Consider the following 282500-nt stretch of genomic DNA (forward strand, 5'->3'; position numbering starts at 1 on the left):
TCCAGGCACCGCTCGGCACCCCAGCCCCGGGGGGTGAAGCCTGCTCGGGGTCTCTACTGCTCTGGTCCAAGGAGCACTGCGCTCCCAGCGTCAGCTGATGGTTTCACGTGACCCAAACGCCTTCGCCCTGGCCAGCTGGCTCAGAGACACAGAGGGGCGTCTGAGAGCCTTTTAAGGGGGTTTACACCTGAGTGGACCGTCGAGTCAACATTCACCTCTCGACCTTTAGCATTCGGTTGGAGTGGAGTGGGTTGGAAAGGCCGATTTCATTTATATAAGAGAATAAATAAAGGTAAAAGACTGTAGTGTTTCTTTAATCCTTAACATTTTTGTTTGTCCTGAACTTTTAAAAATGTGTTAATACCATCCTCAAAACGCCCAAACCCTGGTAATCTTCACAGCATAACAACATCAAGTCTCCTCTCCTCATACATACCTTCAGCAATAAAACATATGAGTGCATGCCTTCCAATCACAGCTAGCCCCAGTGGGACTCCCCCCCCCCCCTCTGGAGCCATGCGTGGGGAGCACCATGAAGTCACTGCAGCCACAGTTATATAACCTTACAGCACAATTCAGAACCAAGCAGGCTGCATAATGCCCGGCATGTTCCTCCCAGAGGTTTAGACACGAGTGTTACCATGGTGAGGACCGCTGAGTGTTACCGTGGTGAGGACCGCTGAGCAGAGCCGGACAGTAACGGAGTACATTTACTTGAGTACAGTACTTAAGTACAATTTTGAGGGATCTGTACTTTACTCGAGTATCATTTTTGGGGAGTACTCATGACTTTACTCAAGTAAATTTGAGAGACAAATATTGTACTCTTTACTCCGCTACATTTCTATCCATAACCATGAAGTACCCGTTACTTCTTCTAAAAAATAGAAAAATAAAAGGAGAAAAGAAAATCTCGGAAACCCTAAATTTGTTGGTTTCCCTCTCAAATGTGATTGGATTGTGTGTTGGACTGATTAGGACAGCCTTCAGCAATAAGCAATCTGCAATCACCTTCGCTTTCCGCCAAAGTCAACTCCATCGTCAGATTTAGATGAGAGATGATTGTTTATTTAATTGATGAAAAAACAGAGAAACTCACACATACATACAATTGCTAGCTGAATTTTCTTTTCTGATATTACATATTTATGTAAGCTGAGCAATTGTTTTTATGTTCTTGAGTATACTGTTATACTGTATACTATTGTGCTATTGCCTTGGGGGCAAGTGAGAAATGTTAAATAAAGCAACATGGTAAAAAGATGAAAATGACTTGATTTCACTTTAAATTCCTTTTACATTCTCCAAGGTATTAACATTTTTCATAACTCCATGTAGGACGTTTCTTTACATAAATGTAAGCACTGTGGCAGTAGTAATGGAATATTTAGAAAATGTACTGTTGTACTCTTGATACTCAAGTACTTTTAAAAACAAGTACTTCAGTACTTTTACTTAAGTAGACAATCTGACTGTGGTACTGTTTACTTGTACTTGAGTCAAATTTAGCAAAGGATATCTGTACTTTTACTCAAGTAAGGAAGCTGTGTACTCTGTCTGCCTCTGCCGCTGAGTGTGACCATGGTGATGACCGCTGAGTGTTACCATGGGGAGGACCGCTGAGTGTTACCAGTGGTGAGGACCGCTGAGTGTTACCGTGGTGATGACCGCTGAGTGTTACCATGGTGAGGACCGCTGAGTGTTACCATGGTGATGACCGCTGAGTGTTACCATGGTGAGGACCGCTGAGTGTTACTATGGTGATGACCGCTGAGTGTTACCATGGTGAGGACCGCTGAGTGTTACCATGGTGAGGACCGCTGAGTGTTACCATGGTGAGACGAGCTGTGTTTTACCTGGCGAGCGATGGGACAGACCGTCACCGGACGGACGCCCACAACGGCCCTAGGTGAGGGGTTAGAGTTGTGCGTTCCCTTGACTGACAGGATGAGGGGTTAGAGTTGTGCGTTCCCTTTACTGACAGGGTGAGGGGTTAGAGTTGTGCGTTCCCTTGACTAACAGGATGAGGGGTTAGAGTTGTGCGTTCCCTTGACTGACAGGATGAGGGGTTAGAGTTGTGCGTTCCCTTGACTGACAGGATGAGGGGTTAGAGTTGTGCGTTCCCTTTACTGACAGGATATGAGGGGCTTTAGAGTTGTGCGTTCCCATTTACTGACAGGATGAGGGTTTAGAGTTGTGCGTTCCCGTGACTGACAGGATGAGAGGGTTAGAGTTGTTCGTTCCCTTGACTAACAGTATGAGAGGGTTTAGAGTTTGTGGCGTTCCCTTGACTGTACAGGATGAGGGGTTAGGAGTTGTGCGTTTCCCTTGACTGACAGGATGAGGTAGAGGGTCCCTGAATGGGGCCGCCCTGCTGTCGAGTGAGATGATCTATCTCGAGGCGTCGGGAACGTTTTGATCACACGCTCTACGTTGTGTGAGTCCTCCGTGGCTCTTTAGGGTCCTATCTGATTGACTCAGCCTGTCCATTCCTCGGGACAAGCCTTTTTTTTCCTCTCCAGCTAATCCTCAGCTCTTTTTCTTTCCATTTGAAACATTTAATAAGGCTGTCAATCAAAGTGTCAATGCAAATAGTCAGTAGCGCTTTTTGACCGTAGATCTCATGTGTGGAGCAGTGACACAGAGATAACAAACTGGTATTAACGATCACTGAGCTAAGTGTGGTGTAGTGAATGCATGTTTCATGTAGGGCCAACATTCCTGCGTGTGGAAGACAAAAGACCACGACAGCCGAGGTAGACTGGAACCATAAAGACTTCTTATGTCACTGAGTAACTTCCCGACATTTCGTGTTTTCAACACATTGCATTCAAACATGTTGTCGAACCAGAGGCTCAATGAGACATCGGCCTATCTCTCTGTCTCTGATGGAGATATATCACCGACACTCATCGCAAGAGCAATCCATCTTATAAAAGGTTTGCCTCAGGATCATAATTAATAATAATAATTCATTGCATTTATATATAACTTTCCAAGTTACCCCAAGCACTTTACATGGTGAGTGTGTTTTTGTGTGTGAATGCGTGTGTGTGTGTCTGTATGTGTGTCTGTGTGTGTGTGTGTGTGTGCGTGCGTGCGTGCATGTGTATGCATGCGTGTGTCTGTGTGTGTGTGCGTACGTACGTGTGTGCGTGCGTGTGTGTGTGTGTGCATGCGTTTGTCTGTGTGTGTGTGTGTGTGTGTGTGTGCGTGCATACGTGCGTGCGTGTGTGTGTGTGCATGCGTGTGTCTGTGTGTGTGTGTGTGCGTGTGGTTAGGTGTGTAGCACCCTCCTGGGTGATGTCTGGCTTCCGGGTTGGAGCAGAGCGACCAATCAGAGACGGGGAGAATCAGGGAGGTTGGATGATGTCCCCCCCCCCCACACACACACACACACACAAACAAACACTCACACACACACACACACACACACACACACACTCACCATGTAAAGTGCTTGGGGTAACTTGAAAGGTTGCTATATAAATGCAATGAAATATTATTTATTATGATCCTGAGGCAAACGTACGATAAGGACCGTGCGAAAGATTTGATGAACCAATGATCAACCACATTCTAAAATATTTGTGTATCGAAACAAAACCATTAAGTTGTCTTCCTTTAATAAGGGGCTCTCCCAGACAGGTGACGTGTTAGAATGAAAAATACTTTAAGTTAAATTCTTCACTGTCTGCAGAGAAGCTCATCGTTGTGATCATAACAGCATGTCAAGTACAATGGAAGAGAGAGTCCGCTCTTTTTCTTTCCATTTGAAACATTTAATAAGGCTGTCAATCAAAGTGTCAATGCAAATAGTCAGTAGCGCTTTTGACCGTAGATCTCATGTCTGGAGCAGTGACACAGAGATAACAAACTGGTATTAACGATCACTGAGCTAAGTGTGGTGTAGTGAATGCATGTTTCATGTAGGGCCACATTCCTGCGTGTGGAAGACAAAGACCACGACAGCCGAGGTAGACTGGAACCATAAAGACTTCTTATGTCACTGAGTAACTTCCCGACATTTCGTGTTTTCAACACATCGCATTCAAACATGTTGTCGAACCAGAGGCTCAATGAGACATCGGCCTATCTCTCTGTCTCTGGATGAGATATATCACCGACACTCATCGCAAGAGCAATCCATCTTATAAAAGGTTTGCCTCAGGATCATAATTAATAATAATAATTCATTGCATTTATATATAACTTTCCAAGTTACCCCAAGCACTTTACATGGTGAGTGTGTTTTCGTGTGTGAATGCGTGTGTGTGTGTCTGTATGTGTGTCTGTGTGTGTGTGTGTGCGTGCGTGCGTGCGTGCATGTGTATGCATGCGTGTGTCTGTGTGTGTGTGTGCGTACGTACGTGTGTGCGTGCGTGTGTGTGTGTGTGCATGCGTTTGTCTGTGTGTGTGTGTGTGTGTGTGTGCGTGCATACGTGCGTGCGTGTGTGTGTGTGCATGCGTGTGTCTGTGTGTGTGTGTGTGTGTGCGTGTGGTTAGGTGTGTAGCACCCTCCTGGGTGATGTCTGGCTTCCGGGTTGGAGCAGAGCGACCAATCAGAGACGGGGAGAATCAGGGAGGTTGGATGATGTCCCCCCCCCCGCCCCCCCCCCCACACACACACACACACACAAAACAAACACTCACACACACACACACACACACACACACACACACACACACACCACAAACACACACACACACACACACACACACACTCACCATGTAAAGTGCTTGGGGTAACTTGAAAGGTTGCTATATAAATGCAATGAAATATTATTTATTATGATCCTGAGGCAAACGTATGATAAGGACTGTGCGAAAGATTTGATGAACCAATGATCAACCACATTCTAAAATATTTGTGTATCGAAACAAAACCATTAAGTTGTCTTCCTTTAATAAGGGGCTCTCCCAGACAGGTGACGTGTTAGAATGAAAAATACTTTAAGTTAAATTCTTCACTGTCTGCAGAGAAGCTCATCGTTGTGATCATAACAGCATGTCAAGTACAATGGAAGAGAGAGTCCGCCCTGCGCGCATCAGGTTCTTATCGGGTGACATCCTGAGACGCTTATCGCCTCCACATCTTCAGACTCAGAGCAGGTCTGACAGCAAGGGAGGGGACGCAGAGATACCAGAACCTGATCTGAGAGGAGATATGTGATAACTGTTGAGCAACAGCGCAGGCTTTAGTAACACAATCTGGATATCAGAATCTGGAGCCAGGCCAGAGCAAACAGATTAAACAGACACACTAAACTCCTGTTGTTAATCATTAACCTAACATATGCTAGGTAAGGTTAAGGATTAACCAAACATCTGTCAGTTTAATGTTAGGTTAATCATTAACCTATCATCTTAGATTAATGTTAGGTTAATCATTAACCTAATATTGTTAAGTTAATCATTAACCTAACATTAATCTAAGATGCCCCTAATATAGTTAGGTTAATGATCCAAATCACCTGTTTGTTAATGATTGACAATCATAGTTAAAGAAAGTCAATCAATGACAATCCTTGTGCATCCACGTCATTATTTAGCGAGATAAAATACAAACTAGAACATACAGTAAAATCCTGTAAATTATAATCCTAGCAGCGTCGCCTAGTTACCAGCCTAGTTACCAGCCTAGTTACCAGCCCTTCCTGCGAAGAGCCTTGTTGCTTCCTACCTTAACCTTGATCTCAACCAGATACCTTAACCTCAACCTTAACCTTAGTATTTTAACCTTAACCTTACCGTAACCCCATAGTGTGCAGTAGTAGCGTATAGTAGCATTGTGTAGTTGCGTATAGTAGTAGCAGCAGTGTGTAGTAGTAGTGTGTAGTTGTGTGGAGTAACAGTGTGTAGCACTAGTGTATAGTTGTAGTAGTAGTAGTGTGTAGCAGTAGTGTGTAGTAGTATTAGTGTGTAGTAGTAGTGTAGAGTACTAGTGTGTAGTAGTAGTAGTGTGTAGTAGTAGTAGTGTGTAGTAGTAGTTGTGTGTACTACTAGTGTGTTGTAGTAGTAGTAGTGTGAGGTACTAGTGTGTAGTAGTAGTTGTGTGTACTTCTAGTGTGTAGTAGTAGTACTAGTGTGTAGTAGTAGTGTGTAGTAATAGAAGTAGTGTGTAGTAGTAGTGTAGTAGTGTGTAGTAGTAGTAGTGTGTAGTAGTAGTAGTGTAGTAGTAGTAGTGTGTAGTAGTAGTAGTGTGTAGGTGTGTGCAGTAGTAGTAGTGTGTAGTACTAGTGTGTAGTAGTAGTGTGTAGTTGTGTGTAGTAGTAGTAGTAGTGTGTAGTAGTAGTAGTGTGTAGTAGTAGTAGTAGTGTGTAGTAGTAGTGTGTAGTAGTAGTAGTGTGCAGTACTAGTGTGTAGTAGTAGTTTGTAGTAGTAGTAGTGTGTAGTAGTAGTAGTAGTAGTGTGTAGTAGTAGTAGTAGTAGTGTGTAGTAGTGTGTAGTAGTAGTGTGTAGTAGTGTGTAGTAGTAGTGTGTAGTTGTGTGTAGTAGTACACACTGTGCTGCTGAGTGATCTCTAAACCTGCTTTCCTCTGTTACCTGTGCAGCAGGTATGTGGCCTGGGCGCAGCAAACACCACGCCCACGCCACGCCCACACCACGGCCACACGGGGACAGGATGTGAAGGCGTGTGAGATGATGGAGGCGGATGATGACGGAGGAGGATGATGATGGAGGAGCATGACGCCCTTCATCTGTCCTGCTGTGACTCGTAGTAACACGAGGCACCAGCAGAACCCATCAGGGCAAACCTTTGGGTATCTTTCATTATTCTGGTTGAACATCTTTGTTTGCATATACACACTGTATATTCATACGTTTTTGTAATTTGCTTTTTATAAGCAAATTACAATATATAAGAATGAGGAACGTTTGAATGAACACAAATCATCAAATCAACATGTTGTCGCAGGTAAATTGACAGTGTCAGGTATTAAAACCAGTCTTATACCTTTAAAAGATAACTATTTATTTTTGACTGAAGAGACAGCCTGTTAGAACCGGGCTCATTGACTGGAATCAGAGAAACTAATTAAGCAGGAATGCTCGTCAAACCTTCCATGAAGTGTTGGGAGAACAGAAGATACCTCAGCACCGGAATCCCCCGATAGCGTTGAGGAGAGGGTCCCTCTCTCACCTCCTGTCACCTACATGTCGACGGTTAACATGCTAGTGCGTTGGAGGTACTGAGCAATTTGGCAATTATCTTTGAATTAAAAGAAGAAGAAGACACATTTTGGTGCGAAATATTTGTGACCCAATAACAGGCATTACTTGAGCAGATGTAACAGCCTGCAAACATATGGCTATGTCAAATATGCTTCCATATGCTTTAATAACCATGTTATTAGGCAGATAATAAACCATATTCTTTAATAGGTCCATGGTCCCAGGTTGGTTTCAAATAAAACCGGACCTATGCGGTTTCGTGTTAGGATTCGTGTGGATGCCTGAAGCGACGTTAGAGTTGCGTTGAAAGTTAGTTTTTTTTTTAAATTATTTTCGTAGCTTTAAATACAGCCCGTTGGTCAATTTAATTTAAAGTGTACATTCAAAAGTATTTCTACTCAATCTAAGAGGGTAAACAACTACTATCTCCTACTCGACTTGAATGTTTTTATTGAGCGCGCAGGCTGGATGCACGCAGGCTTGATGCGCTCCACTTTTTTTTGTGGAGAACCAGCGCCTTGAATATACTACAGCGTTTGAACAGCACGTTGCGTTTCCGCAATGAGTCCGTATTCACAGAGATATTCCTGAAACGCATCAAAGGAAAACGGAGGAGGAATGATCGTTTTCGCCTTGTTACTTGGTTGCTAAAACCTCTCTCTCGCCGCACAGCATCCGAAATGCCCTATGCATTTAGTTATGCAACCTAATCCCACCATTAGATGGTCAAGGTTGACCGGGACCTCTCTGCAGCAGACCGATTCAATGGCAGTGTCCATGCTCCGGCAGCACCCACACGCACACCAGTCACACCCACACGACTGAAGGCGGAGCTGGAGCCTGAAATTGATCCCTCTCCACCGGGTGGCAGTCGGACACTACAGGCATGTCCCTCACAGGCTCAAACGCGTAACCAGCCATATTAAAATCACAATTTTCCGCCGTGGAGTGTCGAAGACGTTCTCGTGTCTGCAGCAACGACCTAGTCCTACCATGCCAGTGACGTCATCGGCGCTCTTATACTAAAAGTGGCATTTTCTTTTGTTGCTAAAAAAAAAGCAATATATCGATTTATTTATTTATTAATTTATTTTTTAATAATGGTCATAACTAAGACGTTATCGATGTTGATTATTTCGGTTCAGTTCATCTTTAAAGCAGAGGATACAACGGAGAGAGGAGCAGGGGGTGGAGCCTCAGGGGCAGGGGGCGGAGCCTCAGGAGCAGCCACTGGGAGGGGCTGGGTGTCTGCTTTCCACATGCACGCACACACATAAATACACGCACGCTCACAAACACGCACACAGACACACGTGCACACACACACGCACATACAAACACACACACACACACACACACACAAACATACACACACGCTCAAACACACACATGCACGACAGACATGCTTACACTACCCACACACGCGCACACACAGGCACACACGAACACACACGTAGACACACGCAAAGACATGCACGCATACACACACACACGCAAACACACACTCACACAAACAGCACACACACATACAGGCTACCCAAACACACAATACACATGCGCAAATGCACACGCGCACGCACGCACACACACAAATCATTTTTGTGAAATAAAAATACTACGTACTTTGTGCATATGTTCACCTGCAATGACCCAGTATGAGATTAACGAGCTCGCCTCTCGTTTTGTGTGAGCTTTGTTCTGCCAGTAGAGGGCGCTGTTACTGCGTCCATCTCCTCTGTGCGCAGGGAGTTCGGGTCAGGCTCTGCGTGCCGCCGGCTCCTGCCTGTGGGGCCGCGGTGGGAGCCGCACCCATTTTCACGAGCTTAACGAAAGTCGAACGAAAACCATGCCTGGTTTGCTTTGTGACCTAAACATGTGATAGTGAATCCACTTTCTGACACGCTCAACACATGTTGACCGATAACACTGGGATGCATTCACTCCATGAAGCTTTGAGTCGAATGTATAAACAACCACTTACAAGGGTGTGTCTGTTCGGACATTGTCTGGGGCCAAACTGCTTTAAATACTGTTTTTAGTTACCAAGGAACCGACCGCCTGCTGAGGATGTTTATTGGAGCTCTAGATACTATCTGAGAACTAACACACTTAGTGTTGGCCTGTTGGCTCAGTGGATATAAAACAGTCAGTAAACCACTAAACCCTAATCTCATTTAGTATCATACCGTACTAAAGCATTGTTCTCCACCTGCAATAAACTATTGTTTGGAATCCCATAGAAGTTGATTGCAAAAGAAAAAACGAAATTTACTAAGGGCACAACTGGTGCAATAGAATGTGTATGAAAATTAAGTTGAAGTTGTGTGTTTTTGTGTAGAAGTGTTGTGTAGAAATAGTGTTTATTAGTAGTTTGTAGTAGTATTGTGTATCAGTAGTGTGTAGTAGTAGTAGTAGTAGTAGTAGTAGTAGTAGTAGTAGTAGTGTGTAGTAGCATTGTGTATCAGTATTGTGTAGTAGTAGTAGTAGTGTCTAGTAGAAGTGTGTAGTAGTAGTAGTAGTAGTAGTAGTGTGTAGCAGTAGTGTGTAGTAGCAGTGTGTAGTAGCAGTGTGTAATAGCAGTGTGTAGTAGTATTAGTGTGTAGTAGTTGTGTGTATATGTGATTCCACAGAGTAAGAGTGTGAGAGAATCCGAACAGCATGTTTCATGAGGGTGAATGTTTAACTTTCTACAGCGAGGTTTGCTTTACACGTGCAAACATGAAGTGCATTCAGGACACACTGACGGTAACAACACGCACAGCTGCTACACACCGCACCATCGACCCAACTCTCTCTCTCTCTCTCTCTCACTCTCTCTCTCTCTCTCTCACTCTCTCTCTCTGTCTTTCTCTCGCTTCACTTCTCTCTCTCTCTCTCTCTCTCTCTCTCTCTCTCTCGCTCTCTCTCTCTCTCTCTCTCTCTCTCTCTCTCTCTCTCTCCTCTCTCTTTCTCTCTCTTCACTTCTCTCTCTCTCTCTCTCCCCGTCTCTCTCTCTCTCTCTCTCCCCCTCTCTCTCTCTCTCTCTCTCTCTCTCTCTCTCTCTCTCCTCCTCTCTCTCTCTCTCTCTCTCCCTCTCCCTCCCCCTCTCTCTCTTCATGTCTGTACACTACCTGTCTGTGTCCCCACTAAAGGAATCCAGAACAGCAGGAAACGGTAACAATGGCCCAGACTGCCGGTATTAGTGAGGCCCCACACCCTCAGCACAGTAACCATAGTAACGCTGAAACAATAAATGATGAACTATTTTGATTCTGTTTTGTGGCAACCTGTCAGGGCTTGGCCTCGTGTCCTCGTGAGAGGACAAAGGCTTTCTTCCGCTCATTCTCACCTCCTGTCACGTCCTTGTGTGGTTCGTCTCATTGTCTCATAATTGGGGCTTGTAGTTATCACTCAGATAAACAAAGGGGCACTTTCCCTTATCTTAATCGATATTCTCTGTCCTGCGCAAAAGAAAAGGTAAATCATGCCTTCATCTCCATAAGACCCCACCCCTCCTCCCTCCTGCTCCTCTCTCTCCTCCCTCCACATACCCCTCCTAGTCCGCTACCGCTCCATCCCCCCCCCTCCCCTCCCCCTCTCCCTCCCTCCCCTCCCTCCTCCCCCCCCCCTCCCTCCTCTCCCCTCCCCTCTCCTCCCCTCTCCCCTCCCTCCTCTCCCCTCCTCCCCCCCCTCCCTGGATTCTGTTGACCCCGGTTGACTGCGGTCCGTGTTCCTCTGCTCAGAGATCAGAAACTCAGAACCGGTTCTACTCTCTTCTAAATCCTCTCACATGAAGGCACCAAGTAGAGGGTGAGTGGGTGAGTGGGTGAGTGGGTGAGTGGGTGAGAGGGTGAGAGGGTGAGTGGGTGAGTGTTGCCGGGGGTCTGTGATTGGCTCTCTGGGTCTGGGTGCAGCTGCAGCCTAGCTCAGCTGATTGTGGGACCACACCCTGAGTAACTCTTAGGTCGTCTGGTACTCCTCCTCCTCTTCGGATAGAGCAGAGTGTTTGTTTGTTTGCAGAAGTTCATTGTACACACACTTTACTGAGCACGCACATACTTCACTTTTTGTTGGTTTTTATGTATTTTCCCTGTCAAGTCAACCTTATCTATATTGTACATTTCATACACAAGGCAGACTCAATGTCATACAACTAAATAAAACGCATGCATAAAATACATTTAACGACTGGATTTAAAATAATTAATTAAACACAAATGAAAAGAGGATTTTAAAGAATGCATGGAAAGACATTTGAACTCTGTCTGTCTGTCTGTCTGTCTGTCTGTCTGTCTGTCTGTCTGTCTGTCTGTCTGTCTGTCTGTCTGTCTGTCTGTCTGTCTGTCTGTCTGTCTGTCTGTCTGTCTGTCTCTCTCTCTCTCTCTCTCTCTCTCTCTCTCTCTCTCTCTCTCTCTCTCTCTCTCTCTCTCTCTCTCTCTCTCTCTCTCTCTCTCTATCTATTTATACAATGAAATAGTAGTACTGGTACAATGACCTATGAAAGAAGCATCTTGAGTACGTTTAATGCACCTTATCAGTGCATTCAACCTTCAATCAGTGGACATGAGTTACACGCTGTGTGCTTCAGAAGGAGCAGTGCCTTGCTCACTGACCAGGCGGAGGTTGCGGGCTCCACTCCCAGGGACAGTGGGAGTGGGTGTGCTCCTTTTCTTCGCAGAGAGTGAACACACTTGCTAGAGGTCGAATTCCAGCCTTCCCTCAGCTTATCTGTCCTCCTCATGCCTTAGCCTGAATCAGCAGCGGGACTTAGTTTAAGACGGGCGGGGCAGAAACCCAGCCGTGACTCACCGGCCCCAGACTCACTGAACGACGTAGGCCCTCTGCAAAGGGAGAGGGCAGACAGCGCCCGCAGGTGAGGTCAGGGGACGTGTGGCTGCAGGTACAAACCAGTAGGAGACTGGGTCTCACCCTGTATCCATGACAGGCAATCCTTCACTGAGCTGCAGAGCTCCAGGTACAACAGGACAATAGAAGTCTGTTATCTGAACTCCTTCAAGCAATTCAAACATTACATTTCAACGATCCGATGTTGTAAGAGAGGTGTGAGTGAGGATGTGAGTCAGCGGAGGGGAGGTTTCTCACCGGTCGGCAGGACAGTTGACAGATGAGCTCTGAGTTGAGTTATGGATGGGGATCTGCATGTAGAGTCTAGAAGCAATCGATGGCCACTGCCTACAATGTGAAGAGAAGTTCCTTCATTTGTCAGGAATGTGACCCCTCTGTTAGACTTATCACACAGCGGCCAGCGCTCGTTCCCGCTGTGGTATGCACCCCCCTCCCCCCCCTCTGTGTCCTAGCTGATGCACCCCCCCCCCCCCCCCCCTCTTCCGTCTTAGCTGGTAACCACGGCGACCCGGGCGAACCTCCGCAGCCGGTCTGACAGTCGTTTCCATCAATGTGACAAAATGAAATCATGTGAATTGAGTGTAATGTCTTCACACACCTATCACCTTCAAACGAGTCGGACACTGAAATATGAGTCATGAAACATTCATGTCCCACACCCGACCGGTGGATCCAATGCTCAGCCTTCATGACACCTCACTGCTGTTTCTTCATCTCCTCGTAATCTCTCTTCTTCACACCCCTGTTGCTTGGAATAATAAAAGCTGTAACGGTATTAATGTGTTTATTAGTATACAGGTTCTCTTATCAGTCCAGTGTTGACCGGGCTCTTCCCATGGTGATCCCACGGGGCTGCAGACCTGTGTCGCCCTGTCGGAGGTTCTCAGACGTTGCTGTGCGTCTTCCATCCATCGCTACTCTCGCCATCCCGTACCATTTTACACTTTTATCGAATGCACCTTACAAAGGTTCAAACACACATTAACACACTGACGGCGGAGTCAACCACACAGCTCGTCAGGAGCAGTCGGGGACACCTCAGACCTACTGAGAGCAGTCCACCCACCACCCGTCTATCTCTGGGTCTTTCCATCGTCGGTCCATTTGATCTGTGGATGAATGTCTCGCGGCTTCTGGGGGCTGTTAGTCATCCATGGGGCTGGTTTTATTCTTCAGAACTCCACAGAGCTCTTGAAGAAGGCTGCTAGTGTCTCGTTGACCTTCAAAAATGCAGGGAATCGAAGCGTACCATCCCCTGCTCCCCAGCTGTCCTATTGCTGAACGATGTCACTGGTTTGGATCGTTCTTTGATGCACCAACGCTGGTTTCTGGTAGGCCTAACTGCTGCCAAAAAGCTCATAGCACAGAGATGGAAAGCACCTCATGCTTTATCGTATCAACACTGGGTGAACACAGTTATAGATCTGGCTAAGCTAGAGAAATCTGTGGCCAGCATGCATGGCGCGCAAGCTAAAAACATCAACTTGTGGTCATCCTTTATCGTTAGTATGTTGGGGGAGTAGCCATGATTTACTTTCCTTCTTCTACTTCTTTTACATCTGTTATCCTAAATTTCTGACTCAGACTTAACAACTCTACTGAGCTGTTCAGATGACTGATTTTTTTTCTAGGTGGGGGGGCAAGACCTGTGTGTGTGTGTGGGGGGGGGGGGGGGGGGAGTGCGTGTTGATGAATGTCTTATTTGCGTTTATGCCTTATTGGTGTATGTTGTCTTATTTGTGTATAGGTCAAATGTAGTATGTTGTCTTATTTGTGCATATGCCTAATTGTTTTCTATGTCTATCTGTTTGTAAATCATAAAATAAAAAATTGATCACAAAAAAAAACAATGCAGAGAATCGTAGCGTCCATGTGGCGCTGTGTGGCACGAGCGGAGCAGCCAGGCGGTCCTCTGATGCTCCACGCAGTCCACTCATCGCTGATGAGGGGACCTCTGACATGGGGACATCTGAGACGCTTTAACGAGTTTTAGGAATCAGTGGCCACAGGGTTCCGATCTAGCACCCCCACGAGAGTAAGGCCGGAGAAGAGAGCTTGGATTCCCCTCGGTGAGAGAGTATGTGTTACTGTGGCTCTGCCCTCTGGATGATGGCGTCTGCTGAACAGACCATGTGTCCTACTGCTGGGAAGGAGTATGTGTTGAAAGGAGGTATGCTGCACATCATGGAGCACACTAACCCTCATCTGGAAGGGAGGAAGGGAAGAAGTTGATGGTGTAAAACCCAGGCCAATCCCAGGCACATGCTAGTCATTTAGCCACATGTTAGCCAAAATATTATCCACATGTAAGCTAAAATGTTAGCCATTTAACCACATGTTAGGCAACATGTTAGCCACAACCAAAATTCAACAAAAAAGGAGATAGCTAAATATTACACAACCGTAAACACGCTAGCCACATATTAGCCACCATGCTAGCCACATGCTAGCCACATGTTAGCCCCATGTTAGCAAACATGTTATCCACAGCTTTCTGTTCCCTACAGCGACTGCACTGTTGCTGGGGCCTGCCTTCCACTCCGGGGGGTCCTGGCTCTGGCACAGTGAGCTGCAGCGCCTGCAGTGTCATTATGTGATCCTCCAGTACTGGACACTTTGAAAAGTTCTTCAGAGAACAGGGACGTTATTCTTCAGAAGTCACTCTCTGAAGAATCCCCCCCCCCCCCCCCCCCACCCCACTCCTCTTTATCTCTGCGCTTGGCGCCCAGCCCTGGGAGCCTTTGTTTATCGGGCTTGAATGACTTATTTATGCGCCTAGCGTTGTATTTTTATGCCGCTTTTCCACTGCATGGTACCAGCTCGACACGACTCGACACGACTCGACTCAGCTCGCCTTTTTTGCGTTTCCACCGCGAAAACATGGTATCTGGTACCTGAAGTGGCTGCTTTTTCTAGTACCGCCTCGCTCTAGGTTCCAAGCGGCTGAGCCGATGCTAAAAGGTGACGTCGGCAGACGGCCGGCCACTGATTGGCCAGAGAGTGTGACGAAGTCACGAGAGCGACATGGCAACCATGCTGGTAACAGCCATAGCAGCGCCGCAGCCAACATATTCCACTTCTTCAACATGCCAGCTAATAATACGAACACGAATACCATCGCATCGATGTTCTCCATTGTTGTTATGTGGGTTCTGTCCATGTGTGGGTTACGTAGGTGTTGTTTGCGTCGCATACAAAAATACGTCACGGCCCTTTCGCGCAGCCGACCCCGCCCACGTCCCGGAGGTACTATTTGCGGTGGAAAAGGACCCGCGCTGCTACCGTGTCGAGTCGTGTCGAGTCGTGTCGTGTCGAGTCGAGCTACATGTGCGGTGGAAAAGCGGCATTAGTAGCCTTGTCCTCTCCTCAATCACGTCCACATTCTCCAGCGGGGCCCCCCTTGTTGCGATGGCATCAGGCAGCGGTCTAGAAGGAGAGCAGCTCCTGTCCCGGGCTTCTTCTCGCTGGAGGTCGGATCTCGACTCGCAGAGGCCGTGCTGCGGCGTGCATCAGCGCGCGGGTCTCACTCGCTGTAGTTATGGAAACGGTGAGGGGTTCTACACCAGGAGGCTATTTGTATCTTCTCCCTGAGGTGTGGCATGCTGGTGGTAAGTGAACACAGGCCACAGGCCAGAGGCTGGGAGAAATGTGTCACTGGCCGGGGAACTGGCCTCACCTATTGGTCGCTGCCGGGCTGCTGTCAGCAGGTCACAGGGCTCGGTGGAAACTGCCCGGAGTCAGACCGTGATATATAACTGTCTACTATCTATACACTGTATGCCTAAACCCTAACCCTAACTATTAATCAATAAAAGACAAGAGTGTTCCCATCTGTACGTGTGATTGGATTGGACCCAGACCAGCAGAAGGGCGGGGCAGCGCGCCTGGGTCGTAGACTGGAGGTTTCTGCAGATCAAAGCTCACTGCGGAACACATTCCACCTCCGCCGCCGCCGCGGCTGTAAAGCAGCATCTGTTGGTATTGGTGCGCCGCCGCCGCCGCCGCCGCCGCCGCCGCCGCCGCCGCCGCCGCCGCCGCCGCCGCCGCCGCCGCCGCCGCCGCCGCCGCCGCCGCCGCCGCGCCTTCCTTTAGGGCCGCTGACTGTTGGACCCCTAGGGGCCGATCTGATCCAGAGGCCGGTGGGACCCAGGGGCCGGTGGGACCCGGTATGAGCGGATCATGGGTCAGACGGCCCCTGGGTCAGACCGGCCCCTGGGTCAGAGGGCCCCTGGGTCAGACGGCCCCTGGGTTCCTCCGGTCTCTGGGTCAGACTGGCCCCTGGGTCAGACGGCCCCTGGGTCAGACTGGCCCCTGGGTCAGACTGGCCCCTGGGTCAGACGGCCCCTGGGTCAGACGGCCCCTGGGTCAGACTGGCCCCTGGGTCAGACGGCCCCTGGGTCAGACGGCCCCTGGGTCAGACTGGCCCCTGGGTCAGACTGGCCCCTGGGTTCCTCCGGGTCAGGTGAGGCTCTATGAGGCTTCCGTCACTGGGAGCCCTCACACAGGAAGCTGTTGTTTAGAGAAACATCCGGTCCCTAAAATCGGACAATGCGCTCTAACACACAGAGCGGGGGACGACCCCGATATATCGTTGATGGGGAGCATTTGAATACATTTGACATGATACTTTATGTGCTTATATTAAATGAACGTAGAGACAGCTGAACCGTTCACCTTCAGCTAGCTTTTGATCCCAGGGTCGTTTGCGGTCGGCACTGACAGTAGAGCCTGCGTCGGCGACCACGCGGCTGACCTCGCCGTGTACAGTTCGTTTCTACAAGGACTGGAGCGCTTTGCGCGGTTTTCATCTGCACTGGAATCTCCCGTCGAAACCCAAGGTGGGTCTCTGTGAGTACTGCAACAAACAGCGCAGTGTGTTCTCAATATTTTTGGACTGGATCCAAGGGCCCCGCCCTGATATTTCACATGTCCCAGTCACTATGGGATGGCTGCTGTTGGTTCAGCCTCCTGTCTTTGTTACAGCCGAAAGATACGGCCCACCGCTCAGACCGCTCTCAGCCCTGACACTAACAATGACATCAGCGCAGGCTTCACAGTGCAGCCTGATTTGCAGAAACTTGCGCATGCACACACAGACACAGACACAAGTCATGAACATGCACATACACATACACATACAAATGAACACTTGTACACACAAACACAAACACACACACACACACACACACACACACACACACACACACACACACACACACACACACACACACACACACACACACACACACACACACACACACACACACACATATGCACATGAATGCAAACACAGGCAAACACGATTCATGGACATGAACTCACACACACTAACATACACACACACACACATAGTCATGCACATGCATGACCACATGCACATGTACATGCATGCACACATGCACACACATGCACAGGTTAGCATGCAAACATGCACACATATGCACAGGACAGACACACACACAGACGCACACACACACTCATCCACAGTGCACATACACAGACATGCAGGCACAAACACACATGCATGTTCCCACAAGTGCACACACGACACACAAGCACAGGACAAAGGGTAGAGGGATGTTATGAGGGATATGCCAATAATACTATGCTGACATATTTCCTTAGATGGACTCCAACTAAGAGCAGAGAAACAATGGTGCCTTCTGTTCCTATTCAAACACACGTGAACACACAGGGAATTCGGTTTCCACTGTGGTTTCCCCTGTCTGATAATAAGTATAGTGATGATAAAAATCTATTTAATCACACATATAGCACAATTTAAAAGAACCAGATCTAGAAGAGATGAAGGATGTCCCCTGGACTTTTACTTTTCTTATCAGTGAGTTTGCAAACACTGGGACTGAGTGTTTATCCATGGCGGGACGCTGAACGATAATTAAGGCTTTGTGTTTGGATGTGAAGGAGACCCAATGACTGCTGTGAGTTAGACAACTCAAAACAAACAGAGGGCAGTCCAACACAAGAGAGAGAGAGAGAGAGAGAGAGAGAGAGAGAGAGAGAGAGAAAGTGAGAGAGACAGAGAGAGTGAGAGTGAGTGTTAGCGAGAGTGAGAGAGAGAGAGAGAGAGAGAGAGACAGAGAGAGAGAGAGACAGAGAGAGAGAGAGAGAGAGAGAGAGACAAAGAGAGAGAGAGAGAGAGAGAGAGAGAGAGAGAGAGAGAGAGAGAGAGAGAGAGAGAGAGAGAGAGAGAGAGACGCATTCCATAACGGTTTCCTCACATCAGGTCAGAGAAAACAAACCGTGCTCCTTAAAGGCGGACCCTCCCAGGGGGGGCGGCCTCCAGGCAAACTCCCCCTCTCCCTGTTGACCGTTCCCCCCTCCCGGCCGCCTCCCCCTGAGCCTCGGGCCCGCCCCCAGCCGGCCCTATATGAGAGGCCGGGCTCCCTCCGGTGTTCTCCACTCCTCGGTCAGAAGCTGTAACGTTGTCCTCTTCTCACCAGCTCTCCTCAGCCACAGAACGCCAGCATGTCTTCCTCCAGCTTCAGAATGAGCTACGGCCAGCCGGGCTCCATCCGCTCCTCCCGCAGCTCCACCCAGTACTCCACCGCTCCCAAGGCCTTCAGCCTGTGCGGCCCGGCCGGGAACCGCATCTCCACCTCCACCGTGCGCACCGTCTCCTCCGGGTACGGCGGCGGCCACGGCGGCGGCTATGGCGGCGGCATGAGCTTTGGCGGCGGCAGCGGGGGCTACGGCAGCGGGAGCTACGGCAACTTCGACCTGAGCCAGGCGGTGGACCAGAGCCACATCAACCTGAACGAGAAGGCCACCATGCAGAACCTCAACGACCGCCTGGCCTCCTACCTGGACAAGGTGCGCTGCCTGGAGGCGGCCAACTCCAAGCTGGAGGTGCAGATCAGAGAGTACTACGAGACCAAGGGCCCGGCGGCCGAGCGCGACTACAGCAACTACTGGGCCATCATCAACGACCTGAAGGACAAGGTAGGGGCCCGCTGATACCGGCTGTCAATCATTAGCGGTGCTGTCTGAGGGACTCCGGCACGCCTCTGGGGTGCGTAGTGACAGGCATCATAGTCAGTGGTGTCCCTGCCTTCAGTGCTTAAAGGACTAGTTAATTGTGCATTTTAATCGGAAATGTTGCAAAAGATGATTTCAGTGGTGTCCATGGAAACATAGAGCTCAAAGCCCAGCTAGAACGGGCCTACTGACTCAGCCTAGAAACCAATGCTGTTCTCTCCTCTGGAACGCTGTTCTCTCCTCTAGAACCAACAGTGTTCTCTGCTCTAGAGCTAATGCTGCTCTCTCCTCTTGAACCAACAGTGTTCTCTGCTCTAGAGCTAATGCTGTTCTCCCCACTAGAACCAACAGTGTTCTCTGCTCTAGAGCTAATGCTGTTCTCTCCTCTAGAACCAACAGTGTTCTCAGCTCTAGAACTAATGCGGTTCTGTCCTCTAGATCCACGGGGCGACGGTGGACAACGCCAACATCCTGCTCCAGATCGATAACTCCAAACTGGCCGCCGATGACTTCAGGACCAAGTAAGCATGAAGCCTCCAGACTCAACCTGGGAACATCTGGAGGCCAGGAGGGCACATCTGGGGGCATGGCCCAGAGGGAACCCGACCTCACCTCTCTCCGTCACTCGTCCGCAGGTTCGAGCACGAGCTGATGATGCGGCAGTCGGTGGAGGCAGACATCGGCAACCTGCGGCGCCTGCTGGACCAGACCACGCTCACCAAGGCTGACCTGGAGATGCAGATCGAAGGCCTGCAGGACGAGCTCGCCTACCTGAAGAAGAACCACGCCGAGGTAGGCCCAACCACCTCCCTGAGCCTCCGACTGGTTCTCCCTAACCCTGTTCCCATTGGTTCCCCCTAACCCTGTCCCCATTGGTTCCCCCTAACCCTGTCCCCATTGGTTTCCCCTGACCCTGTCCCCATTGGTTCTCCCTAACCCTGTTCCCATTGGTTCTCCCTAACCCTGTCCCCATTGGTTCCCCCTGACCCTGTCCCCATTGGTTCCCCCTGACCCTGTCCCCATTGGTTCCCCCTGACCCTGTTCCCATTGGTTCCCCCTGACCCTGTCCCCATTGGTTCTCCCTGACCCTGTCCCCATTGGTTCCAGGACCTGGCGGCCATGCGCTCCCAGATGAGCGGCACGGTGAACGTGGAGGTGGACGCCGCTCCGCAGCAGGACCTGAGCAGAGTGCTGGACGAGATCCGCTCGCAGTACGAAGGCATCACCGACAAGCACCGCCGGGACCAGGAGGCCTGGTTCAACGACAAGGTGACAGCGCCCCCTACACCACCCCATAGTACTACACCACCCCCATAGCACCACACCACCCCCATAATACCACACCACCCCTATAGAGACCAGGAGGCCTGGTTCAACGACAAGGTATCAGCTCCACTGAGCCAACCGAGGTTCAAACATTACGGTTGACGGTCACTTTAAGTCTAGTAAAGCTTTAATTTTCCCTCCTAAGTTGATATCTTCAGTATGTGCCGCTCCCACTCAGGGAGGATGTACCACGGCCCTAATCGCTGTCCTGTTCCCTCCCCCAGTCCGCTGTGCTGTCCAAGGAGGTGGCCATCAGCACAGAGGTCATCCAGACGTCCAAGACAGAGATCAACGACCTGCGACGCACACTGCAGGGCCTGGAGATCGAGCTGCAGTCCCAGCTCAGTATGGTGAGGGAGACGCTCTGCTGCTGCTGACGCCCGCATCGGGACGTTACCTTATTAGAGCATCCAGATCCTCACAGGCCTCTCTCTCTCTCTCTCTCTCTCTCTCTCTCTCTCTCTCTCTCTCTCTGTCTCCCGCTCTCTCTCTCTCTTTGTCTCCCTCTCTCTCTCTCTCTCTCTCTCTCTCTCTCTCTCTCTCTCTCTCTCTCTCTCTCTCTCTCTCTCTCTCTCTCTCTCTGTCTCCCTCCCTCTCTCTCTCTCTCTCTCTCTCTCTCTCTCTCTCTCTCTCTCTCTCTGTCTGTCCCTCTCTCTCTCTCTCTGTCTCTCTCTGTCTCTGTCTCTGTCTCTCTCTGTCTCTGTCTCTGTCTCTCTCTCTCTCTGTCTCTCTCTCTCTCTCTCTCTCTCTCTCTCTCTGTCTCCCTCTCTCTCTCTCTCTCTCTCTCTCTCTCTCTCTCTCTCTCTCTCTCTCTCTGTCTCCCTCTCTCTCTCTGTCTCCCTCTCTCTCTCTCTCTCTCTGTCTCCCTCCCTCTCTCTCTCTCCCTCTCCCTCTCCCTCTCCCTCTCCCTCTCTCTCTCTCTCTCTCTCTCTCTCTCTCTCTCTCTCTCTCTCTCTCTCTCTCTCTCTCTCTCTCGTAACAGAGAGGAGGGGGTTAACCAGATTCCTGCTGGTGGTGTTAGATTAAAGACAGAGGGTGGCTGAGGGTGAGGGGAGATGCGGGGGGAGTGAGAGGAGAGGGGGAGTGAGAGGAGAGTGATACGAGCCGGGGAGATCGGAATGTCTCTCCTCAGCTGAGTTCATACATCTGCTCTTCCTCAAGACGACAGTGAGAGAGGAGCATTAACACACACACACACACACACACACACACACGCACACGCACACACGCACACACACACACACACACACACACACACACACACACACACACACACACACACACACACACACACACACACACAGGAACGTGGTCCTCGATGCTGTGACTCTAACCCCCAGTTGGAGATAATTACAAAAAAGTCAAAGCGAATAGGAAAAAGTCAGTCCTCTAAGTCAACTATTGTACCATAGTACTGGGTACTAAAGCATAGTACCGTGCTATAGTACCCAGTACTATGCCATGGTTCTGTGTAGTAATTAAAGGTACTCCTGATCCTGCAGTCAGAACCCCTTTAAAGGCTGCGCCCCTTCCTATCTGGGCGTGGCTCTGCGTTAAGCTCCGCCTTCAGACCTTTACTTCGTGTCCCACCTGGCGGTACACCTTCCAGTCTTTATCCCGGATGTGATCCAGGGCAGGCCTCCGCTAACCCCCCCCCCCCCCCCCCCCCCCCCCCCCCCCCCTTACCCGCCCCCCCTGCAGAAAGGCGCGCTGGAGAACACCCTGGGGGAGACGGAGGCGCGGTACAGCTCCATGCTGGCGGGCTACCAGAACCAGATCAACATGATGGAGTCGGAGCTGGCCAACGTGCGCAGCAGCATCGAGCAGCAGGGACAGGAGTACCGCATGCTGCTGGACATCAAGACGCGGCTGGAGCAGGAGATCGCCACCTACAGGAGCCTGCTGGAGACGGAGGAGTCCAGGTACGACCTGCTCGTCCTCGTGGAGGCAATGTGGCTCGGGAGGTGGAGTGGGTTGGCTGGTCACCGGAAGGTCGCTGGTTCGATCCCCGGCTCCTCCTAGCGGAGTGTGGAGGTGTCCCTGAGCGAGACGCCTCACCCTGACTGTTCCTGACCAGCCGGCTGTCGCCCTGCGGGGCTGACCCCGCTGTCAGTGAATGAATGGGTGAATGTGAGGCAGTGTCGTGAAGCACTTTGAGTGGCCACTGGTTAGAAAAGCGCTGTATGAATGCAGTCCGTTTACCATGATCCTTTCACACAGTCTGGTTAAAACGTTAAACTAAAGATGTTTTTTGTTTCTCCCCGTTCCTCCCACCCCCCTCCACCAGGCCGGTCAGCTCAGGTGAGTGTTCTTCCTGAACCAATGAAACGTCTCCTCTCTGATAGAACGCAGCCTTAGGAATGAAAACACCAAATGACAACGTGTGTCCTTCTCCCTGCAGGCGGAAAGACCACCACAGTGACCACCACAGTGAGGTCAAGCCAGAAGTCCAACTGAGAGGACCGCTGGAGCAAAGAGCAGCAGACACACACACACACACACACACACACGCACACACAGGCACACATACACAGGCACCAACAGGCACGCGCAAACCAACTCACAGAACGTTGTTGGATTTCGGTTAAACGGTTAAAGGTGCCGTTTGGAAATGAGTTGAGAAAGTGAGAAAGTAAGAAATAAACGATGAACTATGAGAAAGAGCGAGTCAGAGAGCGTGTGAGTGTGTGTGTGGGTGTGTTTTGTCTCTTAAAATAAAACTGCTGATGGAATTATGTGTTTGTCTGACATTTCTTTATGTTTTCCTTATAAATACTTTGTAGAACGAGAACGACAATGCGAACATCTCGAAGAAAAACAACCTTCCTTGTGTTTTGAGTTCCAACTACTTTTTCCATGACTCATCTGTGTTTAGTCAGTTGCCATAGCAACGCTACGCTACAGGTCGATGGGGGGGGGGGGGGTTACGTAACGGCGATGTCGTCAGGCAGGGCTGAACAAAGTGATTCACATAAGTGTGGAACACGCACACACATATGAGCACATACACACACATGAGCACACACACACACACACACACACACACACACCTACACACGCACTAACACATACACACACACACACACACACACATATGAGCACACAAGTACACACACAATCACAAATGAGCACACACACACACACACACACATATGAGGGCACACACACAAACACATGGGCACACACATACACATATTCACACACCCACACATGCACACACCTACAATCACACACAGACTCATACAGAGAGAACACTAACTATATACACATGTCCTGTGTCAACAGGGCGTGGTCGGAGGTCTCTGAAGCCCACGCCCTCAAGGTTGACTTATCTCTTCCTGCTGAGTTATTGAACACAATGTGAGGATCGGAGGGTGAGGTGCCTCTGACTCAAGGAGTTCCTGTCCACTGAGCTAACACACACACACACACACACACACACACACACACACACACACACACACACACACACACACACACACACACACACACACACACACACACACACACACACACACACACACAGTTTTGGTTCTGTGTTATTGAAGGAAAGAGTAAAGACTTGGAGCAGAGCCTCAACAAAGACTTTCACTGCTATCTCACTTTATCAGGGCTGGGACTTCCCGCTTTAAAGCCAGTGGAAGAGCGGTCTTCTGGGAGAGGGTCATTAAGTGACCCTGTGCGTGTGAGGGAGCAGGCGGGGATGAGTCTGAGTACTCTTGAAGGATGTGGAGAGGTGTGGTGGTGGTGGGGGTTAAGATGTACAAAGGATTACAGAGCAAGGTCCAAACCTGCATGATACTGGGGCGGGGGTGACCGCCTCTTTGGGTGGTTGCAACATTGATACACTCACTGACTAGTTTCTGTCAGAGTTGGGAAATCCAGACTCCCCCCCCGACGCACACACACACACACACACACACACACACACACACACACACACACACACACACACACACACACACACACACACACACACACACACACACACATCCAGTCATGGACCTCCAATGTTTTTGCGTGCGGGACAACACAAACAGAGACAGAGATACAGGAAGGATTGACGGGAGGAAATGAACATCTCGGATGTGCGAAGAATCAGATATTGTCTGTTTCCTAATCTAATCAATCTTTTTAAAGCGCACTTTTTGTGCAAAACAGCAATAAAATCGCAAAAAAGGTCAATGACATGATGACAGGAACGATAAAGAGTTCAGAACACGACGAATCAGTGACAGAAGAGGAGCAGAGAGAATGAATGTTCTAAGACACACACACACACACACACATAGATACATGAACACAAACACCCCCACACCCCCACACACACACACACACAGGCACACAGGCACACAGGCACACACACACACACACACACACACACACACACACACACACACACACACACACACACACACACAAAAAACACAAATACACACACACATACAAACATACACAGACACACAAATGAACAAACAAAAGCACACACATGAGCATACATACACACATGCAAACACACACACACACACACACACACACACACATATAAACACACACACGACAATCAAAGACTTTACACCTACAAACCTGCATATTTGTTGGTCCTGCATGATTAAACCAGCCAACACAACACCCTCATACCCCTTTCCAGAGGAACACTAGGCTCCATTGTGGTTCTCTGGGCCCTGCTCTTGCTACACTGCTGGAAAGTGTTGGACGAGCTTCAGCTTCTGCTGGCCAGAGAGGGAGCATTCAAGCCTGCAGCTTATGAAAGCCCACATAAGTGTGAACTTATCAGGAGGTAGAGCGGGTTGGCTGGTCACCAAAAGGTCGCTAGTTCGATCCCCGGCTTCTGCTAGAGTGTCAAGGTGTCCCTGAGCGAGGCCTGACTGCTCCTGACCAGCTGGCTGTCGCCCTGCGGGGCTGACTCCGCCGTCGGTGTGTGACTGTGTGCATGAATGGGTGAATGTGAGCCAATGCTGTCTAGCGCTTTGAGGGGCTACTGTTCAGGAAAGCGCGGTCTAACTGCAGTCCGTTTACCGTTGCGCTGTTGGCAGGTGATCTGAGGTGGAGGCCGCTGGTAACAACAGGGCGGTGGGAACTGGACAACGCTGGCGTAGAAGCTGGAACCAGCACAGCTCTTAAAATGTTTCCTACGCAGTCAAAGTGTACTTTATGTGTTTGATTGAACTGCTTTTCATCAGCGCCCTATTTGTTCATGCTGTTAGCACCGGGGAGGGAGCATGAGTCACCGGTCCGCTAACACATCGTTATGTCGCTCACCTTTAAGAGTGTTTGTGGAGCTGGATCCTGTGCCCATGTGAGGCCTTCCCCCTGGACCCGTGACTGTGTTAGCACTCAGTGATAGCACTTAGTGTTAGCTCTTAGTGTTAGAACTTAGTGTTTGCTCTTAGTGTTACCTATTAATGTTGGCACTTAGTTTTAGCTCCTAATGTTAGCCCTTAGTGTTAGCTTCTAGTGTTAGTTCTAATTGTTAGCCCTTGGTATTAGCGCTTAATGTTAGCTCTTAGTGTTAGATCTTAGTGTTAACACTTAGTGTTAGCCCTGAGTTTTAGCTCCAAGTGTTAGCTCTTAGTGTTAGTTCTTATTGTTAGCGCCTAATGTTGACCAGCTTGCACCTGTTCAGTCTAAATTGGTCTCATTCTCCCACTCTGCCCCATGGTACACTGAACTCCGCCTTCTCAAATCCAAACAACGCCAACTGGAATGGCTTTCCCACAAAACAGGTCTTACCGTCCACCAGGAAATGTACAAACAACAACTCCAGCTATACAACGACACCCTGAACTCAGCCCGCTCCTCCTACTACTCAGGAATCATCCAGTCTGGCAGCAGCAATCCAAGGACCCTCTTCAACACCATTAACACACTCCTCAAGCCATTGGACACCATCTCTCACTCCTTCTCAGTTGAAAAATTGAATAACTTCCTATCCTTCTTCAATGATAAAATCAGCACAATCCACAGCCAGTTGACCATCGACCCCGCCCTACGTCCCAAACCGGATTCTCCCCTAGCCACCGGTCAATCCTTCTCCACATTTGCTACCATCACCTCCTCTGATCTTTCCTCCATAGTCTCATCCATGATATCAACAACCTGCAACCTCAACCCGCTCCCCACCACACTTCTAAAAGCCTGTCTCCCCCGTCTCTCCACCCTCATCACTAACTCTGTAAACTCCTCTCTATCCTCCGGCCATGTCCCCTCCTCCCTAAAGCTTGCATCAGTCACCCCCGTACTAAAGAAACCCGGCCTGGATCCTGATTCCCCTAACAACTACCGCCCCATCTCCAATCTACCTTTTCTGTCTAAAATCCTGGAATGTGTTGTTGCCAAACAACTCATCACCTACCTTGACACCAACGACCTCTTTGAACTCTTCCAATCCGGTTTCCGCTCCAAACACAGTACAGAAACTGCCCTCCTCAAAGTGACCAATGACCTTCTGCTATCCTCTGACACTGGCTCCCTCAATATCCTCATCCTCCTTGACCTCAGTGCTGCCTTTGACACGATCAATCACTCCATTCTCCTCTCCCGTCTCCAATCCACCCTTGGCATCACTGGCACCGCCCTCTCCTGGCTTGGATCCTATCTCTCCGACAGACATCAATTCATCGCCATCAACAACTGTCAATCAGCCACTACTCCTCTCATCCCCGGTGTCCCCCAGGGTTCTGTGCTTGGTCCACTCCTCTTCATTCTGTACATGCTTCCTCTTGGTCAGATCCTCCGTCACCATGGACTCCGGTTCCATTGTTACGCCGATGACACACAGCTTTACCTCCCCTCCAAAACCATCAGTCCTTCCACCCTCTCAACCCACTCCAACTGTTTGACTGACATCAAGACCTGGATGCAAAACAGCTTTCTCAAACTCAACTCCAACAAATCCGAAATCCTCATCATTGGTCCTGACACCCTCACTCACTCCACTCTGAACTTCACCCTTAACATTGACGGCTCCACCATCACCCCCTCCACCAAAATCTGTGACCTTGGAGTTATCCTGGACCCCACTCTCTCCTTCCTCCCCCATGTTAACCATATTACCAAAACTGCCTTTTTCCACCTCCGAAACATCGCCCGCCTCCGCCCCAACCTGTCAACTACCGCAGCTGTGACACTCATCCACGCTTTCATTTCATCCAGGCTTGACTACTGCAATGGTCTTCTCTACGGCACCACCAACAAAGTCCTCAAAAAACTTCAATATGTCCAGAACTCAGCTGCACGCCTCCTCACTGGTACCCGCTCCAGAGAACACATCACACCTGTCCTCCGTGAACTCCATTGGCTTCCAATTAAACACAGAATCAACTACAAAATCTTACTCATCACCTACAAGGCCCTCAACAGCTTAGCCCCCCCCTACCTTGCCGTCCTCCTCCATCACCACGCCCCCTCCCGATTCCTCAGGTCCAATTCTGCCAACCTGCTACAAGTTCCACGGACTGAGCGACGGACTTGGGGTGATCGGGCCTTCTCAGTTGCTGCCCCCACCCTTTGGAATTCACTCCCCTCCCACATCAAAGTTTCTCCAACCCTCTCTTCTTTCAAATCTGCCCTCAAAACATACCTTTTCACAATAGCCTTCCCCACCTAACTCCCACCTTATTCTTCATGTTTAACCTCTGTTTTTCTTTTATTCCTAGTCTGTCTTACATAGTTTTGTTAGGGCAATATGCAAAGCGTCTTAGAGTACCATATTAAGCGCTATATAAATTTCATTTATTATTATTATTATTATTATAATGTTAGCTCTTAGTGTTAGCTCTTAGTGTTAGTTCTTATTGTTAGCGCCTAATGTTAGCTCTTAGTGTTAGCTCTTAGTGTTAGCTTGTAACACTTCGACTAATCTTTTAGCCCAATTGTTACGATAGAAATGCGAGTTTCTTAATTTGAGAACCAAGCACATTGATTGTGTTCGTTTGAGACCATTTAATAATAATACACATAGCGAGGATATAGCTCAGGGAATTACATTAACCCATATATTTTCAAACTGTTCATATTTCCATATACATTCACCAAACAACCCTCAAATAAACCCACAGTCCAGATTCCCCAAAAGTATTTTCCGCCGATGTGATCTGATAACCACGTTAATAAGCGGCCTCCATTCGCGTGCCCCTTGCGCACACTCGTGCGTTCTCCCTCTAGTTCAAAACAAACAAAAAAAAATATCGGGAACGAAATCCCCGATGTCCCCGAACAAAACTCCGCAAGCAACTGTCTCTTACGTCCGGGGAAAAAATAGGCAAAGAAAAACAAGATGACCCAGGTCGTAACAAAAACCTCCAGCAAAAAATATAAATCGCTCTTACCGACGTATCCAAAGAGTCGGCAAGAGTTGTCGACTTTGTCCAGTGGTTCTTACAGCTTTTCCACTATTAAGCTTTCTCAGTTGGACTGGCGTTTGTTAGAGGTCCCTCTCAGACTCCCTCCATTCACTCATTACGCGCCCCCCCATTCATTCACTTCCTTGTATTTAAAACCTCTCGAACCTCATCCCGTCAGCTGACAGGCACGTCAGCTGATTTGCGGAACACCGATCCCCCGGTCAGAAAACAATAACAGTCATAAATATAAAATAAATACATATAAATATAAGGCCACAGGTACACATTAAGGTAGGAACATTACTTTAGGATCACCACATTATACCTGTGAATTCTTTACATATTGAAACCAGGTAATATTTTTACAGTGTATCCTAAAATATTAAATATGTGGCCTAGTGTCACAAGCTCCTAGTGTTAGCACTTAGTGCTAGCTCTAAGTGTTAGCACTTAGTGTTAGCTTTAAGGCCGGTTTATAATCCTCCGTAAAGTGGTGTACGTAGACACAGAGAGCCTGTCGGAGAACCTCTTCGTAGGTTCCATGCGCATCCAATATTATTTAGCTATCCGTCGTCACAACGGAGACGGCAAGGGCTGGGGTTGATCCACTAACAAAATTATTTCCGGCATCACTTCTCCGTTTGACTTTGTAGGCCTACCTTATTTACTTAGTACATTGTTTACTTTGCACATTAAGGACCAATAAAACACCAAATAGGATTTGTTAAGCTTAGGAAGTTTATTTACAAAACTATTTACCTGGTTTGTAGTCAACATATAAGATCGATCGGGCGGCGGGTTGCAACCCGAAGGAGAGCTTTGAATGCTCGGGGGGGCTAGTACGGAGACTGGATACGGATTACGGATGCAGAGTAAAATACTTTAGCATTTAGTGTTAGCACTTAGCGTTAGCACTTAGTGTTAGCTCTTAACGTTGGCTGGACAGAACCGGGATGACCTCACTGGTGTTAAAACATGATACACAATACAGAAGGAGTTAGGATTAGACACAACATTTCTGCCTCTGATTGATTCCTATTTTCCTTCTCACTCACGGCCATTTTAGGTTTGTTGTGAGAGCATAAAAGGGAGAAGAGGAAGAGGACATTCTTCACCCTGCTGAGAATCTCCTCTGGAGCCGAGTCAAGCAGAGTCCCGGAGGAATGCCTGCCCCCCAACCCAAGGCTAGGCTCCTAGCCCCACCCCCCCCCCGCTAAAGGCTAGGCTCCTAGCCCCCCCCCAACCCAAGGCTCCTAGCCCCCCCCCCTGCTAAAGGCTAGGCTCCTAGCCCCACCCCCCCCCCCCCCTGCTAAAGGCCCTAAGGCTCCTAGAACTCTCCTAAAGGCTTTAAGGCTCCTAGCCCCTCCCCTAAAGGCTCCTAGCCCCTCCCTTAAAGGCTTTAAGGCTCCTGGACCCTCCCCTACCGGCTCCAAGGTTCCTGGCCCCTCCCCTAAAGGCTCTGAGGCTCCTAGCCCCTCCCCTAAAGGCTCGGAGGCTCCTAGCCCCTCCTCTAAAGGCTCTGAGGGCCTCCTCTATAAAGGCTCTGAGGCTCCTAGCCCCTCCCCTAAAGGCTCCAGGGCTCCTAGCCCCTCCCCTAAAGGCTCCAGGGCTCCTGGCCCCTCCTCTAAAGGCTCTGAGGCCCTCCTCTATAAAGGCTCTGAGGCTCCTGGCCCCTCCCCTAAAGGCTCCAGGGCTCCTGGCCCCTCCCCTAAAGGCTCCAGGGCTCCTGGCCCCTCCCATAAAGGCTCCAGGGCTCCTGGCCCCTCCCTTAAAGGCTCTAAGGCTCCTATCCCCTGCCCTAAAGGCTCTAAGGTTCCTAGCCCCACCGATTAAAGGTTCTAAGCCTCCTAGCCCCTCCCCTGAAGGCTCCTGGCACCTCCCCTAAAGGCTCTAAGACTCCTGGCCCCTCCCCTTAAGGCACCAGGGCTCCTAGCCTCTCCCCTAAAGGCTCCTGGTCCCTACCCTAAAGGCACCAGGGCTCCTAGCCCCTCCCCTAAAGGCTCCAGGGCTTCTGCCCCCTCCACTAAAGGCTTCAGGGCTCCTAGACCCTCCCCTAAAGGCTCCTGGCCCCTCCCCTAAAGGCTCCTGGCCCCTCCCCTAAAGGCTCTAAGGCTCCTAGCCCCTCCCCTAAAGGCACCAGGGCTCCTAGACCCTCCCGTAAAGGCTTCAGGGCTCCTAGACCCTCCCCTAAAGGCTCCTGGCCCCTCCCCTAAAGGCTCCTGGCCCCTCCCCTAAAGAGTCCAGGGCTCCTAGCCTTCCGCTAACGGCCAGGGTAAGGCTGACTGTGGCCGTCTGACCCCTGCTGTGACCCTCAGATAACGACTGTTTGCACAACTGCCATTGCTGGGAACCAGACCCTGTTAGCTTATAGTCGGTGTGATGGGATACGCATCATTCACTCACACAAGGACGTGTTCTTACCCTGGAACTCAAACACAGAGTACATAAACTCCACGGCTGGTCGCAGGAAGGCGGGGGGAAGATGGGAATGGGAATCAAAAGTAATCTTCACCAGAGTTTTGGAGCATTTGCGGTCTTACGTGATTATGAAGAGTGTTGCTGATTGGCCTGCTTTAAGGAACACACACACAAACACACAGACACACAGGTGCTTCAGGCCTTTGGCATAATACTGTGTGAATTATGAGGGATGTTTCTTGTGGACTCAAGCTAGAACCAACACTCGGGAGAACCAGAGAAGATAGTGGAAGCTGTTGGGTTTAATCCACTTCATGCTTATCTTTACTGCCAAAGAACATTGCAATGCTTAACCAGTGGGCGCATCAATTGATTGAAATAGGCAAAGTACAAATTGATATATATTGTACACTACAACTACGTCACTGTAACCTGTATTAACTGCAAGCACTACGTAAATCTGGCGGTAGTATTATGGGGCTCTTGTTTTCAGTCTATACGGGTCAACATCGCCACCCCGTGGTCATATTATTAATGCACACAAATAAATGGGTCACTTCGAATAAGACAACTTGTTCAGGTTAAAAGGTGACAAAAAGTACAATTACATTAATCTTTGAAATAAGTAAAATCCTGCAAGTAATCCAATAGAATCAACAGCTGCATTCAATTATTTGTTAGTAATTGTATCTTAGTATAAACCACTACAATCCATATTTAAAATGTTAAGTTGATAAACAACAATCAACTACTACTCCTCAATTACCAATACAAACAGTACTTAATGGTGTACTGTACTATTAATTATACTGTACTATTAATTAGAGTAATAATATTTTTATTTATTAAAAAAAAAAAAAAACTCACAGGCTATATGAAATACTGAGAATAACAGGGTCTTTATTAATATATGAATACAAATAAGTAAAACTCTGAAATAACTACTACTAACGATAATGCAGAAAAACATGACTTGAAGAAGAAGAACATAACATGAACACAAACATAATTAAACAATATCCTATCAAGTCACTGATAAGTTTCTCCAAATTGACATATTAAAAATGCAAAGCTTCAAAGGAGAAGCCGCCTAGTATGGGCCATTTCAATAAAAATCTTCAGAACCTCTTCTTTGTCGATTGGTATGTCCTTCTCTATGGACAGCAGGAGGAGGTCAGACAGCCGCTCTTGACCACACTGATTTGATTTCGGAGCCTTGTTTTTACCAGCTTCAGCTTTGAGAAAGAACGTTCTACCGTTGCAGTGGAGACAGGTAGAGTGGCATATATTCTAATGAATTTGAACAGTGTGGGGAATATGATGTGAGCATCGTGTTCCTTGAATATTTCAAGCATAGACTTGACTGTCCTCTTGGGACACTTGTATGATGCATGGAAGGCTCTCAACTCTGTTTGAAGGTTGGTGTCTTCCCCCTGAAGTCCATAAAATTCACATAGTGAATGTGCTGTATCAAAACCTTGGCCGATATCCTTCCACTGCTCTGGGTCAATGAGTCTCTGCAGTGACATCACAATGTCCCGAGTCTTCCCTTCCCCGTAAAATCTTCTCTCAAGTTTCTGTCTCAGTCTGTCCAGAAAGGTATAGTATGTCCTTCCCCTGTAATATTCCTCCAAGGTCTGGACTTCATCATCTTCTCTTGCTGATTGGGAAGTGTATTTCAGCTTTGCAGGGACTTTTCTTCGTCTACCCTGAATCTTTGTCGGAATGTTTATGTCATTTTCCTCTGCAATTGTTGTGGCAGTGTTGTATATTTGTGAGAATTGGCTGTCTCTCCTCAGTTCCACTACTCGCTTCAGGACACCATCTAACACAGAGTAAGCAGCAGCCAAGTCCAGGTCATCCTGCTGGAGTACTTTTGAGGCAACTGATGTCTCCATGAACACTGGCGTTGCTATTTCAAGACAGAGCAAAAGTTCAAAATCTATGCTGCTCAACAACATTTTAGCCTCTCCTGCAGCCAGATCGGGGGGGTCACACTCTCTCAGATCTCTCAAGTACTGTAGGGCAGCAGGGAGGACCTTCCTAATTGTCTTTAAAGCATCTTCCCTGCAGCTCCACCGGGTGTCTGAAAGCCTCTGTAGTTCAAGGACACATTGGTCTGGATTCATGGCTTTTTGAGTATCCACAAATGCAGCATGGCGCTTTGTAGAGTTGGCAATGAATGTGTACAGCCTCTCAACGACTGTGAAAAAATCCACAAAGTGCTTGTTGGATTTTGCACTCTCAACTAAAACGAGATTTAAACAATGTGCATGGCAGTGCACATACAATGCTCTCTCATTTTGTTTTTGAATCCGGGACTGTAGCCCATTTTAGCGTCCACTCATATTGGCTGCTCCGTCATATCCCTGTCCACAGACATCTTGAATGTTTAAGTTGTTTTGCTCAAGTAGCTTCATCACTACATTCTCCAGTGCCTCTCCCGTTGTTGATGCCACATCACATAGTTAGACAAAGCGTTCCTTTATAGTCATGTTGTGGACATATTGCACAACAAAGGACACCTGCTCAATATGTGACACATCAGTGGTCTCGTCGAGCAAAATAGAAAATTGTGATGCTTCTGTCACTTCCTTCTGTATGATTCGTTTCACATAAACACTAAGTGCTTTTATGAGGTAATTTTGTGTCCTATTGGGCAGGAGAAAAGACCTGGCACCTTTGGTTTGTTTTTCCTTGACTACGTCAAGATGAAGCCCGAGTACGCTGTCATATTGGCCGAGCAAATCCACCAGGTTCAGAAAATTTCCTCTGTTTGAACTTGACAAGCCTTCTTCATTACCCCTAAAGGCCAAAGCTTGTTTTGCCAGAAATAATGTGATGTCCATTAAACGGAACATAATCGCTCTGTTTTTCTGCCTCTCTCTTTCTTTGGCTGCTTCCATCTGAGAATCAGCTACTGCAAAATCCCTCTGCAGTGTATCTGTTTTAAAGGCATTCCTCCTAATCATGCTTAGCATATGCAATTCACTGCTGCGGTGCTCCTTGATCTTCACTTTGGCCTGCCTCCACAAGTTTATCCCTACAGACCTCCACCCTGTCCTGCTCTGAAACCTTTCCTCATTCATAAAATTCCTGCAGCTAAAGCAATGCATGGCATCATTCAGTCCAGTCTCAGGTGGCCCTGGACACGACACTTCTTCTCTCCCATGTGGCCCGCCTGGGTCTCCGGGTGAATCTCACAAAGAGTTGCCTGGTGCCATCGCAGAGCATAGTCTTTCTCGGTGTGTCTCTCGACGCAGTCGCCATGAAGGCCTGTCCGTCGCCACAGCGGGTGGACGGCATCCTCCGCCTCCTTCTCCTGTTTCGGGAAGGCAGGCCGTTGCGCTATCCTAGGGAAGCTGACGGCTGCCGCTACAGTGGTTCCTCTAGGACGGCTGTCGCTGCGCCCCCTCCAGAGGTGGCTGCACAGCTGTCATCTGGATGTCAGGTGGCATCCAGATGTATTACTAGGTAATACTAGTAATGCATCTGTCTTTCAAGAAGGTTGTGTGATATCTGGCTGTAGGTGAGTTTGGTAACTTAAGATTCCTTTTGTTTTGAATTACGATTGCTAGATTTAACTTTTTATCTGTTATTGCAGTTTGAATGTAGCCTTTTCGGTTGTGATCAGCTAAGTGGTCGTTCTTGGTAGTATCTGCTACTTGGGTGGAAACAAAAGCCGTGATAGCTGGGCAGAGCTAAGTCTGCCTGAGCTGCCTTTGCCCACTTAAGGGCCAGCTGTTATTAGCGTCAGCTGTTGCGTCAGGACCCAGCAAACGAAGACCCGGGAAACAAAGACTAAGGGAGTCTCTCTGCGGGAGTCCCTCGAGGAAGCCCCGGGGAGGCCACCTGCCCTATTGTAGCTATGTGTCGTACTTCAATCATTGTCAGGATTTCACCAGACGGCGCTACCATGGCTCCTCTGCTCGGCGCAGTAACCCGTCCAATCTTTGCCATCCACCTACCCGTGCTTGCACTGACCTAGAGGTCATGGGAGGACTCTGGAACTGCCAATCGGCGGTCAAGAAGGCGGACTCGATTTCAGCCTACGCGTCCCTCATGACCCTTCACTTCCTGGCCCTGACAGAGACCTGGATCACTCCAGAGAACTCTGCTACTCCTGCTGCCCTCTCCACCGTCTACTCATTCTCGCACACCCCTAGACCATCCGGGCGAGGAGAGGGGACCGGACTCCTCATCTCGCCCATGTGGTCCTACCAGGTCCTTCCACTAGAACACTTGGCCAGATCTGCGTTTGAACTCCACGCTGTCACGGTCACCATTCCCATCAAGCTCTCCATTGTGGTGATCTACCGTCCTCCAGGTCTCTTCCGTGACTTCTACGACGAAATGGATGCCCTCCTCAGCTGCTTTCCTGAGGATGGCACCCCCCTCGTTATCCTAGGCGATTTCAACATCCTGCCAGAGAAGTTGCACTCACCTGAACTAACCAACTTTTTCGCCACCTTTGACTTAACACTAACCCCTTCTCCTCCCACACACAGGGCCGGGAACCAGCTTGACCTAATATTCCCCAGGTCCTGCGGCACCTCTGCTCTCTCCGTTACCCCGCTCCCTGTGTCTGACCATCACTTTGTTGATTTTTCTCTCCCCTTGAAATCCTCTCCCTCCCTCCTCTCTAGTTCCCACATTGTCACCACTCGCTGTAACCTCAAATCCCTCTCTCCCTCTACGTTTGCCTCTACTGTTCTGTTTTCACTTCCTTCTATCGAACGATTCTCTCAACTATCTCCAGATGAATCTTCAGACACTCTGCTATCCTCCCTCTCCTCCTCCTTGGATTCCCACTGTCCCTTCCACTCCAGACCAGCGCGATCCTCACCGCCCCCGCCTTGGCTGTCCCATCCTCTGCGGTCTTGTAGAACAAAGCTGCGAGCAGCGGAGAGGAAATGGAAGAGATCAGACTGTCCTAATGATCTATCTCACTATCTTTTCCTTCTTTCAGATTTCCCCTCTTGTGTGTCAACAACCAAATCTGCCTTCTACCGGGACAAAATCAACTCCTCTGCCTCAAACCCCAGGAAACTGTTCTCCCTGTTCTCGTCCCTCCTCAACCCTCCCTCACCCCCACCTCCTTCCTGCCTCACTGCTGATGACTTTGTTAACTACTTTACCCAGAAAGTGAAGGACATTAGTTCCTCTTTTATCCCTGCCTCCATTCTCCCTCCTCCCATCCCCTCCTCTGTCTTTACCCAATTTATCCCTCTCACCTCTGACGAGGTCAACAGAATAATAACATCTAACCATGCCACCACCTGCCCCCTTGACGCCATCCCCTCCTCTCTCCTCCAGGATGTCTCAAGCGACATTCTGCCATTTCTCACATCAACTATCAATTCCTCCTTCACTTCAGGCATTGTTCCAGCGTCTTTCAAGACTGCCAGAATAAAGCCTCTCCTCAAAAAACCAACTCTTAATACCACCGACATCCAGAACTACAGACCGGTATCTCTTCTTTCGTTCCTGTCTAAAACACTGGAACGTGCCGTTGCTAACCAACTGTCCTCCTATCTCTCATCTAACAACCTCCTTGACCCTCACCAGTCATGCTTCAAGAAAGCACACTCCACCGAGACGGCTCTCCTCGCGGTGACTGAGTCCCTCCGTGCTGCCAGAGCCTCGTCCCTCTCATCGGTCCTCATTCTGCTCGACCTGTCAGCAGCATTTGACACGGTGAACCACCAGATCCTTCTTGCCACTCTTGCCGAACTTGGAATCGCTGAATCTGCTCTTTCCTGGTTCACATCCTACCTGACGAACCGCACCTATCAAGTGACATGGAATGGCTCCTTGTCCAAACCTTGCACGCTCGAAACTGGTGTCCCTCAAGGCTCTGTACTGGGGCCTCGTCTGTTCTCCCTCTATACCAGGTCTCTGGGCTCGGAAATTGCATCACACGGCTTTTCCTATCACTGCTATGCTGACGACACTCAGCTATTTCTCTCTTTCCCCTCATCTGAGAAAACCCTGATTGCAACACGCATATCGGAATGTCTGGCGGGTGTCAGCACCTGGACAACTGCCCATCACCTGAGGCTTAACCTCAACAAAACCGAGCTTCTCCTAATCCCAGGGAAAGACTGCCCACACATGGACTTACTGGTCACCGTCGAGAACATTACTGTATCTCCCTCTCCAACTGCCAGAAACCTCGGTGTGGTATTGGACAACCAGTTATGCTGCACTGCAAACATCACTGCGGTCGCCCGATCCTGCAGATTTGCACTTTACAACATCCGCAGAATCCGGCCCTTCCTCACAAGGGAAGCAGCTCAGCTTCTACTCCAATCACTGGTCATCTCCCGCCTCGACTACTGCAACTCACTCCTGGCTGGACTTCCTGCCTCTGCGATTAAACCTTTGCAGCGCATCCAGAATGCGGCAGCGCGCCTCGTGTTCAACCTACCAAAGTTCTCCCATGTGACCCCCCTCTTCCGGGACCTCCACTGGCTCCCTGTAGTAGCTCGCATCAAATTTAAGACGATGGTACTGGCATACAAGGCAGTCGATGGAACTGCCCCTGCCTACCTCCAAGTATTGCTAAAGCCACACACCCCTGCTCGATCCCTCCGCTCGACTACCTCAGCTGGACGACTGGAACCACCATCGCTAAGAGCTAGCAAAGGTCGATCAGCAAAGTCACAACTTTTCTCGGTTTTGGGGCCTCAGTGGTGGAACGAGCTCCCTGCCGCTCTCAGGACCGCAGAGTCGTTCACTATCTTCCGAAAAGGACTCAAGACTCACCTGTTCAGAGTTCACCTCGACTCTGCATAGCCACCTTTCCTCTTCTGACCACCATTGTACACTGTATTGTAGTGTATTGTATTGTATTGTATTCTAGCACTTAACTGTGTAGCAACTGCAGCAGCTGCTATCATGTCTGTAATAGGGGGAATTGATTAACCTAGCGATTGTGGTACTTGCACTTGGTTCTATGAACATCCTTTCTGTACCGACAGCGATATATTGATGCACTTCTTATGACAAATGTACTTATTGTAAGTCGCTTTGGATAAAAGCGTCTGCTAAATGCCCTAAATGTAAATGTAAATGCATGCTGCCTACTTGCTTTGGCTCCGTGGAGGGACAAATCGTTTCTTCTCCAGGGCATGCCCATGGGTTCCATTGCATCCCGTCGGAAAACCGTCACAACAGATGCCTCCCTCTCGAGGTGGGGTGCTGTGTGGCAGAACCGGCCAGCTCAGGGGCTGTGGCCTGCTCAGGTCTGCTCGGAGCATATCAATGTTCTGGAGCTGCGGGCTGTGCACAGGGCACTGCAGTCATTTCTTCCCTTTCCTGGGTGGCCGGCATGTGCTCGTGCGGTCGGACAATGTCTCGGCCTCATCCGGGGACCTCCTGTTGTGGGCAGCACCACGCCTGGTCAGCCTGAGAGCAATGTATTTGCCTGGGGTACAGAATCTTGCTGCAGACTTACTCTCCCGTTGCAAGCCGCCGCCGGGGGAGTGGCGGCTTCATCCGGAGGTCATTCTCAACATCTGGGACGTCTTCGGCAGGGCAGAGGTGGATCTCTTTGCCACAAAGGAGTCGACCCATTGCCCCCTGTGGTTCTCCTGGACAGAGGAGAGCAGCCCTCTGGGTCAGGATGCTCTCGCCCACGATTGGGGGCGAGAGCATAGAGGTTCCCCTCTATGCCTTTACACCAATCCCTCTGATTTTACCGACGCTACAGAGGGTCCTCCAGCAGGGTCACAGACTGCTGTTGGTAGCCCCCTTCTGGCCAGGGAGAACATGGTTTCCACTGCTGCGCAGGCTCTGCAGCAGTTCACCACAGTGCCTTCCCGACAGGAAGGATCTCCTGTCTCAGTTACAGGGCAAGATCTGGCATCCCGACCCTCGTTGCCTACAGCTATGGGTCTGGCCGCTGCAGGGCCCAACCCGCTGCTGACGGAGTGCTCAGACGATGTCTGCAATACCATACTGAACGCCAGGGCGCCTTCTACCCGGGCGCAGTATGAGAAGAGGTGGCAGCTATTTACGGCATGGTGTTTAGACAGGGCTGACGACCCTGTGCATTGTTCAGTTCCAACAGTTTTGGAGTTCCCCCAGTCACTCCCGGATGGCGGCCGGGCCCCAGCTACTCTGAGGGTATACGTGGCAGCCATCTCCTCGAGACATGCTCGTAGATAATGACACAGTGGGGGGCCACAGATTGGTGTCCCTTTTTCTGAAGGGGCCGTTGCGGTTACGACCCCCACGAGCACAGCGTGCCCCAGCATGGGATCTGCTCCTGGTGCTCGATGCTTTATGCTTGCCTCCTTTTGAACCCCTGGCTCAGGCGGAGCTGAAGTGGGTCTCCACTAAAACTGCCTTTCTCCTCGCCATCGGCACGCCTGGAAGGCGTGCCGATGGAAGACCTCTGTGATGCAGCATCATGGACATCACCATGTACCTTCTCCAGGTTCTACCGGGTGAACGTTGCCACTCCCCATCCGTTGGCCGTGGTCCTGTTGCCCGACTCTGCTGTTCCCTCTCAATGAGGTAGGTGTTGGAGTTCCTCGTGACCTTGTTGGTATGAGCCATCCAGTGCTTGAAGCACCGCCTCTGGCGGTCAGTAAGGATGAAATAGAACGATAGTTACGTATGTAACTACGGTTCTATGAATCCTGGATGACCGCCAGAGCGCTCTGTCACTCAGAATCCTTGTGTACTCGCGAGAAGATTCTGCAGGAACAGATCCTCTGATGTCACCGGAAGATATAGGCTGTCCGGAGCTTATCAGGGGTAACAGGTGACTTTGTTGATATTAGGTACTCGAACTGCGCATGCGCGAGACTGATAAATCCAGTGCTTGAAGCAACGCCTCTGGCGGTCATCCAGGATTCATAGAACCGTAGTTACATACGTAACTATCGTTGTTAAGCCTGCCCTCATTAAACAACATTTAGTGGCTGCATTCAACATGTGATAGATATATTTAAGTATTAGGGAAATCTGCTAAACAAAGAAAAATCACAACACTGCCAGTATTTAATATTGTCTATATGAAAACAACACCTAAATGCCTTTTATACATACAAGTCTCCAGATTTGTGTTTTCTGGTTATCTTCAAATTTGACCTCCATTATAGACAACAGAAGAAAGGCAGAGGCACGCAAAACAGGTGGCGGTCCACCACCACCACCTCTCACAGAGGCTGAAGAGATGGCATCTCTGGGGGGAGCTCATCGGACCCAGCCACGCCCCAGGACACAGGGGCCTACATAAGAGGTAAGTTATTCAAATGAATGGCATGTACATTAATCCTTTTTCTAGTGTTCAGTAATGGCCACCCATTCATCTTAGAAACCACTTGCAACACTGATTTTTTTTCTTGTAGCAGTAGGCTACAGTTCTTTGTAATTGGCTGCTGTTGCTTTCAGATATCAATCTATTTTAAGGTGACTCAGTTTGAAATTTTTTGATGGGACATGCACACTATTGTAAAAAAAAAAAAAAAGTAATTAGGGGGGGCACTTTTTTGTGTAATCAACTGTCTAATCTTCATCTTCTACCAGTTACTGATGATGGTCTAATCTGTCTCGTGGAGCCTTCTGCCATAACACACCTCCATGCTGTTGTAAGTACTCTTAATATTCCACAGATTTGTCATAATGGGTAGAGTATAACGCAAACATTCTGTTTCATTACAGGATGATGATGAAGACACCTTATCAGCTGCCACAGAGAGGGTAAGGGTAATAACTTTACCCTAACCCTTTAGTAATAACTTTGGTTTCAGTTAATTGTTCCACAATACAACTTGCAACTTCTTTCTCTCTAACAGAGCAATGCCGGAAGTTACAATGAGGAAGAAGGTCCATCAACCTCCACAGCACAGCTTACCTAGTAAGATGTTGTTCAGCGTTGACCCACAACTTACAATGACACTAAGTAGACATGGCACTGTGAAATTCAACGTCATTTATGTTCCTATAGCTCCCTGTGAAAAAACTTTACAAAGTATATTTAGAATCTCAAATAAACAAATCACACCTAGAAATGGAGCACATAAGGCTGCAGATCACCAAAACAAAAAAGGAAATACAACTGCTGGACCATCAGTTAAAGGTGGGTGACGTGCCCACAGGTGGATGTTTTTTAATTGTTTCAACAACAAAGGATTAACAACTGTACAACATTTGCCCTTCTAGGAAATAAAGAAGACCCCATAAAATGAGGCATATTGTCGTTCTTTGATACTGGGGAGGTGATGGGTCAGTTAGAAATGATTGAAGCGTATCATCACTCTAACAGCTCTTCCATCTCGTGCATCAGCAGGGGGGTCAGGATTATTATCTGGATCATTGGGGGAAAGAGTAGGACATTGTTCTCCTTTAATAGTGGCAATGTTGTGGAGAACCACACATGCCACTATAATGTCACAAGCCCTTTCCGGGGTGACCCTGAGGCTACGAAGGCACTGGAACCGGGCCTTGAGTATGCCGATGGTCATCTCCACTCTGGCTTGTGTCCTGCAGTGAGCCAAATTGTAGTGTCGCTGTGGGCCAGGGTCACGGTCAGGGTAAGGGGTCAGCAGATAGCGCTGGCAGGGGTACCCTCTGTCTCCGAGTAGATAACCATCAAACATCAAACCAGAGTTTCCCTCATCTCGGGTTTAACTAACTCTGAGTTTTCACTAAACCTGCTTTCTGAAACGGGCCTCCGGTCCACTTGACATCGGGTAGGCGCATGAGTGTTTATTTGGCTACAGGCTTTTCTAATGTCTAATTTTGGCTGCTGTATGTGGTGCACTTTCCTATCCTTAACGTAAACATTAACCTATTCAGTAGGCCTGCCCCGACGTGAGTCCGACATGACGATTTGTCTTTCCTTTACTTCTCAAACTACGTGACAATTGCATGTTCATCAGCCCGATTTTTTCCTCGGGGGAGAAACCCCCAAACCCCCGTTTTAAAAGGACTCTAACTTCTGGGCTACAGCCCCAGACGTTTTCAATTGCTAGCGACGCTCCTGCCCTTAACCATTCATTAACCACAAATATTGATCTACATTTACCCTTGAAAAAGCACACAAGAAAGGATAGTGAACTTGCTCCCTGGCGCCATGTCAAACCTAACTTATAGGGCAGAGGTGATAAGCTACCTTCCACCATTATAGTATCTATATGTTTTATAGGCCTAATAATAATCATAGTTTACCATAAAATATAGGTTTTTTTTCTCCCATATCACCTTGACCTGACTTAACATTTGGTGGTGCGTTTATTTTACTGTAAAACTGAAATTAATATATTATCCACATCAAGTTATATGGATCAAACATACAGTCAAATTAATCTTGTGAATATGGGTCATGAATATGGGTCAATATTGGTCGTAAACGAGTCTCGTTCTGACCTTGAAACTAGTTTCTAAAAGGTGAGTTTGGCCTTAATTTTATAATATCGGTATAACAAATGTACTTTGCATATAATCTAGTTTGATTTATTTAACATTCGGCCGAATTGGAGTTGGTCAAAAACGGGTCACATTACGACACGGCATCCAAAAGTCAGTGGTCTTTGACCGTGGTCGTCTAAACGTTCGGTGGGTCTTAGCCGAAGTCAACCGGGAATAACGGTTCCATTTTACACAAGCTGCTATGAGTCGGAATGATCGTGAAATGTTATAATTATTCAGGTTTCCGTTACACTATCTCAGGGCGATACGGAAAAGTAGCAACAGCAAATTAGGCCCATCTGGCACTTAATGTACGCACTCATTGAATGTCATTTGTCCTGGCACTTAAGAATACTACTCAGCATTGAGTAGCGTCCTATCTTAGCTATCTCTGTTCTGAACAGGGAATGGGTTAACCTAGTGATGGTTAGCGCTTGGCACTTGGTTCTATGGACATCCTTACTGTACAGACAGCGATAAACTGTTCTAAAAATTTTACTGATTGTAAGTCGCTCTGGATAAAAGCGTCCGATAAACGCCCTGAATGTAAATGTAAATGTTATCAATTGGTTGAAAGGGAAGGTCCACCAAAACAGAAGCTTCTATTGATGCAAAAATAAGTGATGAATGATTCTCAGGGCCAGGTTTTAGTCAGCAAGGTAGAGCACTCTTTATTATTTTATTGGACCCAAATACTGCGGGCACGACACAACAGCTCTGGGTCTTTGATTCCTGGGTGTGTAGGAGAGGGGAGTCCCTGGATGTGTATTTTGGAGGAATTGGCCTCTGGTTCCTGGGTGTGTAGGGGGGAGATGTTGGCCTCTGGTTCCTGGGTGTGTAGTTCGGAGGAGTTGGCCTCTGGTTCCTGGGTGTGTAGGGGGGAGGTGTTTGCCTCTTGTTCCTGGATGTGTAGTTTGGAGGTGTTGGCCTCTGGTTCCTGGGTGTGTAGTTTGGAGGAGTTGGCCTCTGGTTCCTGGGTGTGTAGGGGGGAGGTGTTGGCCTCTGGTTCCTGGGTGTGTAGGGGGGAGGTGTTTGCCTCTGGTTCCTGGGTGTGTAGGGGGGAGCTGTTGGCCTCGCCTGGTGCTCTGCCTACGGTCGAGAGGGCTGTCCTTACTGGTGGGTTCAGCCTCTGTGACCACGCGGTAGGTGGTCTAGGTGCTGGAGCTGGAGCTGCTGCCAGTGCTAGGGGTGGGGGAGAAGAATATTATTATAGATTAAGCAAGCCATTAAATCCAGTCACCTTCCCTGAATATCAGAGCCTTTTGATTATGATTATGGTGGTTTATTTTGACTACAAATTGTAAATAAAGCAATACCATGAGATGGTATGGATTCTCCTCCCATGTGCTGTGATTTCCCTATTGGATTAATAAGGCACTATCTCCTCTTATATGTCCTTTCCCGTGGGTTTACTTCCCTGTTGACCTTTTTTATGTGAATGCATTGATGGATGCTGTGGTGGCACACGTTTCTAAAGCGTGCCTTAAGGGGTGATATTCTGCCACCAGGTATGAGTGTGATTATCCATTACAGGCCATTTGATGATCGGCCTTTTCTTGTACCTTAGTGACATCACAAAGGGGCGTGTCTACCTAGTTGTATGATGGACGGATCAGAAACGTTTGCTACGGTCCACTGGGTATGCGGGTAGACTGATCTATCCAGCATACATCTAGGTGGACACGCCCACTTGTGATGTCATGAGGACACAGGGAAAGGCAGATCATCAAAGGGCCTGTAACGGCTGACAACACTCACACCTGGTGATGTGACATCACCTCGGGTAAAGAACCGCAGCCCGTCCCCTGACCGACCTGGCCTACTCGTCCAGCAGTCTGCGGTACTCTGCGATCTCCATCTCCAGGCGCGTCTTGGTGTCCAGCAGCATCTGGTACTCCTGGCCCTGGCGGTCGATGTCGCCTTGCAGGTTGACCAGCTGCTCCTCCAGGCTGGTCACCTGGTTCTCTGTCTCCTGCAGGGTGCCCTCGAGTGACCCTTTCTGTGGTCCGCAGGGAGGGGAGAGGAGGGGGGAGAGAGTGTTAAGGAGGGGAGAGGAATGGACCAATGTCACCTCTCTTAGGTTCAATAGTGAAAAACACTAACTATGGTTACCCTATCCCTGATCACACCCTAATTAACTAGGGTACAAATATCCCCTGACCACACCCTTAGTAACTAAGGTAACCCTGTCCACACCCTAATTAACTAAGGTAACCCTGACCCCTGACCACACCCTAATTAACTCAGGTAACCCTGTCCCCTGACCACACCCTAATTAACTAAGGTAACCCTGTCCCCTGACCACACCCTAATTAACTCAGGTAACTCTATCCGCTGACCACACCCTAAGGTGCGGTCTTCCGCAGACAGCAGTGCACCCACCATGGTGAGCTGTGATTGGAGCTCTCTCTGCAGGGACTGCAGCAGGCGGTTGAGGTCTGTTTTGGACGTGTTGATGGTTTCTGTGCTCACTGCGACCTCCTGTTTGACCGTCGCCGCCTGCGATGGAATCAAACACAAGGAGCTGAAGATAAACACTTATGTAGATGGAAACACAACGCAGCATACAGCACGGAGAACATGTTCTGACCAGTGGCGTCCTCGGTTCCTACCTTCTCTTGGAACCAGGCTTCCAGTTCCTTCTTGTTCTTGGCTGATGCCTGTTCGTACTGCTCGCGGATTTCTGACAGGACGGCGTTCAGGTCCTCCGTCGGCCCCGGGTCCATCTCCACTGAGCTTCTGAAAGGCTGTGTTTAGGATCAGAACGTACGGCGGTTAGACATGATGAGACACGAGGAGACATGCATGACGGGAGCCTGGCATTACAAATCCACCTCCTCATGGTTCTTCTTCAGGAAGATCAGCTCCTCCTTCAGCCCTTCAATCTGCATCTCCAGGTCAGACCTAGCCAGCACGTCCAGCAGCCTCTTGAGTCCGGCGAAGTCCACCTCCACCGACTGCCGCATGCTCAGCTCGTTCTCCCTCCTGTGGAGCACAGCGTTAGCGAGGACTACCCTCAGAGACATCCGCTCTCTACAGTCAGCCTGCGCAGTCACGGTGTCTGTCGCTTTCTGGTCTTCTTACTTTGTCTTGAAGTCGTCCGCCGCCAGCTTGGCGTTGTCTTTTGCCAGGTAGATGCTTCCGTTGACACACAGGGCGCCATGGACCTAGAGCGGCGAAGAGCAGGGCAGAAGAACGCAGGAGTAGAGGAATGAGTCATTATGCGAGGTGTTCAGGAGGACGGATGGTAAGCAGCGTGAGGCCAGTGGCGAACTTAGCCCTTTGGGGGCTCCAGGCGAACAGTCATTTGGGGGCCCCTGCATCTACCGTTCTCAGTACCTTATATCGCATAATGAGATACTCCATACAAGGGATGAACAAAAGTCACTATCCTTCTTTCATGCAAATGTTAATTATCTATTTACAAATTGAGAATAACATACAAAACAATAAGATTAGTTATGTTGACACATTACACTGACTGTTAACCATAAGTCCTCATTTACCTGAGGGTTTCCAGTAGCTCACAGCAGCTATCTGCTGTGAGCTACTGGAAACCACTACTGGAAACCCACTGATAGCTGCGTCCAGCTATCAATATATTTCCTGTGCTCTTCAGACCTTTCATGGTTGATTAGATGCATTGTAAGGTTATTCTAGTCTTTAAATCCTTCCTCACTCAGTTGTTTTTGTTTTCCAGAAAGGCAACAACAAAAGCAAAAAACACGGTCTGCACTTTCACTGTAGACTAACCAAGACCTGTTCACCCTCTCATCATTTTTCATTACTATGTAATAGTATGCTTTTGTGAATCTGCGGCCCTTGGGCCAGAGTGCTGGGTCATCCACAAGAATATGTGTGCACCTGCCCAAGACACAGCAGCTTGGGCCAGAGTGCTGGGTCATCCACAGGAATATGTGTCTCGCAGTCATTGTTCGTTATTGTCATAAATTTCAATAACCAAAGTGGAAGAAGGAGAGTGACAAATATTCACTACCAGTTGTGCATCATCTCCGTCAGTTTGTTGACACACGTCATTAGCATCGCTGCTGGCTGAGCCAGAGCCACTTGGAATGAAAGGAGCAGTAACGTGACAGCAAACGACGTTGACGGCTGCTCTTGATCCCGCTGCCACTGCGGTGGCTGTAAAACAGCTGGATAGCTTTGGCAGCTTTGAAAGAAAGTCCTGCCTTTAGTCTTTCTTTTTATGTGACCCGCTTTCGTACGATCGCTTCATGTTTCACTCGATTTATGTCTCACTCGATTTCTCTCTCTCTCTCTCTTACCGCTTACTGTTTTGAATTTGACATAATTTCCGCATACGCATGATGAGCGTGATGCGCGTAACATGGAATAGTCCATGTAGTGCAGACTGAAGGGGGGTGCACACGGAAAGATCGTCAAAACATGAGTAATAATTAGACATCCCGATGCTACTATTGTGAAGAGATTTTTATAAAAATAATAAATATGGGGACAAAATATATGCATTGGGGCCCTCTTGACCAGATCAATATTGTAAATAAGAAACTGTTCTTAATGTTTTATCGGGAAAAATAAAGGTAAAAAAAAAAAAAAAATTTTTTTGGGGGCCCCAAAAACCTTCTATGGGGCCCGGGGCTCCAGGCAAATGCCTGGTTTGCCTAATAGTACGGCCCGCCCCTGCGTGAGGCGGAGGTCTTCCAGAAGCTCAGGGGACGTACCTTGTTGCGCAGGTCTGTGATAAAGATGAAGAAGGCAGAGTAGTCTCGGGATCTGGGAGAGGTTTTGTTCTCCAGGAACTGTCGGATCTTCAGCTCCAGCTCGGCGTTGCCGTTCTCCAGGGAGCGCACCTTTTCCAGGTAGGTGGCCAGGCGGTCATTCAGGTTCTGCATGGTGGCCTTCTCGCCGCCACCGAAGCCACCGCCAATGAAGGCGCTTTTGGTCATGAAGGATATAGTATTGTTCGAGCCAATATTGGTATTTCTGGAACTGTTGGTCGTGGAAATGTTTGTGGTGATAACGGCGCCCATCGTAGGTGCTGTAGGAGAGGAGAACCAGGAGATGAAGAGAGGAGGAGAGAGCGACTGTGGTGCACTCCCCTGCTCCTGCCCTGCTCTTTATAATCCCACAGCGGAGGAGGACTAGGAGGCGCAGAGACGGGCTGGAGGGAGGAGCTGCCACAACACTCCTCCACCTGCCACACACGCCCTACTGCACCCATACGTGTTTGTAGGGAGGGTGGAGGGTGGAGGGTGGAGGCTGGAGGGGGGAGGGTGGAGGGTGGAGGGGGGAGGCTGGAGGCTGGAGGGGGGAGGGTGGAGGGTGGGCACCCACCAGCTTGTTACACTGATTGTTAACAAGAAGCTGTTGTGTGGTTGGCAGGAGAAAAAAATGAGGAAATGGGGCGGAGCCTCAGGGGCAGGGGGCGGAGCCACAGGAGCAGCTACTGGGAGGGGCTGGCTGTCTGCTTTCCACATGCACGCACACTAGCGATGCGCGGTTGGCGGTTGCAACCGCGGACTCCGCGGTTAAACTGCGGATCGGGCGGGTGACGTGACAAAAAATTATATTTTAAATAAATTCGGGCGGTTGGCGGTTAACCAACGAAATTCAAAAATATATACACATTGTTAAATGTCGTTACCTACTTCCAAGCACATTTTGAAATAATCCAGGCAGTAAATTGGCCTCTCTGTCTCTATCACACACACACACACACACACACACACACACACACACACACACACACACACACACACACACACACACACACACACACACACACACACACACACACACACATACACGCACACACGCACGCTCACAAACACGCACACAGACACACATGCACACACACACACACACACGTGTACGTCAGACATGTTTACACTACCCACACACGCGCACACACACAGGACACACACGCACACACAGGCACACGCGCACATACACACACGCAAAGACATGCACGCACACACACACACACACACACACACACGCAAACACACACTCACACAAACAGCACACACAAATATTTTTTGTGAAATAAAAATACTACGTACTTTGTGTATAGGTTCACCTGCAATGACCCAGCATGAGAGTAACGGTCTCGCCTCTCGTTTTGTGTGACTTGTTTCCGCCAGTAGAGGGCGCTGTTACTGCGTCCATCTCCTCTGTGTGCAGGGAGTTCGGGTCAGGCTCTGCGTGCCGCCGGCTCCTGCCTGTGGGGCCGCGGTGGGAGCCGCACCCATTTTCACTAGCTTAACGAAAGTCGAACGAAAACCATGCCTGGTTTGCTTTGTGACCCATTGTCTGGGGCCAAACTGCTTTAAATACTGTTTTTAGTTACCAAGGAACTGACCGCCTGCTGAGGATGTTTATTGGAGCTCTAGATACTATCTGAGAACTAACACACTTAGTGTTGGCCTGTTGGCTCAGTGGATATAAAACGGTCGGTAAACCACTAAACCCTGATCTCATTTAGTATCATACCGTACTGCAGCATTGTTCTCCACCTACAATAAACTATTGTTTGGAATCCCATCGAAGTTGATTGCAAAAGAAAAAACGAAATTTACTAAGGGCACAACTGGTGCAATAGATTGTGTATGAAAATTAAGTTGAAGTTGTGTGTTTTTGTGTAATAGTGTTGTGTAGAAATAGTGTTTATTAGTAGTTTGTAGTAGTATTGATAACCCTTTCCAAAGGAACACTAGGCTCCATTGTGGTTCTCTGGGCCCTGCTATTGCTACACTGCTGGAAAGTGTTGGACGAGCTTCAGGTTCTGCTGGCCAGAGAGGGAGCATTCAAGCCTGCAGCTTATGAAAGCCCACATAAGTGTGAACTTATCAGGAGGGAGAGCGGGTGGGCTGGTCACCAAAAGGTCGCTAGTTCGATCCCCGGCTTCTCCTAGAGGTGCCCTGAGCGAGGCCTGACTCCTCCTGACCAGCTGGCTGTCGCCCTGCGGGTTTGACTCCGCCGTCGGTGTGTGACTGTGTGCATGAATCGGTGAATGTGAGGCAATGCTGTCAAGCGCTTTGAGGGGCTACTGTTCAGGAAAGCGCGGTCTAACTGCAGTCCGTTTACCATTGCGCTGTTGGCAGGTGATCTGAGGTGGAGGCCGCTGGTAACAACAGGGCGGTGGGAACTGGACAACGCTGGCGTAGAAGCTGGAACCAGCACAGCTCTTAAAATGTTTCCTACGCAGTCAAAGTGTACTTTATGTGTTTGATTGAACTGCTTTTCATCAGCGCCCTATTTGTTCATGCTGTTAGCACCGGGGAGGGAGCATGAGTCACCGATCCGCTAACACATCGTTGTGTCGCTCACCTTTAAGAGTGTTTGTCGAGCTGGATCCTGATAGTGCTGATAGCACTTAGTGTTAGCTCTTAGTGTTAGCATTTAGTGTTAGCTCTTAGTGTTAGCTCTCAGTGTTACCTATTAATGTTGGCACTTAGTTTTAGCTCCTAATGTTAGCCCTTGGTGTTAGCTTCTAGTGTTAGTTCTAGTTGTTAGCTCTTGGTATTAGCTCTTAGTGTTAGCCGTTAGTGTTAGCTCTTAGTGTTAGCCCTGAGTGTTAGCTCTTAGTGTTAGCTCCAAGTTAGGGATGGGCGTGAGGAATCGATTACTCGAGTACTCCTCGTTACAAATGAACTCGGTTGGTGGACAGGCAAACTCGAGTTTGCATATACACACACAAACAAAGTTTTCTGAAGCAAATGTATACATTTTCTGTCGGCGCCACAAACGCATGCCGTGGGCGCGTGTGGCGCCTTCCGTGCCGTGTGCAGGCACGCCAGAATTCAAAAAGTTAAGAGATGGCGGTTAAAGCAAAGCGCAGCGAAGAATTGAAATACTTTAAAGAAATAGGAGATCATAAGGTGAAATGTAAAATATGCCAAGCGAAATCGAGCTACCAGAAAGTACTATGCGGCACATGCTCCTGAAATACAACGGTGAGTTCGGGAAAGCAGACCCGCAGCAACCAAGTGTGTCGGCCATTTTCACCGCCGCAAGACGCAGCTTTAGTCCCGGCCGTGTAGAGAAGATCACAACGCTGAGTATTTCCATAGGCCATTTGCTGCCGTTTTATTTGCAGCTTTAAACTATTTGCAATGGTTAGGCTACTTGTTTCGTTTTTGTTTTTTTAAACTGTTAAAGGGCTTGGTTCGACGTGATTTAAATTGTGAGACGCATATTTATTTTTGCAAGGAAAATGTGTTTTGAACGTTTGCAAAAATAAATAATGAATACTCTGATAACTCTGACTGTTTTGCTGGAGAATAAGGATTACATGTTTGGTTGGTAATATTGCCGTTCATCATCAGGCCTATTCCTGCTGCAGATGCGTTGCATTTTAAAAATAGATTTGATTAAACGAGTACTCGATTGATCCTCGAGGAATTCCTTCGATCACTCGAGTTTGGAATTTACTACTCGTGCCCATCCCTACTCCAAGTGTTAGCTTAGTGTTAGTTCTTATTGTGAGCGCCTAATGTTAGCTCTTAGTGTTAGCACTTAGTGTTAGTTCTTAGTGTTAGCTCCTAGTGTTAGCACTTAGTGCTAGCTCTAAGTGTTTGCACTTAGTGCTGGCTCTAAGTGTTAGCACTTAGTGTTAGCTTTAAGGCCGGTTTCTAATCCTCCGTAAAGTGGTGTACGTAGACACAGAGAGCCTGTCGGAGAACCTCTTCGTAGGTTCCATGCGCATCCAATATTATTGCTGAGTTCTTCAAGGAAAGTGGTCAAATCCAAAGGATAGCTTTTAAGAGACTTTATTTAGTATAAAGTATTTTCAGTATGGTAAATTGAGACTACGGTGCAAAGGGAGGTTGAAGCGTATCTTAACACGTGTCGAGCGTCTCCTAGCTGATCAAAAACATTAACCCTTGTATGTCTAATAGCTGCCGAGAAGATTCTGGAGATCTCTCCCCCGTGTTCCTGGTGTTATCGTCTGGTCCGCAAGACCCGGAAGCAGTTAGAGAGGCTGGTGTGACGTATTACCCTCGGCTTCCTCCCTTGTCTGTGGTGCTGCCTTCTGTGGCTAAAGTATTTATTGCGGCCTTCAGTAAGGTCTTGCTCCCCTTATGGCTATGTATAGTATTTACGGCTTATATGTTTGGTCCTACTTCCTAGTGGTTTAGTGAGGGAAATACAGCTTGTGTTCTTAAAATACGTAACAATATTTAGCTATCCGTCGTCACAACGGAGACGGCAAGGGCTGGGTTGTTCCACTAACAAAATGATTTCCGGCATCACTTCTCCGTTTGACTTTATACCTTATTTACTTTGTACATTGTTTACTCTGCACATTAAGGACCAATAAAACACCAAATAGGATTTGTTAAGCTTTGGAAGTTTATTTATAAAACAATTTACCTGGTTTGTAGTCAACATATAAGATCGATCGGGCGGCGGGTTGCAACCCGACGGAGAGCTTTGAATGCTGGAGGGGGCTAGTACGGAGACTGGATACGGATTACGGATAGTAAAATACTTTGGCCTTTAGTGTTAGCACTTAGCGTTAGCACTTAGTGTTAGCTCTTAGCGTTGGCTCTTAGTGTTGGCTCTTAGCCTGGACAGAACCGGGATGACCTCACTTGTGTTAAAACATGATACACAATACAGAAGGAGTTAGGATTAGAAATACACAACATTTCTGCCTCTGATGGATTCCTATTTTCCTTCTCACTCACGGCCATTTTAGGTTTGTTTTGAGAGCATAAAAGGGAGAGGAAGAGGACATTCTTCACCCTGCTGAGAATCTCCTCTGGAGCCGAGTCAAGCAGAGTCCCGGAGGAATGCCTGCCCCAACCCAAGGCTAGGCTCCTACCCCCCCCCCCCCCTGCTAAAGGCTAGGCTCCTAGCCCCCCCCCCCCCCCCCCGCTAAAGGCTCTAAGGCTCCTAGCCCTGTCCTAAAGGCTTAAAGGCTCCTAGCCCCTCCCCTAAAGGCTCCTAGCCCCTCCCTTAAAGGCTTTAAGGCTCCTGGCCCCTCCCCTACGGGCTCTAAGGCTCCTGGCCCCTCCCCTAAAGGCTCTAAGGCTCCTAGCCCCTCCCCTAAAGGCACCAGGGCTCCTAGACCCTCCCCTAAAGGCTTCAGGGCTCTAGACCCTCCCCTAAAGGCTCCTGGCCCCTCCCCTAAAGGCTCCTGGCCCCTCCCCTAAAGAGTCCAGGGCTCCTAGCCTTCCGCTAATTGCCAGGGTAAGGCTGACTGTGGCCGTCTGACCCCTGCTGTGACCCTCAGATAACGACTGTTTGCACAACTGCCATTGCTGGGAACCAGACCCTGTTAGCTTATAGTCGGTGTGATGGGATACGCATCATTCACTCACACAAGGAAGTGTTCTTACCCTGGAACTCAAACACAGAGTACATAAACTCCACGGCTGGTCGCAGGAAGGCGGGGGGAAGATGGGAATGGGAATCAAAAGTAATCTTCACCCGAGTTTTGGAGCATTTGCTGTCGTACGTGATTATGAAGAGTGTTGCTGATTGGCCTGCTTTAAGGAACACACACACAAACACACAGACACACAGGCGCTTCAGGCCTTTGGCATAATACTGTGTGAATTATGAGGGATGTTTCTTGTGGACTCAAGCTAGAACCAACACTCGGGAGAACCAGAGAAGATAGTGGAAGCTGTTGGGTTTAATCCACTTCATGCTTATCTTTACTGCCAAAGAAAATTGAAATGCTTAACCAGTGGGCGCATCAATTGATTGAAATAGGCAAAGTACAAATTGATATATATTGTACACTACAACTACGTCACTGTAACCTGTATTAACTGCAAGCACTAAGTAAATCTGGCGATAGTATTATGGGGCTCTTATTTTCAGTCTACACGGGTCAACACCGCCACCCCATGGTCATATTATTATGACACACAAAGAAATGGGTCACTTCGAAAAAGACAACTTGTTCAGGTTAAAATGTGACAAAAAGTACAATTACATTAATCTTTGAAATAAGTAAAATCCTGCAAGTAATCCAATAGAATCAACAGCTGCATTCAATTATTTGTATGTAATTGTATATTAGTATAAACCACTACAATCCATATTTAAAATGTTAAGTTAATAAACAACAATCAGTAGCACAAATTAGTTTGAATTATCAATACAAACAGTACTCAATAGTGTACTGTACTATTAATTATACTGTAGGCCTACTATTAATTAGAGTAATAATATTTGGCGTTGCAGCATCTTATCTTATAGCTTATCTTTGTATACGGGGAATGGGTTAACCTAGTGATGGTTAGTGCTTGGCACTTTGTTCTATGAACATCCTTACTGTACCGTCAGATATATTGGTGTAAGTCGCTCTGGATAAGAGCGACTGCTAAACGCCCTGAATGTAAATGTAATGTGAATGTAAGACCCCCTAACCACACCAGCCAATCACAACACCCCATTTATGCAAAGACCAAACCCATCGGCCGGTAATACATCAGTATAAAACATTAACCTGTCCCAGTCGGCTGACACTAAGGAAGAGGATTAGGACCACATCTTATTTTTTTTAAGTCATAATTCTGAGTTTAAAGTCAAAACTCACCAATAACTCCCCAATCCTCTTCCGCAGGCGCCAGTTGGGTTCATGCGGACTAATTCGACCAATGCAGACAGAGTGAAGCGACGTGAGGTCAAAAGGAGCCAGCACCACGCCACTTATGAGATAACAAAAAGTTAATGTGTGGTTCTCTCATAACTTTTTGTCATTATTAAAGAGAGGCCTGATTCTCAGATATGCATGTTGGATGGCTAGGGTGTAGGTCTGGGAAGAACCTCAGGCCAAAATCTTGCAAGCGAGCCGCTGGGTGAGGTGCAACGAGATGGAGGATTTTCTGAGTCATTTCCTGTATGGCTGGAGCAACAGGTTGAAGCGTATATGCGTCCTTTGGCTTTGAGACCCCCTTTGATATATAAGAGACCCCAAGGTACAGCTTACTTAAATGTTGTCGACTCAGTCAGCTATTGCCGGGTACTGAACAGCTGAATGACCGGGCACCCATTGTAGTGAGTCGTGATGTGGGGATACATAGTAGTCCAGCAGAGGTTGAGCGGAGGGAGCGGGAGGGAGTGTATTCTTGGAGGAGGTCGCAGAGGTAACTGCCTGGGGGCTAGGTTGTGGAGAGCTTTGTAGGTGAGGAGTAGGGTTTTGTATTGGATGCGGTAGTGTACTGGGAGCCAGTGAAGTTGGATGAGGACAGGGGTGATGTGGTCAGATGATTTGGTGCGGGTGATGATCCGGGCGGCTGGGTTCTGAATGATCTGCAGTCTGTTGATGAGTTTGGTGGGGAGTCCGGTGAGGAGGGCGTTGCAGTAGTCTATGCGTGATGTGACAAATGAGTGAACTAGGATTTCAGTGCTGGATTGGGTCAGTGATGGGCGGAGTCTGGCGATGTTGCGGAGGTGGAAGAATGCAGTCTGATGTTGTGAATATGGGGTGCGAATGAGAGGGTGTTGTCCAGGATGACGCCGAGGCTCTTGACTTTGGAGGAGAAGGGTACTGGGAATCCATCGATGATTATGAGTGGAGCTGGGGTGTGTTGTGATTTAGTGAGGGTGGATTTGGATCCATATGGGGAGGGGGGGATGCTTGTGGACAGTAGGGGTGTACACTAGGCATAAATAGGAAGCAAACTCAGGAGAAGGAATGACCTCTCATAAATATTTATTAAATAAATTGTTTCAAATAACCCTGCCTCGTTAAATCAATGAGCTTGGTGTTTTGCTGTCAAAAATAGGTTGTAGAAGAAGTCTAATATGCAGAAAATAAAAACATCCAAGCTGCCTTTTAAGGATACCTTGGAATATCTGTCTATTTTTAAACCATCGGACCCCAGTTTACGACAAAAACAACACAATTGACCGCAGCTCCTTTGCCGCGTGGTTTTTAGAGCCATGTATGGATTAGAGGGGGTGGTCGATAGCAACCGACATAGCAACCATGACGGTCAAGTGACTAGATGCAGCCCCGTTGAAAGAAATAGAATACCACCCTACACACTCAGGAGATTAATGATATTTAAAAGATTATGACCATGAAGTCTTTATTTGTATGGGTTTACATTTCGTTCTGTGCAGCATGGAAAAGTCTGAGAAACACTCCCATTCAGAATGCATTGGTTTACATTTCGTTCTTTGGAACACGGTTATTTTTATTTATTTTCAGTTTTTGAGGAGGTGCTTCAAAGATGCTAATTGTTCTGCAATAATCCAAAATCCAATGGAAAAACCTGTTGGCTTTTTGTCAAGGGAACCCAGGGCGACGCTCACTTCCGGGTTGGTCAACATACGTCATCCCTCCACCACTATACTGTAATAACACATGTTGAAGTTGAATGATAATGCATGAATTTATTCTTTATTCTGCCATAGCATACAAGTCTTTTAGCAGACCAAATAAAAAAGATATTCCATTTTGGCCAATGTTTTGAAAGTAATAATATTTGAGGGAGATATTTTTTTGTTTTATTTTTGTTATTTAGTTTGTTTTAGCAGCGAAATGCATTGTGTGTGTGTGTGTGTGTGTGTGTGTGTGTGTGTGTGTGTGTGTGTGTGTGTGTGTGTGTGTGTGTGTGTGTGTGTGTGTGTGTATAACACGCTATTTTATGTTGAAATGCGACTTAATCCAGTGTTCACGAAAACATTGTCAAAGTATGCTTTTGGCGACAGGGTTGGCTGGGTCAGCTATACGTGTTTCTAACAAGATGATAGGCTATCATTAAAAGTTACATAAAGTAACGGTTTAATAACACAAACGCAGGAAACACGTGAGCTTCTAGTTTAGCGAAAGCAGCGTCCCTAGCAACCTGACGTCGTTGAAACATGCGAGCGAGCTGATAAAATCTTCCTAATAACTATAAAACTAAAGATCAGGCACAATCACTGACTGAAGATTATGCAAGTAAAAAGTATATTTCTCGCTAGAAATGTTATTAGAAACACGTTTAACGGTGAATCGGTCCAAAAACATTGCATTTCCCATTCAGATAATAAAGATCATGCACATTCACTGACTGAAGATTATTCAAGGAAAAAGTAAATTTCTCGCTAGAAATGTCATTAGAAACACGTTTAATGGTGATTCTGTCCTAAAATATTGCATTTCCCATTCAGATAATAAAGATTACTAAAGATCATACACATTTACTTACTGGAGATTATGCAAGGAAAAGGTATAACTCTCGCTAGAAATGTTGTTAGAAACACGTTAAATGGTGTATCCGTCCTAAAATATTGCATTTCTCATTCAGATAATAAAGATTAAAGGCCCACTATGCAACTTCGGGCATGTCTTCGCTGTTTTCTTGGTTTTGGCACGCACATTTCTCTACACAGCGCCCCCTAAAGCTTCGTAGTAGATATTTCACAACACTGTCGTAACAACTCGTTGACGTCCCTTCCCCATGCTCTTCTACGCGAGCCCTGTGCATTTGTTTTCAAAGAAGCCGGCGAATGCGCGGAGCCATGTCCGAAATAGATGTTCATAAAGTGTAGGCAAGGTTATACATTTTTAAAATGGTGTATTTGCATTGCAATAAACATAAATCCATCATTTTTTATAGTTGACGGGGAGAATTTATACCCTAGGTTATAATTATTTTAACTTAGGTTGAACAGAACAATCAGTGTAAGAGGTTTGGCCAACATAATAATCGAAATAAACAAGAACCTGGATTCGGGGATTCAGTCTGTATCTGGGGGACGAGACAGACGAACAGCAAAACACCCATGGAAACAAAGGTGTTTATATGGTTGCAACCAAGCAAGCTAGAAACAAACAGGGCTCACAACAAAACGGTCGAGAAAACAATTTTTACAGGGCTCAAAAAAATGGTTGAGCAAACACATGTGTACAGAGACTATCAGAATCAAGAATATTACGCAGACAAAGTTCACCCAAGGGTACTTTCAATTTCAAAAGCAACACGGCCGAGTCGGCGTCTGATTTGCAGTCTTCTTTTTCTTTCAGTTCGAGCTATTCCTGAAAAGCTTGCCCAACGTTTACTCGTGTCTGGCCTCTCTGTCGGTCTGTCTCCCTTTTCTCTTCTTCTGTTCCTCCGACATTGGGTTTCTCTGTCTCTTTTTAGTCGGCTGATCTATGATGAATATAACAATCCATTAGTTACTTGTGTTTATATCGAGCCGGTTCCGTGTTTGTGGGTCTGTGCCGTAAAGCAATTCGTTACTGTAGTGACCATAGTAGTGACCCTTGCACAGAAGCATACGGCCGACATCTTTATTTTTTCTGGGTGGAAATAGTAACATAGTTACGCCATTAAATGCGTTTATGGAAACATTTTTAGCGAGAAATGTGCATTTTACTTTCAGAATGTTCGCTCGGTGAATGTGAAGGATGTTTGGTTTGATAGTTATGATGAAGAGTGAACGCTCCGTTAACTTGCATGGACAGAGTGTCTGGCTGCTAAAGCAACCTCAACGTCTTGGCGGACTATTTCTCTGCTGATCAACACTACGAATGCTGGAAACACACCAGACACACCATGTGAAGTTATTTAACCCGATTATCGTTATTTATGAGTCCTTAGCCCAAGTGAAGGAGTTCAAGTACCTCGGGGTCTTGTTCGCGAGTGAGGGTACTATGGAGCGTGAGATTGGCCGGAGAATCAGAGCAGCGGGGGCGGTATTGCGTTCGCTTTACCGCACCGTTGTTACGAAAAGAGAGCTGAGCCGCAAGGCAAAGCTCTCGATCTACCGGTCGATCTTCGTTCCTATCCTCACCTATGGTCATGAGGGTTGGGTGATGACCGAAAGGACGAGATCGCGGGTAAAAGCGGCCGAGATGAGTTTTCTCAGAAGGGTGGCTGGCGTCTCGGGATAGGGTGAGAAGCTCAGTAATCCGTGAGGAACTCGGATTAGAGCCGCTGCTCCTTTACTTAGAAAGGAGTCAGCTGAGGTGGTTCGGGCATCTGGCAAGGATGCCTACTGGGCGCCTCCCTTTGGAGGTGTTTCAGGCACGTCCATTGGGGAGGAGACCTCGGGGAAGACCCAGGACTAGGTGGAGAGATTATATCTCAACTCTGGCCTGGGAACGCCTCGGGATCCCCCCGTCAGAGCTGGTCAATGTGGCCCGGGAAAGGGAAGTCTGGAGCCCCCTGCTTGAGCTGCTCCCCCCGCGACCCGACCCCGGATAAACGGATGACGATGAGATGAGATCGTTATTTATATCCGAGATTATTTAATCTAACCCGATCTAAACTCTATCATGCACCCAAACACGGCGGCGTTTGGGTTTCCTACCTCGGACAACAATTGCCTCGCAACTGGCTGTTTATATCTAGCCGGTGCCATGTTTGGGTGTGTGTCTGTGCCGTAAAGCATTTTCGAAACTACAATCTGACTACATTTCCGAGGATACTTCCGCTGCGTCACATCCGGATTGTGTCGGTCCGAACAGATCAAGTTGCATATGCGCTTTTTCACTGGAGAGGCGACATGGGTAAATGACACACCCACCAATCAACCCAGAAATGGATGCAGAACCATCAGCATAACTCTCAACCTGCATACTTAATGTAATTTTGGCTAAAAAAGTTGCATAGTGGGCCTTTAATGTAGGCTACATAACAATTTCACCAAATGCCAGGAGAACGTCTCGCCCCCTGTTGGTGCTATTCCTCCATTCACTTAGAATGGAGAAGAAAGCGTGTACTCCTCACGCTTTGGTCAGGCAAAGCGTGACCCTGAACACGCCTTGCGATGTGGACCAACGTATCTATTTCACGCCTTGGCGTGATACCGGGTTGGTGTGTGCGTGTGTGTGTCCACTGCCCAACCCCGCCCATCCTCTGGTTTTTAATAATTCTGACTGAGTTTTCAAGAAGATTATACAATACATATTACATCCCAACTGTTTCTGAGCTGGGTTTTGAAATACCCAAGAAAACCGTGACCCGTAGGCCTACCTCTGAGGTTTACACCCGCAAATCCGTTTTTAAAACAACACGTGAAGCATGCAACCCTGCATCACCGTCACCTTCGCCGTACTGGCATTGATGGGAAGTTTCCAAATAATTATAATTCATGTATTGTATATAACCAGGAATTTATGTATTTTATAACCTTGTTGGTTGTTAAATAAAACGTATTCACGGCCAAGATACGTGTTTCAGTCCTACGTTAAATGAAACGTTCCCCGAAAGGGAAATATGCCTTAATGACAATTATGTGCTATACGTTGACATTCAACATATCTGGGATACGTTTCAACCAAACATAATCCTAGAAGTAAATAAATGGCGGTTAATAGGCTGAGAACGAACGTGTTTGCGATACGTTCAATAAAACGTAATCACGGACAAAATCCGTTTTTTGCCAAACGTAATTGAGAATGCCAAATAGTTCTCTGGGAACGTAATTTTGATGAGACAGGGTTGCAACCGGGACAGGTTAACGTTTTATACTGACTTTTTACTGGCCGATGGGTTTGGTCTTGGCATAAATGGGGTTTTGTGATTGGCTGGTGTGGTTAGGGGGTCTTACATTCACATTACATTTACATTCAGGGCGTTTAGCAGACGCTCTTATCCAGAGCGACTTACAATAAGTACATTTGTCAGAAGAAAGAAACACCAAAGTGCCAAGTGCCAAGCACTATATTAACAATCACCAGGTTAACCCATTCCCCGTATACAACAGAGATAAGATATAAGATTAGATGCTGCACACCGCCAAATTCTAATACTCTAATTAATAGTACAGTGTAATTAATAGTACATTGTGGTGGTTAACATAATTCACCCACGGAACTATGGGTGGGGGGCGTGTTTAGCACGGACCCTTTTAGCGGACGGAACGACCGTCCAGTTCAGTCCGGTTTGACTTTAGGAATGAACGTTTTATTGTGTTGTGTTCATTAAAACTTTGTGCTGGATACTCCGCCTCCGACTCCCGTCTCTCGGCACTACACTGGTGACCCCGACGTAGGTCTCGCTGAAGCTTCAGAGACCAAGCTGAACATGGCGAATAATGCTTTTATTAAGTTGCCGGAGTTCGGAGAGTTTTCACCGACGGCGTGGTTCGCGCAGACGGAGGTGCAGTTCGCCATCCGTGACGTCACGGACGACACCACACGCTACTACCACGTCGTGTCGGCACTGGGGAGATCCACTGCGACCCGGGCGGCGAATTTCATTGCGAATCCCCCGGACCACGGCAAGTACAGGGACCTCAAAGCCTTCCTCTTGAAGACTTTTGGGCTGTCGCAGTCGGAGCGGGCCCGACGCTTGTTGGCTATTCGGGGCCTCGGGGACAGCAAACCCTCTGAGCATATGGAGATGATGCTCAACCTGCTGGGTGCGGAAGAACCTAACTTCCTCTTCATGGAGCTGTTCCTCCGACACATGCCACCGCAGGTCCGGACGGCGCTTGCGGGCACGAGGATTACTGAGCCACTCGCGTTGGCGGAGGAAGCCGACCGTTTTTTCCTGGCTGCTCAGAGTTTCGCACCCGAAGTGCTAGCCCCAACACGCAGTGCCTACCCACCGGACAGTGACAGGCTAACCAACAGAGCCCCAGTGGCCGCCGATGGCCGTGCCAGCAATGGTATGTGCTATTTTCACGCGCGTTTCGGCGCTAAGGCAAAGAGGTGCCGGTCCCCGTGCAACTTCAAGCCGACGGGAAACGCCAAGGCTTGCGCTCATTAGTGGCCGTGATTGCAGGCACGTCAACCCGGCTATTGTTCATCAGGGACACTCTCTCCGGCCGCGAGTTTCTTTGCGACACCGGCGCTCAGAGGAGCGTCCTGCCGGCTACGGTGGAGGACACCGCCCCTGGTGTCCACGGTACACAGTTGAGGTCCGCTAACGAAACACCCATCCGCACGTATGGTACAAAGACCGCAGACCTGTGGTTTGGAGCCCAGCGATTCAGGTGGGATTTTGTCATGGCCGACATCTCCTTTCCCCTCCTCGGCGCGGATTTCCTTTGTGCGCACAATCTGCTTGTAGACTTGAAACAACAACCGCCTGGTGGACACACAGACGCTCTCATCGTTTGAATGTGCCCGCGGTCGAGTGGCTTACGGCGATCTCTCCAGCTCCCTCTCAGAGGGGGACGAATATCAACGCCTGCTCAGGGAGTTCCCCCGGTATAACCAGACCTACCTTTTCCACGGTCAAGGCGAAGACAGCGGTGGTGACGCCATTCGGGTTATTCGAGTTCCTGCGTATGCCATTCGGGCTCAAGAACGTGGCACAGCGCTCAGGGAGATGCCCTTCGTTTTCGTTTATTTGGACGATATCCTGGTCGCCAGCTCCTCCAGGGTCACCTACGCGACCTCTTCATGAGGCTCGACCAGCACGGGCTAATCATCAACCAGGCGAAGTGCCTGTTCGGGTTTTCCTCCATCCACTTCCTGGGGCATCTCATCAACAAAGAGGGGGCCGCCCCTCTTCCGTCGAAGGTGGAGGCAATTTCTGCTTTCCCCGCCCACACACGGCTCGGGCGCTCCGGGAATTCCTGGGGATGGTGACGTTTTACCACCGGTTCATCCGCCAGGCGGCTCACGTCATGCGCCCGCTGTACGGGGCTCTCAAGGACAAGTCCCCTAGCCATGCTGTCGACTGGACGGCGGAGAGGGAGAAGGCGTTCGAGGCCACGAAGGCCGCCTTGGGCAAAGCCGCCATGTTGGCCCATCTGGCGCATGATGCCCCCATCGCCATCACCACCGACGCGTCTGACTATGCCGTTGGCGCGGTGCACGAGCAATGGGTCGATGGTGCCTGGCAGCCGCTCGCCTTTTTCAGTCGCCAGTTGACCCCCAGGGAGCGCAAATACAGCGTGTTCGACAGGGAACTCCTTGGACTCTGGCTGGCGATCCGCCATTTCGGGTTCCTCCTGGAAGGACGAGAGTTTGCGGCTTTCGTCGATCACAAGCCTCTGACATTCTGCATGTCCAAGGTGGCAGAGCCGTGGTCTGCCCGCCAGCAGCGTCAGCTTGCGTACATCTCTGAGTACACCACGGACATCCGAAACAATGCTGGCAAGTCTAATGTGGTCGCAGACTGCCTCTCGCGAACGGTCATCGGGGCCGTCCAACTGGGCCTGGATTACGTCCGCGGTCACGGGATTGCGCCCGGAGGAGGTCGCGGTTGGCGGATCGGACGTGAGGCTATGGTGCGACGTCTCCACGGGCCAGCCTCGAGCCCGTTTTTGAGGCGTTGTATGGCCTTTCCCACCCCGGCAGGAAGCCATCGGTGAAATTGGTTTCCCAGAGGTTTGTGTGGCAGGAGCTTAGAAAGGACGTTAGTGCATGGGTCAGCTCATGCGTTGACTGTCAGCGGTCCAAGGTGCACCGCCATATTAAGGCCCCCCTCGGAGAGTATACTATTCCCGAAAGGAGGTTCGACCACGTCAACGTCGACCTGGTGGGACCGCTTCCCTCCTCTCACGGGTTCACCTACCTCTTCACCATGGTCGACAGGACGACCCGCTGGCCTGAAGCTGTTCCCCTCTCCTCGACGCGTGGCGCGCGCGTTCATCGGCACATGGGTCGCGCGCTTTGGGACTCCTTCAGACCTCTCCTCGGACCGGGGCTCGCAGTTCACCTCGGAACTCTGGAACGCGGTGGCTGAGGGGTTGGGGGTCAAGCTGCACCGCACTACCGCCTATCATCCCCAGGCGAACGGCTTGTGCGAACATTTCCACCGTTCCATGAAGGCAGCCCTACGGGCCAGCTTGAAGGACGGCGACTGGGTAGATAGGCTGCCATGGGTGATGCTCGGCCTCAGATGCGCCCCTAAGGAGGACCTGCGGTCCTCTTCGGCGGAGCTGGTCTACGGGCAGGCCCTACGAGTGCCAGGCGATTTTATTCCTGACGCCTCGGTTCCCTGGTCGGCGGCCAGACAACGTTCATCCCTGCTGGAAACCGCTAAGGTTTTCGCGCCTGTTCCCACGTCGCACCACGTCACTCCCACTTTCCGCATGCCCCCCGATCTGCGCACGGTGGACTATGTTTTCATTCGCCACGACGCCCACCGTGGTCCCCTACGCCCTCCTTACGATGGCCCGTTCAGGGTTTTGAGCCACGGAGACAAGTGCCTGGTGGTGGACGTCGGGGGTAGGCATGAGACCGTTTCCTGGGATAGGGTTATGCCGGCTAACGTGGACATTTCCAGACCGGTGGAGGTGGCGCAACCCCCACGCCGGGATGTCCACCTGCTGCGCTGCGCCCCGCGCTGGCCGTTGAGACTCCAGCGACCTCGTTGACCCCCAGGACCTCCGGGGTGGTGGACGGCGCCGACGTGCCTGCTGCTTCCTCTTCCTCGGCCCCTGTCATCCTCTCGAGACGGGTTCGGGTCGTCGCCCCTTCCCGTCACGAGGACTTTGACTATGGGTGAATTCTGGGGGGGCTTGTGTGGTGGTTAACATAATTCACCCACGGAACTATGGGTGGGGGGCGTGTTTAGCACGGACCCTTTTAGTGGACGGAACGACCGTCCAGTTCAGTCCGGTTTGACTTTACGAATGAACGTTTTATTGTGTTGTGTTCATTAAAACTTTGTGCTGGATACTCCGCCTCCGACTCCCGTCTCTCGTCACTACAACATTACACTATTAAGTACTGTTTGTATTGGTAATTCATTGTTGTCATTTTAAATATGGATTGTAGTGGTTTATACTAAGATACAAATACTAACAAATAATTGAATGCAGCTGTCGATTCTATTGGATTACTTGCAGGATTTTACTTATTTCAAAGATTACTGTAATTGTACATTTTGTCACCTTTTAACCTGAACAAGTTGTCTTTTTCGAAGTGACCCATTTCTTAGTGTGTCATAATAATATGACCACAGGGTGGCGGTGTTGACCCGAAGGCTTGCTGCAGAGCGTGAGCGTCAATACCCGGGCAATATAATGGATATAATATGGACACATAAGACAATCAATATTCGGTATTTGTTATGGATTTATTGTACAAATTCCCTGAAAAGATGCACGTTCCAGGATGAATTGAAAAGCTCCCGTAAGGGCTGAGATGGCAGAGGACAGCTGATTTGGAACGGAACAACAGCTGTTCGCTTTCACTTGGAAAAACTAAAGAACTTCAACCTACTAAGGCCTACTAATTAACGTTCAAAAGCTATTAAATATTCAACAAAATATGCAGATACTGTCAAAATCGGTTCCAGGGAGTATATAGGGATTATTAATGTTGTCTTTGATGGTGTTCTTTTCTGGAACAAGTATTCTAATATTCGCTCTGAAAACCAACGAGTATTCGAAGCCTGAAAAATGGCATTAGGGCCAGCCCTAATGGTATTAAACATTAAAACAGAGAGAGACTGAGAGCTGTTGAGGAAGACCTTCGTGTGTGTCTTTCTACCATTCCTGCCAGGATATCCACTTTGTGTTCATCGAAACAGGCCCAGGTTTCACACTAGGGAGCGTGTCTATGTTCCCCGGGTCCTATGTTCCCCGGGTTCTATGTTCCCCTCTTTGTATGAGACTGGGGAACATAGGACCCTTTTTTTAAAAAAAGGGTCCTATGTTCCCCGCTTTTCCCAAAAAGGGTCCTATGTTCCCCGATATGTATGTGACCGGGGAACATAGGACCCTTTTAAAAAAAAGGGTTCTATGTTCCCCGGTCTGTTACTTTTTCTCACCATTACTGCCAAATTCCGGCCGAGATAACTACCATTGCATGTCTTTACCTTTTGTGGAAGAGGGAGAGACGTCGATGAACCTGAGGCAGTCTATTCATACGCCGGTAATCAAACCCCGAGAAGCCTAATCCCTACGAGAGCTTCCCGCGGCCATCCGGAGGCGCACAGAGCTTTTGGCCGTGATATTATTATACAATTATATTATATTATATACTATTATATAAAGAGCTCCGGGAGTCGAAAACGGCAACAATCACTTTCTCCTCCATGCTGCAGTTCACCCCGGACTGCACTGCACTGAGTTGGCCGGTTGAACGCCGATTGGCTGTCATCACGCGAATGTCGCGTCAAAGTTTAAATATTTTTGAAAATTGATAGATTGCGGGGAACATAGGACCCTTTTCCCACAAAAGGGTAATATGCTCCCCGGTATGTATGGCTACAGGGGAACATAGGACCCTTTTTGGGAAAAACGGGGAACATAGGACCCGGGGAACAAAGGACCCGGGGAACATAGGGATGCCCCCTTCACACTAAGTGAGTATAAATAAATTTAGAAACTAAATTATTAACTATATGTGTTGGAGCTATGCAGTTCTTAGATTTAATTGTAAAACATTTATTTAGTTTGTTTGCTTACGATAAAATAATATGACTTTTATGTTTATTTTCTCGTTTGTATTATAAAATAGTTAATTTGAGTTTGTTTATGCTTCTGTTTTGAAGTTATTACTAGCCTATATATAGAGGTGGCGGGCATAGGTAAGACAGGCACTAGGAAGGGTCATGGTTTTTTACCAGCTGTACGAGAGAGACAAAGGAGTGAGGCTGCTTCACACTGTTGCACATTTTTTTTGTTTGCTTGGAAGATCGGAAAATAAATCTGCAGAAATCTAAATTCACGACTGGACAGTTGACTCTTTCCCCTGCATTGCGTAAGATTCGTCCCCCCTGGTGCCTCAGTTGCTATTTTGATTACGTTGCTTTGTTTGATTTCTTAATTTTCAAGTTATTGTTTTATTGAGGACAAATCGCCACTACAATATGTATTATATGTACAGTGTTAGAGTGTCATTTTGTGTCATTTTGGTTTGTGGTGTGTGTTGCAACTTATAATGTAATAACGACTCATAATGTATTAACGGCTCATAACGGCTCATAATGTAATAATTTCAATGTAATAAAAGTTCATAATGTAATAATCGGCTCATAATGTAATAAAATCACGGACGCATAATGTAATAAGGGCTTTGCGCATAATGTAATACTGTAATAACTTATTACATTAAGAACCTTATTGATACCGTTCATAATGTTCATAATAGTTCATAATGTAATAATAGCACAGATAATGAGAAAAGTGTTGCATTATGATAATTTAACCTCTCAAACAAAGCTGCAAGTAAAAGCAAAAGTCATGGGCTTCAGTGCATTAGTAAACTAAATTGGTGAAACCAAGTATTATTTAATAGTAATTGCACTCTCACATTTTATTGATGTGAACTAACAGTTGAGCCACTAGTTGGGATTCTGAGAACACCGTGCTCACTTCTACTGTGACTTTTGCAGGTAAGCAGCCCTATTTGTGACCTTTAAAGTTCAATTAATATCTTTGTTAAACCAAGCCATACACCTTATCTGTTTAAATGATGTGTATTAAGATGTTTGTAGGATAATGTGTATGTTTAAGCTAGCAGCTATTTTTTGTGTTTCAGCTAGCAGCTATTTCCAGTTTTAGCTAGCAGCTATTTCTTGAGTTTTAGCTAGCACTCAGCTATTTCTTGTGTTTTAGCTAGCAGCTATTTCTTGTGTATTAAGATGTTTGTTAGAATAGTGTTGTCTGTTTTAGCTGGGGAGGCAATAGTTCAGTCCGTAGGGACTTGGCTAGGGGACTTAAAGGTCGCCGATTCAAGTCCCACTTGGACCATAAAAGTATGATGTGGACTGGCGGTTGAGAAGACGTTTTGTTATCAAATTATTTGTAGGGGTACACAACATCCTAAAATGTATGTTTAATGATTTGTTAAAAATAAATATTTACATTAATCTAGTGATGCTCCTCATCATCCTCATCGTCATCCGCTTATCCGGGGTCGGGTCGCGGGGGGAGCAGCTCAAGCAGGGGGCCCCAGACTTCCCTTTCCCGGGCCACATTGACCAGCTCTGACGGGGGGATCCCGAGGCGTTCCCAGGCCAGTGTTGAGATATAATCTCTCCACCTAGTCCTGGGTCTTCCCCGAGGTCTCCTCCCCACTGGACGTGCCTGAAACACCTCCCAAGGAAGGCGCCCAGTGGGCATCCTTACCAGATGCCCGAACCACCTCAGCTGACTCCTTTCTAAGTAAAGGAGCAGCGGCTCTAATCCGAGTTCCTCACGGATGGCTGAGCTTCTCACCCTATCCCTAAGGGAGACGCCAGCCACCCTTCTGAGAAAACTCATCTCGGCCGCTTGTACCCACGATCTCGTCCTTTCATCACCCAGCCCTCATGACCATAGGTGAGGATAGGAACGAAGATCGACCGGTAGATCGAGAGCTTTGCCTTGCGGCTCAGCTCTCTTTTCGTTACAACGGTGCGGTAAAGCGAACGCAATACCGCCCCCGCTGCTCCGATTCTCCGGCCAATCTCACGCTCCATAGTACCCTCACTCGCGAACAAGACCCCGAGGTACTTGAACTCCTTCACTTGGGCTAAGGACTCATTTCCTACCCGGAGTAAGCAATCCACCGGTTTCCTGCTAAGAGTCATGGCCTCAGATTTAGCGGTGCTGATCCTCATCCCAGCCGCTTCACACTCGGCCGCCAGCCGATCCAGTGAGTGCTGAAGGTCACAGGCCGATGATCCAATGAGGACCACATCATCTGCAAAAAGCAGTGACGAGATCCTCAGACCACCGAACTGCAACCCCTCCCCACCACGACTACGCCTCGATATCCTGGCCATGTATATCACAAACAGGATTGGTGACAAGGCGCAGCCCTGGCGGAGACCAGCACCCACTGAGAACGAAACTGACTGGCTGCTGAGAACACGAACACAGCTCTCGCTTTGGGAGTACAAAGATTGGATGGCCCTGAGGATAGACCCCCTTACCCCATACTCCCGCAGCACCTCCCACAGTTTCTCCCGGGGGACCCGGTCATACGCCTTCTCCAGATCCACAAAACACATGTAGACCGGATGGGCATACTCCCAGGCGCCCTCCAGGATCCTTGCGAGAGTGAAGAGCTGTTCCGTAGTTCCACGTCCGGGGCGAAAACCGCATTGTTCCTCTTCAATCTGAGGTTCGACGATCGGCCGAACCCTCCTTTCCAGCACCTTGGAGTAGACTTTACCAGGGAGGCTGAGAAGTGTGATACCCCGGTAATTGGCACACACTCTCTCCTGGGAGCTCTGCCTCCAACATAGAGGGCGTGTTATTCGGATCTAGTGATGCTGAATAATAATTTCAATAACAATGAAACTGGGCATGACAATCTTGGTCCTATTCACACTGGCCCTTTTGGTTACTGACATTCAAGGCCATGGAAGTCGAGAAATGGAAAATGAGACACATGATGTCATTGTTAAAGCACTGAGAGGAGAATTTTGCATTCCTGTTTAATAAAGGCCAGGGTCCAACGCGCTGCCCTTGTTTGTCTCTGGAGGAATAAGCACTTGTTTGGGCTATTGAAAGACGGCAAGACGTTGATATGCGATAGGAAATTAGTGGCAAAAAAGACAAGCTTTAAAGGCATTGTGAAGACAGGGCTTGAAGAGACCAAGGGTTGTGGTGCCAGAAAACTTAACGTATACCTAAAGGATAAGTATTCCGGCATCAGTACACAAAATGTGCAAACGGTATTGGACAGGTCCACACTGTAAAAAATAAAAAGTTGAGAAAACTCAAAATTGCAAGGCAACTTACTGCAATACATTTTTGAGTTTTGAGCCCAACAAAAGATCTTGAGTTTTAAAAAAGTTCCATCAACTAATAATATTTTGTTTGTATAATTACATTTTCTTCTTTAGACAAACTTGAAAGTTAGAGATATACCAATACAAAACTCAAAAAAGTAGGTCAGGGTTGTTAACTTAATATTTCAAATTAAGGTTAATAACATAATAACATTTTCAAAGAATGCAAAACAAGTTTTAAGTTCACTTTTTAAAAGTAATAATTGGAAACTTCAATTGTACATTTCTGAATGCCAGACAGCAATCGAACAAGCAACATGTAGCTAGTTTAGCAGCAGAGAATCGCTGCCTAAATTCAGCAAACCAAAGTGCAGAACAAGTTTGACATTATGGTCAAACTTGTTCTGCACGAGACGGGAGCCCAGGTTAAACGGTGACGCAACTCTCGTGCCTCATACACCGCACGATCCCGAGAGCTGCCTTTATTTAACACACACTCACAACTCACAGCGCACCGCACACCCAACCAACGGACATGCAAGTCTCGGTAACGGTGGCGGCAACACTCCGCACAATAAACAACACACAAACAATAAAGACCCCAAACCCTTTAACCCCACTTAACCTAACAGAAACAAATTGACAAAAGGCAATAAACCCCTTTTTCCCAACCGGCATCACGAATACCCAGACTCCCCGGGGGGTAGGCGTCCCCACAATATTTACCATCTTGTAAACAAGTCATTGTGCAGTGCATAACAATTGTGACAACAGCAACAACATTGCTGACATATCTGAAGTGGCCGTGTCAAATAGAAATACGCATAACCTGTGTGCATAAAACGCATAAAAGCACCTGTGCGGCTCACAACGCAGTTCCAACATGGAACTGTGTTGTGATACGTAGCGAAGACCCAAGACGTGCAGGAATGTTGGTGAAAACCCTGAAAATTCCGTTATGAAACCCCGTATTTTCCAAAGTGTCGAAATGCGCATGTGCTCCGTAGTTGGCCCAGCCTCAGACAGAGTCTGACTTAAACCCGTGTGTCTTGCTAACAAAGATACTACAGTGAGCCCAACTCTTGACCCAAAACTCAACATTGATGGTTGGACTAAATTGAATTGCACAGTTGACATGAATACTTAATGTTTTATATTCATTTTACTCAGAAATCATAATGAGCCCAACAATTTTAAGTTTTCGTTTTTACAGTGCAGGCGCTATCCACTTCGCAGAGCTACTTTTCAAAACAAGGCCATTCCCAAGCCGATCAGGGCTAAAACAGTTCAAGAGCGTCATCAAATCGACCTTCTCGACATGGGGAGATGGGCTGTCAAGCATAGAAACGTTAGATATAGGTACATTCTAACCATCCTTGATGTGTCTAGCAGATACATATGGCTATGCCCTCTGAAGAGCAAAGAGAGCAAAGAGATTGCTAAACATCTCATTGAAATCTACACTGAACATGGCCCACCCAACATTTTGCAGCATGATCAGGGCAAAGAATTCAAAGGTGCAGTCCAGAAGCTGATGGGATCATATCAGGTGAAAGTCATTCAGAGCTCTCCATACCACCCCAGAGCCAAGGTAAAGAAGCTGATGGGATCATATCAGGTCAAAGTCATTCAGAGCTCTCCATACCACCCCAGAGCCAAGGTAAAGTTGAGAGAACACACCAGGTGCTACGACGAAAAATCATGCATGACTTTGTGAATTTCAAACGAGGAGGTTTTAACAGGGCAGCACATATGCCAAATTATGCAAGAGTTATGAATCTGGACAAAAAAGAGGTTCTCAACTGGATGTCTCCATTTGAAGTGTATTATGGGCGGAAGAATAACATCAGGACCCTTCACTAATCCAGCAAAACAGGTGATGCTAGCCCCGGCTCAGTTTCTGATGCAGTTCCTGAAGACTTAGAACAGAACATGAGTAAGTTTGAGCAAAACCGCAGAAAGATACGAAGGAGGGCATTAAAGTCTACGGAGCGTTGCATGAAACGTATGAGTAAATCAAGGGGAAATCCACCACCATCAGTTTACAACTTACAGGACAAAGTGTTGGTGAGGGTCAGCACAGGTCCAAGATTTTCAAAACGATACGCTGTGATACCAGGTATAGTTGTCAAAAGAAAGGCAGATCTGTCAAAATGCAAAGTCAAGTTCCGAATGCTAGGCAACCCAGGACATCAACATATCAAATGGTTTGCAGTATGTGATGTGACAAGTATCACGAGGGAGCGGGAGAAGCAGCATTCTGAGCACAAGGCCAGAAAACATCAACGCATACAGTTGTTACAGCCCATCATCCATGGAATGAGGTTAGAATCCTTTGGATCACTAGGTTTCAGGACTCGTTTGGACCCTAATTCAGATGGCAGCTGCGAGTTTTCTGCCATGGTTGACCAACTTGCCTCACTTGGAATTTTTCGGTCTGCAATATCTTTAAGGCAAGAAATTGTATCAGACCTAATGCTTCGCCCACATGCCATGAATGGAATATATTTATCTAATTTTATTGAAGTGCAATGGCATGACTATGTGCAAAGCATGCAGGACAGTGGTACACATGGTGATCATTTGACTCTACAAAGAACATCAACCATATTCAATATACAGTTTATGATTGTGTCAACGCTTGGAGTTGATGCAACAGCAATAGTATCCCCAAATGGTCACTACGATGAAAGTCTGCCATTGCTGATTCTAGGCCATTTTGCTGAAGGTTGTGGGGACCATCATGTTAGTCTTGATGGACCATTCAGACCATTCATTCGAAGAATTCAGAGAGCAGAGAAGCAGAGGGTGCTTCTTTATAATACTGGCTCTGATGCTGTCCCTGATCTGACCACCATTCAAACCCTGACTCTGACCATCACTCTGACCCCAACAATTACCCTCCTGGAGATTCCAGTGATGTCCTACATGGTGACTCATGTGATGAACCTCCTGGAAATTCCAATGATGTCCTACATGGTGACTCATGTGATGTTCCTTATGGTGATCCCAATGATGTCCTACATGGTGACCTCCACACTGTCCGTTACACTGACCCAGATAATGTTCCTTCTGCATGTCCTACAGTGCCAAAACATATCTTCCCTGCTGACCCTGACTTCATTGCTAGCCCTAATTTGCCTTTGATTGTACTGTCAACCATTATCCAGTATTGCCTGTTGATGGATATGACAATGCTGGGCACCTTCAACAGAGTTTCCAACTTGTTCATAGAGCTAACCCTGCCATTCCTACCAAGAATTTGTATACGTGATTCTTTGGTGGAATGTTTGAATATTGTGATGGATGAAGACTGCAGCATTAGTATCTGTAGGTTATATAAAGCAGCTGGACGTAATAGTGGCCTTGCATCCAACATCAGGCCGCTCTTCAGCCAAAATGCCAGGTGGATTACAGCATGGATCGTGATTCGACATATATCCTTTGGATGGTTCCATATTAAAGACAATCATTGGAAGAAATAAAGTGATTTGAGTGATCACTGGCACAGTCACTGACCACTGACAAATGGAGCCCCCTTGGCTTTATTTTTGTTGGCAACTATAATTTATGATCATGTTTATAGGCATATTGTTTAGTTACATTTATTTGGACGTATATTTTTACTTTTGTGTCCTGACAGGCTGTGTTTACATTTAAAGAGCCTTTGAGCTGGTTCATGTTTTCTATGACAATCCTATGTCTGTTCTAGACTCACATACTGTATATAGCTGGTATATATTGTGAGACTAATTTGATGTTCAGATCTCCAACGACTTTGATGACTTATTTGTAGTATATCACGTAAAGTATTTCACGTAAGTAGTAGGAAAATGATGTTTAAAAGCCTTTATTAAATTGGCATTAAAGACCAACAAAAATCTGCTGCAATTTTTATTGGAAGGTCTTCGTAAGGTTTTATCGAAGGAAAGAGTGTTCACTTACTTTTTTGAAAAGCACAATTTTAAATGTGTTTTCATTGCAGGTGTTATTAGTAGAGCTGTCAGTTAAACGCGTTATTAACGGCGTTAACGCAAACCAAATTTAACGGCGTTAAATTTTTTATCGCGCGATTAACGCAATTATTTTATAGAAAAAAAAAAAAAAACTTTTTTTTTTTGGCTCAAAACAAAGAAGCAGTAGCCTGACTGCTATGTTCAAATGACATTTGTTCAAAGCAGTCGTTTAATGCACTATAGGCTCTTTTTTTGTATCGTCCTGTTTTGATTAGTGTATATGCCAATGTTGTTATCAATAAAAAATCATTTGCACAAGGCAAGCCGATGCACTTCACCATGTTGATAAGAGAACTAAAATGAGAAGAATTATGGGACAAAAAAATCAAGGGATATTTAGCATAGAAAAATAATTTGCGATTAATCGCGATTAATTAGAGTTAACTATGACATTAATGCGATTAATCACGATTAAATATTTTAATCGCTTGACAGCTCTAGTTATTAGTTATTGTAGCAAAGAACATTAAACTACATGAACTACAGTCCCCCTCCTTCTTCCCTAATCCAACCTCTTCTCCTGACAGCTTTTGAGTTGGTTACTGTAGCGCAACCTATGTACAAATCATAGTCAACCTCAAAAACAAACCTCTGCCCAAAAGTGCATTAGTTGTCAGTGTTTGCAGTTGTTGCCTTTATACCATGGATTATACCTATGGAGGATGATGCGTTAAAGAATAAGGCTTCTCTTCCTTTCTATGAGGCCTGCCACTTATTGGGAGTGAGGTTCAGTATATGGCATCTAAGTTGGCTAATGCTCCAGCATGTTTGCAGAAATGTGTGATCTTGCTGAGAGACAGACGCAAAGCATTTCCTTCCACTCCTGCAGGGATGGCAGAAGTAAGCATTATGATAATGCAACACTTTTCTCACTATATGTGCTATTATTACATTATGAACTGTTATAACATTATGAGCGGTATCAATAAGGTTCTTAATGTAATAAGTTATTACAGTATTAAATTATGCACAAAGCCCTTATTACGTCATGCGTCCGTGATTATTACATTATGAGCCGATTATTACATTATGAACTTTTTATTACATTGAAATTATTACATTATGAGCCGTTATGAGCCGTTAATACATTATGAGTCTTTTTTACATTATAAGTTGCAACATGTGCCCCAGGATTTTGTAAGTGTAAAAAGTGTGCCGCGGCTCAAAAAAGGTTGAAAATCACTGCTAGGAGCCTAGCCTTTAGCAGGGGGGGGGGGGGGTAGGAGCCTAGCCTTGGGTTGGGGGGGGGGGGGGGGGGCTAGGAGCCTAGCCTTTAGCAGGGGGGGGGGGGCTAGGAGCCTAGCCTTGGGTTGGGGGGCAGGCATTCCTACGGGACTCTGCTTGACTCGGCTCCAGAGGAGATTCTCAGCAGGGTGAAGAATGTCCTCTTCCTCTCCCTTTTATGCTCTCACAACAAACCTAAAATGGCCGTGAGTGAGAAGGAAAATAGGAATCAATCAGAGGCAGAAATATTGTGTATTTCTAATCCTAACTCCTTCTGTATTGTGTATCATGTTTTAACACCAGTGAGGTCATCCCGGTTCTGTCCAGGCTAAGAGCCAACCCTAAGAGCTAACACTAAGTGCTAACGCTAAGTGCTAACACTAAAGGCCAAAGTATTTTACTCTGCATCCGTAATCCGTATCCAGTCTCCGTAAATAGACCCCCCGAGCATTCAGAGCTCTCCGTCGGGTTGCATTGCATATCCGTCAGATACGCAATGCAATTCGCCGCCCGATCGATCTTATATGTTGACTATAACCATGTAATAGTTTTGTAAGTAAACTTCCAAAGCTCAACAAATCCTATTTGGTGTTTTATTGGTCCTTAATGTGCAAAGTAAACAATGTACTAAGTAAATAAGGTAGGCCTACAAAGTCAAACGGAGAAGTGCTTCCGGAAATAATTCTGTTAGTGTGTGTGTGTGTGTGTGTGTGTGTGTGTGTGTGTGTGTGTGTGTGTGTGTGTGTGTGTGTGTGTGTGTGTGTGTGTGTGTGTGTGTGTCAATTTACGCAGGAACAACCCGAGTTGCCCCAAGAGGACTTGGCAGCAAATGAAGATGAAGTACAAAAATATAGTTCAAACAGGTATCTAATGTTTAATTCCCATCACATGCCAATATTTAATAGGATTTAGATATATTAGAAGGCTACTCCTAGGCAAAATGCATTATATATATATATATATATATATATATATATATATATATATATATGTCTTCAAAATAGCGCTTACTGAATATTAGGGTAACATTTTCCTCCATGTTAGCAAATCGAAAAAAAGCAGAGCCCCGGCAGACTGGAGGGGGTCCACCTCTGCAGCCCTCACAGATGCTGAGGAGATGGCCCTCAGCCAACAGAGTATGGGTCCTGTGGCTGAGGGCATCCCTGGGGGGAGCTCCTCTGATGATTCCCCACCCCCAGGATAGAAGTGCCTTTATAAGAGGTTGGTTATTCAAAATAATTAAATATGTACACGCAACCCAGCGCGATGCAAATTAGATGGGGCAATATTCTGGCTCAAGTAATAATTTCACTGTCTAATCATCTTCTTCCAGTTACTGATGGCGTCATCAGCCTACTTGAACCAGATGCCCTCACCAAACTCCATGCAATTGTAACAATTCTTCACCTCCCACGGATTATTAATAATGTCTTGGTAATTGCTGAACACAACCGTTAATGTCATTAGAGGAAGATGATGGAGAAAAATTGTCTGCGGCATTCGAAAGGGAAGAGGAAAGGCCTATTGAGGTTAACACCTTTTAAAAATAACCTCTAAAAGTTGATGATAGCGTTGTACAATTAAAAAATGACATCTACTTTCTCTCAAACAGGATCAAATCGAATCCAATGAGAGGCCATCCTCTTCTAAATCACAGCTTACCTCTGTAAGATTCTCCCTGGAATTATAATGAAACTCTCTACTTGGCACTGTGAAATCCAATGTCATCTTTTGCATTCCTATAGCTTCCAGTCAGAGACTTATATAAAATCTATCTAGAAAAGCAAATACACAAAGCAGACTTGGAAATGGACCACCTTAGGCAAAAGATGCAAAAGGATGCTTTGGAGTGTGTGTGTGTGTGTGTGTGTGTGTGTGTGTGTGTGTGTGTGTGTGTGTGTGTGTGTGTGTGTGTGTGTGTGTGTGTGTGTGTGTGTGTGTGTGTGTGTGTGTGTGTGTGTGTGTTAAAGTTAAAGGTGGGTGAGGTGCAAACTGGGATACTGTTCCCTGCTCTAAAAACATACCCGATATGAATGACTTTTTTTGTGCTTTCAGGAAATAAAGAAATCCTCATAAAAAGTAGATTGTCTTTATTAGAACACGGGCTGTGGTGGGACAAGTTATTTTGTTGAACAGTTTACTCAAAGGGTTTTACTTCAGTGAACAATGTGGACGATTATGCTGAGCATGTGCATGTAGAGAAGAGCATCTGGTTAAAAGCAGCACCAGGGTATTTTCTGCCTTGCATTCTTAATATGCGTTTCTTGACTTGCAGCAGTTATAGGTCCGTGGTTAGTCAGCTACTCTGATCATGGGAAAGCCACAACGTTAAAGTGACTGTAGTACAGAGCGGGTGGGATGCACGGGGCGGATCATTCCGCAAATGCGTTAATTGCGTTAAAAAAAAAATTAAACTTAAAGCATGCCCCCGGTGCGTTTGAGAGTTAACATGGGGGCTGAGAAGGTGGTCTAAATAAATGATAGATTGCGCTGAAAAACGATAGCGCTCGTGAAGAAAATTATCAGGAAAGAAAGTAAATCCAGCCGGGGTCTTAATAATCGTTCCTCACGGAGATTCCCTCTGAGGATCGCAGCTTCTACGTCCGCAGGCTTTCGTAGAAAAGGACATGACATTTCTAACACTTCCTTCTGTCGGAGAGCTGCCTTCAGCCTTATAGACAACAAACTCAGAGTAGGTCTAACCACTGTTACGTATTTTAAGAATCTAAGCTTCCCTCACTTGTCCACTAGGAAGTAGGACCAAACATATAAGCTGCGTTACCCTCACATAGCCACAAGGGGAGCATGACGTTATTGAAGGCTGCTCCTTCTTCACCTTTAATTAAGTGAAGAAGCCGAAGCCATAACGTCACCCCGGCCACGCCCACTAGGCCACGCCCACTTGGCGGTCTCTACCTGAGGACACGAGGTGGGGATCGCCAGAGATTTTCAGCGACACCCGCGAGGGGACATGGGCCTTTGCCCATGTCCTGTAGTAGCCAGAGTTATTATCTCTCACTCGTGTTAAATACAATTCCCTCCGTATAGCTTCAGTTACCATACCGAAACATGCCGACGACTTTATAATAAATGAAGTGAGTTAAAGCAACCCGGGATTGGACAACTTTCTTCGAGAATATGCAATAGATGGTGACCCGCGACGTTTGGAAGAAAGTCCCTAGAATCCCGGCGGGCGCGACGCTAAAACAACTTCAACAGGCCACACACGTCTGAGGTAAGTATAAATCATTGTTTTAAAGATTACATCTGAAATAGGATTGGTTATAAGAACACTTAGGTGTAAGTTTGTTTTAGCCACCGTCCGATGGTGCTGCCAGTGGCGATTCTGGGGGGTGGCCTGGGGTGGCCAGGGCCACCCCTGTAAGCTCATTGGCCACCCCTGTGGCCACCCCAGATCTGATAGGTAGTTGGTCAAGTTCGTCAACACAAGAAATAAGAGAAATGCTGTCAATCAATGATGACAGCTGATCAACTGATTTAGGGTCAGTTTTACATTTTTAACTAACACAGTAATGGCCGCACTGAGGCTGTGAGAGCTGATTTCTGCTCGGCGGACATTTAGCTATGCAGGTCAGGTGACCCATGAGATGAGCGCGCTGCACATGCTGCTGGTCAGTGAAACAGGAGGACGACGACGGTCACAGTGACAACGTGAACAATATAAAAACGATAAAGACGCTGAAATCTGTCGTTGAGAGGTATGGTAATTTAATGTTTAGTTATATCGTAGTTCCCTCTGAATGTGTAGGAAAACTTTATCCAGCACTAAGTAGCAGCTAAAAGACGAACTACACTGCACTAGCTAGCTTAGCAGCCTGCAAACAAAGTTAAGCATGTAACGTTAGTGTTTTGGATACCGCCATGAAATATGAAAAGAAAGATGTTTTCTGGACTGAAGACTGATGGTGTTTTTTGCAGATGTGTGTGTTCAATAGAGCTAATGTTATATTTTTGGCCAACCAGTGTGTGAAACATAGTGACAGTCTAGATCTAAGTAGCTATAACACAAGAACAAGCTGTGACTTATTTGTTGCATTCAAATGCCACAAATGCTTGAGATGCAATATGTGTTAATTGTGTTATTAAAAGTGAGTTGTAAGAGTGGTAGTTATGTAAAAAGAAACCTTTGTAGATCCTATAAATAGACATAATTAGGCACATTGTTGACACCTCCTTTCTTTTTGACATTTTAATGGAGTCAAAGGTGTTATTTAAGGGGTTACAAGTTATATTTGGTCTGGTGGCATTGCATTGGACTTAAGTCTTGTCTTGTGGTCTTATGGCCTATGTGAAAGCATTTTGTAGCAGGAGAATGAGCAAAAGCAAGAACTAGCTACCTCTATTGCACTTTGTTACTATTATTAGAATCCTCTATTGTTCATGAGAGTTTGAAGGTTTACATAACATTACTTTATAGTATATACTTTGGAGTTAAGATTTGTTTGGTTTATGTTACAATTGTTTATGTATATTTATCAAGTTAATTTGTGATTCTAAGGCTTAACTGTTTGATTTAAATAAACGTCATAATTTATGCTGAATCAAAGCCAACGTTTATACCTTCATCAGGGCCCTGGACATGAATACTGTCTGGGTTGAAAACCCACTTTTTGCACATTTTCATACATCACAAGGCATCCTAGACTAACATTATTCAGTCATCAGGCCATCATCTGTGTCACCTGTATTGTTACCCATGTTTGCTTTATTAATTTAGGTGCCATCTTGTGGTTAAATAAAAACACACCAAAGCAAAGAACAAACCAAAAAAAAAATCTAATTCCAGTATCTCCAACAAATTATATCTAAGCTAAATAATAACATAAACTAAGCATGTAAAGAACAAATATTTCTGTTTTTTTCCTTACAAGCTTAATTTATCCTTTGCTTACAGATACACTTTTTAATAAGGTCTATCTTAAAGCATTTTGGTTTGTTCTGTTGCCTGGATTGCTGTGTTTTATGTAACCACAAGATGGCACCTCAATTAATAAAGAAAACACAGGTAACAATACAGGTGACACAGATGATGAGCTGATTAATGTTATTATATAGGATGAGTTAAGAGCAGTTGAATTTTGCTACTCTAATTTAACTTGTGAAGAGATGAGGACTTTAATCCACTATAAGGAAATGGCTCTTAGAAAATGTGTACCTTATTCTGAACATAATTACTGATTAAAAATAGACATGTTAAAATAACCAGATATACTTGAGGACTGTGATAGGTGGTAATGGAATTTAAAAAATGACTTTAAAAAAAAAAAGTCATTTTACCAGCATAGACACCTTTATTTGACAGTTATGAGACAGGAAATCATGGGAGAGAGAGGGGATGTGACATGCAGCAAAGGACCGGGATTCGAACTGCAGTTGGCTGCGTACGTGTATGTATTAAACTTCGCTATGCCATGGCCACCCCACACTAGCTTTGTGTCCCATCTTGGCCACCCCAGTAAAAATGTCCTGGATACGCCACTGGGTGCTGCTGCAGAGGCCTAGCATAACAACACGTGTAGATCAACGGTTGCAAGGAACTCTGAAAACCCAACCTCCCCCCTTCACTTGAATTGTTTTGAGTACTCGTCGTTAACGATCATTCTTGGTAGGCTACTGGTTGAGAGGTGAAGCCCTCCACTATCGGTCTCTGTATAGATCGGGCCAAAATAGTATATTAACAAGAATTATCTTTAACTTCTCCGCTGAGGCCGGCACGGTCTGCGTCCACCATAGCGGACGATCGGAGTGTATACTATCTTATCTGCCGATCCGCTAAATGCCACCCAAGATGAAGCATGCTTCATTTTAGATTCAGGTCTATTGGTATTTTGTTATTAACGATGAATTATTAAGGTAAAAGACCTCCTGACCCCCTAGACACGTGAAGTCCCCACACCCCCCCCCCCACCCTCTCTCTCTCTCTCTCCCTCTTCTACCCCCCCCTCTCCCCATCCCTTTGTTTACCTGGGCACTCCTGGCTGTTTGATAAGGCAATGGTAGCCTGCACAAAGGGACCCCCGGTGTGTTACGTCTGTCTGTCTCTGTCTGTCTCTGTCTCTGTGTCTGTCTGTACCTCAGGTAATACGTGGGAGAAGTATTACCTGTGTTTTTTTGTTTTATATGATGAATGTCTCGAAGTTAAGCCGAGACCATCATAAGGTAATTGGTGAATGTCTCGAAGTTAAGCCGAGACCATCATAAGGGTAAATAGTGAAAGCGCCGAAGTTAAGCCGGGCCACTATAAGGTTCATTTATTACCGGCCACAAACTTCCAAACTCTTTACGGTGGGGGGAGGAAAGGTCAGGTTTTTAACGTTAATCTAGCTTAGTTGCATATTAAAACGGAGGCTTGGCCAAGGAGTTCAAGTTGGATTGATTCCTCCCGGTTCATTTCAAATCTAATGTGCAATTTTGATTAGTATACAACGCAGCCGTAGAGTGTAACCACGTGGTGTTAAAGAGACTGCGCGTCTTCGTGACGTGGGTTTCCTTTGTCCAGACGTCCGCCATCTTGGGTCTTGCAGAGACCAAGAGCAGCGGGGAGCCTAACTACAGTGTTACATTCTCTCCCACCCTCCCTCTCTCTCCTCCCCCCCCCTCTCTCTCCCTCCTCTTCCCCCCCCCCCTCTCTCTCCCCCTCCACCCCCCCCCCTCTCCCTCCCCCCCCCCCCTCTCCCTCCCCCCCTCTCCACCCCCCCCCCTCTCCCTAGAAGATCCTATCGTGAAACCCCCCCACTCCCTTTGTCCCAGTCTTCACAGGTCCAGTAGTCAGACCCCCCCCCCCCCCCCCCCCATCCCCCTGTCCACAGGTCCAGTCGTCGGATCCTCCCCTCCCCACCCTTTGTCCCTGCAAACATTCTCTTCCCCTACCCTTCCTTATTCATATTGCTTAAAGAACATCGGGAACGGTGGGACGGGGGCTTCGATTTAACTAACAATAGAGAGGCAAGTGGCCTCGCTGTTGTTGGTTGGGTTGAGGTTCTTGGTTGTGTTGAGGGGGCAGGGGGAAGTTCTTTCTTCCCCTTGCCCCCTCCCACCCTCACACCTAGCCATGTGTTGGAGGCAGGATGTAAATTTAGTGTTTGTATATTTGAGGGTCTGTGTGTCTAGGTGCTGAAATACAGAGAGCCACTCCCTAGTTGATATCGGCAAAACACGCAAATGTTTGTGTGGGTTGTAATCAATGTTCTTTGATTCACCAACATTAATAGTTTAAACGATCTGTAAATGTTCACATTTGTACTAAATTTGTTCTTCCTCTTCAGGCCTTTGCAACCCAAGCAGTGATGGATGCCCGGCATTCATGGTTTTAACCGTTGCCCAAGGCGGGAGTTAGCTCAACTGCTGTAGTTCAATTACAATAACATTTGTTTCATCCGATAACTTCTGAATTTTTCTTTTAGGTTCAGTTTTTGTTTTGTTTATAGAATATCACCATATATTTGATACCCAGATGTGCATAATTGTTGTAGGTTTGGATGACTCTTTGTTCTGCCTAGTTTAGACGGTTTTGATTGACCTAGCTCAAGATTCACCGGGTGTCAGACGTAGGATTGTGGCACTTCCTGGGAGCCTCCTCCAAGCCACACGTTAATCGACTAATCGTTCCTGCAGTGTTCTGAGGTGGTAACGATGGGGCTCATGGGGAGGCCCCGGGAGAGTTGTCATTCGCGGGCTCACACGGGGAGAAATCGGGTAGGTCGGTAAGTCAGAAGGTTGAATTAATGTATCGATTTGATGTTGACCAACAAAAAACTAGATAATTATAATAATAAATACTGTTCATGTAATGGTATAGTTAGGTCTGGGACCTGCGTAGCTAAAAAAACTGTTTTGGAAATAGTAATGAACGTGTCCGGGACATGTGTAGCTATAAAATAAGTAAAGATAAAACTGAGTTTTACTTTACTTCACTTTGCTAAGACATATTCACGTTTGATGTGGTATGCAGAAAGTGGCACAATAGGATATTGTGCAGAGAATAAGGCGTATTCACGTTTGATGTGGATGCGATGTACGTAGGAGTGAATCAAAGTGTGGACAACATCAAATGCGAGCAATAGGTAGAATAAATGAAGATTAGGTCATCCGATATGCATAGTTAGTGTAGGACAATCGGGTAGTATGATGAAGGTAACTGTTATTATGAGATACGGTTAACACAGAAGTGATATTGAACATGCAAATTTTAACATTGTTAATTCCCTTTTACATCTTTTTGGTTATAGCAACTTGGTTGAACTACGGTGTTGTTAACTTTGGTTGTCATTTAATGCGCATGGCTGAAGCAATGCGCAAGGAGGGATGTAGTGTGAAATTAAATCAAAGTAGATACTGTAAAACAATTAAAATTAGAATTAATGGAAATATGTTTTTGAACAACTAACTGCTGTACATGAGTTTGTATTTCTGCAATAGAAACAAAAGTTCCAGAACCAGATGCAGACACACCCGGAGCCTACAAACTACCACCGCCGAGCAAGGACTAACAGTCACATGAGGAGATCAAATAACAGCAGGATTTGAATCGGTTCTGTTTTGGTTGTCCACCATTAGAAACAAATTTTAAAACAACCATATCAGACTATGTTTGTTCTGAATCGCTGCATACAGTTGATCTTTGAGACGGTTGTTTTACAGGCCACCTGTTACTGACACGACGACGACGGAGAACCTGTTTGGAGGCTCCCATGATGTAGGAGTAACCTCTCTGAGTTGAGCCCTTGACAAGGAGGGATGAGTCTTGGGTTCATGAATTACAGGCCCGACGGCGACAGAAGAAACAATGGCTACGATAATAACAATGCCCAAAACCACCCACATGCAACAGCAAACCAATGCACGAAGATCACCTGAACCACCCGAATCCATGCTAGCCCATCAATAATCTTGAATTTTTTAAAATTGTATTATGACTACCAATTTTTACTTTACTTTTGCACATGATGAAAATTGTATGACCTTGTAGCACATGACCAAAAGTATTAGCTCAGGATTTCTATTGATAGTTTTGTTTGTGTGCTGTTTGGCCATGTGATTGTATGATAACAAGATTCATGTTCATTGTTGTATTGTTAAATAATGACCTGTATTTCTAATGAGACCCACAATGTGGGTCTCGTGGGTCTAACCCGAGCAGGTTAGACCCACGGCGTATGTTGCCTGTTACGTATTTTAGGAACACAAGCTGTATTTCCCTCACTTAACCAATAGGGGGTAGGACCAAATATATAAGCCGTAAATACTACACATAGCCACAAGGGAAAGCAGGACATTACTGAAGGCTGCAATAGATACTTTAGCCACAGAGGGCAGCATCACAGACCAGGCGAGGAAAACCGAGGATTACGTCACACCGGTTCCTCTCCAAGTCTTCCGGTCCTCGCTGAGTCCATAAAGAAGCCCACCTGGCCATGAAAACATTAGAACTCTCCCGGCAGCGATTACCATACGTGGGTTTGTGGCTAGGATCAGCTAGGAGAACACTCTCGCACGTGCTAAGGCACATCTCCAATCTCTCTTTACTTCAGAGCATCAGTTTACCATACCGAAAATACTTTATACAAATAAAGTCTCTTTAAAGCTATTCCTTTGGATTCGACCCCTCTTTCCAAGAAGAACATTGCAATTTGGTGACGCCCTGACGTGATTGGAAAGTTCCGGACCGAGACTTGCGACCGCGAGGCCGTCGGGAACAGTGCAAGCTACTTACAGGCGCCACAAGAAAGGTAAACAGAACCTGTTTTCAATGACTAAACTCTGTATAGTTAGATTAGTAACATTAGGTGAATAGCTTGTACTGCCTTCGACTGGTTGCGGGGACGTGTAATCTCGGACTGGTTTAAATTCATACAGCCGGTTAGACGAACGGCCTAGGATACGCTAACAGATTGAAATTGAATAACGAGCTCACGAAGTAAAGGGCTGGGAGTGTGTTTTATATGGGTTTGTAGATAGACTATCCAATCCTGATTAGATCTAAATGTTTGTACCAACGTGGGAGACGTACTACCTGTGGTTAAGTGTTATTTATTTGGTGATAAGCTTCGAGTTCAGCCGGGCCACCATAAGGTATATTTATTACCGACCATAAACTTCTAAACTCTTACGGCGGAGCGAGGAAAGGTCAGGTTTTTACCGTTAATCTAGCTTAGTTGCATATTGAACCGGAGGCTTGGCCGTCGTTAGCCAAGGAGTTCAAATCTAATTGATTCCTCACAGCCCGGTTCATGTAACATCTAATGTGCAATTTTGGTTAGTATAGAACGCAGCCGTAGAGGTAGACTTACGCAGTACAACCCATCTGCTATCAAGTGCCTTGCTAACCCGCCGTGGGGACAAACTTGCAGGAATCTCATACTTCTTATAGAGATCCAAAACTAGTTTGTTTCTGCAGCATTTTGGATGTACCACGTGGTGTACGATTTAAAGGGACAACGCGTCTTGGAAACGTGCGTTTCCTTTGTTCGTACCTCCACAGTCTTTGTAGTCAGAGCCCTTTCTGAAACAAACGCCATTGCTCAAGAGCAACAGGGGGCCTCAACTTAAGTGTTTCTCTCTCTCTCTCTCTCTCTCTCTCTCTCTCTCTCTCTCTCTCTCTCTCTCTCTCTCTCTCTCTCTCTCTCTCTTGCAAGTCAGTAGGGTCTGAATGGTCTGACCTGGACAATAGCAGATCTCGCTCCTTCTCCCTAGAGATATGTTCTATCTCTCTCCAAGCACACACTTATTGAAGGCAACAAGTGTCATTTTTGACCTGGGTGTTTTGATAAGGCAATGGTAGCCTGCACAAAGGGACCCCCGGTGTGCTCTGTCTGTCTGTCTGTCTGTCTGTCTGTCTCTAGAAATATGTTCTCTCTCCATAAAATATTCCCTTAAAAATCCATCTGTTTCAAATGATAACAATGTTTTGGCAGTTACTTATTCAGCCAATGGTATATAATTGTCACATTTCACTAGTCAATAGCTGGAAGTATTGTATTGTATATTTCATTCCAATATTTGAGGTATTTAGTTTGATTTTGATTTAAATATCAATATCTAGTTCATAACTACAGTTTCCGCACGCTCATTAAGTGCCCTCATCCTCTACGAATCAATAAATCCATAGCATTAAGTTGAAAACCATCGGTAAAGCAATAGTTTCTGACGCATAATATTTTGGCTATAGTTTTGTAACTAATAGAATTCAACATCTATGGGAGAACAATATTTATGTATACATGTGATAAATCTGTAAATCCACTTTGTTTGTACAGACATATTGCTTTTGGGCAACCAGGAAGGTTGTTCCACAGTTTCAATATGGAATATTGAAAAGTAATTAACGTTGTACAATCTTGTAACTCCCAATTCCTCGCTCCTTCTCTCTGTCTGCCTGCCTGTCTAAAGATAGGCCCTCCCTCACCCCTTAAATTCCTTCCCCATCCTTTAGTCCCCATCTCCCACCCCCCCCTCATAAAGACCCCCCCTCATTAAGACCCCCCCCCCCCCCCCCCCCTCTTCCCCAGAGAATAGAATGAACCCCCACCCTTCCCACATCACCTCTCTCTATCTCTCTCTCTCTGTCGCTATTTTTAACAATGATAACTTCTATTTGTAGTTCCCCTTATCATCCAAGGATCTCATAGGGCTATCTGTGTACATATAAATGTACGCAAAGCACAGAAACAGAGTGTATTAAGAACACAAATTGCGGTTAAGTGGTACCTTATGCTATAAGGTACCACAGTTTTCAGCCGGACAGATAGAACTCAGAGAAGTTTCTGTAGTCGGCTGATACGTATGTAGTATGCACCGCAGCCATTTTTGTAGTTCTTGGTAGTGCCCCCTACTCGTTAACACGAGATTATTCCCAATTACATCTCAACATCTCCAAATGTACCACAAATATATATATATAACTATTATAAATCCCAACTAGACGACCCCCAGCTTTCCAAGTAGCCGATCTCTTGCATTTGTACTAAATTTTTTCTCTTTTCTCGTCAGGCCTTGGCAACCCGAGCAGTAATGGATGCCCGACATTCATCATTTTTAATCGTTAACATTACTACAAATATTCTCTTTTCTAATCAGGGAGTGGCAACACAACGATCAGTTGCCCACAATCATCATTTTACTTCTGTGCATAAAATATTAATTCTCTTTTCTCTTTAAGAGGTGGCAACACAAGCATTATAGTTCCCAAACACTCATCTTTCTACCACTCTGCATTGATCTTAATTCTTTCTCTCTCCAGGCAATGGCAGTATAAGAAGGAATGCCAAACACTGACAGTAATTTTTTTTTTTTTCAGGTTGCTGAGCCCTTCTGTCTATTCAACATGCGTTTTGTGTAGCAAGACAGGTAGAGAACCAGGCTGGTTCAAATAGACACGGGGTTCAACTGCTAGAATAATATGTTGAATTAATAAATGGTGCACATGGTTTTAAACGGTGCCCAAGGAGGGAGTTAGCTCAACTGCGGTAGACACAATTACAATACGTTTTTTGCGAATATTAAATCTACATGGGTTAAATTCTGCTATAATCAGCTACTACATACGAATAAACACTGTGTGAAATGTTCAAAGGTCAACTATTGCCTCCATTGAAGCGATTGCAATAGATATAATATTGTACCACAATATGCATGCATTATCTTGTATTCAACAATTAGGAAAGCCGGATTCAAGAACCGAAAGAAGTCCTACAAAAGGGCACCGACCCAGGGGTCTTGCATCAACCAGATCCCTATACGACAGTTACACGGTGATCTTAAAATATAAATAATTATCTAGACTCCACATCATGAACGGTTAGCCTTTAAAGTTGTCCATAGCGTGCATACCGCTCGTCCACAGAAGTCCGGGGTTATCCAGGCCTGGGGATTCTTATTAGAAGAGTTCTGGGATAACCTCCAATAGAGGAGTCCCCCCCAATAGAGGATCCTGAGGACAAGCGGTAGAAATGCATAGTTCAACAGACCTGACGAGGTCCAAAATAAGAAAGAATACAATATATATTTCATTACAAACTATGAAAATAATAAAAGTCTTCACGTAATCTATGGTTAATAATTGGCAATATTTACATTTAAATTACATAAGTAATAAAAGTAATCCGTAATTCATCATAATTTTGATTAACAATATACGTGTTACGTTTTTCTTTACACGCCAAGACAGTGGATACTCGATTATTACAATATATCACAACCAGTTTAATGGTCAACCAAAACGCACAGCCGTACGTAACCCCGACTGTCCCCAACTGACAACGTTACGGTAACAACAGAAGTATGATGCCTAATATTGAAATGGAGATTTTTAATAAGATATTTTGATAATGTTAAATTTAAGTTTTGTATGTTTGTATTTTCCCATGTGGTCTTGTCACCCTGTTATTCTGCAGGGTTGTTCAAAATCCTTTGAGGTTAGTGGAAATCAGTTCTCACTCTGTTCCTCTGTTGTCCAGTGTTGGTTTGGGCCCGTAATCCTTGATCCCCAGAGAAGCGCAGAGACGCAAGTGATAAGGAACGGCCAACCCCATATTTATGACATCTTAAGGAATGATGACTTGGATGCCCATATGGTTAACAAAGGCTTTTGGTTTGTTGTGAGTCAGCTGTCCTCAGCAACACTTCTGAATGTGTAAGAACTCCTGGCCACTCAGCGGACCTTTCTGCGGACCCTTTAGAAAATGAAGAGCTCCGCAGGAAGAAATCCCATCTGAAGTCTCAAATTGTTGAATAATATGCTTATTTTTAGGTCTGACGCATGTTATGATTATTCTTCGTTCGTGCTTTTCTTAAGAATGTGTATATAGAGATAAAAATAAAATGAAAATAAAAATATAGAATGAAAACAAAGGGTGGATTCATATACCATGTGTGAATGTCCTCTTGTGTGTGTCAGAGCCACCAAAATAATGGAGGTTACTCGACTGTTACATACACGAGGGGATATTGAAAACATATCACATATAAAACTAAGATAATTAGAAAATGGTTCATTATAATTAACTTTCAATAACTTTGCTTTATCCAATAACTTCTGAATTTTTATTTTAGGCTCAGGTTTTGTTTTGTTTTAGAATATCACCCTATATTTAATGCCCAGATGTGCATATAGTGTTGGACAATCGGGTAGTATAATAAAGGTAGCTGTTGGAACCAGATACGGTTACAAAGAAGTGATATTGAACATACAAATTTTAACTTTCTAATTTCCCTTTTTTTTCATCTTTTTAGGTTTATAAGATAGGAAAGGGATTAACAATACATCTGCTCGCCAGGGACAACATAGGCTCAATTTAGATTCAGCAGTAGAGGGTTAACCTTTCAAATGCCACTGCTACTGCTGTAACACTTAGTTACAACGTCAGCGTCTCATAGTCTGATATTTATTTTTACTCTGATAAGTTACGGCGCATCTGACTCATGAAACATTTACGGTTTACTGCATTTAACTACAGCGTGGTCTCAAGACGGCTGCATAGACCCACAACTATCGACCTTTGGTTTTGTATGTACTGGTCTTCATATATCTTCATAATGGATTGGTTTAGGTACAGATGATTAAGGAAAGGAACTTCAACTTGGTTGCACTACACCGTTGTTAGGATTGGTTAATTCTAATGCGCATGGCTGAAGCAATGCGCAAGGAGGGATGTAGTGTGAATATTAAATCAAGGTTGAAGGTTGAAATCAGCTCAGAATAAGGAATGAGACACTCAAAACAAAAATTTAAAATCCGCACAAGCACTAAATAGATCAATTATAATACAAACATGTTTGAAACGCATACAATTTTCAGGTCCTATGTTTCCAGAAGCAAGGTGCGTACCGTGTATCACTCTGACACAGCTAACTTTGCACGTAATGCTTACGGTTAGATTCATGCTTACACTTACATTTCTAGGGTCCCATAATGGACTTCCATTAGAACAATTAAAAATATAATTATAGGAAATGTTTTTGAACAACTAACTGCTGTACATGAGTTTTTATTTCTACAATAGAAACAAAAGTTCCAGAACCAGATGCAGACACACCCGGAGCCGATAAACTGCCTCCGCCAAGCAAGGAGTAACAGTCACATGAGGAGATCAAATAACGGCAGGAGTTGAATTGGTTCTGTTTTGCTTGTCCACCATATAAAAATTATGTATATATATATTGTTTAGATAAATTACATGTATCATAATCAGCAACACTTCGTTCAGTTTAACACATAAAGTTAAAAGGAATATATATATATATATAGATATGGAAATGTTATTGACAGAGCAAGGAGGGATAAATGCGATGATAGGCACACCGTGTTGTACTTTATCCCCAATAACACAACTCTGGATGGGTTGCTGGCATAATTACAATCCCTCAGGTTAGAATTGACAGAGAACTCCGGCATTAATGACCCTTTCACAGGTTGGATGGAGAATATGTTTGGGAGGTGGAAAAGCATGATCCAGTAAGTGCCCGTTGCGGGAATGAATGCAGAGACCGTGTTAATTGTCACCGGCTGCCGTTGTATTCCCTGTGCACGAGGGCTACTGCATCTGCTGATCCCCACAGCAGTGGGCGCTACAGAAGCGCCAAGTGCCATTCAGGCTTACATGGGGATCAGATATGATCCGATGAAAGTGAATGATACATCACCTGAGGGGCCCGACCATATCCAGCTGTAATATGTAGAATAGTCAACACTTCTACTATTCTAGTAGAAGCGCCTGTATATAAGATAATCAATATCCCGGATTTACTTGAATAACACATTTCTAACAACCATACCAGGCAGTTTGTTATTGTATAGTGTTGCGAATGCAACCCGTTATTTCTGAATCGCTGCATTGATAATGGTACTGTTGATCTTTGAGACGGTTGTTTACAGGCCACCTGTTGCTGACACGACGACGGAGAACCTGTTTGGAGATTCCCATGATGTAGGAGTAACCTCTCTGAGTTGAGCCCTTGACAAGGAGGGACGAGTCTTGGGTTCATGAATTACAGACCCGACGGCGACAGAAAAAACAATGACTACAATAATAACATCGCCCAAAACCACCCACATGAACCGGCGCACCAATACACGAAGATCACCTGAACCCCCCAAATCCATGCCCTAACCACCCACATGAACCGGCGCACCAATACACGAAGATTTCCTGAACCCCCCCAAATCCATGTTAGCTTATCAATCCTTTTGAAATTTTAAAATTGTATTATGACCACCAATTTTTACGTTACTTTTGCACCTGTTGAATATTTTATGACCTTGTTGCACATAACCAAAAGTATTAGCTCAGGATTTCTTGGATAGTTTTGTTTGTGTGCTGTTTGGCCATGTGATTGTATGTTAACAAGATTTATGTTCATTGTTGTATTGTTAAATAATGACCTGTATTTCCAATAAGACCCACAAGGTGAATGCCGTCTCAGTATTATGGGGACGCGTAGTGGTTTTTCCCTCTCTTCAAGAGGTCTTTCCACGACGGTTGATGGTGTTGATGATTGATCCTACTTTGACTATGTTTTCGGTGTGGTAAATGGTGTTTATGATTGAAAATATTATTGTATGGTCATCTAAGATGACCAAGGAGGGACTGTTACGTATTTTAGGAACACAAGCTGTATTTCCCTCACTTAACCAATAGGGGGTAGGACCAAATATATAAGCCGTAAATACTACACATAGCCACAAGGGAAAGCAGGACATTACTGAAGGCTGCAATAGATACTTTAGCCACAGAGGGCAGCATCACAGACCAGGCGAGGAAAACCGAGGATTACGTCACACCGGTTCCTCTCCAAGTCTTCCGGTCCTCGCTGAGTCCATAAAGAAGCCCACCTGGCCATGAAAACCTTAGAACTCTCCCGGCAGCGATTACCATACGTGGGTTTGTGGCTAGGATCAGCTAGGAGAACACTCTCGCACGTGCTAAGGCACATCTCCAATCTCTCTTTACTTCAGAGCATCAGTTTACCATACCGAAAATACTTTATACAAATAAAGTCTCTTTAAAGCTATTCCTTTGGATTCGACCCCTCTTTCCAAGAAGAAACATTGCATGCCGCAGCAACTAACTCTCGGTTGCGCTGAACCTGCTACCTGAAACGGAAAACCCAGAGTTTCCATTAACTCAGAGCGAACAAACTCGGGGTTGCCTCAAAACCAGCTACCTGAAACAGGGCTCCGAACTCCCTGCGCACAGAGGAGATGGATGCAGTAAAGGCGCCCTCTACTGGCGGAAACAGCTCACACAAAACGAGAGGCGAGACCGTTACTCTCATGCTGGGTCATTGCAGGTGAACATATACACAAAGTACGTAGTATTTTTATTTCACAAAAAATATTTGTGTGTGTGTGTGCGCATGTGCATGTGCGCATGTGTATATGTGTGCTTGGGTAGCCTGTATGTGTGTGTGCTGTTTGTGTGAGTGTGTGTTTGCGTGTGTGTATGCGTGCATGTCTTTGCGTGTGTATGTGCATGTGTGTCCTGTGTGTGCGCGTTTGTCGGTAGTGTAAGCATATCTGTCGTGCACGTGTGTGTTTGAGCGTGGGTGTATGTTTGTGTGTGTGTGTGTGTGTGTTTGTATGTGCGTGTGTGTGTGCATGTGTGTCTGTGAGCGTGTGTGTATTTGTGTGTGTGCGTGTGTGTGTGCATGGATGTGGAAAGCAGACAGCCAGCCCCTCCCAGTAGCTGCTCCTGAGGCTCCGCCCCCTGCCCCTGAGGCTCCGCCCCATTTCCCCATTTTTTTCTCCTGCCAACCACACAACAACAGCTTCTTGTTAACAATCAGTGTAACGAGCTGGTGGGTGCCCACCCTCCACCCTCCCCCCTCCACCCTCCCCCTCCCCCCTCCACCCTCCACCCTCCACCCTCCCTCCAAACACGTATGGGTGCAGCAGGGCGTGTGTGGCAGGTGGAGGAGTGTTGTGGCAGCTCCTCCCTCCAGCCCGTCTCTGCGCCTCCTAGTCCTCCTCCGCTGTGGGATTATAAAGAGCAGGGCAGGAGCAGGGGAGTGCACCACAGTCGCTCTCTCCTCCTCTCTTCATCTCCTGGTTCTCCTCTCCTACAGCACCTACGATGGGCAACGTAACTACCATCGACAATACCAGGCGAGACACTTCCACATATACCAATATAATAATTGATGATAATATCCGCATCAACCATACTATCTCCTTCAGTGCCAGTAGCCCCTTTATTGGCGGTGGCGGAGGCAGCGGAGGAGGAGTTGGCTTCGACGTCTGCGCCAATGAGAAGGCCACCATGCAGAATCTGAATGACCGCCTGGCCACCTACCTGGAAGATGTGTGGTCCCTGGAGAACGGCAACGCCGAGCTGGAGCTGAGGATTCGACAATTCCTGGAGAACAAAACCTCTCCCGGATCCCGAGACTACTCCGCCTTCTTCGTCTCCATCGCAGACCTGCACAACAAGGTACGTCCCCTGAGCTTCAGAAAGACCTCCGCCCCTCGCTGCTTACCGTCCGTCCTCCTGAACACCTCGCTTAATGACTCATTCCTCTACTCCTGCGTTCTTTTGCCCTGCTCTTCACCGCTCTAGATCCATGGCGCCATGTGTGTCGACGGAAGCATCTACCTGGCCAACGACAACGCCAAGCTGGCGGCAGACGACTTCAAGTCAAAGTAAGAAGACCAGAGAGCGACAGACACCGTGACTGCGCAGGCTGACTGTAGAGAGCGGATGTCTCTGAGGGTAGTCCTCGCTAACGCTGTGCTCCACAGGAGGGAGAACGAGCTGAGCATGCGGCAGTCGGTGGAGGCGGACTTCGCCGGACTCAAGAGGGTGCTGGACGTGCTGGCCAGGTCTGACCTGGAGATGCAGATTGAAGGGCTGAAGGAGGAGCTGATCTTCCTGAAGAAGAACCATGAGGAGGTGGGTTTGTAACGCCAGGCTCCCGTCATGCATGTCTCCTCGTGTCTCATTGTGTCCAACCGCCGTATGCTCTGATCCTAAACACAGCCTTTCAGAAGCTCAGTGGAGATGCTTATTTCTTGTCCAGCCTCTAACTTGTCTTCTTCCCGCCGGTGCTACCAGGAGATGCTCGGCCAGCGGCAGCAGATGACAGGCCAGGTGAACGTGGAGGTGGACGCGGGGCCGACGCAGGACCTGAACGCCGTCCTGTCAGAAATCCGCGAGCAGTACGAACAGGCATCGGCCAACAACAAGAAGGAATTGGACGCCTGGTTCCAAGAGAAGTTAGGAACCAAGGACTCCACTGGACAGAACATGTTCTCCGTGCTGGATGCTGCATCGTGTTTCCATCTACATAAGTGTTAATCTTCAGCTCCTTGTGTTTTGATTCCATCGCAGGCGGCGACGGTCAAACAGGAGGTCGCAGTGAGCACAGAAACCAACCTCAACCGCCTGCTGCAGTCCCTGCAGAGAGAGCTCCAATCACAGCTCACCATTGTGGGTGCACTGCTGTCTGCGGAAGACCGCACCTTAGGGTGTGGTCAGCGGATAGGGTTACCTGAGTTAATTAGGGTGTGGTCAGGGGACAGGGTTACCTGAGTTAATTAGGGTGTGGACAGGGTTACCTTAGTTACTAAGGGTGTGGTCAGGGGATATTTGTACCCTAGTTAATTAGGGTGTGATCAGGGATAGGGTAACCATAGTTAGCATTTTTCACTATTGCACCTAAGAGAGGTGACATTGGTCCATTCCTCTCCCCTCCTAAACACTCTCTCCCCCCTCCTCTCCCCTCCCTGCGGACCACAGAAAGGGTCACTCGAGGGCACCCTGCAGGAGACGGAGAACCAGGTGACCAGCCTGGAGGAGCAGCTGGTCAACCTGCAAGGCGACATCGACCGCCAGGGCCAGGAGTACCAGATGCTGCTGGACGCCAAGACGCGCCTGGAGATGGAGATCGCAGAGTACCGCAGACTGCTGGACGGGGGTGCCAGGTGGGTCAGGGGACGGGCTGCGTGCCTTTAGCCGAGGTGATGTCACATCACCAGGTGTGAGTGTTGTCAGCCGTTACAGGCCCTTTGATGATCTGCCTTTCCCTGTGTCCTCATGACATCACAAGTGGGCATGTCCACCTAGATGTATGCTGGATAGATCAGTCTACCCGCCTTCCCAGTGAACCGTAGCAAACTTTTCTGATCTGTCCATCATACAACTAGCTAGACACGCCCCTTTTTGACTTCACTAAGGTACAAGAAAAGGCCGATATTCAAATGGCCTGTAATGGATAATCACACTCATACCTGGTGGTAGCATATCACCCCTTTAAGGCACGCTTTAGAAACGTGTGCCACCACAGCATCCATGAATGCATTCACATAAAAAAGGTCAACAGGGAAGTAAACCCACGGGAAAGGACATATAAGAGGAGATAGTTCTTTATTAATCGAATAGGGAAATCACAGCACATGGGAGGAGAATCCATACCATCTCATGGTATTGCTTTATTTACAATTTGTACTAAAAATAAACCACCATAATGATAATCAAAAGGCTCTGATATTCAGGGAAGGTGACTGGATATAATGGCTTGCTTAATCTATAATAATATTCTTCTCCCCCACCCCTAGCACTGGCAGCAGCTCCAGCTCCAGCACCTAGACCACCTACCGCGTGGTCACAGAGGCTGAACCCACCAGTAAGGACAGCCCTCTCGACCGCAGGCAGAGCACCAGGAGAGGCCAACATCTCCCCCCTACACACCCAGGAACCAGAGGCCAACACCTCCTCACTACACACCCAGGAACCAGAGGCCAACACCTCCCCCCTACACACCCAGGAACCAGAGGCCAACACCTCCAAACTACACATCCAGGGACTCCCCTCTCCTACACACCCAGGAATCAAAGAACCACAGCTGTTGTGTCGTGCCCGCTGTATTTGGATCCAATAAAAATAATAAAGAGTGCTCTACCTTGCTGACTAAAACGTGGCCCTGAGAATCATTCATCACTTATTTTTGCATCAATAGAAGCTGCTGTTTTGGTGGACCTTCCCTTTCAACCAATTGATAACATTTACATTTACATTAATTATTTATCAGACGCTTTTATCCAGAGCGACTTACAATAAGTACAATTTTTAGAACAGTTTCTTAAGCATAGTGGTTGATGTGGGTAAAGCTGTGACCTGGAAAGATATGCTATGTAGATCAACATTTGTGGTCAATGAATGGTTAAGGGCAGGAGCGTCGCTAGCAATTGAAAACATCCGGGGCTGTAGCCCAGAAGAGTCCTTTTAAAACGGGGGTTTGGGGGTTTCTCCCCCGAGGATTTTTGAAATCGGGCTGATGAACATGCAATTGTCAAGTAGTTTGAGAAGTAAAGGAAAGACAAATCGCCATGTCTGACTCACGTCGGGGCAGGCCTACTGAATAGGTTAATGTTTACGTTAAGGATAGGAAAGTGCACCACATACAGCAGCCAAAATGAGACATTAGAAAAGCCTGTAGCCAAATAAACACTCATGCGCCTACCCGATGTCAAGTGGACCGGCTGCCCGTTTCAGAAAGCAGGTTTAGTGAAAACTCAGTTTGTTAAACCCGAGATGAGGGATACTCTGGTTTTTCGGTTTCATTAAGCCAGTTCAGCTTAACTCTGAGTCAGTTACCCTAGCAACATACTCTGTGAAACTAAACTGCTCGCTGGCAGGTTTTCGTCAACTAACCCTGAGTTCCTCCTGCTCTTAAGTTGAAGCCTGCAGACTGAAGGCAGTGGCAGACATGGCGTGTCCTTTTATTGAAGAGCCAGTTGATGTCGAGGCGTAGATACTCCGCAGAAATCTCCGTCGGGAGAGGGTTATTAGACCCCGATTGGATGTTTTATCATTCCCTGATGAGTACCTGTTTGAGCGTTTCCGTTTCTCTGCATCATCTATAATCTATCTAAACAATATTCTCAGCCCTCACATAGTTCACATGACACATCTTGGACACGCTCTCAGTTCCAAGGAAATTCTTTGTATTGCGCTGCGTTCTTTTGCCAACGGCAGTTTTTTGCATAACGTCGGTGATGCAGAGCATGTGTCCAAGGGTTGTTCGAAATGTGACACTTGCACTGAAACGGCTACTATACACGTTTGTAGTGTTCCCAAGTCACAGACCCAGCAGACTTCTCAAAGAAGAGTTCCACCGAATTGCAGGTAAAAGTCTAAGCAATAATTTATTCATGTCATAAAGCTTTGACATAAAGCTTCTACACTGAGTGCCAGATTTGCCCGTGGTGAGTTTATATATATAGTTTATATATCCAGTAAATAGTTGTATCCTATGATCAATATTGTGTTTCCTCCTATTGCAACTGAAACAATAAAGCGTATCTTACATTATCATAGGAGAGTTTGATGGTTATCTACTCGGAGACAGAGGGTACCCCTGCCAGCGCTATCTGCTGACCCCTTACCCTGACCCTGACCCTGGCCCACAGCGACACTACAACTTGGCTCACTGCAGGACACAAGCCAGAGTGGAGATGACCATCGGCATACTCAAGGCCTGGTTCCAGTGACTTCGTAGCCTCAGGGTCACCCCGGAAAGGGCTTGTGACATTATAGTGGCATGTGTGGTTCTCCACAACATAGCCACCATTAGAGGAGAACAATGTCCTACTCTTTCCCCCAATGGTCCTGATAATAATCCTGACCCCCCTGCTGATGCACGAGATGGAAGAGCTGTTAGAGTGATGATATGCTTCAATCATTTCTAACTGACCCATCACCTCCCCAGTGTCAAAGAACGACAATATGCCTCATTTTATGGGGTCTTCTTTATTTCCTAGAAGGGCAAATGTTGTACAGTTGTTAATCCTTTGTTGTTGAAACAATTAAAAAACATCCCCCTGTGGGCACGTCACCCACCTTTAACTGATGGTCCAGCAGTTGTATTTCCTTTTTTGTTTTGATGATCTGCAGCCTTATGTGCTCCACTTCTAGGTGTGATTTGTTTATTTGGGATTCTAAATATACTTTGTAAAGTTGTTTCACAGGGAGCTACAGGAACATAAATGACGTTGAATTTCACAGTGCCATATCTACTTAGTGTCATTGTAAGTTGTGGGTCAACGCTGAACAACATCTTACTGAGGTAAGCTGTGCTGTGGAGGTTGATGGACCTTCTTCCTGATTGTAACTTCCGGCATTGCTCTGTTAGAGAGAAAGAAGTTGCAAGTTGCATTGTGGAACAATTAACTGAAACCAAAGTTATTACTTCCCTCTCTGTGGCAGCTGATAAGGTGTCTTCATCATCATCCTGTAATGCAACAGAATGTTTGCGTTATATTCTACCCATTATGACAATTCTGTGGAATATTAAGAGTACTTACAACAGCATGGAGGTGTGTTATGGCAGAAGGCTCCACGAGACAGATTACACCATCATCAGTAACTGGGAGAAGATAAAGATTAGACTGTTGATTACCCAAGAATGTACCACACCTAATTAAAAAAAAAAATTTACAATAGTGTGCAGGTCCCATCAACATTTTTCAAACTGAGTCTCCTTAAAATAGATTGATATCTGAAAGCAACAGCAGCCAATTACAAAGAACTGTAGCCTACTGCTAGAAAAAAAAAAATCAGTGTGGCAAGTGGTTTCTAAGATGAATGGATGGCCATTACTGAACACTAGAAAAAGGATTAATGTACATGCCATTCATTTGAATTACTTACCTCTTATGTAGGCCCCTGTGTGTGCCCCCTGGGCCCGTTTCAGAAAGCAGGTTTAGTGAAAAGTGAAAACTCAGAGTTAGTTAAACCCGAGATGAGGGAAACTCTGGTTTTTTGAAGAGCCAGTGGATGTTGAGGCGCAGATACTCCGCAGAAATCTCCGTCGGGAGAGGGTTATTAGACCCCGATTGGATGTTTTTATTTTAGCAATAATTTATTCATGTCATAAAGCTTTGGCATAAAGCTTCTACACTGAATGCCAGACTTGCCCGTGGTGAGTTTATATATATAGTTTATATATCCAGTATATAGTTATATCCTATGATCAATATTTTGTTTCCTCCTCTTGCAACTGAAACAATAAAGTGTATCTTATATTATCATAGGAGAGTTTGATGGTTATCTACTCGGAGACAGAGGGTACCCCTGCCAGCGCTATCTGCTGACCCCTTACCCTGACCCTGACCCTGGCCCACAGCGACACTACAACTTGGCTCACTGCAGGACACGAGCCAGAGTGGAGATGACCATCGGCATACTCAAGGCCTGGTTCCAGTGCCTTCGTAGCCTCAGGGTCACCCTGGAAAGGGCTTGTGACATGATAGTGGCATGTGTGGTTCTCCACAACATTGCCACTATTAGAGGAGAACAATGTCCTACTCTTTCCCCCAATGATCCTGATAATAATCCTGACCCCCCTGCTGATGCACGAGATGGAAGAGCTGTTAGAGTGATGATATGCTTCAATCATTTCTAACTGACCCATCACCTCCCCAGTGTCAAAGAACGACAATATGCCTCATTTTACGGGGTCTTCTTTATTTCCTAGAAGGGCAAATGTTGTACAGTTGTTAATCCTTTGTTGTTGAAACAATTAAAAAACATCCCCCTGTGGGCACGTCACCCACCTTTAACTGATGGTCCAGCAGTTGTATTTCCTTTTTTGTTTTGGTGATCTGCAGCCTTATGTGCTCCACTTCTAGGTGTGATTTGTTTATTTGGGCTTCTAAATATATACTTTGTAAAGTTGTTTCACAGGGAGCTATAGGAACATAAAAGACGTTGAATTTCACAGTGCCATGTCTACTTAATGTCATTGTAAGTTGTGGGTCAACGCTGAACAACATCTTACTGAGGTAAGCTGTGCTGTGGAGGTTGATGGACCTTCTTCCTCATTGTAACTTCCGGCATTGCTCTGTTAAAGAGAAAGAAGTTGCAAGTTGTATTGTGGAACAATTAACTGAAACCAAAGTTATTACTTCCCTCTCTGTGGCAGCTGATATGGTGTCTTCATCATCATCCTGTAATGAAACAGAATGTTTGTGTTATATTCTACCCATTAGGACAAATCTGTTGAATATTAAGAGTACTTACAACAGCATGGAGGTGTGTTATGGCAGAAGGCTCCACGAGACAGATTACACCATCATCAGTAACTGGTAGAAGATAAAGATTAGACATTTGATTACCCACAAATGTGCCCCACCTAATTACATTTCTTTTTTTACAATAGCGTGCAGGTCCCATCAAAAATGTTCAAACTGAGTCACCTTCAAATAGATTGATATCTGAAAGCAACAGCAGCCAATTACAAAGAACTGTAGCCTACTGCTACAAGAAAAAAAATCAGTGTGGCAAGTGGTTTCTAAGATGAATGGATGGCCATTACTGAACACTAGAAAAAGGATTGATGTACATGCCATTCATTTGAATAACTTACCTCTTATGTAGGCCCCTGTGTCCTGGGGTGTGGCTGGGTCAGATGAGCTCCCCCCAGAGATGCCATCTCTTCAGCCTCTGTGAGAGGTGGTGGTGGACCGCCACTTGTTTTGCGTGGTTCTGCCTTTTTTCTGTTGGCTATAATGTTAAGGGTGTACAGAACGTTGGAACCCAAGCGCAGGCACAGACAGAGACGGGGTAAAGGGAAACGGGGTTTATTGTAAGGCAGGCGGGTAGTCAGACAGGCGAGGGGGTCAGATAACAGGCGGGCAGTCAGGCAGGCAGGGGGTCAGATAACAGGCGGGCAGTCAGGCGGGCAGGGGCTCGGCAGTAGGCGGGTGGTCAGGCAGGCGGGGATTAGGCAACAGGAGGTCAGGGTAACGGACGGAGAACTACAAACGGAGGGCAAAGGGTTACTGGAGGACAGAGGAAACGAGCTAGACAATTGGTAATGCTGGTAGGTACGTTACTAACTGAGTAGTGATAAACGACGAACTGGCGCCGGCAGACTGGAGATCCCCGGCTTAAGTAGAGGACGTTGATCGAAGATCGCGAACAGGTGTGCAGAGGAGGTGAGGCCCAGTGGCACCGGGCGGCCACTAGATGAGGGTGTTGGACCGTGTGACAGGCCGTGGCGTGACGTATAATGGAGGTCAAATTTGAAGATAACCAGAAAACACAACTTTGGAGACTTGTATGTATAAAGGGCATTTAGGTGTTGCTTTCATATAGACAATATTAAATACTGGCAGTGTTGTGATTTTTCTTTGTTTAGCAGATTTCCCTAATTACTTAAATATATCTATCACATGTTGAATGCAGCCACTAAATGCTGTTTAATGAGGGCAGGCTAAACAACATCACAATTGCTTGTACTTAAATTATACCTTACCTGTTTGAACTACATTTATATATCATTTTTAGTTGCTGCCAAGTCAGTTTGGGGCCTGTTGGGTTGCACCTGTGCGCACAAACACACATATGGAATATAATTGTGAATAAGTGGAACATTCACGAGAAAACTTTTTTTTTTCTCAAATAAATAATCACGCATTGACTCGGTCATCTATTTTTTCCCACGCGAGCTCCCGCTTTTTGGCTGCTGCAATAGTATGGCTTTTTAGTAAAAATATATGCTCGCTTTCTGCATATGCAGTCATTAAGATTTGCAACTCCGCTGGGAGAAGTAGGAGGATCGAGGCTTGTTAGTACTTGTTGCCATGGTGAATCATGTTATCTGTGTTCCATTGATGAGGGCTTTTTATATCCTCATGCACGAGCTTCACTCAGAGTTACCTTGACTCAGAGTTGATTGAACTAAGCGTTATCACCTGTTCTGAAACCGAAAATTCAGAGTTTTACAGCTCAGAGTTGGTCAACCTATAGTTAAGGTTTTAACTCTCATCTCTCATCTCATCTCATCGTCATCCGCTTATCCGGGGACGGGTCGCGGGGGGAGCAGCTCAAGCAGGGGGCCCCAGACTTCCCTTTCCCTGGCCACATTGACCAGCTCTGATGGGGGGATCCCGAGGCGTTCCCAGGCCAGTGTTGAGATATAATCTCTCCACCTTGTCCCGGGTCTTCCCCGAGGTCTCCTCCCCACTGGACGTGCCTGAAACACCTCCCAAGGGAGGCGCCCAGTGGGCATCCTTGCCAAATGCCCGAACCACCTCAGCTGACTCCTTTCTAAGTAAAGGAGCAGCGGCTCTAATCCGAGTTCCTCACGGATGGCTGAGCTTCTCACCCTATCTCTAAGGGAGACGCCAGCCGCCCTTCTGAGAAAACTCATCTCGGCCGCTTGTACCCGCGATCTCCTCCTTTCGGTCATCACCCAACCCTCATGACCATAGGTGAGGATAGGAACGAAGATCGACCGGTAGATCGAGAGCTTTGCCTTGCGGCTCAGCTCTCTTTTCGTAACAACGGTGCGGTAAAGCGAACGCAATACCGCCCCCGCTGCTCCGATTCTCCGGCCAATCTCACGCTCCATAGTACCCTCACTCGCGAACAAGACCCCGAGGTACTTGAACTCCTTCACTTGACACCATTACAACCTTCAAGTCACAACTCAAAACTCACCTGTTCAAACTCGCACACAACGTCTAACTGATCACTGTTTTGATTGTTTTTTTTTTTGTTTTGTTTTGTCTTGTTTTTGTTTTATTTATTTCTTATTGCTTATGTTTATTTATTTTTACACAATGTCTTGTTTTTAAAATAATGTATGATGACTATATGCTCTGTAAGGTGACCTTGGGTGTCTTGAAAGGCGCCTCTAAATTAAATGTATTATTATTATTATTATTATTATTACTTGGGCTAATGACTCAATTCCTACCCGGAGTAAGCAATCCACCGGTTTCCTGCTAAGAGTCATGGCCTCAGATTTAGCGGTGCTGATCCTCATCCCAGCCGCTTCACACTCGGCCGCCAGCCGATCCAGTGAGTGCTGAAGGTCACAGGCCGATGATCCAACAAGGACCACATCATCTGCAAAAAGCAGTGACGAGATCCTCAGACCACCGAACTGCAACCCCTCCCCACCACGATTACGCCTCGATATCCTGTCCATGTATATCACAAACAGGATTGGTGACAAGGCGCAGCCCTGGCGGAGACCAGCACCCACTGAGAACGAAACTGACTGGCTGCCGAGGACGCGAACACATCTCTCGCTTTGGGAGTACAGAGATTGGATGGCCCTGAGGATAGACCCCCTTACCCCATACTCCCGCAGCACCTCCCACAGTTTCTCCCGGGGTACCCGGTCATACGCCTTCTCCAGATCCACAAAACACATGTAGACCGGATGGGCATACTCCCAGGCCCCCTCCAGGATCCTTGCGAGAGTGAAGAGCTGGTCCGTAGTTCCACGTCCGGGGCGAAAACCGCATTGTTCCTCTTCAATCTGAGGTTCGACGATCGGCCGAACCCTCCTTTCCAGCACCTTGGAGTAGACTTTACCAGGGAGGCAGAGAAGTGTGATACCCCGGTAATTGGCACACACTCTCTGGTCCCCCTTTTTGAACACTGTACCCGACTCCCACGCGATGTTGAATAGGCGTGTCAACCATGACCGCCCCTCAACACCCAGAGCCTTTAGCATTTCTGGCTGGATCTCATAATTCCCTGGGGCTTTGCCACTGCGGAGATGTTTGACTACCTCAGTGACCTCCACCAGGGAAATTGACGATGAAACACCATCAACCTCGAGCTCTGCCTCCAACATAGAGGGCGTGTTATTCGGATTCAGGAGTTCCTCAAAGTGTTCCTTCCAACGTCCGACGACCTCCTCAGTTGAGGTCAACAGAGTCCCATCCTTACTGTACACAGCTTTGATGGTTCCCCGTTTCCCCCTCCTGAGGTGGATAGTCTTCCAGAAACACTTTGGTGCCGACCGAAAGTCCTTCTCCATGGCCTCTCCGAACTTCTCCCACACCCGCTGCTTCAACCTGGTCTCACAGGAATCCGTGTAATGACTACGGACGCTTAACTCGAAATCCGTAGCCAAATCACGGAAACACGCCGATTTCCGTGATGTGGCCACGGAATTCGCTCCAATGCAAGTTAATGACACTGATGTTCCGTGGCTCACACACGGATCGCCGTTTCAACGAGCGAGTCGACCACGGGGATTAATTCAAAACCCGTGGTGGTCTCACTGAAACACTTAAATTGTCCTTGATGTGTCCACGGAAGTTGCTCCAATGCAAGTAAATGACACTGATATTCCGTGGCACACACACACAGATTCCCGTTTCAATCTGTGTGTGTGCCAAAGTTGACCACGGCGGGGGCTTGACTCAAAATCCGTGCTGGTCTCACGGAATCACTTAAATTGTCTGTGATGTGGCTACGGAATTGGCTCCAATGCAAGTAAATGACACTGTTATTCCGTGGCTCACACACGGATCCCCGTTTCAACGAGCGAGTCGACCACGGGTGCTTAACTCACAGTCCGTGTTGGTCTCACGGAATCACTTAAATCGTCCGTGATGTGGCCACGGAATTTGCTCCAATGTATGTAAATGACACTGTTATTCCGTGGCTCACACACGGATCCCCGTTTCAACGAGCGAGTCGACCACGGGCGCTTAACTCACAGTCCGTGGTGGTCTCACGGAATCACTTAAATGGTCCGTGATGTGGCTACGGAATTGACTCCAATGCAAGTAAATGACAATGTTATTCCGTGGCTCACACACGGATCCCCGTTTCAACGAGCGAGTCGACCACGGGCGCTTAACTCACAGTCCGTGTTGGTCTCACGGAATCACTTAAATCGTCCGTGATGTGGCCACGGAATTTGCCCCAATGCAAGTAAATGGCCAACCCGGTATCACGCAATTGCGTGCTCCTGCGCACGAACGTTAATCTATTGAAGCGTGTTCCCGAGCACGATAGACTTTTTGCGTGTTACACAAAACGAAATGTAAACCAATGCATTCTGAATGGGAGTGTTCTAAGACAATTAACGTGCTCCACAAAACGGTACAGAGAGAGAGAAAGAGAGAGCGGGAGGGACAGAGAGAGAGAGAGAGAGAGAGAGAGAGAGAGAGAGAGAGGCTTCAGAAAGGGTGTGCGCAGATAGTACAGTGCACCCTAGTTATGTTTATGCCAAAACCTATATATATAATTAGGCTGTGGAAATTGCAATAAGTTAAGAACACAACTTCGCACGTTGAGCACACAGCCGTGTGACTCGTTTATTTTGTAAAAAAGAAAACCGGAAAACAAAGCGTGCTGAAGGTAAACAAATCCAGCATGGTCTGTGACGTCATGAGACGCACGTACTCCTTAGGGACCGCGATCCCTGAACCACCAAGAACGTAAATGACATGCAGTAAACAACAACACAATTGAAAGAACAACACATAACGAAATACTGTAGGTGAATTATGTTACGGTCACTACAAGGCTATAATTATATTATTTAGCGTGTAATGAGACAATCTATAGCCAAATTGTCGAAGATGCCCGAGAATCTTCGGGGATATCAGTATGGGAAATCGGCGAATCAGACCCATGAAGGGGGGGGGGGGGGGGGACACGTTAGTTGAGGGGGGGGGGGGGGGGGGGGGGGACACGTTTGTTGAGGGGGGGGAGACACGTTTCTAGGGGGGTCAACTGAGAACCCCAATTCCCAGAATCCCCCGCGGCTCCGGAACACGGCGTAGCTCATATTAATTTTTATTATCTGAATGGGAAATGCAATATTTTAGGACAGATACACCATTAAACGCGTTTCTAATGACATTTCTAGCGAGAAATGTACATTTTCCTTACATAATCTTCAGTCAGTGAATGTGTATGATCTTTATTAATCTTTATTATCTGAATGGGAAATGCAATATTTTAGGACAGATACACCATTAAACGCGTTTCTAATGACTTTTCTAGCGAGAAATGTACATTTTCCTTACATAATCTTCAGTCAGTGAATGTGTATGATCTTTATTAATCTTTATTATCTGAATGGGAAATGCAATATTTTAGGACCGATTCACCGTTAAACGTGTTTCTAATAACATTTCTAGCGAGAAATATACTTTTTACTTGCATAATCTTCAGTCAGTGATTGTGTCTGATCTTTAGTTTTATAGTTATTAGGATTTGATCGGCTCGCTCGCATGTTTCAACGACGTCAGGTTGCTTTCGCTAAACTAGCAGCTCACGTGCTTCCTGCGTTTGTGTTATTAAACTGTTACTTTATGTAACTTTTAATGATATCATCTTGTTAGAAACACGTATATCTGAGAGCCAACCCAGTCGCCAAAAGCATACGTTGACAGTGTACTTTTCGTGAACACTGGATTACGTCGCATTTCAACATAAAATAGCGTGTTATACAGACACACACATGCACGCACACGCACAGACACACACACACACACAAGCACACACAAGCACACACACGCACGCACAGACACACAGACACAGACACACACACACACACACACGCACACACGCACACGGTGCATTTCGCTGCTAAAACAACAACAAAAAAATATTCCCTCAAATATTATTACTTTCAAAACGTTGGCCAAAATGGCCAATAATATCATTTTGTATTTGGGATGCTTCTAGGACATTTTGGGTGGATTTTGAACGGTACGTGGGGGGCACGTTTTTTGCAGGACCTGGCAACCCTGCGCTGTTGCCCGAGATCTGGATCCACCCCGGCGTGGTGCCGTCTCCCTTTGACCTTTTGACCCCAGACTTCTGGGGGAATAGCTGAATCAATTCATTAGTCAATCAGAAGGATGTAAATATCTTCCCAGTGGCGTAAGAGGACGAACAAGGTGTCCTTCAACATGTACGCTTCCAGGAGATTGCAACGGTGCCACACATGAGCATATTCGAAAATGTTTAATGGTAGTAATTAGCTGTCGAAATTGGAGGCCTTAATCAATACTGAGCAGCTATTGATTTGCTTCCCGATAAAGATTTGTCACAAATGACATGTTATTTAGCATCTACACGTTGAGCTGAGTCCAATGACACCAAGAACGACACTCTAGCTAATGGTAACATGTGTTTTACATGGTACACCTAGGTCTAGGACATGATCTCGGTGTAGCAAGAGGCCGAGCTTGATCTCATTGGACTCAGCTTAACGTGTAGATGCTAATTAACATGTAATTTGTCAAAAATCTCCATCGGGAAGCAAATCTATAGCTGGTCATTATTGATAAAGGCCTCCAAAATCGACAGCTAATTACTACCCCGAAACATATTCAAATATGATCATTTGTGGCACTGTTGCAATCGTCTCGAAACGTAGATGTCAAAGGACACCTTGTTTGCTCTGTTGCGACACCGGGAAGATATTTTCATACTTCTAATGGATTGATTCATATTTTAAGGTTCTCGGAGTGAGACTTTAAGTGGCTGCAGCAGAAGTGTTCAGACGAAAGATGATATCAAGAGATTTATAGAATATTCCCATTCACATTATGATGCTTCGTCGTAACATCCGACCAAACATCCTTTACATTCACAGAGCGAAGATTATGAAAGTCCAGGCTCAGCAAGTGCTCCATCTCGTTGCACCTGCACCCAGCGGCTCGCTTGCAAGTTTTTGGCCTGAAGTTCTTCCCAGACCAACACCCTAGCCATCCAACATGCATATCTGAGAATCAGGCCTCTCTTTAATAATGACAAAAAGTTATGAGAGAAACACACATTAACTTTTTGTTATCTCATAAGCGGCGTGGTGCCGGCTCCTTTTGACCTTTTGACCCCCGACTTCAAAAACGTGGCCACAGGCCAGCTGTGTCTACACACCTTTAGCCACAAATGTACACCTCCATCCCACAAAAAATGGGGACTAGAAACTAACCTCTGTCTTATGTACATTTACTGTACTGTTGGAGGTCACGCCCCTTTGCCGACCTTTTCGAGATAGCTAGGGATGCTAAAATGTTTACACACATTTCCCGGGGCCCCGTGTACGACATATCCGAGATTTGGAGTTCTAGCCCATAGAGAAAAAAAGTTTTCCCAAATGGAGTGTCATTTGGACAAAGCCCCTCAGAAGTGTAGCCTGCAAGACCTAATGGTTCAGATGGCCCCCCCTTCCTGCCCTCGGGGTCCGACCGGGCCAAGTTTCGGTGCGGAGGTCCCAGTTAGGCCCTAGAATAAGGTATTAAAATTTCAGGGCGGTAGGACCTTCCTATCTCAAAAACTGTTTTTCCACCACATTCTGAACCATTAGGTCTTGCAGGCTACACTTCTGAGGGGCTTTGTCCAAATGAAAAAAAAAAAAAGAACTTCAGGCCAAAAACTTGCAAGCGAGCCGCTGGGTGCAGGTGCAACGAGATGGAGCACCTGAGCCTGGACTTTCATAATCTTCGCTCTGTGAATGTAAAGGATGTTTGGTCGGATGTTACGACGAAGAATCATAATGTGAATGGGAATATTCTATAAATCTCTTGATATCATCTTTCGTCTCAACACTTCTGCTGCAGCCACTTAAAGTCTCACTCCGAGAACCTTAAAATATGAATCAATCCATTAGAAGTATGAAAATATCTTCCCGGTGGTGCAATAGAGCAAACAAGGTGTCCTTTGACATCTACGTTTCGAAACGATTGCAACAGTGCCACACATGATCATATTTGAATATGTTTCGGGGTAGTAATTAGCTGTCGATTTTGGAGGCCTTTATCAATAATGACCAGCTATAGATTTGCTTCCCGATGGAGATTTTTGACGAATTACATGTTAATTAGCATCTACACGTTAAGCTGAGTCCAATGAGATCAAGCTCGGCCTCTTGCTACACCGAGATCATGTCCTAGACCTAGGTGTACCATGTAAAACACATGTTACCATTAGCTAGAGTGTCGTTCTTGGTGTCATTGGACTCAGCTCAACATGTAGATGCTAAATAACATGTCATTTGTGACAAATCTTTATCGGGAAGCAAATCAATAGCTGCTCAGTATTGATTAAGGCCTCCAATTTCGACAGCTAATTACTACCATTAAACAGGTTCGAATATGCTCATGTGTGGCACCGTTGCAATCTCCTGGAAGCGTACATGTTGAAGGACACCTTGTTCGTCCTCTTACGCCACTGGGAAGATATTTACATGCTTCTGATTGACTAATGAATTGATTCAGCTATTCCCCCAGAAGTCTGGGGTCAAAAGGTCAAAAGGAGACGGCACCACGCCGGGGTGGATCCAGATCTCAGGCAACAGCGCAGGGTTGCCAGGTCCTGCAAAAAACGTGCCCCCCACATACCGTTCAAAATCCACCCAAAATGTCCTAGAAGCATCCCAAATAAAAAATGATATTATTGGCCATTTTGGCCAACGTTTTGAAAGTAATAATATTTGAGGGAATATTTTTTTGTTGTTGTTTTAGCAGCGAAATGCACCGTGTGCGTGTGTGCGTGTGTGTGTGTGTGTGTGTGTGTGTGTGTCTGTGTGTCTGTGCGTGCGTGTGTGTGCTTGTGTGTGTGTGTGTGTGTCTGTGCGTGTGCGTGCGTGTGTGTGTCTGTATAACACGCTATTTTATGTTGAAATGCGACGTAATCCAGTGTTCACGAAAAGTACACTGTCAACGTATGCTTTTGGCGACTGGGTTGGCTCTCAGATATACGTGTTTCTAACAAGATGATATCATTAAAAGTTACATAAAGTAACAGTTTAATAACACAAACGCAGGAAGCACGTGAGCTGCTAGTTTAGCGAAAGCAACCTGACGTCGTTGAAACATGCGAGCGAGCCGACCAAATCCTAATAACTAGAAAACTAAAGATCAGACAAAATCACTGACTGAAGATTATGCAAGTAAAAAGTATATTTCTCGCTAGAAATGTTATTAGAAACACGTTTAACGGTGAATCGGTCCTAAAATATTGCATTTCCCATTCAGATAATAAAGATTAATAAAGATCATACACATTCACTGACTGAAGATTATGTAAGGAAAATGTACATTTCTCGCTAGAAATGTCATTAGAAACGCGTTTAATGGTGTATCTGTCCTAAAATATTGCATTTCCCATTCAGATAATAAAGATTAATATGAGCTACGCCGTGTTCCGGAGCCGCGGGGGATTCTGGGAATTGGGGTTCTCAGTTGACCCCCCTACAAACGTGTCTCCCCCCCCCTCAACAAACGTGTCCCCCCCCCCCCCCCCCCCCCCCTTCATGGGTCTAATTCGCCGATTTCCCATGCTGATATCCCCGAAGATTCTCGGGCATCTTCGACAATTTGGCTATAGATTGTCTCATTACACGCTAAATAATATAATTATAGCCTTGTAGTGACCGTAACATAATTCACCTACAGTATTTCGTTATGTGTTGTTCTTTCAATTGTGTTGTTGTTTACTGCATGTCATTTACGTTCTTGGTGGTTCAGGGATCGCGGTCCCTAAGGAGTACGTGCGTCTCATGACGTCACAGACTGGATCAAATGCTGGATTTGTTTACCTTCAGCACGCTTTGTTTTCCGGTTTTCTTTTTTACAAAATAAACGAGTCACACGGCTGTGTGCTCAACGTGCAAAGTTGTGTTCTTAACTTATTGCAATTTCCACAGCCTAATTATATATATAGGTTTTGGCATAAACATAACTAGGGTGCACTGTACTATCTGCGCACACCCTTTCTGAAGCCTCTCTCTCTCTCTCTCTCTCTCTCTCTCTCTCTCTCTCTGTCCCTCCCGCTCTCTCTTTCTCTCTCTCTGTACCGTTTTGTGGAGCACGTTAATTGTCTTAGAACACTCCCATTCAGAATGCATTGGTTTACATTTCGTTTTGTGTAACACGCAAAAAGTCGGACTATCGTGCTCGGGAACACGCTTCAATAGATTAACGTTCGTGCGCAGGAGCACGCAATTGCGTGATACCGGGTTGGCCGTTTACTTGCATTGGGGCAAATTCCGTGGCCACATCACGGACGATTTAAGTGATTCCGTGAGACCAACACGGACTGTGAGTTAAGCGCCCGTGGTCGACTCGCTCGTTGAAACGGGGATCCGTGTGTGAGCCACGGAATAACATTGTCATTTACTTGCATTGGAGTCAATTCCGTAGCCACATCACGGACCATTTAAGTGATTCCGTGAGACCACCACGGACTGTGAGTTAAGCGCCCGTGGTCGACTCGCTCGTTGAAACGGGGATCCGTGTGTGAGCCACGGAATAACAGTGTCATTTACTTGCATTGGAGCAACTTCCGGGGACACATCAAGGACAATTTAAGTGTTTCAGTGAGACCACCACGGGTTTTGAATTAATCCCCGTGGTCGACTCGCTCGTTGAAACGGCGATCCGTGTGTGAGCCACGGAACATCAGTGTCATTAACTTGCATTGGAGCGAATTCCGTGGCCACATCACGGAAATCGGCGTGTTTCCGTGACGTGGCTACGGATTTCGAGTTAAGCGTCCGTAGTCATTACACGGATTCCTGTGAGACCAGGTTGGCTGCTTAGCCTCCGACACGGCAGCAGCTGCAGCCCTTCGGGCCAGTCGGTACCCTGCAACCGAGTCAGGAGTCCTCCAGGATATCATATCCCGGAAGGCCTCCTTCTTCAATCGGACGGCTTCCCTGACCACCGGTGTCCATGCCCCCAACCTCCACAGGAATGCCAGAAAAACTCCGCCGGAGGTGTGAGTTGAAGATACCTAGGACGGGGGCCTCCTCCAGATGTTCCCAGTTCACCCGCACTACTCGTTTGGGCTTACCAGGTCTATCCGGAAATTTCCCCCATTCCCTGATCCAACTCACAACCAGATGGTGGTCGGTTGACAGTTCCGCCCCTCTCTTTACCCGAGTGTCCAAAACATGTGGCCTCAGATCAGATGACACGATCACAAAATCGATCATTGAACTTCGGCCTAGGGTACTCTGGTACCAGGTACACTTATGAGCACCCTTATGTTCGAACATGGTGTTTGTTATGGATAATCCATGACTAGCACAGAAGTCCAATAACAAACTACCGCTCGGGTTTAGATCAGGGAGACCGTTCCTCCCCACCACGCCTCTCCAGGTGTCTCCATCGTTGCCCACGTGGGCGTTGAAGTCACCCAGCAGAACTACGGAGTCCCCTACTGGAGCCCCATACAGGACTCCATTCAGGGTCTCCAAGAAGGCCGAGTACTCTGAGCTGCTGTTTGGTGCATACGCACAAACAACAGTCAGAGTTTTCCCCCCTACAACCCTTAGGCGCAGGGAGGCGACCCTCTCGTCTACCGGGGTAAACTCCAACACCGCGGCGCTCAGCCGGGGATTTATGAGTATCCCCACACCCGCCCGGCGCCTAACGCCCTCGGCAACTCCGGAGAAGAATAGAGTCCAACCCTTATCCAGGAGTACGGTACCAGAGCTGAGACTGTGCGTGGAGGTAAGCCCCACCAGATCTAACTGATAGCGCTCCACCTCCCTCACAAGCTCCGGTTCTTTTCCCACAGCGAGGTGACGTTCCACGTCCCCAGAGCCAGCTTCTGCCGCCCGGGTCTGGTCCGTCGAGACCCCTGACCTTCGCTACCACCCATGTGGCTGCGCACCCGACCCCAACGGGTCTTCCCACAGGTGGTGGGCCCATGGGATGAAGAGAGGGGGGGTGCCACGTAGTTTGTTCGGGCTGTGCCCGACCGGGCTCCGTGGCAAACCCGGCCACCAGGCGCTCACCATCGAGCCCTCCGTCTGGGCCTGGCTCCAGACGGGGGCCCCGGGCTTCCTCCGGGCCAGGTCACATCTCCTCTTATTCCGATATTCATTGGAGTCTTTGAACCATTCTTAGTCTGGCCCCTCACCTGAGACCACTCTGCCATGAGAGACCCTACCAGGAGCACAAGGCTCCAGACAACACAGCCCTCAGGTTCACAGGGGCACGCAAACCTCTCCACCACGATAAGGTGACGGTTCCAGGAGAGGAGAGGAATAGTATATAATGTAATATAATTGTATTGTATACATAATTTCACGGCCAAAAGCTCTGTGCGCCTCCGGCTGGCCGTAGCGCGGGAGGCGACCAACCCCAGCCCTTGCCGTCTCCGTTGCGACGACGGATAGCTAAATAATATTGGATGCGCATGGAACCTATGAAGAGGTTCTCCGACAGGCTCTCTGTGTCTAGGTACACCACTTTACGGAGGATTATAAACCGCCCTTAAAAGCTAACACTAAGTGCTAACACTAAGAGCTAACATTAGGCACTAACACTAAGAACTAACACTAAGAGCTAACATTAGGCGCTAACAATAAGAACTAACATAAAGAGCTAACACTTGGAGCTAAAACTCAGGGCTAACACTAACGGCTAACACTAAGAGCTAATACAAAGGGCTAACAATTAGAACTAACACTAGAAGCTAACACCAAGGGCTAACATTAGGAGCTAAAACTAAGTGGCAACATTAATAGGTAACACTGAGAGCTAACACTAAGAGCTAACACTAAGTGCTAACAATAAGAGCTAACACTAAGTGCTATCAGCACTATCAGGATCCAGCTCCACAAACACTCTTAAAGGTGAGCGACATAACGATGTGTTAGCGGACCGGTGACTCATGCTCCCTCCCCAGTGCTAACAGCATGAACAAATAGGGCGCTGATGAAAAGCAGTTCACTCAAACACATAGAGTACACTTTGACTGCGTAGGAAACATTTTAAGAGCTGTGCTGGTTCCAGCTTCTACGCCAGCGTTGTCCAGTTCCCACCGCTCTGTTGTTACCAGCGGCCTCCACCTCAGATCACCTGCCAACAGCGCAACGGTAAACGGACTGCAGTGAGACCGCGCTTTCCTGAACAGTAGCCCCACAAAGCGCTTGACAGCATTGCCTCACATTCACCCATTCATGCACACAGTCACACACCGACGGCGGAGTCAGCCCCGCAGGGCGACAGCCAGCTGGTCAGCAGCAGTCAGGCCTCGCTCAGGGACACCTCCAAACTCTAGGAGAAGCCGGGGATCTAACTAGCGACCTTTTGGTGACCAGCCCACCAGCTCTACCTCCTGATAAGTTCACACTTATGTGGGCTTTCATAAGCTGCAGGCTTGAATGCTCCCTCTCTGGCCAGCAGAAGCTGTAAATCGTCCAACACTTTCCAGCAGTGTAGCAAGAGCAGGGCCCAGAGAACCACAATGGAGCCTAGTGTTCCTTTGGAAAGGGTTATCAATACTCAATACTACTACAAACTACTAATAAACACTATTTCTACACAACACTACTACACAAAAACACACACTTCAACTTAATTTTCATACACAATCTATTGCACCAGTTGTGCCCTTAGTAAATTTCGTTTTTTCTTTTGCAATCAACTTCGATGGGATTCCAAACAATAGTTTATTGTAGGTGGAGAACAATGCTGTAGTACGGTATGATACTAAATGAGATTAGGGTTTAGTGGTTTACCGATCGTTTTACATCCACTGAGCCAACAGGCCAACACTAAGTGTGTTAGTTCTCAGATAGTATCTAGAGCTCCAATAAACATCCTCAGCAGGCGGTCAGTTCCTTGGTAACTAAAAACAGTATTTAAAGCAGTTTGGCTCCAGACAATGGGTCACAAAGCAAACCAGGCATGGTTTTCGTTCGACTTTCGTTAAGCTAGTGAAAATGGGTGCGGCTCCCACCGCGGCCCCACAGGCAGGAGCCGGCAGCACGCAGAGCCTGACCCGAACTCCCTGCGCACAGAGGAGATGGACGCAGTAACAGCGCCCTCTAGTGGCAGAACAAAGCTCACACAAAACGAGAGGCGAGATCGTTACTCTCATACTGGGTCATTGCAGGTGAACATATTCACAAAAAATATTTGTGTGTGCATGTGTGTCTGTGTGCGTGTTTGTGAGCGTGTGTGTATTTGTGTGTGTGCTTGTGTGTGCGTGTGTGTGCGTGTATGTGTGTGCGTGCATGTGGAAAGCAGACAGCCAGCCCCTCCCAGTAGCTGCTCCTGAGGCTCCGCCCCCTGCCGCTGAGGCTCCGCCCCATTTCCCCATTTTTTTCTCCTGCCATCCACACAACAACAGCTTCTTGTTAACAATCAGTGTAACGAGCTGGTGGGTGCCCACCCTCCACCCTCCCCCCTCCCCCCTCCACCCTCCCTCCAAACACGTATGGGTGCAGCAGGGCGTGTGTGGCAGGTGGAGGAGTGTTGTGGCAGCTCCTCCCTCCAGCCCATCTCTGCGCCTCCTAGTCCTCCTCCGCTGTGGGATTATAAAGAGCAGGGCAGGAGCAGGGGAGTGCACCACAGTCGCTCTCTCCTCCTCTCTTCATCTCCTGGTTCTCCTCTCCTACAGAACCTACGATGGGCGGCAAATTCAGCACCGACAGTTCCAGTCAAAACAGTTCCGTAAATACGAATCTCGGCTTCAACAATTCGATCTCCTTCGCCAGAAGCCCGATGATTGGCGGTGGCTTGGGTAGCGGAGGCGGCGGTGAGAAGGCCACCATGCAGAACCTGAATGACCGCCTGGCCACCTACTTGGAAGATGTGTGGTCCCTGGAGAACGGCAACGCCGAGCTGGAGCTGAGGATCCGACAGTTCCTGGAGAACAAAACCTCTCCCGGATCCCGAGACTACTCTGCCTTCTTCGTCTCCGTCGCAGACCTGCACAACAAGGTACGTCCCCTGAGCTTCAGGAAGACCTCCGCCTCACGCTGCTTACCGTCCGTCCTCCTGAACACCTCGCTTAATGACTCATTCCTCTACTCCTGCGTTCTTTTGCCCTGCTCTTCACCGCTCTAGATCCATGGCGCCATGTGTGTCGACGGAAGCATCTACCTGGCCAACCACAACGCCAAGCTGGCTGCGGACGACTTCAAGACAAAGTAAGAAGACCAGAGAGCGACAGACACCGTGACTGCGCAGGCTGACTGTAGAGAGAGGATGTCTCTGAGGGTAGTCCTTGCTAACGCTGTGCTCTACAGGAGGGAGAACGAGGTGAGCATGCGGCAGTCGGTGGAGGCGGACTTCGCCGGACTCAAGAGGCTGCTGGACGTGCTGGCCAGGTCTGACCTGGAGATGCAGATTGAAGGGATGAAGGAGGAGCTGATCTTCATGAAGAAGAAACAGGAGGAGGTGGGTTTGTAACGCCAGGCTCCCGTCATGCATGTCTCCTCGTGTCTCATCGTGTCTAACCGCCGTACGCTCTGATCCTAAACACAGGCTTTCAGAAGCTCAGTGGAGATGGACCCGGGGCCGACGCAGGACCTGAACGCCGTCCTGTCAGAGATCCGCAAGCAGTACGAACAGGCATCGGCCAAGAACAAGAAGGAACTGGACGCCTGGTTCCAAGAGAAGGTAGGAACCAAGGACTCCACTGGACAGAACATGTTCTCCGTGCTGTATGCTGCATCGTGTTTCCATCTACATAAGTGTTTATCTTCAGCTCCTTGTGTTTGATTCCATCGCAGGCGGCGACGGTCAAACAGGAGGTCGCAGTGAGCACAGAAACCAACCTCAACCACCTGCTGCAGTCCCTGCAGAGAGAGCTCCAATCACAGCTCACCATTGTGGGTGCACTGCTGTCTGCAGAAGACCGCACCTTAGGGTGTGGTCAGCGGATAGGGTTACCTGAGTTAATTAGGGTGTGGTCAGGGGACAGGGTTACCTTAGTTAATTAGGGTGTGGTCAGGGGACAGGGTTACCATAGTTACTAAGGGTGTGGTCAGGGGACATTTGTACCCTAGTTAATTAGGGCGTGTTCAGGGACAGGGTAACCATAGTTAGTATTTTTCACTATTGAACCTAAGAGAGGTGACATTGGTCCATTCCTCTCCCCTCCTAAACACTCTCTCCTCCCTCCTCTCCCCTCCCTGCGGACCACAGAAAGGGTCAATCGAGGGCACCCTGCAGGAGACGGAGAACCAGGCGACCAGCCTGGAGGAGCAGCTGGTCAACCTGCAAGGCGACATCGACCGCCAGGGCCAGGAGTACCAGATGCTGCTGGACACCAAGACGCGCCTGGAGATGGAGATCGCAGAGTACCGCAGACTGCTGGACGAGTAGGCCAGGGCGGTCAGGGGACGGGCTGCGTGTCTTTGCCCGAGGTGATGTCACATCACAAGGTGTGAGTGTTGTCAGCCGTTACAGGCCCTTTGATGATCTGCTTTTCCCTGTGTCCTCATGACATCACAAGTGGGCGTGTCCACCTAGATGTATGCTGGATAGATCAGTCTACCCGCCTTCCCAGTGAACCGTAGCAAACGTTTCTGATCTGTCCATAATACAACTAGGTAGACACGCCCCTTTGTGATGTCACCAAGGTACAAGAAAAGGCCGATATTCAAATGGCCTGAAATGGATAATCACACTCATACCTGGTGGCAGAATATCACCCCTTTAAGGCACGCTTTAGAAACGTGTGCCACCACAGCATCCATGAATGCATTCACATAAAAAAGGTCAACAGGGAAGTAAACCCACGGGAAAGGACATATAAGAGGAGATAGTTCTTTATTATCCAATAGGGAAATCACAGCACATGGGAGGAGAATCCATACCATCTCATGGTATTGCTTTATTTACAATTTGTACTCAAAATAAACCACCATAATCATAATCAAAAGGCTCTGATATTCAGGGAAGTTGACTGAATTTAATGGCTTGCTTAATCTATAATAATATTCTTCGCCCCCACCCCTAGCACTGGCAGCAGCTCCAGCTCCAGCACCTAGACCACCTACCGCGTGGTCACAGAGGCTGAACCCACCAGTAAGGACAGCCCCCTCGACCGCTGGCAGAGCACCAGGCAAGGCCAACAGCTCCCCCTTACACACCCAGGAACCAGAGGCAAACACCTCCCCCCTACACACCCAGGAACCAGAGGCCAACACCTCCCCCCTACACACCCAGGAACCAGAGGCCAACAGCTCCCCCCTACACACCCAGGAACCAGAGGCCAACACCTCCCCCCTACACACCCAGGAACCAGAGGCCAACACCTCCAAACTAAACATCCAGGGACTCCCCTCTCCTACACACCCAGGAATCAAAGACCCAGAGCTGTTGTGTCGTGCCCGCTGTGTTTGGATCCAATCAAAATAATAAAGAGTCCTCTACCTTGCTGACTAAAACCTGGCCCTGAGAATCATTCATCACTTATTTTTGCATCAATAGAAGCTTCTGTTTTGGTGGACCTTCCCTTTCAACCAATTGATAACATTTACATTTACATTCAGAACAGTTTATTGCTGTCTGTACAGTAAGGATGTCCATAGAACCAAGTGCCAAGCGCTAACCATCACTAGGTTAACCCATTCCCTGTTCAGAACAGAGATAGCAAAGATAGGACGCTACTCAATGCTGAGTAGTATTCTTAAGTGCCAGGACAAATGACATTCAATGAGTGCGTACATTAAGTGCCAGATGGGCCTGATTTGCTGTTGCTACTTTTCCTATTCGCCCTGAGATAGTCTAACGGAACCCTGAATAATTATAACATTTCATCATCATTCCGACTCATAGCAGCTTGTGTAAAATGGAACCGTTATTCCCGGTTGACTTCGGCTAAGACCCAACGAACGTTTAGACGACCACGGTCAAAGACCTCTGACTTTTGGATGCCGTGTCGTAATGTGACCCTTTGTTGACCAACTCCAATTCGGCCGAATAATAAATAAATCAAAATAGATTATATGCAAAGTACATATGATATGCCGATATTATAAAATCAAGGCCAAACTCACCTTTTAGAAACTAGTTTCAAGGTCAGGACGAGACTCGTTTACGACCAATATTGACCCATATTTATAACCCATATTCACAAGATTAATTTGACCGTATGTTTGATCCATATAACTTGATGTGGATAATATATTAATTTCAGTTTTACAGTAAAATAAACGCACCACCAAATGTTAAGTCGGGTCAAGGTGGTATGGAAGAAAATAATCCTATATTTTGGTAAACTATGATTATTATTAGGCCTATAAAACAAATAGATACTTTAATGGTGGAAGGTAGCTTATCACCTCTCCCCTATAAGTTAGGTTTGACATGGCGCCAGGGAGCAAGTTCACTCTGTTCCTATCTTGTGTGCTTTTTCAAGGGTAAAGCTCACATGTACACCATCGTTCCTTATACATAATGGTTGATGTGTGTTCAAGGGTAAAGCTGTGACCTGGAAAGATATGCTATGTAGATCAACATTTGTGGTTAATGAATGGTCAAGGGCAGGAGCGTCGCTAGCAATTGAAAACATCCGGGGCTTTAGCCCAGAAGTTTGAGTCCTTTTAAAACGGGGGTTTGGGGGTTTCTCCCCCAAGGATTTTTTGAAAATCGGGCTGATGAACATGCAATTGTCACGTACTTTGAGAAATAAAGGAAAGACAAATCGTCACGTCTGACTCACGTCGGGGCAGGCCTACTGAATAGGTTAATGTTTACGTTAAGGATAGGAAAGTGCACCACATACAGCAGCCAAAATGAGACATTAGAAAAGCCTGTAGCCAAATAAACACTCATGCGCCTACCTGATGTCAAGTGGACCGGGGGCCCGTTTCAGAAAGCAGGTTTAGTGAAAACTCGGAGTTAGTTAAACCCGAGATGAGGGAAACTCTGGTTTTTCGGTTTCACAAAGCCAGTTCAGCTTAACTCTGCGTCAGTTACCCTCAGGGGCGGACTGGCCATCGGGAGGTTCGGGAGATTTCCCGAACGGCCGGACGATTTCAGGCCGAGCCGGCCGGCCGTAATTCTTTTAGATTTTTTTATTTATTTTTTATTATTATATATTTATATTTTTTTTTTTGTTGTAAAAGATGTAAAAAAAAAATTAAAAAGTTAAGTAAGCCTTGATTTGGGGTGGCCTGCTGCCGGATATTTACTTACAGCGCGAAACGGAGCTCTTGCCTGACGGTGAAACGGGGCCGATGTATTACTGTCAATTTAGAGGGGGGAGCACCCCCACAGTGTATGGGGGCAAAGCGAGCGGCCAAAGCGAGCGGCCAAAGCGAGCGGCCAAAGCGAGCGGCCAAAGCGAGCGGCCAAAGCGAGCGGCCAAAGCGAGCGGCCGAACGGCCCCTCCCAACTTGCACTGCTCCGCGCTCAGCCTGACACACGGCCGGGTCACTTACCCGGTACTTCTCGTTGATCTCACTGAAGTTACACAGAAATACGAAAATGTCAAAAAGGAAAAAAGGTGGTGGAGAGGCAAAAGAATTGGGTGGCGCTCAGAAGTTGAGGTTGAAAAGGAAAAAAATGTTAGAGCAAGACGCAGCCAAATGTGCTAAATTAGTCAGCGAGACCAATGGTTAGGCGGGAACAGGACACAGCAGCGTAGCTATGACAGGTGCACTAGCGAGCATGTTTGGCAATATAATAATGACTTAAACTAATTATGGAAGTACCAGAGACGTCAGAGAACAATTCATAATATTGTAATGCCCACGGAAGAGGCAGTGAATGAAGTATTGATAAGAGAGCGATTTATTAGATACCACCGCTAATAAACCATTGGAACTAGTGATTTGTCGGTCGCGAACGATCCGGCTCAAAGAGCAGGCTCTTTGACGTGAACGATTGGAACCGGCTCTACGATGGGAGCCGTTTTAAGATCCTATTTGGGAGCCGTTTTTTTTTTTCAGTTTTTCGCTCTCTCCGCCTCCCCGTCGCTGCATGTGCTTTAGCTCTGCTTTTCGTTTTTTTTTCTCCTGCGGTGCCTCGCTGTCTCTCCCCCTGCCCTCCCCCTCCCCCTCTCCCTCTCACTCTCTCTCCTTGCGCGTTCTGCCTGTGGTAAAGCAGAGGTTTTTTTTTTCCTCCGTCGGTGCCTTAATGTCTCCGCTGCCCTCGTGTCAAGCGTGTGCTCCACACATCTGACCAATCACACGCAGCTTTCAATTAATAATGCGCCGGGAAAACACTGAAAAAAAAGTTTCTCTCCACTTTTTTTTTGGAAACCGCAGGCAATAGGCCAAGCTGTATAGCGTTCGTGGGCAGGTGTCAATGCACTGTCACCCACGCAGCAGTCAAGAAGCACACACGGCATAAAGAAGGGGAGTCAGTGTGACAATTGAATAGGCCTGTGTGATAATGAGTGGTGACAGAAAACGGAGCAAAATCTGGACTAATTTTAATGTCAGACTCCACCAGGGCAGAGTGTAGACTCTGCAAAACCAGAATATCCTATCGTGCAGGCTCCACTAACAACCTGCACAGACGGAAATGGTGCTATTTAGTAATAAAGGTTTTATTCATAAAGCATTGTTATGCTGCATTTTTACTCATAAGTGCTTAACAATGTCAATAATGAAACAAAATGTTATAAAATTAGGTTTAAGCTATTGATTAATTAATAATGTAAAACATGTGTATGGGGAGCCGTTTGGGAGCCGAAAGAGCCGGCTCTCCACAGTAAGAAGAGCCATTAGAGCCGCATCTCGCAAAGGAGCCGAAAATCCCATCACTAATTGGAACACTTCAACACCGGTAACCACAGCAACGCACAACAAACACCGGCCCGCCCCCATCTCCCAAACCCTGTGTATGTGTATGTCATTTTTTTCCTCTAAAATAATTGTATCTTGCACTATTTAGATCATTTTCAGCCTCATTTACCTTTCTAGGCACATGCAATTTCTAATATTTTGTACATAGACAAGATTGCTTATAAAATATTTCCCAGTGATCTTCACAATATTCTAAACACATGCACATCCCAACATTGACGTGCCGTTGCAATGCACATATCCACGGATAAGGACTAGTTTTTATTATTTTACACCGTGGCAAAATTATACGCGCGCTATTCCCGCGGTCTCATAAAAGGCCTCTCCATCCCAAAGTCCCGGGCCAAATTTTTGGGCCAGTCCACCCTGGTTACCCTAGCAGCATACTCTGTGAAACTAACCGGCTCGCTGGCAGGTTTTCTTCAACTAACCCTGAGTTTCTCCTGCTCTTAAGTTGAAGCCTGCAGACTGAAGGCAGTGGCAGACATGGCGTGTCCTTTTATTGAAGAGCCAGTTGATGTCGAGGCGTAGATACTCGGCGTGTATGTGTGTGCGTGTCGGCGTAGAAATCTCCGTCGGGAGAGGGTTATTAGACCCCGATTGGATGTTTTATCATTCCCTGATGAGTACCTGTTTGAGCGTTTCCGTTTCTCTGCATCATCTATAATTTATCTAAACAATGTTCTCAGCCCTCACATAGTTCACATGACACATCGTGGACACGCTCTCAGTTCCGAGCAAATTCTTTGTATTGCACTGCGTTTTTTTGCCAACGGCAGTTTTTTGTAAAACGTTGGTGATGCAGAGCATGTGTCCAAGGGTTGTTCGAAATGTGACACTTGCACTGAAACGGCTACTATACACGTTTGTAGTGTTCCCAAGTCACAGACCCAGCAGACTTCTCAAAGAAGAGTTCCATAGAATTGCAGTTAACAGTCTAAGCAATAATTTATTCATGTCATAAAGCTTTGACGTAAAGCTTCTACACTGAGTGCCAGATTTGCCCATGGTGAGTTTATATATATAGTTTATATATCCAGTATATAGTTATATCTTATGATCAATATTTTGTTTCCTCCTATTGCAACTGAAACAATAAAGTGTATCTTATATTATCATAGGAGAGTTTGATGGTTATCTACTCTGAGACAGAGGGTACCCCTGCCAGCGCTATCTGCTGACCCCTTACCCTGACCCTGACCCTGGCCCACAGCGACACTACAACTTGGCTCACTGCAGGACACGAGCCAGAGTGGAGATGACCATCGGCATACTCAAGGCCCGGTTCCAGTGCCTTCGTAGCCTCAGGGTCACCCCGGAAAGGGCTTGTGACATTATAGTGGCATGGGTGGTTCTCCACAACATTGCCACTATTAGAGGAGAACAATGTCCTACTCTTTCCCCCAATGATCCAGATAATAATCCTGACCCCCCTGCTGATGCACGAGATGGAAGAGCTGTTAGAGTGATGATACGCTTCAATCATTTCTAACTGACCCATCACCTCCCCAGTGTCAAAGAACGACAATATGCCTCATTTTATGGGGTCTTCTTTACTTCCTAAAAGGGCAAACGATGCACAGTTGTTAATCCTTTGTTGTTGAAACAATTAAAAAACATCCACCTGTGGGCACGTCACCCACCTTTAACTGATGGTCCAGCAGTTGTATTTCCTTTTTTCTTTTGGTGATCTGCAGCCTTATGTGCTCCATTTCTAGGTGGGATTTGTTTATTTGGGCTTCTAAATATATACTTTGTAAAGTTGTTTCACAGGGAGCTATAGGAACATAAATGACGTTGAATTTCACAGTGCCATGTCTACTTAGTGTCATTGTAAGTTGTGGGTCAACGCTGAACAACATCTTACTGAGGTAAGCTGTGCTGTTGAGGTTGATGGACCTTCTTCCTCATTGTAACTTCCGGCATTGCTCTGTTAGAGAGAAAGAAGTTGCAAGTTGTATTGTGGAGCAATTAACTGAAACCAAAGTTATTACTTCACTCTCTGTGGCAGCTGATAAGGTGTCTTCATCATCATCCTGTAATGAAACAGAATGTTTGTGCTATATTCTACCCATTATGACAAATCTGTGGAATATTAAGAGTACTTACAACAGCATGGAGGTGTGTTATGGCAGAAGGCTCCACGAGACAGATTACACCATCATCAGTAACTGGTAGAAGATAAAGATTAGACATTTGATTACCCACAAATGTGCCCCACCTAATTACATTTTTTTTTTACAATAGGGTGCAGGTCCCATCAAAATTTTTCAAACTGAGTCACCTTCAAATAGATTGATATCTGAAAGCAACAGCAGCCAATTACAAAGAACTGTAGCCTACTGCTACAAGAAAAAAAAATCAGTGTGGCAAGTGGTTTCTAAGATGAATGGATGGCCATTACTGAACACTAGAAAAAGGATTGATGTACATGCCATTCATTTGAATAACTTACCTCTTATGTAGGCCCCTGTGTCATGGGGGCGTGGCTGGTTCCGATGAGCTCCCCCCAGAGATGCCATCTCTTCAGCCTCTGTGAGAGGTGGTGGTGGTGGACCGCCACCTGTTTTGCGTGCCTCTGCCTTTTTTCTGTTGTCTATAATGGAGGTCAAATTTGAAGATAATCAGAAAACACAAATTTGGAGACTTGTATGTATAAAAGGCATTTAGGTGTTGCTTTCATAGACAATATCAAATACTGGCAGTGTTGTGATTTTTCTTTGTTTAGCAGATTTCCCTAATTACTTAAATATATCTATCACATGTTGAATGCAACCACTAAATGCTGTTTAATGAGGGCAGGCTAAACAACATCACAATTGCTTGTACTTAAATTATACCTTACCTGTTTGAACTACATTTATGTATCATTTTTAGTTGCTGCCAAGTCAGTTTGGGGCCTGTTGGGTTGCACCTGTGCGCACAAACACACATATGGAATATTATTGTTGAAGAAGTGGAACATTCAAGAGAAAACTTCTCAAATAAATCTCAAATAAATACTCACACATTGACTCGGTCAGCTATTTTTTCCCACGCGAGCTCCCGCTTTTTGGCTGCTGCCAAAGTATTGATTTTTAGTAAAAAGATATGCTCGCTTTCTGCATATGCAGTCATTAAGATTTGCAACTCCGCTGGGGAGAAGTAGGAGGATCGAGGCTTGTTAGTACTTGTTGCCATGGTGAATCATGTTATCTGTGTTCCATTGATGAGGGCTTTTTATATCCTCATGCACGAGCTTCACTCAGAGTTACCTTGACTCAGAGTTGATTGAACTAAGCGTTATCACCTGTTCTGAAACCGAAAACTCAGACTTTTACAGCTCAGAGTTGGTCAACCTATAGTTAAGGTTTTAACTCAGAGCTTGTTGATAACTCGGAGTTAGTTAAACCCGAGATGAGGGAAACTCAGGTTTTTCGGTTTCACATAGCCAGTTCAGCTTAACTCTGAGTCAGTTACCCTAGCAACATACTCTGTGAAACTAACCTGCTCGCTGGCAGGTTTTCTTCAACTAACCCTGAGTTTCACCTGCTCTCAAGTTGAAGCCTGCAGACGGAAGGCAGTGGCAGACATGGCGTGTCCTTTTATTGAAGAGCCAGTGGATGTCGAGGCGCAGATACTCCGCAGAAATCTCCGTCGGGAGAGGGTTATTAGGCCCCGATTGGATTTTTTATCATTCCCTGATGAGTACCTGTTTGAGCGTTTCCGTTTCTCTGCATCATCTATAATTTATCTAAACAATATTCTCAGCCCTCACACAGTTCACATGACACATCGTGGACACGCTCTCAGTTCCGAGGAAATTATTTGTATTGCACTGCGTTTTTTTGCCAACGGCAGTTTTTTGTAAAACGTTGGTGATGCAGAGCATGTGTCCAAGGGATGTTCGAAATGTGACACTTGCACTGAAACGGCTACTATACACGTTTGTAGTGTTCCCAAGTCACGGACCCAGCAGACTTCTCAAAGAAGAGTTCCACAGAATTGCAGTTAACAGTCCAAGCAATAATTTATTCATGTCATAAAGCTTTGACGTAAAGCTTCTACACTGAGTGCCAGATTTGCCCATGGTGAGTTTTTATATATAGTTTATATATCCAGTATATAGCTATATCCTATGATCAATATTTTGTTTGCTCCTATTGCAACTGAAACAATAAAGTGTATCTTACATTATCATAGGAGAGTTTGATGGTCATCTACTCGGAGACAGAGGGTACCCCTGCCAGCGCTATCTGCTGACCCCTTACCTTACCCTGACCCTGGCCCACAGCGACACTACAACTTGGCTCACTGCAGGACACGAGCCAGAGTGGAGATGACCGTCGGCATACTCAAGGCCCGGTTCCAGTGCCTTCATAGCCTCAGGGTCACCCCGGAAAGGGCTTGTGACATGATAGTGGCATGTGTGGTTCTCCACAACATTGCCACCATTAGAGGAGAACAATGTCCTACTCTTTCCCCCAATGATCCAGGTAATAATCCTGACCCCCCTGCTGATGCACGAGATGGAAGAGCTGTTAGAGTGATGATACGCTTCAATCATTTCTAACTGACCCATCACCTCCCCAGTGTCAAAGAACGACAATATGCCTCATTTTATGGGGTCTTCTTTATTTCCTAGAAGGGCAAATGTTGTACAGTTGTTAATCCTTTGTTGTTGAAACAATTAAAAAACATCCCCCTGTGGGCACGTCACCCACCTTTAACTGATGGTCCAGCAGTTGTATTTCCTTTTTTGTTTTGGTGATCTGCAGCCTTATGTGCTCCATTTCTAGGTGTGATTTGTTTATTTGGGATTCTAAATATACTTTGTAAAGTTGTTTCACAGGGAGCTATAGGAACATAAATGACGTTGGATTTCACAGTGCCATGTCTACTTAGTGTCATTGTAAGTTGTGGGTCTACGCTGAACAACATCTTACTGAGGTAAGCTGTGCTGTGGAGGTTGATGGACCTTCTTCCTCATTGTAACTTCCGGCATTGCTCTGTTAGAGAGAAAGAAGTTGCAAGTTGTATTGTGGAACAATTAACTGAAACCAAAGTTAATACTTCCCTCTCTGTGGCAGCTTATGGTGCCTTCATCATCATCCTGTAATGAAACAGAATGTTTGTGTTATGTTCTACCCATTATTACAAATATGTCATACAGCATGGAGGTGTGTTACGGCAGAAGGCTCCACGAGACAGATTACACCATCATCAGTAACTGGTAGAAGATAAAGATTAGACAGTTGATTACCCAAAAAAGTGCCCCACCTAATTACAATTTTTTTTTACAATAGTGTTCAGGTCCCATCAAAAAATTTCAAACTGAGTCACCTTAAAATAGATTGATATCTGAAAGCAACAGCAGCCAATTACAAAGAACTGTAGCCTACTGCTACAAGAAAAAATAAATCAGTGTGGCAAGTGGTATCTAAGATGAATGGATGGCCATTACTGAACACTAGAAAAATGATGAATGTACATGCCATTCATTTGAATAACTTACTCCTTATGTAGGCCCCTGTGTCCTGGGGCGTGGCTGGGTCCGATGAGCTCCCCCCAGAGATGCCATCTCTTCAGCCTCTGTGTGAGGTGGTAGTGGTGGACCGCCACCTGTTTTGCGTGCCTCTGCCTTTTTTCTGTTGGCTATAATGGAGGTCAAATTTGAAGATAACCAGAAAACTCAAACTCAAAGACTTGTATGTATAAAAGGCATTTAGGTGTTGCTTTCATATAGACAATATTAAATACTGGCAGTGTTGTGATTTTTCTTTGGTTAGCAGATTTCCCTAATTACTTAAATATATCTATCACATGTTGAATGCAGCCACTAAATGCTGTTTAATGAGGGCAGGCTAAACAACCTCACAATTGCTTGTACGGTACTTAAATTATACCTTACCTGTTTGAACTACATTTATCTATCATTTTCAGTTGCTGCCAAGTCAGTTTGGGGCCTGTTGGGTTGCACCTGTGCGCACAAACACACATATGGAATATTATTGTTGAAGAAGTGGAACATTCAAGAGAAAACTTCTCAAATAAATCTCAAATACATACTCAATCATTGTCTTGTCAGCTATTTTTTCCCACGCGAGCTCCCGCTTTTTGGCTGCAGTGTTAATTTTGTCAGCTATTTTAGATTTAGTCTTAGTCTTAGTCTTTTGACGAAAATGTTTATTATATTTAGTCACATTTTAGTAATTGTTTTCCTTTGTAGTTTTAGTCAAGTTTTAGTCTATGAAAAGTCCTTACATTTTAGTCAACTTTTAGTCATTACTTTTAGTCAAAATGTTTTCTCTTTTTAAACTAGTTCAATTACGCTAACCCTATGGACACCTGCTAAGTTGTTCCACTCAAATAGAGCACAAAGGTGAAAACGTTACGTTGTCCTGGCAACCGGATTTTCAGTTCTAAACAACCGAACGAGAGATGGCGTTCTCCATTGCTTCCATGAGTTGTTTCTTTCAAAATTAAAATAAATCAATTTCAAGAGGTGAAAATCAGTACCATTCGAAAAATGTCGAGGCGTTCATGTGTTCCCCTGGGGTATTAAAAGGAAAAGTTTGTAAACGTTAGTTTAGTTTAGTTTTTTTTTTAATATGAAGACAATCTATTCTCAATATTACTTACATCATTGGTAAAGCAAACTCACAAATCAATTCGCAAAAAGATTGTTCCTTTTCTGTAAAAGGTTTGTGTTGCATAGGTTTTCCCCTTGTTAATTTGGTTTGTGTAGAACCGAAAATCTGTTGCTATCGAAACGTGACGTCACACTTTAGTACTCTTGTCTGTTCAGCCTTCAAAACGATAGCTGGTCAATTGTGAAAAATGCATTAAACTGTAATCAGAAAACGCGGTTATATGCTATAAACCCTATAGTATCTTGGGTATAAAGGCTGGGACGAATTTCAAAGTCCACCATATGTTGAAGTATAGGCCGTGGCGATTCCCATTGAAACGAATGGTGCTGTGATTTTCTTCAAAACGAGAGCCGGTAAATTTTGAAAAAAGAATTAAACTGTATTCAGACAACGCGGTTATATGCTAACAACCCTAATATCTGTGGAATAAAAGCTGGAAAGAATTTCGAATCATAAATATGTACAATGCATAACGTTAGCTCATAGCTGAGTGGACTATACCTCCCGTTGCCAAGCCGTAGCTAAGGTCCGTCCTATTTACTGGAGGAGTGAACAGTTGCATAAGAACCTAACGGGAGTGTACTGATTGGAAAATATCGTGCATTTTGAATGACCAAATAACCCACCACTAACATTTTCATCCTGTCTCGTCTCGTCAACGAAAACAAAATGACATTTCGTCATCGTTTTTATTATCAAAGATCTATTTTTAGCTCGTCAACGTCTCGTCTTAGTCACGGAAAAAAGGTTGTTGACAAACATTTTTCACGAGGATTACTGAGCCACGTGCATTGGCGGAGGAAGCCAACCGTTTTTTCCTGGCTGCTCAGAGTTTCGCACCCGAAGTGCTAGCCCCAACACGCAGCGCCTACCCACCGGACAGTGACAGGCTAACCAACAGGGCCCCAGTGGCCGCCGATGGCTGTGCCAGCAATGGTATGTGCTATTTTCACGTGCGTTTCGGCGCTAAGGCAAAGAGGTGCCGGTCCCCGTGCAACTTCAAGCCGACGGGAAACGCCAAGGATTGCGCTCATTAGTGGCCGTGATTGCAGACACGTCAACCCGGCTATTGTTCATCAGGGACACTCTCTCCGGCCGCGAGTTTCTTTGCGACACCGACGCTCAGAGGAGCGTCCTGCTGGCTACGGTGGAGGACACCGCCCCTGGTGTCCGCGGTACACAGTTGAGGTCCGCTAACGAAACACCCATCCGCACGTATGGTACAAAGGCGGTGGACCTGTGCTTTGGAGCACAGCGATTCAGGTGGGATTTTGTCACGGCCGAAATCTCCTTTCCCCTCCTCGGCGCGGATTTCCTTTGTGCGCACAATCTGCTTGTAGGCGTGAAAAAACAACCGCCTGGTGGCCGCACGGACGTTCTCATCGTTTGAATGTGCCCGCGGTCGAGCGGCTTACGGCGGGCACTCCAGCTCCCTCTCAGAGGGGGACTGTGAAAAAGAGCTTTCTTCACGCACATTGTTGTTGTTAAAATGCATCTCTTTACTTAAAACACAGCACAACTATCGAGTCACTTGCCCCTCTCCAGCCCAAAACTCTGGCCCTCTTAAAGAGCACCAGAATGGGGGTGGCTCAATTAGCCTACGAGCCACAGCTGCGGACTATCACAGCTAACCAGCCAGACAGGAGCACGTGAATCTTTTAAAACATGTTCAAAAACAGTGAAGATGCCATTCACATCTTCACATTACCTTCCCCCTCTTTTAAGCTTGTAAACACAGTTACAAGCGCATTGCATAAAAAAGGTAAAATATTGTGCAAGACAGTCATTTGTGCTAAATAAACAGTTCAAAAAGTCTCTGGTGACCGCCAATCTTCAAAGATCCCTCCTTCTTCGCCAAACACTGCACTCTTCGCAGTGTGTCTTCCGCCACTGCTGTTCTGCCAAGGCTTGGCAATAGCTCCCCACATGGCTCACGTCAGCAACAAGGAGTTCCCGAGCTATTCCTCCTTCAGGCTTTGGCCAACCCCACAGGACAGCAGTTCAACTTCCCCAGTTATCTCCTCTCCTAGCAGGACTCTTCGTCTACCTGCTCTTCTTCACTGCGGTCGACCACGAAGCTCCTCGAACAATGTTTTTCGAAATGTGGGTCCCCTCCACTCGGCTAGAGGAATATCCCACCACTGCCACCAAATGTGAAAAAGAGCTTTCTTCACGCACATTGTTGTTGTTAAAATGCATCTCTTTACTTAAAACACAGCACAACTGTCGAATCACTTGCCCCCCTCCAGCCCAAAACTCTGGCCCTCTTAAAGAGCACCAGAATGGGTGTGGCTCAATTAGCCTATGAGCCACAGCTGCGGACTATCACAGCTGACCAGCCAGACAGGAGCACGTGAATCTTTTAAAACATGTTTAAAAACAGTGAAGATGCCATTCACATCTTCAAAGGGACAAATATCAACGCCTGCTCAGGGAGTTCCCCGGTATAACCCGACCTACCTTTTCCGCGGTCACGGCGAAGACAGCGGTGGTGACCCCGTTCGGGTTATTCGAGTTCCTGCGTATGCCGTTCGGGCTGAAGAACGTGGCTCAGACCTTCCAGCGGTTAATGGACTCGGCGCTCAGGGAGATGCCCTTCGTTTTCGTTTATTTGGACGACATCCTGGTCGCCAGCTCCTCCGAAAAGGAGAACCAGGGTCACCTACGCAACCTCTTCATGAGGCTCGACCAGCACGGGCTAATTATCCACCCGGCGAAGTGCCTGTTCGGGTTGTCCTCCATCCACTTCCTGGGGCTTCTCATCAACAAAGAGGGGGCCGCCCCTCTTCCGTCGAAGGTGGAGGCAATTTCTGCTTTCCCCCGCCCACACACGGCTCGGGCGCTCCGGAAATTCCTTGGGATGGTGACGTTTTACCACCGGTTCATCCGCCAGGCGGCTCACGTCATGCGCCTGCTGTACGGGGCTCTCAAGGACAAGTCCCCTAGCCAGGCTGTCGACTGGACAGCGGAGAGGGAGAAGGCGTTCGAGGCCACGAAGGCCGCCTTGGGCAATGCTGCCATGTTGGCCCATCCGTCGCATGATGCCCCCATCGCCATCACCACCGACGCGTCTGACTACGCCGTCGGCGCAGTGCACGAGCAATGGGTCGATGGTACCTGGCAGCCGCTCGCCTTTTTCAGTCGCCAGTTGACCCCCAGGGAGCGCAAATACAGCGCGTTCGACAGGGAACTCCTTGGACTCTGGTTGGCGATCCGCCATTTCGGGTTCCTCCTGGAAGGACGAGAGTTTGCGGCTTTCGTGGATCACAAGCCTCTGACATTCTGCATGTCCAAGGTGGCGGAGCCGTGGTCTGCCCGGCAGCAGCGTCAGCTTGCGTACATCTCTGAGTACACCACGGACATCCGACACATTGCTGGCAAGTCTAACTTGGTCGCAGACTGCCTCTCGAGAACGGTCATCGGGGCCGTCCAACTGGGCCTGGATTACGTCCGCATGAGCGTGGACCAGGCCTCCGACCATGGGGTCCAGGCCCTGAGGGATTCGGACACGGGATTGCGCCTGGAGGAGGTCGCGGTTGGCCGATCGGACGTGAGGCTATGGTGCGACGTCTCCACAGGCCAGCCTCGACCGCTGGTCCCGGTGTCCTGGCGCCGGCCCGTTTTTGAGGCGTTGCATGACCTTTCCCACCCGGCAGGAAGCCGTCTGTGAAATTGGTTTCCCAGAGGTTTGTGTGGCAGGAGCTTAGAAAGGACGTTAGTGCTTGGGTCAGCTCATGCGTTGACTGTCAGGGGTCCAAGGTGCACCGCCATATTAAGGCCCCCCTTGGAGAGTTTACTGTTCCCGAAAGTAGGTTAAGTAGGTCAACCTGGGGGGACTGCTTCCCTCCTCTCACGGGTTCACCTACCTCTTCACCATGGTCGACAGGACGACCGGCTGGCCTGAAGCTGTTCCCCTCTCCTCGACGCGTGGCGCGCGCATTCATCGGCACATGGGTCGCGCGCTTTGGGACTCCTTCAGACCTCTCCTCGGACCGGGGCTCGCAGTTCACCTCGGAACTCTGGAACGCGGTGGCTGAGGGGTTGGGGGTCAAGCTGCACCGCACTACCGCCTATCATCCCCAGGCGAACGGCTTGTGCGAACGTTTCCACCGTTCCATGCAGTTAGCCCTACGGGCCAGCTTGAAGGACGGCGACTGGGTAGATAGGCTGCCATGGGTGATGCTCGGCCTCAGATGCGCCCCTAAGGAGGACCTGCGGTCCTCTTCGGCAGAGCTGGTCTACGGGCAGGCCCTACGAGTGCCAGGCGATTTTATTCCTGACGCCTCGGTTCCCTGGTCGGCGGCCAGACAACGTTCATCCTTGCTGGAAACCGCTAAGGTTTTCGCGCCTGTTCCCACGTCGCAACACGGCACTCCCACTTTCCGCATGCCCCCCGATCTGCGCACGGTGGACTATGTTTTCATTCGCCACGATGCCCACCGTGGTCCCCTACGCCCTCCTTACGATGGCCCGTTCAGGGTTTTGAGCCACGGAGACAAGTGCCTGGTGGTGGACGTCGGGGGTAGGCCTGAGACCGTTTCCTGGGATAGGGTTAAGCCGGCTAACGTGGACATTTCTAGACCGGTGGAGGTGGCGCAACCCCCACGCCGGAGACGTCCGCCTGCGCCGCGCCCCGCGCTGGCCGTTGAGACTCCAGTGACCTCGTTGACCGCCGGGACCTCCGGGGTGGTGGACGGCGCCGACGTGCCTGCTGCTTCCTCTTCCTCTGCCCCTGTCATCCGCTCGAGACGGGGTGGGGTCTTCGCCCCTTCCCGTCACGAAGACTTTGACTATGGGTGAATTCTGGGGGGGCTTGTGTGGTGGTTAACATGATTCACCCACGGAACTATGGGTGGGGAGCGTGTTTAGCACGGACCCTTTTAGCGGACGGAATGACCGTCCAGTTCAATCCGGTTTGACTTTACGAATGAACGTTTTATTGTGTTGTGTTCATTAAAACTTTGTGCTGGATACTCCGCCTCCGACCCCCGTCTCTCGGCACTACAACATTACACTATTAAGTACTGTTTGTATTGGTAATTCATTGTTGTCTATTAACTTAACATTTTAATTATGGATTGTAGTGGTTTATACTAAGATACAATTACTAACAAATAATTGAATGCAGCTGTAGATTCTATTGGATTACTTGCAGCATTTTACTTATTTCAAAGCTTATTGTAATTGTACTTTTTGTCACCTTTTAACCTGAACAACTTGTCTTTTTCGAAGTGACCCATTTCTTAGTGTGTCATAATAATATGACCACGGGGTGGCGGTGTTGACCCGTATAGACTGAAAACAAGAGCCCTATAATACTACCGCCAGATTTACGTAGTGCTTGCAGTTAATACAGGTTACAGTGACGTAGTTGTAGTGTATAATATATATCAATTTGTACTTTGCCTATTTCAATCAATTGATGCGCCCACTGGTTAAGCATTTCAATTTTCTTTGGCAGTAAAGATAAGCATGAAGTGGATTAAACCCAACAGCTTCCACTATCTTCTCTGGTTCTCCCGAGTCTTGGTTCTAGCTTGAGTCCACAAGAAACATCCCTCATAATTCACACAGTATTATGCCAAAGGCCTGAAGCGCCTGTGTGTCTGTGTGTGTGTTCCTTAAAACAGGCCAATCAAACACACTTTTTTTTATTCTTTTTATTCTTTTTTTTTTTTAAGATGGCAGCACGCTAGGTTGCATGTGTGTTTGTCTCTCTGTCTGTCTCAGTTATTATTATTTTTTGCATGTCTGATTTGCCGTCATTTATTTTGCATAAATTACTACTGAGCACACTGGATTTTAAATGAAATAATTTTGACTCTAATATGGAATACATGGATATTGAAAAGTGAAAACTTAGGCAAGCCGGTCTAAACCAGCAATCAACCCAGGCTCTGCTAGCATCTGAAGGCTCTGCTAGCTTATCCAGGCCCCAGCAGCCCAGCTAACATCTTCAGGCTCTACTAGCATCTCAAGGCTTTGCTAGCTGTCCCAGGCCCCAGCTAGACACAGGAATAGCCCAGGCCGGAGCAGCAGACCTCACAAGCAGCTAGCATCTAGCCTCCAGCCACCTGCCTGGCCTACTAGCATCCAGCCTCCAGCCACCTGCCTGGCCTACTAGCATCCAGCCTCCAGCCACCTGCCTGGCCTACTAGCATCCAGCCTCCAGCCACCTGCCTGGCCTACTAGCATCCAGCCTCCAGCAACCTGCCTGGCCTACTAGCATCCAGCCTCCAGCCACCTGCCTGGCCTACTAGCATCCAGCCTCCAGCCACCTGCCTGGCCTCTACAGTAGGTTGTTACCAGCAGGCTACTAGCTTCCTCCGGCCAGTAGTTGACCTCCACCCTGTCTTCTGGCGTAATCATGTGACTTCTCAGTAAATCTCCATTTGCCCTCTGGACTTTACTTTTCATCATCCTGCTGCACACTCAGGCTCATTCTACTGGGCCTACCAATGTGCACTCAGTCAAGCCTGCTATTCTGCCACAGGGTAGCTGCACACTGGACTTCAACCTGTTGCCCAGAGATGTCCCTTCCCACTGGATCACTACATTTGTTGGACTTCCTACTATGCGGTTAACTCATCTTACTCCACTCACTCATGTTTCTTCATCAGTTGTTTGGCCCTCTCCCACTGATTATGAATAATATATCTGGTACAAGTAAACAGCATCACTGCTCTGGTACTATTCTGAAGCGCATGTTAATCATTCTCATGCTTTTAATCTCTGGCGATGTACATCCTAATCCAGGACCTTCTGTATTTATAGATATTCCTACTGTTGCTAACCTGCCAATTTCTGAACCTTCTGTTATGCCCACTGCATCTAACTTGACTTTTGAAAACTTCTGTAACCGTAAATCTTTAGTTTTCCTACATGTTAACATTCGTAGTCTACTTAGACATTTTGATGTTCTGAAAACTTGGGTACATACTGTTAAAACAGATATCCTAGCCATCTCTGAATCCTGGTTAAAGAAAAGTACCACAGACATGGAAATCTCAATTCCAGGCTACAATGTTTTTCGTCAGGACAGATCTTCTAGAGCAGGTGGTACAGTCATGTATGTTAAAGATCATATCAACTGCACTGTAGTTCTATCCAAGTCCGTTCCCAAGAAATTTGAATTATTGGTGCTCAAGCTACAACTGTCTTTGTACGTTTCAGTCCGGTTTGACTTTACGAATGAACGTTTTATTGTACTGTGTTCATTAAAACTTTGTGCTGGATACCACGTTTCTCCCTCTCTGTTGCTGTCTGCTACAGAAAACCTGATGCCCCAGCTGACACACTAACAACTCTCAGTCAGCTTCTGGTCCCATTTATCTCATCTGAATTCATCCTCATGGGTGATTTGAACTGGAATATGCTAAACCCCCCTGCTACTGTTACTCAACAATTTGATGCTTTAAACCTCACTCAACTCATAACTGAAATCACTCCACACAACCCTAGATCTCCCTCATCCTCTACACTGATCGACATTATTCTTACAAATAATCCTTTTAGCTCCCGCTCTGGGGTCTTCAGCGATAGTCTGGCCGACCATTGTGCCATTGCTTGCGTTCGTTCAGGTCTTTCAGTCAAACGCCCCCCAGTAATTGCTTCCAAGCGCTGAGGATGCTTGGTCTTACTTTAAGAATACTTTCAGCCTTATTATTAATAAACACGCCCCACTGAAAAGATACCGGATTAAGAATCGCCTTAGTCCTTGGTTTTCTCATGACTTGGCAGAGCTTGTTCGTCAAAAAAATTATCTTTGGCGAAAAGCCTCTAAGTCTCCAGCTGATTGGCTTGCCTTCAGGCAATGCCGGAACAAATCCACCCAGGCCATCAGGTCAGCCAAAATTTCTTACTTCAAGGAGAAGCTTACATCGTGTGGTACTGATGCGAGGAAGTTTTGGACCGCAGTTAAGTCCATGGAAAACAAACTCTCTTCTCCAAGAGAGTTTGTGTCGCATGGTTACTCTCATTACTTTGTAAACCCCACTCTACCTTTGACTTCTGCACAAATCACATTCTGTCAGATTTTCAATCTGGGTTTCGTTCTGGCCACGGATGCATCACAGCCACGCATAAGGTCCTAGACGACATCATTACTGACTTGGAAAACAAGCAGGTCTGTATTGCCAGCTTTATAGACCTAGCCAAGGCATTTGATTCAGTTGATCACATGACCCTTTTGGTTTATCCCCGACCTGTTGCAACTGGTTTGCCAGCTACCTGACTAACCAAATCCAACAGGTCAAGACAGATAATATCCTGTCGGAGCCACTAGCCATTACTAAAGGGGTGCCTAAGGGCTCAATCTTGGGGCCTATCCTCTTTTCCATTTATATTAATGATGTGGCCAAGGCTGCAGGCAGCTCCCGGATCCACCTTTATGCTGATGACACTATCCTGTACGCCTCTGGCCCTTCTCTCTGCTCCGCGGCCTCCACTCTTCAAGACAGTCTCACTTCTATTGAGCACTCTTTCCACAACCTTCACCTACGGCTCAACTCTAAAAAGACAAAATGCTTACTTTTCAATCGAAAAAACAACACCTCCAGCCCCCCAAGATCGTTTGCGCTGACAACTCCGAACTGGAGTTTGTCAAGTCCTATAAATATCTAGGGCTTTGGCTGGACTCTTCCCTTTCATTCTCTACCCATATTAATAATATTCAGATTAAAGTGAAAGCCAGATTTGCCTTTCTCTTCCGTGACAAAGCATCCTTCACACGCTCTGCTAAACTTACACTTGTAAAAATGACCATTCTGCCCATCGTTGACTATGGTGATACAATCTATAAAATGGCTTCAAAACAGCGCTACACAAACTGGACGTTCTTCACCATTCAGCTATCCGCTTTGCCACCAATGCTCCCTTTAATACACACCACTGTGAACTTTTCAAACTGGTGGACTGGCCCTCGCTCCAAACTCCGACATTGGCTTCAGTTTATTTATAAGACACTCCAGGGCAAGACCCAGTATTACCTTTCCTCCCTTCTCCATCTCTTTAGAAGCACTTACCGCACAAGATCATCTGGGCTTATCAAACTCATCAACCCACTCACCAGGACTACCTTCGGCCGAAACTCCTTTCATTTTGCAGCAGATGGATCAGTCGGCGGAGGCTTGCTGGCCGGGACGCGGATTCATTTGAAGCCCGGATGCCGAGGCGTGAACGTCTCCTGTTAGCTCCTGCTAACAGAGCAGCTGGGAGGGACTGCTGCACGAAGACTGGGCTGCCTGTAAGTGCTTTGAGACGGGGGAGGGGCCGCGCAGGCACCCGGTGCTCGTTGTGAAGAGGTAATAGCGATAGTGCTTCCACCTCAAAAAATCGCCAAAAGTCACCAATAACAGCTGAAAAAGGAGCTAGATTTGTCGCTTGTCGCTGTTTTGAAAAAAGTCTCCAAAGGGGTCTGAAAAGTAGCTAAATATAGCGTCAAAATCGCTAAGTTGGCAACACTGGGTCTGGTTCCCAGCAATGGCAGTTATGCAAACAGTCGTTATCTGAGGGTCACAGCAGGGGTCAGACGGCCACAGTCAGCCTTACCCTGGCCGTTAGTGGAAGGCTAGGAGCCCTGGACTCTTTAGGGCAGGGGCCAGGAGCCTTTAGGGGAGGGGCCAGGAGCCTTTAGGGGAGGGTCTAGGAGCCCTGAAGCCTTTAGGGGAGGGGACAGGAGCCCTGGAGCCTTTAGGGGAGGGGCTAGGAGCCCTGGTGCCTTTAGGGGAGGGGCCAGGAGCCTTTAGGGGAGGGGCCAGGAGCCTTAGAGCCTTTAGGGGAGGAGCCAGGAGCCTTAGACCCTTCATGTGAGGGGCCAGGAGGCTTAGAACCTTTAGTAGGATGGGCTAGGAACCTTAGAGCCTTTAGGGCAGGGGCTAGGAACCTTAGAGCCTTTAGGGCAGGGGATAGGAGACTTATAGCCTTTAGAGGAGGGGCTAGGAGCCTCAGAGCCTTTAGGGGAGGGGCTAGGAGCCCTGGAGCCTTTGGGGGAGGGGCAAGGAGCTTTAGAGCCTTTAGGGGAGGGGCTAGGAGCCTCAGAGCCTTTAGGGGAGGGGCTAGGAGACTCCAGAGACTTGAGGGGAGGGGCTAGGAGCCTTTAGGGGAGGGGCTAGGAGCCTTAAAGCATTTAGGACAGGGCCAGGAGCCTTAGAGCCTTTAGCGGGGGGGGGGGGGGGGCTAGGAGCCTAGCCTTTAGCAGGGGGGGGGGCTAGGAGCCTCGCCTTGGGTTGGGGGGCAGGCATTCCTCCGGGACTCTGCTTGACTCGGCTCCAGAGGAGATTCTCATGGTGAAGAATGTACTCTTCCTCTCCCTTTTATGCTCTCACAACAAACCTAAAATGGCCGTGAGTGAGAAGGAAAATAGGAATCAATCAGAGGCAGAAATGTTGTGTATTTCTAATCCTAACTCCTTCTGTATTGTGTATCATGTTTCAACACCAGTGAGGTCATCCCGGTTCTGTCCAGGCTAAGAGCCAACGCTAAGAGCCAACGCTAAGAGCTAACACTAAGTGCTAACGCTAAGTGCTAAAAAGGCCAAAGTATTTTACTCTGCATCCGTATTCCGTATCCAGTCTCCGTAAATAGACCCCCCCGAGCATTCAAAGCTCTCCGTCGGGTTGCATTGCGTATCCGTCAGATACGCAATGCAATTCGCCGCCCGATCGATCTTATATGTTGACTACAACCAGGGCTCTACAGTGCGCCCATTTCACTCACATTTGCGAGCGAATATTTCGGCGTGCGAACGAGAAAAACAAAACAGGAGCACGCGTGCGGGTGACTTCTCCACAGCGCACTATACTGTGTGTTCACACCAAACGCGAAGGGACGAAACGATTCCATACAAAGCAACAATTCCATTTGCAGCGCGACATTTTTACCCGGCACGGGCGAGCGCGTTCACGTGGATTTCAGGTGGATTTGGAGCACGCCACTTTTGCTGGAGTTGAAATATTTAAACTTTGCCGCGACATTCGCGTGATGGCAGCCAATCAGCGTTCAACAGCGTGGCCACTGAGTGACGTGCGTAAAGTAACAGCCAATCAGTTTTCAACCGGCCAACCGTTCCCTGCAGTGCAGTCCGGGGTGAACCGCAGAATGGAGGAGAAAGTGATTGTTGCCGTTAGCGACTCCCCGAGCTCTATATAGAATAGTATATAATGTAATATAATTGTATTGTATACATCATTTTACGGCCAAAAGCTCTGTTCGCCTCCGGCTGGCCGTAGCGCGGGAGGGTTTAGCGGGGTTCGTTTACCTACGTTGCTATGGTTACGTCTTGTGTGTTCCACGGTTTATTAGGTACCTAAATCGCTGTCTAATCAATACTTCATTCACTGCCTCTTCCGTGGTCATTACAATATAATGAATAGACTGCGTGGAGAAAGTTAATGCTGTTACTGTAGTCGATAAAGTCTCCAAATTCAACTCCCGACTGGTTGAAGGATTTTGGGTTGCTAGTTTATGACGATAAGAACATGAAAATGTTCTGTACATTTTGTAAGGAAGCCCCATTGGCAATGGCAAGCTCCTCTCTGTTTATAACGGGGAACCCTAATCCGAAACACGATGCCGTGGTGAAACACATCGAGTCCACTAGGCATTCTCGCTGTCCCGATTTCTATATAAATCGCACCCAGCCCAATAACCCTGGTATGGTGGAAGCCGAAATTGGTGCTGTTTTGTGTAGCATGAATGTAATCTTGTCTATTTATTTGTCTTAATTTTGCTTTAGTAAGTTGTTGCTGTTGGTATGTGCAATTTCTGCACGCTAATAAATGTTCTAATAAAAAACCTATTGTGCCCTAATTTTTTCCCCTGTGCTCCTCATTTTTTTAAGTTAGGGGCACGAGTACTCCTGAAAAAAAAAGTTAGTGTAGAGCCCTGACTACAACCATGTGTTACCTTCCACAGCTTCCCTGCTCCGAACCGTAGTTGGGAGCGAGCTGGTTTCAATTATATTACTTGGCTCGTTGCAGGTAACTTGCTTGTCTAGTGGTCCGGTTAACATAGCCGAAGCACAAACAGTGAGGCGTTGGTTGGTTGCAGCAATGAATTAGGCTTTCTTTATTCAACAATGGTACATTCCCGAGCATAAAAGGCTACTATCACGTTCGCACTGTAGACTCCGACTGATTTCCCGCGTGGTCCTTCGTTTACACTACCCACAACACACCCGTTCTATTACGTCACACATAATGCGTCACACAAACGTATTTTACACCAACAAAACCACCAGGGGGAGCCAGAGACTGCAACACATGTGATCGTTTTGTAAATAAACTTCCAAAGCTTAACAAATCCTATTTGGTGATTTATTGGTCCTTAATGTGCAAAGTAAACAATGTACTAAGTAAATAAGGTTGGCCTACAAAGTCAAACGGAGAAGTAATGCCGGAAATAATTTTGTTAGTGGACCAATCCCAGCCCTTGCCGTCTCCGGGGCGCTGATGAAAAGCAGTACAATCAAACACATAAAGTACACTTTGACTGCGTAGGAAACATTTTAAGAGCTGTGCTGGTTCCAGCTTCTACGCCAGCGTTGTCCAGTTCCCACCGCCCTGTTGTTACCAGCGGCCTCCACCTCAGATCACCTGGCAACAGCGCAATGGTAAACGGACTGCAGTTAGACCGCGCTTTCCTGAACAGTAGCCCCTCAAAGCGCTTGACAGCATTGCCTCACATTCACCCATTCATGCACACAGTCACACACCGACGGCGGAGTCAGCCCCGCAGGGCGACAGCCAGCTGGTCAGGAGCAGTCAGGGTGAGGCGTCTCGCTCAGGGACACCTCGACACTCTAGGAGAAGCCGGGGATCGAACTAGCGACCTTTTGGTGACCAGCCCACCCGCTCTACCTCCTGATAAGTTCACACTTATGTGGGCTTTCATAAGCTGCAGGCTTGAATGCTCCCTTTCTGGCCTAACTTAAAACAGTATTAAAGCAGTTTGGCCCCAGACAATGGGTCACAAAGCAAAGCAGGCATGGTTTTCGTTCGACTTTCGTTAAACTAGTGAAAATGTGTGCGGTTCCCACCGCGGGCCCACAGGCAGGAGCCGGCAGCACGCAGAGCCTGACCCGAACTCCCTGCGCACAGAGGAGATGGACGCAGTAACAGCGCCCTCTACTGGCGGAAACAGCTCACACAAAACGAGAGGCGAGATCGTTACTCTCTCATACTGGGTCATGCAGGTGAACATACAGTATACACAAAGTACGTAGTATTTTTATTTAAAACAAATATTTGTGCGTGTGTGTGCGCATGTGCATGTGCGCATGTGTATATGTGTGCTTGGGTAGCCTGTATGTGTGTGTGCTGTTTGTGTGAGTGTGTGTTTGCGTGTGTGTGTATGCGTGCATGTCTTTGCGTGTGTATGTGCGTGTGTGCCTGTGTGTGCATGTGTGTCTTGTGTGTGTGCGCATGTGTGGGTAGTGTAAGCATGTCTGTCGTGCACGTGTGTGTTTGAGCGTGGGTGTATGTTTGTGTGTGTGTGTGTGTGTTTGTATGTGCGTGTGTGAGTGCATTTGTGTCTGTGTGCGTGCTTGTGAGCGTGTGTGTATTTGTGTGTGTGTGCGTGTATGTGTGTGCGTGTATGTGGAAAGCAGACAGCCAGCCCCTCCCAGTAGCTGCTCCTGAGGCTACGCCCCCTGCCCCTGAGGCTCCGCCCCATTTCCCCATTTTTTTCTCCTGCCAACCACACAACAACAGCTTCTTGTTAACAATCAGTGTAACGAGCTGGTGGGTGCCCACCCTCCACCCTCCCCCCTCCAGCCTCCACCCTCCACCCTCCCTCCAAACACGTATGGGTGCAGCAGGGCGTGTGTGGCAGGTGGAGGAGTGTTGTGGCAGCTCCTCCCTCCAGCCCGTCTCTGCGCCTCCTAGTCCTCCTCCGCTGTGGGATTATAAAGAGCAGGGCAGGAGCAGAGGAGTGCACCACAGTCGCTCTCTCCTCCTCTCTTCATCTCCAGGTTCTCCTCTCCTACAGCACCTACGATGGGCAACGTAACTACCATCGACAATTCCAGGCGAAACACTTCCATAAATACCAATGTCGAAGTCACCGATATCCGCTTCAACCATACAATCTCCTTCAGTGCCAGTAGCCCCTTCATTGGCGGCGGCTTCGTTGGCGGAGGCGGCGGAGGAGGAGAGAACTTCGACGTCTGCGGCAATGAGAAGGCCACCATGCAGAACCTGAATGACCGCCTGGCCACCTACCTGGAAGAGGTGTGGTCCCTGGAGAACGGCAACGCCGAGCTGGAGTTGAGGATCCGACAATTCCTGGAGAACAAAACCTCTCCCGGATCCCGAGACTACTCCGCCTTCTTCGTCTCCATCGCAGACCTGCACAACAAGGTACGTCCCCTGAGCTTCAGAAAGACCTCCGCCTCACGCTGCTTACCGTCCGTCCTCCTGAACACCTCGCTTAATGACTCATTCCTCTACTCCTGCATTCTTTTGCCCTGCTCTTCACCGCTCTAGATCCATGGCGCCATGTGTGTCGATGGAAGCATCTACCTGGCCAAAGACAACGCCAAGCTGGCGGCGAACGACTTCAAGACAAAGTAAGAAGACCAGAGAGCGACAGACACCGTGACTGCGCAGGCTGACTGTAGAGAGAGGATGTCTCTGAGGGTAGTCCTCGCTAATGCTCTGCTCCACAGGAGGGAGAACGAGCTGAGCATGCGGCAGTCGGTGGAGGCGGACTTCGCCGGACTCAAGAGGCTGCTGGACGTGCTGGCCAGGTCTGACCTGGAGATGCAGATTGAAGGGCTGAAGGAGGAGCTGATCTTCCTGAAGAAGAACCATGAGGAGGTGGGTTTGTAAAGCCAGGCTCCCGTCATGCATGTCTCCTCGTGTCTCACTGCCGTATGCTCTGATCCTAAACACAGCCTTTCAGAAGCTCAGTGAAAATGCTTATTTCATGTACAGCCTCTAACTTGTCTTCTTCCCGTCGGCGCTACCAGGAGATGCTCGGCCAGCGGCAGCAGATGACGGGCCAGGTGAACGTGGAGGTGGAGGTGGACGCGGGGCCGACGCAGGACCTGAACACCGTCCTGTCAGAAATCCGCGAGCAGTACGAACAGGCATCGGCCAAGAACAAGAAGGAACTGGAAGCCTGGTTCCAAGAGAAGGTAGGAACCAAGGACTCCACTGGACAGAACATGTTCTCCATTCTGTATGCTGGATCGTGTTTCCATCTACATAAGTGTTTATCTTCAGCTCCTTGTGTTTGATTCCATCGCAGGCGGCGACGGTCAAACAGGAGGTCGCAGTGAGCACAGAAACCAACCTCAACCGCCTGCTGCAGTCCCTGCAGAGAGAGCTCCAATCACAGCTCACCATTGTGGGTGCACTGCTGTCTGCGGAAGACCGCACCTTAGGGTGTGGACAGCGGATAGGGTTACCTGAGTTAATTAGGGTGTGGTCAGGGGACAGGGTTACCTTAGTTAATTAGGGTGTGGACAGGGTTACCTTAGTTACTAAGGGTGTGGTCAGGAAATATTTGTACCCTGGTTAATTAGGGCGTGTTCAGGGACAGGGTAACCATAGTTAGTATTTTTCACTATTGAACCTAAGAGAGGTGACATTGGTCCATTCCTCTCCCCTCCTAAACACTCTCTCCTCCCTCCTCTCCCCTCCCTGCGGACCACAGAAAGGGTCACTCGAGGGCACCCTGCAGGAGACGGAGAACCAGGCGACCAGCCTGGAGGAGCAGCTGGTCAACCTGCAAGGCGACATCGACCGCCAGGGCCAGGAGTACCAGATGCTGCTGGACACCAAGACGCGCCTGGAGATGGAGATCGCAGAGTACCGCAGACTGCTGGACGAGTAGGCCAGGGCGGTCAGGGGACGGGCTGCGTGTCTTTACCCGAGGTGATGTCACATCACCAGGTGTGAGTGTTGTCAGCCGTTACAGGCCCTTTGATGATCTGCCTTTCCCTGTGTCCTCATGACATCACAAGTGGGCGTGTTCACCTAGATGTATGCTGGATAGATCAGTCTACCCGCCTTCCCAGTGAAACGTAGCAAACGTTTCTGATATGTCCATCATACATCTAGGTAGACACGCCCCTTTGTGATGTCACCAAGGTACAAGAAAAGGCCGATATTCAAATGGCCAGTAATGGATAATCACACTCAGACCTGGTGGCAGAATATCACCCCTTTAAGGTACGCTTTAGAAACATGTGCCACCACAGCATCCATCAATGCATTCACATAAAAAAGGTCAACAGGGAAGTAAACCCACGGGAAAGGACATATAAGAGGAGATAGTTCTTTATTATCCAATAGGGAAATCACAGCACATGGGAGGAGAATCCATACCATCTCATGGTATTGCTTTATTTACAATTTGTACTCAGCAAAATAAACCACCCTAATCATAATCAAAAGGCTCTGATATTCAGGGAAGGTGACTGGATTTAATGGCTTGCTTAATCTATAATAATATTCTTCTCCCCCACCCCTAGCACTGGCAGCAGCTCCAGCTCCAGCACCTAGACCAACTACCGCGTGGTCACAGAGGCTGAACCCACCAGTAAGGACAGCCCTCTCGACCACTGGCAGAGCACCAGGAGAGGCCAACAGCTCCCCCCTACACACCCAGGAACCAGAGGCCAACGACCTCCTCACTACACACCCAGGAACCAGAGGCCAACACCTCCAAACTACACATCCAGGGACTCCCCTCTGCTACACACCCAGGAAATCAAAGACCCAGAGCTGTTGTGTCGTGCCCGCTGTATTTGGATCCAATAAAAATAATAAAGAGTGCTCTACCTTGCTGACTAAAACGTGGCCCTGAGAATCATTCATCACTTATTTTTGCATCAATAGAAGCTTCTGTTTTGGTGGACCTTCCCTTTCAACCAATTGATAACATTTACATTTACATTACACAGTTCACATGACACATCGTGGACACCCTCTCAGTTCCGAGCAAATTCTTTGCATTGCACTGTGTTTTTTTGCCAATGGCAGTTTTTTGTATAACGTCGGTAATGCAGAGCATGTGTCCAAGGGTTGTTCGAAATGTGACACTTGCACTGAAACGGCTACTATACACGTTTGTAGTCTTTCCAAGTCACAGACCCAGCAGACTTCTCAAAGAAGAGTTCCACAGAATTGCAGGTAACAGTCTAAGCAATAATTTATTCATGTCATAAAGCTTTGACATAAAGCTTCTACACTGAGTGCCAGATTTGCCCGTGGTGAGTTTTTATATATAGTTTATGTATCCAGCATATAGTTATATCCTATGATCAATATTTTGTTTCCTCCTATTGCAACTGAAACAATAAAGTGTATCTTATATTATCATAGGAGAGTTTGATGGTTATCTACTCGGAGACAGAGGGTACCCCTGCCAGCGCTATCTGCTGACCCCTTACCCTGACCCTGGCCCACAGCGACACTACAACTTGGCTCACTGCAGGACACGAGCCAGAGTGGAGATGACCATCGGCATACTCAAGGCCTGGTTCCAGTGCCTTCGTAGCCTCAGGGTCACCCCGGAAAGGGCTTGTGACATTATAGTGGCATGTGTGGTTCTCCACAACGTCGCCACTATTAGGGGAGAACAATGTCCTACTCTTTCCCCCAATGGTCCTGATAATAATCCTGACCCCCCTGCTGATGCACGAGATGGAAGAGCTGTTAGAGTGATGATACGCTTCAATCATTTCTAACTGACCCATCACCTCCCCAGTGTCAAAGAACGACAATATGCCTCATTTTATGGGGTCTTCTTTATTTCCTAGAAGGGCAAATGTTGTACAGTTGTTAATCCTTTGTTGTTGAAACAATTAAAAAACATCCCCCTGTGGGCACGTCACCCACCTTTAACTGATGGTCCAGCAGTTGTATTTCCTTTTTTGTTTTGGTGATCTGCAGCCTTATGTGCTCCATTTCTAGGTGTGATTTGTTTATTTGGGATTCTAAATATACTTTGTAATTTGTTTCACAGGGAGCAATAGAAACATAAATGAGGTTGAATTTCACAGTGCCATGTCTACTTAGTGTCATTGTAAGTTGTGGGTCAACGCTGAACAACATCTTACTGAGGTAAGCTGTGCTGTTGAGGTTGATGGACCTTCTTCCTCATTGTAACTTCCGGCATTGCTCTGTTAGAGAGAAAGCAGTTGCAAGTTGTATTGTGGAGCAATTAACTGAAACCAAAGTTATTACTTCCCTCTCTGTGGCAGCTGATAAGGTGTCTTCATCATCATCCTGTAATGAAACAGAATGTTTGTGCTATATTCTACCCATTATGACAAATCTGTGGAATATTAAGAGTACTTACAACAGCATGGAGGTGTGTTATGGCAGAAGGCTCCACGAGACAGATTACACCATCATCAGTAACTAGGAGAAGATAAAGATTAGACAGTTGATTACCCAAAAATGTGCCCCACCTAATTACATTTCTTTTTTTACAATAGTGTGCAGGTCCCATCAAAAATGTTCAAACTGAGTCAACTGAAAATAGATTGATATCTGAAAGCAACAGCAGCCAATTACAGAGAACTGTAGCCTACTGCTACAAGAAAAAAAATCAGTGTGGCAAGTGGTTTCTAAGATGAATGGATGGCCATCACTGAACACTAGAACATGTACATGCCATTCATTTGAATAACTTACCTCTTATGTAGGCCCCTGTGTCCTGGCTGGGTCCGATGAGCTCCCCCCAGAGATGCCACCTCTTCAGCCTCTGTGAGAGGTGGTGGTGGTGGACCGCCACCTGTTTTGCGTGCCTCTGCCTTTTTTCTGTAGGCTATAATGGAGGTCAAATTTGAAGATAACCAGAAATCACAAATTTGGAGACTTGTATGTATAAAAGGCATTTAGGTGTTGCTTTCATATAGACAATATTAAATACTGGCAGTGTTGTGATTTTTCTTTGTTTAGCAGATTTCCCTAATTACTTAAATATATCTATCACATGTTGAATGCAGCCACTAAATGCTGTTTAATGAGGGGTGGCTAAACAACCTCACAATTGCTTGTACTTAAATCAGTTCAGTTCAGTTCAGTTCAGTTTAACTTTATTGTCCCAAAAAGGGAAACTTGTCTTGCGGTCAGGTACACATAAAAACATAAAAACACAATATACACAAGGACACAAGGAGTATATATACACAAGGAGATAGACACAGGCTAATAAGTCAAATTATACCTTACCTGTTTGAACTACATTTATATATCATTTTTAGTTGCTGACAAGTCAGTTTGGGGCCTGTTGGGTTGCACCTGTGCGCACAAACACACATATGGAATATAATTGTTGAATAAGTGAAAATTCAAGACAAAACTTCTCAAATAAATCTCAAATAAATACTCACGCATTGACTCGGTCAGCTATTTTTTCCCACGCGAGCTCCCGCTTTTTGGATACACTGTTAATTTTGTCAGCTATTTTAGCTTTAGTCTTAGTCTTTTGACGAAAATGCTTATTATATTTAGTCACATTTTAGTCATTGTTTTCCTTTGTAGTTTTAGTCTAGTTTTAGTCGATGAAAAGTCCATATATCTTAGTCAACTTTTAGTCATTACCTTTAGTCAAAATGGTATCTCTTTTTAAACTAGTTCAATTAGGCTAACCCTATGGACACCTGCTAAGTTGTTCCACTCAAATAGAGCACTTAAGTGAAAACGTTACCTGGCAACCGGATTTTCAGTTCTACACAACCGAACGAGAGATGGCGTTCTCCATTGCTTCCATGTGTTGTTTCTTTCAAAATTAAAATAAATCAATTTCAAGAGGTGAAAATCACTACCAATCGAAAAATGTCGAGGTGTTCATGTATTCCCCTGGGGTATTAAAAGGAAAAGTGTGTAACCGTTAGTTTAGTTTAGTTTTGTTTTTAATATGAAGACAATCTATTCTCAATATTACTTCCATCAATGGTAAAGCAAACTCACAAATCAATTCGCAAAAAGATTGTTCCTTTTCCATAAAAGGTTCGTGTGGCATAGGATTTCCCCTTGTTAATTTGTTTTGTGTAGAACCAAAAATCTGTTGCTATAGTATGTTGGGTATCTTTTCCTCCATCCACTTCCTGGGGCATCTCATCAACAAAGAGGGGGCCGCCCCTCTTCCGTCGAAGGTGGAGGCAATTTCTGCTTTCCCCGCCCACACACGGCCCGGGCGCTCCGGGAATTCCTGGGGATGGTGACGTTTTACAACCGGTTCATCCGCCAGGCGGCTCACGTCATGCCCCCGCTGTACGGGGCTCTCAAGGACAAGTCCCCTAGCCAGGCTGTCGACTGGACGGCGGAGAGGGAGAAGGCGTTCGAGGCCACGAAGGCCGCCTTGGGCAATGCCGCCATGTTGGCCCATCCGTCGCATGATGCCCCCATCGCCATCACCACCGACGCGTCTGACTACGCCGTCGGCGCAGTGCACGAGCAATGGGTCGATGGTGCCTGGCTTTTTCAGTCGCCAGTTGACCCCCAGGGAGCGCAAATACAGCGCGTTCGACAGGGAACTCCTTGGACTCTGGCTGGCGATCCGCCATTTCCGGTTCCTCCTGGAAGGACGAGAGTTTGCGGCTTTCGTGGATCACAAGCCTCTGACATTCTGCATGTCCAAGGTGGCGGAGCCGTGGTCTGCCCGGCAGCAGTGTCAGCTTGCGTACATCTCTGAGTACACCACGGACATCCGACACATTGCTGGCAAGTCTAACGTGGTCGCAGACTGCCTCTCGAGAACGGTCATCGGGGCCGTCCAACTGGGCCTGGATTACGTCCACATGAGCGTGGACCAGGCCTCCGACCATGGGGTCCAGGCCCCGAGGGATTCGGACACGGGATTGCGCCTGGAGGAGTTTGCGGTTGGCGGATCGGACGTGAGGCCATGGTGCGACGTCTCCACAGGCCAGCCTCGACCAATTGTCCCGGTGTCCTGGCGCCGGCCCGTTTTTGAGGCGTTGCATGGCCTTTCACACCCCGGCAGGAAGCCGTCTGTGAAATTGGTTTCCCAGAGGTTTGTGTGGCAGGAGCTTAGAAAGGACGTTAGTGCTTGGGTCAGCTCATGCGTTGACTGTCAACGGTCCAAGGTGCACCGCCATATTAAGGCCCCCCTCGGAGAGTATACTGTTCCCGAAAGGAGGTTCGACCACGTCAACGTCAACCTGGTGGGACCGCTTCCCTCCTCTCACGGGTTCAGCTACCTCTTCATCATGGTCGACAGGACGACCGGCTGGCCTGAAGCTGTTCCCCTCTCCTCGACGCCTGGCGCGCGCGTTCAACGGCACATCGGTCGCGCGCTTTGGGACTCCTTCAGACCTCTCCTCGGACCGGGGCTCGCAGTTCACCTCGGAACTCTTGGAACGCGGTGGCTGAGGGGTTGGGGGTCAAGCTGCACCGCACTACCGCCTATCATCCCCAGGCGAACGGCTTGTGCGAACATTTCCACCGTTCCATGCAGTTAGCCCTACGGGCCAGCTTGAAGGACGGCGACTGGGTAGATAGTCTGCCATGGGTGATGCTCGGCCTCAGGTGCGCCCCTAAGGAGGACCTATGGTCCTCTTCGGCGGAGCTTGTCTACGGGCAGGCCCTACGAGTGCCAGGCGATTTTATTCCGATTTTATTCCAGTTCCCTGGTCGGCGGCCAGACAACGTTCATCCCTGCTGGAAACCGCTAAGGTTTTCGCGCCTGTTCCCACGTCGCAACACGGCACTCCCACTTTCCGCATGCCCCCCGATCTGCGCACGGTGGACTATGTTTTCATTCGCCACGACGCCCACCGTGGTCCCCTACGCCCTCCTTACGATGGCCCGTTCAGGGTTTTGAGCCACGGAGACAAGTGCCTGGTGGTGGACGTCGGGGGTAGGTCTGAGACCGTTTCCGGGGATAGGGTTAAGCCAGCTAACGTGGACATTTCCAGACCGGTGGAGGTGGCGCAACCCCCACGCCGGGGACGTCCACCTGCGCCGCGCCCCGCGCTGGCCGTTGAGACTCCAGCGGCCTCGTTGACCCCCGGGACCTCCGGGGTGGTGGACGGCGCCGACGTGCCTGCTGCTTCCTCTTCCTCGGCCCCTGTCATCCGCTCGAGACGGGGTCGGGTCGTCGCCCCTTCCCGTCACGAGGACTTTGACTATGGGTGAATTCTGGGGGGGCTTGTGTGGTGGTTAAAATAATTCACCCACGGAACTATGGGTGGGGGGCGTGTTTATCACAGACCCTTTTAGTGGACGGAACGATTATTACGTCATGCGTCAGTGATTATTACATTATGAGCCGATTATTACATTATGAACTTTTATTACATGGAAATTATTACATTATGAGCCGTTATTACATTATGAGTCTTTTTTACATAATAAGTTTCAACATGTGCCCCAGGATTTTGTAAATGTAAAAAGTGTGCCGCGGCTCACCTTTTGGGGTGGGGGGGGGCAAGGAGCCTTGCCTTTAGCAGGGGGGGGGGCTAGGAGCCTAGCCTTGGGTTGGGGGGCAGGCATTCCTCCGGGACTCTGCTTGACTCGGCTCCAGAGGAGATTCTCAGCAGGGTGAAGAATGTCCTCTTCCTCTCCCTTTTATACTCTCACAACAAACCTAAAATGGCCGTGAGTGAGAAGGAAAATATCAGAAGCAGAAATGTTGTGTGTTTCTAATCCTATCTCCTTCTGTATTGTGTATCATGTTTTAACACCAGTGAGGTCATCCCGGTTCTGTCCAGGCTAAGAGCCAACGCTAAGAGCTAACACTAAGTGCTAACGCTAAGTGCTAACACTATAGGCCAAAGTATTTTACTCTGCATCCGTAATCCGTATCCAGTCTCCGTAAATAGACCCCCCGAGCATTCAATGCTCTCCGTCGGTTTGCATTGCGTATCCGTCAGATGCGCAATGCAATTCGCCGCCCGATCGATCTTATATGTTGACTACAACCATGTAATCGTTTTGTAAATAAACTTCCAAAGCTTAACAAATCCTATTTGGTGTTTTATTGGTCCTTAATGTGCAAAGTAAACAATGTACTTTGCTTCCGGAAATAATTGCTTCCGGAAATAATTTTGTTAGTGGACCAATCCCAGCCCTTGCCGTCTCCGTTGCGACGACGGATAGCTAATTAATATTGGATGCTCATGGAACCTACGAAGAGGTTCTCCGACAGGCTCTCTTTGTCTACGTACACCACTTTACGGAGGATTATAAACCGGCCTTAAAAGCTAACACTAAGGGCTAACACTTAGAGCTAGCACTAAGTGCTAACACTAGGAGCTAACACTGAGAACTGTTGTGGATTAACTGAGATATATAACACTTAGACTAATTCAAGAGAGACAGAGAGTAAAATGAAAACAAGGGGTCCGGAGCAAGAATTGACAAAAGACTTTATCGTGCAGAAAAACAACAACGACAACAGCCTGAGTAGATCTATAGAGTCACTGGGGTTCACAAACTGCGGCGTCTTTTTATACACACAAACAGAGCAGCTTCTCCTTGAGGTGTCTGCCTCCATTCAGTCATAAATCCATTTTAACCTGAATGGTCAGCAAATGGACAACAAATGGTCAGCAAAGATAGCCCAAGACACTAGGCTGAGGTCAGCATGCCTTAACCCCATAGCTTCCTGCTCCTTTTAGGGGCCCCTCCATCCGTTCTGAACCCAGACCCCCAGGCACCGTGTGTTTTCCACTATTAGATATAAAGACCTCATAATAATCACAGTTTACCATAGAATATAATCAGTAATTTCTACCACAGAACTAACACTAAGAGCTACACTAAGAGCAAACATTAGGCGCTAACAATAAGAACTAACACTAAGAGCTAACACTTGGAACTAAAACTCAGGGCTAACACTCAGGGCCCTATTTTAACGGTCTGAAACGCAAGTGGGAAAGCGCAAAGCGCAAGTAGCTTTGTGGGCGGTTCTACGGCGCTATCGCTATTTTACAGGCGGATAAATGACGCTTGCGCCGCGGCGCAAGTGTCAAAAGGGTTGGTCTGAAGCAGCCTAATTACCCGTAGGTGTGGTTTGGGCGTAACGTGCAACAAACCAATGAGAGTGCCAGCTCCCATCCCCTTTAAGAGCCATGAGCGCATTTGAATCGGACGAGTTGATATTTTGACAGCGCGTCTGCAGTCTCCGAGAATTTCAAACTGCAAATGGCTTAGTTTATTGCCAAATAATATGGCCTAATTCACACATGGAATATACTGAGTCCTCAAATAAATGTCGGCAAAGAAAACGTATGATAGGCTATAACATATGATATGCGGTAACTGTGGTTCTATTTAATGATATACGCAATACATTATAAACATTGTTTCTTATCAGTATTGTATGCTATCCTATGCATGTGTCCCCGCGGTAATAGACATTGCCATTGATTGTATTATGCGTTACGTGTTTAGTTTGCCCAAGTGAAGGAGTTCAAGTAGCCTACCTCGGGGTCTTGTTCGCGAGTGAGGGAACTATGGAGCGTGAGATTGGCCGGAGAATCGGAGCAGCGGGGGCGGTATTGCGTTCGCTTTACCGCACCGTTGTTACGAAAAGAGAGCTGAGCCGCAAGGCAAAGCTCTCGATCTACCGGTCGATCTTCGTTCCTATCCTCACCTATGGTCATGAGGGTTGGGTGATGACCGATAGGACGAGATCGCGGGTACAAGCGGCCGAGATGAGTTTTCTCAGAAGGGTGGCTGGCGTCTCCCTTAGGGATAGGGTGAGAAGCTCAGCCATCCGTGAGGAACTCGGATTAGAGCCGCTGCTCCTTTACTTAGAAAGGAGTCAGCTGAGGTGGTTCGGGCATCTGGTAAGGATAACAAATACGATGCAAATTAAATTTAAATGAAGTGAAATTTCGAGGTTGGAAACTGGGCGCCTTACAGAGCACACACGCGCGCCCGCATTCATTCATTCTTTTTAACACTCACTCGCGGTAAAACAATGCTTTTCACGATCAAATAGGCCTACTCATCAATCCTAAAAGTTATGGGCATGTAGGCCTACACGATGTCTGTGTCAAGAAAATATGTGTTTGCTGTACGGTGTTTGCAGATGCATTGATTTAAAAGTAGCCTACAACTTATTACCGCTGCATCAGCTGTTCTTTCCCAAATAATTTACCAAGAATGTGCGGCTAGGTAGATGAGAGAAGCAAAGTGTATGCGCGAGGTGCACAAGCAATCCGTATGCATCGCATGCGCCCTTAAAATAGCGTCTGAACAACGCGCCACTGACTTTAAACCAGGTATTTCCTGGTCAGTAGCGCAATGGTTTTCAGAAACGTCAAAATACCGTTTGCGCCAGAACACGCCTCCTCCTTCCGCCGAACCGCCCCTTGGGGCGCAAGATCATTCCCTAATTTACCGGCGAGTGGCGCAGGTGGCAAAAGAGCGCTCTGCGCCAGTTGTAAACTAGCAACGACACATGCGCCAGTGACTAAGTCACTTGCGCCGGATGCAAGATAGGGCCCTCAGTGTTAACACTAAGATCTAACACTAAGAGCTAACACTAACGGCTAACACTAAGAGCTAATACCAAGGGCTAACAATTAGAACTAACACTAGAATCTAACACCAAGGGCTAACATTAGGAGCTAAAACTAAGTGCCAACATTAATAGGTAACACTGAGAGCTACCCACAAAAAAACACACAACTTCAACTTAATTTTCATACACAATCTATTGCACCAGTTGTGCCCTTAGTAAATTTCGTTTTTTCTTTTGCAATCAACTTCGATGGGATTCCAAACAATAGTTTATTGTAGGTGGAGAACAATGCTGTAGTACGGTATGATACTAAATGAGATTAGGGTTTAGTGGTGTACCGACCGTTTTATATCCACTGAGCCAACAGGCCAACACTAAGTGTGTTAGTTCTCAGATAGTATCTAGAGCTCCAATAAACATCCTCAGCAGGCGGTCAGTTCCTTGGTAACTAAAAACAGTATTTAAAGCAGTTTGGCCCCAGACAATGGGTCACAAAGCAAACCAGGCATGGTTTTCGTTCGACTTTCGTTAAGCTAGTGAAAATGGGTGCGGCTCCCACCGCGGCCCCACAGGCAGGAGCCGGCAGCACGCAGAGCCTGACCCCAACTCCCTGCACACAGAGGAGATGGACGCAGTAACAGCGCCCTCTACTGGCGGAAACAGCTCACACAAAACGAGAGGAAAGACCGTTACTCTCTCATACTGGGTCATTGCAGGTGAACATATACTCAAAGTATGCAGTATTTTTGTTTCACAAAAAAAATATTTGTGTGTTTGTGTGCGCATGTGCATGTGCGCATGTGCATTGTGTGTTTGGGTAGCCTGTATGTGTGTGTGCTGTTTGTGTGAGTGTGTGTTTGCGTGTGTGTGTATGCGTGCATGTCTTTGCGTGTGTATGCGTATGTGCGTGTGTGCCTGTGTGTGCATGTGTGTCCTTTGTGTGTGCGCGTGTGCGGATCGTGTAAACATGTCTGTCGTGCACGTGTGTGTTTGAGCGTGGGTGTATGTTTGTGTGTGTGTGTGTGTTTGTATGTGCGTGTGTGTGTGCATGGGTGTCTGTGTGAGTTTGTGAGCGTGTGTGTTTGCGTGTGTGTGCGTGCATGTGTGTGCGTGCATGTGGAAAGCAGACAGCCAGCCCCTCCCAGTAGCTGCTCCGGAGGCTCCGCCCCCTACCCCTGAGGCTCCGCCCCATTTCCCCATTTTCTTTTTTTCTCCTGCCAACCAAACAACAACAGCTTCTTGTTAACAATCAGTGTAACGAGCTGGTGGGTGCCCACCCTCCCCCCTCCAGCCTCCACCCTCCACCCTCCCCCCTCCACCCTCCCCCCTCCACCCTCCACCCTCCAACCTCCACCCTCCACCCTCCCTCCAAACACGTATGGTGCAGCAGGGCGTGTGTGGCAGGTGGAGGAGTGTTGTGGCAGCTCCTCCCTCCAGCCCGTCTCTGCGCCTCCTAGTCCTCCTCCGCTGTGGGATTATAAAGAGCAGGGCAGGAGCAGGGGAGTGCACCACAGTCGCTCTCTCCTCCTCTCTTCATCTCCAGGTTCTCCTCTCCTACAAAACATACGATGGGACATGAGGTTAGCACCGACAGTTCCAGTCGAAACAGTTCCATAAATACCAATATCGGCGTCAACAATTCAATCTCCTTTGGTGCCAGAAGCCCCTTCATTGGCGGCGGCTTGGGTGGCGGAGGCGGCGGCGAGAAGGCCACCATGCAGAACCTGAATGACCGCCTGGCCACCTACCTGGAAGATGTGTGGTCCCTGGAGAACGGCAACGCCGAGCTGGAGCTGAGTATCCGACAGTTCCTGGAGAACAAAACCTCTCCCGGATCCCGAGACTACTCCGCCTTCTTCGTCTCCATCGCAGACCTGCACAACAAGGTACGTCCCCTGAGCTTCAGGAAGACCCCTGCCTCTCGCTGCTTACCGTCTGTCCTCCTGAACACCTCGCTTAATGACTCATTCCTCTACTCCTGCGTTCTTTTGCCCTGCTCTTCACCACTCTAGATCCATGGCGCCATGTGTGTCGACAGAAGCATCTACCTGGCCAAAGACAACGCCAAGCTGGCGGCGGACGACTTCAAGACAAAGTAAGAAGACCAGAGAGCGACAGCCACCGTGACTGCGCAGGCTGACTGTAGAGAGAGGATGTCTCTGAGGGTAGTCCTCGCTAACGCTGTGCTCCACAGGAGGGAGAACGAGCTGAGCATGCGGCAGTCGGTGGAGGTGGACTTCGCCGGACTCAAGAGGGTGCTGGACGTGCTGGCTAGGTCTGACCTGGAGATGCAGATTGAAGGGCTGAAGGAGGAGCAGATCTTCCTGAAGAAGAACCACGAGGAGGTGGGTTTGTAACGCCAGGCTCCCGTCATGCATGTCTCCTCGTGTCTCATCGTGTCTAACCGCCGTACGTTCTGATCCTAAACACAGCCTTTCAGAAGCTCAGTGGAGATGGACCCGGGGCCGACGCCGGACCTGAACGCCGTCCTGTCAGAAATCCGCAAGCAGTACGAACAGGCATCGGCCAAGAACAAGAAGGAACTGGACGCCTGGTTCCAAGAGAAGGTAGGGACCGAGGACTCCACTGGACAGAACATGTTATCCGTTCTGTATGCTGCGTCGTTTTTCCATCTACATAAGTGTTTATCTTCAGCTCCTTGTGTTTGATTCCATCGCAGGCGGCGACGGTCAAACAGGAGGTCGCAGTGAGCACAGAAACCAACCTCAACCGCCTGCTGCAGTCCCTGCAGAGAGAGCACCAATCACAGCTCACCATGGTGGGTGCACTGCTGTCTGCGGAAGACCGCACCTTAGGGTGTGGTCAGCGGATAGGGTTACCTGAGTTAATTAGGGCGTGGTCAGGGGACAGGGTTACCTGAGATAATTAGGGTGTGGACAGGGTTACCTTAGTTACTAAGGGTGTGGTCAGGGGATATTTGTACCCTAGTTAATTAGGGCGTGTTCTGGGACAGGGTAACCATAGTTAGTATTTTCCACTATTGAACCTAAGAGAGGTGACATTGGTCCATTTCTCTCCCCTCCTAAACACTCTCTCCCCCCTCCTCTCCCCTCCCTGCGGACCACAGAAAGGGCCACTCGAGGGCACCCTGCAGGAGACGGAGAACCAGGCGACCAGCCTGGAGGAGCAGCTGGTCAACCTGCAAGGCGACATCGACCGCCAGGGCCAGGAGTACCAGATGCTGCTGGACACCAAGACGCGCCTGGAGATGGAGATCGCAGAGTACCGCAGACTGCTGGACGAGTAAGCCAGGTGGGTCAGGGGACAGGCTGCGTGTCTTTACCCGAGGTGATGTCACATCACCAGGTGTGAGTGTTGTCAGCCGTTACAGGCCCTTTGATGATCTGCCTTTCCCTGTGTCCTCATGACATCCCAAGTGGGCGTGTCCACCTAGATGTATGCTGGATAGATGCGGGTAGACATAGTGCATGTCTTTGCGTGTGTGTGCGTGTGTGCCTGTGTGTGCATGTGTGTCCTTTGTGCGTGCGCGTGTGCGGATCGTGTAAGCATGTCTGTCGTGCACGTGTGTGTTTGAGCGTGGGTGTATGTTTGTGTGTGTGTGTGTGTGTGTGTTTGAATGTGCGTGTGTGTGTGCATGGGTGTCTGTGTGAGTTTGTGAGCGTGTGTATTTGTGTGTTTGCGTGTGTGTGCGTGTATGTGTGTGCGTGCATGTGGAAAGCAGACAGCCAGCCCCTCCCAGTAGCTGCTCCTGAGGCTCCGCCCCCTGCCCCAGAGGCTCCGCCCCCTGCCCCAGAGGCTCCGCCCCCTGCTCCTGAGGCTCCGCCCCGTGTGTCTACCCGCCTTCCCAGTGAACCGTAGCAAACGTTTCTGATCTGTCCATCATACATCTAGGTAGACACGCCCCTTTGTGATGTCACTAAGGTACAAGAAAAGGCCGATCATCAAATGGCCTGTAATGGATAATCACACTCATACCTGGTGGTAGCATATCACCCCTTTAAGGCACGCTTTAGAAACGTGTGCCACCACAGCATCCATGAATGCATTCACATAAAAAAGGTCAACAGGGAAGTAAAGCCACGGGAAAGGACATATAAGAGGAGATAGTTCTTTATTATCCAATAGGGAAATCACAGCACATGGGAGGAGAATCCATACCATCTCAAGGTATTGCTTTATTTACAATTTGTACTCAAAATAAACCACCATAATCATAATCAAAAGGCTCTGATATTCAGGGAAGGTGACTGGATTTAATGGCTTGCTTTATCGATAATAAAATTCTTCGCCCCCACCCCTAGCACTGGCAGCAGCTCCAGCTCCAGCACCTAGACCACCTACCGCGTGGTCACAGAGGCTGAACCCACCAGTAAGGACAGCCCTCTCGACCGCAGGCAGAGCACCAGGCGAGGCCAACAGCTCCCCCCTACACACCCAGGAACCAGAGGCCAACACCTCCCTCCTACACACCCAGGAACCAGAGGCCAACACCTCCCCCCTACACACCCAGGAACCAGAGGCCAACACCTCCCCACTACACACCCAGGAACCAGAGGCCAACACCTCCAAACTACACATCCAGGAACCAGAGGCCAACACCTCCAAACTACACATCCAGGGACTCCCCTCTCCTACACACCCAGGAATCAAAGACCCAGAGCTGTTGTGTCGTGCCCGCTGTGTTTGGATCCAATCAAAATAATAAAGAGTCCTCTACCTTGCTGACTAAAACGTGGCCCTGAGAATCATTCATCACTTATTTTTGCATCAATAGAAGCTTCTGTTTTGGTGGACCTTCCCTTTCAACCAAATGATAACATTTACATTTACATTCAGAACAGTTTATTGCTGTCTGTACAGTAAGGATGTCCATAGAACCAAGTGCCAAGCGCTAACCATCACTAGGTTAACCCATTCCCTGTTCAGAACAGAGATAGCAAAGATAGGACGCTACTCAATGCTGAGTAGTATTCTTAAGTGCCAGGACAAATGACATTCAATGAGTGTGTACATTAAGTGCCAGATGGGCCTGATTTGCTGTTGCTACTTTTCCGTATCGCCCTGAGATAGTCTAACGGAACCCTGAATAATTATAACATTTCATCATCATTCCGACTCATAGCAGCTTGTGTAAAATGGAACCGTTATTCCCGGTTGACTAGGCTAAGACCCACCGAACGTTTAGACGACCACGGTCAAAGACCTCTGACTTTTGGATGCCGTGTCGTAATGTGACCCTTTTTTGACCAACTCCAATTCGGCCGAATAATAAATAAATCAAAATAGATTATATGCAAAGTACATATGATATGCCGATATTATAAAATCCAGGCCAAACTCATCTTTTAGAAACTAGTTTCAAGGTCAGGACGAGACTCGTTTACGACCAATATTGACCCATATTTATAACCCATATTCACAAGATAAATTTGACCGTATGTTTGATCCATATAACTTGATGTGGATAATATATTAATTTCATTTTTACAGTAAAATGAACGCACCACCAAATGTTAAGTCGGGTCAAGGTGGTATGGAAGAAAATAACCCTATATTTTATGGTAAACTATGATTATTATTAGGCCTATAAAACAAATAGATACTTTAATGGTGGAAAGTAGCTTATCACCTCTCCCCTATAAGTTAGGTTTGACATTTTTACCCTTTTTCAAGGGTAAAGCTCACATGTACACCATCGTTCCTTATACATAATGGTTGATGTGTGTTCAAGGGTAAAGCTGTGACCTGGAAAGATATGCTATGTAGATCAACATTTGTGGTCAATGAATGGTTAAGGGCAGGAGCGTCGCCAGCAATTGAAAACATCCGGGGCTGTAGCCCAGAAGTTTGAGTCCTTTTAAAGCGGGGGTTTGGGGGTTTCTCCCCCGAGGATTTTTGAAAATCGGGCTGATGAACATGCAATTGTCACATAGTTTGGAAATAAAGGACAGACAAATCGTCATGTCTGACTCACGTCGGGGCAGGCCTACTGAATAGGTTAATGTTTACGTTAAGGATAGGAAAGTGCACCACATACAGCGGCCAAAATGAGACATTAGAAAAACCTCTAGCCAAATAAACAATCATGCGCCTACCTGATGTCAAGTGGACCGGCGGCCCGTTTCAGAAAGCAGGTTTAGTGAAAACTCAGAGTTAGTTAAACCCGAGATGAGGGAAACTCTGGTTTTTCGGTTTCACAAAGCCAGTTCAGTTTAACTCTGAGTCAGTTACCCTAGCAACATACTCTGTGAAACTAACCTGCTCGCTGGCAGGTTTTCTTCAACTATCCCTGAGTTTCTCCAGCTCTTAAGTTGAAGCCTGCAGACGGAAGGCAGTGGCAGACATGGCGTGTCCTTTTATTGAAGAGCCAGTGGATGTCGAGGCGCAGATACTCTGCATGAATCTCAAGTCCAAATTCTTTGTATTGCACTGCGTTTTTTTGTCAACGGCAGTTTTTTGTAAAACGTTGGTGATGCAGAGCATGTGTCCAAGGGTTGTTCGAAATATGACACTTGCACTGAAACGGCTACTATACACGTTTGTAGTGTTCCCAAGTCACAGACCCAGCAGACTTCTCAAAGAAGAGTTCCACAGAATTGCAGTTAACAGTCTAAGCAATAATTTATTCATGTCATAAAGCTTTGACGTAAAGCTTCTACACTCAGTGCCAGATTTGCCCATGGTGAGTTTATATATATAGTTTATATATCCAGTATATAGTTATATGCTATGATCAATATTTTTTTTTCCTCCTATTGCAACTGAAACAATAAAGTGTATCTTATATTATCATAGGAGAGTTTGATGGTTATCTACTCGGAGACAGAGGGTACCCCTGCCAGCGCTATCTGCTGACCCCTTACCCTGACCCTGACCCTGGCCCACAGCGACACTACAACTTGGCTCACTGCAGGACACGAGCCAGAGTGGAGATCGGCATACTAGTTCCAGTGCCTGGTTCCAGTGCCTTCGTAGCCTCAGGGTCACCCCGGAAAGGGCTTGTGACATTATAGTGGCATGTGTGGTTCTCCACAACATTGCAACTATTAGAGGAGAACAATGTCCTACTCTTTCCCCCAATGATCCAGATAATAATCCTGACCCCCCTGCTGATGCACGAGATGGAAGAGCTGTTAGAGTGATGATACGCTTCAATCATTTCTAACTGACCCATCACCTCCCCAGTGTCAAAGAACGACAATATGCCTCATTTTATGGGGTCTTCTTTATTTCCTAGAAGGGCAAATGTTGTACAGTTGTTAATCCTTTGTTGTTGAAACAATTAAAAAACATCCCCCTGTGGGCACGTCACCCACCTTTAACTGATGGTCCAGCAGTTGTATTTCCTTTTTTGTTTTGGTGATCTGCAGCCTTATGTGCTCCATTTCTAGGTGTGATTTGTTTATTTGGGATTCTTAATATACTTTGTAAAGTTGTTTCACAGGGAGCTATAGGAACATAAATGACGTTGAATTTCACAGTGCCATGTCTACTTAGTGTCATTATAAGTTGTGGGTCAACGCTGAACAACATCTTACTGAGGTAAGTTGTGCTGTGGAGGTTGATGGACCTTCTTCCTCATTGTAACTTCCGGCATTGCTCTGTTAGAGAGAAAGCAGTTGCAAGTTGTATTGTGGAGCAATTAACTGAAACCAAAGTTATTACTTCCCTCTCTGTGGCAGCTGATAAGGTGTCTTCATCATCATCCTGTAATGAAACAGAATGTTTGTGTTATATTCTACCCATTATGACAAATCTGTCGAATATTAAGAGTACTTACAACAGCATGGATGTGTGTTATGGCAGAAGGCTCCACGAAACAGATTACACCATCATCAGTAACTGGTAGAAGATAAAGATTAGACAGTTGATTACCCAAAAAAGTGCCCCACCAAATTACATTTTTTTTTTACAATAGTGTGCAGGTCCCATCAAAAATTTTCAAACTGAGGCACCTTAAAATAGATTGATATCTGAAAGCAACAGCAGCCAATTACAAAGAACTGTAGCCTACTGCTACAAGAAAAAAAATCAGCATGGCAAGTGGTTTCTAAGATGAATGGATGGCCATTACTGAACACTAGAAAAAGGATTGATGTACATGCCATTCATTTGAATAACTTACCTCTTATGTAGCCGCCTGTGTCCTGGGGCATGGCTGGGTCCGATGAGCTCCCCCCAGAGATGCCATCTCTTCAGCCTCTGTGAGAGGTGGTGGTGGTGGACCGCCACCTGTTTTGCGTGCCTCAGCCTTTTTTCTGTTGGCTATAATGGGGGTCAAATTTGAAGATAACTAGAAAACACAAACATGGAGACTTGTATGTATAAAAGGCATTTAGGTGTTGCTTTCATATAGACAATATTAAATACTGGTATTGTTGTGATTTTCCTTTGTTTAGCAGATTTCCCTAATTACTTGAATATATCTATCACATGTTGAATGCAGCTGTCATGCCAAATTTGTACCGGCTGCCAAATTTGTACCGGGCGTGTCATCCATACGTAATCCATTCCAAACCTGCCTGGCAACAGATGATCGCGTCGTCCGTTGCCGGGCAGGTTTCAAAAAACATTCGCGCTCATGTTGCCAAAGACGAAGTAACATAATACAGATAACGGATCGCTAGATAACACTTGTTTTTACTTTAAATTTGAATTGTATTTAATTGTTCAATCAAATTTAGCTAGTAAACTGAGTGTTTAAAGCGGGTTTCAAAAAACATTCACGCTCATGTTGCCAAAGACGAAATAACATAATACAGAAAACGGATCGCTAGATAACACTTGTTTTTACTTCATATTTGTATTGTATTTAATTGTTTAATCAAATTTAGAAAGTAAACTGAGTGTTTAAAGTAGGTCAAGGACGAAATAGCACAATACAGATAACGGATCGCAAGATAGAAGGTTCGCGAATGTTCGTGAACATTTCACGTCATTCGACGCGATCATCCGTTGCCAGGCAACGGACGACGCGATCATCTGTTGCCAGGCAGGTTTGGAATGGATTACGTATGGATGACGCGCCCGGTACAAATTTGGCAGCTGGTACAAATTTGGCATGACACAGCCACTAAATGCTGTTTGATGAGGACATGATAAACAACCTCACAATTGCTTGTACTTAAATTATACCTTAACTGTTTGAACTACATTTATATATCATTTTTAGTTGCTGCCAAGTCAGTTTGGGGCCTGTTGGGTTGCACTTGTGCGCACAAACACACGTATGGAATATAATTGTTGAATAAGTGAAAATTCAAGAGAAAACTTCTCAAATAAATCTCAAATAAATACTCACGCATTGACTCGGTCAGCTATTTTTTCCCACACGAGCTCCCGCTTTTTGTCTGCTGCCATAGTATTGCTTTTTAGTAAAAAGATATGCCCGCTTTCTGCATATGCAGTCATTAAGATTTGCAACTCCGCTGGGGAGAAGTAGGAGGATCGAGGCTTGTTAGTACTTGTTGCCATGGTGAATCATGTTATCTGTGTTCCATCGATGAGGGCTTTTTATATCCTCATGCACGAGCTTCAGTCAGAGTTACCTTGACTCAGAGTTGATTGAACTAAGTTTTATCACCTGTTCTGAAACCGAAAATTCAGACTTTTACAGCTCAGAGTTGGTCAACCTATAGTTAAGGTTTTAACTTAGAGCTTGTTGATAACTCGGAGTTAGTTAAACCCGAGATGAGGGAAACTCCGGTTTTTCGGTTTCACAAAGCCAGTTCAGCTTAACTCTGAGTCAGTTACCCGAGCAACATACTCTGTGAAACTAACCTGCTCGCTGGCAGGTTTTCTTCAACTAACCCTGAGTTTCTCCTGCTCTTAAGTTGAAGCCTGCAGACGGAAGGCAGTGGCAGACATGGCGTGTCCTTTTATTGAAGAGCCAGTGGATGTCGAGGCGCAGATACTCCGCAGAAATCTCAGTTGGGAGAGGGTTATTAGACCCCGATTGGATGTTTTATCATTCCCTGATGAGTACTTGTTTGAGCGTTTCCGTTTCTCTGCATCATATATAATCTATCTAAACAATATTCTCAGCCCTCACATAGTTCACATGACACATCGTGGACACGCTCTCAGTTCCGAGGAAATTCTTTGTATTGCACTGCGTTTTTTTGCCAACGGCAGTTTTTTGTAAAACGTTGGTGATGCAGAGCATGTGTCCAAGGGTTGTTCGAAATGTGACACTTGCACTGAAACGGCTACTATACACATTTGTAGTGTTCCCAAGTCACAGACCCAGCAGACTTCTCAAAGAAGAGTTCCACAGAATTGCAGTTAACAGTCTAAGCAATAATTTATTCATGTCATAAAGCTTTGACGTAAAGCTTCTACACTGAGTGCCAGATTTGCCCGTGGTGAGTTTATACATATAGTTTATATATCCAGTATATTGTTATATCCTATATTCAATATTTTGTTTCTTCCTATTGCAACTGAAACAATAAAGTGTATCTTATATTATCATAGGAGAGTTTGATGGTTATCTACTCGGAGACAGAGGGTACCCCTGCCAGCGCTATCTGCTGACCCCTTACCCTGACCCTGACCCTGGCCCACAGCGACACTACAACTTGGCTCACTGCAGGACACGAGCCAGAGTGGAGATGACCATCGGCATACTCAAGGCCCGGTTCCAGTGCCTTCGTAGCCTCAGGGTCACCCCGGAAAGGGCTTGTGACATTATAGTGGCATGTGTGGTTCTCCACAACATTGCCACTATTAGAGGAGAACAATGTCCTACTCTTTCCCCCAATGATCCAGATAATAATCCTGACCCCCCTGCTGATGCACGAGATGGAAGAGCTGTTAGAGTGATGATATGCTTCAATCATTTCTAACTGACCCATCACCTCCCCAGTGTCAAAGAACGACAATATGCCTCATTTTATGGGGTCTTCTTTATTTCCTAGAAGGGCAAATGTTGTACAGTTGTTAATCCTTTGTTGTTGAAACAATTAAAAAACATCCCCCTGTGGGCACGTCACCCACCTTTAACTGATGGTCCAGCAGTTGTATTTCCTTTTTTGTTTTGGTGATCTGCAGCCTTATGTGCTCCATTTCTAGGTGGGATTTGTTTATTTGGGATTCTTAATATACTTTGTAAAGTTGTTTCACAGGGAGCTATAGGAACATAAATGACGTTGAATTTCACAGTGCCATGTCTACTTAATGTCATTGTAAGTTGTGGGTCAACGCTGAACAACATCTTACTGAGGTAAGCTGTGCTGTGGAGGTTGATGGACCTTCTTCCTCATTGTAACTTCCGGCATTGCTCTGTTAAAGAGAAAGAAGTTGCAAGTTGTATTGTGGAACAATTAACTGAAACCAAAGTTATTACTTCCCTCTCTGTGGCAGCTGATAAGGTGTCTTCATCATCATCCTGTAATGAAACAGAATGTTTGTGTTATGTTCTACCCATTATGACATATCTGTCGAATATTAAGATTACTTACAACAGCATGGAGGTGTGTTATGGCAGAAGGCTCCACGGGACGGATCACACCATCATCAGTAACTGGTAGAAGATAAAGATTAGACAGTTGATTACCCAAAAAAGTGCCCCACCTAATTACAATTTTTTTTTTAACAATAGTGTTCAGGTCCCATCAAAGATTTTCAAACTGAGTCACCTTCAAATAGATTGATATCTGAAAGCAACAGCAGCCAATTACAAAGAACTGTAGCCTACTGCTACAAGAAAAAAAAAATCAGTGTGGCAAGTGGTTTCTAAGATGAATGGATGGCCATTACTGAACACTAGAAAAAGGATTAATGTACATGCCATTCATTTGAATAACTTACCTCTTATGTAGGCCCCTGTGTCCTGGGGCGTGGCTGGGTCCGATGAGCTCCCCCCAGAGATGCCATCTCTTCAGTCTCTGTGAGAGGTGGTGGTGGTGGACCGCCACCTGTTTTGCGTGCCTCTGCCTTTTTTCTGTTGGCTATAATGGAGGTCAAATTTGAAGATAACCAGAAAACACAAATTTGGAGACTTGTATGTATAAAAGGCATTTAGGTGTTGCTTTCATATAGACAATATTAAATACTGGCAGTGTTGCGTTTTTTCTTTGGTTGGCAGATTTCCCTAATTACTTAAATATATCTATCACATGTTGAATGCAGCCACTAAATGCTGTTTAATGAGGGCAACCTCACAATTGTTTGTACTTAAATTATACCTTACCTGTTTGAACTAAATTTATATATCATTTTTAGTTGCTGCCAAGTCAGTTTGGGGCCTTTTGGGTTGCACCTGTGCGCACAAACACACATATGGAATATTATTGTTGAATAAGTGGAACATTCAAGAGAAAACTTCTCAAATAAATCTCAAATAAATACTCAAGCATTGACTCGGTCAGCTATTTTTTCCCACGCGAGCTCCCGCTTTTTGGCTGCAGTGTTAATTTTGTCAGCTATTTTAGATTTAGTCTTAGTCTTTTGACGAAAATGCTTATTATATTTAGTCACATTTTAGTAATTGTTTTCCTTTGTAGTTTTAGTCTAGTTTTAGTCTATGAAAAGTCCTTACATTTTAGTAAACTTTTAATCATTACTTTTAGTCAAAATGTTTTCTCTTTTTAAACTAGTTCAATGAGGCTAACCCTATGGACACCTGCTAAGTTGTTCCACTCACTTAGAGCGGGAAAGTGAAAACGTTACGTTGTCCTGGCAACCGGATTTTCAGTTCTAAACAACCGAACGACAGATGGCGTTCTCCATTGCTTCCATGTGTTGTTTCTTTCAAAATTAAAATAAATCAATTTCAAGGGGTGAAAATCACTACCAATCGAAAAATGTCGAGGCGTTCATGTATTCCCCTGGGGTATTAAAAGGGAAAGTTTGTAAACCTTTGTTTAGTTTAGTTTTTTTTTTAATATGAAGACAATGTATTCTCAATATTACTTACGTCATTGGTAAAGCAAACTCACAAATCAATTCGCAAAAAGATTGTTCCTTTTCTATAAAAGGTTTGTGTGGCATAGGATTTCCCCTTGTTAATTTGGTTTGTGTAGAACTGAAAATCTGTTGCTATCGAAACGTGACGTCACACTTTAGTACTCTTGTCTGTTCAGCCTTCAAAACGATAGCTGGTAAATTGTGAAAAATGCATTAAACTGTAATCAGAAAACGCGGTTATATGCTATAAACCCTATACTATCTTGGGTATAAAGGCTGGGACGAATTTCAAAGTCCACCTTATGTTGAAGTATAGACCGTTGCGATTCCCATTGAAACGAATGGCGCAGTGATTTTCTTCAAAACGAGAGCCGGTAAATTTTGAAAAAATAATTAAACTGTATTCAGACAACGCGGTTATATGCTAACAACCCTAAAGCCGCGAACACACCAAGCGCGTATCTCGCGTACCATGTACGCGCGTAACGCTCCTAAAATGTTGCTTGACCATTTTGTGTCAAAAATGGTCAGATACGCGCGTAACGCGCGTAGATGAGACCCCCCCCCCCCAGCCTGTGGCTGCGCTGGAGGAGTCCGAGGAAGGAAACCCAAACGCCGCCGTGTTTGGGTGGATGATAGAGCTTGGATCGGGTTAGATTAAATAATCTCGGATATAAATAACAATAATCGGGTTAAATAACTTCACATGGTGTGTCTGGTGTGTTTCCAGCATTCGTAGTGTTGATCAGCAGAGAAATAGTCCGCCAAGACGTTGAGGTTGCTTAGCAATCAGAGACTCTGTCCATGCAAGTGAACGGAGCGTTCACTCTTCGTCATAACTATCAAACCAAACATCCTTCACATTCACCGAGCGAACCTTATGAAAGTAAAATGCACATTTCTCGCTAGAAATGTTTCCATAAACGCATTTATTGGCGTAACTATGTTACTATTTCCACCCAGAATAAAGAAAGTTGCCGGCCGTGGCTGCCATGGACATGGCTGCGCTGGAGTCCGAGGTAGGAAACCCAAACGCCGCCGTGTTTGGGTGATAGAGTTTAGATCGGGTTAGATTAAATAATCTCGGATATAAATAACAATAATCGTTTTAAATAACTAACCGTATGCTTCTGTCCAAGCTCACTACTCTCTGCCAGTGACGTCGGGTCAAGCTCAACGCTGATTGGCTATTGCGGCGCGTATGAGCGTTACTCGCGTAAAAAGTTCAATTTTTTGAACTCCTCGTACGCGCGTATATGTACGCGCGTATATGTACGCGCGTATATATACGCGCCTCATACGCACCTAACGCGAGTAAAATGTTGCTTATACGCATGTAACGCTCGTACGCGTCTCATACGCGCGTAAACCAATGGTTCCCTATGGAAAAATTGCCGATTTTATACGCGTGATACGCGGGTAACGCTTTTGGTGTGGCCGTACCTTAATATCTGTGGAATAAAAGCTGGGAAGAATTTCGAATCATAAATATGCACAATGCATAACGTTAGCTCATAGCTGAGTGGACTATACCTCCCGTTGCCAAGTCGTGGCTAAGGTCTGTCCTATTTACTGGAGGAGTGAACAGTTGCATAAGAACCTTACGGGAGTGTACTGATTGGAAAATATCGTGCATTTTGAATGTCCAAATAGCACATCACTAACATTTTCATCCTGTCTCATCTCGTCAACGAAAACAAAATGACATTTCGTCATCGTTTTTATTATCAAAGATCTATTTTTAGCTCGTCAACGTCTCGTCTTAGCCACGGAAAAAAGGTTGTTGACGAACATTTTTCACGAGGATTACTGAGCCACGCGCGTTGGCGGAGGAAGCCGACCGTTTTTTCCTGGCTGCTCAGAGTTTCGCACCCGAAGTGCTAGCCCCAACACGCAGCGCCTACCCACCGGACAGTGACAGGCTAACCAACAGGGCCCCAGTGGCCGCCGATGGCCGTGCCAGCAATGGTATGTGCTATTTTCACGCGCGTTTCGGCGCTAAGGCAAAGAGGTGCCGGTCCCCGTGCAACTTCAAGCCGACGGGAAACGCCAAGGATTGCGCTCATTAGTGGCCGTGAGTGCAGGCACGTCAACCCGGCTATTGTTCATCAGGGACACTCTCTCCGGCCGCGAGTTTCTTTGCGACACCGACGCTCAGAGGAGCGTCCTGCCGGCTACGGTGGAGGACACCGCCCCTGGTGTCCACGGTCCACAGTTGAGGTCCGCTAACGACACACCCATCCGCACATATGGTACAAAGACCTGTGACCTGTGACCTGTCACGGCCGACATCTCCTTTACCCTCCTCGGCGCGGATTTCCTTTGTGCGCACAATCTGCTTGTAGGCGTGAAAAAACAACCGCCTGGTGGCCGCACGGACGTTCTCATCGTTTGAATGTGCCCGCGGTCGAGCGGCTTACGGCGGGCACTCCAGCTCCCTCTCAGAGGGGGACTGTGAAAAAGAGCTTTCTTCACGCACATTGTTGTTGTTAAAATGCATCTCTTTACTTAAAACACAGCACAACTGTCGAGTCACTTGCCCCCCTCCAGCCCAAAACTCTGGCCCTCTTAAAGAACACCAGAATGGGTGTGGCTCAATTAGCCTACGAGCCACAGCTGCGGACTATCATCAGTAACTAACCAGCCAGACAGTAGCACGTCAATCTTTTAAAACATGTTTAAAAACAGTGAAGATGCCATTCACATCTTCACATTACCTTCCCCCTCTTTTAAGCTTGTAAACACAGTTACAAGCGCATTACATAAAAAAGGTAAAATATTGTGCAAGACTGTCATTTGTGCTAAATAAACAGTTAAAAAAGTCTCTGGTGACCGCCAATCTTCAAAGATCCCTCCTTCTTCGCCAAACACTGCACTCTTCGCAGTATGTCTTCCGCCACTGCTGTTCTGCCAAGGCTTGGCAATAGCTCCCCACATGGCTCACGTCAGCAACAAGGAGTTCCCGAGCTATTCCTCCTTCAGGCTTTGGCCAACCCCACAGGACAGCAGTTCAACTTCCCCAGTTATCTCCTCTCCTAGCAGGACTCTTCGTCTACCTGCTCTTCTTTACTGCGGTCCACCACGAAGCTCCTCGAACAATGTTTTTCGAAATGTGGGTCCCCTCCACTCGGCTAGAGGAATATCCCACCACTGCCACCAAATGTGAAAAAGAGCTTTCTTCACGCACATTGTTGTTGTTAAAATGCATCTCTTTACTTAAAACACAGCACAACTGTCGAATCACTTGCCCCCCTCCAGCCCAAAACTCTGGCCCTCTTAAAGAGCACCAGAATGGGTGTGGCTCAATTAGCCTATGAGCCACAGCTGCGGACTATTACAGCTGACCAGCCAGACAGGAGCACGTGAATCTTTTAAAACATGTTTAAAAACAGTGAAGATGCCATTCACATCTTCACAGGGAGGAATATCAACGCCTGCTCAGGGAGTTCCCCGGCATAACCCGACCTACCTTTTCCGCGGTCACGGCGAAGACAGCGGTGGTGACCCCGTTCGGGTTATTCGAGTTCCTGCGTATGCCGTTCGGGCTGAAGAACGTGGCTCAGACCTTCCAGCGGTTAATGGACTCGGCGCTCAGGGAGATGCCCTTCGTTTTCTTTTATTTGGACGACATCCCGGTTGCCAGCTCCTCCGAAAAGGAGCACCAGGGTCACCTACGCGACCTCTTCATGAGGCTCGACCAGCACGGGCTAATCGTCAACCAGGCGAAGTGCCTGTTCGGGTTTTCCTCCATCCACTTCCTGGGGCATCTCATCAACAAAGAGGGGGCCGCCCCTCTTCCGTCGAAGGTGGAGGCAATTTCTGCTTTCCCCGCCCACACACTGCTCGGGCGCTCCGGGAATTCCTGGGGATGGTGACGTTTTACCGCCGGTTCATCCGCCAGGCGGCTCACGTCATGCGCCCACGGGGCTCTCAAGGACAAGTCCCCTAGCCAGGCTGTCGACTGGACGACGAAGAGGGAGAAGGCGTTCGAGGCCACGAAGGCCGCCTTGGGCAAAGCCGCCATGTTGGCCCATCTGTCGCATGATGCCCCCATCGCCATCACCACCGACGCGTCTGACTACGCCGTCGGCCCAGTGCACGAGCAATGGGTCGATGGTACCTGGCAGCCGCTTGCCTTTTTCAGTCGCCAGTTGACCCCCAGGGAGCGCAAATACAGCGCATTCGACAGGGAACTCCTTGGACTCTGGCTGGCGATCCGCCATTTCGGGTTCCTCCTGGAAGGACGAGAATTTGGGGCTTTCGTGGATCACAAGCCTCTGACATTCTGCATGTCCAAGGTGGCGGAGCCATGGTCTGCCCGGCAGCAGCGTCAGCTTGCTTACATCTCTGAGTACACCACGGACATCCGACACATTGCTGGCAAGTCTAACGTGGTCGCAGACTGCCTCTCGAGAACGGTCATCGGGGCCGTCCAACTGGGCCTGGATTACGTCCACATGAGCGTGGACCAGGCCTCCGACCATGGGGTCTAGGCCCTGAGGGATTCGGATTCGGATTGCGCCTGGAGGAGGTTGCGGTTGGCGGATCGGACGTGAGGCTATGGTGCGACGTCTCCACAGGCCAGCCTCGACCGCTGGTCCTGGTGTCCTGGCGCCGGCCCATTTTTGAGGCGTTGCATGGCCTTTCCCACCCCGGCAGGAAGCCGTCGGTGAAATTGGTTTCTCAGAGGTTTGTGTGGCAGGAGCTTAGAAAGGACATTAGTGCTTGGGTCAGCTCATGCGTTGACTGTCAACGGTCCAAGGTGCACCGCCATATTAAGGAGAGTATACTGTTGAAGTGGAGGTTCGACCACTTCAACGTCGAGCTGGTGGGACCGCTTCCCTCCTCTCACGGGTTCACCTACCTCTTCACCATGGTCGACAGGACGACCCGCTGGCCTGAAGCTGTTCCCCTCTCCTCGACGCGTGGCGCGCGCGTTCATCGGCACATGGGTCGCGCGCTTTGGGACTCCTTCAGGACTCCTCTCCTCGGACCGGGGCTCACAGTTCACCTTGGAACTCTGGAACGCAGTGGTTGCCAACTCTTCAGTAAGGAAAGTAGCTATTGGCTCTCCTAAAAGACGCTAGAAGTCGCTAGATGACGTCATCGTCTAATTTCCATAACCGGAAGTAAAAAAGAAACACCATAAATGGCAGCGTTGTTTGAGCTGAACTGTAAGGCTTTGCCTTTTGAATATGTTTTTGGGTTGAACTGTGCTTCTTCACATCACTGAGTTTGGCACAGAAATCGACCTTGCAATAGCTACAGTATGCTAGTTTATTGTCTCCAATAAACGGCTTTAACCAGCTCTTAAAAGCAGTGTTTTCTTCCCACTCTTTCCTATATTTTTGTTGGTAAAGTTTTGACTGCGACATGGTAAAGACACACACACACACAGTGGACAAGGTGAGGTGAAGAGACTGAGCCTGAAGGCCTGATTCCACCGGACGCGTTACGGCAACGTTACGGCTGCGGCACGTCTGGGCCGCAGTCACCGCAGCAGATAGGTTCCACTCTAATCAATGAGACCATTTCCACCGGGCACGGCTGCGGAATGTCTCAGCAGCGTCCCAGGAGCGGCTCGCCGATCCGCAGCGCTATCATTCCGTAGCATTTCTATTTTTGCCGCAAGCCGTTGGTGAACCGTGTCAATTTCAACAGACCAGATCAAGCAGGGCAGGAAGTGAAAAAGTAAAAGCGATATAGCATCTTGTCAATTTTCAAAATAAAACACAATACTCATGTACTCATAGCTCATGTAGCCTGTCACAACGTAATTTATGTCAACCCGGTATCACACGATTTCGTGCTCATGCGCACAAACGTTAATCTGTGCGCATCGTGTCCCAGATTACGATTGTCCGACTTTTTTAGTGATACACAGAACGAAATGTAAACCAATGCATTCTGAATGGGAGCGTTCTCCGACAATTGACGTGCTCCACAAAACGAAACGAGAGAGAGAAAGAGAGAAAGGGAGGGACAGAGAGAGAACGAGAGAGAGAGAGGCTTCAGAAGGGGTGAGCGCAAATAGTACAGTGCACCCTCTAGTTATATATAACTAGATATAATTAAATGATTTATGATGACTATATGCTCTGTAAGGTGACCTTGGGTGTCTTGAAAGGCGCCTCTAAATTAAATGTATTATTATTATTATTATTATTATTATATCTGTATATATTATTATCTAGTTATATATATGTCAACATTTCTGATTTGTAAGCAGACCTCCTCAAAAACGACGTTAATTGTCAGAGAACGCTCCCATTCAGACTGCATTGGTTTACATTTCGTTCTGTGCATCACTAAAAAAGTCGTACAATTGTAGAGCAGCTGGGAGGGACTGCTGCACGAGGACTGGGCTGCCTGTAAGTGCTTTGAGACGGGGGAGGGGCCGCGCAGGCAGCCGGTGCTCGTTGTGAAGAGGTAATAGCGATAGTGCTTTCACCTAAAAAAATCGCCTAAAGTCACCAATAACAGCTGAAAATGGAGCTAGATTTGTCGCTTGTCGCTGTTTTGAAAAAAAGTCGCCAAAGGGGTCTGAAAAGTAGCTAAATATAGCGACAAAATCGCTAAGTTGGCAACACTGTTTAAGCTAACAGGGTCTGGTTCCCAGCAATGGCAGTTGTGCAAACAGTCGTTATCTGAGGGTCACAGCAGGGGTCAGACGGCCACGGTCAGCCTTACCCTGGCCATTAGCGGAAGGCTAGGAGCCCTGGACTCTTTAGGGGAGGGGCCAGGAGCCTCTAGGGGAGGGGCAAGGAGCCTTTAGGGGAGGGTCTAGAGCCCTGGACTCTTTAGGGGAGGGGCCAGGAGCCTTTAGGGGAGGGGCCATGAACCTTTAGGGGAGGGTCTAGGAGCCCTGAAGCCTTTAGGGGAAGGGGCAGGAGCCCTGGAGCCTTTAGGGGAGGGGCTAGGAGCCCTGGTGCCTTTAGGGGAGGGGCCAGGAGCCTTAGAGCCTTTAGGGGAGGGGCCATGAGCCTTAGAGCCTTCAGGTGAGGGGCTTGGAGGCTTAGAACCTTTAGTAGGATTGGCTAGGAACCTTAGAGCCTTTAGGGCAGGGGATAGGAGACTCAGAGCCTTTAGAGAAGAGAGCACCGGCTGCCGCGCAGGCAGCCGGTGCTCGTTGTGAAGAGGTAATAGCGATAGTGCTTTCACCTAAAAAAATCGCCTAAAGTCACCAATAACAGCTGAAAATGGAGCTAGATTTGTCGCTTGTCGCTGTTTTGAAAAAAAGTCGCCAAAGGGGTCTGAAAAGTAGCTAAATATAGCGACAAAATCGCTAAGTTGGCAACACTGTTTAAGCTAACAGGGTCTGGTTCCCAGCAATGGCAGTTGTGCAAACAGTCGTTATCTGAGGGTCACAGCAGGGGTCAGACGGCCACGGTCAGCCTTACCCTGGCCATTAGCGGAAGGCTAGGAGCCCTGGACTCTTTAGGGGAGGGGCCAGGAGCCTCTAGGGGAGGGGCAAGGAGCCTTTAGGGGAGGGTCTAGAGCCCTGGACTCTTTAGGGGAGGGGCCAGGAGCCTTTAGGGGAGGGGCCATGAACCTTTAGGGGAGGGTCTAGGAGCCCTGAAGCCTTTAGGGGAAGAGGCAGGAGCCCTGGAGCCTTTAGGGGAGGGGCTAGGAGCCCTGGTGCCTTTAGGGGAGGGGCCAGGAGCCTTAGAGCCTTTAGGGGAGGGGCCATGAGCCTTAGAGCCTTCAGGTGAGGGGCTTGGAGGCTTAGAACCTTTAGTAGGATTGGCTAGGAACCTTAGAGCCTTTAGGGCAGGGGATAGGAGACTCAGAGCCTTTAGGGGAGGGGCTAGGAGACTCAGAGACTTTAGGGGAGGGGCTAGGAGCCTTAGAGCCTTTAGAGGAGGGTCTAGGAGGCCAGGATCCTTTAGGGGAGGGGTTAGGAGCCTTTAGGGGAGGGGCTAGGAGCCTTAAAGCCTTTAGGACAGGTCTAGGAGCAGTGATTTTCAACCAGTGTGCCTGGTTGAAAGTGTTACAGTATCTGGAACACTTGCGGGCAGCAGAGAGAGAGGTCATGTTTCCCGAAGCTCCGCTAGGCATTGGAAAAAAGTACTTAATTCATCGTTCAGATCTACTTTATTTTATTCTATTTCATGATCATAATACTTAATAATATATAGTTTGATTCTGTCGTGCTCCATCGCTCGATACAACAATAGATTTGGGCTTTTTATGACTCCCGGAACAGACCGCAGCAAAAGCCTTGGACTTTCCTATCGCCAACATGCCTCTGTACTCGGATATCTCAGGCACGGAGACTGGGAAATGCACAGACTGCAACAAACTGCGAAAGACAGTGGCTTTATTTGAAACGAGACTAGCAGCATTAGAAAAATTCAAAGGACTTCTCCAGGATACAGTGCCGATGGGTGAGTGTGCTGAGCTAACACAAATACACAACAAGATGATCAAAGCTACACTGTATCCTTCCCGAAGCTGGACACGAGAGAGACAGTTCCAACTGCATCTCACTGGCAGAGTCGGCGCTAAGCCAAAACAACATACCAAAGTGAATCAACAAGTTCACTCAACGCCAACTGCTAAGCTACCCAAAGCTACAGTTGCATGCATCAGCCGGATTAGCCCGTCACTGAAGTTAACCCTGCCGCTGAAGAACCGGTTCCTGCCACTTCAAAAGTCCATGAACAAGCCTGCAACCCATGCACCCTTGAGCCCCGAGATGCATCCGGACAAACAGTGGGGACAGAGACCGACCATGAACCCGTCGCCAGAGAGGCGAGCTGTGCAAGCGTCGGCCACCGCCACCTCAAGCCAACAAGGGCCCATCTCACAGAAAGCACTGGGATTATAGGAGACTCAACCATCAAGGATATAACCGGTAAGAAGATCAAAACATGCTACTTCCCAGATGTGATGGTTAGTGATATCAACCAGAAACTAGCCACAATCATATTGGAAAACCCCAAAATCTCACAGATTATTGTGTATGCAGGACTTAATGATATTCAAAGAGAACAGTCAGAACTTCTAAAGAGGGATTACGCTGATCTGTTGGATACACTGGACAAAATACACATTAAGTCATTCATCAGTGGACCTATACCAGCAGTTGACAGGGGAATAAACAGATTCAGTCGTCTACTTGCACTGAATGCATGGCTTTCCAGAGTCTGCAATGAAAGAGGAAGGGGCTTTATTGACAATTTCAACTTGTTCTGGGGGCGCAAATATCTTTTCAGAGCAGATGGCCTACACCCAAACGGGTTAGGCTCAAAACTGTTAAGGGACAATCTTCTCTTCTCGCTTTCCCACAAATCTCCATGGTCTGACGCACAGGCCACAGTCAGAGCACAGGTTGAGAAGAAGCGAGACTACAGCCTCCCCGACACATCTACTCTGCCACTATCTGCCACACAGATAGCAGACAGCCCACAGACCTTGAAGAGAGACAACAGCCTGCCCGACACCATGGACACCGTGCCTTCCCCCATCGCTGATGCTGGCTTGGCGAGGAACGGCCACCCCCCACCTCTGCACTCCCCCATCGACGATGACCTCCAGCCTCATCTCTCCCATAGGCACAACAACAACTCCAGCTCCACTGTCTCCTCCCTTTTCGGTTTTCCAGCTGAATTTAAGAAACTGGAATATGTTGGCATCAAACTTGCAAGCGGAGGGAGCCCCAGCCCCCCCCCCCCCCGTATTGATAGTAGTCCTGAGTATAACTGAGACAAAAAAGGGTTCAGCCGTAGACAAAGTATGAAGGACGTTTTGCATAATCTGCTGAACCCAAGGTTGCCTACGTCAAAACATGGCAACTTTTGCATTCCTGCTGTAACCACTAAGAGAGTAAACAAAGGGAAACTTGACACACTGCTAACCTCACAAATCTCATACATATTGCCTCCAAACCAAAAACAACCTTAAAGCCTATCAACAACACCATCAGGATGGGTCTACTTAATGTTACGTCTCTTAATAACAAATCATTTTTAGTTAATGATTTTATTACCACCTCGAAACTGGATTTTATGTTTTTAACTGAAACATGGCTGGAACGAAATAACAGTGCAACCGTTCTGATAGAGACAGCTCCTCCCAACTATAACTTCTTTGATGCATGTAGATCTGGAAAAAGAGGTGGAGGGGTTGCTGGTATATTAAAAAAAAAATTCAGGGGAAACAGATGTTATTTGGTGATTTTCCATCATTCGAATACCTTTGTGCTGTATTGAAATGCTCCCAAAGAGTTCTCCTATTAATTATTTACAGGCCACCCACATACTCTGCACATTTTTTCGATGACTTCACAGAATTATTGTCTAGCATTTCCACAGACTTTGACTGTCTAGTTATAACTGGTGACTTTAATTTTCATACTGATGATTTGAATGAGAAGTGTGCAAAAAAACTTTTTACCATTTTGGACACATTTGAACTGCCTCAACATGTGAAAGAGACTACTCATTGTAAGGGGAACACTCTAGACCTGGTTATCACAAAGGGCCTCAATGTTTCTGATCCCTCTGTGACTGATCCTTCCTATATCTTTTATTCCCGACATACAGACAAAATCAAATACAGTCAAAAAACGGTATATCAATGAAAAATCGTATGTACTATTTAAAAAGGCCATCTCCTTACTACCACCTCTTAACCCATGTTCTGCTGATGATCTTGTAGAAAACTTTATTTTGAAAATTTTGAAAGTCATGGATGTCATTGCACCTTATAAGGTTAAAACGATTTCTGGAAAGCAAAAAGGCCCCCTGGAGAAAAGCTGCTTCTGTAACAGCACAGAAAAAAGTATGCAGGAAGGTTGAACGCATCTGGCGTAAAGTAAAACAAAACTTCATATTCACCATGATATCTACAAAGAGAGCCTCCGTGCCTACAATTTAGACTTAAAAAGTGCTAGAGAAACATTTTTCTCCAATATCATTAAAACCAATACTAATAATGCAAAAACCCTATTTGCAACTGTTGACAGACTGACCAACCCCCCAACACAAATTCCACCTGATCTCCATTCCACGCAGAAATGCAATGAGTTTGCAGCTTTTTATACTGATAAAATTGAAGGCATCAGACGCGCCATCAATATCTCCACTTCAAACAAAAATGTTGGACTACCACCCTGTTCAGGCAAAAGTAACGTGGCAGGGATGGCATGCTTTAATGTTATAGACTCTAAAACTCTTGTGGAAACTGTTACACAACTAAAGCCATCCACCTGTTGCCTTGATTCTTTACCTAACAACCTCTTTAAGAATGTTTTTGACTGCCTAGCAATAGACATATTATTGCAGATAGTGGTGGATTCAATGATTTGTTTCCGTGACCCAGTTCGCGTGATTCAGTTCGCCACGAGGAGTCGTTCGCGAATCGTTCGTTCGTTCGTTCGTTCAGTCGAGTTTCCGGTAGCACTAACTCCACTGAGTCTGACCGACTCAACTGAGAACCGTGCAATGGCGTGCATTCCATGATGCGATTCTCAGTTGAGTCAGTCAGACTCAGTGGAGTTAGTGCTACCGGAAACTCGTTCGTTCGTTCGGTCGAGTTTCCGGTGAATCGAATGGTGAACGAGACGACCGAACGAACGAGAGAGACGAACCGGTTCAGCTCGTTCGTCCTAAAGACTCGGTCATTCGAACCGGTTTGCGAACGAACGAGCCAACACTAATTGCAGATAGTTAACAACTCTCTCCAGTCAGGTGACTTCCCAAAAGCCCTGAAAACTGCAGTTATTAAACCCCTTTTAAAAAAGCGGAGCCTATATACCTCTATTATTAACAACTAAAGACCAATATCAAATCTGCCCTTCATAAGTAAAATCATTGAGAAAGTTGTCCTCCAGCAACTTAATCACTTCCTGGCATCAACTGGTTGTTATGACACCTTCCAATCAGGATTTCGACCCCTGCACAGCACTGAGACCGCCCTCATTAAAGTTGTAAACGACATCCGTCTTAACACAGACTCTGGCAAAACCTCAATACTAATGGTACTAGACCTCAGTGCTGCATTCAACACTGTAGACCTTACAAAACTTTTGGACAGGTTAGAAAACTGGGTGGGGCTTTCAGGCACAGTCTTAAATTGGTTCAGATCCTACCTATAAATAGGAACTACTTTGTTTCCATTGGCGACTTTGTATCAGAATCAACCAACGTGATGTGTGGAGTCCCACAAGGTTCGATCTTAGGACCCTCTTTATTCAACATCTACATGCTCCCACTAGGACAAATCATGCAAAATAACAATATTGACCATCATTGCTATGCTGATGACACGCAGATCTGTATCACTATCACCAAATGACTATCGGCCCATAGATCTGCTGTGCCAGTGCATTGAGCAAGTGAAAGACTGGATGTGTCGAAATTTCCTTCAGCTAAATGAGGATAAAACCGAGATAATTGTATTTGGTGCTAAAACGGAAAGGCTTAAAGTAACCCAACACCTTCACTCTCTGTCCCTGAAAACCTCAATCAAAGCCAGAAATCTAGGGGTTATCATGGATTCTGATTTACATTTCGAAAGTCACATCAAATCAGTTACAAAATCTGCATATTATCACATTAAAAATGTAGCAAGACTTAGAGGGCTCATGTCCACCGAAGACTTACAAAAACTTGTACATGCCTTTATCACTAGTAAGCTTGATTACTGCAAAGGTCTCCTTACAGGACACCCAAAACAAACTCTAAGGAAGCTTCAGCTTGTTCAGAATGCTGCTGCTAGAGTTTTAACAAAGACCAAAAAATTAAAACAGATTATTCAATTCAAATCAAAGTGTTTATTGTCATATGCACAAATGAGACGTTCTCAGTTGTGCAATGAAATTGTTTCCACAGACTGAATGCCAAGATTTTGTTACAAGATAGATAGATAGAAGAAATAATACATTTAAGTTAAAATAAATAAATAAATAAATACATAAATAAATAAAACGGAATGGTGCAAATCCAAGAAAAGCCAAAGTGCGTGAGCAAAATGTAAACAGCTGCGGCAGTCCAGAGGTAGAATACTCCTTAACAACAGACTCCTATCTGTTGTTAAGGAGTCCGAGGGCAGTGGGGAAGAAAGAGTTCTTTAGTCTGGTTGTTTTGGACAAAAACACAGCAGTACATTCCCTTGGTAGATAGAAGGGACGGCATCTCAGCACATCTGGCGAACAATGATTATGCACAGAGAAAGGACCTAGTTCCTTTAGGTCAGGTTGGAGTCCCAGAGAAAGGACCTAGTTCCTTTAGGTCAGGTTGGAGTCCCAGAGAAAGGACCAAGTTCCTTTAGGTCGGGTTGGAGTCCCAGAGAAAGGACCTAGTTCCTGTAGGTCGGGTTGGAGTCCCAGAGAAAGGACCAAGTTCCTTAGGTCAGGTTGGAGTCCCAGAGAAAGGACCAAGTTCCTTAGGTCGGGTTGGAGTCCCAGAGAAAGGACCCAGTTCCTTTAGGTCGGGTTGGAGTCCCAGAGAAAGGACCAAGTTCCTTAGGTCAGGTTGGAGTCCCAGAGAAAGGACCAAGTTCCTTTAGGTCGGGTTGGAGTCCCAGAGAAAGGACCTAGTTCCTTTAGGTCGGGTTGGAGTCCCAGAGAAAGGACCTAGTTCCTTTAGGTCGGGTAGGAGTCCCAGAGAAAGGACCCAGTTCCTTTAGGTCGGGTTGGAGTCCCGGCGTGGGTTCCTTTGGTTCGTTAGAGTTATGTTGTTTGGAATCACAGATCCTTTAAGAGCTGTGCTGGTTCCAGCTTCTACGCCAGCAATGTCCAGTTCCCACCGCCCTGTTGTTACCAGCGGCCTCCACCTCAGATCACCTGCCAACAGCGCAACGGTAAACGGACTGCAGTTAGACCGCGCTTTCCTGAACAGTAGCCCCACATTCACCCATTCATGCACACAGTCACACACCGACGGCGGAGTCAGCCCCGCAGGGCGACAGCCAGCTGGTCAGGAGCAGTCAGGCTTCGCTCAGGGACACCTCGACACTCTAGGACAGCGGTCCCCAACCCCCGGTCCGCAGACCGGTACCGGTCCGTGGGTCATTTGGTACCGGTCCGCAGAGAAAGATTATTTATTTATTTTAATTTTATTTTATTCACTTCGCAATACTGTCACTCTTTTACATGCCATAAGTCTATATGCAGTTGTTAGATTGCATATAACATGTTTGCAATTTTGGCAACCTCTGCGCAACATAACCCAGGTTAGAGCCGGCAGCACGCAGAGCCTGACCCAAACTCCATGCACACAGAGGAGATGGACGAAGTAACAGCGCCCTCTACTGGCGGAAACAGCTCACACAAAACGAGAGGCGAGATCGTTACTCTCATACTGGGTCATTGAAGGTGAACATATACACAAAGTATGTAGTATTTTTATTTCACAAAAAATATTTGTGTGTGTGTGTGTGTGCATGTGCATGTGCGCATGTGTATATGTGTGTTTGGGTAGCCTGTATGTGTGTGTGCTGTTTGTGTGAGTGTGTGTTTGCGTGTGTGTATGCGTGCATGTCGTTGCGTGTGTGTATGTGTATGTGCGTGTGTGTCTGCCTGTGTGTGCGTGTGTGTTCGGTGTGTGCGCGCGTGTGTGGGTAGTGTAAGCATGTCTGTCGTGCACGTGGGTGTTTGAGCGTGGGTGTATGTGCGTGTGTGTGTGCATGTGTCTGTGTGCGTGTTTGTGAGCATGCGTGTATTTGTGTGTGTTCGTGTGTGTGAGTGCGTGCATGTGGAAAGCAGACAGCCAGCCCCTCCCAGTAGCTGTTACTGAGGCTCCGCCCCCTGCCCCTGAGGCTCCGCCCCATTTCCCAATTTTTTTCTCCTGCCAACCACACAACAACAGCTTCTTGTTAACAATCAGTGTAACGAGCTGGTGGGTGCCCACCCTCCACCCTCCACCCTCCACCCTCCCTCCAAACACGTATGGGTGCAGCAGGGCGTGTGTGGCAGGTGGAGGAGTGTTGTGGCAGCTCCTCCCTCCAGCCCATCTCTGCGCCTCCTAGTCCTCCTCCGCTGTGGGATTATAAAGAGCAGGGCAGGAGCAGGGGAGTGCACCACAGTCGCTCTCTCCTCCTCTCTTCATCTCCAGATTCTCCTCGCCTACAAAACATACGATGGGCAACCAACCACCCAGCAACCCAATTCAATTCGTATCCATCACCGAGAATTCCATGCGAATTGACAATTGCCTAATTTCCATAAATGCGAATTTCGGCTTCAACAATTCTATCTCCTGTGCCAGTAGCCCCTTAATTGACGGCTTCGGTGGCGGAGGCGGCGGCGGAGGAGGAGATGACTTCGACGTCTGCGCCAATGAGAAGGCCACCATGCAGAACCTGAATGACCGCCTGGCCACCTACCTGGAAGATGTGTGGTCCCTGGAGAACGGCAACGCCGAGCTGGAGCTGAGGATCCGACAGTTCCTGGAGAACAAAACCTCTCCCGGATCCCGAGACTACTCCGCCTTCTTCGTCTCCATCGCAGACCTGCACAACAAGGTACGTCCCCTGAGCTTCAGGAAGACCTCCGCCTCACGCTGCTTACTGTCCGTCCTCCTGAACACCTCGCTTAATGACTCATTCCTCTACTCCTGCGTTCTTTTGCCCTGCTCTTCACCGCTCTAGATCCATGGCGCCATGTGTGTCGACGGAAGCATCTACCTGGCCAACGACAACGCCAAGCTGGCGGCGGACGACTTCAAGACAAAGTAAGAAGACCAGAGAGCGACAGACACCGTGACTGCGCAGGCTGACTGTAGAGAGAGGATGTCTCTGAGGGTAGTCCTAGCTAACGCTGTGCTCCACAGGAGGGAGAACGAGCTGAGCATGCGGCAGTCGGTGGAGGTGGACTTCGCCGGACGCAAGAGGCTGCCGGACGTGCTCGCTAGCACCAGATGCTGCTGGACACCAAGACGCGCCTGGAGATGGAGATCGCAGAGTACCGCAGACTGCTGGACGAGTAGGCCAGGTGGGTCAGGGGACGGGCTGCGTGTCTTTACCCGAGGTGATGTCACATCACCAGGTGTGAGTGTTGTCAGCTGTTACAGGCCCTTTGATGATCTGCCTTTCCCTGTGTCCTCATGACATCACAAGTGGGCATGTCCACCTAGATGTATGCTGGATAGATCAGTCTACCCGACTTCCCAGTGAACCGTAGCAAACGTTTCTGATCCGTCCATCATACAACTAGGTAGACACGCCCCTTTGTGATTTCACTAAGGTACAAGAAAAGGCCGATATTCAAATGGCCTGTAATGGATAATCACACTCATACCTGGTGGCAGAATATCACCCCTTTAAGGCACGCTTTAGAAACGTATGCCACCACAGCATCCATCAATGCATTCACATAAAAAAGGTCAACAGGGAAGTAAACCCACGGGAAAGGACATATAAGAGGAGATAGTTCTTTATTAATCCAATAGGGAAATCACAGCACATGGGAGGAGAATCCATACCATCTCATGGTATTGCTTTATTTACAATTTGTAGTCAAAATAAACCACCATAATCATAATCAAAAGGCTCTGATATTCAGGGAAGGTGACTGGATTTAATGGCTTGCTTAATCTATAATAATATTCTTCTCCCCCACCCCTAGCACTGGCAGCAGCTCCAGCTCCAGCACCTAGACCACCTACCGCGAGGTCACAGAGGCTGAACCCACCAGTAAGGACAGCCCTCTCGACCGCTGGCAGAGTACCAGGAGAGGCCAACACCTCCCCCCTACACACCCAGGAACCAGAGGCCAACATCTCCCCCCTACACACCCAGGAACCAGAGGCCAACACCTCCAAACTACACATCCAGGGACTCCCCTCTCCTACACACCCAGGAATCAAAGACCCAGAGCTGTTGTGTCGTGCCCGCTGTGTTTGGATCAAATGAAAATAATAAAGAGTGCTCTACCTTGCTGACTAAAACGTGGCCCCTGAGAATCATTCATCACTTATTTTTGCATCAATAGAAGCTTCTGTTTTGGTGAACCTTCCCTTTCAACCAATTGACATTTACATTTACATTCAGGGTGTTTATCAGACGCTTTTATCCAGAGCTACTTACAATAAGTAAAATTTTTAGAACAGTTTATCGCTGTCTTTACAGTAAGGATGTCCATAGAACCAAGTGCCAAGCGCTAACCATCACTAGGTTAACCCATTCCCTGTTCAGAACTGAGATAGCTAAGATAGGACGCTACTCAATGCTGAGTAGTATTCTTAAGTGCCAGGACAAATGACATTCAATGAGTGCGTACATTAATGGCAGATGTGCCTGATTTGCTGTTGCTACTTTTCCGTATCGCTCTGAGATAGTCTAACGGAACCCTGAATAATTATAACATTTCTGGATCATTCTGACTCATAGCAGCTAGTGTAAAATAGAACCGTTATTCCAGGTTGACTTCGGCTAAGACCCACCGAACGTTTAGACGACCACGGTCAAAGACCTCTGACTTTTGGATGCCGTGTCGTAATGTGACCCGTTTTTGACCAACTCCAATTCGGCCGAATGTTAAATAAATCTAACTAGATTATATGCAAAGTATATATGATATACCGATATTATAAAATCAAGGCCAAACTCACCTTTTAGAAACTAGTTTCAAGGTCAAGACGAGACTCGTTTACGACCAATATTGACCCATATTTATGACCCATATTCACAAGATTAATTTGACCTTATGTTTGATTTTTGATCCATATAACTTGATGTTGATAATATATTAATTTCAGTTTTACAGTAAAATAAATTCACCACCAAATGTTAAGTCGGGTCAAGGTGGTATGGAAGAAAATAACCCTATATTTTATGGTAAACTATGATTATTATTAGGCCTATAAAACATAGATACTTTAATGGTGGAAGGTAGCTGATCACCCCTCCCCTATAAGTTAGGTTTGACATGGCGCCAGGGAGCAAGTTCACTCTGTTCCTATCTTGTGTGCTTTTTCAAGGGTAAAGCTCACATGTACACCATCGTTCCTTATACATAATCGTTGATGTATGTTCAAGGGTAAAGCTGTGACCTGGAAAGATATGCTATGTAGATCAACATTTGTGGTTAATGAATGGTCAAGGGCAGGAGCGTCACTAGCAATTGAAAACATCCGGGGCTTTAGCCCAGAAGTTAGAGTCCTTTTACAACGGGGGTTTTGGGGTTTCTCCCCTGGGGATTTTTGAAAATCGGGCAGATAAACATGCAATTGTCACGTAGTTTGAGAAGTAAAGGAAAGACAAATCGTCATGTCTGACTCAAGTCGGGGCAGGCCAACTGAATAGGTTAATGTTTACGTTAAGGATAGGAAAGTGCACCACATACAGCAGCCAAAATGAGACATTAGAAAAGCCTGTAGCCAAATAAACACTCATGCGCCTACCTGATGTCAAGTGGACCGGCGGCCCGTTTCAGAAAGCAGGTTTAGTGAAAACTCGGAGTTAGTTAAACCCGAGATGAGGGAAACTCTGGTTTTTCGGTTTCACAAAGCCAGTTCAGCTTAACTCTGAGTCAGTTACCCTAGCAACATACTCTGTGAAACTAACCTGCTCGCTGGCAGGTTTTCTTCAAATAACCCTGAGTTTCACCTGCTCTTAAGTTGAAGCCTGCAGACGGAAGGCAGTGGCAGACATGGCGTGTCCTTTTATTGAAGAGCCCGTTGATGTCGAGGCGCAGATACTCCGCAGAAATCTCAGTCGGGAGAGGGTTATTAGACCCCGATTGGATGTTTTATCATTCCCTGATGAGTACCTGTAGTTATACCCTATGATCAATATTTTGTTTCCTCCTATTGCAACTGAAACAATAAAGTGTATCTTATATTATCATAGGAGAGTTTGATGGTTATCTACTCGGAGACAGAGGGTACCCCTGCCAGCGCTATCTGCTGACCCCTTACCCTGACCGTGACCCTGGCCCACAGCGACACTACAACTTGGCTCACTGCAGGACACGAGCCAGAGTGGAGATGACCATCGGCATACTCAAGGCCCGGTTCCAGTGCCTTCGTAGCCTCAGGGTCACCCCGGAAAGGGCTTGTGACATTATAGTGGCATGTGTGGTTCTCCACAACATTGCCACAATTAGAGGAGAACAATGTCCTACTCTTTCCCCCAATGATCCACATAATAATCCTGACCCCCCTGCTGATGCACGAGATGGAAGAGCTCTTGGAGTGATGATACGCTTCATTCATTTCTAACTCCCCAGTGTCAAAGAACGAAAATATGCCTCATTTTACGGGGTCTTCTTTATTTCCTAGAAGGGCAAATGTTGTACAGTTGTTAATCCTTTGTTGTTGAAACAATTAAAAAACATCCCCCTGTGGGCACGTCACCCACCTTTAACTGATGGTCCAGCAGTTGTATTTCCTTTTTTGTTTTGGTGATCTGCAGCCTTATGTGCTCCATTTCTAGGTGTGATTTGTTTATTTGGGCTTCTAAATATATACTTTGTAAAGTTGTTTCACAGGGAGCTATAGGCACATAAATGACGTTGAATTTCACAGTGCCATGTCTACTTAGTGTAATTGTAAGTTGTGGGTCAACGCTGAACAACATATTACTGAGGTAAGCTGTGCTGTGGAGGTTGATGGACCTTCTTCCTCATTGTAACTTCCGGCATTGCTCTGTTAGAGAGAAAGCAGTTTCAAGTTGTATTGTGGAACAATTAACTGAAACCAAAGTTATTACTTCCCTCTCTGTGGCCGCTGATAAGGTGTCTTCATCATCATCCTGCAATGAAACAGAATGTTTGTGTTATATTCTACCCATTATGACAAATCTGTTGAATATTAAGAGTACTTACAACAGCATGGAGGTGTGTTATGGCAGAAGGCTCCACGAAACAGATTACACCATCATCAGTAACTGGTAGAAGATAAAGATTAGACAGTTGATTACCCAAAAAAAATGCCCCACCTAATTACATTTTTTTTTTACAATAGTGTGCAGGTCCCATCAAAAATGTTCAAACTGAGTCACCTTAAAATGGATTGATAACTGAAAGTAACAGCAGCCAATTACAAAGAACTGCAGCCTACTGCTACAAGAAAAAAAATCAGTGTGGCAAGTGGTTTCTAAGATGAATGGATGGCCATTACTGAACACTAGAAAAATAATTAATGTACATGCCATTCATTTGAATAACTTACCTCTTATGTAGGCCCCTGTGTCCTGGGGCGTGGCTGGGTCCGATGAGCTCCCCCCAGAGATGCCATCTCTTCAGCCTCTGTGAGAGGTGGTGGTGGTGGACCGCCACCTGTTTTGCGTGCCTCTGCCTTTTTTCTGTTGGCTATAATGGAGGTCAAATTTGAAGATAACCAGAAAACCCACATTTGGAGACTTGTATGCATAAAAGGCATTTAGGTGTTGCTTTCATAAAGACAATATTAAATACTGGCAGTGTTGTGATTTTTCTTTGTTTAGCAGATTTCCCTAATTACTTAAATATATCTATCACATGTTGAATGCAGCCACTAAATGCTGTTTAATGAGGGCAGGCTAAACAACATCACAATTGCTTGTACTTAAATTATACCTTACCTGTTTGAACTACATTTATTTATAATTTTTAGTTGCTGCCAGGTCATTTTGGGGCCTGTTGGCTTGCACCTGTGCGCACAAACACACATATGGAATATAATTGTTGAATAAGTGGAACATTCAAGAGAAAACTTCTCAAATAAATCTCAAATAAATACTCACGCATTGACTCGGTCAGCTATTTTTTCCCACGCGAGCTCCCGATTTTTGGCTGCTGCCATAGTATTGCTTTTTAACAAAAAAGATATGCTCGCTTTCTGCACATGCAGTCATTAAGATTTGCAACTCCGCTGGGGAGAAGTAGGAGGATCGAGGCTTGTTAGTACTTGTTGCCATGGTGAATCACTGTGTTCCATTGATGAGGGCTTTTTATATCCTCATGCACGAGCTTCACTCAGAGTTACCTTGACTCAGAGTTGATTGAACTAAGCGTTATCACCTGTTCTGAAACCGAAAATTCAGAGTTTTACGGCTCAGAGTTGGTCAACCTATGGTTAAGGTTTTAACTTAGTTTGTTGAACCGGCTTTCTGAAACGGGCCCCCTGGGCCCGTTTCAGAAAGCAGGTTTAGTGAAAACTTTGAGTTAGTTAAACCCGAGATGAGGGAAACTCTGGTTTTTCGGTTTCACAAAGCCAGTTCAGCTTAACTCTGAGTCAGTTACATTGGCAACATACTCTGTGAAACTAACCTGCTCGCTGACAGGTTTTCTTCAACTAACCCTGAGTTTCTCCTGCTCTTAAGTTGAAGCCTGAAGACGGAAGGCAGTGGCAGACATGGCGTGGCCTTTTACTGAAGAGCCAGGTGATGTCGAGGCGCAGATACTCCGCAGAAAACTCCGTCGGGAGAGGGTTATCAGACCCCGATTGGATGTTTTATCATTCCCTGATGAGTACCTGTTTGAGCGTTTCCGTTTCTCTGCATCATGTATCATTTATCTAAACAATATTCTCAGCCCTCACATAGTTCACATGACACATCGTGGACACGCTCTCAGTTCCGAGCAAATTCTTTGTATTGCGCTGCGTTTTTTTGCCAACGGCAGTTTTTTGTAAAACGTCGGTGATGCAGAGCATGCGTCCAAGGGTTGTTCGAAATGTGACACTTGCACTGAAACGGCTACTATACACGTTTGTAGTGTTCCCAAGTCACAGACCCAGCAGACTTCTCAAAGAAGAGTTCCACAGAATTGCAGTCTAAGCAATAATTTATTCATGTCATAAAGCTTTGACATAAAGCTTCTACACTGAGTGCCAGATTTGCCCGTGGTGAGTTTATATATATAGTTTATACATCCAGTATATAGCTATATCCTATGATCAATATTTTGTTTCCTCCTATTGCAACTGAAACAATAAAGTGTATCTTATATTATCATAGGAGAGTTTGATGGTTATCTACTCTGAGACAGAGGGTACCCCTGCCAGCGCTATCTGCTGACCCCTTACCCTGACCCTGACCCTGGCCCACAGCGACACTACAACTTGGCTCACTGCAGGACATGAGCCAGAGTGGAGATGACCATCGGCATACTCAAGGCCTGGTTCCAGTGCCTTCGTAGCCTCAGGGCCACCCCGGAAAGGGCTTGTGACATTATAGTGGCATGTGTGGTTCTCCACAACATTGCCACTATTAGAGGAGAACAATGTCCTACTCTTTCCCCCAATGATCCAGATAATAATCCTGACCCCCCTGCTGATGCACGAGATGGAAGAGCTGTTAGAGAGATGATACGCTTCAATCATTTCTAACTGACCCATCACCTCCCCAGTGTCAAAGAACGACAATATGCCTCATTTTATGGGGTCTTCTTTATTTCCTAGAAGGGCAAACGATGCACAGTTGTTAATCCTTTGTTGTTGAAACAATTAAAAAACATCCACCTGTGGGCACGTCACCCACCTTTAACTGATGGTCCAGCAGTTGTATTTCCTTTTTTGTTTTGGTGATCTGCAGCCTTATGTGCTCCATTTCTAGGTGTGATTTGTTTATTTGGGATTCTAAATATACTTTGTAAAGTTGTGTCACAGGGAGCTATAGGAACATAAATGACGTTGAATTTCACAGTGCCATGTCTACTTAGTGTCATTGTAAGTTGTGGGTCAACGCTGAACAACATCTTACTGAGGTAAGCTGTGCTGTGGAGGTTGATGGACCTTCTTCCTCATTGTAACTTCCGGCATTGCTCTGTTAGAGAAAGAAGTTGCAAGTTGTATTGTGGAGCAATTAACTGAAACCAAAGTTATTACTTCCCTCTCTGTGGCAGCTGATAAGGTGTCTTCATCATCATCCTGTAATGAAACAGAATGTTTGTGTTAATGGGACAAATCTTTTGAATATTAAGAGTACTTACAACAGCATGGAGGTCTGTTATGGCAGAAGGCTCCACGAGACAGATTACACCATCATCAGTAACTGGTCGAAGATAAAGATAAGACAGTTGATTGCCTAAAAAAGTGCCCCACCTAATTACATTTTTTTTTTACAATAGTGTGCAGATCCCATCAAAATTTTTCAAACTGAGTCACCTTAAAATAGATTGATATCTGAAAGCAACAGCAGCCAATTACAAATAACTGTAGCCTACTGAAAAAGGATTAATGTACATGCCATTCATTTGAATAACTTACCTCTTATGTAGGCCCCTTTGTCCTGGGGCGTGGCTGGGTCCGATGAGCTTCCCCCAGAGATGCCATCTCTTCAGCCTCTGTGAGAGGTGGTGGTGGACCACCAACTGTTTTGCGTGCTTCTGCATTTTTTCTTTTGGCTATAATGGCGGTCAAATTTGAAGATTACCAGAAAACACCAATTTGGAGACTGTATAAAAGGCATTTAGGTGTTGCTTTCATATAGAAAATATTAAATACTGGCAGTGTTGTGATTTTACTTTGTTTAGCAGATTTCCCTAATTACTTAAATATATCTATCACATGTTGAATGCAGCCACTAAATGCTGTTTTAATGAGGGCAGGCTAAACAACATCACAATTGCTTGTACTTAAATTATACCTTACCTGTTTGAACTACATTTAAATATCATTTTTAGTTGCTGATAAATAAATCTCAAATAAATACTCTCCATTGACTCGGTCAGCTATTTTTTCCCACGCGAGCTCCCGCTTTTTGGCTGCAGTGTTAATTTTGTCAGCTATTTTAGATTTAGTCTTAGTCTTTTGACGAAAATGCTTATTATATTTAATCACATTTTAGTCATTGTTTTCCTTTGTAGTTTTAGTCTAGTTTTAGTCGACGAAAAGTCCTTACATTTTAGTCAACTTTTAGTCATTACTTTTAGTCAAAATGTTTTCTCTTTTTAAACTAGTTCAATTAGGCTAACTCTATTGACACCTGCTAAGTTGTTCCACTCACTTAGAGCACGAAAAGTGAAAACGTTACGTTGTCCTGGCAACCGGAATTTCAGTTCTAAACAACCGAATGAGAGATGGCGTTCTCCATTGCTTCCATGTGTTGTTTCTTTCAAAATTAAAATAAATCAATTTCAAGGGGCGAAAATCACTATCAATCGAAAAATGTCGAGGCGTTCATGTATTCCCCTGGGGTATTAATATGAAGGTATTATTGTAGCAAAAGTCTTTAGCACCTGTAACTGCAGAATTTGAATGCGTACACTAAAGTCACAGTAAATTTGAAGTTGTATATATTTATTTTGCATGTGTACTCTAAAGTCACAAATGTGTAACAGTACATTTGTAGTCGTAAAAAAAATAAAATATTTTTTATACCATTGTAAACACAAAATAGGGTCTACGAGTACGCTAATCTGTGTTACAGGTGCACAAATCCTTTTGCTACAATTATTGCAGCGCAGTTGGTGCAAAACACATTCGCACACCCGTGTTTCATAATCTGAGAACATGCCCAAAAGGTGTGCATTCGTAAACCCAAATTTGAACAAATGCATCAGAAGTTGCACATCTGTGAACGCTATGTTAATTCAGCATTTTAATGAGCGAGCACAAAACCATTTTACAACTGCTCGAATCTGCTCCTGCAAGTCTCAGCTGTGGGTTTTTTTGCAGGTTGTTTTGCAACACCCCTAGGTGGTAAATGTGTAGCAAAAGTATTCGTATCCGTAGATGACAGAGCGTCCGTGAGCGGGACAAAATAGTCCCGCCCATAATTTCCTAATCCAATGAAAATCGCCGGCAGGGATGCATTTCTCAAATTACACTGGGACCCACTGCGTGCCAGTCATGGAGCTATAAAGATCGCAGCATACCCAGCGCGGGATAGGCCTACGTTTCTTTCTGGAGAAGTGAAGAGGGCGTCCTACTGAACGGAGATGGGTATCCTACATTATGTTAAATGAAATGATTTAGTTCAAGTGAATTGAATTCCCTCCAAAGTAGTTCATTAACATGCCGCAAATGTCCTTGAATGTATTTTAATGGTCGCCATAACATAAATTCAGAAATGTTAATGCAATACTTTGGGGAGAATTCACTTAGTCATTTCATTTTACATAATGTAGGATACCCACCTCCGTTCAGTAGGACGCCCTCTTCACTTCTCCAGAAAGAAACGTACCCACGCTGAGAATGCTGCGATCTTTATTGCTCCATGGCTGGCACGCGATGGGTCCCAGTCAGGGACGGCTGGTATAAATGGGCTAACAGGGCTAAGCCCTCTTACAGTGAAAATAAAAAAAATATTATTAAAAACTTAGAACATATTGTTTTAAATGTTGGTAGAAGCTAAAGGAGCAACAGCACCAAAAAGTGACCCAGGATATATATATCTTCGTTTTTTTCCTGTGAATGGGCTAAATGTATTCAGCCCAAGCGCAGTAGCGTAAGCTTCCATTGACGTTTGATTGACATGTGCCCTGACACGCCCCTTCATATGCTTCCCATTTGGGCTAAATTAGTTTAGCCCAAAGTATATACCCATTGTTATTCTTGGACGCGGCTATGCATACAGCACTAATTAGAATTGATTTAGCGCACTTTTGAGGATGTTCGGGTGTTTTCCTCTATTATTAACGTTGTTTCTAACCACACGGGAGCCGCCATTTTTCCATTCTGTTGTCAAAAAGCAGCCTTCTCATTGGTGTAGCATGATCACGTGTCGAACCGTGGCACGGCTCCCGACAAAAATCTTATTACGCTCTGAAGTCTCTAGTTCTGCATAAAACAAAGCCATATAGACAATCAACGGGGAAATCAGCGACAAACTTTTTTTTGGTAACTAACCACGACTCGTTCTTTTTTATAAGCTAAAGATTGTGTAGATGCCAGTGAGTGGAACGGGATTCATTTTCTAAAGGACTTTTCGTGCTTCACCTTGCGGCCTAAAGGCTGACCTAGCACAGTAGCTACAGTACAGTGACCTTCGACTAATCACAGCACAGTCAGTAGCGCAAGTGCAGTATGGCGGGCGTTAGCATGAAAATGAGTGAAGTGGATTATTTACTTTCTAATCGGTTTTCTTTAATGTCTTTGGAGGAAAAATTGGAAGTGAAAAGATTGGGGACACATCAACCAAACGATGTAGGCTACAGATTTACTGTCAGGAGTGCGGTCAGAATATGGCCGGTAATAGTGCATTTGTAAGCGGGTCAACTACGTTTCGTATCGAAACATTTAAAAAGCTGTCTAAATAACCCAACATGACGTGACAAGTGTGTAGAGATAGTGGCCCCTCTCCAAGCTGCATTTCAGCGACAGGCAGTAACAATAAGGTTCTCTAAGGAATCGGAAATGATCTCATTTAATGTTGCATACAACATTGCCAAAGAGGAGTTGCCATTCTCAATTTAAATCCGAAATTATTCTCATGAAGAGAAATGGATTAAACATCAACCCGACGTATAGCAACGAGATGGCATGTGCACAATTCATTGCAGTAGGCCTAATGGGCGACACCTTAAAGCAAAAGACAGCTGCGGACGTCGGAAAAGCCACATAGGCCTACATGTCCTTCATGATTGACGGCGACACAGACGTCTCTACCAAAGAGTGTGTGATCGTCCACAGCCGCATGTTGCGCAAAGGGAGACCAGTCAACATTTTAATTGTGTAATACTTTAAGCACAAAAAAAGTTTTATTTTGCTTTATGGTTTAGTTCAAAATGTTCAATTTCAGCTCAGTGAAGCACTTTAAACACCTTATTTTTCTTCTATTTATAATTGTGCTTCAAATAAAGACATGCCTTTCTCTACACCTTAATCTTGTTTAAAAATCATTCACATTATATGAAAGTTATGAACAGAGATATAAAGGTGACCTCATGGCGTCTGGAGCCCTGTGAAGTATTGATAAATGTAATGCATTCTTTAGCCCACCCACCCAAAATCACCACCAGCCGTCACTGTAATTTGAGAAATGCATCCCTGCCGGCGATTTTCATTGGATTAGGAAATTATGGGCGGGACTATTTTGTCCCGCTCACGGACGCTCTGTCATCTACGGATACGAATACTTTTGCTACACATTTACCACCTAGGGGTGTTGCAAAACAACCTGCAAAAAAAACCACAGCTGAGACTTGCAGGAGCAGATTCGAGCAGTTGTAAAATGGTTTTGTGCTCGCTCATTAAAATGCTGAATTAACATAGCGTTCACAGATGTGCAACTTCTGATGCATTTGTTCAAATTTGGGTTTACGAATGCACACCTTTTGGGCATGTTCTCAGATTATGAAACACCGGTGTGCGAATGTGTTTTGCACCAACTGCGCTGCAATAATTGTAGCAAAAGGATTTGTGCACCTGTAACACAGATTAGCGTACTCGTAGACCCTATTTTGTGTTTACAATGGTATAAAAAAAATATATATTTTTTTACGACTACAAATGTACTGTTACACATTTGTGACTTTAGAGTACACATGCAAAATAAATATATACGACTTCAAATTTACTGTGACTTTAGTGTACGCATTCAAATTCTGCAGTTACAGGTGCTAAAGACTTTTGCTACAATAATACCTTCATATATTAAAAGGAAAAGTTTTATAAACGTTAGTTAAGTTTAGTTTAGGTTTTTTTTTTTTATATGAAGACAATCTATTCTCAATATTACTTACATCATTGGTAAAGCAAACTCACAAATCAATTCGCAAAAAGATTGTTCCTTTTCTATAAAAGGTTTGTGTGGCATAGGATTTCCCCTTGTTGATTTGGTTTGTGTAGACCGAAAATCTGTTGCTATCGAAACGTGACGTCACACTTTAGTACTCTTGTCTTTTCAGCCTTCAAAACGATAGCTGGTAAATTGTGAAAAATGCATTAAACTGTAATCAGAAAACGCGGTGATATGCTATAAACCCTATAGTATCTTGGGTATAAAGGCTGGGACGAATTTCAAAGTCCACCATATGTTGAAGTATAGACCGTGGCGATTCCCATTGAAACGAATGGCGCGGTGATTTTCTTCAAAACGAGAGCCGGTAAATTGTGAAAAAATAATTAAACTGTAATCGGACAACGTGGTAATATGCTATAGACCCTAATATCTCTGGAATGAAAGCTGGGAAGAATTTTGAATCATAAATATGTACAATGCATAACGTTAGCTCATAGCTGAATGGACCATACCTCCCGTTGCCAAGTCGTAGCTAAGGTCCGTCCTATTTACTGGAGGAGTGAACAGTTGCATAAGAACCTTACGGGAGTGTACTGATTGGAAAATATTGTGCATTTTGAATGTCCAAATAGCACACCACTAACATTTTCGTCCTGTCTCATCTCGTCAACGAAATAGTCATAGTTTTTATTATCAATGATCTATTTTTAGCTCGTCAACGTCTCGTCTTAGTCACGGAAAAAAGGTTGATGACGAACATTTTTCGTCACATTTTTCGTAAACGAAATTAACAATGTTCAGAGACCAAGACGAACATGGCGAATAATCCTTTTATTAAGTTGCCGGAGTTCTGGGAGTTTTCACCGACGGCATGGTTCGCGCAGACGGAGGCGCAGTTCGCCATCCGTGACGTCACGGACGACACCACACGCTACTACCACGTCGTGTCGGCGCTGGGGAGATCCACTGCGACCCGGGCGGCGAATTTCATAGCGAATCCCCCGGACCACGGCAAGTACAGGGACCTCAAAGCCTTCCTCTTGAAGACTTTTGGACTGTCGCAGTCGGAGCGGGCCCAACGCTTGTTGGCTATTCGGGGCCTCGGGGACAGCAAACCCTCTGAGCATATGGAGATGATGCTCAACCTGCTGGGTGCGGAAGAACCTAACTTCCTCTTCATGGAGCTGTTCCTCCAACACATGCCACCGCAGGTCCGGACGGCGCTCGCGGGCACGAGGACTGAGCGAAGCGCGTTGGCGGAGGAAGCCAACCGTTTTTTCCTGGTTGCTCAGAGTTTCGCACCCGAAGTGCTAGCCCCAACACGCAGTGCCTACCCACCGGACAGTGACAGGCTAACCAACAGAGCCCCAGTGGCCGCCGATGGCCGTGCCAGCAATGGTATGTGCTATTTTCATGCGCGTTTCGGCGCTAAGGCAAAGAGGTGCCGGTCCCCGTGCAACTTCAAGCCGACGGGAAACGACAAGGCTTGTGCTCATTAGTGGCCGTGAGTGCAGGCACGTCAACCCGGCTATTGTTCATCAGGGACACTCTCTCCGGCCGCGAGTTTCTTTGCGACACCGGCGCTCAGAGGAGAGTCCTGCCGGCTACGGTGGAGGACACCGCCCCTGGTGTCCACGGTACACAGTTGAGGTCCGCTAACGAAACACCCATCCGCACGTATGGTACAAAGACCTGTGACCTGTGCTTTGGAGCCCAGCGATTCAGGTGGGATTTTGTCACGGCCGACATCTCCTTTCCCCTCCTCGGCGCGGATTTCCTTTGTGCGCACAATCTGCTTGTAGACTTGAAACAACAACCGCCTGGTGGCCGCACGGACGTTCTCATCGTTTGAATGTGCCCGCGGTCGAGCGGCTTACGGCGGCCTCTCCAGCTCCCTCTCACAGGGGGACGAATATAAACGCCTGCTCAGGGAGTTCCCCGGTATAACCCGATTTTCCTACATTTTCCGCTGTCACGGCGAAACGTGGTGTAGAGCAGGGGTTTTCAAAGTGTGAGAGAGTGAGCCCCCCTCAGAGTAAAAAATTCAGCTGAGCACCTCCCCCCCAAAAAAAATAGTTCTAAATACCTGTGTTTTGAAAGCTATCTTAATTATTTTACACATTTTAAACATCTCTGATCATAATTGTAAAACATTTGAAACATATTTTTGAAACATATTTTAAACATATTTCTGAAACATTACAACATGCGTTTTTAAACACATTTCTTATCACAATTTAACAACTTTATCTAAGCATGTTTTAGAATAACCTTTTTTAAATACATTTGAACATCTGAATCTGTGTAAACTGCCAGTTTACACAGATTCATTCAGGGTCTGAATTTTCAGAGTCGAATCAGATCTGCCTTTTCAGTCCAGAGCCCTGTTTCAGGTAGCTGGTTTTGAGGCAACCCCGAGTTTGTTCGCTCTGAGTTAGTGGAAACTCTGGGTTTTCCGTTTCAGGTAGCAGGTTCAGCGCAACCGAGAGTTAGTTGCTGCGGCAACATACGCCGTGGACCTAACCTGCTCGGGAGGTGGTTAGACCTACTCTGAGTTTGTTGTCTATAAGGCTGAAGGCAGCTCTCCGACAGAAGGAAGTGTTAGAAATGGCATGTCCTTGGACCTTTTCTACGAGAGCATGTGGACGTAGAGGCTGCGATCCTCAGAAGGAATCTCCGTGAGGAACGATTATTAAGACCCCGGTTGGATATACTTTATTTTCCTGATAATTTTCTTCACGAGCGCTATCGTTCGGCGCAATCTATCATTTATTTAGACCACCTTCTCAGCCCCCATGTTAACTGTCAAACGCACCGGGGGCATGCTTTAAGTTTATTTTTTTATTTTTTAGCGCAATTAACACATGTGCAGAATGATCCGCCCCGTGCATCCCACCCGCTCTGTACTACAGTCACTTCAACGTTGTGGCTTTCCCATGATCAGAGTAGCTGACTAACCACGGACCTATAACTGCTGCAAGTCAAGAAACTCATTTTAAGAATGCAAGGCAGAAAAGACCCTGGTGCTGCTTTTAACCAGATGCTGTTCTTCTCTACATGCACATGCTCAGCATAATCGTCTGCATTGTTCACTGAAGTAAAACCCGTTGAGTAAACTGTTCAACAAAATAACTTGTCCCACCACGGCCCGTGTTCTAATAAAGACAATCTACTTATTATGAGGATTTTTTTATTTCCTGAAAGCACAAAAAAAAAAAGTCATTTATATTGGGTATGTTTTTAGAGCAGGGAACAGTATCCCCGTTTGCACCTCACCCACCAATAACTTATGTTCCAAAATTTGGATCTCCAAAGCATCCTTTTGCATCTTTTGAATTGTTACAATTGCATGGAGGTTGGTGAGGGCATCTGGTTCAAGTAGGGCGATGACGCCATCAGTAACTGGAAGAAGATGATTAGACAGTGCAATTATTGAGCCAGAATATTGCCCCATCTAATTTGCAACGCGCTGGGTTGCGTGTACATATTTAATTATTTTGAATAACCAACCCCTTTATACTGTAAAGGCACTTCTATCCTGGGGGGTGGGGGGGATCAGAGGAGCTCCCCCCAGGGATGCCCTCAGCCACAGGACGCATACTCTGTTGGCTGAGGGCCATCTCTTCAGCCTCTGTGAGGGCTGCAGGTGGTGGACCCCCTCCAGTCTGCCGGGTCTCTGCATTTTTTCGATTTGCTAACATGGAGGAAAATGTTACCCTAATATTCAGTAAGCGCTATTTTGAAGACACATATATATTTATAATGCATTTTGCCTAGGTGTAGCCTTCTAATATATCTAAATCCTATTAAATATTGGCAGTGTTGGGGTGGCTGGGTAATGTAGGCTACTACTTACATTTACTGCTTAAATATAGTATACAAATATAAAATACATGTTGAACATAGCTGTTCAATTAGGTAGAGCAGGCAAAACAGCACAATTGATTTGATTTCAATTAAACATTAGTTTACCTGTTTAAACTATATTTTTGTACTTCATTTGCTGCCAAGTCCTCGTGGGGCAACTCGGGGTTGCGTAAATTGACACACACACACACACACACACACACACACACACACACACACACACACACACACACACACACACACACACACACACACACACACACACACACACACACACACACACACACAATTTACATATTGAATAAGTGGAAGATATTAAACTTTCCTCTTGTTTTATTTTATTTTACTAATTTATTTGACTCACGCATTGACTTGTTCAGCTATTTCCTGCCAAGCTCTCTCTCGCGCTCTCGCTGCCGCGGCGGTATTGCTTTTTTTTGTTAAAATGGGTAACTGCTCGGCATACACGTTCATTGGAATTTCCAATTCCGTGGGGGAAAAGTAAGTGGATCTACGCTTTTGGTCCATGTTTGATCATGTTATCAGAGATCCATTGATGATGGCTCTTCATAGTCAACAGGCACGCCCCCAACCCAGAGTGAACATACTCAGAGTTGATTAACCCAACGCTGATCACCTGTTCTGAAACCGAAAACCCAGAGTTGCTTTTCAACCCTGAACTCTGAGTCAACCAACTCAGAGCGCAGGATTAAACTCAGAGTATGTTAAACCAGCTACCTGAAACAGGCCTCAGAGATTCGACTATTCGGCGGGGTTTGTTTACAGGTGTAGTATCCAGGCCCCCAGGATAGGCATATACTTCCGCAATCCACCCGTGCTCAGAGGCCAAACCTGGTATTGCAGCTGTTTTAGCTGGGAGTGGACGGGGGTCCGTCATTTCATGTGGCCCAGAAGTAGATATCGCCGTCCACTCCAATACAAGTGGGGAACAGGATTGTGTCTCCGCAAAAAATGTCTGGATATCAATCAAAGGCTCATAATTATCTTTCTACCCTGTATTAAAAAAATGTAAGTTTTTTCTTTTCAAAACGCCTCCTCAAGCGTTTTATTAGCAGTTGATGTTGGGTGGGCAGCTGAAAGGAGCCGTACTGAAACAAACGGCTCCTTGCTATGGACCTATTTTGAAGTGCACGGCTCCATTAACTTCCGAATTAAATTAAATTCCGAATTAACTTCCATTAACTCCATTAACTTCCAAAGTCTGAGATTTGTCCTTTTACTTTAAATGAATGGCGTTGAACACGGATATATAACACACATCATTGAAATAGCTGTAACAGGCACGGACGTATTGATTACCTGAATGATTATGGGAGATGATTCATAATATTGTTAATTGTCTAATATTAACATTTCAGTTGCGTTGGTAGGTATTTCATTTTCATTTGCTTGTTTAGCTATGTATGACAGGGTTATGGTTAGCTATGTATCACAGTTGACAATGTTGGTGTATTACAATTCAATATTTGGGTAGGCTACTCCAACTTCGTTGCTGGTCGATATGTAAACATTTACTTTTATAGAAATTATTGATTGCATTCTTCGTAAAATAGTTAGTTGGAAGGAATCTGTTTCTTAAGCAATAACATTGCACTGAATTTTTTAGGCCTACATACGTTTACTATGTTACTATGGTATTATATGGAGCAATCTTACATATTTATGAAGTTTCCAGATCAATGAAGTTCTATCTCTTTTTATTTGAACTGCCTGTATGTCCTCTTGATTATAGTATTACAGTGTGTACCTTGGTTATCAGCTATCATAGAATGGTGTCCAAATGGCTGCATGTGTAAGGAATAGGATTTGAACCAAGTGTTACAATATAAAAAGCTTTTATTAAAAGACCCCCCACCCCAAATTTTAACCAAACACTTTTTTTGGCTGTTTGACTGGGGCAGAAGAGTGGAAGGGGAAACAAAGACAGGTAGCCTAAGAAGTAAGGAAAGGAATGAGAGGAAGAACAGTGAAATGAATGAACAGTGTGATAAACGCAAATGATTACCAAAAAGGTTATAATTACTGATTTATCAAATACGCAGAGAAGAGCATCATCGAATAAAGATTAAGGACCTGGATTATATCTTACAGTATTGAAAACTGTTGAAATTACAATTCAGAGTGGAGAAGGCTGAAGGCATTGGCCCTAAAAGTGTCAGTTTCACCCACTCTGGATTATCGCTTCGAGGGACTGTGAAATGCTTTTTAAAAAAATGTAATTTCCCCTATTGGAGAAATGAACCTTGTCTTTTAGGTAAAAGACAAGGTCCTCATCAGATCCCAGTCCATCATGCTCCTCTACTTGTCTGCCGTGCCACCATCATGCCTCATGCATCACCTCTCAGCGCCTACCCAGCTGCATCTTATTCCATTTCGAAAAAGCGAGCATCTCACCAAGCAAAGTTTTGCTAATGCCTGCTCAAGTTATTTAAATACTTCATTCGATGGATATCTGAATATATTTACAGATGGTTCTAAAGATCCCAAAGGACAATGTGGTATTGGCATATATATTCCAGAATTTGAAAAAGGATATGGATATAGAGTGGGTGACTTTATCAGTATACTCAATCGAGATGGCCACAATAATCACCGCTCTTAGATGGGTTGTAGATACTAAGTTTTATAACAAATAATTCAATACGTGAAGATTTGGTGATTTGGTAAAGCATCTTCTTTTAAATATTATAAGCCTTGGTTTAGTTATTCAGTTCTGTTGGATTCCAGCCCACCATGGAATATATGGCAATGAAATTGCTGATAAATTAGCTAAAAGATACTAACCTAATTAGAAGAATTTAACCTTAAGTATATATATTTCTTATTTTTATTTATTCATTTCTTTTGTTAGTTTGTTTTATTTTGTTTATTTTGTTTCGTTAGTTTGGTTTTTTCTTTGAATTTATTTGTATGATTTAAAGTATGATTTGCCAACGTCCTTGTCCTTGTCAACGTCCTTGTCACAAACTCCTGTGTAGTAGTCCAGTAGGTCGCGGTATATGGGGAAAAACTATGATCCGCCACTAAACTAGAAGAAGAAGAAGATCTCTGCATCCGGTACGTCACGGAATAGGTCACGTGTCTTGGCCACATAACGCGGAAGCAAATCGCTCCTGTATGTAGCCATGCGCCACTGAGCAGGTTTGCATAGGAATGAATGGGCGGCCATTTTCCAGTCCGTGGTCCATCCTTTATTATGTCCATGGTAGTATCGAGATCTGTTTCCCCGTCGAGATGTGTTTCCCCTAGTCCCCGCCCCCGTCCGAAATTACCCGAAGGGCAGTGGTGTAGTCTATTTTATTGTAGTGGGTATACTGTGATGATTCCCTCCCAGCCTCGTACAAACCCGTCCCACCGGTACGTGTACGTGTGTGGCACTTATGGGATGTCGCACCACACTCACCAACGCAGGGGTCTACCCGCTGACCTTTAACGATTATCAACAATCATGTAATGCTGAGTAGGTTTATCAGTTTTAATAACAGTATGAACAAATAGAAGACAAAAATGACAAGTTGTGCTTTGTATATCTATAGTAGCAATAGCACATGCTAAACAAGGACAAAATCTACTCAAAATAATTTAATGAACTGTTTACAACCATGGCTATGAGAAGGAGATGACAGGGGACTAATGTTTCACTCTTTCAATTGCTCTAATTTGAGCTCTTACTGTTGTTATCTAACATACCATACAGTAATTGATATGTGAGGACTGGACACACACACACACACACACACACACACACACACACACACACACACACACACACACACACACACACACACACACACACACACACACACACACACACACACACACGCGCGCGCACACACACGCGAGAAGGAGGGGCTCGGCCCGCCAACTAACGTGCGTGCAGAGATGCAGGGGCAGCTTCGCGCTTCGTAACAGAGACAGGGCAGAGCGCGAGCGCGCAGGGGGAATTTTATGAATGTGTGAATGTAAGAGATAACTTCCCCTGCTTAGAGTATTTTATTGCAGTTATACCCAACCGATATTTGCGAAAAATAAACACAGAAGTGAAAGATCTGTCACAAGACGATTGATACGTATCCGTGCATATTTTTAAGTGGGCATACGCAAATCCTGGTGCGTTCCTAGTGGGTATACGGCGTATACCTGCGTATCACGTAGACTACACCACTGCCGAAGGGCGAAGGAAGCGCGCGTACACAAAAAGCTCGCCCACGAGCTGCTGTGCTCGTACCACAGAGGCACTTTGGAGAGAGCTAAGGTTCAAAACTGACTTTTTTTAGCGAATTTTATCTGAAGATGTTGTATTGTAGATTTCTATCAATAAAAAATATTATTTTTGTGAGAGACTTTTTTTTTTTAACATTTTTAATGTTATGGACTTTTGGAAGGAAGTGTGCTCATTCATAATACTGTCAGATACTGTTCCCCCTCTGTTCCATAGGAAAGGAGGCTCACACATCTTTCAAATTCATACTGCTGACTTATTTCCCCACAACAGATAAGTGCTTTGATTTTCAGGCTGATATCACTAAATTTGACCATTTAGAACAGGGGGAAACGCATCCTGACAGCTTAGAATATTACTGTCAGATACTGTTCCCCCTCCGTTCCATAGGAAAGGAGGCTCACACATCTTTCAAATTCATACTGCTGACTTATTTCCCCACAACAGATAAGTGCTGTGATTTTCAGGCTGATATCACTAAATTTGACCATTTAGAACAGGGGGAACGCATCCTGACAGCTTGGAATATTACTGTCAGATACTGTTCCCCCTCTGTTCCATAGGAAAGGAGCCTCAGACAAGCATTAAAGACTTTAATAACATCAAACAGTGTATACTAACTTTTTAGAACAAACTATTATTATTCAAATGCTCTCTCCAAAGTGCCTCTGTGGTACGAGCACAGCAGCTCGTGGGCGAGCTTTTTGTGTACGCGCGCTTCCTTCGCCCTTCGGGTAATTTCGGACGGGGGCGGGGACTAGGGGAAACACATCTCGACGGGGAAACAGATCTCGACACAACACCGGCGTTGCTATGGTGACCTAAATTATTATAAGCAACTGAAAACGATGCCGGTTTGAAACTAAAACTGTGATTCAGAAAAAAATATAAATGCTATAAAAAAAAAAAATTCAGTTTAGATGGTATTGAAGATACAAGTGTGTAGATTTGTTTAATGGTTTGAACGATGGTAAACGGTTGAAAAATGAATGAGTTACGATGTCTAGAAGTAGGTGTATCAGAATGGGCTGACGTCTTCAATGAAAACAGCTGAAAACGAAGCGGTATAGTAGTATAGTATAGTATAGTATAGTTTATTTGTTGTCATTACACATGTTACAAAGCAACAGAGCAACGAAATTCCCAGTAACATTCCGTCCAAGAAACATAGAAGACAGTGTGGGGAGACAGGACGGAGAGACTGTCAGGCGCTTGTTCACGAAGAACCATGCGGCCCGCATCATATAAGAAAGTTTCAAAAGCTAAGACAAGAGGGTGACGAGGGGGAAAAAAAAATTGTCAATACCCCAAACTATGCTCCTTTAAGGGGGCACAGTGTAGGGATTAGCAAAAAAAACACCTCAACACATAAGCATCACATCAAAAACATCACAAACGCATATGGGAGGGGGTAAGCGAGTTGGGGAGGGGAGGTGTCACAACTCAGACACCGGGAGGCGGACGCAGCCAACAGGCGCATCACAGCACTCACGGCATACTGTGCTGCAACGGGGGAAGGGGAGGGGGAGGGAGTCCAGTAGGCGGTGAGTCCAGGGGGTGTGTGTGTAATCAGTCTTGTGTGCGTGTGTGTGTGAGCTCAAGGACTCCATCTCCAATGGACCCAACAGTGTCTCTCCCGTCTGATGCTGGTGACGAGGACACGACCGTCGCAGTGGAGACGACCTCGAAGAGTTCCGACCAGAGACAAAGTTCACAGGAGGTGGAGGGGGAACTTTGGGGGGAAGGGTGGCAGGGCATCCGTCTGCATAACAACCAGGGAGAGGAGAGATATCAGCCTTCCAAGGCCGAAGTGGGGGAGCCGAATGTAGATAACGATTGCTTTGGGTCAGGCTGACTCTGCAATTTTTTGCCAACCTTAGAGTCTCTCTGATACTCTCTGTAGTCTTCCATTTCCAGAATCCAAAAACCAAGAAGCCAAATTAGCCGAAAATTCGTGGTCCGTTTAAGCCCGGTCCAAGTTCACCACAATGGTATCCAGTTTGCGATTAAGTTCGCACAACGGTTGATTCTGTGTGTCCAATTTGCGATTTAGTTCGCCCAACGCATGAGTCTGTGTGTCGGCCATCCGGCACAATCCAGCAATGTTGGATTGCAATCCAATAATGACGGGCAGCTTTTCAAAAGCCGAATATGCTGCCATCACCTTACTAACTTTGCGATAGAACAGGAACCCGCAACCTCCGAACAGCAGGAATCCTGCTATCATCATCCCAATTATATAGACGTCTTCAACATCCTCGACGGAAAGTATGGCGAGACATAAGGGCCTCCACACCTTCCAGGAGTCCATCATGTATCCCGCTGTAAACGTTCCGTCAGGGCAGGCGGGCTCTCCTTGTCCCTGTTTTCTCGTCGAGAATTTGATCAATAGCGTTGAGAGACCAGCCGATCAAATCCATAATTTAGGTTTCGGGTAGAATGCAGAGAAGAGGCAGCACAGAACAGAGACAGAGACAGAGACAAAGAGCAGGGGAGAGATAAGGGCCGGGAGCGGCAGAGGGAGCAGAGAGAGATGCGACCGCCTTCGTTGGAGGCAGAGTAAGAATGAAACTAAAACTGTTATTCTGAAGAAATATTAAATGATATCGAAATTCTGTTTAAATATTATTGAAGATACAAGTGTGTAGATTTGTTAAATGGTTTGCACAAAGATAAACGGTTGAAATTGATTTAGTTATGTTACTTCTACAGTTGAAGTACGACTGATGTTTTGAATCATCGTCTTTCAGGTTTTTTTTCGGGTTTATTTTTTTCTCACGTCGCGCCCCCCCTGAAGAACTCTGGCGCCCCCCAGGGGGGGGCGCCAGAGTTCTTCAGGGGAAACAACTGGTGTAGAGCATCATATAGACACCAAGGGCCCACCCGTCTACGCTAGGGCCCGACGACTCAACCCCGACATGCTGAAAGTACCTAGATCGGAGTTCGCCAACATGGAGCGCCTGGGCATCATCCGCCGCTCGGACAGCCCCTGGGCCTCACCACTCCACATCGTTCCCAAGCCAGATGGCGGTTTGTGACCTTGTGGGGATAACCGCCGCCTGAACGACGCTACCACGCCCTACCGCTACCCAATCCCGCACATCCAGGACTTCTCAGCACACCTGGCGGGCAAGCGGGTCTTCTCGAAGGTGGACCTGGTGCGCAGTTACCACCAGGTGCCGGTGCATCCCTCGGACATCGCCAAGACAGCGGTGGTGACGGCGTTCGGGTTATTCGAGTTCCTGCGTATGCCGTTCGGGCTGAAGAACGTGGCTCAGACCTTCCAGCGGTTAATGGACTCGGCGCTCAGGGAGATGCCCTTCGTTTTCTTTTATTTGGACGACATCCTGGTCGCCAGCTCCTCCGAAAAGGAGAACCAGGGTCACCTACGCAACCTCTTCATGAGGCTCGACCAGCACGGGCTAATCATCAACCCGGCGAAGTGCCTGTTCAGGTTGTCCTCCATCCACTTCCTGGGGCATCTCATCAACAAAGAGGGGGCCGCCGCTCTTCCGTAGAAGGTGGAGGCAATTTCTGCTTTCCCCGCCCACACACGGCTCGGGCGCTCCGGGAATTCCTGGGGATGGTGACGTTTTACCACCGGTTCATCCGCCAGGCGGCTCACGTCATGCGCCCGCTGTACGGGGCTCTCAAGGACAAGTCCCCTAGCCAGGCTGTCGACTGGACGACGAAGAGGGAGAAGGCGTTCGAGGCCACGAAGGCCGCCTTGGGCAAAGCCGCCATGTTGGCCCATCCGTCGCATGATGCCCTCATCGGCATCACCACCGACGCGTCTGACTACGCCGTCGGCGCAGTGCACGAGCAATGGGTCGATGGTGCCTGGCAGCCGCTCGCCTTTTTCAGTCGCCAGTTGACCCCCAGGAACGCAAATACAGTGCGTTCGGGGGAACTCCTTGGACTCTGGCTGGCGATCCGCCATTTCAGGTTCCTCCTGGAAGGACGAGAGTTTGCGGCTTTCGTGGATCACAAGCCTCTGACATTCTGCATGTCCTAGGTGGCGGAGTCGTGGTCTGCCCACCAGCAGCGTCAGCTTGCGTACATCTCTGAGTACACCACGGACATCCGACACATTGCTGGCAAGTCTAACGTGGTCGCAGACTGCCTCTCGAGAACGGTCCCCGGGGCCGTCCAACTGGGCCTGGATTACGTCCGCATGAGCGTGGACCAGGCCTCCGACCATGGGGTCCAGGCCCTGAGGGATTCGGACACGGGATTAGAAAGGGCGTTAGTGCTTGGGTCAGCTCATGCGTTGACTGTCAACGGTCCAAGGTGCACCGCCATATTAAGGCCCCCCTTGGGGAGTTTACTGTTCTGTTCCCGAAAGGAGGTTCGACCACGTCAACGTCGACCTGGTGGGACCGCTTCCCTCCTCTCACGGATTCACCTACCTCTTCACCATGGTCGACAGGACGACCCGCTGGCCTGAAGCTGTTCCCCTCTCCTCGACGGGTGGCGCGCGCGTTCATCGGCACATGGGTCGTGCGCTTTGGGACTCCTTCAGACCTCTCCTCGGACCGGGGCTCGCAGTTCACCTCTGAACTCTGGAACGCGGTGGCTGAGGGGTTGGGGGTCAAGCTGCACCGCACTACCGCCTATCATCCCCAGGCGAACGGCTTGTGCGAACGTTTCCACCGTTCCATGAAGGCAGCCCTACGGGCCAGCTTGAAGGACGGCGACTGGGTAGATAGGCTGCCATGGGTGATGCCCGGCCTCAGGTGCGCCCCTAAGGAGGACCTGCAGTCCACTTCGGCGGAGCTGGTCTACGGGCAGGCCCTACGTGTGCCAGGCGATTTTACTCCTGACGCCTCGGTTCCCTGGTCGGCGGCCAGACAACGTTCATCCCTGCTGGAAACCGCTAAGGTTTTCGCGCCTGTTCCCACGTCGCAACACGGCACTCCCAGTTTCCGCATGCCCCCCGATCTGCGCACGGTGGACTATGTTTTCATTCGCCACGACACCCACCGTGGTCCCCTACGCCCTCCTTACGATGGCCCGTTCAGGGTTTTGAGCCACGGAGACAAGTGCCTGGTGGTGGACGTCGGGGGTAGGCCTGAGACCGTTTCCTGGGATAGGGTTAAGCCGGCTAACGTGGACATTTCCAGACCGGTGGAGGTGGCGCAACCCCCATGCCGGGGACGTCCACCTGCGCCGCACCCCACGCTGGCCGTTGAGACTCCAGCGACCTTGTTGACCCCCGGGACCTCCGGGGTGGTGGACGGTGCCGACGTGCCTGCTGCTTCCTCTTCCTCGGCCCCTGTCATCCTCTCGAGACGGGGTGGGGTCGTCGCCCCTTCCCGTCACGAGGACTTTGACTATGGGTGAATTCTGGGGGGGCTTGTGTGGTGGTTAACATAATTCACCCACGGAACTATGGGTGGGGGGCGTGTTTAGCACGGACCCTTTTAGCGGACGGAACGACTGTCCAGTTCAGTCCGGTTTGACTTTACGAATGAACGTTTTATTGTGTTGTGTTCATTAAAACTTTGTGCTGGATACTCCGCCTCCGACTCCCGTCTCTCGGCACTACAACATTACACTATTAAGTACTGTTTGTATTGGTAATTCATTGTTGTCATTTTAAATATGGATTGTAGTGGTTTATACTAAGATACAATGACTAACAAATAATTGAATGCAGCTGTTGATTCTATTGGATTAAGTTCGGGATTTTACTTATTTCAAAGATTAATGTAATTTTACTTTTTGTCACCTTTTAAAGGCCCACTATGCAACTTTTTTAGCCAAAATTACATTAAGTATGCAGGTTGAGAGTTATGCTGATGGTTCTGCATCCATTTCTGGGTCGATTGGTGGGTGTGTCATTTACCCATGTCGCCTCTCCAGTGAAAAAGCGCATATGCAACTTGCTCTGTTCGGACCGACACAATCCGGATGTGACGCAACGGAAGTATCCTCGAAAATGTAGTCAGATTGTAGTTTCGAAAATGCTTTACGGCACAGACACACACCCAAACATGGCACCGGCTAGATATAAACAGCCAGTTGCGAGGCAATTGTTGCATTCATCATGGATCAATCGACTAATGGTACGGCCACACCAACCGCGTTAAGAGTTTAGATCGGGTTAGATTAAATAATCTCGGATATAAATAACAATCTCATCTCATCGTCATCCGTTTACCCGGGGTCGGGTCGCGGGAGGAGCAGCTCAAGCAGGGGGCTCCAGACTTCCCTTTCCCGGGCCACATTGACCAGTTCTGACGGGGGGATCCCGAGGCATTCCCAGGCCAGTGTTGAGATATAATCTATCCACCTAGTCCAGGGTCTTCCCCGAGGTCTCCACCTAGTCCAGGGTCTTCCCCGAGGACTCTTCCCCACTGGACGTGCCTGAAACACCTCCCAATGGAGGCGCCCAGTGGGCATCCTTGCCAGATGCCCGAACCACCTCAGCTGAATCCTTTCTAAGTAAAGGAGCAGCGGCTCTAATCCGAGTTCCTCACGGATGACTGAGCTTCTCACCCTATCCCGAGACGCCAGCCACCCTTCTGAGAAAACTCATCTCGGCCGCTTGTACCCGCGATCTCGTCCTTTCGGCCATCACCCAACCCTCATGACATAGGTGAGGATAGGAACGAAGATCGACCGGTAGATCGAGAGCTTTGCCTTGCGGCTCAGCTCTCTTTTCGTAACAACGGTGCGGTAAAGCGAACGCAATACCGCCCCCGCTGCTCCGATTCTCCGGCCAATCTCACGCTCTATAGTACCCTCACTCGAGAACAAGACCCCGAGGTACTTGAAGTCCTTCACTTGGGCTAAGGACTCATAAATAACGATAATCGGGTTAAATAACTTCACATGGTGTGTCTGGTGTGTTTCCAGCATTCGTAGTGTTGATCAGCAGAGAAATAGTCCGCCAAGACGTTGAGGTTGCTTAGCAACCAGAGACTCTGTCCATGCAAGTGAACGGAGCGTTCCCTCTCCGTCATAACTATCAAACCAAACATCCTTCACATTCACCGAGCGAACATTATGAAAGTAAAATGCACATTTCTCGCTAAAAATGTTTCCATAAACGCATTTAATGGCGTAACTATGTTACTATTTCCACCCCCAGAATAAAGAAAGATGTCGGCCGTATGCTTCTGTGCAAGGGTCACTACTCTCTGTCGGTGATGTCGGGTCAAGCTCCACGCCTATTGGCTATCGTGGCTAAGCGTCACGCGTTGGAGCGTTGAAAGTTCTGAACTCCGGGCGTTGGTGCTTTACGGCACAGACCCCCAAACGCGGAACCGGCTCGATATAAACACAAGTAACTAAGGGATTGTTATATTCATCATAGATCCGCCGACTAAAAAGAGACAGAGAAACCCAATGTCGGAGGAACAGAAGAAGAGAAAAGGGAGACTGACCGACAGAGAGGCCAGACACGAGTAAACGTTGAGCAAGCTTTTCAGGAATAGCGTGAACTGAAAGAAAAAGAAGACTGCAAATCAGACGCCGACTCGGCCGTGTTGCTTTTGAAATTGAAAGTACCCTTGGGTGGCCTTTGTCTTCGTGGTATTCTTGATGTTGATAGTCTCTGTACAAATGTGTTTGCTCAACCATTTTGTTGTGAGCCCTGTAAAAATTGTTTTCTCGACCGTTTTGTTGTGAGCCCTGTATGTTTCTAGCTTGCTTGGTTGCAACCATATAAACACCTTTGTTTCCATGGGTGTTTTGCTGTTCGTCCGTCTCGTCCCCCAGATACAGACTGAATCCCCGAATCCAGGTTCTTGTTTATTTAGATTATTATGTTGGCCAAACCTCTTACACTGATTGTTCTGTTCAACCTAAGATATAACAATTATAATCTAGGATATACATTCTCCCCGTCAACTATAAAAAAGGATGGATTTATGTTTATTGCAATACAAATACACCTTTTTAAAAATGTATAACCTTGCCTACACTTCATGAACATCTACTTCGGACATGGCTCCACGCATTCGCCGGCTTCTTTGAAAACAAATGCACATGGCTCGCGTAGAAGTGCATGGGGAAGGGTCGTCAACGAGTTGTTACGACAGTGTTGTGAAATATCTACTACGAAGCTGTAGGGGGCGCTGTGTAGAGAAATGTGCGTGCCAAAACCGAGAAAACAGCCAAGAAATGCCCGGAGTTGCATAGTGGGCCTTTAACCTGAACAACTTGTCTTTTTCGAAGTGACCCATTTCTTTGTGTGTCATAATAATATGACCACGGGGTGGCAGTGTTGACCCGTATAGACTGAAAACAAGAGCCCCATAATACTACCGCCAGATTTACGTAGTGTTTGCAGTTAATACAGGTTACAGTGACGTTGTAGTGTAGTGTACAATATATCAATTTGTACTTTGTACTTGTACTTGCCTATTTCAATCAATTGATGCACCCACTGGTTAAAGGTTGGGTAGGTGATTTGCGAAACGCCAGCAGATTTTGAAAATACACAACTCAAATGGTCCTACCCCCTCTCCTTCAACGCTGACTCTGACTCCACCCATTCCAAGTACCTGGACGCGCAATCATGCACGAGCGCGAACAGAGATGCGCGAGAGCGAGCCAGGGTAGCGTAGGTTTTCGTTTAACAACATGGCACTACATTCAGCTGTAAGTTGCACCCAGTACCGCGGGAAGTAGGAGTGCTGGGGGTGCTGCAACACCCCCTGTCCGAGGCCCTGTCTTATCACAGAAAACGATCATTTCTAAAAACTCCGGCCAAAGTGGAGATTTCTGAAAACGCCGGTTATGTGTTGTCGTGTCAACGGGGAGAAACGGGATTTTAGGTTCTGAAGCGTCACATTATGCACCAGGAAATGCTTAACGTCATGTGAGCGCCCGCTGTACCGTATTGGTCCGAATATAAACACAAATCCCATTGTAAGACGACCTATATTTGGAAAAAAGATTTGAAGACCAGATCCGTTTTTTATGAATAAATAAATTGTATTCATTGAAATAATATACGAAAATAAAAAGGCATCGAATAAAACACTGCATTGCCACTAAACAGTAGTGCAAATAGGCCGTAGCCTACTGATGTGTACACCAAAGACTATTCCTGACACTCCTCTGCCCCGCTGTGTTCGCTCTGGCTGTGGTCGCTCCGAACTGTTTCGGCCCGTGGCAAAGCGAGTCATCCTCGCTGCTGTCCAAGGCATTTTGAGACGCAGCATTTATTTAATGCTCATATGACCTAGTGCTGAAAAAAGGTTATATGAAAAAGTGTGAGGGTAGCGGTGGTGCGCTAAACTTGTTCTGTGAGCAGCTGGATGTGAACGATCGATTTTCAACTGTGCGCGCATGCACTGGTGTAATTGAGCTGCGCTGCTATACATCTTTTTTTTATCAATGTAACGAGTTGCGAGTCTAGTGCAGGCTGAGTTTTTTTTTTTCCCAGCACCCCCTGCTGAGAATACGTTCTCGCTGCTATGGTTGGACCAGATGTTATAAACATTAAACGGTCACATAAATCATTACTATTTTTAGAAAATGTATGTTTGTTTCATATAATTGTATTGGAAGTCCTGGTTTTCACTAGGGTTGCCGCGGTGTGGACATTTTCACACCGAGTAATACACTCGTCTCCACACCGGTATTACCGAGTATAAACGGTATAAACTTTGAAACTAGGTCAACCGCCACACAAGCATCGGTTTTTAGACCCTTCTCGTCCTTCAGTTGCCGCCAACGTTCGAAAGCAGCGCCTAGGATTATTCTTGATTTCAGTTTTTCTCTTTCAGCGTTTTTATTATCAATTACTCTCTGAAAATGAGTTTTCCTTCTCTTTGCTGGTGGTGGTGGTGGTGGTGGTGGTGGTGGTGGGGATGGTGGCGTCTTGTCTGCCATGGAAATTGTCTTCTACTGCTAGGTCCAAATGTGGATTAACTAGTTCCAGTAGCTACCGCAGGATAACAACAAACAGGAGCTTGCTCTGGGTCACGAGCTCTGGGTCACGAGTACTGCACGAAGGGGTCGCGCGCGGGGCGCGGGGGAGGGGGAGTGCAGTACGACCGTTTGATTGACGTACTTACTGTCCAATGCAACTCGGTGGCAATGGAAATGATTGGCTGGAGTTTTTCGAGCCCTGCCCGTTCCACAGATGATTGACTTGTTTAATTTTCATGTCAGTACTTCTAACTCAGTGGCTGTAAGCGGGTTATGATAAGGATTTCAAGTAATTTTGCAAAAATGGCCAAAAAAGCAAATCACCTATCCAACCTTTAAGCATTTCAATTTTCTTTGGCAGTAAAGATAAGCATGAAGTGGATTAAACCGAACAGCTTCTACTATCTTCTCTGGTTCTCCCGAGTTTTGGTTCTAGCTTGAATCCACAAGAAACATCCCTCATAATTCACACAGTATTATGCCAAAGGCCTGAAGTGCCTGTGTGTTTGTGTGTGTGTTCCTAAAAGCAGGCCAATCAGCAACACTCTTCATAATCACGTACGACCACAAATGCTCCAAAAACTGTGGTCAAAATAACTTTTGATTCCCATTCCCATCTTCCCCCCGCCTTCCTGCGACCAGCCGTGGAGTTTATGTACTCTGTGTTTGAGTTCCAGGGTAAGAACACTTCCTTGTGTGAGCGAATGATGCGTGCATTTCTATTTTTGCCGCAAGCCGTTGCTGAACCGCGTCAATTTCAACAGAGCAGATCAAGCCGGGCAGGAAGTGAAAAAGTAAAAGCCATAGAGCATCCGGTCAATTTTCAAAATAAAGTCGCAATACTCAGCTCATGTAGCCTATCACAACGTCATTTATGTACCAAATCATCATTTTCATAAGGGCAATGGCCGGAAGTTCAAAGCGTGGCATTTAATTGCAGTCGTTTTGGGAGTGGAAGTTGAGTACATTAGGTTTAGGAATTATCGCGTGATCTCGTGATCTCGCGTGAATACGGCTGCCTCGTAACGCACGTTGTGCTGCCGTAACGCGCCCGGTGGAAATGCAAGCAGGGAAGAGTCGCAGCCGTTCCGTGCCGCAGCCGTAACGCCGCCGTAACGCGCCCGGTGGAATCCCCTGGTGAGGCAATGTGAGTCAATGTAACGCAGCGATTTATTATTTTATTTAGACAAAGAAAATATTACATTTTCCCGCCCTGACTGTACGTCAGTGGGCGGGATCAGTCGGCGGCGGCTTGCTGGCCGGGACGCGGATTCATTTGCAGCCCGGATGCCGAGGCGTGAACGTCTCCTGTTAGCTCCTGCTAACAGAGCAGCTGGGAGGGACTGCTGCACGAGGACTGGGCTGCCTGTAAGTGCTTTGAGACGGGGGAGGGGCCGCGCAGGCACCCGGTGCTCGTTGTGAAGAGGTAATAGCGATAGTGCTTTCACCTCAAAAAATCGCCAAAAGTCACCAATAACAGCTGAAAATGTAGCTAGATTTTTCGCTTGTCGCTGTTTTTAAAAAAAGTCGCCAAAGGGGTCTGAGAAGTAGCTAAATATAGCGACAAAATCGCTAAGTTGGCAACACTGTTTAAGCTAACAGGGTCTGGATCCCAGCAATGGCAGTTGTGCAAACAGTCGTTATCTGAGGGTCACAGCAGGGGTCAGACGGCCACAGTCAGCCTTACCCTGGCCGTTAGCGGAAGGCTAGGAGCCCTGGACTCTTTAGGGGAGGGGCCAGGAGCCTTTAGGGGAGGGGCCAGGAGCCTTTAGGGGAGGGTCTAGGAGCCCTGAAGCCTTTAGGGAGGGGACAGGAGCCCTGGAGCCTTTAGGGGAGGGGCCAGGAGCCTTAGAACCTTTAGGGGAAGAGCCAGGAGCCTTAGAGCCTTCAGGTGAGGGGCTAGGAGGCTTAGAACCTTTAGTAGGATGGGCTAGGAACCTTAGAGCCTTTAGGGCAGGGGATAGGAGACTTATAGCCTTCAGATGAGGGCTAGGAGCCCTGGAGCCTTTAGGGAAGGGGCTAGGAGCCCTGGAGCCTTTAGGGGAGGGGCTAGGAGCCTTAGAGCCTTTAGGGGAGGGACTAGGAGACTCAGAGACTTTAGGGGAGGGTCTAGGAGCCTTAGAGCCTTTAGGACAGGGCTAGGAGCCTTAGAGCAGTGATTTTCACTGCCTTAAGGTACTGCCACACCAACCGCGTTACTCGCGTTAGGGGCGTTGAAAATCGGCATTTTTGCATAGGGAACCATTGGTCTAGGCGCGTTACACGCGTTGAAGCGTTGCGTAATTACGCACGTAAACGCAGTAACGCGCCCAACGCACCAACGCCCGGAGTTCAGAAAATTGAACTTTCAAAGCTCCAACGCGTGACGCTTAGCCGCGATAGCTAATCAGCGTGGAGCTTGACCCGACGTCACTGGCAGAGCGTAGTGAGCTTGCACAGAAGCATACGGCCGACATCTTTCTTTATTCTGGGTGGAAATAGTAACATAGTTACGCCATTAAATGCGTTTATGGAAACATTTCTAGCGAGAAATGTGCATTTTACTTTCATAATGTTCGCTCGGTGAATGTGAAGGATGTTTGGTTTGATAGTTATGACGAAGAGGGAACACTCCGTTCACTTGCATGGACAGAGTCTCTGGTTGCTAAGCAACCTCAACGTCTTGGCGGACTAAATCTCTGCTGACACTGTGAATGCTGGAAACACACCAGACACACCATGTGAAGTTATTTAACCCGATTATTGTTATTTATATCCGAGATTATTTATCTAACCCGATCTAAGCTCTATCATGCACCCAAACACGGCGGCATTTGGGTTTCCTACCTCGGACTCCAGCGAAGAGGGAACGCTCCGTTCACTTGCATGGACATGGACTCATCTGAGTTGGGTCTGTCTGCCTCCTGCAAGACGGAGGCGTAACTTGTAGTAGGAGGCGTAACTTGTAGTCGGAGGCGTAACTTGCACTAGGAGGCGTAACATGTAGTGGGAGGCGTAACTTGTAGTCGGAGGTGTGTCTAGTACTTTTCTAAATCGCGGAGGTGATCTGTATGTAGCAGTGGTGCGCGGGTACATAAATGACCGCAACTCGGACCTCAAATATTAGGCCTTAAATTTACTTACCGTCATGAATATCGGAAGACCCGACTTCAATGAAGATCTCGTGTGAACCGTGATTTACAACGCTTTTTGTTTACTGCGAAAAGAGAAAGATCTTGCGTGGGCCGCGATTTAGAAAAGAACAAGTTACGCCTCCTACTACAAGTTACGCCTCCGTCTTGCAGGACGCAGACAGATACTATTGACTCATCTAGCTGCGTTGGCGCGTTGACGCGTTGGAAGCGTTGAACCACCACACACTGATCAAGCGTCAGGTTAGGCGCGTTACTCGCGTAATCCAACGCGAGTAAACGCGGTTGGTGTGGCTGCACCATTAGAGCCTTTAGCGGGGGGGGGGGGGGGCTAGGAGCCTAGCCTTTAGCAGGGGGGGGGGGGTAGGAGCCTTGGGTTGGGGGGCAGGCATTTCTCCGGGACTCTGCTTGACTCGGCTCCAGAGGAGATTCTCAGCAGGGTGAAGAATGTCCTCTTCCTCTCCCTTTATGCTCTCACGACAAACCTGAAATGGCCGTGAGTGAGAAGGAAAATAGGAATCAATCAGAGGCAGAAATGTTGTGTATTTCTAATCCTAACTCCTTCTGTATTGTGTATCATGTTTTACACCAGTGAGGTCATCCCGGTTCTGTCCAGGCTAAGAGCCAACGCTAAGAGCTAACACTAATTGCTAACGCTAAGTGCTAACACTAAAGGCCAAAGTATTTTACTCTACATCCGTAATCCGTATCCAGTCTCCGTAAATAGACCCCCCGAGCATTCAGAGCTCTCCGTCGGGTTGCATTGCGTATCAATCAGATACGCAATGCAATTCGCCGCCCGATCGATCTTATATGTTGACTACAACCATGTAATTGTTTTGTAAGTAAACTTCCAAAGCTTAACAAATCCTATTTGATGTTTTATTGGTCCTTAATGTGCAAAGTAAACAATGTACTAAGTAAATAAGGTAGGCCTACAAAGTCAAACGGAGAAGTGATGCCGGAAATAATTATTGTTAGTGTTAGTGGACCAATCCCAGCCCTTGCGTCTCCGTTGCGACGACGGATAGCTAAATAATATTGGATGCTTGCGCATGGAACCTACGAAGAGGTTCTCCGACAGGCTCTCTGTGTCTACGTACACCACTTTACTGAGGATTATAAATCTGCTGGTTCCAGCTTCTACGCCAGCGTTGTCCAGTTCCCACCGCTCTGTTGTTACCAGCGGCCTCCACCTCAGATCACCTGCCAACAGCGCAACGGTAAACGGACTGCAGTTAGACCGCGCTTTCCTGAACAGTAGCCCCTCAAAGCGCTTGACAGCATTGCCTCACATTCACCCATTCATGCACACAGTCACACACCGACGGCGGAGTCAGCCCCGCAGGGCGACAGCCAGCTGGTCAGGAGCAGTCAGGCCTCGCTCAGGGACACCTCCACACTCTAGGAGAAGCCGGGGATCGAATTAGCGACCTTTTGGTGACCAGCCCACCCGCTCTACCTCCTGATAAGTTCACACTTATGTGGGCTTTCATAAGCTGCAGGCTTGAATGCTCCCTCTCTGGCCAGCAGAAGCTGAAGCTCGTCCAACACTTTCCAGCAGTGTAGCAAGAGCAGGGCCCAGAGAACCACAATGGAGCCTAGTGTTCCTTTGGAAAGGGTTATCAATACTACTACAAACTACTAATAAACACTATTTCTACACAACACTACTACACAAAAACACACAACTTCAACTTAATTTTCATAGACAATCTATTGCACCAGTTGTGCCCTTAGTAAGTATCGTTTTTTCTTTTGCAATCAACTTCGATGGGATTCCAAACAATAGTTTATTGTAGGTGGAGAACAATGCTGTATTACGGTATGATACTAAATGAGATTAGGGTTTAGTGGTTTACCGACCGTTTTATATCCACTGAGCCAACAGGCCAACACTAAGTGCGTTAGTTCTCAGATAGTATCTAGAGCTCCAATAAACATCCTCAGCAGGCGGTCAGTTCCTTGGTAACTAAAAACACTATTTAAAGCAGTTTGGCCCCAGACAATGGGTCACAAAGCAAACCAGGCATGGTTTTCGTTCGACTTTCGTTAAGCTCGTGAAAATGGGTGCGGCTCCCACCGCGGCCCCACAGGCAGGAGCCGGCAGCACGCAGAGCCTGACCCGAACTCCCTGCACACAGAGGAGATGGACGCAGTAACAGCGCCCTCTACTGGCGGAAACAGCTCACACAAAACGAGAGGCGAGACCGTTACTCTCATACTGGGTCATTGCAGGTGAACATATACACAAAGTACGTAGTATTTTTATTTCACAAAAAATATTTGTGTGTGTGTGCGCATGTGCATGTGCGCATGTGTATATGTGTGCTTGGGTAGCCTGTATGTGTGTGTGCTGTTTGTGTGAGTGTGTGTTTGCGTGTGTGTGTATGCGTGCATGTCTTTGCGTTTGTATGTGTATGTGCGTGTGTGCATGCGTGTCTGTGTTTGAGCGTGTGTGTGGGTAGTCTAAGCATGTCTGTCATGCACGTGTGTTTGAGCGTGGGTGTATGTTTGTGTGTGTGTGTGTGTGTTTGTATGTGCGTGTGTGTATGCATGTGTGTCTGTGAGCGTGTGTGTATGCATGTGTGCGTGTGCGTGTATGTGTGTGCGTGCATGTGGAAAGCAGACAGCCAGCCACTCCCAGCAGCTGCTCCTGAGGCTCCGCCCCCTGAGGCTCCGCCCCATTTCCATGAGGCCCCGCCCCATTTCCATTTTTTTCTCCTGCCAACCACACAACAACAGCTTCTTGTTAACAATCAGTGTAACGAGCTGGTGGCGTGTGTGGCAGCTGGAGGAGTGTTGTGGCAACTCCTCCCTCCAGCCCGTCTCTGCGCCTCCTAGTCCTCCTCCGCTGTGGGATTATAAAGAGCAGAGCAGGAGCAGGGGAGTGCACCACAGTCGCTCTCTCCTCCTCTCTTCATCTCCAGGTTCTCCTCTCCTACAAAACATACGATGGGACATGAGGTTAGCACCATCGACAATTCCACGCGAATTAGTTCCAGAAATATCAGAATCGGCTACAACAATATTATCTCCTACGGTGCCAGTAGCCCCTTCATTGGCGGCGGCTTCGGTGGTGGAGGCGGCGGCGGAGGAGGAGATAACTTCGACGTGCACGCCAATGAGAAGGCCACCATGCAGAACCTAAATGACCGCCTGGCCACCTACCTGGAAGAGGTGTGGTCCCTGGAGAACGGCAACGCCGAGCTGGAGCTGAGGATCCGACAATTCCTTGAGAACAAAACCTCTCCCGGATCCCGAGACTACTCCGCCTTCTTCGTCTCCATCGCAGACCTGCACAACAAGGTACGTCCCCTGAGCTGCAGGAAGACCTCCGCCTCACGCTGCTTACTGTCCGTCCTCCTGAACACCTCGCTTAATGACTCGTTCCTCTACTCCTGCGTTCTTTTGCCCTGCTCTTCACCGCTCTAGATCCATGGCGCCATGTGTGTCGACGGAAGCATCTACCTGGCCAACGACAACGCCAAGCTGGCGGTGGACGACTTCAAGAGAAAGTAAGAAGACCAGAGAGCGACAGCCACCGTGACTGCGCAGGCTGACTGTAGAGAGAGGATGTCTCTGAGGGTAGTCCTCGCTAACGCTGTGCTCCACAGGAGGGAGAACGAGCTGAGCGTGCGGCAGTCGGTGGAGGCGGACTTCGCCGGACTCAAGAGGGTGCTGGACGTGCTGGCCAGGTCTGACCTGGAGATGCAGATTGAAGGGCTGAAGGAGGAGCTGATCTTCCTGAAGAAGAACCATGAGGAGGTGGGTTTGTAACGCCAGGCTCCCGTCATGCATGTCTCCTCGTGTCTCATCGTGTCTAACCGCCGTACGCTCTGATCCTAAACACAGCCTTTCAGAAGCTCAGTGGAGATGCTTATTTCATGTTCAGCCTCTAACTTGTCTTCTTCCCGCCGGCGCTACCAGGAGATGCTCGGCCAGCGGCAGCAGATGACGGGACAGGTGAACGTGGAGGTGGACGCGGGGCCGACGCAGGACCTGAACGCCGTCCTGTCAGAAATCCACGAGCAGTACGAACAGGCATCGGCCAAGAACAAGAAGGAACTGGACGCCTGGTTCCAAGAGAAGGTAGGAACCAAGGACTCCACTGGACAGAACATGTTCTCCGTGCTGTATGCTGCATCGTGTTTCCATCTACATAAGTGTTAATCTTCAGCTCCTTGTGTTTGATTCCATCGCAGGCGGCGACGGTCAAACAGGAGGTCGCAGTGAGCACAGAAACCAACCTCAACCGCCTGCTGCAGTCCCTGCAGAGAGAGCTCCAATCACAGCTCACCATTGTGGGTGCACTGCTCTCTGCGGAAGACCGCACCTTAGGGTGTGGTCAGCGGATAGGGTTACCTGAGTTAATTAGGGTGTGGTCAGGGGACAGGGTTACCTTAGTTAATTAGGGTGTGGACAGGGTTACCTTAGTTACTAAGGGTGTGGTCAGGGGATATTTGTACCCTAGTTAATTAGGGCGTGTTCAGGGACAGGGTAACCAGAGTTATTATTTTTCACTATTGAACCTAAGAGAGGTGACATTGGTCCATTCCTCTCCCCTCCTAAACACTCTCTCCCCCCTCCTCTCCCCTCCCTGCGGACCGCAGAAAGGGTCACTCGAGGGCACCCTGCAGGAGACGGAGAACCAGGTGACCAGCCTGGAGGAGCAGCTGGTCAACCTGCAAGGCGACATCGACCGCCAGGGCCAGGAGTACCAGATGCTGCTGGACACCAAGACGCGCCTGGAGATGGAGATCGCAGAGTACCGCAGACTGCTGGACGAGTAGGCCAGGGCGGTCAGGGGACGGGCTGCGTGTCTTTAGCCGAGGTGAAGTCACATCACCAGGTGTGAGTGTTGTCAGCCGTTACAGGCCCTTTGATGATCTGCCTTTCCCTGTGTCCTCATGACATCACAAGTGGGCGTGTCCACCTAGATGTATGCGGGATAGATCAGTCTACCCGCCTTCCCAGTGAACCGTAGCAAACGTTTCTGATCCGTCCATCATACAACTAGGTAGACACGCCCCTTTGTGATGTCACTAAGGTACAAGAAAAGGCCGATCATCAAGTGGCCAGTAATGGATAATCACACTCATACCTGGTGGTATGAATATCACCCCTTTAAGGCACTCTTTAGAAACGTGTGCCACCACAGCATCAGAAAGAGTGCCACCACAGCATCCATCAATGCATTCACATAAAAAAGGTCAACAGGGAAGTAAACCCACGGGAAAGGACATATAAGAGGAGATAGTTCTTTATTATCCAATAGGGAAATCACAGCACATGGGAGGAGAATCCATACCATCTCATGGTATTGCTTTATTTACAATTTGTACTCAAAATAAACCACCATAATCACAATCAAAAGGCTCTGATATTCAGGGAAGGTGACTGGATTTAATGGCTTGCTTAATCTATAATAATATTCTTCGCCCCCACCCCTAGCACTGGCAGCAGCTCCAGCTCCAGCACCTAGACCACCTACCGCGTGGTCACAGAGGCTGAACCCACCAGTAAGGACAGCCCTCTCGACCGCTGGCAGAGCACCAGGCGAGGCCAACAGCTCCCCCCTACACACCCAGGAACCAGAGGCCAACACCTCCCCCCTACACACCCAGGAACCAGAGGCAAACACCTCCCCCCTACACACCCAGGAACCAGAGGCCAACACCTCCCCACTACACACCCAGGAACCAGAGGCCAACACCTCCCCACTACACACCCAGGAACCAGAGGCCAACACCTCCCCCCTACACACCCAGGAACCAGAGGCCAACACCTCCCCCCTACACACCCAGGAACCAGAGGCCAACACCTCCCCCCTACACACCCAGGAACCAGAGGCCAACACCTCCCCCCTACACACCCAGGAACCAGAGGCCAACACCTCCAAACTGCACATCCCGGGACTCCCCTCTCCTACACACCCAGGAATCAAAGACCCAGAGCTGTTGTGTCGCGCCCGCTGTATTTGGATCCAATAAAAATAATAAAGAGTGCTCTACCTTGCTGACTAAAACGTGGCCCAGAGAATCATTCATCAATTATTTTTGCATCAATAGAAGCTTCTGTTTTGGTGGACCTTCCCTTTCAACCAATTGATAACATTTACATTTACATTCAGGGCGTTTATCAGACGCTTTTATCCAGAGCGACTAACAATAAGTAAAATTTTTAGAACAGTTTATCGCTGTCTTTATAGTAAGGATGTCCATAGAACCAAGTGCCAAGCGCTAACCATCACTAGGTTAACCCATTCCCTGTTCAGAACAGAGATAGCTAAGATAGGACGCTACTCAATGCTGAGTAATATTCTTAAGTGCCAGGACAAATGACATTCAAGGAGTGCGTACATTAAGTGCCTGATTTGCTGTTGCTACTTTTCCGTTTCGCCCTGAGATAGTCTAACGGAACCCTGAATAATTATAACATTTCATGATCAGACGACCACGGTCAAAGACCTCTAACTTTTCGATGCCGTGTCGTAACGTGAACCGTTTTTGATCAACTCCAATTCGGCCGAATGTAAAACAAATCAAACTCGATTATATGCAAAGTACATATGATATACCGATATTATAAAATCAAGGCCAAATTCACCTTTTAGAAACTAGTTTCAAGGTCAAGACGAGACTCGTTTACGACCAATATTGACCCATATTTATGACCCATATTCACAAGATTAATTTGACCGTATGTTTGACCCATATTACTTGATGTGGATAACATATTAATTTCAGTTTTACAGTAAGATAAATGCACCACCAAATGTTAAGTTGGGTCAAGGTGGTATGGAAGAAAATAACCCTATATTTTATGGTAAACTATGATTATTATTAGGCCTATAAAACATAGATACTTTAATGGTGGAAGGTAGCTGATCACCCCTCCCCTATAAGTAAGGTTTGACATGGCGCCAGGGAGCAAGTTAACTCTGTTCCTATCTTGTGTGCTTTTTCAAGGGTAAACCTCACATGTACACCATCGTTCCTTAAACATAATGGTTGATGTTTGTTCAAGGGTAAAGCTGTGACCTGAGCCCTGTTTCAGGTAGCTGGTTTAACATACTCTGAGTTTAATCCTGCGCTCTGAGTTGGTTGACTCAGAGTTCAGGGTTGAAAAGCAACTCTGGGTTTTCGGTTTCAGAACAGGTGATCAGCGTTGGGTTAATCAACTCTGAGTATGTTCACTCTGGGTTGAGGGCGTGCCTGTTGACTATGAAGAGCAATCATCAATGGATCTCTGATAACATGATCAAACATGGACCAAAAGCGTAGATCCACTTACTTTTCCCCCACGGAATTGGAAATTCTAATGAACGTGTATGCCGAGCAGTTACCCATTTTAACCAAAAAAAGCAATACCGCCGCGGCAGCGAGAGCGTCTTGAGAGCTTGGCAGGAAATAGCTGAACAAGTCAATGCGTGAGTCAAATAAATTAGTAAAATAAAATAAAATAAGAGGAAAGTTTAATATCTTCCACTTATTCAATATGTAAAGTGTGTGTGTGTGTGTGTGTGTGTGTGTGTGTGTGTGTGTGTGTGTGTGTGTGTGTGTGTGTGTGTGTGTGTGTGTGTGTGTGTGTGTGTGTGTGTGTGTGTGTGTGTGTGTGTGTGTGTGTGTGTGTGTGTGTGTGAATTTACGCAACCCCCAGTTGCCCCACGAGGACTTGGCAGCAAATGAAGTACAAAAATATAGTTTAAACAGGTAAACTAATGTTTAATTGAAATCAAATCAATTGTGCTGTTTTGCTGGCTCTACCTAATTTACAGCTATGTTCAACATGTATTATATATTTGTGACCTATATTTAAGCAGTCAATGTAAGTAGTAGGCCTACATTTCCCAGCCACCCCAACACTGCCAATATTTAATAGGATTTAGATATATTAGAAGGCTACACCTAGGCAAAATGCATTATAAATATATATATGTGTCTTCAAAATAGCGCTTACTGAATATTAGGGTAACATTTTCCTCCATGTTAGCAAATCGAAAAAATGCAGAGGCCCGGCAGACTGGAGGGGGTCCACCACCTGCAGCCCTCACAGAGGCTGAGGAGATGGCCCTCAGCCAACAGAGTATGCGTCCTGTGGCTGAGGGCATCCCTGGGGGGAGCTCCTCTGAACCCCCCCACCCCCCAGGATAGAAGTGCCTTTACAGTATAAGAGGTTGGTTATTCAAAATAATTAGATATGTACACGCAACCCAGCGCGTTGCAAATTAGATGGGGCAATTTTCTGGCTCAAGTAATAATTGCACTGTCTAATCATCTTCTTCCAGTTACTGATGGCGTCATCGCCCTACTTGAACCAGATGCCCTCACCAACCTCCATGCAATTGTAACAATTCAAAAGATGCAAAAGGATGCTTTGGAGATCCAAATTTTGGAACATAAGTTATAGGTGGGTGAGGTGCAAACTGGGATAGGCTACTGTTCCCTGCTCTAAAAACATACCCAATATAAATGAATTTTTTTTTTTGTGCTTTCAGGAAATAAAAAAATCCTCATAATAAGTAGATTGTCTTTATTAGAACACGGGCTGTGGTGGGACAAGTTATTTTGTTGAACAGTTTACTCAAAGGGTTTTACTTCAGTGAACAATGCAGACGATTATGCTGAGCATGTGCATGTAGAGAAGAACAGCATCTGGTTAAAAGCAGTACCAGGGACTTTTCTGCCTTGCATTCTTAAAATGAGTTTCTTGACTTGCAGCAGTTATAGGTCCGTGGTTAGTCAGCTACTCTGATCATGGGAAAGCCACAACGTTGAAGTGACTGTAGTACAGAGCGGGTGGGATGCACGGGGAGGATCATTCTGCACAGGCGTTAATTGCGATAAAAAATAAAAAAATGAACTTAATGCATGCCCCCGGTGCGTTTGACAGTTAACATGGGGGCTGAGAAGGTGGTCTAAATAAATGATAGATTGCGCTGAAAAACGATAGCGCTCGTGAAGAAAATTATCAGGAAAATAAAGTATATCCAACCGGGGTCTTAATAATCGTTCCTCACAGAGATTCCTTCTGAGGATCGCAGCCTCTACGTCCACAGGCTCTCGTAGAAAAGGACATGCCATTTCTAACACTTCCTTCTGTCGGAGAGCTGCCTTCAGCCTTATAGACAACAAACTCAGAGTAGGTCTAACCACCTCCCGAGCAGGTTAGGTCCACGGCGTATGTTGCCGCAGCAACTAACTCTCGGTTGCGCTGAACCTGCTACCTGAAACGGAAAACCCAGAGTTTCCACTAACTCAGAGCGAACCAACTCGGGGTTGCCTCAAAACCAGCTACCTGAAACAGGGCTCTGGAAAGATATGCTATGTAGATCAATATTTGTGGTTAATGAATGGTCAAGGGCAGGAGCGTCGCTAGCAATTGAAAACATCCGGGGCTGTAGCCCAGAAGTTAGAGTCCTTTTAAAACGGGGGTTTGGGGGTTTCTCCCCCGAGGATTTTTGAAAATCGGGCTGATGAGCATGCAATTGTCACGTAGTTTGAGAAGTAAAGGAAAGACATATCGTCATGTCTGACTCACGTCGGGGCAGGCCTACTGAATAGGTTAATGTTTACGTTAAGGACAGGAAAGTGCACCACATACAGCAGCCAAAATGAGACATTAGAAAAGCCTGTAGCCAAATAAACACTCATGCGCCTACCCGATGTCAAGTGGACCGGAGGCCCGTTTCAGAAAGCAGGTTCAGTGAAAACTCTGAGTTAGTTAAACCTGAGATGAGGGAAACTCTGGTTTTTCGGTTTCACAAAGCCAGTTCAGCTTAACACTGAGTCAGTTACACTAGCAACAAACTCTGTGAAATTAACCTGCTCGCTGGCAGGTTTTCTTCAACTAACCCTGAGTTTCTCCTGCTCTTAAGTTGAAGCCTGCAGACGGAAGGCAGTGGCAGACATGGCGTGTCCTTTTACTGAAGAGCCAGTTGATGTCGAGGCGCAGATACTCCGCAGAAATCTCCGTCGGGAGAGGGTTATTAGACCCCGATTGGAGGTTTTATCATTCCCGGATGAGTACCTGTTTGAGCGTTTCCGTGTCTCTGCATCATCTATAATCTATCTAAACAATATTCTCAGCCCTCACATAGTTCACATGACACATCGTGGACACGCTCTCAGTTCCGAGCAAATTCTTTGTATTGCGCTGCGTTTTTTTTCCAACGCCAGTTTTTTGTATAACGTCGGTGATGCAGAGCATGTGTCCAAGGGTTGTTCGAAATGTGACACTTGCGTTGAAACGGCTACTATACACGTTTGTAGTGTTCCCAAGTCACGGACCCAGCAGACTTCTCAAAGAAGAGTTCCACAGAATTGCAGGAAACAGTCTAAGCAATAATTTATGTTATAAAGCTTTGACATAAAGCTTCTACACTGAGTGCCAGATTTGCCCATGGTGAGTTTATATATATATTTTATCTATCCAGTATATAGTTATATCCTATGATCAATATTTTGTTTCCTCCTATTGCAACTGAAACAATAAAGTGTATCTTATATTATCATAGGAGAGTTTGATGGTTATCTACTCGGAGACAGAGGGTACCCCTGCCAGCGCTATCTGCTGACCCCTTACCCTGACCCTGACCCTGGCCCACAGCGAGACTACAACTTGGCTCACTGCAGGACACGAGCCAGAGTGGAGATGACCATCGGCATACTCAAGGCCCGGTTCCAGTGCCTTCGTAGCCTCAGGGTCACCCCGGAAAGGGCTTGTGACATTATAGTGGCATGTGTGGTTCTCCACAACATTGCCACTATTAGAGGAGAACAATGTCCTACTCTTTCCCCCAATGATCCAGATAATAATCCTGACCCCCCTGCTGATGCACGAGATGGAAGAGCTGTTAGAGTGATGATACGCTTCAATCATTTCTAACTGACCCATCACCTCCCCAGTGTCAAAGAACGACAATAGGCCTCATTTTATGGGGTCTTCTTTATTTCCTAGAAGGGCAAATGTTGTACAGTTGTTAATCCTTTGTTGTTGAAACAATTAAAAAACATCCACCTGTGGGCACGTCACCCACCTTTAACTGATGGTCCAGCAGTTGTATTTCCTTTTTTGTTTTGGTGATCTGCAGCCTTATGTGCTCCATTTCTAGGTGTGATTTGTTTATTTGGGATTCTAAATATACATTGTAAAGTTGTTCCACAGGGAGCTATAGGAACATAAATTACGTTGAATTTCACAGTGCCATGTCTACTTAGTGTCATTGTAAGTTGTGGGTCAACACTGAACAACATCTTACTGAGGTAAGCTGTGCTGTGGAGGTTGATGGACCTTCTTCCTGATTGTAACTTCCGGCATTGCTCTGTTAGGGAGAAAGAAGTTGCGAGTTGTATTGTGGAACAATTAACTGAAACCAAAGTTATTACTTCCCTCTCTATGGCAGCTGATAAGGTGTCTTCATCATCATCCTGTGATGAAACAGAATGTTTGTGTTATTTTCTACCCATTATGACAAATCTGTCGAATATTAAGAGTACTTACAACAGCATGGAGGTGTGTTATGGCAGAAGGCTCCACGAGACAGATTACACCATCATCAGTAACTGGTAGAAGATAAAGATTAGACAGTTGATTACCCAAAAAAGTGCCCCACCTAATTACATTTTTTTTTTTACAGTAGTGTGCAGGTCCCATCAAAATTTACCTTAAAATAGATTGCTCTCTATCGTATCGAGACCATCTCTCCACTCCGTTACATATTCCATATGTACGGGGTATAACCCCCATGACTGCTAAGGACCGTGGATAGGCTTTAAGACACACCGGTAAGCCTGGTCACGCCCACACCACTATAAAACACTGGTGTAGACGTGCAATCATTGATTGTTGGATCTCCACTGTGAAAGGTACCGTGTGGGGTTGCGTCTTAGATTAACGTGTGTGGGTTACAGCATTGGTATCCACTTGCCTGTGTACGTTTTGGAGTCTGTCTGCGGACAGCGTCCTTGGATCGCGTAGCCTAACCCGGAAAAGAAAGATCCTTTTTGGCTTCGTAGTGACACCGACGTATTGTACGTGCAACCCAGGACTTACGCCTTGGTTTCAGTTCCCTCGCCTGGCAGTGACTTCGGTCCGCTAGAGGCGAGGCGACAACGTTTCTGTGGAAACACAGAAGTCCTACCAACACCAGTGTCCCACTCCTTATCGGTGCGTCACTGCGGTCTGCTGTCTACCTCCGTAGGAGCTCTCGCCTAAGCAGCCGGCGAGTGTGATTGTCCGACACCTTTTTCATAGCCATATCGTGTTTAATCCGCTCCCTGGCTGAAAGCAAAGCTGTGAGAGTCTTGACAGTGTATTGTCCGTGAAACCCACAACTGCCTGAGAAAGTAAATTAATTAATAAATTAATTAATAAATTGCCATGCCCCTCGAGGATGGCCACGATAATTGTGTGTTATGTTTAGGCCACCAGCATGCAATGTTGGCCAGGGATACACCCCAGTCATGCATGAACTGTTTCATCATGCCGATGCATACAAGGGCAGCCCGCTTCCATTTTTTCCCATCAAAATAGGGAGGGTTACCTACCTTGGAAGGGCCAGCAAGAAAGATGAGGAGGGCTTCCGGGGGGCCGGGGAGGCTCACGGAGCCCCCGAGCACCGCAAGCCTCCCTGTTCTCCCTCAATGTTCCTAGGGCCCCTGTTTCTCTCTGCGTGGGTCCCTCTCGGCCTCCCAGTCTTTTCTCTGACAGGGAGTACGATGGTTCCGAGGAGGAGGACTTGGATGTGGAGACAGTATTCTCTTCAGAGAGTAGGGAGTTTCCCAGTGAACAGCTTCCCTCAGCTAACCCTTCCGGGCGAGAGCTGGCTCACCTGTTTCGGGAGATTGTTGACAGGGCAACCAAGGCCCTGAACATCGTTTTACCCGAAAAGCCGACAGCTGCTGCCTCCAGGTTCGAGGTTGAAGCAGAGGAAGGTCTCAGGTCAGAGATCCCTCTCCTACCAGACTTCAAGAACCTGTTATGTCGCCAGTTTACTTCACCATCATCCTACCATAGATGGTCAAGGCAGACTAAAGTGTTCTCCAACATGGCCGGCCAAGAGCAGGTCTGCTGTGGGGCACTTCCAGCTGTGGACCAAGACCTGGCGCCACTCTTTCGCTCCCCAGGTTCTTTGTTTGGGGGTCCGGCCTGAACAAAGACAGTATGGCGATGGAGAGTCTTTTGGGCAAGCTGCACAGGTCCACGGCGATTCAAGCCCGTCTGGCTAATACTGCGGCCATCCTGACTCTGTACACCCACCTCCTCTCATCTCAGCTGGTCTCATGCACAACCAGCCGGTGGATGCCTCTCTGGCAAGGGAGTTCCAGTCAGCAACGTTGTGCCTGGCTTCGGTGTCCAAGGAGCAGGCAGTGGCATCAGGCCGCTCGTTGGCTCAGCTCTGGGTGGTGAGACGACATCTGTGCCTGTCCCAGTTGAAGCTACAGCCAGCAGATAGGGACTGTCTCCTCAGGGTGCCAGTGGAGCCCACAGCCATGTTTGGGCCACAGGCCTCCTCCCTGCTGCAACAGACGCGGGATCGTCGTCGCTGTGCGGATGAGGTGTCAGAGTCCCTCGGCAGTCGGGGGAAGCGGGCAAGGCACCCAGGAGCACCTACACCTCGGGTGGCGTCTCAGTCAGTAGCCCAGGCCTGGGGCCCGAGAGACCTCAGACACCGGCTCCAAGCGCCCCGGGGACATGGTGATTCCCCAAGAGGTGGTCGGAGGGGGCCATCTGCTAGCAGACGCGGCCCCTCAAGACGCCCGCATCGTTCCTGACGGTTTGCGGGCCAGCCAGCCCCGCCTCTCATCACAGCACAGGAGGGCCAGTATTCATGACCAGAGTAGATTGTATACACTTTGGTGTTGAATAGGCACTAAGTACATTTTTGGGGGTGTACCAGAAACACTCTTGGGTGTTGTCTCTAGTATAATGCTGGTGTAGAGTAATTTAAGTGTTTATTTTAGGATGATGGACTCTGAGTGTCCAACGGTTGATTGAAACTTTCCCGGCGGCACGTCGGTTTAGGTTTCGATTCGTCATTGGCTCGCTGCGCCTTCTCATTGGTTGAATCTAGAGACATGTGACCGTTTGTCCTCTTCCACACTACGCGGCAAACTGTTTTGGCAGAGACGGTTGACTAGAGAGGATCGAATCAAAATCGCCAAGGAATTGCTCCGAGTGAGCGAAGACATGTTTGAACTTCACGGGAATGTAAACAGGTAAGAAAAGTACCAAGTGAATAATGCACAGGGTTTCTATGTTTCATAGTTAGTTGTGCGTGTGTCCTTCATAGGTCAGAAATTGTATTCATAATGGGTCTTAAGAAGGTATTAAAGTCTTAAATTTAACTTGTTCAAACCTGCAGAAACCCTGAATGCAGAATATTCAGCATTTCTTCGTCTTTTAGATCTGATAACCAACTTATAAATGCTAACGATTTTAGCTAACGTCAAACTTAATGGCCAATGCTAATGAGGCACATGTCTTCAATTTAGCTAACGCCTCGTTACCATTTTTAGCTAATGCTAACGAGGCACGTGGCTTTAATTTAGTGGGAGCGTGTCTATGTTCCCCGGGTCCTATGTTCCCCGGGTCCTATGTTCCCCTCTTTGTATGAGACTGGGGAACATAGGACCCTTTTTTAAAAAAAAAGGGTCCTATGATAATAACCTGTTTGTATTTGGCCACCTTCTTAGATGCTGACTATTTATTGACAAGAACTTTTTGAACCTTTTATGTTGTGTCATGTGCTTTCATCAGGTGTATTTCATGCTCAAAGTATGTGCTCTCCCTTTTCAGGTTGGGATAGTGACATGGCCTCACTTCTCCTGCTGGTCTACCTCCTGCCACCACCTCCAAGTGGAAAGAAGGGAGCTGTCAAAATCAGTATCCGGGAAGCTGTGGATCGTGTAGTGAAGTTTCACAGGGTAATTGTATCCTGATCATTTTTATTTTATTTTTAAAGGTCCCATGGCATGCCGCCAGAGCTTGTGTGTTGCTGATGGATGTCACAATCTCTGTGTTTGCCAATCTACTTATCGAGTCTTGAAAACAAAATGGCGTCGACGGGTGATCTACTGATGGTATTGGGTGTATAAAATGTACTTTTTAATAAACAATCTGTACACTTACAAAGTTCTCAATGCCTCGTTTTATATGTTAATACCCTTATTGAACTACCAAAGAAGTGTCGGGCTACTTCTAGCCTTTTAAATGGTTTAAAATAGAGATTTAGTTTTTACCATAACCACTGCCCCCATTGTTCCAAGTATATAGCGTTTTGATAGAATCGGCTAAAAACAGCCAACTGAAGAAAGCGTCTATATGCGTTATTTTGTGCTCCAAAACGAACGTTTCAACTCATTATCATACAAAACATATCCCAAATCCGTTTTACACCGGAATTCCCCTTTAATTGGTTGACAGGGACACATTTATTTATTTATTTTCAAGTTGTTTGTTACATCATATAAATGTAAAACTAAATATGGTTCTTGATGTAAAATAATTAAAGTTGAACTATAATGTTAACTATATTATATATGTATGCACTGTAACAACAACAGCAGCAAGAATCTAATGTGTAGACTATTCATTCATGAAGTGTTGATAATTCACCTCAAAGGTGTTGGTTGTACACCAGTCAGAGTACATTCTCACTCTAGAAGTATTAAATAATCAGCTCTGCGAAGTGCTACAAAGCATTGACTTGGAGTACATATTTTCTCTCTCTGGGGTTCTAGGTTTACACTGCAGGTGTAAGGAAGCACTGAATGAGTGCCCAAAAGTACCACTTATAGAGTACATTTGCACTCTCAAAGTGTTCAAATGTAACTCTAAATTTGGAGTACATATTTTGCTCTTCTAACAGTGTTCAGTGAACACTGAACTCTTGGACCTATATATACCCCGAAATGAGTGTTAAATGTACACCCATAGAGTACAATGTACACTGTGATTTTTGCTGTGTACCATGACCCAGGGGTACCGCCTGCAGTTCTGGCGCAGGCCCAGGGTAGCAAGATCTCCGATCTTTACCACGGTGGCCAACCAACGACAAGCCCAGACTCTGCGAATGGAGCTGTCTACCCTCTTAGAGAAGGGGGCGATTGGACCTCAGGGGGCTCAACAAGTACCTCCGCCCCCTTAGATGAAGGTTCTTGACGGTTCCGCGAGTTCGGCTGACCATCAAGGCAGGGGATTGGTTCACGACCATCGATCTGAAAGGACGACTGGCTGATCTGTGCAAACTCAGAGGAGCTATGTCGCCAACACGTGGCCCTGCTATTGACTCACATTCAGTGTCTGGGGTGGTGCCTCAATACCAAGAAGAGCAAGCTGCAACCCTGCCGGGTAACGAATTCCCTTGGCATGGTGTTAGACTTCAGGAGGCTACTGTTACCCTCTCTCCAGCGAGACAGCAGTCCTTTGCTGCCTGTCTCAGTCCCTTCACCCTCAGGGCTCAGAGGGACTGGAGGGTTTGCCTCAGACTCATGGGCCTTATGGCAGCAATGGTACAGATAGTCCCTCTGGCCCTTCTTCACATGCGCCCTATTCAGAGGTGTCTCCTAAGTGTAGGCCTGTGTCCACAGAGCCCCGCCCGTGCCAAGGTGACGGTTTCCCAAAGGCTCTAGAGAGCCCTACGCTGGTGGAGGGACCCAGCCAACATCAGGAGCGGGCAGACCATGGGGTCAGTGACTCACTGTCAGATCGTATTTACAGACACATCCCTAGCAGGCTGGGGAGCCGTACACAAAGGTCAGAGTATCAACGGACCCTGGAGGGGCCGCTGGGGGTCTCAGCATATCAACTTGTTGGAGCTGAGGGCGGTTTGTCTAGCCCTAAAGCACTTTCTGCCGCGGCTCAAGGGACAGCATGTCATAGTCAGAACAGACAGCACAGTAACAGCTGCGTACATCAACAGGCAGGGGGGTTTGGGCTCCCCAACCCTCTGCAAACTGGCAACAGCTCTATGGCTATGGGCTCATCCACAGTTCAGTTCACTCAGGGCCGTTCATGGGCCAGGGCCCCTAAACGTGGCGGCGGTCGTGTTGTCCAGAGGGGGACCAAGTCCAGGAGAGTGGAGACTCCACCCCCAGGTGGTTGAGAGAATATGGTCCCGATTTGGCAGGGCGGAGGTCGACCTGTTTGCGACCAGAGAATCTTCTCATTGCCCACGTTTCTTCTCCCTGAGGAACGACGATCCTCCTCTGGGATGGGATGCGCTGGCGCAATCTTGGCCGCAGACCCTGCTCTATGCCTTCCCCCCATTCACCCTCCTCCAAGCCCTTCTGCACAGGGTGCAAATGGAGCAGGTGAGGCTGATCCTGGTTGCACCGTTTTGGCCTCACATGTCTTGGTTCTCGATGATTCCTACCCTACTGGAGGGTCAGCCATGGATGCTTCCTCTCAGGGGGGACCTCCTGTCCCAGGCAGGCGGGAAATTTTTCCACACCTTCCAAGCATGGCTGAGGCTGGTAGCCTGGCCCCTGAGAGGGACCGGCTCCTGGCCCTAGGGTTACCAGAGGCAGTGGTGCGGACGATGCAGGAGGCCCGAGCTCCATCAACTAGGGCAGCCTACACTTATCGATGGCGGGTCTTCACAGGGTGGTGCCAGGCACAACAAACAGACCCCTTCTTGGCCTCAACCCAGGACATCCTGCTCTTCCGGCAGATGCAGTTGGAGGCCGGTAAATCTGCAGTCACCCTGAGAGGCATGCTGGCAGCTATCAAGGCAGTCCGTATCGGAGAGTTTGCCATTAGTGAGGATGGCTGCTCCATGATCTCCTGATACCTAAGGGGGGCACGAAGGCTTACAGCGTCCAGTAGGGGTCCTCAGGTACCTCCCTGGGACTTTTATCTTGTCCTTGAAGCTCTGAAGCATCCGCCTTTTGAGCCCCTCGGCAATGTGGACCAAAAGTGGCTCACCCTAAAAACAGCTTTCCTCCTGGCCATCACTTCGGCTAGGAGGATAGGCGAGCTCCATGCGCTGTCCGTCCACAGGGACTGCTTTACTTTTTCTCCGGAGGGAGAAAAAGTGGTTCTTCGCCCCAACCAAGCCTTCTTGCCCAAGGTTCTGTCTGACTTCCATCTGTCCCAGAGAATAGAGCTGCAGTCCCTACCTGTCTCAGCAGCGGACCAGCTAGCACTCTGCCCGGTAAGGGCCGCTAAGAAAGTCAGACCAGCTCTTTGTGTGTTTTCGCACTAGTTGCTTGGGCAGACCACTGTCGAAGTGTCGACTTTCTCACTGGGTCCTGCCCCCTCCAGGATTCGAGCACACTCGAGCCGCAGCGTGTCGACTTCTTGGGCTTTGTTGCGGGGTGCCTCTCTCGCCACCATATGCGCAGCAGCCACTTGGTCCTCCCACTCCACGTTCACCAGATTCTACCGCCTGAATGTGGCAGCGGGACCCTCTTTCGCGGAGCAGGTACATGGTGTGGCTCGGACTCTGAGGTAACCCTGAGCCCACAATTGGTCAGCCTTGCGTCTGGCGGGCTGACCTGGGCTGCTTATCTGCACAGAGTTGACCCTTGCGCCTGGCGGGGCTATACCTGTGTTCCGGCGTCGGGTCTTGCGTCTGGCAGACCCACCAGAACAGCCTTCTGCCTTTCGGGCATGGCCTTTGCCCCTTGCGGGGCATCGTCCAGATTGGCATGTAAATAGTGTAAATAGTCCTTTTATTGAAGAGCAAGTTGATGTCGAGGCGCAGATACTCCGCAGAAATCTCCGTCGGGAGAGGGTTATTAGACCCCGATTGGATGTTTTATCATTCCCTGATGAGTACCTGTTTGAGCGTTTCCGTTTCTCTGCATCATCTATAATTTATGCAAACAATATTCTCAGCCCTCACATAGTTCACATGACACATCATGGACACGCTCTCAGTTCCGAGCAAATTCTTTGTATTGCACTGCGTTTTTTTGCCAACGGCAGTTTTTTGTATAACGTCGGTGATGCAGAGCATGTGTCCAAGGGTTGTTCGAAATGTGACACTTGCACTGAAACGGCTACTATACACGTTTGTAGTGTTCCCAAGTCACAGACCCAGCAGACTTCTCAAAGAAGAGTTGCACAGAATTGCAGGTAACAGTCTAAGCAATAATTTATTCATGTCATAAAGCTTTGACGTAAAGCTTCTACAATGAGTGCCAGATTTGCCCGTGGTGAGTTTATATATACAGTTTATATATCCAGTATATAGTTATATCCTATGATCAATATTTTGTTTCCTCCTATTGCAACTGAAACAATAAAGTGTATCTTATATTATCATAGGAGAGTTTGATGGTTATCTACTCGGAGACAGAGGGTACCCCTGCCAGCGCTATCTGCTGACCCCTTACCCTGACCCTGACCCTGGCCCACAGCGACACTACAACTTGGCTCACTGCAGGACACGAGCCAGAGTGGAGATGACCGTCGGCATACTCAAGGCCCGGTTCCAGTGCTTTCGTAGCCTTAGGGTCACCCCGGAAAGGGCTTGTGACATTATAGTGGCATGTGTGGTTCTCCACAACATTGCCGCTATTAGAGGAGAACAATGTCCTACTCTTTCCCCCAATGATCCAGATAATAATCCTGACCCCCCTGCTGATGCACGAGATGGGAGAGCTGTTAGAGTGATGATATGCTTCAATCATTTTTAACTGACCCATCACCTCCCCAGTGTCAAAGAACGACAATATGCCTCATTTTATGGGGTCTTCTTTATTTCCTAGAAGGGCAAATGTTGTACAGTTGTTAATCCTTTGTTGTTGAAACAATTAAAAAACATCCCCCTGTGGGCACGTCACCCACCTTTAACTGATGGTCCAGCAGTTGTATTTCCTTTTTTGTTTTGGTGATCTGCAGCCTTATGTGCTCCATTTCTAGGTGTGATTTGTTTATTTGGGATTCTAAATATACTTTGTAAAGTTGTTTCACAGGGAGCTATAGGAACATAAATGACGTTGAATTTCACAGTGCCATGTCTACTTAGTGTCATTGTAAGTTGTGCTGTGGAGGTTGATGGACCTTCTTCCTCATTGTAACTTCCGGCATTGCTCTGTTAGAGAGAAAGCAGTTGCAAGTTGTATTGTGGAACAATTAACTGAAACCAAAGTTATTACTTCCCTCTCTGTGGCAGCTGATAAGGTGTCTTCAACATCATCCTGTAATGAAACAGAATGTTTGTGTTATGTTCTACCCATTATGACAAATCTGCGGAATATTAAGAGTACTTACAACAGTATGGAGGTGTGTTATGGCAGAAGGCTCCACGAGACAGATTACACCATCATCAGTAACTGGTAGAAGATAAAGATTAGACAGTTGATTACCCAAAAAAGTGCCCCACCTAATTACATTATTTTTTTTACAATAGTGTGCAGGTCCCATCCAAAATGTTCAAACTGAGTCACCTTAAAATAGATTGATATCTGAAAGCAACAGCAGCCAATTACAAAGAACTGTAGCCTACTGCTACAAGAAAAAAAAGTGGTTTCTAAGATGAATGGGTGGCCATTACTGAACACTAGAAAAAGGATTAATGTACATGCCATTCATTTGAATAACTTACCTCTTATGTAGGCCCCTGTGTCCTGGGGCGTGGCTGGGTCCGATGAGCTCCCCCCAGAGATGCCATCTCTTCAGCCTCTGTGAGAGGTGGTGGTGGTGGACCGCCACCTGTTTTGCGTGCCTCTGCCTTTTTTCTGTTGGCTATAATGGAGGTCAAATTTGAAGATAACCAGAAAACACAAATTTGGAGAGATTTAGGTGTTGCTTTCATATTAAATGCTGGCAGTGTTGTGATTTTTCTTTGTTTAGCAGATTTCCCTAATTACTTAAATATATCTATCACATGTTGAATGCAGCCACTAAATGCTGTTTAATGAGGGCAGGCTAAACAACCTCACAATTGCTTGAACTTAAATGATACCTTACCTGTTTGAACTACATTTATATATCATTTTTAGTTGCTGCCAAGTCAGTTTGGGGCCTGTTGGGTTGTACCTGTGCGCACAAACACACATATGGAATATAATTGTTGAATAAGTGGAACATTCAAGAGAAAACTTCTCAAATAAATCTCAAATAAATACTCACGCATTAACTCGGTCAGCTATTTTTTCCCACGCGAGCTCCCGCTTTTTGGCTGCTGCCAATTGTATTGCTTTTTAGTAAAAAGATATGCACGCTTTCTGCATATGCAGTCATTAAGATTTGCAACTCCGCTGGGGAGAAGTAGGAGGATCGAGGCTTGTTAGTACTTGTTGCCATGGTGAATCATGTTATCTGTGTTCCATTTATGAGGGCTTTTTATATCCTCATGCACAAGCTTCACTCAAAGTTACCTTGACTCAGAGTTGATTGAACTAAGCGTTATCACCAGAGGGGTTTTCCATGAACTGAGCTTTAACAAACACTGAGTTAACGCTGAACTCTAGGTTGATTGACCCTGTGCCGACCAACCCAGAGTTTTTGGTTCCACAGCAGCGGTTATGCATTAGTTCAGTCAACTCGGGGTTGGTTAACACAGGGTTGTGCGCATCCACGCCAAACCTAAAAAGACGTGATGTATGGATCATGGAAACCCTGATCGATATGGCGAAAAGGACCGCTTATTTCAATGAAATGGAACTCCAGGTTCTCCTGGAGAGCTATGACGAGGAGAAGGACATTATCACAAGAAAAGGGAACGCTAAAGCCTCTGCAACCCGGAGAACCAAAGCCTGGCAGCGGATCGCTGACCGCGTAAATGCGTTGGTTACACGTCAAAAGCATGATCCTTAATATTTGAGCCATGAATATATAAATATCCCAGTGAAGCATTCTTAAAGATCCTACCACAAATATGTACTCCGATGCAAGCGGTCAGCGGATCAAGTATAAAAATGAAGTATAAAAAACATAGGCCTACAAACTGGTAAGCTTTTCCTACCATCGTATTGGTATACATTTAAATAAGCCATTCTTTAAAGCCAATCGTGAAAAGGCCGACAGTCGGCAGACTGGATCTGGCCCTCAAATTGTCTTGACCCCGGTGGAGGAGCTGTTAATAAACATAAATTCAGGGCGCCCTGGCATGGAGGGGTACCTGGAGGTAGGCCTACCTACCTCCTCAGAGAGTCAGGGGCCATACCCCACTGGTTGAATGTAGGTTTTTGTGTTTTCTTGTATTTTAGATTTGTTTTGCCTTCGAAGTAACACATGCAAACCGTGTGCTTGCCACAGCGCATACTATTCCAAATGTTTATTTTTTTGGTATCTGGGGAGAAAACGTAAAAGTGACAATTCATCAACTTCACAGATCAAGATGGATCAGTGCTTGTAATGAAGCCGCCGGCTACGATCGAACATTCTCCAGTGGATGCAAGTCCGTTAGGACTATTTTGTACTTTATGTTGTAAATGCCTCTCGGCATAGTAGGCCTACTCAGACAATATTGCTCTTTGTATGATAGGAGGCCAATACAAATCTTGGATGGGTCATCTGAAACGACTGAGATGTGCTCAGCATCTCCAACATTATAGCCGAGATAAAACTACCATTTTTATCTGAGGCCAGGTCCTCGATTGGTAGTGTTGGCTATGTAAGGCTATTTAAATATATTAAAGATTTGCGCGAGAATCTATATCTCTCCACTCCAGCAAAAAGTCATTCGATATGCCAAGATGTCGGGCCGTGGTCTTATCAATCGCTCCCGGCGGATTGCACGTATAATTTGAGCTCCGATATCAGCAGTTCTCTCATCAAAAGGGCATGCCATTGTGAACACATGAAATATGCGGTGAACGCCGGTTGAAATACCCAAAACCGGGTTATGTTTCAAACTTAACCTGCGCAAAACCTGCTCCGACCAGGTTTGATTCAGAGCATATGTTGCTATAGCAACTAACATACCGTGATCCTTTTGGAACGGAAAACCTAGGGTTACCGCAAACCCTGGGTTAACTTACCCGGTTATGTGATAAAACCGGCTATGTGGAATACCCCTCAGGCTCGAACAGAGTGACACACAAACACACACACACACACGCACACACACACATAGTTTTTCCCACTCCGTATCCAGCTTGTTCCACGCTACTATGCGGCGATTCCATGGGTGTACTTTGCGTGTGCCGTGTTTTCCCGCCGATGTGGCGAAGCTGTATGGTTATGCTGTTGAGAGCTTAAATAAATGCACTATATACTGTAAGTTGACTATGAACATTTATTGAAGTTTAACATTTTGTTCAGCAAATTTGACAACTGACAGATGCAATATTGTAGCCAGTGAAAATCGCAAAATTCTGACTTGTACATTAAAGGGACTCTTACATTTGTTGCATTTTTACACTTTTTTTGGATAAGGTTAAATTGGTATTAATAAGGTAATAACACTCTAATATGCAAGACAGACCCACCAGGAGTAAAAACAAACAATTATTTTACTCTCATAATATTTAGTGAAAACTTCAACCAATAAAATTCTTCGGACCGAATGACCTTATTGGCCGACAGACCTGTCTGTTTGCTGCATGGATATATAAGGTTTTCCGTCTGCTTCTTGTGGCGGATTCGGGCCCGCGTCATCAAGGCGCGTCCTCAACTAGAGGGTTTGTTTTGAATCCACGGCAGACAGTAGCGAGTAGCGACCGTAGCGACTGACGATGGCAGACCAAAGTGGTCCACGGCGTACTGAAACTGCACCATTCAGTCTGATTAGGGGACTCATCTCGGACTCAGACTCACAGAGTTACCCTCCTCTGGAGCCTCAGGAAGACCTCCAGACTGTTGGCCACCAACTGCACCATTCAGTCCGACAAGGGGACCCGATTCGGCCTCAGAAGCCAAGTGGTCCCGCTCCCCTGGATGATTCTCAGGACCTCCAAACCGTTGGCAACCAACCGCACCACTCAGTCCGATTAGGGGACCCGTTTCGGACTCAGACGCGACGTTGTCCCGCTACTCTGGAGCTCCAGGAAGACCTCAAGACCGTTGGCAACCAACCGCCACACTCAGTCCGATTACGGGACCCATTTCGGACTCAGACGCGACGTTGTCCCGCTACTCTGGAGCTCCAGGAAGACCTCCAGACCGTTGGCAACCAACCGCCACACTCAGTCCGATTACGGGACCCATTTCGGGCTCAGACGCGACGTTGTCCCGCTAATCTGGAGCTCCAGGAAGACCTCCAGACCGTTGGCAAACAACCGCACTATTCAGTCAGATTAGGGGACCCATTTCGGCCTCAGACGCTACGTTGTCCTGCTACTCTGTTTGTAATGCTCATACACGTTTCTATATTATGACCCCTGGGAGTCTAAACATAACCCATGGGAGTCTAAACATAACCCATGGGAGTCTAGAACTTTTGTACTGTAGCGACCCTGGGACAGTTAAATAGTTTGTGTGTTATGTGTTACATTATATTTCGTTGTCCGTTATGCCAGTTATTCTATGTGCATGTATTGTAATGTTCTTCTTGTCAATCAGCGTGGGGGCGAATCATTAGGTCAGCTGGGGTAGGGCCTTGGAAGAACAGGAGGGTGGGGGCCTGCACGCGAGTGAGACCGTGTTGGGGGTTGCCGGGGTAACCGGGGTTTGTTTTGTGTCGGTTTTCTGCCGTTGGTTACAATGTTACGGGTTTCAGTGACCTGGTTTTGGTTCATTAAAACTACCTTCAACTACTAATAATGACTCGACATCATTATGTCACCGGCGAGGTCGTTACAGTACTCGTTAAAAAATAACGCTTAGTTTTGTACTCTAAAAAATAACGCTTAGGGGGTGGAGCATTGGAGGAAGGCGGGATGATTTCAATGTGCTGTAATTCTCAAATGCAACAAAGGTAAGAGTCCCTTTAATGGGCAAATTAAGAATCATTAGTTGCAAAATGTTGCAAATTTGATTCTCTATGCAAAGCCCATCATGTCGATATTGCTGTTTAGCGCTGCTCTAGTTTGCACAGATTCAGGAGACCCGCAGTGAATTCAACCCGGGGCCCGTTTCAGAAAGCAGGTTCAACAAACTCTAAGTTAAAACCTTAACTATAGGTTGACCAACTCTGAGCTGTAAAACTCTGAATTTTCGGTTTCAGAACAGGTGATAACGCTTAGTTCAATCAACTTTGAGTCAAGGTAACTCTGAGTGAAGCTCGTGCATGAGGATATAAAAAGCCCTCATCAATGGAACACAGATAACATGATTCACCATGGCAACAAGTACTAACAAGCCTCGATCCTCCTTCTTCTCCCCAGCGGAGTTGCAAATCTTAATGACTGCATATGCAGAAAGCGAGCATATCTTTTTACTAAAAAGCAATACAATGGCAGCAGCCAAAAAGCAGGAGCTCGCGTGGGAAAAAAAAAAGCTGACCGAGTCAATGCGTGAATATTTATTTGAGATTTATTTGAGAAGTTTTCTCTTGAATGTTCCACTTATTCAACAATTATACTCCATATGTGTGTTTGTGCGCACAGGTGCAACCCAACAGGCCCCAAAATGACTTGGCAGCAACTAAAAATGATACATAAATTTAGTTCAAACAGGTAAGGTATAATTTAAGTACAAGCAATTGTGATGTTGTTTAGCCTGCCCTCATTAAACAGCATTTAGTGGCTACATTCAACATGTGATATATATAGTAATTAGGGAAATCTGCTAAACAAAGAAAAATCACAACACTGCCAGTATTTAATATTGTCTATATGAAAGCATCACCTAAATGCCTTTTATACATACAAGTCTCCAAGTTTGTGTTTTCTGGTTATCTTCAAATTTGACCTCCATTATAGCCAACAGAAAAAAGGCAGAGGCACGCAAAACAGGTGGCGGTCCACCACCACCACCTCTCACAGAGGCTGAAGAGATGGCATCTCTGGGGGGAGCTCATCTGACCCAGCCACGCCCCAGGACACAGGGGCGTATACATAAGAGGTAAGTTATTCAAATGAATGGCATGTACATTAATCCTTTTTCTAGTGTTCAGTAATGGCCATCCATTCATCTTAGAAACCACTTGCCACACTGATTTTTTTTCTTGTAGCAGTAGGCTACAGTTCTCTGTAATTGGCTGCTGTTGCTTTCAGATATCAATCTATTTCCAGGTGACTCAGTTTGAACATTTTTGATGGGACCTGCACGCTATTGTAAAAATGTAATTAGGTGGGGCACATTTTTGGGTAATCAACTGTCTAATCTTTATCTTCTACCAGTTACTGATGATGGCCAGTAATCTGTCTCGTGGAGCCTTCTGCCATAACACACCTCCATGCTGTTGTAAGTACTCTTTATATTCCACAGATTTGTCATAATGGGTAGAATATAACACAAACATTCTGTTTCATTACAGGATGATGATGAAGACACCTTATCAGCTGCCAGAGAGAGGGAAGTAATAACTTTGGTTTCAGTTAATTGCTCCACAATACAACTTGCAACTTCTTTCTCTAACAGAGCAATGCCGGAAGTTACAATGAGGAAGAAGGTCCATCAACCTCCACAGCACAGCTTACCTCAGTAAGATGTTGTTCAGCGTTGACCCACAACTTACAATGACACTAAGTAGACATGGCACTGTGAAATTCAACCTCATTTATGTTCCTATAGCTCCCTGTGAAACAACTTTACAAAGTACATTTAGAATCCCAAATAAACAAATCACACCTAGAAATGGAGCACATAAGGCTGCAGATCACCAAAACAAAAAAGGAAATACAACTGCTGGACCATCAGTTAAAGGTGGGTGACGTGCCCACAGGTGGATGTTTTTTAATTGTTTCAACAACAAAGGATTAACAACTGTACAACATTTGCCCTTCTAGGAAATAAAGAAGACCCCATAAAATGAGGCATATTGTCGTTCTTTGACACTGGGGAGGTGATGGGTCAGTTAGAAATGATTGAAGCATATCATGTCTCTAACAGCTCTTCCATCTCGTGCATCAGCAGGGGGGTCAGGATTATTATCTGGATCATTGGGGGAAAGAGTAGGACATTGTTCTCCTCTAATAGTGGCAATGTTGTGGAGGACCACACATGCCACTATAATGTCACAAGCCCTTTCCGGGGTGACCCTGAGGCTACGAAGGCCCTGGAACCGGGCCTTGAGTATGCCGATGGTCATCTCCACTCTGGCTCGTGTCCTGCAGTGAGCCAAGTTGTAGTGTCGCTGTGGGCCAGGGTAAGGGGTCAGCGGATAGCGCTGGCAGGGGTACCCTCTGTCTCCGAGTAGATAACCATCAAACTCTCCTATGATAATATAAGATACACTTTATTGTTTCAGTTGCAATAGGAGGAAACAAAATATTGATCATAGTATGTTATATAGCTATATACTGGATATATAAACTATATATATAAACTCACCACGGGCAAAAAATTATTGCTTAGACTGCAATTCTGTGGAACTCTTCTTTGAGAAGTCTGCTGGGTCCGTGACTTGGGAACACTACAGACGTGTATAGTAGCTGTTTCAGTGCAAGTGTCACATTTCGAACAACCCTTGGACACATGCTCTGCATCACCGACGTTATACAAAAAACTGCCGTTGGCAAAAAGACGCAGTGCGATACAAAGAATTTGCTCGGAACTGAGAGCGTGTCCACGATGTGTCATGTGAACTATGTGAAGGCTGAGAATATTGTTTAGATAAATTATAGATGATGCAGAGAAACGGAAACGCTCAAACAGATACTCATCAGGGAATGATAAAACATCCAATCGGGGTCTAATAACCCTCTCCCGACGGAGATTTCTGCGGAGTATCTGCGCCTTGACATCAACTGGCTCTTCAATAAAAGGACACGCCATGTCTGCCACTGCCTTCCGTCTGCAGGCTTCAACTTAAGAGCAGGTGAAACTCAGCGAGCAGGTTAGTTTCACAGAGTATGTTGCTAGGGTAACTGACTCCGAGTTATGCTGAACTGGCTTTGTGAAACCGAAAAACCATCTCGGGTTTAACTAACTCAGAGTTTTCACAAAAACCTGCTTTCTGAAACGGGCCCCCGGTCCACTTGACATCGGAGGCCTGTTTCAGGTAGCTGGTTTAACATACTCTGAGTTTAATCCTGCGCTCTGAGTTGGTTGACTCAGAGTTCAGGGTTGAAAAGCAACTCTGGGTTTTCGGTTTCAGAACAGGTGATCAGCGTTGGGTTAATCAACTCTGAGTATGTTCACTCTGGGTTGAGGGCGTGCCTGTTGACTATGAAGAGCCATCATCAATGGATCTCTGATAACATGATCAAACATGGACCAAAAGCGTAGATCCACTTACTTTTCCCCCACTGAATTGGAAATTCTAATGAACGTGTATGCCGAGCAGTTACCCATTTTAACAAAAAAAAGCAATACCGCCGCGGCAGCGAGAGCGCGAGAGAGAGCTTGGCAGGAAATAGCTGAACAAGTCAATGCGTGAGTCAAATAAATTAGTAAAATAAAATAAAATAAGAGGAAAGTTTAATATCTTCCACTTATTCAATATGTAAATTGTGTGTGTGTGTGTGTGTGTGTGTGTGTGTGTGTGTGTGTGTGTGTGTGTGTGTGTGTGTGTGTGTGTGTGTGTGTGTGTGTGTGTGTGTGTGTGTGTGTGTGTGTGTGTCAATTTACGCAACCCCGAGTTGCCCCAGGAGGTCTTGGCAGCAAATGAAGTACAAAAATATAGTTTAAACAGGTAAACTAATGTTTAATTGAAATCAAATCAATTGTGCTGTTTTGCCTGCTCTACCTAATTTAACAGCTATGTTCAACATGTATTAGGCTACATATTTGTACACTATATTTAAGCAGTAAATGTAAGTAGTATGCCTACATTTCCCAGCCACCCCAACACTGCCAATATTTAATAGGATTTAGATATATTAGAAGGCTACACCTAGGCAAAATGCATTATAAATATATATGTGTCTTCAAAATAGCGCTTACTGAATATTAGGGTAACATTTTCCTCCATGTTAGCAAATCGAAAAAATGCAGAGGCCCGGCAGACTGGAGGGGGTCCACCACCTGCAGCCCTCACAGAGGCTGAGGAGATGGCCCTCAGCCAACAGAGTATGCGTCCTGTGGCTGAGGGCATCCCTGGGGGGAGCTCCTCTGATCCCCCCCACCCCCCAGGATAGAAGTGCCTTTACAGTATAAGAGGTTGGTTATTCAAAATAATTAAATATGTACACGCAACCCAGCGCGTTGCAAATTAGATGGGGCAATATTCTGGCTCAAGTAATAATTGCACTGTCTAATCATCTTCTTCCAGTTACTGATGAATCAGATGCCCTCACCAACCTCCATGCAATTGTAACAATTCAAAAGATGCAAAAGGATGCTTTGGAGATCCAAATTTTGGGTCTTTTCTGCCTTGCATTCTTAAAATGAGTTTCTTGACTTGCAGCAGTTATAGGTCCTTGGTTAGTCAGCTACTCTGATCATGGGAAAGCAACAACGTTGAAGTGACTGTAGTACAGAGCGGGTGGGATGCACGGGGCGGATCATTCTGCACATGCGTTAATTGCGATAAAAAATAAAAAAAATAAACTTAGAGCATGCCCCCGGTGCGTTTGACAGTCAACATGGGGGCTGAGAAGGTGGTCTAAATAAATGATAGATTGCGCTGAAGAAAATTATCAGGAAAATAAAGTATATCCAACCGGGGTCTTAATAATCGTTCCTCACGGAGATTCCTTCTGAGGATCGCAGCCTCTACGTCCACAGGCTCTCGTAGAAAAGGACATGCCATTTCTAACACTTCCTTCTGTCGGAGAGCTGCCTTCAGCCTTATAGACAACAAACTCAGAGTAGGTCTAACCACCTCCCGAGCAGGATAGACCCACGGCGTATGTTGCCGCAGCAACTAACTCTCGGTTGCGCTGAACCTGCTACCTGAAACGGAAAACCCAGAGTTTCCACTAACTCAGAGCGAACAAACTCGGGGTTGCCTCAAAACCAGCTACCTGAAACAGTGCTCAGGTCACAGCTTTACCCTTGAACATACATCAACCACTATGCATAAGGAACGATGGTGTACATGTGAGCTTTACCCTTGAAAAAGCACACAAGATAGGAACAAAGTGAACTTTCTCCCTGGCGCCATGTCAAACCTAACTTATAGGGGAGGGGTGATAAGCTACCTTCCACCATTAAAGTATCTATATGTTTTATAGGCCTAATAATAATCATAGTTTACAATAAAATATAGGGTTATTTTCTTCTATACCACCTTGACCCGACTTAACATTTGGTGGGGCGTTTATTTTACTGTAAAACTGAAATTAATATTTTATCCACATCAAGTTATATGGATCAAACATACGGTCAAATTAATCTTGTGAATATGGGTCATAAATATGGGTCAATATTGGTCGTAAACGAGTCTCGTCCTGACCTTGAAACTAGTTTCTAAAAGGTGAGTTTGGCCTGGATTTTATAATATCAGTATATCATATGTACTTTGCATATAATCTAGTTTGATTTATTTACCATTCGGCCGAATTGGAGTTGGTCAAAAACGGGTCACATTACGACACGGCATCCAAAAGTCAGAGGTCTTTGACCGTGGTCGTCTAAGCGTTCGGTGGGTCTTAGCCGAAGTAATAACGGTTCCATTTTACACAAGCTGCTATGAGTCGGAATGATCATGAAATGTTATAATTATTCAGGTTTCCGTTAGACTATCTCAGGGCGAAACGGAAAAGTAGCAACAGCAAATCAGGCCCATCTGGCACTTAATGTACGCACTCATTGAATGTCATTTGTCCTGGCACTTAAGAATACTACTCAGCATTGAGTAGCGTCCTATCTTAGCTATCTCTGTTCTGAACAGGGAATGGGTTAACCTAGTGATGGTTAACGCTTGGCACTTGGTTCTATGGACATCCTTACTGTACAGACAGCGATAAACTGTTCTAAAAATGTTACTTATTGTAAGTCGCTCTGGATAAAAGCGTCTGATAAACGCCCTGAATGTAAATGTAAATGTTATCAATTGGTTGAAAGGGAAGGTCCAGCAAAACAGAAGCTTCTATTGATGCAAAAATAAGTAATGAATGATTCTCAGGGCCACGTTTTAGTCAGCAAGGTAGAGCACTCTTTATTATTTTTATTGGATCCAAATACAGCGGGCACGACACAACAGCTCTGGGTCTTTGATTCCTGGGTGTGTAGGAGAGGGGAGTCCCTGGATGTGTAGTTTGGAGGTGTTGGCCTCTGGTTCCTGGGTGTGTAGGGGGGAGGTGTTGGCCTCTGGTTCCTGGGTGTGTAGGGGGGAGGTGTTTGCCTCTGGTTCCTGGGTGTGTAGGGGGGAGCTGTTGGCCTCGCCTGGTGCTCTGCCTGCGGTCGAGAGGGCTGTCCTTACTGGTGGGTTCAGCCTCTGTGACCACGCGGTAGGTGGTCTAGGTGCTGGAGCTGGAGCTGCTGCCAGTGCTAGGGGTGGGGGAGAAGAATATTATTATAGATTAAGCAAGCCATTAAATCCAGTCACCTTCCCTGAATATCAGAGCCTTTTGATTATGATTATGGTGGTTTATTTTGAGTACAAATTGTAAATAAAGCAATACCATGAGATGGTATGGATTCTCCTCCCATGTGCTGTGATTTCCCTATTGGATAATAAAGAACTATCTCCTCTTATATGTCCTTTCCCGTGGGTTTACTTCCCTGTTGACCTTTTTTATGTGAATGCATTGATGGATGCTGTGGTGGCACACGTTTCTAAAGCGTGCCTTAAAGGGGTGATATTCTGCCGCCAGGTATGAGTGTGATTATCCATTACAGGCCATTTGAATATCGGCCTTTTCTTGTACCTTAGTGACATCACAAAGGGGCGTGTCTACCTAGTTGTATGATGGACGGATCAGAAACGTTTGCTACGGTTCACTGGGAAGGCGGGTAGACTGATCTATCCAGCATACATCTAGGTGGACACGCCCACTTGTGATGTCATGAGGACACAGGGAAAGGCAGATCATCAAAGGGCCTGTAACGGCTGACAACACTCACACCTGGTGATGTGACATCACCTCGGGTAAAGACACGCAGCCCGTCCCCTGACCGCCCTGGCCTACTCGTCCAGCAGTCTGCGGTACTCTGCGATCTCCATCTCCAGGCACGTCTTGGTGTCCAGGAGCATCTGGTACTCCTGGCCCTGGCGGTCGATGTCGCCTTGCAGGTTGACCAGCTGCTCCTCCAGGCTGGTCACCTGGTTCTCCGTCTCCTGCAGGGTGCCCTCGAGTGACCCTTTCTGTGATCCGCAGGGAGGGGAGAGGAGGGGGGAGAGAGTGTTAAGCAGGGGAGAGGAATGGACCAATGTCACCTCTCTTAGGTGACTAATTAACTAGGGTACAAATATCTCCTGACCACACCCTCAGTAACTAAGGTAACCCTGTCCCCTGACCACACCCTAATTAACTCAGGTAACCCTTTCTGCTGACCACACCCTAAGGTACGGTCTTCCGCAGACAGCAGCGCACCCACCATGGTGAGCTGTGATTGGTGCTCTCTCTGCAGGGACTGCAGCAGGCGGTTGAGGTTGGTTTCTGTGCTCACTGCGACCTCCTGTTTGACCGTCGCCGCCTGCGATGGAATCAAACACAAGGAGCTGAAGATAAACACTTATGTAGATGGAAACACGATCAAGCATACAGCACGGAGAACATGTTCTGTCCAGTGGAGTCCTTGGTCCCTACCTTCTCTTGGAACCAGGCGTTCAGTTCCTTCTTGTTCTTGGCCGATGCCTGTTCGTACTGCTTGCGGATTTCTGACAGGACGGCGTTCAGGTCCTGCGTCGGCCCCAGGTCCATCTCCACTGAGCTTCTGAAAGGCTGTGGTTAGGATCAGAGCGTACGGCGGTTAGACACGATGAGACACGAGGAGACATGCATGACGGGAGCCTGGCGTTACAAACCCACCTCCTCATGGTTCTTCTTCAGGAAGATCATCTCCTCCTTCAGCCCTTCAATCTGCATCTCCAGGTCAGACCTAGCCAGCACGTCCAGCACCCTCTTGAGTCCGGCGAAGTCCGCCTCCACCGACTGCCGCATGCTCAGCTCATTCTCCCTCCTGTGGAGCACAGCGTTAGCGAGGACTACCCTCAGAGACATCCGCTCTCTACAGTCAGCCTGCGCAGTCACAGTGTCTGTCGCTCTCTGGTCTTCTTACTTTGTCTTGAAGTCGTCCGCCGCCAGCTTGGCGTTGTCGTTGGCCAGGTAGATGCTTCCGTCGACACACATGGCGCCATGGATCTAGAGCGGTGAAGAGCAGGGCAAAAGAACGCAGGAGTAGAGGAATGAGTCATTAAGCGAGGTGTTCAGGAGGACGGACAATAAGCAGAGTGAGGCGGAGGTCTTCCTGAAGCTCAGGGGACGTACCTTGTTGTGCAGGTCTGCGATGGAGACGAAGAAGGCGGAGTAGTCTCGGGATCCGGGAGAGGTTTTGTTCTCCAGGAACTCTCGGATCCTCAACTCCAGCTCGGCGTTGCCGTTCTCCAGGGACCACACATCTTCCAGGTAGGTGGCCAGGCGGTCATTCAGGTTCTGCATGGTGCCCTTCTCATCATCTCCTCCTCCGCCACCGATGCCGCCGCCAATGAAGGGGCTTCTGGCACCGAAGGAGATTCTATTGTTGGCGCCGATATTGGTATTTATGGAACTGTTTCGACTGGAATTGTCGATGGATTTTGCGCTGCCCATCGTATGTTTTGTAGGAGAGGAGAACCTGGAGATGAAGAGACGAGGAGAGAGCGACTGTGGTGCACTCCCCTGCTCCTGCCCTGCTCTTTATAATCCCGCAGCAGAGGAGGACTAGGAGGCGCAGAGACGGGCTGGAGGGAGGAGCTGCCACAACACTCCTCCACCTGCCACACACGCCCTACTGCACCCATACGTGTTTGGAGGGAGGGTGGAGGGGGGAGGGGGAGGGTGGTGGGTGGGCACCCACCAGCTCGTTCCACTGATTGTTAACAAGAAGCTGTTGTTGTGTGGTTGGCAGGAGAAAAAAATGGGGAAATGGGCGGAGCCTCTGGGGCAGGGGGCGGAGCCTCAGGAGCAGCTACTGGGAGGGGCTGGCTGTCTGCTTTCCACATGCACGCACACACATACACGCACACACACAAATACACACACGCTCACAAACACACGCACATACAAACACACACACACACACACACACACACACACAGACAAAAACATACACCCACGCTCAAACACACACGTGCACGTCAGACATGCTTACACTACCCACACACTCGCACACACACAGGACACACGCACACACAGGCACACACGCACATACACGTACACACACGCAAAGACATGCACGCATACACACACGCAAACACACACACACACAAACAGCACACAAACATACAGGCTACCCAAACACACATATACACATGCGCACATGCACATGCGCACACACAAATATTTTTTGTGAAATAAAAATACTGCGTACTTTGTGTATATGTTCACCTGCAATGACCCAGTATGAGAGTATCGATCTCGCCTCTCGTTTTGTGTGAGCTGTTTCCGCCAGTAGAGGGCGCTGTTACTGCGTCCATCTCCTCTGTGCGCAGGGAGTTCGGGTCAGGCTCTGCGTGCTGTCGGCTCCTGCCTGTGGGGCCGCGGTGGGAGCCGCACCCATTTTCACGAGCTTAACGAAAGTCCAACGAAAACCATGCCTGGTTTGCTTTGTGTTTTTAGTTACCAAGGAACTGACCGCCTGCTGAGGATGTTTATTGGAGCTCTAGATACTATCTGAGAACTAACACACTAAGTGTTGGCCCTCTTGGCTCAGTGGATATAAAACGGTCGGTAAACCACTAAACCCTAATCTCATTACATACAGAAGGAGTTAGGATTAGAAATACACAACATTTCTGCCTCTGATTCATTCCTATTTTCCTTCTCACTCACGGCCATTTTAGGTTTGTTGTGAGAGCATAAAAGGGAGAGGAAGAGGACATTCTTCACCCTGCTGAGAATCTCCTCTGGAGCCGAGTCAAGCGGAGTCCCGTAGGAATGCCTGCCCCCCAACCCAAGGCTAGGCTCCTAGCCCCCCCCCAACCCAAGGCTAGGCTCCTAGCCCCCCCCCCTGCTAAAGGCTCCAGGGCTCCAAGCCCCTCCTCTAAAGGCTCTAAGGCTCCTAGCCCCCCTCTAAAGGCTTTAAGGCTCCTATCCCCTGCCCTAAAGGCTCTAAGGTTCCTAGCCCATCCTACTTAAGGTTCTAAGCCTCTTCGCCCCTCACCTGAAGGGTCTAAGGCTCCTGGCTCCTCCCCTAAAGGCTCTAAGGCTCCTGGCCCCTCCCCTAAAGGCTCCTGGCCCCTCCCCTAAAGGCACCAGGGCTCCTAGCCCCTCCCCTAAAGGCTCCAGGGCTCCTGCCCCCTCCCCTAAAGGCTTCAGGGCTCTAGACCCTCCCCTAAAGGCTCCCGGCCCCTCCCCTAAAGGCTCCTGGCCCCTCCCCTAAAGAGTCCAGGGCTCCTAGCCGTCCGCTAACGGCCAGGGTAAGGCTGACTGTGGCCGTCTGACCCCTGCTGTGACCCTCAGATAACGACTGTTTGCATAACTGCCATTGCTGGGACCCAGACCCTGTTAGATTAAACAGTGTTGCCAATTTAGCGATTTTGACGCTATATTTAGCTACTTTTCAGACCCCTTTGGCGACTTTTTTCAAAACAGTGACAAGCGACAAATCTAGCTTGTTTTTCAGCTGTTATTGGTGACTTTTGGCGATCTTTTGAGGTGAAAGCACTATCGCCATCACCTCTTCACAACGAGCACCGGGTGCCTGCGCGGCCCCTCCCCCGTCTCAAAGCACTTACAGCAGCCCAGTCCTCGTGCAGCAGTCCCTCCCAGCTGCTCTGTTAGCAGGAGCTAACAGGAGACGTTCACGCCTCGGCATCCGGGCTGCAAATGAATCCGCGTCCCGGCCAGCAAGCCGCCGCCAACTGATCCCGCCCCCTGACGTACAGTAAATCGCTGCGTTACATTTACTCACACTGCCTCACCCGGGGATTCCACCGGGCGCATAACGGCAGCGCAACGTGCGTTACGAGCCAGCCGCATTCACGCGAGATCACGAAATCACGCGATAATTCCTAAACCTAATGTACTCAACTTCCACTCCCAAAACGACTGCAATTAAATGACACGCTTTGACCTTCCGGCCATTGTTCTCATAAAAAATGATGATTTGGTACATAAATGACGTTGTGATAGGCTACATGAGCTGAGTATTGTGTTTATTTTGAAAATTGACTGGATGCTCTATGGCTTTTACTTTTTCACTTCCTGCCCGGCTCGATCTGCTCTGTTGTAATTGACGCAGTTCGGCAACGGCTTGCGGCAAAAATAGAAATACTACGGAATGATAGCACTGCGGCACGGCGAGCCGCTCCTGGGATGCTGCTGAGACGTTCCGCAGCCGCGCCCGGTGGAAATGGTCTCATTGATTAGAGTGGAACCTATCTGCTGCGGTGACCGCGGCCAAGACGTGCCGCAGAGGTGTCAAGTAACTAAGTACAAATACTTTGTTACCTTACTTAAGTAGAAATTTTGGGTATCTATACTTTACTGGAGTAATTATTTTTCAGCCTACTTTTTACTTCTACTTCTTACATTTTCACGCCCTTATCTGTACTTTCTACTCCTTACTTTTAAAAAAAATGGCCTTGTTACTCCTATTAAATTTCGGCTTGTTTTTATTCCACTGGCGTTCAAAGAAAAACCTATCCAGATCATTTGCGCCATCGGATAGAGTGAATTTGATTGGTTGGATGACAATAGAATCATATACCATTCTGTCACCCTATTGGTTTTTATGTGATACATGGCACCTGCGCATGACCAGAGCCCATCTACATTCAGTACACATATATGGTACTTTAATGTATTTGCATTGTACTAATATGCGTTTATTTTCAATAGGTGTAAATGTGTCTGAAACAGGTGCATCCCAATTTTTTCAACATTAATATTATAGTCATTAGATGGCCTTTAGAAAAATGTTTTTTTGGGGGAAGTGGGGCAGTGTGCTATAGAGGTGTGCTGTGTGTGTCACTAATTCACGGATGGGATAAATGCAGAGACCAAATTCCTTGTATGTGTGAGCATACTTGGCAAAAAAAGCTGATGGTAATTCTATAGGCTCCTGTGGCATGGCCTACGCTTTTGTCCTTAATGGCATTTTTTCCATCTTGCATTACTTTTACTTTAATACTTTAAGTAGTTTTGAAACCAGTACTTTTACTGAAGTAAAAAGCTTGAGTTGATGCTTCAACTTCAACAGAAGTATTTTTAAACGCTAGTATCTATACTTATACTTGAGTAATGAATGTGAATACTTTTGACACCTCTGCGCAGCCATAACGTTGCCGTAATGCGTCCGGTGGAATCAGGCCTTCAGGCTCAGTCACTTCACCTCACCTCATCCACTGTGTGTGTGTGTGTGTGTGTGTGTGTGTGTGTGTCTTTACCATGTCACAGTCAAAACTTTACCAACAAAAATATAGGAAAGAGTGGGAAGCAAACACTGCTTTTAAGGGCTGGTTAAGCCGTTTATTGGAGACGATAAACGAGCATACTGTAGATATTGCAAGGTCGATTTCTGTGCCAAACTCAGTGATGTGAAGAAAAACAGTTCAACCCAAAAGCATATTCAAAAGGCAAAGCCTTACAGTTCAGCTCAAACAACGCTGCCATTTATGGTAAGCAAAATTGGGACCATTCACTCACACGTACGTGATTATGAAGAGTGTTGCTGATTGGCTTGCTTTAAGGAACACACAAACACACAGACACACAGGCACTTCAGGCCTTTGGCATAATACTGTGTGAATTATGAGGGATGTTTCTTGTGGACTCAAGCTAGAACCAACACTCGGGAGAACCAGAGAAGATAGTGGAAGCTGTTGGGTTTAATCCACTTCATGCTTATCTTTACTGCCAAATAAAATTGAAATGCTTAACCAGTGGGCGCATCAATTGATTGAAATAGGCAAAGTACAAATTGATATTGTACACTACAACTACGTCACTGTAACCTGTATTAACTGCAAACACTACGTAAATCTGGCGGTAGTATTATGGGGCTCTTGTTTTCAGTCTATACGGGTCAACACCGCCACCCCGTGGTCATATTATTATGACACACAAAGAAATGGGTCACTTCGAAAAAGACTAATATGATTTAAGTAATAAATCATATTAGTCTTTATGATTTATTATTAAGTAATTATGATTTATTATCATTAAGAATTATGTTAACCACCACACAAGCCCCCCCAGAATTCACCCATAGTCAAAGTCCTCGTGACGGGAAGGGGCGACGACCCGACCCCGTCTCGAGCAGATGACAGGGGCCGAGGAAGAGGAAGCAGCAGGCACGTCGGCGCCGTCCACCACCCCGGAGTTCCCGGGGGTCAACAAGGTCGCTGGAGTCTCAACGGCCACCGCGGGGCGCGGCGCAGGCGGACGTCCCCGGCGTGGGGGTTGCGCCACCTCCACCGGTCTGGAAATGTCCACGTTAGCCGGCTTAACCCTATCCCAGGAAACGGTCTCAGGCCTACCCCCGACGTCCACCACCAGGCACTTGTCTCCGTGGCTCAAAACCCTGAACGGGCAATCGTAAGGAGGGCGTAGGGGACCACGGTGGGCGTCGTGGAGAATGAAAACATAGTCCACCGTGCGCAGATCGGGGGGCATGCGGAAAGTGGGAGTGCCGTGGTGCGACGTGGGAACAGGCGCGAAAACCTTAGCGGTTTCCAGCAGGGATGAACGTTGTCTGTCCGCCGACCAGGGAACCGAGGCGTCAGGAATAAAATCGCCTGGCACTCGTAGGGCCTGCCCGTAGACAAGCCCCGCCGAAGAGGACTGCAGGTCCTCCTTAGGGGCGCACCTGAGGCCGAGCATCACCCATGGCAGCCTATCTACCCAGTCGCCGTCCTTCAAGCTGGCCCGTAGGGCTGCCTTCATGGAACGGTGGAAACGTTCGAACAAAACCCGTTCGCCTGGGGATGATAGGCGGTAGTCCGGTGCAGCTTGACCCCCAACCCCTCAGCCACCGCGTTCCAGAGTTCCGAGGTGAACTGCGAGCCCCGGTCCGAGGAGAGGTCTGAAGGAGTCCCAAAGCGCGCGACCCATGTGCCGATGAACGCGCGCGCCACGCGTCGAGGAGAGGGGAACAGCTTCAGGCCAGCGGGTCGTCCTGTCGACCATGGTGAAGAGGTAGGTGAACCCGTGAGAGGAGGGAAGTGGTCCCACCAGGACGACGTTGACGTGGTCGAACCTCCTTTCGGGAACAGTAAACTCTCCCAAGGGGGGCCTTAATATGGCGGTGCACCTTGGACCGTTGACAGTCAACGCATGAGCTGACCCAAGCACTAACGTCCTTCCTAAGCTCCTGCCACACAAACCTCTGGGAAACCAATTTCACAGACGGCTTCCTGCCGGGGCGGGAAAGGCCATGCAAAGCCTCAAAAACGGGCCGGCGCCAGGACACCGGGACCCGCGGTCGAGGCTGGCCTGTGGAGACGTCGCACCATGGCTTCACGTCCGATCCGCCAACCGCAACCTCCTCCAGGCGCAATCCTGTGTCCGAATCCCTCGGGGCCTGGACCCCATGGTCGGAGGCCTGGTACACGCTCATGCGGATGTAATCCAGGCCCAGTTGGACGGCCCCGATGACCGTTCTCGAGAGGCAGTCTGCGACCACGTTAGACTTGCCAGCAATGTGTCGGATGTCCGTGGTGTACTCAGAGATGTAAGCAAGCTGACGCTGCTGCCGGGCAGACCACGGCTCCGCCACCTTGGACATGCAGAATGTCAGAGGCTTGTGATCCACGAAAGCCGCAAACTCTCGTCCTTCCAGGAGGAACCCGAAATGGCGGATCGCCAGCCAGAGTCCAAGGAGTTCCCTGTCGAACGCGCTGTATTTGCGCTCCCTGGGGGTCAACTGGCGACTGAAAAGGCGAGCGGCTGCCAGGCACCATCGACCCATTGCTCGTGCACTGCGCCGACGGCGTAGTCAGACGCGTCGGTGGTGATGGCGATTGGGGCATCATACGACGGATGGGCCAACATTGCGGCTTTGCCCAAGGCGGCCTTCGTGGCCTCGAACGCCTTCTCCCTCTCCGCCGTCCAGTCGACAGCCTGGCTAGGGGACTTGTCCTTGAGAGCCCCGTACAGCGGGCGCATGACGTGAGCCGCCTGGCGGATGAACCGGTGGTAAAACGTCACCATCCCCAGGAATTCCCGGAGCACCCGAGCCGTGTGTCGGCGGGGAAAGCAGAAATTGCCTCCACCTTCGACGGAAGAGGGGCGGCCCCCTCTTTATTGATGAGATGCCCCAGGAAGTGGATGGAGGACAACCCGAACAGGCACTTCGCCTTGTTGATGATTAGCCCGTGCTGGTCGAGCCATATGAAGAGGTCGCGTAGGTGACCCTGGTGCTCCTTTTCGGAGGATCTGGCGACCGGGATGTCGCCCAAATAAAAGAAAACAAAGGGCATCCCCCTGAGCACCGAGTCCATTAACCGCTGGAAGGTCTGAGCCACGTTCTTGAGCCCGAACGGCATACGCAGGAACTCGAATAACCCGAACGGCGTCACCACCGCTGTCTTCGCCATGACCGCGGAAAAGGTAGGTCGGGTTATACCGGGGAACTCCCTGAGCAGGCGTTGATAATCGTCCCCCTCTGAGAGGGAGCTGGAGAGCCCGCCGTAAGCCGCTCGGGCACATTCAAACGATGAGAAGGTCCGTGCGGCCACCAGGGGGTTGTTTTTTCACGTCTACAAGCAGATTGTGCGCACAAAGGATATCTGCGCCGAGGAGGGGAAAGGAGATGTCGGCCGTGACATAATCCCACCTGAATCGCTGGGCTCCAAAGCACAGGTCCGCGGCCTTTGTACCATACGTGCGGATGGGTGAGTCGTTAGCGGACCTCAACTGTGGACCATGGACGCCAGGGGCGGTGCCGGCAGTCCACCGTAGCCGGCAGGACGCTCCTCTGAGCGCCAGTGTCGCAAAGAAAATCGCGGCCGGAGAGAGTGTCCCTGATGAACAATAGCCGGGTTGACGTGCCTGCACTCACGGCCACTAATGAGCGCAAGCCGTGCCGTTTCCCGTCAGCTTGAAGTTGCACGGGGACCGGCACCTCTTTGCCTTAGCACCGAAACGCGCGTGAAAATAGCACATACCATTGCTGGCACTGCCATCGGGGGCCACTGGGGCTCTGTTGGTTAGCCTGTCACTGTCCGGTGGGTAGGCACTGCGTGTTGGGGCTAGCACTTCGGGTGCGAAACTGCGTGTGGCTCAGTAATCCTCGTGCCCCAGGCGCCGTCCGGACCTGCGGTGGCATGTGTTGGAGGAAGAGCTCCATGAAGAGGAAGTTAGGTTCTTCCGCACCCAGCAGGTTGAGCATCATCTCCATATGCTCAGAGGGTTTGCTGTCCCCAAGGCCCCGAATAGCCAACAAGCGTTGGGCCCGCTCCGACTGCGACAATCCAAAAGTCTTCAAGAGGAAGGCTTTGAGGTCCCTGTACTTGCCGTGGTCCGGGGGATTCGCTATGAAATTCGCCGCCCGGGTTGCAGTGGATCTCCCCAGCGCCGACACGACGTGGTAGTAGCGTGTGGTGTCGTCCGTGACGTCACGGATGGCGAACTGCGCCTCCGTCTGCGGGAACCACGCCGTCTGTGAAAACTCCCAGAACTCCGACAACTTAATAAAAGCATTATTCGCCATGTTCGTCTTGGTCTCTGAACAGTGTTAATTTCGTTAATGAAAAATATGACGAAAAATGTTCGTCAACAACCTTTTTTCCGTGACTAAGACGAGACGTTGACGAGCAAAAAATTGATCTTTGATAAAATAAAAACTATGACGACATGTCATTTTGTCTTCGTGGACAAGATGAGACGGGACGAAAATGTTAGGGGTGTGCTATTTGGACATTCAAAATGCATGATATTTTCCTATCAGTACACTCCCGTAATGTTCTTATGAAACTGTTCACTCCTCCAGTAAATAGGACGGACCTTAGCTACGACTTGGCAACAGGAGGTATAGTCCACTCAGCTATGAGCTAACGTTATGCATTGTACATATTTATGATTCGAAATTCTTCCCAGCTTTTATTCCACAGATATTAGGGTCTATAGCATATAACCGCGTTGTCTGATTAGTTTAATTCTTTTTTCACAATTTACCGGCTCTCGTTTTGAAGAAAATCACCGTGCCATTAGTTTCAATGGGAATCGCCACGGTCTATACTTCAACATAAGGTGGACTTTGAAATTCGTCCCAGCCTTTATACCCAAGATACAATAGGATTTATAGCATATAACCGCGTTTTCTGATTACAGTGCATTTTTCACAATTTACCAGCTATCGTTTTGAAGGCTGACCAGACAAGAGTACTAAAGTGTGACGTCACGTTTCGATAGCAACAGATTTTCGGTTCTACACAAACCAAATGAACAAGGGGAAATCCTATGCCACACAAACCTTTTATAGAAAAGGAACAATCTTTTTGCGAATTGATTTGTGAGTTTGCTTTACCAATGATGTAAGTAATATTGAGAATAGATTGTCTTCATGTTAAAAAAAAAACTAAACTAAACTAAACTAACGTTTACAAACTTTTCATTTTAATACCCCAGGGGAATGCATGAACGCCTCGACATTTTTCGATTGGTGGTGATTTTCACCTCTTGAAATTTATTTATTTTAATTTTGAAAGAAACAACACATGGAAGCAATGGAAAACGCCATCTCTCGTTCGGTTGTTTAGAACTGAAAATCCGGTTGCCAGGACAACGTAACGTTTTCACTTTAGTACTCTGTGTTCGAAATCGTTCCCTATCCACTCACTCAGTATTCCCTATATAGTGTTCATGATATAGTCCACTATTTAGGGAACGATCAAACGAGAATTCGGACACTACGCTTAGGATTTCTAAACGTCATTTGCGGCAGTAAATGCGCCGGGTATTTGTGTGACGCAGACAGATGCGCCAACATCATGTAAACAAACCGGGCACTCACGACGAAAGCTGGAGGTTGTATTGATGTTGAATGATACATTTCCTTGTTTAATTAATTTTGAATGTTAAATATTCGATGTTAAATCCCAAATAAATTGTTGACATTTCTAAACGAAAGCCGGAGACTCCATCATTAAATGTATTCGTTTTCGCGGTTGTTCAGCTTCTTCTTCTCCTCCGGGAAAACGCGACCGCATTGCATTGTGGTATACGGGAGTAACATGTAGGGAACATCGTATGTACCCTATTTTAAGTCCACTATATAGTGCCCTATATAGTGGACCACTGAGAATTCGAACACCCTACAAAATGGCGTGCACCCTATTTAGTGCACTACATCCATGATAGGGAACGATTTCGAACACAGTTGAGTGGAACAACTTAGCAGGTGTCCATATATATAGGGTTAGCCTAATTGAACTAGTTTAAAAAGAGAAAACATTTTGACTAAAAGTAATGACTAAAAGTTGACTAAAATGTAAGGACTTTTCGGCGACTAAAACTAGACTAAAACTACAAAGGAAAACAATGACTAAAATGTGACTAAATATAATAAGCATTTTCGTCAAAAGACTAAGACTAAATCTAAAATAGCTGACAAAATTAACCCTGTCTCTGAAGCTTCAGCGAGACCTACGTCGGGGTCACCAGTGTAGTGCCGAGAGACGGGAGTCGGAGGCGGAGTATCCAGCACAAAGTTTTAATGAACACAACACAATAAAACGTTCATTCGTAAAGTCAAACCGGACTGAACTGGACGGTCGTTCCGTCCGCTAAAAGGGTCCGTGCTAAACACGCCCCCCACCCATAGTTCCGTGGGTGAATTATGTTAACCACCACAATGTAGGCCTACTATTAATGACACTGTACTATTAATTAGAGTATTAGAATTTGTCAGTGTGCAGCATCTTATCTTATAGCTTATCTCTGTTGTATACGGGGAATTGGTTAACCTAGTGATTTTTATAGTGCTTGGCACTTGGTTCTATGAACATCCTTACGCCCCGTGCCCACTACCTCCGTCCGTTGCGTGATCCCCATTGACTTTAATGGGGACGGACGCGCAATGCATTGTGGATCCGTCCGTTCCGTTGGAGCCTTCGGCTCAGTCAAGAGGTTGAAAAATGCCTCTGCAAAGACTACTCCCCCATCAGTCAGCCACGCCTTCCCACCCCCGTTGACTGAAGGAGGTAGTGGGCACGGGGCGTTACTGTCCCGTCAGATATATTGGTGTTTCGTTCTTCTGACAAATGTACTTATTGTAAGTCGCTTTGGATACGAGCGTCTGCTAAACGCCCTGAATGTAAATGTAATGTGAATGTAAGACCCCCTAACCACACCAGCCAATCACAAAACCCCATTTATGCAAAGACCAAACCCATTGGCCAGTAATACATCAGTATAAAACGTCAACCTGTCCCAGTCGACGGACGCTAAGGAAGAGGATAAGGACCACATCTCATATTTTTTTAAGTCATAATTCTGAGTTTAAAGTCAAAACTCCCCAATCCTCTTCCGCAGGAGCCAGTTGGGTTCATGCGGACTAAATCGACCAACGCAGACAGAGTGAAGCGAGGTGCAGACAGAGTGAAGCGAGGTGCGGACATCGCTAGGTAACCACGACGACGCACGACGCAGAGTGGGGGGGTATCGTACTTTATTCCTTATAGGGGGACCACAGGTAGTTTAAAAGAGGGGTAGACAGTGCTGTACAGGGGGAGCCACGCCTTCTCCCGTTAAATACTATTCATCTTCTATACTCTGAGAATGAAACAGTGAACAGTAAAAGCATGGTGACCCGGTGTAGCCTCGGTGATGTGTGGACGGCCATCGCGTCCAGACTTCTGTTTCCTTATGCGATTTCCATTCAAATAAAAAAATAATCATAATCAAAAAATAAAATAACATACGACAGGCGGACACTGCGAGCCTGCGCTGCAGTTACGACGTCCACTGCACTCACTCAAACACACAGAGAGAGAGAGACACAGAGAGAGAGAGAGAAAGAGAAAGAGAGAGAGAGAAAGAGAGGGAGAGAGAGAAAGAGAGAGAGAGAGAGACAGAGAGAGAGAGAGAGAGAGAGAGAGAGACAGAGAGAGAGAGAGAAAGAGAAAGAGAGAGAGAAAGAAAGGGAGAGAAAGAAAGGGAGAGAAAGAGAACGTTTCCACATTGGGTTGGTTGGGCTGCTGGGAGCGGGCGTCAGTTCGGAGGCTCGTGGGACGGTCGCTGCGCGTCTCCTCGCTCCTCGCCCGGCGCCAGCTCCTCGCTCCTCGCCCGGCGCCAGCTCCTCGCTCCTGCTCACTTCCAGAGCTGGGTGCTCATGGTCTGGCCGGACGCCGCCCAGCCGCCCATCCCCGAGGCCGGCTGCCCGAAGGCCATGGCCCCCCCCGGCCCGTTCAGCGCCATCCCCGACATCTGCTGGTTCATCTGGAGCGGGAGAGAGGAGGTCAGCGTGGAGACCACCGGGGAGACCCCCCTGGAGACCCCCGTCTGAGGGCTCGACCCGCCAGCGGCGCTCCGGCTTCCCTTCCTGTACTGGAACTATCAGGTCAGTGGGGGCCGCCCGCGTTCCCCCGCCCGGAGGCGTCGAGTGAACAATATGTAAGGGATAATGTATAGACCGCCGGTCATTAGAGAAAATAAGCCCCGACAAGGCGAACAGGACACCGACGCGCAGCGGAGGTGTCTTGCTTCGCCATGAAGGGGCTTATTTTACGATAATGGCCGGCGACTTTCTATACATTATCCCGCTTATTACACGGCTACTTGCCAAAACGAAACCATTCATTTACGATGTATTTGCTACCAGCATTCATAGTGTTGATCAGCAGAGAAAATGTCCGCCCAAGACGTTGACGTTGTCGCTTAGCAACCGACAGCGCTTGGGTTGATACATATCCCGCTTATTTACCGGACTACGTGCGGAGTGATACCAAAGGCAAAAAGTCCTTTTGTTTACCTTGACAGCGGTCATTATTCATCCGTTGCCAATGAATTATCCAAAAATAATTGACCGCCGGAAGTTGTGAAGTGCCCTTGCAAGTGAACGGAACATTGAAAAGACCCGTGAAATAAATAATGTTAATCAATATAATATAATATATATATTAATGAGGCGTCCCGTAGCACCCCTCATTAAGCCATTCCCTGTGTTTTCCTGATCCTGGAGGGCTCGTTCGCTAGTGGGACCATCGGACAACGCGTCGACTTCTGCCCCCCGGAGGAGCGCGTCGTGACGTCACGGGGTATCGTCGTACTGATTCCATTGTGTTTCTACAGCGCTTCATCCCAGGTCCAGTCTCAGAGGGCTCAACGGGCAGTGTGTTCATGATCCCTCATGTGCGTGACCCCTACCTGCCCGATGCTCCACTGGCCCTGCTGCGCGGGGTTGATGGCGTACACGCCCCCCACCCCCGGGGGGTGTGTGTGTGACCCCTACCTGCCCGATGCTCCACTGGCCCTGCTGCGCGGGGTTGATGGCGTACACGCCCCCCACCCCCGGGGGGTGTGTGTGTGACCCCTACCTGCCCGATGCTCCACTGGCCCTGCTGCGCGGGGTTGATGGCGTACACGCCCCCCACCCCCGGGGGGTGTGTGTGTGACCCCTACCTGCCCGATGCTCCACTGGCCCTGCTGCGCGGGGTTGATGGCGTACACGCCCCCCACCCCCGGGGGGTGTGTGTGTGACCCCTACCTGCCCGATGCTCCACTGGCCCTGCTGCGCGGGGTTGATGGCGTACATGCCCGGCGCCGCCATCATCCCCGAGGGCATGGCCCCGCCCCCGGGACCCCCCATCATCCCGGGGGCCACGCCCATCAGCCCGGCGTGGGGGTTCCCCATGAAGCCGTTGGGCATGGTCATCCCCACCATCATGCCCGAGTTGGGCGCCATCATGGCGGCCCCGCCCTGGCCCATCATGGCGCCCATCACCGTGGAGGGGGGGGCGCCCCCCATGCCCGGGTACCCCTGGTATCCCGCCGGCGCCTGGACCGGGAACTGCATCTGGGACGGGCCCATGTACATACCGGCTGGGAGAGGGGAGGGAAGAGGGGAGGACGTTTACCTTCAGGGCGGTCAGCCGACGCCTTCAGCCAGAGAGACAAGCACTAACCATCACTAGGTTAACCCATCCCCCGTTTACAACAGAGCTAGCTAGGGTAAGATGCTACACAATGCTAAGTACTGTTTTGTGCCAGGGCGTACATGAGTGTGTAAGAGGGGGGAGGGGGTTAAGGGGGGAGGCTAGTAGGCAGGGTCCAGGTGAACTCTGAGCCAGTGAAATTAGTCAAAGGAGCTGCATGAGGTTTCCTTTGTTCAACTCAACTTCTAAATCCCATTGATCAAAGGCAGTGGCTACAGGGAAAGGCCGTCTTCTAAAGTAAACAAGTGTTTCAGCTGAGGTTCCCTGTGTGTGTGTGTGTGTGTGTGTGTGTGTGTGTGTGTGTGTGTGTGTGTGTGTGTGTGTGTGTGTGTGTGTGTGTGTGTGTGTGTGTGTGTGTGTGTGTGTGTGTGTGTGCGCGTCAGCTGAGGTTCTCTGTGTGTGTGGAGTTGTATGGAAGAAGCCGTCCAACAGGGACTGGGTAATGAACGCCGGTCTTTCATGATCAGGTGACACCTGGATCAGTAACTTAAACTCCTCTCAGTTCAACCAGAGCTCTGGAGCGAGCTCCAGAAACCGCCCGGTGGAACGCTTCAACTGAACGGGAAAAGAGACAGCCTCACGTCAGAGTGTGGAGGTGTCCCTGAGCGAGACGCCTCACCCTGACTGCTCCTGACCAGCTGGCTGTCGCCCTGCGGGGCTGACTCCGCCGTCGGTGTGGGAATGTGTTCATGAATGGTTGTAGGTAGCTTTGGTTAAAAGCGTCTGCAGAAACCCCTTAATGTAATGTAACAGTCTGACAGCCGTGTGTTCGCTCCGGGCTGTGTTCTCTCGCAGCGCCCCGGCGACCTCTGGACATCAGACCGAGCTGCTCGACTGGTTGATACCGGCTAACCGCCTCTCTACAGGTTTGCCCCCGGGCCTGCAGTCCTGAAGATAAACATACAAAGCCAGCGTCCGTTCGGCTGACTGCAGTGGGGCTGATTAGCTCCAAGTGTTCCACTGAGATAAGAGAAGAGAGGAGTTCACTGCTTCATGAGACCTGGCCCGTGGCAGAGACAGGCCTTTTGGGAGGACCTCTCCGCCTTTCGTTTATGAAACAGTGAATGGCCTCTGGTGAAAATGAAATGCAACTCGTCCACTCAACTCAGATAGGTGTTCACTAAGGAGAGTAAAAAACATTCACATGAGGGGAACATGTGAAGGCGCCTGCATTAGCCTGTGGTTTCCTTCACATGTGGGGAACATGTTAAGACCACTGCATTAGCCTGCGGATTCCGTCACCTGTCACTAACATGTTGCCCGTAGCCGATCTAACCGATCTAACTCTTGGTTTCTGTGCGTTGGGACTCAATCTGAACCAACACATCCATCTCTCGTCCCGTTTGAGGTCCTCGTAAACACAGACCTCCTGCAGTGAGAACCACTGAAGACGTCCTGAACATGACTCTGGCCAGAGGACATTGGGTCCACAAGGCATGCTGGGAGTTCTTCAGTTTGTTATGGATCCAGAAACATGATAGACGTAGAGCAATAGAGGGACAGACGGACGTCAAACCCTCCGTGTTGAACGACAGCGTTTGGGTAAACAGCCGCAGCCGACAGGAGCACCGACCGGTTTGGAGCGTGACGCGAGTGATCGCACGTCCAAAGGTCACGAGGGCGCGAGCAGGAGGGGGGGGGGGGGGCATGCAGTACAGTAGTATTGTGCACACGGACGGCTCACTGTAGAAAGGGGAGCACACGGCACATCAACCGCTGACTCACATCCGATTTACACACTGGACCCGTTCAACACTGGATTAGCTGCCCTACAGAGACCCCCCCCCCCCCCCCCCCCTCACCGTTGGGACTCTGCTGGCTGCTGTTCCCGTACAGCGACAGGATGGAGTCCTTGCTCAGGGTCTTCTTGGCCGGGTCATCCCCCTTGGCGCCGCCGCCGTCGCCGAAGAGGTCGAGCTCTGCCTGGCAGGACCCCGAGGTGGTCAGGCCCGCCAGCGCCGCCCCGGCCCCGGCCTGGGGCGGGGCGCTCGCGGGGTCCAAGGAACCAGCCTGAAACGAAGCACAGGGGTTACGGACGGCTCAGGAGGCAGAGTGGGTCGGCTGGTGACCGGAAGGTCGCTGGTTCGATCCCCGGCTCCTCCTAGCTGAGTGTGGAGGTGTCCCTGAGCGAGACGCCTCACCCTGACTGCTGCTGACCAGCTGGCTGTCGCCCTGCGGGGCTGACTCCGCCGTCGGGGGGGGGGGATGGGTGAATGAGTGAAAGTCAGGCAGTGTTGTACAGCGCTTTGAGCGGCCGCTGGTTAGAGAATGCAGTTTACCTCTCAGATCAGAGACACTAATACCCACTGTTCATCTCTGAGTTCATAAACGATATCTGATGGGTAACGCGTTGGTATCAACCTCGCCGTCCATCTGTGCATGGGTCCATATTCAATCCATCCCATAATATGACAGGGATTGTGTATTATTACACAGTAGTTTACAGAGGAGCGAATACTCCCCTGAAAAACCCTGACCCTAGCTGCACGGCCACCTCCTCCTACTCCATCCCCTACTCCATCCCCTACTCCATCCCCTACTCCATCCCCTACTCCATCCCCTACTCCATCCCCTACTCCATCCCCTACTCCATCCCCTACTCCTTCACCTCCTCCAGTGAAGGAGGCCTTCAGAGGAGGCCTTCAGAGGAGGCCTTCAGAGGAGGCCTTCAGAGGAGGCCTGGTGAGGCGGTGGTTTGTACCTGAGTGAAGTGCGCCGCTGGGCTGGCCACCGGCAGCGGGTTGGAGACCATGGGGCCGAAGATGTCCAGGTCGTTGTTGTTCTGGCTCGTGGAGCTGTTGGTCGACGCGGCCGGGGGAACATCTGAGGAGATCCATTTGGACGTTTGATGATCAGTAAATTAATGTATTAAAGAGAAAGAGAGGGACACGGACAGAAGGACGGACTCACCGAGGCCCAGCAGGTTAACGCTGTTCTCTGAACTCTTCAGAGGGCTGATTTTGGGGACGGGTCGACAATCTTCACTCTGGAACAGAAACAGGAAAACGATCAATCTGAGGTCACTTCCCATCAGGAGTGAATGAAGGAGCAATTCCTCCAATCAGGAGCGGCTGTGCGACAGCCTACCTTAGAGGAGGAGGACGACTTGCTCCCTCGTTCTGCCTCCTTCTCCCTCTTCATTTCCTTCTCCTTTGGCTGGAGAGAGAAACAAGCCGCCCTATTGGTCAGTTCACCCTGCAGCACCTTTACATACGGGTATGGAAATCCAGCAGAAATAACCAAAGCTCATCTAGAGCCCGGTGCGGCCTGAAACACGCGACCCGTTTAGAAAACCCTCTGCTGTCGGGGATTTGCTTTAATGATGCATTTTGTTAGGAAAACGTCCCTTCATTGGATGGATCAGACGCTTCTTGTAATGAGCTTTGTGAAAAATGACAGCACTTTGTAACAAAGAAATGAGTCTGAGCAGAAGGGATGGTGAACTGTGAGCCGCAGTTCTGTAAACGGAGTGTGGTTCGCTGTGCTTACACTGCCTCCGTTGGTCACGTTCTTGCTGAAGTATTTCTTCTTCTCATATTTGTCCCTGATGAAGAATTCCACAGCTCTGAGGTCAAAGTTAAGGGGGAAACCACAGTGTGTGTGTGTGTGTGTGTGTGTGTGTGTGTGTGTGTGTGTGTGTGTGTGTGTGTGTGTGTGTGTGTGTGTGTGTGTGTGTGTCTCTCTCTCGACTGAAGGATACTGGTCTGTCTGAGGCCTTCTGAAGCTCTCTGGAAGATTGGCCTCGTAGCGTTTTCTCGCCCGGGTGTTTCCCATATCCTGTATACTCTGAAACACAAAGATATCCAAAGTTTAGCCAACGCAGCTCATATATTTACCGTCAGTTAATTAAATTCCAATAATGGAGACCCTTGCACTATTGATTATCATTTGACCATGATTACATTAACATTCAGGGTATTTATCAGACGCTTTTATCCAAAGCGCCTTACAATAAGTCCATCCGTCAGAAGGAAGAGAAACAACAATATATCGCAAACCACTAACCATCACTAGGTTAACCCATTCCCCGTATACAACACAGATAGCTAGGATAGGACGCTCCACAATGCTCAGTACTGTTTAGTCGTTCCATCCACCGTGACGTCTCAGGTGTTACCTGGATCTGCTCGGAGGTCCACTGGTCCAGGTTGACCGACTTCACCCGTGATATGTGGACTCCCAGGTTCCTGTGGATCCCAGCGCACCGGATACAGATGAACACTCCCAGGTTCCAGGAGGCCCACCGGGGACCTGGGAGGAGAGAGGAGAGGAGAGAGGGGAGGAGGGAGGAGAGGAGGGGAGAGAAGGGAGGAGAGAGGGAGGAGAGAGGGGTTGAAAGCAGGGATGAGCGTGGACCTGAAGGATGAGCATGCGCCATCACGCAGGAACCTCTCCTCTTGGCTCGAGGGCTGCATTCTTTCAATGCGACTCAAATGGACTGGAATTCACATCCAGACTGAAACGTTCTGCTCCTCTGGACCAACAGACTCATACGGAGGGCTTGGTACCATATGGCGATGCTGTTGGTTCAGTCCGGGGAGCAGCTAGCCATACTGCGCTGTGCTGAAGGGGAAGTGAGCAGTCAGCTGACACCGCTACTCTGACTCTCTGTTAGCTCCGAGTGTTAGCCACAAGCTACAAGCTAGACCCCCGTTGTGTTCCCACTCTGCTGTCAGTGGACGGATCGCGATGATGAGAGATTGAGAGGGTGAGACAGGTGAGCCGTACCTTTGGCCTCGCAGTCGGCGCAGTACTTGTTGTCGTCCTCCCGCAGTAGGGCGGCCAGGATGACCTGGTGCTGCTCGTTGAGCTTCAGGCTCTTCTCCCGCTCCGAGCGGGTCGTCATGGTGATCTGGACCGGAGGAGAGGAGGATGCGAGGCTCGCTGAAGTTCTCAATGCTCAAAGTCGATAACTTTGAGGTGAAAGACCATAATCGGAAGAGCCGATCGCCTCCGTGGAAATAAGAAAAACACCCGGAAGCGGATGAGTTTCCACCCACATGAGTACTTGAGCCTCTCCGGAATGGGCCGCGCTGATTGGACGTAATGGTGTGACGTACTCTCGGAATAGGCCGCGCTGATTGGACGAAGGGGTGTGACGTGAGTGTTGACACGTTCACCCGTCCATTGATCTTTATTTAGGTGTTTATTTAGTTATTATACAGGAGTTTATTTAGTTATTTAACTCACATTTTAGGTCATACAGCTCATATTCTACACGCGTTTTCATCAGAATTATTAATTATCTGTGGCAAGAGTATTGAGATGTTATTCATTGAAACATAATATTTCCTGGAATTTAAGTATATAAAAAATGTAACAAACAAAAAATAAGAATACTTAAGTTACTACTACTAAAACCAATTCTAAATAAACAATAAAATAAAATAGACGTAAAATAATTAAACACCTACAAGTAAATTAATAATACAGTACATCCAGGTTTTTTATTGATAAATATCAAGAATAGTTCAAAAACATTTGAGAGAACATTTGAAATGACAACACGATATTATTAAAAGCAAAACACCTCAATGACATTGAAAGCAGTGTTATATAATACACATTAAGGATTTAATTACATTTTATTCAAGTTTAGAGAGTGCTGTTACAATAGTATTAATTAGCTGTTGTAGCATACAATAGCCTTATTAGCTGTGGTAGCATACGATAGCTTGTGCTTAGCGCTAGCAGAAGCTCTCCAGGCGGATCAGGCCGCTGTTCTCGGGGTGTCTCACGGCTATGCTGTACCGGAGCAGCATCTCCACGTAGGGGGGCCAGAAGCGCTCGTCCGCCGCCACGTACGGGTCGTGGGGGCTCTGGAGGGTCCGGTTCATCAGCAGCTTGGGGGGGGGGGGGGGGGGGGGGGTTACAGTACGATACAGAGTCACAGGGTACCCCACGATACGACAGAGTCACAGGGTACCCCACGATACGAGACAGAGTCACAGGGTACCCCACCATATATTTCAGAGTCACAGGGTACCCCACGATACAGAGTCACAGGGTACCCCACGATACGATAAAGAGTCACAGGGTACCCCAGGATACGATAGAGTCACAGGGTACCCCACGATACGATAGTCACAGGGTACCCCACGATACGATGGAGTCACAGGGTACCCCACGATACGAGACAGAGTCACAGGGTACCCCACGATATGAGACAGAGTCACAGGGTACCCCACGATACGATAGAGTCACAGGGTACCCCACGATACGAGACAGAGTCACAGGGTACCCCACGATACGATAGAGTCACAGGGTACGCCACGATATGATAGTCACAGGGTACCCCACGATACGATAGTCACAGGGTACCCCACGATACGATGGAGTCACAGGGTACCCCACGATACGAGACAGAGTCACAGGGTACCCCACAATACGATAGTCACAGGGTACCACAGGATACGATAGAGTCACAGGGTACCCCACAATACGATAGTCACAGGGTACCCCACGATACGATGGAGTCACAGGGTACCACAGGATACGATAGAGTCACAGGGTACTCCACGATACGATAGTCACAGGGTACCCCACGATACGATAGAGTCACAGGGTACCCCACGATACGATAGTCACAGGGTACCCCACGATACGACAGTCACAGGGTACCCCACGATACGATGGAGTCACAGGGTACCCCACGATACGATGGAGTCACAGGGTACCCCACGATACGATGGAGTCACAGGGTACCCCACGATACGATAGTCACAGGGTACCCCACGATACGATAGTCACAGGGTACCCCACGATACGATGGAGTCACAGGGTACCCCACGATACGACAGTCACAGGGTACCCCACGATACGATGGAGTCACAGGGTACCCCACGATACGATGGAGTCACAGGGTACCCCACGATACGATACGGAACCACAGATAATTTTCAGATACTTACCAAAAGAATAAATTAAAAAAGCGTTTAAATTTGGTTCTCCTCACCCAGCGTTCACGCCAAAATATGCAAAAAGTTGCCGCGCAGCACGATCCCATGCAAAGTGAATGTAGAGACGCGTTGCGGGTTTGCTGCCGGACCACTTCCTACCGAGAAAACCGGCAGCAAAATTTGATTTGCGGCGCGTTCACGTATTTTAGCGGCGCGACAAATGCTGCTCGAGTTGAAATATTTCAACTTTTCGGCAGCAAACGCGTGATGACAGCCAATCAGCGTTAAACAGCGTTGCCAAAGCTGTGTTTTGCGTCCCCTTCAAAGCTTCATCCATGTATGCATAGCATGCCGAGCAGGCGATTTGTTACGATGGCCCATTGGTAACAGTAGGTAACGTGTTTACATGAGTGAATAATTTAACTGTTTTGCACCACTTTACTATCTCTCTTGTAAACCAATCCTTGCAGACATTTGGCAATAAACATGTCCTCTGCCGTTGTCCCATGTCCATTGTGACAACATTGGGCAATGTTGCAGTGTCATGTTTTTGCTGGTTTTGTGTGTGTGTGTGTGTGTGTGTGTGTGTGTGTGTGTGTGTGTGTGTGTGTGTGTGTGTGTGTGTGTGTGTGTGTGTGTGTGTGTGTGTGTGTGTGTGTGTGTGTGTGTGTGTGTGTGTGAGAGACTGAGCAGAGCCAAATGCCTGTCCAGGGGAGGAGAAACCTTTGCGGCGCAGCAGAAGTTTTGCTGCGCCGCAAAACTTCGGCGACAACGCGTACGGGCAGCAAATGCATCTTTTGGTGTGAACGCAGGGTTACAGTTGACCGGCCAGCACCCCATCACCCATTTAGAAAGTTTGGCCTGTATGTATGTTCTTCAACTATGGCCCCCATTGCATTCCTGACCACCCCTGGAAGGAAGGACCCCCCCTCTGAAGGAGGGACCCCCCCCCCCCCCCTCTGAAGGAGGGATCCCCCACTCTGAAGGAGGGACCCCCCCCTCTGAAGGAGGGACCCCCCACTCTGAAGGAGGGATCCCCCCCTCTGAAGGAGGGACCCCCCCCTCTGAAGGAGGGATCCCTCCACTCTGAAGGAGGGATCCCCCACTCTGTGTTTCTCCTCTAGATTCCTTCCTTGCTAATAAGGGAGTTTTCTCTTGCCCTCTGGGGGTTAGGGTCAGGGGGGGTTGATACATGTATGGCCTGTTAAGCCCTTTAAGACTGGACCTGTGATTAAGGGCTATACAAATAACATTGAATTGAACTTGAAATTGAATTGAATTAAATGGGGATCCAATGTTTAGCAGCACACAGCTCCTCCTCCATGAGTTATTGTCAACACACTCAGTGCTACTCCCTCGTTTGATGCTAATCACTGCGGGTGATTTGCCTGGTGCGTTGTGTTGTGACAGCTGCTGTGAGTGAAGCGGTATTAATCATCCAGAGCGTGGTACTCCCCCACAGCACCCCTACTGTAACAACAGGCTTCTGTTTAAGGAATGACGTGTTTAATGAATCCTCTCCATCGTCATGGGGACTAATGATCCCCCATTCGTCTCAATCAGTCCACCGGCGGTAGAGCACGGAGCACTGAACCCACGCTCACCTCCAGAATCTTGTTCAGCGATATCAGATTGTCGTTCTGATCCGGCAGCACGTTCTGCAGAGTAACAAGATGGGTAATTAGCCACACTCGCTTGGTTCAGAACACATTGAGGAGAGGTCTGTCTGTCGTCGTCGGTGGCCGTCTTCACCTTCTTCCTCTTGCCGGCGCTGGCGTCGGCCGTGGGGAGGGGGAAGTGGTTCGCCAGGATGTCCGCGAGCACCTCCGTCAGCTGGTCGTAGTAGCTCTTCATCTTCTTGATCTTTTTCTTGATGTCCAGCAGCACACTGGTGATACTGTCAGGACAGGAGGGCAGTTCAGCTAATGACACATCAGGGGTCAAATGCTTAAAGGTTGGGTATGGAATTTGCGAAACGCCAGCAGATTTTGAAAATACACAACTCAAATGGTCCTACCCCCTCTCCTTCAACGCTGACTCTGACTCCACCCATTCCAAGTACCTGGACGCGCAATCATGCACGAGCGCGAACACAGATGCGCGAGAGCGAGCCAGGCTAGCGTAGGTTTTCGTTAAACAACATGGCAACATTAAAAAAACAACATGGGGATGGTGGCGTCTTGTCTGCCATGGAAATTGTCTTCTACTGCTAGGTGTGTGGATTAACTAGTTCCAGTAGCTACCCCAGGATAACAACAAACAGGAGCTTGCTCTGGGTCACGAGCTCTGGGTCACGAGTACTGCACGAAGGGGTCGCGTGTGGGGGAGGGGGAGTGCAGTACGACCGTTTGATTGACGTACTTACTGTCCAATGCAACTCGGTGGCTCTGGAGTTTTTCGAGCCCTGCCCGTTCCACAGATGATTGACTTGTTTAATTTTCATGTCAGTACTTCTAACTCAGTGGCTGTAAGTGGGTTATGACAAGGATTTCAAGTAATTCTGCAAAAAATGCCAAAAAAGCGAATTCCATACCCAACCTTTAACGATAAACCGAAGGCATTTATGCCGCGCCTTTCTAACCAGTGGCCAAACAAAGCGCTGTACGATACTGCCCCACACTCACGCACACATTCACACCCCGACGGCGGAGTCAGCCACGCAGGGCGACAGCCAGCAGGTCAGGAGCAGTCAGGGTGAGAGGTCTTGGGTCAAGGTCAATTGAATCCCAGGTCAGGGTTGGGTTAGGGTCGGTACTTCAAGGTCAGCTCCAGGATTGGCTCGTCGGGGAACACTCCGACCTTTTATCTTGCATTATACGTTTTAAGAGATTCTTACTTTTGGGAACTATTCCCTGGATTATCATTGGCTCATCACACTGAACCCACCTGTGCTCTGACAAAGTCTCTCTTTCTATTCTGAGCCGCTCAACGTGATTGGTTGCTGCGGTCAACACCTCTTGCCTCTTCTTGAGCCACGTCTGTTCCCTAAAGAGCAGGAGCAGAACCAACGCTTTATCCACCGTTCACCCCAATCCGTTCACCATGATGGATTCAGAGCAGAGAAGGGGGGGGGCAGCAGGAGACCGTTGGAGAGTTTCTGCGAGGTTGTTCCTCTTGGCCTCACAGCACGCGGCGATCATCTCCAGCTCCGAGACCAGCTTCTGCATCTGGTGGAGGAACGCTGTGCTGTTTATAGGAGCCATGAGCTGCTCCTCAGAGCGGCCTGGAGAGACTCCTGATCACATGACTTCTTCATCTCCAGCCAAACAGAATGGGAGGTCACGTGATAAGGAGGACCTCAAGGCTAATGTGTAGAATGGTCCATTTATATACTGTTAATACTATCGACCTCAACTTCCTGTCATCCTGATATTGATTGAATTAGCATTGCTGCCACCCATAATGTGTATTAGACATACGTACATAGATAGATAAACACTTACAAAAATTGCCTTTAACATTTTGTAGTTTTTACAATCTTATACATTTTTTATCTCTCTACCGCTAAATTGTCCTTTAACACAAACATCCTGCTTGGGACAGTTGTCTTCTTACTTTATACTGCAAAGGTGAAACGTTGCCGTACCTCGTCTTTCCCAGCATTAAGCAGAATCTCCGGGTTGGTGGACAGCACTGAGGGGGGGAGAGTTCAGAAGAGCAGACGGTGAGCTTCAGTTCACCAGAGGCCGACACTTCAGAGAGGTGGACTCCAATCTGGTCCAAGGATGCATTAAAACGAGACTCAGAGCTCGAGAGTAACTCTGCTTTCTGCAGAGACTTCCAAAACAAGCTTTGAGCTGAAAGAAGCCTGAGACATGCAAGGTTAGCCACATCCTTGTTTTCCAAAAGGTGTTTTTGGAAAACAATGCACGTTTATTGCAACAATTGCAAGCATATGAATTTTCTCTGAAAAGGCAATAATTTATACAACTGATCATAATAAAGCCACTTTATAGCTATATAGTAGTTATAGCAGACTATATAGTAAATGGACTGCATTTATACACTGCATTTCTAACTAGTGGCCACTCAAAGCACTGCACAATCTTGCTTCACATTCACACATTCATTCACACATCGACGGCGAGTCGACCACGCAGGGCGATAGTCAGCTCGTCGTAGCAGTCAGGGTGAGGTGTCTCGCTCAGGGACACCTCGACACTCAACTGGGAGGACCCGGGGATCGAACTAGCAACCTTCAGGTTACCAACCAACCCGCTCCTGAGCCACACGCCGCCCTCTTCTAAGTACGACCTGAACTGAATAACCCCTTACCTCTGGGCTCCATCTGCAGCCACTGGGCGAGCTCGGCCTCCGTGGCCTTCAGCCTGTTCAGAGACTGAGAGATGCGTTCATGCATTCATTGTATTCATCCTTTGCATGAATATCACATCATGACACATTTTAAGCACTAGAATCCAAAAACCTTTTTTCCCCGAATGCATCATGAAAATATAACGCAGGCCGAAACATCTTGCCTTTTTATAATGTGAAACTACTATCCCAAGGTAAATGGCTAATGGTACAATTAGACTGCGTATGCTCTGATCATGTAAAGGTTATTGTACGGCCCCAACAAACATTGTATCAGAGTGCAACGTTTAAGGGTGGTTGGTTAGCTATTTTTAGTTTGCGAAATGTCAAATCTTTCCAAGTTGGATGTAGGTGTTTGTTGGGCAGAGTACATCTTTAGGCTTCTAGTCTCAGGAGACTTACAGGCTAGTGGCATTAACATTCAGGACGTTTAGCAAAAAAACCCAAAGTGACTTGCAATAAATTTTTCATAGAACCAAGTGCCAAGCACTAATCGCTAGGTTAAACCATTCCCCATATACAACAGAGATAGCTAGGATAAGATACTTCACAATGCTAATACTATTTTTAAGTGCCCGGATGTACAACCTACAACAAGTGCGTATGTAGTGGTCGACATTAAGTAATGAATCAAGAACTTTATTACTGGGAGCTAAACTTCCTAGCCAACATTACACCAAACTCAGGGATGCTAAAACATGAACTCAATGATCACCTGCTCCTGTGGGTCAGCAGAGAAATCCGCCTCACACGACAGGATTGCATTCTGAATCTGAGAGAGATAATGACGGAAATATATGGCTTCAGGTCATGGTGATGTTGATGCTTTTGGGTTGTTTGGTTACAAACACTAAATAACAAACACAAGAACAACACAAATAAAGAATAACACTAACAACAATAACACAAATACAAGAACAACACCAACACCCCCCTCACCCTCTCCAGGTTAGTGAACTGTTCTTCACATCCATCCAGCAGTTCAGCCTCAGCAGCTTCTGACAACGGAGCCTCCGAGGGAAGGAGAGGAGGCTCAGAGGAGAGGAGGGGAGTGGAGGAGAAGAGAGGAGAGGGGCCGGACAAATCCGCCTGGTCGGAGTCCATCTAAAGCAAACAAAGCAACATCAAGTTCATCAGCTTTAAGAAAGGCAGACGATAATGTCCTTAACGAATAACAACATCACGTTAAAGTCTCCTCGTTAAACTAGACGACTGTCACGGTCCGCAAACCTCGGATTCATCTCGTGTGTGTGTGTGTGTGTGTGTGTGTGTGTGTGTGTGTGTGTGTGTGTGTGTGTGTGTGTGTGTGTGTGTGTGTGTGTGTGTGTGTGTGTGTGTGTGTGTGTGTGTTATTATTATAGAGCCGTTTGTTCAGAGCCCCGTTTGAGAATACCAGACAAAAAAAACTGTTTTAGGACGTCTGTAGTCACAAACACTGTATTATAAATATAAATATAGATATTAAAGGATGAAAACCCTTCTGTGTTGTTGAATTACCTTCTGATTCCGATCCGTTCAAACCGGATTCAAAATACCGCCAATAGTGATGACGTCAGCTCGGCGCAGAGAGCGTGTTGTCGAGGACTAAAGCTGCGCGGAGAGTGCGCAGTTTGGGAACTACGATTGGAACCGTCTTCACTGACTAAAATCGCGCAATGCGTGAGAACATTTCTGATCTTGATTAAGATTTATTATAACTAACTGCACCTTGTTGGAAGAAGAGAGAATAATATAAACCATCTCTGACAACAATCAGGCAGATAATAAAGGATATTTTCAAACACAATGGAGCAGGTAGCCCACTGCGAGATATTTAATGACATGATATTTAATCGAGGACCTTTTAGGCCCGTTTCCAACATTACAATTTCCAACATTACAACATTTTCAACCAAATTACTGTAACTTGTCATTTGTCATTCTCTCAATAAAGTTGGGCCTGTTTTTTGTGATGGAGGAACTCGCCCAAGATTCACTCTGTCCTCAGACGGTCTGACTACAGATCACTGCTCAGGGAAACTTATGGTGCACCTTCGGTCCGCCGCCACCAGGGGTCGTCATTCCCGTATCCGTCGTAGCGCAAGTCTTCGCGTTAAAGCTTCACGTGCTGGACGGAGTCCAAACACCTGATTCTGAGCCAATCACACGACAGGTAATTGACAAAACGGTATAATTGGTGTCGTTCAACCTGATAAATAGGCCGGATCATGTGCGTGGCGGAGTGATCTGACAAAGTGAGAGTCCTATATCTATCTTATTATATTATTACGAAGAAATACTACCCCAAAAATATTAAATAAAAAACAGGGATGTGCTTTCGACACTCTCACCATGTGTTGTTTGTAAAACTGTAGAACAAACGCATATGTTCAATCAATAGGCCTAATAATAATAATTATTCAATAAATATAGGCCTATATTAAATCATTAATATATTATTAGGCCTATTGAATGCCTCCCTTTGTTCTGCAGTCACCCTAACCCTAACCAATATATATATATATATATATAAGCGACATATATATATATATATATATATATATATATATATATATATATATATATATATATATATATATATATATATATATATATATATATATATATATATATATATATATTTATATAGCCTATATATGTAAACTTCCTGTTAGTTAAGAAATTGGATTTTTATAAACCACATTTTAGTTGAGAAATAGGATCGATTTAAACCTCCTTTTAGTAAAGAAATAAGATCTTTATAAACCTCCCTGTTAGTTAATATTCGATCTGCAGTCACAGCAATGAGCAATCTTCCTACCTCCAGATATCCAACCCCCGTTGTGAGTGATTGATTCCTGTGTTCTATCAGCAGGTATCGGCAGCAGGTAGCACAACTCAGTACAGATCCGGGGAATAATCAAGAACAATTAGATTAATATGCAAATTGGCATCAAACGGTTAAATTTGCGCCTTCCACACAGGCTAATTAATCAACAGTTAAAGGAAATTAATACATACATCAATTGTGTCAGGAACATGCTTAGTTCAATCGCCCGTAAAATTGAAGTTTGAAGTATCAAGTGGCTCTAGAAAGGCCATTACAACATTAAAAGTGCTACGATTCCCTTTATTAGGAGATAGGATGGAGCTCACTCTAGCAGTGATACACAATGAGTAGACTCTCCGAGTGATCAGATAATGAGCCATCCAATCACTGCGTTATTAGGCCTGGAAATTATTTTAAAATACACCATTTGGGACGTCACAATATTCTGATGTCCAACATTAATGGAGGGACAAATTATATAAACTGGTCTAATGGATTCATTTAAACAAAATAATTTAAGGATAAGACAACAACAATATTAACAACAATACTATATAATAACAATAGATGATAACAATATTGATAATAACAATTGTATTAATATTAATATTTATATTGTTGTTATAAATAGCCTGATCATATTTATAATGATTAGGGTTATTATGATGAGTGTGAGGCGCTTCAGGGAGGTTCTGATCCGCGGACCGAAGGGAAGACTTCTCTCAGCCTTTTTGCGGATTCTAACAGATGATAATTGATAATTGTTGGTCCTTCCTTCTCACTGAGAGGCTTAAGAAAGAGAGAGAGAGAGTCCGATGAAGTGAGCCAACGTGAGAGGAGCTCATGGACTGGTCTCAGACTCATTCATCAAACTTCAATTTTCCGGACGATTGAAGAAATGATTTTTTTTTCCCGTCTTGATCTGAAATACTGAAATACACTTAAACCGTCCGGATTAATTACTACAGAGAGGTGGTCTCTCCAACACCTCTCAGCGGCCCGCCTCACAGCCCACCCCTCGTAAAATAAGCAAGTGAGATCCATAAACTGAGTCTGCGTTAACCCTCTCCAGTCATAAATAATAATAATAATAATAATAATAATAATAATAATAATAATAATAATAATAATAATAATAATAACAATAATGTATAATAATAATAATAATAATAATAATAATAATAATAATAATAATAATAATATATTATTCAGAAGGCGAATCCCTTTTAACAACACACACACACACACACATACACACACACACACACACACACACACACACACACACACACACACACACACACACACGCACACACACACACACACACACACACACACACACACACACACACACGCACACGCACACCGGCACACACACACACACACGCACACGCACACCGACACCGGCACACACACCGTCACACACACCGGCACACAAACACACACACACACACACACACACACACACACACACACACACACACACACACACACACACACACAACAGACACACACACACACACACACACACACACACACACACACACACACACACACACACACACACACACACACACACACACACACGCACACGCACAGACACAACCACACTAATAAAAAAACAGCCTGTAACGGTGATTCCTTCATTATCATAACTCTTCATTATTGTTAATTTGTAAACCTTAAAATCCGGAGAATTTAATTAATTTTGTGTAGGCCTACCTGCGAATGTATCGAGCCCTGTTTCTTTATGCATCAGCATTGGTGAAACAATTCCTTGTTCATTGTTCACTAGTGAGTTGTGTTCTCTGTTCAACCAAACTCATGAATGTAGCCTATTAGAGTGTTTATAAACCAAACCCATGAATATAATCCAGTGTTTCATAAACTAAACCCATGAATGTAATCCAGTGTTTATAAACTAAACCCATGAATATATTCCAATGTTTATAAACTAAACCCATGAATGTAATCCAGTGTTTATAAACTAAACCCATGAATGTTATCCAGTGTTTTATAAACTAAACCCATGAATGTAATCCACTGTTTTACGCGGAGATGAAAGCGACGCAGCCGAATAAAAGAACTCCCTCCTTAGCAGCTAAACGGGAGGCTGCCTTTCAGTCCCCGTTCCCCCTTTTAGACACTCTTTTAGACACTCTGTCTCACATTATAATGTTTTCAGCTTCATTAAATCCCTTAAAGACAAAAGAAATAAAGAGAGCGAGGAGAAAGGGAATGGAAGAGCCCCGAACAAAGACCTCCCTAAACAGACTCCTTCTAAACGTCACAGTCCAAACTCTTTATGGTTCCCACTTAACATCAAAACACTCCCAACACTAAATGTGCGACGTTGGCCACTTTTTTTCTTCTACTTCCACCGTTTCTTGGACAGAAGTCAAACATATTATTCCGAGGACTAAAAAGCGAAGAAAGACAGAAAGGCGTTTCATTGTAATTCATTGACTTGTTCAGAGGCCTTTTGGAGAAAGGCTTGGCAGACATTACGCGCCGCAGATGCCCCGGTGCCTCGGCCTCAGTGTCTGCGTCAGGGCCTTTGTTCACCGCCCAGTTAAACAGTTTAAAAGCAGGGTTAACGCAATCCATCAAATTGTCTCAAATTGTGAGGAAAATTCAAAAACCATATGGCTTCCAAACGCCGGCGTCCTTTCTGTGCGCTGGGACACACTTGTCCCAGTATGGCGGGCCGCGGGGGGCCCCATTGTTGCCCCGCCGGGGGCCCCAGCCTCATTTGTCCCCAGTTTTCATGCTTTACGCTCAGAATTATGAGCCGAGGCCCTCGGAACAAAAAAGGTCTATAAAGGCGCGGAGGAATTGGCCCAAAACGTCGTGGTTTTGTGGCATCCTCGTCCTTTTTTCCTCCCAGGACCAGATTTGTGTTTCTCACATAAATTTGGTCCCCGAATGGAGGAGCACGTCGGAGGGTCAAGAAGCCACGACACGCATTTAGGGTTTAAAAGACTCGCAGGAGTCGGGACTCGGAGTGTTATCCTGCTGGAGACACAAAGGCACAGAGACAGAGCCGAATGTGTCACTGAGAACCTAAACAGCTCAATGGCCTGTTAGTCTCAGGATAAAACGTGAGCTTTTATCCTCAGTAAAACGTGTGACAGTCGTGGTTTAGTCCTGATAATAAGTCAATAATAAATCCATCGCTGCAGGAATTAGAGCATACATGAAATAGCCGGCGAGGCGTTTTATTACCATAGTATATACATTACAGTTTGTGCATTGGATTTCAAATACTGTCCTGATTTTAGAAAGGCACTTACAGGTGTAGAGAGAAACAAAAAATGGAAGTTAAAATCGGAAGTCATTTTGTATCCAAATCATGAGTCTAAAAAGTACCTTCAGTCGAATTGACTGAATGACTGAATGAATCCGCTGAACGAGTGATTCGTTGTGGAACATTCCGGTAGAGTCTCTTATCGCTCATGCACACGTGGTACGAACAAAACATAATTTAAATCAACTCATAAATAGAAAATTATCACAAATCAAACATGCATTCCCATGCCAAAAAAAGAGATGTTTAGTCGGAATTCTCGCAAAAATAGGGAATAGGCCGAGTAGAAAAAAATAAATATAGGAGGCGCGTGTGTGTGTGTGTGTGTGTGTGTGTGTGTGTGTGTGTGTGTGTGTGTGTGTGTGTGTGTGTGTGTGTGTGTGTGTGTGTGTGTGTGCGTGCGTGCGCGCGCGTGCGTGCGTGCGTGCGTGCGTGTGTGTGTGTGTGTGTGTGTGTGTGTGTGTGTGTGTGTGTGTGTGTGTGTGTGTGTGTGTGTGTGTGTGTGTGTGTGTGAGAGCGAATCGGAGGAGGGGGCGGGTATGGTGGTAGGCTTATGCAAAAATAATGTCTTCACGTCCTCGGAGACGATATTGCTTTGATCGCAGCTCATCGGTGTAAAATATCTGCTGCATCTCGTGTTCATGCGTCCTGTGGATAGGGTCTTTGTTTTGATATAAAACGGTATATAAGCGGTCCACGTCCCGTCCCGGTGTATGAGTCTATGCGGGCCCCCCTCCCGGTCAGTCGTCCACATCTATCTCCACGTCCTCGTCCTCCGAGCCCTCCTTACTGGTCGTGTGGTCCGAGAAGGGCGACGCGGGGGCCCGCCTCAGTCTGTGCAGCCCGGCCCTCTGCGCCAGGGCCGGGGAGTCGGGCGGGTGGCCTAACGTCCCGTTGGCGCACTTCTCCAGGTCGGCCAGCTTAGCCAGCTTCTCCAGGGGCACCTGGCCCACCGCCTTGGCCGACTCCACGTCCGCCTTCATCTCCTCCAGGTCCCGCTTCAGCTTGGCCCGCCGGTTCTGGAACCAGGTGATGACCTGCGCGTTGGTGAGGCCGAGCTGCCCGGCGATCTGGTCCCGGTCCGCCGGGCTCAGGTACTTCTGGTACAGGAAGCGCTTCTCCAGCTCGTAGATCTGGTGGTTGGTGAAGGCCGTGCGCGACTTCCGCCGCTTCTTCGGGGTGTTCCTCTGGCCGAACAACGTCATCCCGTCCCTGCCTGGAGAATACAGAATACAGTCAGTCGATACAGTAGAATACTGTATAATAAGATAAAATACAATACAGTAGGCTACAGTACAATATAGTACAATACAATTATATACAGTACATGCAATACAATAACATGATAGGGTACACACTACAATAAAATGCATTTCAATAAAGTACAATAAAATAAAATTCAATATAGTATAATACAGAAAAATATAGTAAAATATAATACAATACAGTACAACACAATAAAATACAATACTGAACAACGTCGTCCCGTCCCTGCCTGGAGAAATACAGAAATTCCTTCAGACGATACAATACAATACTGTATAATACAGTACAGGAAAAGAAAATACATAGCAGTACAATAGAAGACACTTCAATATAATACACAACAATATAAAACAATCCATTACCAATACAGTAAAGGACAATACAGTACAATTAAAAAATACAATACAATACAATACAGTACAATACAGTACAAGACAATACAGTTAAATACAATTAAATACAAAACAATTAAATATATGTGTTGCATTGTACTACATTGTACTAAACTGTGTTTTAGTGTAGTGTATACACTACACTAAAACACAGTTTAGTACAATGTAGTACAATACAACACAATACAATTCAACACAACACAATGCAACACAATACAATACATTGTCCATTACAGTACAATTCAATGCAGTACAATTCAATACAATACAATCCGATACAGCACTATACAGTACAGTACAATACAGTACAATGCAGTACAGTACAATACAGTACAATACAGTACAGTACAATACAGGACAATGCAGTACAGTGCAATAAAAAGTACTGTACATTACTCTACAGTACAGTTCAATACAGTTCAATTCAATAAAGTACAATACAGTACAATACATTACAGTACAATACTGTATAATAAGTTACAGTAGGTCTACCGTACAATACTGTACAATATAGTACAGTACAATTCAGTACAATTCAGTACAGTACAATACAATACACAACACAGCACAACACGACACAGGACATAACACCATACAGTACAGTACAATAAAATGCAGCACCAATACAGTACAGTACAGTACATTCCGGTCCAGCCCGTCTAATGAGCTGGGCCCAGCCTCCAGCCTTCAGCCTTTAGCCTCTAGCCTCATAGCCTTCAGACTCTGGCCTATTCCAGCGCTGCGTCAGGCAGATACGCTCCAAGATGGAAGCCACATCCAAATAACTCCGTTGATGGATGGTGCGTTTTATTTATTATTTAATAACTCACTAACAATCCCAAATCATTTTTGCATAAAATATTAAATAACGTCCCCGTTCATTTACGTTAAATAATTAATTTAAATTCGCCTAGAGGCCTCGGAAGTGGAATTATTTGTTTATTTAATATAAAATAATACGTGTTCAAATAAGATAATAATGTTAATGATGAGTTAATGATAAGATAACAATAGGATAATAATAATAAGGTACGATAATAATAAGATAATAATAATAAGGTAATGATAAGATATTAATAAGATAAAAATAGGATAATAATAAGATATTAATAAGATATTAATATGAAAATACAAAGATAATAATAAGATAAAGATAAGATGAAGACACTTCGGAGGCCCTTCCATCGTTTGTTCGTGTCGCCCAGGTATCGCACGAGGAGCTCACCTTCTGCCGCCTGCAGCACGCTCACTTCCAGCCCTTTGAAGGTCTTGCTCGCGAGCTCCTCCAGCGCGCAGAGAGGCGAGGTCTGCGCGAGCAGGGTCCGGCCCAGAGGGGGGGTCCGACCCAGCGGGGGGGGTCCACCCGGCCCGCCGCGGTGCTTCTCCGAGGCCGAGATGAGGTGCGCGGTGCCGCAGATGGTGTAGCCGCGCTTCACGGAGGGCCGGCTGAGGATGTCCTCGATGCTGAACGGGGTGAGCGGCTTGGTTGTCACGGCGGCGGGCGGCAGCAGGTCGAGAGGACTTCGCCTCCTGCTCTCCGCTGCGTCGCGTTTGGACACTTCTTTGGATGTCATGACGGAGCGAACTTTACGCACAGAGAGCGCACTGCAACTTTGTGGATCCGTGGTAACCAAACCCAAAAAAATAAAATGACTGAAAGGAGATCGAAAAGCCAGCAGCCACGCAACAGGTCACATAGCAGATAGATGAGCCCAGCTGAGGAGGAGGAATAATCCAGAAGGTTCTCCAAAGTGTCCTTCCCGGAGAGGAGCCAGTCCGAGCTGCGTCGTGAAGATGGTGTAGTCCAACGATTACTAACAAGTTCTCATTGATCTGGAGGTAATTAATGAGGTCCCGTGCCGGCTCGCCCTCCTCTCCCGTCCCACTCTGACTCTGTTGTTGCAGAGCGACGCGGGCTTTAGGATGGGGGGGGGGGTGTCCCATTAATTAGGGGGCATCGCTGGAAGGAGGAGGAGTCGGCAGAATTATAACGCTTTGTGCTCTGATCATCATCGTCTAATTTAGTTCTGGTGGGAGGAGGAGGCTGCGCGCTAAGGGGAAATGTACGACACTTTTTCGTTTTATTCCCAACGAAACAGGAAGGGATGGAGTGCTTATGG

The 282500-nt window shown here is 47.1% G+C and overlaps 9 protein-coding genes, 12 long non-coding RNA genes and 2 pseudogenes across 39 annotated transcripts; 9 read left to right on the forward strand and 14 right to left on the reverse strand.

Moving 5' to 3' along the window:
• The first annotated feature begins 18433 nt into the window (after nucleotides 1–18433).
• On the forward strand, nucleotides 18434–23081 carry LOC115539744 (keratin, type I cytoskeletal 19). The gene is made up of 8 exons (XM_030350537.1): nucleotides 18434–18984; nucleotides 19459–19541; nucleotides 19656–19812; nucleotides 20128–20289; nucleotides 20571–20696; nucleotides 22048–22268; nucleotides 22634–22647; nucleotides 22748–23081. The coding sequence occupies exons 1-8, from the start codon at nucleotides 18511–18513 to the stop codon at nucleotides 22801–22803; spliced, it is 1293 nt and encodes a 430-aa protein (XP_030206397.1). The 5' UTR covers nucleotides 18434–18510; the 3' UTR covers nucleotides 22804–23081.
• A 20118-nt stretch (nucleotides 23082–43199) lies between these two features.
• LOC115539742 (keratin, type I cytoskeletal 13-like) lies at nucleotides 43200–47743 on the reverse strand (annotated as a pseudogene).
• Nucleotides 43428–43852, forward strand: LOC115539763 (uncharacterized). Its single transcript, XR_003976022.1, has 2 exons — nucleotides 43428–43546; nucleotides 43619–43852. It is a non-coding gene; the product is annotated as an uncharacterized LOC115539763 (long non-coding RNA).
• A 44498-nt stretch (nucleotides 47744–92241) lies between the features above and the next one.
• On the forward strand, nucleotides 92242–117237 carry LOC115539737 (keratin, type I cytoskeletal 13-like; annotated as a pseudogene). Its single transcript, XR_003976006.1, has 8 exons — nucleotides 92242–92756; nucleotides 92883–92965; nucleotides 93065–93215; nucleotides 93378–93539; nucleotides 93654–93752; nucleotides 94062–94246; nucleotides 94880–95097; nucleotides 116918–117237. The product of XR_003976006.1 is annotated as a keratin, type I cytoskeletal 13-like (transcript).
• On the forward strand, nucleotides 96500–97169 carry LOC115539767 (uncharacterized). The gene is made up of 2 exons (XR_003976032.1): nucleotides 96500–96529; nucleotides 96642–97169. It is a non-coding gene; the product is annotated as an uncharacterized LOC115539767 (long non-coding RNA).
• Nucleotides 97054–97994, reverse strand: LOC115539761 (uncharacterized). 2 transcript variants are annotated; one of them, XR_003976021.1, is made up of 5 exons: nucleotides 97974–97994; nucleotides 97628–97689; nucleotides 97386–97554; nucleotides 97164–97295; nucleotides 97062–97080 (listed from the first exon to the last, which is right to left on the reverse strand). It is a non-coding gene; the product is annotated as an uncharacterized LOC115539761 (long non-coding RNA). The 2 variants fall into 2 exon arrangements; XR_003976020.1 differs by having other exon boundaries at nucleotides 97054–97295.
• Nucleotides 114429–117237, forward strand: LOC115539753 (keratin, type I cytoskeletal 13). The gene is made up of 7 exons (XM_030350552.1): nucleotides 114429–114781; nucleotides 114908–114990; nucleotides 115090–115240; nucleotides 115328–115462; nucleotides 115576–115674; nucleotides 115991–116166; nucleotides 116808–117237. The coding sequence occupies exons 1-7, from the start codon at nucleotides 114467–114469 to the stop codon at nucleotides 116836–116838; spliced, it is 990 nt and encodes a 329-aa protein (XP_030206412.1). The 5' UTR covers nucleotides 114429–114466; the 3' UTR covers nucleotides 116839–117237.
• A 4903-nt stretch (nucleotides 117238–122140) lies between these two features.
• Nucleotides 122141–124809, reverse strand: LOC115539758 (uncharacterized). Of its 2 annotated transcripts, XR_003976014.1 has the most exons (7): nucleotides 123614–124809; nucleotides 123452–123520; nucleotides 123062–123202; nucleotides 122716–122777; nucleotides 122474–122536; nucleotides 122250–122383; nucleotides 122141–122166 (listed from the first exon to the last, which is right to left on the reverse strand). It is a non-coding gene; the product is annotated as an uncharacterized LOC115539758 (long non-coding RNA). The 2 variants fall into 2 exon arrangements; XR_003976015.1 differs by having other exon boundaries at nucleotides 122250–122642.
• A 16316-nt stretch (nucleotides 124810–141125) lies between these two features.
• On the forward strand, nucleotides 141126–144043 carry LOC115539751 (keratin, type I cytoskeletal 13-like). Of its 2 annotated transcripts, none has more exons than XM_030350549.1 (7): nucleotides 141126–141595; nucleotides 141722–141804; nucleotides 141904–142054; nucleotides 142207–142374; nucleotides 142488–142586; nucleotides 142896–143080; nucleotides 143716–144043. In XM_030350549.1, the coding sequence occupies exons 1-6, from the start codon at nucleotides 141233–141235 to the stop codon at nucleotides 143073–143075; spliced, it is 1044 nt and encodes a 347-aa protein (XP_030206409.1). In that variant the 5' UTR covers nucleotides 141126–141232; the 3' UTR covers nucleotides 143076–143080; nucleotides 143716–144043. The 2 variants fall into 2 exon arrangements, with proteins under 2 accessions (XP_030206409.1, XP_030206408.1); XM_030350548.1 differs by having other exon boundaries at nucleotides 142896–143071.
• A 931-nt stretch (nucleotides 144044–144974) lies between these two features.
• On the reverse strand, nucleotides 144975–146831 carry LOC115539760 (uncharacterized). 2 transcript variants are annotated; one of them, XR_003976019.1, is made up of 5 exons: nucleotides 146426–146830; nucleotides 145886–146018; nucleotides 145548–145609; nucleotides 145085–145474; nucleotides 144976–145001 (listed from the first exon to the last, which is right to left on the reverse strand). It is a non-coding gene; the product is annotated as an uncharacterized LOC115539760 (long non-coding RNA). The 2 variants fall into 2 exon arrangements; XR_003976018.1 differs by having other exon boundaries at nucleotides 144975–145474; nucleotides 146426–146831.
• A 7346-nt stretch (nucleotides 146832–154177) lies between these two features.
• On the forward strand, nucleotides 154178–157403 carry LOC115539755 (keratin, type I cytoskeletal 13). Its single transcript, XM_030350553.1, has 7 exons — nucleotides 154178–154576; nucleotides 154703–154785; nucleotides 154885–155035; nucleotides 155123–155257; nucleotides 155371–155469; nucleotides 155779–155963; nucleotides 156974–157403. The coding sequence occupies exons 1-6, from the start codon at nucleotides 154259–154261 to the stop codon at nucleotides 155956–155958; spliced, it is 966 nt and encodes a 321-aa protein (XP_030206413.1). The 5' UTR covers nucleotides 154178–154258; the 3' UTR covers nucleotides 155959–155963; nucleotides 156974–157403.
• Nucleotides 157404–160216: 2813 nt separating this feature from the next.
• LOC115539769 (uncharacterized) lies at nucleotides 160217–161017 on the reverse strand. Its single transcript, XR_003976034.1, has 3 exons — nucleotides 160798–161017; nucleotides 160453–160514; nucleotides 160217–160379 (listed from the first exon to the last, which is right to left on the reverse strand). It is a non-coding gene; the product is annotated as an uncharacterized LOC115539769 (long non-coding RNA).
• A 2544-nt stretch (nucleotides 161018–163561) lies between these two features.
• On the reverse strand, nucleotides 163562–165043 carry LOC115539765 (uncharacterized). Its single transcript, XR_003976025.1, has 6 exons — nucleotides 164866–165043; nucleotides 164484–164623; nucleotides 164135–164196; nucleotides 163893–164061; nucleotides 163671–163802; nucleotides 163562–163587 (listed from the first exon to the last, which is right to left on the reverse strand). It is a non-coding gene; the product is annotated as an uncharacterized LOC115539765 (long non-coding RNA).
• Nucleotides 165044–180566: 15523 nt separating this feature from the next.
• LOC115539747 (keratin, type I cytoskeletal 13) lies at nucleotides 180567–220294 on the forward strand. Of its 8 annotated transcripts, none has more exons than XR_003976011.1 (7): nucleotides 180587–181049; nucleotides 181176–181258; nucleotides 217880–218030; nucleotides 218193–218354; nucleotides 218468–218566; nucleotides 218876–219116; nucleotides 219717–219892. XR_003976011.1 is itself a non-coding variant. In XM_030350541.1 (7 exons), exons 1-6 carry the CDS (start codon nucleotides 180666–180668, stop codon nucleotides 219053–219055), a joined length of 1059 nt encoding a protein of 352 aa, XP_030206401.1. In that variant the 5' UTR covers nucleotides 180587–180665; the 3' UTR covers nucleotides 219056–219060; nucleotides 219717–219969. The 8 variants fall into 8 exon arrangements, 7 of the variants coding, with proteins under 7 accessions (XP_030206402.1, XP_030206398.1, XP_030206404.1 ...); XM_030350541.1 differs by having other exon boundaries at nucleotides 218876–219060; nucleotides 219717–219969; XM_030350540.1 differs by having other exon boundaries at nucleotides 218876–219096; nucleotides 219717–219910.
• On the reverse strand, nucleotides 184886–189118 carry LOC115539766 (uncharacterized). 4 transcript variants are annotated; one of them, XR_003976030.1, is made up of 3 exons: nucleotides 189101–189118; nucleotides 185699–185838; nucleotides 184886–185414 (listed from the first exon to the last, which is right to left on the reverse strand). It is a non-coding gene; the product is annotated as an uncharacterized LOC115539766 (long non-coding RNA). The 4 variants fall into 4 exon arrangements; XR_003976029.1 differs by lacking the exon at nucleotides 189101–189118 and adding an exon at nucleotides 186252–186292; XR_003976031.1 differs by lacking the exon at nucleotides 189101–189118 and adding an exon at nucleotides 186090–186185.
• A 4900-nt stretch (nucleotides 220295–225194) lies between the features above and the next one.
• LOC115539768 (uncharacterized) lies at nucleotides 225195–226022 on the reverse strand. The gene is made up of 3 exons (XR_003976033.1): nucleotides 225768–226022; nucleotides 225304–225694; nucleotides 225195–225220 (listed from the first exon to the last, which is right to left on the reverse strand). It is a non-coding gene; the product is annotated as an uncharacterized LOC115539768 (long non-coding RNA).
• Nucleotides 226023–233952: 7930 nt separating this feature from the next.
• LOC115539759 (uncharacterized) lies at nucleotides 233953–235700 on the reverse strand. 2 transcript variants are annotated; one of them, XR_003976017.1, is made up of 6 exons: nucleotides 235350–235700; nucleotides 235188–235256; nucleotides 234823–234962; nucleotides 234489–234550; nucleotides 234063–234415; nucleotides 233954–233979 (listed from the first exon to the last, which is right to left on the reverse strand). It is a non-coding gene; the product is annotated as an uncharacterized LOC115539759 (long non-coding RNA). The 2 variants fall into 2 exon arrangements; XR_003976016.1 differs by having other exon boundaries at nucleotides 233953–234415; nucleotides 235350–235568.
• Nucleotides 235701–239408: 3708 nt separating this feature from the next.
• LOC115539764 (uncharacterized) lies at nucleotides 239409–241080 on the forward strand. Of its 2 annotated transcripts, none has more exons than XR_003976023.1 (5): nucleotides 239409–239779; nucleotides 240026–240167; nucleotides 240446–240509; nucleotides 240583–240749; nucleotides 240840–240972. It is a non-coding gene; the product is annotated as an uncharacterized LOC115539764 (long non-coding RNA). The 2 variants fall into 2 exon arrangements; XR_003976024.1 differs by lacking the exons at nucleotides 239409–239779; nucleotides 240026–240167 and adding exons at nucleotides 240225–240337; nucleotides 241055–241080 and having other exon boundaries at nucleotides 240840–240971.
• Nucleotides 240966–242250, reverse strand: LOC115539771 (uncharacterized). Its single transcript, XR_003976035.1, has 2 exons — nucleotides 241599–242250; nucleotides 240966–241481 (listed from the first exon to the last, which is right to left on the reverse strand). It is a non-coding gene; the product is annotated as an uncharacterized LOC115539771 (long non-coding RNA).
• Nucleotides 242251–245284: 3034 nt separating this feature from the next.
• LOC115539752 (keratin, type I cytoskeletal 13-like) lies at nucleotides 245285–248001 on the reverse strand. Of its 2 annotated transcripts, none has more exons than XM_030350550.1 (7): nucleotides 247586–248001; nucleotides 247377–247459; nucleotides 247127–247277; nucleotides 246905–247039; nucleotides 246693–246791; nucleotides 246284–246459; nucleotides 245285–245642 (listed from the first exon to the last, which is right to left on the reverse strand). In XM_030350550.1, the coding sequence occupies exons 1-7, from the start codon at nucleotides 247904–247906 to the stop codon at nucleotides 245612–245614; spliced, it is 996 nt and encodes a 331-aa protein (XP_030206410.1). In that variant the 5' UTR covers nucleotides 247907–248001; the 3' UTR covers nucleotides 245285–245611. The 2 variants fall into 2 exon arrangements, with proteins under 2 accessions (XP_030206410.1, XP_030206411.1); XM_030350551.1 differs by having other exon boundaries at nucleotides 246239–246459; nucleotides 247586–248000.
• Nucleotides 248002–258886: 10885 nt separating this feature from the next.
• LOC115539741 (stromal membrane-associated protein 1) lies at nucleotides 258887–266415 on the reverse strand. The gene is made up of 10 exons (XM_030350534.1): nucleotides 266122–266415; nucleotides 265511–265644; nucleotides 265094–265179; nucleotides 264883–264958; nucleotides 264481–264549; nucleotides 264304–264379; nucleotides 264095–264216; nucleotides 263196–263403; nucleotides 260946–261280; nucleotides 258887–259678 (listed from the first exon to the last, which is right to left on the reverse strand). The coding sequence occupies exons 1-10, from the start codon at nucleotides 266237–266239 to the stop codon at nucleotides 259550–259552; spliced, it is 1353 nt and encodes a 450-aa protein (XP_030206394.1). The 5' UTR covers nucleotides 266240–266415; the 3' UTR covers nucleotides 258887–259549.
• Nucleotides 266416–266818: 403 nt separating this feature from the next.
• Nucleotides 266819–274190, reverse strand: cenpk (centromere protein K). The gene is made up of 10 exons (XM_030350554.1): nucleotides 274104–274190; nucleotides 273546–273710; nucleotides 273322–273378; nucleotides 272568–272631; nucleotides 271879–271925; nucleotides 271377–271459; nucleotides 271179–271277; nucleotides 270045–270189; nucleotides 269897–269950; nucleotides 266819–267236 (listed from the first exon to the last, which is right to left on the reverse strand). The coding sequence occupies exons 2-10, from the start codon at nucleotides 273708–273710 to the stop codon at nucleotides 267081–267083; spliced, it is 870 nt and encodes a 289-aa protein (XP_030206414.1). The 5' UTR covers nucleotides 274104–274190; the 3' UTR covers nucleotides 266819–267080.
• Nucleotides 274191–279194: 5004 nt separating this feature from the next.
• On the reverse strand, nucleotides 279195–282281 carry LOC115539757 (transcription factor LBX1-like). Its single transcript, XM_030350555.1, has 2 exons — nucleotides 281606–282281; nucleotides 279195–279938 (listed from the first exon to the last, which is right to left on the reverse strand). The coding sequence occupies exons 1-2, from the start codon at nucleotides 281952–281954 to the stop codon at nucleotides 279463–279465; spliced, it is 825 nt and encodes a 274-aa protein (XP_030206415.1). The 5' UTR covers nucleotides 281955–282281; the 3' UTR covers nucleotides 279195–279462.
• Nucleotides 282282–282500: the final 219 nt, after the last annotated feature.

This window comes from Gadus morhua, chromosome 3, assembly GCF_902167405.1.
Source record: "Gadus morhua chromosome 3, gadMor3.0, whole genome shotgun sequence".
Lineage (NCBI taxonomy): Eukaryota > Metazoa > Chordata > Actinopteri > Gadiformes > Gadidae > Gadus > Gadus morhua.

What these genes read in the sequence shown, in the direction of transcription:
- LOC115539744 (XM_030350537.1), top strand. Translation starts at nt 18,511, where the DNA reads ATGTCTTCCTCCAGCTTCAGAATGAGCTACGGCCAGCCGGGCTCCATC. An exon ending in TCAACGACCTGAAGGACAAG is followed by an intron (nt 18,985 to 19,458) that starts GTAGGGGCCCGC and finishes TCTGTCCTCTAG; the next exon opens with ATCCACGGGGCGACGGTGGA. An exon ending in GCCGATGACTTCAGGACCAA is followed by an intron (nt 19,542 to 19,655) that starts GTAAGCATGAAG and finishes ACTCGTCCGCAG; the next exon opens with GTTCGAGCACGAGCTGATGA.
- LOC115539753 (XM_030350552.1), top strand. Translation starts at nt 114,467, where the DNA reads ATGGGCGGCAAATTCAGCACCGACAGTTCCAGTCAAAACAGTTCCGTA. An exon ending in TCGCAGACCTGCACAACAAG is followed by an intron (nt 114,782 to 114,907) that starts GTACGTCCCCTG and finishes TCACCGCTCTAG; the next exon opens with ATCCATGGCGCCATGTGTGT. An exon ending in ACGCCTGGTTCCAAGAGAAG is followed by an intron (nt 115,463 to 115,575) that starts GTAGGAACCAAG and finishes ATTCCATCGCAG; the next exon opens with GCGGCGACGGTCAAACAGGA.
- LOC115539751 (XM_030350548.1), top strand. Translation starts at nt 141,233, where the DNA reads ATGGGCAACGTAACTACCATCGACAATTCCAGGCGAAACACTTCCATA. An exon ending in AAGCCTGGTTCCAAGAGAAG is followed by an intron (nt 142,375 to 142,487) that starts GTAGGAACCAAG and finishes ATTCCATCGCAG; the next exon opens with GCGGCGACGGTCAAACAGGA. An exon ending in TACCGCAGACTGCTGGACGA is followed by an intron (nt 143,072 to 143,715) that starts GTAGGCCAGGGC and finishes CCCCACCCCTAG; the next exon opens with CACTGGCAGCAGCTCCAGCT.
- LOC115539755 (XM_030350553.1), top strand. Translation starts at nt 154,259, where the DNA reads ATGGGACATGAGGTTAGCACCGACAGTTCCAGTCGAAACAGTTCCATA. An exon ending in TCGCAGACCTGCACAACAAG is followed by an intron (nt 154,577 to 154,702) that starts GTACGTCCCCTG and finishes TCACCACTCTAG; the next exon opens with ATCCATGGCGCCATGTGTGT. An exon ending in ACGCCTGGTTCCAAGAGAAG is followed by an intron (nt 155,258 to 155,370) that starts GTAGGGACCGAG and finishes ATTCCATCGCAG; the next exon opens with GCGGCGACGGTCAAACAGGA.
- LOC115539747 (XM_030350538.1), top strand. Translation starts at nt 180,666, where the DNA reads ATGGGCAACCAACCACCCAGCAACCCAATTCAATTCGTATCCATCACC. An exon ending in GCGGACGACTTCAAGACAAA is followed by an intron (nt 181,259 to 181,357) that starts GTAAGAAGACCA and finishes TGTGCTCCACAG; the next exon opens with GAGGGAGAACGAGCTGAGCA. An exon ending in GCTGCGTGTCTTTACCCGAG is followed by an intron (nt 181,555 to 219,716) that starts GTGATGTCACAT and finishes CCCCACCCCTAG; the next exon opens with CACTGGCAGCAGCTCCAGCT.
- LOC115539752 (XM_030350550.1), bottom strand. Translation starts at nt 247,906, where the DNA reads ATGGGCAGCGCAAAATCCATCGACAATTCCAGTCGAAACAGTTCCATA. An exon ending in TGAAGAAGAACCATGAGGAG is followed by an intron (nt 247,040 to 247,126) that starts GTGGGTTTGTAA and finishes TCCTAACCACAG; the next exon opens with CCTTTCAGAAGCTCAGTGGA. An exon ending in ACCAATCACAGCTCACCATG is followed by an intron (nt 246,460 to 246,692) that starts GTGGGTGCGCTG and finishes TGCGGATCACAG; the next exon opens with AAAGGGTCACTCGAGGGCAC.
- LOC115539741 (XM_030350534.1), bottom strand. Translation starts at nt 266,239, where the DNA reads ATGACGACCCGCTCGGAGCGGGAGAAGAGCCTGAAGCTCAACGAGCAG. An exon ending in ACGTGACCAACGGAGGCAGT is followed by an intron (nt 264,550 to 264,882) that starts GTAAGCACAGCG and finishes TTCTCTCTCCAG; the next exon opens with CCAAAGGAGAAGGAAATGAA. An exon ending in CAGCCAGCAGAGTCCCAACG is followed by an intron (nt 261,281 to 263,195) that starts GTGAGGGGGGGG and finishes CCCCTCTCCCAG; the next exon opens with CCGGTATGTACATGGGCCCG.
- cenpk (XM_030350554.1), bottom strand. Translation starts at nt 273,710, where the DNA reads ATGGACTCCGACCAGGCGGATTTGTCCGGCCCCTCTCCTCTCTTCTCC. An exon ending in TTAATGCTGGGAAAGACGAG is followed by an intron (nt 271,460 to 271,878) that starts GTACGGCAACGT and finishes TTCCTCCACCAG; the next exon opens with ATGCAGAAGCTGGTCTCGGA. An exon ending in CTCGCAGAAACTCTCCAACG is followed by an intron (nt 271,278 to 271,376) that starts GTCTCCTGCTGC and finishes CCTGCTCTTTAG; the next exon opens with GGAACAGACGTGGCTCAAGA.
- LOC115539757 (XM_030350555.1), bottom strand. Translation starts at nt 281,954, where the DNA reads ATGACATCCAAAGAAGTGTCCAAACGCGACGCAGCGGAGAGCAGGAGG. An exon ending in CGTGCTGCAGGCGGCAGAAG is followed by an intron (nt 279,939 to 281,605) that starts GTGAGCTCCTCG and finishes TGTATTCTCCAG; the next exon opens with GCAGGGACGGGATGACGTTG.